Here is a 269572-nt window from a genome sequence, read left to right on the forward strand (position 1 = left end):
GCCATGATGCCCTGTAGTTTTGATGGAAATCTGAAGCTTTTCCACCATGTATTGTCCCTATATCTGGTTTTTCAGGAACATACTTTGCCCAAATTAGAACCTAGTGAATCTTCTCCTAGGGGCAACATCCCACGTGGTAGATAGCTGTGTAGAACCCCATGACCCAAATTGCAACCCGTGGACCATTAACACAGGCATTCGACTTGCAAATGCAGAACCACAGGCCCCACCCCAGACCACCTGAATCTGAATCTGCGTTGTAACAAGTCCTCGGGTGATTTGTGTGCACATTAAAGTCTGATCAACTGTGTTGTAGAATGTTATTTCTACAGGAAAATGTGTCCTGAAGTCCAATAACTCACCAATTAACAGACATTTGCAACATACAACCAGTGTATAATCTGGCTTCTGGCTTCCTGAACAAAACGTGTTGAACTTTGTGGCCTAATGCGCAGAGAGAAAACCATATAAAGGTCCTTTCCACAATCTTTGTCATGTGTGGACACCACGAAGTTGATTGGAGTCCACACACAAGGCAGGAGAGACACCGCATGCAAAGGGATTTGGAGAAGGAAGAACAGAAATGTAGAGAATTTGATGGATGGCTTCCCAGAAAAGGAGAGGTCAGCATTCATCAACGTGTGTCTTAAAATATTATTTCTGGGAGGCAAGACTTCCAGAATAGTGGAAATCCGAAAATCTGCTCCTCCAGAAAAGCCATGAGAACACAGGCAAAAGGATCAACGTCAACGTTTTCAGAACTTTGGACATTAATCAAAAGCTTACAATAATCCAAGGACTATTTATTCCAAACAGTATTACTTCTGAAGATGATAATGGATATTACCCAAAAGATCCCGTGGTCAAACGAGAAACATTGAGTTTGATGAGGTTAAGCGGGTTTCTCTTCTGCGGGATCTTTCAAAGCTTTAACAGGCTACATATGCATTGCACAGGACGCACCTTCTCCCCAAACTTAGCATGCCTCAGATCCCTCTTCTTGTGCGCTCTTTTGTGGATGTAAATCCTGAGACATGCACTTTGGGAAATACTAGGTGAGATTTTGAGGATAGGTCTGAGAGAGGGAGCAAGACTTTCAGACACAGGGGATAGCTGTCACATGGCCCAATCCATTGACCACAGGAAGTCACAGGACACAACCTAGGCTAATCAGATCTTTTCCCCTGGAATCTGAGTTTAAATCAAACACACAAGAACAGGTAAAATAGACGTTGAGCTCTCTGGTGGGTAGTAAAGCCCCAGAGCTGTCGAGGGAACCTCCCCAGAGAAGCTGTGACACATATTTTCCAAAGATGACTGCATTAGTATCCCCCACATCTCACAATGTGGCTTTGATTCTGATCACATTGAGATACAGAGTCTGTGCTCCCTCCATTTGAATCGGAGTGGCTTTATGACTGTGGTGGAAATGAAGCTCTGTGACCTCGGAGGCTAGGCCATGAAAAGCACACAACATCCGTCTGGTTCTCTTGGACACTTGGAACCCAGCTACCACGGGACCCAGCTGCTTGTCTTCCATAACCCTCTATGTTCCGGGATCATCACCACACTGTAAGTGGCCACCACGTGAGGGAGCCATATTGCACCTGGACCCTCCAGCCCCCATCTGGGCCACATGGAACGGAGACTTTTTGCTCCCTCTGATCCTTGCCCAAATTCAAGATTTGTAAGCCAAATACATGATTGTTGTTTCATGCCATCAAGTTTGGGGGTGTTTTATTAGCCAGCAATGATTACTGGAACCGCACTCCTCATGCTGCTTTGTTCCGTGGTTTGGCTCTTTGGCTCTTTTCAATGTTATAAGCTATTCAGTAATCTAGTCTTACCTAAATTAACCAGAATTTGTTCCTTTTACTTGTAACTAAAGGACCTTTATAGCCCTGGCAAAGGATAGGAAGAGACACAGCCACTTGCGAGGTAACAAGGGACCTGAAGCCTCTTGTTCAGGAAGAGCCTGGGATCTTTAAAGGAATTCGCCCCGTCCGTGAGGCTGTAGGGCAGTGATGAAGGGGAAGGTGGCTCAAGCTTGGAGAAGGACAGAAATTAGTACTAATTATGTACGTGTGCAAACCACTTAATACAGGGTCTCATTCCTCTGCGTATCAACAATACCAGGAAAGTGCTATATTTTGCCACTCCCACACACACCCCACTTAAGAGAGAATGAAACTGAGGCTCAGGGACCACTATTTAATGCTGACCTGAAACTTGACCCAGCCCTATCTTTCTCTAAAGCTTGTCCTCCTAACACATGTGTTGTGTGGCCCAGTAAAAGATTTATAACCTAGAGAATAGAGCATAGGGAGCATGGTAAAGGAGAAATGCATGGATGAATAAACAGCCCAGTTAGAAAGACCCAATAATATTATGGTTCCATAAAGCTCATTTTATGAGAGAGAGAGAGAGAGAGAGAGAGAGAGAGACCCAAATATGGAATATGACCATCATTAAAGCATAGGAGGACAAACAGGGCCTTTGGAGCCCCACATATGTGGAGAGTTTGGAACCTACTACTTGAGATGTGTAATCTCAGGCATTTCAAGTAATTCTCCCTCAGAATCCATTTTTTTCATCTTTAAACTGGGGGTGATAATAACCACAGCTCTGTTGTAAGATTTGGCAATGATACTTGTAAACTGGATAGCACTTAGTTGGCATAAAAATAATAATGAGTAATCCTACATATTAATCACCAACAATCCTAGACAATAAAAATAGTTACAGGGGAGGACGGGTGGCTCAGTTGGTTAGAGCGCAAGCTCTGGGCAACGGGGCTGCCAGTTCGATTCCTACATGGGCCAGCGAGCTGCACCCTCCGCAACTAGAATGAAGTCAATGAGCTGCCGCTCAGCTCCCAGGTGGCCAGATGGCTCAGTTGGAGCGTGGGCTCTTAACCACAAGGTTGCCAGTTCAACTCCCGCAAGGGATGGTGGGCTGCGCCCCCTGCAACTAGAAACAGCAACTGGACCTGGAGCTGGGCTGCGCCCTCCACAACTAAGACTGAAAGGACAACAACTTGACTTGGAAAAATCCCGGAAGTACACACTGTTTCCCAATAAAGTCCTGTTCCCCTTCCCCAATAAAATCTTTTAAAAAAAGAAAAAGAACAATTACAGTAATGCTCAAAAGAATAATTACAGTAATGCTCAAGGATAAACAGAGACTCAAAAAAGTAGAATGGAAAAAAGAAGAGGGAAAAATGAAAGGAAACATGGTAGAATGGGAGAAAGGGATGAAAAGAAGAAGAAATTACTGGAGGGAAAGACTGGAAGGCAAGAACAAAGAAAATCAAATCTCACACTGGATGATTTGTGTGGAGACAGAGTCCCAGAGAGCAGTTTCCAGGCTCTTGGCCTCACGTGGAAAGGTGCTGACTCGGTTAGTAGATGGCTGTCAGCTGTGGCTGATTGACCAACAGCTGTAGCCAGCCAATTAGCCACTGATATAATGCCATGACTACGTTGGTTGGTTGGTTGGTTGGTTGGTTGGTTGGTTGGTTGGTTGGCTGGCAGGCAGAGAAGCAGACAGTGGATTGCGGATCATGTGGATCCCACTTCTTTTGTGTGTCTCGCCCAGCCGCCAGAGAGACTAGGGTGCAGGAAGACCCCTTGTTGGGGTACTGGCAGATGTTTGCTTCCTGTGTCTCCAACCCAGCCACCAGCAAGAATATAGCGGTATGGCTCCCCTATCTCTGGCTCCGTGGGTGTTCCTTTCTAACCTCACCATATCCTGTGTTCTTATGTGGGGAGCAGGAGCTGAGACCCCACATGACACCCTGCATAACACTTTTTAAGTCTCCATGCAGAAAGCTTTTCGTAGCCTGAAGCAGCAACTCGTGCCACGGCCCCCATAGGAGAGGTGCCAGCTGCGTGCAGTCAAACCAGGTGACCATCTTGTAAAGGATCAGGTAAAAGGATCATGCTCAAGGATTAGAGCACCCACACCTCCCATGAAACCAGTCCCTAAATGCAGCCTCTCAATTCCTCTCTTAGTCAAGAGCCACCAGCTCGCTGAATTCCTGGTCACCATGGGGCTCAGCCTCCCCAGGTAGCCATGCCCCTTGTGACTTTAATGGCGGGGGGGGGGGGCTACAGAAGGAATTGGAGGAGGGAACGGAAGGACATCCACCAAGGGCAATGGGCAGAGTGGCCCATACTCGGACATTAACATCAAGTTTCCATTTCTGCCTAGCACCTGATGAAAGGAACTTGTTTTCAAACCATATCACCCACAAATGTGGCAAGCAACAGATGAAAGAAATTAGAGCAACTTTCCAAAGTCATGTAAAGTGTGGCCAGCATTGCTCAGGCTCCTGGGTACGAAGCTTCTAGACAAGGCGGAAAGATGGATCAAAGGGCATTTCTTTCTTCAAAGGGAAGGGGGTCCGTGTCGAGATCATTCAGAAGACGGATAACTTTGAGGGAGCGTGGTTGATGGTTGCTCACCATCATCCTATCCTCGGTGGCCTTATTGAAAATTCCTGCCCTCCTGCCCTCTGGGCTCACCGTGCCCACATCAGGGCGGGGCAACTTTCTACTAAGAAAATAGAGGTTGCAATGTTTGGCATATTAATTCAGAGCATATGGTCAAAAATATTGTTTGCTATGGCTCGTGGGCTTATGATATTTAATTTAAAATAGATTTTCCTAAATAAAAAAGAGACTTTATACAGATGGCCATTAAAAGCAAAACCGTTGTGCTGCACGGCATTGTTAAAATATAATGTTTTTAAAGCACTTTATAGCACCTTGGCCCTTTGGCAAGAATGGAGGGTTCGGAAAAGATGGAGGCTTGGCACCACGACGACGAGATGGTCCTGATGCAGTTGTCGCGAGCAAGCGCTATCCTGCACGCCATTTTTATCTCTAAAAGCTCAATTTCCCTTCGTATAGAAAATGTCCTTCCTGAACCCTGAAGGTCTATTCAGATCTCAGCGAGTAGGACGCTGGAGATGAAGTGGCTGCAGTGATGGCAGCAAGTGGCTGATGATGTCATTTCTCATTAAATCTGAACAGATTGTTTCCACAGCAAACATCTCCCAAGCATGAGGCCAGGTGTTTTCCTATGTTCCATGTCTCCTTTAGTGTTTGTGGGGTTTTCCCTTTTTGCCTCCCTTTTTTCCTTTCTGTTTTGGTCACCTAGGTGAGGTGGAAGACTGCGGCAGAAAGGTGGCCTGATGCTTTAAAGGCCGGGAGGATTGAGGTACAAATGCAATATGGCTGCTTGACGCAGACACTGTGGGCAGCAGTTGCTTCTCTTGGTAAAGAAGCTTACTCCGAGTGGTTACAAAATAAAAATAACTTCTGGTTCACCTCACCGAGGACCCTACCATGAATTCTGTCCATTCCAGCTGGTTTTCTTCAGCCGATTCCCTTCACATTTCAGAAGATGGCGGCAGACCCAGTGGGCAGAGCTTACTTGGCCACTTAACCATGAAACACACCACGGAAAATGACAGGGACAAGAACCCCCCAGGCTGACTTACTCCTGCTCAGAGTGAGGACATTCTGAGCAGCCCGGGCCTCCATCTTCTGTCCTCTCCTTGAAACCAGCAACAGACAGTGTTCTTCTCGGGAATATGATCGAGAGAGAATACATACGTCAGAGTCAGATCTGTAGGGTTTGTTTTTATGATGCAATGGCAGTCGCTAAAGACTTTTGTTGGAAAAGCTGATACTTGAGAAATGGTTTCGTGTTAGTTCGGGATAGAAAAGAAAGCTGATAGCAGTTTCTAGATTGTCAGTAATCCTTTCTTATGAGTGGCCCAAGAGAAACAGCCCACTTCCTGATGGAGGCTCAGAGAAATGTCGAGGTACAAAAACAATTGTTCCCAACACACTGCCGGCTGTCATTAGGAAAGCACCAACCACAGCAAGGTTTGTTTTTCTAGTTCAGTAACCTTTAACAACACTTGTAATCAGTTGGGTTTTAAAATGTGGGGGTGGAGACGATGGGAAAGAGTTACATTACACTCAGCACAGGGCTCCTAGAGAAAAAGGCTCAGTGGTGGACACACCTTTCTGCCCCAGTGGCTTTCTGTGCCTTTGTTCCAAGGGATATAAACAGAGCTTAGGTGAACACATGGAGAGATCCTGCAATCCCATGGGGTAACTTTATAGGGGAAGCTGTCTTTTTTGTCCCGGGAGTGAGGGATTGGGTTTGCAGGCAGCCAGAGGACTGCAACCCTGCATTTCGGGAGTTTTGGGGACAGTTATTTACCTGGTCTGCACCTGGATATCAGTTACTTCAGTGAGCACAAACCTGCCAGGGCTTGAAAGAGTCAGAATATGTACCTGGCAGAATTAACAAAACTAGAAGACACCTTTGCTGAAGTAGGCAAGACCCCGACTGGGGCCTTTGCAATTCAACTCTAGAAAATTCCTCAGAGGGGTTATCAATTAGCACACGCTTTGGTGAGCAGGAAGGTAAATATTGATTTGTCAAGTTCCTATCTCAGGGGCTGTCTTTGAATGAACTCATGGGGATCGACCCCTCTTAACCAGGTACTAAAGCCAAAAACTAAAAGGGGCTAAGGTTCACTTCTTGTTAAAATGACTTTTATTTTCCTGTTTATACAAAGCACTACACGTTCCACATAAATACATTAGGAAATATAGGTAATATAAATTGGAAACTCAAAAGTATCCCTAAGCTTAGCATCCAGCACTAGCTGCTGTTAACGGTGTATATAGCATTTCAAACTTCAGAAATAAATACACAATTTCTAACAGAAATCAGGGAAGCGTGCACATACTATTTTGTGATCAACTTTTGTCACTTTTGAGTCTTTATTGTGGCCACAATTTGAAATTGATAAATTTGCATGTACCTCACTTTTAATGATGGCTTAGTATCACATGCCAGGGATGAAGCTTGTTTAATCAATCCTTTGTTTTCAGACATTCAGACTGCTCCCAGCTTTGTGTGTGTGTTGTGAACTACTCCAGTGAACCACCTTCTGGGGAAATAGTTACATTAAAGTGTTACTATTGTTGTTGTTCAAACGGAATAGCTTGGTGAAGCTTTAGAAAATTTCTGAGAACCAAAATCAAGAGCAAGGAAGCCGTGGCCTTCTAAATATGTCTGAACAGAAGATGTGAATCGAATTTCGTAATAGGTGTGACTGAAATAGTAAAATAGGGAATGTTAAAAGAAATTCTGTGAACATACCAGGCATTTAACCAAATTGTACAGGGCCGCCAATAACCTGTTAGTTGTCTGCCATCTCTAATTTCTAAGCCTGCTATTCTAGGAGCCTCTGTTTTTATAACATATAAATGCATGTGGCGTCTTCCTGGGTTATTTGGACCAAATACTGTAATTCTTTAAGCTCAGCAGGCTGTTTTAGGGATTACAAAAAAACTGGTTCAAATGGTGATACAGAACTGGGGTGGGGGAGGGTGTCGAAATGATAGTGCTGACGGGCAAAATGCTAGGAGAGATCAGGTCTAAAGTTATCCTTAGGGAACTCGAAATATATGATTTGATAAAAATAATCTTAAACTCTGTTTACAACGAGAATGTTTATAACTAGCATGGACAGCAGTTCAGAGAGTCAGCACACAGCCGTGGGTATGGAGGGCAAACGTGTGGCATGACTGTCACCACCTCCTGTCCCAGGCCCGTGTATACTAGGCGTAGTTAGCCATCAGACCGGTCCTCCCTGAGTCCACATCCAGGCCTCTGGTCACCATGACCAACCTACTGGAACTGGCACTTGACGGGATACTTGGTTTTTATCGCCGGCCAAAGAAGGGATGTGTTGAAAGAAGGGGAAGGACTTTGTTAGGAAAGTGAAAAATTGGTGCCTGGACTGACAGAGCCAAGAGACAGCAGAAGCACATTCTGTCGGAAAAGCTGAGGCTCTGGGACAATCCCAAGGACGCCTGTTCTTCTTCATGCAATTTGGAATTATAACCCACAGATTTTCCTGAAGTTTTCCATTGCAGCCTCCCCATCAGAATTAGGGGGCTCCCAGGAATGACCCTAGTGGCAAATTGCGAGCCCTCATTTTTATGTATGGATCTTTCAATTATTCAACATTTATTAAATGCCTTGTGTCTTAACTTGGTTTCCCCAAGAAAGAGGAACCCGAGACAAGGATTTGTGGGCAGCTAATGTATTATGGGACCTGAGTTCAGGGAACCTCAGTGAGGGACTGGAAAGAGGGGCACGAAAGGAAGAAAAGCTGATAAGAGGCTGTCTCATCAGGGTGATTTCCTCCGTGGGTTTGATTTCCCTAAGAGCCTCTGAGGAGCTTCTAGAATGTTCTTTAGATTTATCTGCTGAGGAACTGAGGAGGGGAGTGCTTATCCATGCCCTCCAACCCCCGTAGGTCAAAGACTGTCCTGGGGACTGTCTCTGGAACACGCATGGGTGCCCAGTGGGTTCCTGCAGGCAGACCTGAAGCAGAAAGCGAGAGCTACACAGTGTGGCCCATGACCAGGGCTCTCACAGCTCTCGCTCCTAGGACACAGGTGGCTACAGTTATGGCTGGAGTAAAATGAAGTCCAGGAGAACGTAAGGGGCTGGCCACAAGAGGTGTCAGATACACCTCTCTGTACGAGCCCAGGGCAGTCAGTCACCTAGCCTGTCACCCATGATGGCACATCGCCAGTCTTGACTGGCTGCCCTAAGGAAAGAGTAGTGACAGGCTATTTCCTCCTCAGAGAACCTGAGATTGCATGGCTGCGCCACTCCGAGCCCAGCTTTGGCAAATCACCCTCTAAACTTCCCCCATGGGCTGTGATGGAGTTTTAAGTCTCTTCTGTAGACATGGAACAAGAAGAAGGAGCAATGGGATGCTTCAGACACTCACTGCTCTGGACCAGGAGCTAATTCAGAAGGACGAAAGTCAAGGTGCTTCATCCCGGCTGGCCCGGTGGCTCAGGTAGTTGGAGCACCGTGCTCCTAACGCCGTGGTCGCTGGTTCGATTCCCACATGGACCAGTGAGCTGCGCTCTCTACAGCTAAGACTGTGAACAACGGCTCTCCCTGGAGCTGGGCTGCCATGGGCTACCAGGAGTGGCCAAGGGCAGCACTGCGCTGCCATGAGTGGCTGGAGTGGCCAGCAGCCATCGTGAGCTGCTGTATGCTGCCGTGGGCTACTGTATGCTGCCGTGGGCTACCATGTGCTGCCATGAGTGGCCAGTGGCCAGTGTGAGCTGCTGGCAGCCGGCGAGAGCTGCTGTGAGCTGCTGTGAGCGGCTGACCGGTGACCAACTGCCCTAGCCAGGGGAGCGCAAGGCTCATAATACCAGCATGGGCCAGGGAGCTGTGTCCTACACAACTAGACTGAGAAACAGCTTAAACTGGAGGGAGGGCAGAAAAATAACCCATGCCTACAAAAGTTATTCTTTATGGGATTGCAAAAAATATTCTGTGAGGTGATACAGATATCGATAATAGACACAGAAACAGATGTAGATATAGGTGTAGGGACAGAGTCCCAGAGAGCAGTTTCCAGGCTCTCGGCCTCACGTGGAAAGGTGCTGGCTCAGACAGTAGATGGCCATCAGCTGTGACTAGTTGGCCATCAGCTGTAACCAGTTAGCCATTAGCCACTGATATAACTGCCATGGCTGCGTTGGTTGGTTGGCAGAAAAGCGGACGGTGGATTGCAGATCATGTAGATCCTACTTCGTGTGTCTCGCCCGGCCGCCAGAGAGACTGGGTGGCAGAAAGACCCCTTGTTGGGGTACTGATGGATGTTTGCTCCCTGTGTCTCCAACCCAGCCGCCAGCGAGAATGTAAGTGGTGTGACTCCCCTACCTATGGCTCCGTGGGTGTTCCTTTTTGACCTCACCGTGTCCTGCGTTCTTATGTGGGGAGCGGGAGCTGATACCCCACATGACACCCTGCATGACAATATAGAAATATATTTACACCCTTTTTTCCACTGAACATTAAGTCTTTAAGTTTTTCTCTTATTATAATTTTAAATATGATTTTAAAGGCTGTGCCTTATTATAGTGAATACATAGCTATCTTATTTGTGACGATAGTTTCCAAGTATTTCTTATTCAATCATTAACAAATACAAATTGAGTGCCTAGTATGTACCAGGTTATATTCTAGGCGCTGAGGACAAAGAGGCAACAGGACAGAAAACGTCTCTGCCTTCATGGAATTTACATTCTATGAAGGAAAACACGGAAATAACTTAGGAAGAAAAATTATACATCAAAATGTCAGATGGTACTATCTGCTATGAAGGGAAATAAAGCAAGTAAGGGGAGAGGGAGTGGTTAGGAAAGCAATTTCACATAGAAGTATTAGGAACAACCTCCTAAGTGGCACCTGCGTGATGGGAAGGAACCAGCCTTCGGGGCCAATGGAAGATGAAGTTCATAGGCACAGAGGCCAAAATGAACTTGGCTTATCCCAGGACCAGAAAGTCCACAGTGACTGGAGCCACGTGAAGGAGAAAGGAGGTAAACGGTAACAGATGCCAAGCTACAAGGGCATTGTAGACTGTAAGAAATTTGTGTAGATGGAAAGACATTGAACAGTTTGCAAGTGGAGGAACAACGTCATCGTCTGATTTGGCTTTTCGAAACCCACAAGCCCTGGCTACTGAGTGGAGAATTGACAGTTGGAAAGGAATGAACTGACAGTGGGAAGGTCAAGAATAGAAGTGAAGATTGCACTGAGGGGGTGGGGCGACTGTAGCCCGCAAGGGTGGTTTCTTCTAGGGCAGGAGCCTCCAAACGTTTTTCTCTTGTTCACCCCTAAAAGATTTTGAAATATGAGCTCCTTCCCACATTTTTAAGTTGACATCTAAAATTTTTCAACCTAAGTGTAAGCACTTACACAAAATGTGATTTCTGCTTATTGTAAATGTTGACAGTTTAAAACAAAACTGTTATATAGCACACTTTTCTACCTTTTAACTCACATTTTCATTCTGCTTTCCATTACATTTCCCTTGAGATTTTTATCCTAATGTAATAGGACTTAATGTTTGAAAGTATTTTATTGATTATTCTAGCATAATTCTCTGCATCAAAAATATGTGTAAGAATTGAATTTTTTAAATTCCTATGGTCATAAAATCCCTAACTAGTAATTTCTTTCTGATTGAATTATCGGAAATTCTAGCACACAATTGATTATAATAATATGCAATTGATTACAACAACATATACATGTTACTAACAAAACTGATTACAATAACATACGCTATTAATTACTAACACTATTACAACATAAACACATTACAAATGATATTGAATGTGATTAGACATAAGAAACTGAAGTTTATTAGAAATGCATCTCTTCAGGGGGTCAGTGGGCTATTTTTTAAAATTTCGATGTCTTTGACTTATTGCTATGTTACAAGGAACAATACCCATTCTATCCCAATTTTTATTTTTATTGATATGAGTGCTGAGAAAACTTATTCTCAAAAATATGTAAATGAAAATGAAAGGAGTTTCATTGTAGCAGAATGTGTCCTTGGTTTGAACTCCTTCTGAGTTATATGCCAAAACACGACAAGCTAATCTGTCATCAAAATATGTTCTAATGATTTATCAGCTCAGTTATTCTGCCTTCATTTCATTGAGCACCAGGAACAGGAAACAACCCGACTTAACCAAAGAATGTTGCCCAGTCATTAGATACATTCCTTTTCACTCCTTTCACCAAGGAACCCCAGGGGTGTCCTACCTCAGGGCAAGGTACCATCTCAGGAATGGAAGCTGGGTAAGCTTTTCTGTTGTGGAAGGTGGAGAAGGTAACTGTGGAAGGAAGGGCGTGAGAGCAGCAGTAGCAAGGTTGTAAATCACCTCAGCATCCTTCCCAGGCAGATGCTTTTGGGGAAAGAAAGTAGGGAAATTGGTTGCCTTACACTCATTGTTTCTTGTCCCCCTGAGAAAACCTTCGCGTAACTCTACAGATATGAAGAACCCCAGCTTCGAGCCTACTGGTGTGTGGTTTTCTCAGTGCAAGTGGTGAGAATTACTGGACTTAGAGTGAATCTGAAAGGTTGAGGCTCAGGACTTGCTGATGGAGTGGATACGGCTGTGAACAGAGAGAGCGAGTCCAAGATGGCACCTCAGCGTGTCAGGACGAGCGATGGAATAAGGAAGTTTGATACGCAACAAGAAACAAGCTTTGTGATTTCAGTGGCTGGAGAAATAAATATTATCTCTTATTCAGGCAAAACGTGCTGTAGGTTAGGACTGACTCTGGGATTCAGGGTTTCTCCAAGGCGTGATGCTGTCATGTCAACACATGGCTTCCAAGATTAAGAGACAGACCTCTCTCTCTCTCTTACAACCAGGAGAGGTTGTAACTTTCTTGCCCTGGACGTGACTCAGGTCACTTTTGCTTACAGTCCATCGGCCAGAACAAGTCACCTAGTCCTAAACCAATTGCATAAGAAGCTAGAATGGAGGCCCATGTGAGCATTTGGTGAGTGCTGTCTTGGCCACACTAGCTTCGGGCATGTGACTAGATGAGTGATGTTTCTGATTGGGAAGACAATACTTGTGTAGGTTCATTGCAAACCAGAGCTTTGGGGGAAAGACAATGGTTTTCATCTAGAAAAATAAACAGGCAAAACCAGTGGAAAAAAATATAAAGAATAAAACCAGTGAGAAGGACTTGCCCTACCAGATATTGAAATGTATTACAAATCTAAAATTACAATGGTCAGTTTCAAAAGAATAAGAGAAAACTGTGCAATAGACCTTAGTATATGTTAACTCTTAAGGTATGATGGAAACCAGCCTCACGGAGCACCTATGCCCCTCTTTACACCATTACTAAAATAAATTACAGGTGGATTGAAAGGTTAAGTGGAAAACAAAACAATAACTTCAAAAAATTATTTTGAGGTTATTAAATAATCACCTACATTTTTCTTTTCTCGAAAGAAAAATGTAGGTGATTATTCAATATGGACAAGGAATTCTTGAGCATAAAAGCAATAGAAGAAATCATGAAAGAAAAGACTAATACATCTGAGAATTATTTTTAAATTTTTGTCAGTGAGCTATACAAACAAAATTAAAAGGCAAATGACAAACTGAAACTGATATTTAAATAAATCTCAAAGTGTTAACGACCTTAATGTAAAGAACTCTTGCAATATTGTGATGCCATTAACACACCTATTTTTAGCGGCAAAAGGTAATGTCCGCTAGAAAAACAAATAGCTAAGAAAGACAGTGGCATGCAACTTACACTAAGCTTTTTGCCCACCAAACTGTCAAATATTTTAGGTGTTATGAGTCAACGTTGGCAAAACTTGAATGGGAATGATGCTGGAAGAAGTGTGAATTGGTAGAAACTTCCTGGAAAGCAATTTGTGATATGTAATCAATACTGAGGTATTGAAATGCTTCTGCCAATGTCCTGTATCTGGTGATTACGTGTACAATAGCCATTTATCTACAAGAGGTGTGTACTTTGCTGTATGTAAATTATAACCTCAATTTAAATTATGCCTCAATTTAAAACGGGGGGGGGGGGGGGAGAGTTTGTGATATTCACATTCTGCCTAAAATCACAGAAAACTATTCATAGCCTTGAACCCAGTATTTCCATTGCCATGGGTTAGCCTAAAGAAATAATAAAATATATAGCCAAGACTTGTGTGTAAAGATGTTCACTGCAAAATAGGAAAATGGATTTTCAATAATATTTTTGAAAATGGAATTATAAACATCCATTAAACAGCATGCTTTCTAGGAAAATTTTGTTAAAATGAAGTAATTATCACAATGTGATGTTCATTAGTAATCCAGAATAAAAACAACTTTACAGATTATAATTTGGTCCCATTTTAAAATATATTCATATGGAAACGTGTATGTCTAGAAAAGAAAAGGGATAAAAATATGAAAATAATAGTATTTCTGAATGATTTTTATTTTCTTTCTCAGCATTATCCACTTTTAAATAATATTAAATAATTATAATTAATGTTAGTAATATAAATAGAAAAAAAATAAAGGTTATATTTTAAGTGCAGTCACTCTGAAACCATGATACTCAGGCCTTTGGAAGAAATTCAGCCTTTGCCAAATTCACAAAATCATTAAAAGCGTCCGTTCTCTGCCCCAAACTAAACCCATCCTCTAGGCTTTGGTGCAGTGCCCTGGAAAGCGTGGTGGGGTTAAGTCCTAGATTACCTTCCAGGGCAGCCGTTACCATGACTGCTCAACAGTGAGATTTACTGCAAGGGCTTCTTGAAACTTAACACACACTCTGAAACACTATAGGTGAAGAGAGAACAGAAAAGCTGGCTGGATTTTGTTTGTCTTACAGGAGAAAATTTGTCATTTTGATCAGATCGAAATCACCCATCATCATGGGCAGTTAACTTGCGAGAATATCTTTTTCTGCCTCTGCCTGTAGCCACTCTGATGCCTCCCCTCCGTCTTCCTCTGACCCAAGGTCGCAAGAGAAGACAGAGAAGGCAAACATGCCAGACTTTAAACACTGCCCACCCAACAGCCCGTCTTCACTTTCTTCTTGGCAACACCCTGACTCGATGTGGGGTCCAGCTCTAGGGAATGAAACATGATTGTCCCAAATCCTTATGGCCATTCCATTTCTTCTTGGCAAATATCCTTTCTGCATCCTTCCTTGCAGCTGAAAGTGGACTAATATATGAGAAGTATAGTTTTTCAGGGAAAGCTTTCCTTCTAAGATAAAAAGACAGAGACTTTTGAGGAAACAGCCTTTTGCCTCTGCCTCACTTTTCCACGAGAAAGCAACCCGATGCTGGGCGCATTTGTAGCCATCTTGGGACCATCGAGAACGTTTAAGAGAATTCCACAGAAACCTCCCCAATGTTTTCACACCAAACCAGCTCTAAAGAGTTTGTCCATAAATTTCCGAAGATATTAAGCCTTTGATGGGCAGGTTTTTTTGTTTTTTTAACTTGCACCTCGACATAATGAGACTTTAGAGGTGGCCTTGATGTGCTCATGGTCTTGTTCCTAACTTCCCAAATGTGCGATGTGCGGCTATTTGTGACAACTCTAATGGGGTTTTCTAAACATGTTTTGTGTTCTTGCAAACGAACACAGTGAGCGCAGGCCAGTGGTCACCTGTAAGATCAGGCCCACTTCAGTTACAGCTTTCAAATTCAATGATGCTTGAAATCTCCATTATTCCTCCTGTTCCGGTGTTGATGATTTTCAGTCAACTTGCCTGGTGTCCAGGTGTTCTGATTCTGTTCCCTGGATCTACTCTTTGGGAAAACATCTTCCCATGTTGCTTACAAATACTACTGTTTTATTTCCTTAACTCGGTCATAGCTAGCCAGGTTGACAAAGACACCCAGGGAAAATTTGCTCTTATCCAAGACATGTCTATCAGTGTCTTACCATGAGCTTGTTAGTGAGAACCTCCCCTAACCCATAAGAGTCATTCTAATAATCCAATAGAATTTTCGGCCAGGTGTTAAAAAAAAATAAAGAAACCTGATGTTCATGCAAAGGACAGCCCCTTCTGTCAATGTGTAAATCCAGCTTGAATTATACCCATAGGATTACAGGCCACACATGCCCAAAAACTTACACGTAATCTTAAGTACAAGTACAAAGGAACTTTCAAAACAATAACCCATCTAGAGATTTTAGTAAAATGTTCCACGTTAACACTTATCCCAGTTACTAGCCAGAGTGACCTAGACTCAAGGTTTCCACTAAATGACAACATGTATCCCACACTCAGACACCGCTAGGAATGCGTGAGGGCATATTGCTCTGGATATCAGGATTGGGACCTCTTCCTTTCTGCCACCAAGTCATTCTGACTTTGAGCAAATCCCTTCCCCTCTCTGAGCCTTAATTTTTATTTATTTATTTATTTATTTATTTATTTATTTATTTATTTATTTATTTATTTATTTATTTGACAAAAGGGTGACTGGATCAGATGATCTTGAAACATCTCCTCATACTAGACGTCTCCACTTCCTTCAGATTCTCCTGCATAGGAACGGAGGCAAACGGAAGAAATGTGGCCTTCTTCTGTTAAAAGATGCCCAGTCTCTCACCTGTACACCTGGAAAATAATAAATTTGAAATACCAATGCTTACTGAGAACTTGCTATTTGCCAGGCACTAGACTGAACCTCTTCCAGGTATTATCCCATTGAATCCTCAAAGTATGCAAGTATTATCACTCCCATTTTGCAAATGAGGACACAGGTCCCAAGGGGCCCCATGACTGTGCCAGGATCACATAAGTGAGAAGACAGAGCTTCGATTCCAAAACACAACCTCTTAACCATCACACAACCCTGTATCAGCCATGAAGAGTTTAGATGGCTCAGGTCAAACAGTATTTAAAAGCTTCCTTGTAGAGGAGAACAAGACTCAAAAAGACTCAATTTCTGTCTAAAATTAAACATGCATTTCAGTAAAATACTGCGTTTGGTAGTTCTTGGAGGGTGTGTTTTGGGTCCACTGGGAACCTGGCATCTTCTTGATAAAGAGCAGACAAGAGAAAGAATAATCTGTTCAATTTGATCACATGAATCACGTAAGACTTTTTATGGCCTGTTATAATTTGGATGCTCACGAATTGTCACTGAATTCCATAAACATCCCCTGTGCTCAGCACATTGCAGCACAAGGTGATTCGTGTACTACGCGGAGCAAGAACACAGCTGCCCTCTGAGGCTATGGTTTGGCTTTGAAATCTCTGTAATTAACACATTCGCACTCCAGGCACTGGGTATTATTGAGTTCAAAGAAACAAAGATGTATTTCATTTTTTTTCCCTACGGATGATTCATCAATTCCACTCCTCCCGCCTACAGATATCTAAATTTCAGTTTTCTGAGAAGCTACAGAGCATGAACTGGCATCTATGCATTGAGTCAGAGGACAGCAAGTGTTAAACTGTAACACCTCCAGCAGTTTGGTATCAACCCTCTTAACCTGCTTTCCGGTGTAGGCTTCATTAGTGACGCTCTTTGCCCCCAGGCACTAAAAAGAAAGGACCGCGGTAACCTTACACCAGCAGTTCCACTTAAGTGACTACCTGATGCAGAGTTATCTTTCCAGGCTATCCGGTGAAGGGAGTGAAAACATTTGCTTCTGTGTCCCTGGCAAGCTGGTTAACACTTGTCAAACCTACAGCTCACTGCTGCCTGAGGTTTCTTCCTTGACCTGCATTTGAATTTGCACACTCGTGATAACTAGATAATGCTCAGCTTTGAGTCTGCTGGGCCACAAGACAGCACACACACACACACACACACACACACTGAAGAGGAAACATTCCACACTGAAATGGCCAAGCAAACTTTCTAGGTGCATCATGGGAATTTGAAATATCATCCCTAACGATCTCCATATAATGAGTTTAGAAACTTCCTCATCAGTGTTTTCTTTATTTGTTCAAGTATTTTAAGTATCCAAACATTCTCTAATGATTTGGTTAAAAGAGCGAGCAGCGTTTTTTGTTTTTTTTAATGTATTAAGGTTGCTCCTGGCTAGCTTCCTGAATCTTGACTGACAGGTGCAGCTAATTAGGTTGACTATTCCAGATACACTGTAAAAAATGATATCTTCATTATGAGAGAAAGGGGATGGAAATCAGCAGAAAGTGTTCTCCTCGGGTTTTGCAGAGGGAGTATTTTCAACAGGTGTAGCCTCGACATCTTAAAATTTTGAGGGTCAAAGAGTCCAACTCTTCTAAACCAATTTTTCAACCCAAGATCAAAAGTGACTTTTTAAAAGAGGCACATAAAGGAAAAGAAGAAGAAATTGCTGCAGTTGAGCAATTCCAAGGTCTTGTCAACTCGTACATAAATGAGTTCTGTGTATAATGTCGTGCTCATATATAACGCTGACCTGAGCTCCTTGCCAGGAAATATCTGTGGCCACCTCTAAACAGGATATGGCCCATCCTGCCTGTGGCTCCGCTGGCTCTGGGCAGCACACAGTGCATTTTTGTCCCTAGGCGGAGACAGTCAAGTGTACCTTTATTTGCTGACTGCAAGTTGACCTTGGATGCCCGGTCAGGTCACCTTCTGATGTGTGATGCTCCCAGAACTCTTCACAGAACAGGCCGCCCTGAGCTTCTCCACTTCTGTAAGCATTTGGGGGTGGGGGCTGTAAGCATTTTGCCATAGAAGCAGCTCTATCCCTAGAGTTAGATTCTCTAGGAGACATGGTGGAAGACAGTGATCTCCCTAAAGCAGCCAGTTAGATCCCAGGAGACCCCATCCAAATTTCCCAAGTTTCTAGTTATTTTTCAACTTTGCCGAATAAAAGAGCCAATTCCAGGTCCATTCATAGGTGTAGGATAAGCAATGCCTCCACCAGCATCACCATCGTTCCAGTCTCCATTCTAAGGAGGCCTATCTTTATGTCCACCCTCAGTCACTTGCCTTGTTAAGCACAGAGGCAGGAAAGCTGCTTGCCCACTGGTTATCTTCCGCCTCACTAGGGGCACACTCGTAAACTGAGCACACACTGCCCTCAGCCAGTTATAGCCACATCTGACCCTCGCTGCCTACTGCACCAGTTCTGATTCTCTTGCTTAAATTTGAAGAGTCTCTGTCATCTGGTCTCAAACTATCTAATCCACGCTATGTCCCCACTGATCACTTATGTGACACCCACTGGTGCTATCTCGCTGCTTTCCTTAATATCCTAAACTTGTCATACTTGTCCCTCCCTCATGCCTTTGTTTACACTGTTTCAAATGACTTCATGTTTCTATCCACAGATAATAGTTTATCGAGCGCCAGGTATGTGCCAAGTACTGTGCTGGCCACCTTACATGTGGTTTATTGTCTTACCTGTGTAATGAATGCCCAAGGAAGTGAAGTGTATTTATTTCTGCTGCACCAAGCAGGAAGCTGTGGTTCAGAGAATGCAGTGAATGGCGATGCTCCCTGGTTTGAGCGGCCTCCCTTTTCAAGGCCAAAGCCCTGATTCTCCTCGCTGCTCACAGCTCACACTTTCACCCCTCTCCAGGGACTCGGAAGGAGCAGCTTTTCCCTCTGGGGGGCAGCCCGCATCCTATGACTGGTTGGTACAGAGCTATGCAAGTCCGGCGCCCTGGCCCTAATTCGGGACATTTCTGAAGGCCCAGCCGCCGTGCAGAGCTCCCTGTGGGGTCAGCGAAGGCCCCGATGTAAGGCTGCACTCCTCTCTCTGTCCAGTCCTGCCTGCCTCACTCCTCACAGGAGTTGTTCCTGCGAGTGCCACCTTCTGCACTAAGGGATAAGCCTCCTGCACACAGACCCCAGAGTCTATTTCCTGGGGAGACCAACTGGAGAAGGAAGGTGGATTTCTGTGCCCAAAATAAAGACCAAGTTAGGGGTAGATCTGCGATTTGGACACAACTTGGTTTCAAAGTCTGTGTTCTTTTCTCTTTGCTGTTCCTTCTCCCATCCAACGACCTCCCAGGGGTCTTCATGGAGCCGCTGCAGGTATCAGGCCACGTCACCTCTCCCCCAGAGGAAAGTGCGGCTTCTCGGAGAGTGTAAGCGTGTGCATCCGGCACTGGGATGTGTTTATTTGTCCTGTGTTGTCCTAAAAAGAGATGTCAACATTTTAAAAATCGTCATATTTTACTAACATGTACACATTTCCAACTTCTCTTGAAAAATCAGAACAGTCGGTCTGCGAGGCCACACTGTCCCAGGAGCACAATGCCTGCCGTTCAGGAGAGGTGCACCCTTGGATACCCCAGCAATCCCGACACGGAGCCTGGGGACAACTGCCATTCGTCATGCTGCTGGTCCATCTGTTCTCTTTTAATGGAGAAATAGTTCTCTGTGTGTGTCCCTACCAAAGAATTAGAAAAAGAAAAGATGGGCCTGGAAGATATTATATGCGAGGCCTGACAATTAAGTTCGCAAACTTGTGGCAACCATGTTGCTAACCTTTTTGATATCAGAGGGATTATTCATTATGACTTTGTACCAACTGGACAAAGAGTTAGCCAAGTTTACTATTTGGAAGTGCTGAAAAGGCTGCATGAAAAAGTTACACGACCTGAACTTTTCGCCAACAATTCATGGCTCTTGCATCACGACAATGCACCAGCTCACACGGCACTGTCTGTGATGGAGTTTTTAGCCAGTAAACAAATAACTGTATTGGAACACCCTCCCTACTCACCTGAGCTGGCCCCCAATGACTTTTTTCTTTACCCGAAGATAAAGGAAATATTGAAAGGAAGACATTTTAATGACATTCAGGACATCAAGGGTAATACGACAGTTCTGATGGCCATTCCAGAAAAAGAGTTCCAAAATTGCTTTGAAGGGTGGACTAGACACTGGCGTCGGTGCATAGCTTTCCAAGGGGAGTACTTCGAAGGTGACTGTAGTGATATTCAGCAATGAGATATGTAGCACTTTTTCTAGAATGAGTTAGTGAACTTAATTGTCAGAGCTCATCTATCTCAAGAAGAAAAATGGTGGACAGCTCTTGGGGGAAGGGGATGAGAGGGAAACTTAATCCTACCTGCTTACTGGGGAACAAAATGGATGAGTTACAAAAATATATCTCATACTGGCCATTTTATTATGTTCCCAGCACCTATGGAAAGTAAAATTGGGAACCCCCCGGTCTATGTACAAGATCAAGGAATGCTATTATCAGTCAGGGGTTGTCCACGGTCTAGCAGAAATAGCCCCTGATTTGGAGTGTAAGGGAGGAGGGGGGTCTAGACCTGCTTCTGCCGTGATGGGGTCCTATGGACCAACCCCCAAACCCGCCCAAGTGCAGACACCATGTGAAATGAGTGCAGCACTAGATAATCTTGAAGGTTTTATCCAGCTATAAAACCCAAAGACCTATGATTTATTTGCTTATTGCTCTGTATGATTAAATTTGCCAGCATAATAAACACACAAGGGCCCAGATTATGCCAGATATTTTTTTGTGTCTCTCACAGTGTAAAATGGAAGATAAGCGTTGTATCCACGTGGACTGATTAAATGACTCCTCTCCAGAACTCACAGTTTGAACCTTGTTCACAAAAGGAGAACATAATACAGACCACAGACGTCCATCAAACCAGAAAGGAAAAAGCAAACAAACAGAAATACATCTGAAATGGTGGGAGCTGCATTCTGCATGAAAGAAAAGTAACCGCAGTTCACAAATGGAAGATGTTGTAACAATTCTGGGGGAAAGGAGTCAAAAATGAGCTTTCCCCCAGCATTAAGGTTGCTCATGAACAGAAAAAGCCCTTTGCACGTCTGGAGGGAATTGAAACTCACTACTCTGGAAAATCGATTCATCAGGATGAGAGAAAGTCACAGCTTTCTACTTGAGATCTCTGTCCCACTCTCTGGGCCTCACTTTGTTGCAGAAAGGGATGTGGCATGTCTGAGATTGATATGAATCACCAAGTTGGCTGAGCCTCCACTCCCTCTTTAATTCTTTGCAATTTTCCTGGCATAATTGTTTTAAGAGGATTTTTCCTGAATTATTTCTTCAACCCAATTTCCTTCTTGGTCTAGACCTATGTGCCACACTGCAGACTCTCTGCCATTTTCCTAAACAATGCAGTCACTGATGGCTAATGAGTTTGGTAACTTTCCTGGGGCCCAAGCAAGTACGGAGGGGTACCAGCTTGCTGTTCCTCTCTCTCCCCACTCATTTTGGGCTTCAGTGCCTCCCAATAGCCCACGTTCCCACTGATGTCTCTCTCTGGCACACATCTGAGAAGAGTACCTTGGATGCCCTCTTTCAACTGCTTCTCTTTTGGGGAGCAGACCCTCCAAGCTGGCCTGCCCAGAGTTCCCTGCTCCCTGGGGTTCTAGTGAGCAAAAATGTCTCCATCCTGCTACATTTAAATATTTTTTATAAGTCCCAGGGCCCAGCACCCTGGGCATGGCATCTATAGACTTCCTCTGCCTGGCACTTGTATTTGATTCTTATTTTAGAATATTAAAGCTGAATGAAAATGTTAATGACGATTTAGCTTAACCCCCTTTTTTCATAGCTAGGAACAACTGAGGCCCAACAAAATTAAATTCCTCTAGAATTCCTAAATATAAGTCATCTACTTCAAGCTCTGTTCAGAAGAAATAGCGCTTTGTTCTGTGTGAAGAACTACCAGTTTTGTTCAGACCCCAACCATAAACAATATAAGTTATGGATGATACAAAGGATTTCAGTACTTGATAATTTCGTCCTACACTCTGATACCAGAATTACTACCCACATAATGTGGAACCCCACTGTATACCATAAGTGTTACAGGACAACACCTTACTGGGGTGATAGGTAGACCTGGGGACCCACAAGAACAAAGCAAAGAGGTTTGATACATTGTGGGAAATTCCTAAAACTATAGCGATTTGGGCCTGGATGGGTCAAGGGCAGGGGGATCATGTAGTGTGGGACGCGATGGCTTGCTGGCCAGAGAGGGGAGGGTGCAGGCTTGTATGGCCACCAAGGACTTAGCATTTCGTGTTGTGGGTGGTGGAGTGCCCCAGGAGGCCTAAGAAATGAGGAACTTGGTAGTTTGTTGCTCTATAGGAAGGTAGAAGACAATTGCAGAGGGGTAATTCTGGAAGCCAAGAAGACATTTAAGAGGCTCTTCCAAACAAGAAATGATGGCCAGAGGGAGAAGATAAGGGAATGGATGGAGACATATTTAGGACAAAGAATCAACAGGACCTGATAAGCAACTGGATATAGCTAGTGAATAACAAAAAAGTCAGAGGAAATTTTTATGTGCAAAAAGTCCCTTACTTGCTAATTATCACTCAAATCATATTAGCTGGAGTTCAATTTTTTATATTTAGATTGCAAATCCAACTTTTAATCCCATGCTTTCCACTCCAAATGCTACAGAATAGCTTGGCCAAATTTAAACACAAATTAGTAGATGGCGCTCCTATTAATTCTTTAGTTCTCAAGTTAATCACACATAAAATTTTCCAATAGTTTCAAAATCCAAGAGTCGTTAAGGTCTGAGCCTTTCAGAGAATTAATTTTACTGCTGTTTCCTCTTGTTCACAAGGCTAATTTTAAATAAAGCCTTATGGTAGGTCATAAGTTAGTAATAATGCCACGAAAAACATAGATCAATAGCTAGAGGACAAAAGAATCAACCGAGGCACAATATTCTAGTTTACAATTTGGGCAAATATCAGTCAGTGCTATTGACAAATTAGCATAGATTAGAGCTGCAAATTCAAATGCCTACATAATCCAGGCCAACGCAAATGAAGTGGAAAAGCTACGTGTGTGTTTGTGTGTGTGTGTGTGTGTGTTGTGCGTATGTGTGATGAGGGCTGCAGGAAAATGGGAATACGTGTCTACCGGAACGGCTCCTACCCTGCTCTGGCCTCTCGTTATCACGCAAGAACTCAGGTCCAAGGTTACCAGACACTCGGGTTTTGTAAGGCTAGCTGAAAATTTGGCTACTATTTTTAAAACAAACAAACCATGTCTGAGAGACACATCCAGCCCATGGCCCATCAATCTGCAGACTTTTGCCGTTCAAGGTATGGCCCAGGGACCGGCAACGTCAGCATCACCTGGGAGCTTCTGGAAATACAGAATCTCAAGCTCCATTCTAGATTGGCTCAATCAGAATCTACTTTTTTTTTTTTTTAAAGATTTTATTGGGGAACAGTATGTACTTCCAGGATTTTTTTTTTTTTTCCAACTCCAGTTGTCCTTTCAATCTTAGTTGTGGAGGGTGTCGTTCAGCTTCAAGTTGTTGTCCTTTCAGTCTGAGTTGTGGAGGGCGCAGCTCAGCTCCAGGTCCAGTTGCTGTTGCTAGTTGCAGGGGGCGCAGCCCACCATCCCTTGTGGGACTCGAGGAATTGAACTGGCAGCCTTGTGGTTGAGAGCTCATTGGCTCATGTGGGAATCGAACCAGCAGCCTTCGGAGTTAGGAGCATGGAGCTCTAACCGCCTGAGCCACCGGGCCGGCCCAGAATCTACATTTTTAACAGGTCACTGGTGACTGGTGTCCACAGTCAAGCTTGAGAAGTGCTGGCTTCAATGACCTCATGACCAGAGCCTATACTGAAGAGTTTCTCCCTCTCTCCAGAGCAGACATGCAGAGCGCATTTCTGGCACCACAGGTGAGCATGGGTTGGTGTTTGGAGAAGGAGGAGGCAGAACCCCACTGTAACCGAACCCCTTAGGGTTGACTCCGGAAAAGTGACACAGGATGTCCCCTGAAGTCCTCAGGTCCCTGCTGGTGTGGCTGGTGTGTCTTACATAGGGTCAGGACCAGGTTAAGGCCAGTGAGGCATGTAGGTGCAAAACTTAAGGGGGCACCAAAACACTCTGTAATTAAGATGATGATACAATAATTCCTTAATGCATTATTACAGTAATTATTAATTACTAATAAAATAATGCTTGAATGCAACAACTGTAAACATCAAAATCCATGCCAAAAATGCCCCCATGATGAACAGCACATTAAAAATGTCAGCCTGCCTCTGCCTTGTTCTGCTCTGTTTGTGTTTCTGCCATTTTGAAGATCTCCGTAATCCACTGCCTCCTGCTATTCAGACTTGTCCCTCAAAAGCCTCTGAACAAGACACGTGATTTCAAACCTATGAAAATAAATTCAATGAAAAGTATTTTTGAATTTAGAAAAATGCTCCATTCCAAGTCTAGGACAGTTTAAGATGCTTCGGCCAAACAGACTAAAACACAATGAAATGTATTTACTGGTATCGTCTCTGGCTCAGCCAAGGGTCAGCTGGCTTCCATCCGTTATCCCCATTATTTAAAGGCCACACCAGGAGCTGGGATTGCTATTAAGGAGTGAGACATTGTTTTATTCTTCTGCTTTGGAATTCCAGTAACTTTAGAAGAAGAGATAGGCTGGAAAGGGGGCCTTGGCAAACTGGCAGAGACAAAAATAGCTGGGAGGCTGCCTTTGTGTGTGTTTGTCACAGAACGCCTTCCGTTTCAGGGCTAGAACCTGGAAGTGCCTCGGGGTACAGGAAAGATGAAACTAGAGGTGGGAATGACTGAATGACCATTAGGCGTGTTTCACTTCCTGTCTGGGGAGTAGCAGCTGCAGATAGCAAAATACCAGCTTTTGTCACCGATGCAGGCTGGACCCTGGAGGGAAGAGCTGACAAAGTGAGCCCCAAACCACAGCTCTGGGGGGGCAATTCCTCGGTATCCCCACGACATCTGTGTCTGCACCATCCATGCAGAATGTCCAGGTTTTCCCATTGTTAATTGACTTCCTGAGCAAGCAGGGGGTATGAGTTGGCACATGGTATCAGAGCCAACCTGGACTATTACTAGCAAAGTGATCTTAGCAGTGTTTGCATCATTCCCAGCCTCAGTTTCCTCATCTTTGCAGGACTGTTATGAGACCATGTATGAAATTCTTTACTACGTGACTTAGCATGGAATCTGTACCCTAAGAGGAGACAGCAGCCATCCTTCCTAACCAACCATAAGATTCCAAACAACAAAGGGCCTCTATTTTATCCCTGGCACTCAAGCAGGAACTCACATTTGCATAGTAGATTTATCGTTTCAAAGCACTTTCACTAAACCATGATAGTGCATCCCCACCAATGTTCCAGTGAGTTAAGCAAGGCACGAGTTATCATCACTCTTTTTAAATGTGAAAACCAGAGCAACCGGTAGGAGACAGAGCTTCTGGCTTTGAGTCCACTAATATTTCCACTACGTTGCCCTCTCTACTTGGCAAATAGGGTCTCAATAAATATTTGTTGAATATACGTATCTCAGGGACCCAAACGAGAAGTCCAAACTACAGATGCTCTCATCCTGCAACCAGACAAACACCCTGAGCTGAGTTTTCTCTAATGACAGGTTATTAAGATGATCAAGGTGACAGAGCCTTTCTGTATATATCTTTGAATCGCCCATTGCACCAAGTGTGCTAACTCAGTAACTGGGATTTATTTTACTGGCTGATTGATTTATAAATGATCATCGATATACAGATATGAGATGCTTACATACATTACATGCACGCCCATGTTTTCATGAGTAAATGAAACACAGAATGAGCTTATGTTCCTGTCAACTGCAGTAAAGTGACGCTTAACCCAGAGCACACGGCCTTGCACAGCCACCCACCAGGGCCGTCCCTTTGGGAGGGTTTTGTCCCCAGTTAGCCAGAGTCACCTCCCTTCTGCCTGGGCAGTCAGAGCTCTGGGAGTTCATCTTTCACAAACACTTTACAAATACTGAAGCCATTCTATGGGCAGTGCTGAATTTAAGGAGCTACATATCAGCTTGAATCAGACTGATTACAACTCCTCTGAACCTAATTGGCAAAACCTAACTGCATTCATGTTTCATTAAAAGCAACTTTCATTACACAGGCGGTGCTGTCAGAAAAATAAATTACATCTGCAAGTACTTAGGTATAAAATTTTGCAGATAACTTCCAGTCGTCGGTAATTTTACATTAGAAACTGTTTTTCCAATACATGCTAAAACTTCGCTCATCGTATTAAACACACTTTACCTACCACTCTCGAAATATTTATAGGGTTTGTAATATAAGCTTTTTTTTTTTCCTTCTTTGGAGATTTAGTAAACTGTTTTCTGCCAACTTTATTTTTGGCAGCCTCCTTAGGCCCTTTGGAAACTATAAATTGGTTTGCATTTTATATTCCACTGTTTACTATTCTCCCCCCTTAGTATAGATTCCAATCCATTTTTTAAAAATTAGTGGTAGGTGTTGGCGGCAACACAAGTGGTTTCTACTTGAAACTACAACAAATGACTCAGATAAGCCTAGAGATGAGGAAAAGGACAAAGAAGACCTGTGTCACTCAACTCTCCCTCTGAGTACAACCTTTGAATTCCCTCTATGGAGTGTTTTCATTGACTGTACCTACAGGATTCCCACAAGTTCCCTTTCCTTAATTGTACCCCTATCTGCAACAATGTGATTTGGGGGCATTTGTCACCACCATGGGATTCCAAGTTGGATCTTTGTGTTCCTTCAGCTGCTGCTGCGAGCAACAAACATGGACAGATAGTAGCTTAAGAAAACAGACACTTTTGAGATCCCTTTAGACTTCCAGAAGCATTGCAAGGACAGTACAGAAAGTCCCCACATACTGTCCACCCAGCCTCCTCTAGCAGTAGATAACATCTCCCACACCCATCACGCATTTGTCAACTGTGAGAAATCAATGTTGGTACAACACCTTTACTCTATAGACTTCTTTGGGGTTTTCCAAGTTTTCCCACTAAGGCCTTTTTCTGTGCCGGGATTCAGTCCAGGATCCACACTGCATTTAATTGTTGTCTTCTTCATCCCCTCCAATCCGTGACGGCTACTGAGCCTTCCCTTGTCTTTTATGACTTGAAGCCTCTGGAAGAGCACTGGCCGGGTATTTTGTACAGTGGCTCCCATTTGGGTTTGTATGATGCTTGCCCATGATCAGATTCGGCTTACGCTTTCCTGGGAAGAACACACAGGTGAGCTACTGTGCATCAGGGCCCATGACAACGCTCTGCCTTATCACAGGTGATGGCACACTTGACCACAGGGACAAGAGGACAACTGCCAGCTTCCTCCACGGCGAACTTAACCATTTTTGCTTTTGCAATTAATAAATATTTATCTTGGGGTTGGGGGGAGAGATTTCCAGACTATGCAAATATCTTATTTCTCCTTAAATTTTCTCCTTATTTTTCCACTAATTTTAACATCCATCAGTGGAGCCTATCTGCAACCATTCTTCCTGTGGTGTCCTCACGGTAATTTTTCTATTTTCTTTCTTCTTCCTATCTATGAATTGGAATTCTTCTGTAAAGAAGAGTTGTCTTTTCTACCCTGTATCTTTACTTACTCAATAATCTATTTATTAGAATGAACTCAAGGGTATTTATGTAATTTTGTAGGTCATAGCAATCATTCTGTTATTTATTTTGTTGCTTACATTTTTCCCAATGCTTTGCTCACTGGGAAATTTCTCAGATTGGCCCCTGTGGTCTTTTAACACGTACCTCTTCCTTTTTTTCTAAAAGCTCTTCTTCAGTGTCTGGCACCACACTCTGCTCCAGGCTCATCTTGGATTTCCCCTGCCCCAACCCTGCAGTCAACCACTTTTCCAAGGACCATAAGGCACTAGGAGTCCCCATGGACATGGGGATGTCACTATTTTTATGCCTCCTCGGGAGACAGAGCTAGGAAATGTGCCTCTATGAGTGTACACTGACCCACGTGCACACACATATCTACATTCATTTTTGGATCTACCTCTCAGCCACATACATTTGAGAAATTAGGTGTCTACACTGGTAGCTCACTCTACAGCAGCACCGCAAGGCTTCGTCCAGCCTTCTCCACTTCCTCGTTTGGAAGTTCCTCCTCTGACAAGGAGAAACCTGTTTCTCTTTATCCACAATATATTTACTTATTTATCCAAACCTGCTGTGCATCTAACGTGGCTTCAGAATTGCTAACCCTTCCTGGGAAAACTCATTTACTAACTAGAATGCAGTGCCTACCTACCATTCTTTTAGCCTTTTGCCTCACGGTATCCAGTCAGAACACTGTTTTCCAGAGTTACGTAGGTCAGCTCCTTTTTCCCCACTCAGTTCACTGTGGTTGTTCTTCATTTGCATCCATGTTTCATTCATTCGTCACAGGCTGCATTCCAACTTGGGTTCTTCCCACAATCTGGTTGAGTTTTTTCTTAAATTTATATCAAGGAACGTTCTCACTTTGTGGTATACGGTTTTGACAAATGCATGGATTGTGCACCCCCCACTTACAGGACAATCTATCACCCCCCAGATCCCCTCAGGCTGTGCCTTTGTAGCCAGCCCGTGTCCCCACTCCCCGTGCCTGCCAGTCCCTGATCTGCTTTCAGTTTCTGTGATTTTGCTTTCTCTGGAATGTCAGCAAATGGAATCATACAAGATATAGCCTTTGAGGTCTAGCTTCTTCCTTTTAGCAAAATGGGCTTAGACTACATCTATGGTTGTTGTATCGATCCTGAGTTTGTTCCTTTTTCATTCTCCAGTAATATTCCATTGGATGGAGTTACCACACTTTGTTTATCCACTCACTAGCTGAAGCGCACTGGGAGGGTCTCTTATGCAACACGTGTTCAGTGGCTTGGTGGTCAGATAACACCCAGTCCATGGTGGACAGCTCAGCTCATGGCTTGGTGGCACGTGGTTAAACTTTCAGTCTCTACCAAGGCCCCACACGAGGCCAGGAGCTGTTTCTCAGAAGGGATGTCCTTGTCCACATTGATGGCAGGGTGTTGCTCCAAAAATCCTAAGGGCCTGTGCTATGATTCACCCATAGGGTCTTCCAAGGCCCCAGACAACACCCCTCTCTGCCACTGACACCTCAAGCACCACTCGGTCTGCTGGGTCAGGTGGCCCAGGAGGTAGAGGAGCTCACATGGCAGCCTGGACCGTGTTCTGGGCCCCACTCAAAACCAGCAGCTTTCTGGGTCGCTTGGTGAGTGGGCTGGAGCAACACACCCAGAGGACAAATATGTCGCCTCCCAAATCCCAGGGGCCTCCCAGCGTTGTGCCTCTTCTTGGCTTCAGGAGGAGCCAAATGCAGTAACTGATTACCTTCCAGGAGACATCCTGACACGCCCCCGCGCCACTGCACCCCTAGAAATTTCCCTGGGGCCGCAGGCGCCTGAATTTTCTTGAGTGAGCTTCTTTTTCTACCCTCTAACATGCAGTGTCTTACCAGTAAGTCCTGCGTACCTGCTTCTTCTTCCTGCTCTCTAGGTCCAATCAGCATAGTGCCATCGATATAATAGACCAGTGTGACGTCTTGTGGAAGGGAAAGGCGGCCAAGATCTCTGTGAACTAATGATGACACAGGGCTGCAGAGATGATGCACCTTGAGGTAGGACCGTGAAGGTGTACTGCTGGCCTTGATAGCTGGAAGCAAGGAGCTTCTGGCGGGTGTTACAGACAAGGACGGAGAAAAAGGCATTTGCCAGATCAGTAGCTACATATCACATACCCGGGGGCGTGTTCATTTGCTCAAGCAACGAAACCACATCCAGCACAGCAGCTGCAATTAGTCACCACCTGGTTAAACTTAGAATAGTCCACTGTCATTCTCCAAGCCCCATCTGTCTTTGGCGCAGGTCAAAGAGATGAGTCGAGTGGGCATGGAGTAGGAATCACCACCACTGCCAGCACCATCTCTAAAGCCCCTGAGGGTGGCACTAAACTCTCTAGTCCCTCCCCCCCCGCCCCCCCCAGGGATTTGGCATGGCTTTCCAGTGACTATTTTCCTATGTGGGCACAGCTCTAGTGCTTTCTGCTTGGCCTTTCCCGCCATCATAGACCTCACTCCACAGGTCGGGGAACCAGGCCAATTATGGATGCTGGAACTGAAGAAACAACCCCAGGATGGGTTCGGGTCCCACTGGGCACACTGTGAGACGGACTTGAGCTAAAACTCCATTGAGCACCTGACCTCCATAAGCCCTGCCTCTGAGTGATGGACCACAGTGACATTTTGGGCCTCCTGGAATCAGTCAGTTCAAAGCTAGTGTCCAGTAGTCTCCAAAAGGTCTGATTATTTCTTTCTCCCCCGTGCACAGTTAGCCTGGAAAAAGGCCACAGGTCCCTTTGGAGAAGGCTGGGAGAAGGATTGACAGTATAAATTACTGGCAGTGGACTGGGGTTCTTCCTCAAGGAGACTCAGCCTCCCCTCTGTTCAAGGGGTTCGGGGCCTGTAAACTGGCTCAAGTCTGAGGATTGATTGATGGGCTGTGACTCTCTGTTTCTCTGACTAGGTTAGACTTGTGTTCACTTGACCTAGACCTTTTCTGCTTCTACAGATCAACTAAGAATTTCATAGGCTTCCTATTTTACTTCTAGGAAACACCATGATCAAGTAGCCGACACCAAACGTCTACACAGTCAGACCGCCTTGATCGTGGCTTTGACGTTGCCGCCCATACGTAGCCACGCCCACCAGGCCTTGGGTGTCCTGTCCCCACATGGCCCCTGCCATCCTGGACTCTAATTCCTCCCATTGCATTTAACTTTCCCAATTCAGTGACTGCAGTTTCCACTGTAAGCCTGACCTAGAGACGAATGACCACAGAGCTCTTCGAGGATGCTGGGGCTTCCTCACAAATTTATTTCTTGCAGTCGGGGTGACAGGTGTGCTTCCTGCAGCCCCAGCTCTTCATCCATGGTGACATCCTGAAGAACTAACAGAAGACGTTACTGCTCCGTCTTCTGGCCTCTATTTGCATCTGCCTACCAGTCGTGGGGGCTCTTGTCTTGTCTCCCCCACTCCTCGAAGGGAGCGATCCTGACTTTCTTTCTGCATCTGGTGGTCACAAGACACCACCTGCCCAATATGAAGACTAAATTTTGAGAGCAGCTGGTGGAGCAGCCTCAGCTGCCTCCCCCCCCCCACACACACACACCCCAGGACTGGAAACAGGCAGGCCCAGGGAGCCCCTTCCACAGCGCTCTCCCCAGCCGCCTGGACTCCCCTGGTCTCTTTCCATCCTGTGAAACGTGCATTTTCTGGCCTTGCCTTAATAGCGTGGCAGTGACGCTGCGGGATTCCCACATGTGCTGCTGTGAAACGTGAAATCGGAGCCAGGCGGGACCTCCCCTGAGAAAGGCTGCCTATAAATCGTAAAACCCTTAAATGAACAGCTTAGAGACACAGGGTTGCCTTGGGTTAGGGTTAATTGGGTCGGGTACAAAGAGTTTTATGTTCATAACTTACTGTCCATCTAGCCTCTTCCTGATTTTCCGAAAGTTATTTTGCTCTGGGGCAAATCTGTATTTGCTTTTCTGACAATGATCGGTTTGAAGCTGAACTCTTTTTAGCTGTCGGGAACTTGTGCTCAGAATGTACCAGACCTTCTCTCTCTGATGCATCCCTTTCAGATAGGTCAAAACTGACTTTGAGGCTTCTGGGTTTTCTTAAATCCTCCTCTAACCAGAAAATTGCGTCAACCTTCTTAGTTTTGCTCTGCTCTTTCAAAGCCCTGGTAACAGTTGGGGTTTCTTGTTGTTTTTGTCTTCTGACTATTCGTCCTCTAGCGCATCTTCTGCTGAGACTCCAACCTCTGCACGTCAGTGTTAAGCTAGAACCTGAAGCCCAGCAGCTAAGAGCCCAGACGCTGTGTTCAGCTGGACGTGAGTCCAAAGGCCAGCTCTGTCCCGACTCACTCTGTGACTTACGACTAAGCATTTAACCTCACGGAGCCTGTTTCTTCGTCTTCAGGATAACTCTGACCACCAGCCATGGCTTTTGTGGAACTCTGATGAGATAATATGTACAAAGTGACAGACAAGTAGTTAACACACTAATGGTCATCACAGAATACTTAATGTGGACCATGGTCGGCGTCCAGGGTTCAGATCCCAGCTCCACCTTGGGCAGATCAGGAAGGTTCTCTGCACCTCACTTTACTGAATTGGAAAAGGGAAGCCGGGATGGCACTTCCATGTTGGGTTGTCATGAGGGTGAAATGAGCCACAGTACGGCAAACGCTTAGAGCCATGCCTGCCTGGCACATAACAAGCAATCAAAAAAGTGTTAGCTATTAAGATTATAGAAAAGTAGTAAAAAGGAATTCCCAGCTGCAGAGCTGTCACTTTCTAAATAACCTACTCATAATAAAATTAACTTTCCTCTTGAAATGAAACATACTCATACATCGTTCTAAGCGCTCTGGTTTTCCCTCTTTCTGCAGGGGCAGCTAGCCTGAGGCATCTGGGGGAAAAAATGGTAGGAGGCAGTGTGAATGAAACCCCTTGAAATGTCAAGAAAGAAGCTACTGGCTTTAAAGCGAGGGTGACCCAAATATAACCACAGCCTGGACGGGAGGACAAAATGACAAGACCATAGCACCCCTCTTACAGCTAAAATTTCTCTTATTTGCAACTCAGAATACTGAATGGTAGAATCTACAGGAAGAGAAAAAAATAACGAGAGAGAGAGAGAGAGAGAGAGAAATAAAAATGAGACTTCCTGGGTGGTACCCTGGAAGAACAGACTGAAGCCCTTCTGTCCCTGACTTGCCAAGTCCTGATACCCACTCATTTCTCATTCTGGGAGATGCCCTTGTATCCTTTCAATAATATCTCCATCACTCCAGAGCTGGTCTGAGTAGATTTCCATTCCTTTAAGCAAAGAGGCTGATGAAGCCAGTTTTCGACATGAACATGACAGCACTGCACTGTCGTCCCTTAAACCCCTGCACAACGTGATACAATAGCTTCTGAAGGGATATTTGTTCCGTGAGTGGTGGACCCAGCATCAAACGCAGACCGTGTCAGGCAAAACTTACATCTTCAAGGAAGAACATGCGATTTCTCCCACTTGAAGCACTATGGCTGTAAGGTTTTTTTCTGACATGCCTCTAAATGTCCCCATTAGCTCTAGCTCTGGTGTTCGAGGGAGCCTCTTCTTCCTCTCCCCTCCCCCCCCAAAAAAAGCAAAAATCAGAAGAGGGTGAAGCTAGGACACAACGCAAAGTACTCCAGTTTACAAACATTTCATTTCTTGGAACTCTTCCCTCATGCCTCAAAACCAGGAGGCGACATCTGTTGGAGAACCCCTGGGAGGGCAGAGTCCCAGGATTAGGGCCCACCGGGAGTCACACCCCAGAAATGATAAGGAAGGGGGCAGCATGACACAGCAGGGCTCTGCATGTGGGGCCACACGGCTTCCGGGTAGGGGTCCTATTATCTCACTATGGAACCGTGGGCTAATCGCTCCCCCTCCCTGACCTCAGCTTCCCCCTCACTAAAGTGAGGGGCTGGCTCTTCTCACCTGTCTGTGCCTCAGAACCCCTCAAAGCCTGGGGCTCGGCCCGAACTCAGCTGGATCAGACCCTCTGGGGTGTGGAAGGACTGGGAGACTCATCTGATTTCTAAAGGCCATTACAACTTCTCGCCTTGTCCTAAGACAATCAGCTCAGATGACTCTTTGCTCAGCCATCGATGACTTGGGGACTTGCAACATGAGATGCAGTGAGAGAAAACGCAGTTGCATGTAACCTCACAGGTGGGTAGTAAGTAGCCTTACTTTCTGAGAGACTCTGCCATTTTCCCTGCCTGCTTCCTTAGAGCAGCTGATCAAAACGGAATGTTTCAGGATTCAAAAGCACCATTTCTCAACATGTAGTCACTGTTCACTACAGCCTTGAATGTAGACAAGCACAGACTCGAATCCTGAATCCTAGCTCCAGCCCTTCGAGCCACCTGACTTTGGAAAATCAAGCCTCAGTCTTCTTGTGAGTGCAGTGGGGATGCCAGCAGCACGTGCCTCAGAGGGCTGTGCGAGGGGAGGTCATTTCTGTACAGTGCTTACTCCAACCTGCACACCATTCGCACTCAGTGTGTGTGTCAGCCAAGGTCATATCCTTCTTCTAACAGTCCCGTGCTGACCCCACCGTGTCCTCGCAACAAGACAGCCAGAGGCTGCTTGGCATGGGACCCTTGCTTTTGCTAGAAAGTGAACACCTCTTCTTGACTTAGAAATGACCGACACACACTCCTAAGACCCGTGATTTGAGTCATGGGAACAGACACCAAAGCCACTGCATTGTTTATCCCCACGCCCTTATGCAATATTTTCCCCACTATTTTTAAGCCGTCTGTCCTCTTCCCCCCCCCCCAGCCTGGCCCTTCCCCTACTTCAACCTCTGACAGCCCAGCTCCTTATTCAGTTCAGCTATTTCAGTTTGGGGTTGAACGGTCTAGACAGGAACCAAAAATCGCACAGTCTGCACACTGGTCCCCTCTGGGCCTCGCAATTATTCCAGAAAGAGGACAGGGACACGGACTGACTGAGAGAGGAACTTCAGTTCACTGAACCCATCAAAAGCACAGCTCAGAGCCTGGCACGTAGTATTCAGGAAATTGTCAAAATACGACGTTATGATTATATTTACATGGTAATTCCCTCGACCTTTTTCTCTCCTGAAGACAATATTCTGCAACCCTGGCCAATTCCTTGGAGCAAAGTAGGAAAGACAGTTCACTCAGATTTTGGTGGGCGTCTCCAGCCCTTCGCACAGTTGGTCACACCCTGCCCCACGGTTAGTTGTTGCTGCGTATCCCACGACAACAAAATCTCGGTGGGGTAGAGCAAGACGCTCTTACTCAGCTCATGGGCCTGTAGGTTGGCTGATCTCAGCCTCCTGCTGGCACCAGGGAGCTAGTCAGAGCATGACCTCCAAGAGTGACAGTGGGACTGCAAAAGTATGCACTCAAACACACACTCACACACACACACACACCCTCCTGGGGTCAGACAAGTGCTAGGAAAAGGCAGGAGGAACAGGGAAGAAATTCCAGACGGAGGAGCAAGTGGCAAGGTCACGAGGTGGGAGTGAGCAGGACACTTTCAAAGCATGCAAAGGAAGACAGTGAGGCAGGAGCTCTGACAGCAAAGCTGGAGGGAAGGCGGCGTAAGATGCTGACGGAGCCATGGGAAGGGGCTGCAGCTAGCAGAGCCTTGCCCGTGATCACGTTCACGTCTCAAATCCCAGCTCTGCCCCTTGGAACATACGTCACTTAGTTGCGTGACTTTGGGCAAGTCACCAACTTGGGTTCCAGTTTTGTCATCTGTAAAGGAGACTAATACTATCAAGTTCTGGTTGGGGAAATACTTTGAAGCTACTGCTACTTAAAAACTCACTTGAGAAGATTATTTGAAGTTACCTGAACTCTCTATAAGAGTTGGGGTGAAGAAAGCACCTTGAGATTTTTATATTCTTCCTTGCCTCCTATATCCTAGAAACTAGGACCTAATCAGAAAGACTGCCCGTTTCTGTGCTTGGATTGCCTTCTAAATCTAAAACTAACTTTTCTCAGATGGATTAGGAAATGGGGGGGGGGGGGGGAGGGTGAGAGAGAGAGAGAGAGAGAGAGAGAGAGAGAGAGAGAGAGAGAGATCTAAAGAGAATACACTGTATCCATTCCTCCAAATCAGAAGCTACCGACATCACACAACCGGGGGCAGGGTGGGTGCCCCTCCCTGAGTGAAGACAGCCCCAGAGACTGTGGCGGCTGGGACACCTCATGCCTCATGGACAGAAGGCAAGTGCTACCAGGTGCTGGTCCAAGGTTGCCAGATACTTTTTTTTTTTTTTCCACAAAAGTTGAAAATTTAGATTTTTATGTGACATCTCTTGACTTAAAGTATTGGCAACTAACTAAAAAAGACAAAGTTTTCAACACATAGAGCCCAGCAACACACTTCAGCAGCTGGATTTGGTGGGAGAACTGCCATCCTGCAGCTTTTCTATTGTGGGCTCTAAAACCCAGCCCTTTTGGGGCCAGCCCCACTGGGTGCTGCATGCCAGGGCTCTACGTCCTGGACTCCTGCAAATTTGCTCCCAGTGAATTGCACTTCAGTATTTTACCACCAGACAGTGTTCAAGGACAGTATCCAAAGAAGCCCCCTGAAGCCCATGTATTTGCTGTAAGGACGTTACTGAAAATGTTGTTTACTCCATCCCATGGCATCTTCTATGAGAAAACTATTAAAATAATACATTTTCTTCTGCTGTTTACCCCAGGAGTAGTTGTACTTATCATGAGCAACAGGATTTTATTTTCAAATTTGATACCAAAAATCACGCAGATATCATAATGCATATAAACCTCTTTGTATTAACGGCTAGAAACCTAGGAGTAAAAATTATGACTTGCCTTTAGACAGTGGTCCACCTAGTAGTAATTGGATTGGGACCTGAGCCTGGTTCTGGCCAATGAGTTGTAAGGGGGTGCGTGCTACCTCTGAGCTGAAGCATTTAATGGCTGGGTTGAGACCCTCCAGAGCTCTCCTGCCCTCTGTTAAAGTGACACTTGAGAAGGCAGTTACTCTGTCATTCTGAGTCCTGGAGTCTGGATAGCAGAAGCAGAGCTTCTAGTCACCCCACAGTGGACCTAGGCATATGTAGGTGAGAAATAAACTTTTGCTGAGTCAAATCATTGAGAACTTGGGGTTCTTTGTTACTGCAGCAAAACTTAACCTATCTTAACTGATACATAGTTAATAAGTATCAAATCAAGGGGTTGGATCCAGGACTGACTTTTTCCAGAGTCCTTAGACCCTACCTAATATAAAACTACTCATTAATACGATCCACTGCACAGATGAGGTCAAATATAAGAATATAGACAAAGGTGCTTTGTAATCTGTGAACATTTCATAAACATTTCATAAAAGCAAGTGATGCTGGCAAACTTAATGATACTGATCTTGCCTCCTTAACAAGCCTGAGGTCTTTAGGGAAAGAGATTGTCCTTGAATACTTTGAGATCTTAGACATTCCTAGAGTCTGCCTACCTTATTACTCTTTATATTACAGAGTACGTTACAAGTTCTCCACGAATTCCTGTTGAATCATATTTAACAGGTGATGCAGGCGAGGGGGAAAACAGCTTTGTGACACAGGCTCTCTTTTTTTAATGATCCTCATAATAGGACCATTTTGCCTGTTAAAACTTGGGAATAAAAACTGCTTACCTTCATAGAGGACAAAAACCAGGACGTTTCTTGCAGCTAATGTTTACTTCCTGTGGAAGGTGTGAGAGGAAGGATGAGGTCAGGATGGACGGTTCCTGACCCCAGGGAGAAGAGATGGAAGTAAATCATGAATATGATCACCACTGAAGCTGAGAAAGAGCCCATTAATGTCATGTAATCAATTTCAAAAAGATACAGTTGCACTTAGGGTATTTAAACCTTGGGGGTTTAAACTAAATCATACTTGTCACATGCACACAGTGTCACTAATGAGCTTATGTAAATATTTAATCTTCTCTATTTGCATTACTCAGCCCAACCTACCTGCCAGCCTCTTCTCCCAGCCTTCTCGAATACCATAATCCAACCTCACAGAACTATAATACTTTGGTTTCTGGAACTCACCGTGTTCTTCTGTGTCTCCCATCTTCACATACGCATTTGTCTCTGTCTGGACTCCCACCTTGCCTTCCCTTCTACCCAGCAAATACCTACGTATCCTCCAAGGCTAGGCTCCAGTACATTTCCCCCTAATGTCACCTTCCCTCAACCATCTACAACTCCCCATCCTAGAAGAATTTTCCGTTTCCTCTTCTATGCCCCATTACACCTTGCTAGCATTCCACAAACCTGAGTATTACATCTATTTTTTTAACAGACATTTATGAAATCTTATCATATGCCAGTCATTGGACCAGGTACTAACTATACAGAGGTGAATACGAAATTATAATTATGTGTGAGTTCACTGACAGTGTGTCTTATTTTATTTTGAACTCTTAAGCATCATGATTTGTAGGTTTAAACAAACACACAGTGTGTTCTCTTTATATCTGTGTCCACATCGTACTTCTATATCCATCAGGACAGTTTTGGAATTGACACAAGTGCAATTAAAGCTAGGTTTGCCACAAAAGGGAATATACTGGCTCAAGAATTCCAGGGAAGATTGACCATCCAAGTTCAGGGAAGGTCAAGGATGGAGACTAATTTTAGGAACAGCAACCATACTGCTAACAAATAGTGGTTCGAATACTATTCAGAATCTCTTTTCACTAGTATCTGCAGCCGGCTGTCTTTGACGTGGAAGGGAGCCTGGTCACCAAGATCACCCAGGTTTTATGTCTTACAGCTTTCACCACTGAGGACATATTACTTATCTTTCTTGGTTGTAAAATGAAAAGTCTCAGGGAAGGATTCTGATTGGCTCAGCCTTGACCAGCTGCCCAATCCTGCAGCTACCCAGTGTTACCAGGAGGTTAAAGAACCACAATTGGCTAGGTTGTCTCCGATGTCCAACAACAAACAGCCAACAACTGCTGGCGGGGTAAAGCAGTGCAATTAGTTTCTCAGGAGAAAAGGGAGATGGTAAGCAGATAGGCACCGTTTTCTATGGGGATGGTTTGGTCATTGATTCAACATTCTCTGTATACTTATCATGTTTAAAGCATTGTGCTAGGATGAGCTGGGGAAAAGAAACACATGATACACAATTTCTATCTGATCATCTAGTAGGAGAGGCTATAAAGCGCATTTGGGTCGAAACTGTGAGGAAATTCCATGCCAAGCTAAGGGATTTGAACTTTATTCGGTAAATAATGGGAGTCACTGAAGGTTCTGGAGCTGGGGAATGTGTGACAAGATCTATTTGCACATTTGTCACTGAATAAAGACTGAATTAGATCCTCAATTGCTAAATAATAATAATAATAATAATAATTAGAACTCTCTTTTAGTCACTTTTAATGTTCCCATTATGTGAGACATGGGTGCAGAAAAATATTTCTCCATCATTGGAGAACTACCATAAGGGCAAATGGCAACAATACTCAGTTTCAGTATTGGGGATCCATAAGGAATAGTGGGGACTGTGGCAAATTAGAGACTATGTGTCCGTCAAAAGGGGACAAGCACTTCTCAGTTTCATTAAATGTTTAACATGCAGGAGTGCAGTCCAATGTAAGCAGATACTCTGACAGTTCAGGAGAAGCTTAAAATCTAGATTTTTGTGTGAAGTTTCATGTTGGCCCAATAAAATAGATTGGTGAACTAACTCTGTCCTCACAGCCATCAGTTTGAGACCCTTGGATTCAAGTTAGTCCAGGATAAGTATTGATGTGACTATCTGGATACCTTTACTCGATGGTCATTTCACAATTTTGCTAAAGGACTCAGAAATGAAAAGACTGCCATTACAGGAAGTATTCCCAGCAAACCCAAGAAGAGATTTTAAGAGCTGAAGTTTGCAAATGTAAAATGAGTAAATAAGTAAAAATAAAAGCAAACAAAAGAGAGCTCATAACCGTCATGGATAGATATTTTCACATTCGGACCCATAAACTAGGATTCTAATTGTAAATTCTAGCAGATATTTTTCACTAACACTACCGAAAAAAAAAAAAATGAGGTCCCAGTACAATGGAAAGAACTCAGGCTTTGCCATTTGAGAAATCTGAGTTAAAATGACTAATTCTGATACTTAAAATGACTAATTTTAAGTCACCTATAGCAGCTTGTACCAATTACCTATTGCTAAATAATGCATAATGAACAACGACAAAATATTAGCATCAATACAGCAGTAAGCATTTATCGTGTGCTCTCGTGGACTTCCATTGGTGTGGGCTGGCCTTGCTCACGTTTCTGGGAGTTTGCTCTGTTCCATGCGTCTCTCACCATCCTGTTGGCATGAGCAGCCTCACACGCCCATGGCCTCATGGCAATGAGAGAGGTGCAGGAGAGCAGGTAGAAATATGTAAGTCCCCATGAAACTGGGCCTCACACCCGACACACACCATCACCTGTTCAGTAGCCAAAGTAAGTCATTTGGCAGAGGGCATGGAGATACCAGAGAGGCTTAAGAATTTCTGCCGTCTACCCCACACACCCAAACTGCAAAAAGCTCAGATGTCAACTAACTTAGAATTAACAAATAAATCAGGGCACAGTCCCCAAATGGAGTGCATTACAGCAATAAAAAAAAAAAAAAAAAAAAAAAAGAAGGCAACACAGCTTTAGTCAGCAACATGGATGAATCTTACAAACCTAATATTGAAGAAATACAGGAAAACCCCAGATGATTAAATACAATATGCCTCTATTCCCATAAAGTTCAAAAAGAGGCAAACTTAACGGTATTATTTATAAATACTCATATAGGTGGTCAAACCATAAACTCAAGGAAGAAAACGGTAATGAGTAAAGTCAAAATAGTGGCTCTGTCTATTCTGGTCAGAAAGGAGCAAAAGGAGAGAGAAAGATTCCTCTATTTTGACCTGGGTTGTAGTTACTCAGGCAGCTGCTTTGTTAAAAAGTGCATTTATATTCTACACATTTTCCTGAAGTATGAATGTCCTATTGGACTGTAGTTGGCTCTTTAAAGTTCCGTTCTAGATCAAAATGAAAGAAATAAAAGTTATGGATGAAAAATTTCCAATTTTGCTACTTATAAATGGTGTAGTTGGGAGGCGGCTGTGTCCCCTGAGAACCTTTATTTTTTGGTTCAATGACAGCAGGATTGACAGCACCTGAAAGAGAAGGTGAGAAAGTGCCTAGAAGAGGACCTTTTTCTTATGTTAATAAGTAGTTGTGGAGAAGGAAAATATAAGTCTTTGACATCAAGAAGAGGAGAGAGAGACTGATTCTCAATCCTGTTTCCTAACAGTACCTTTTGTATATTCTCATTTCTTTAAAATGAAAAAAAAAAAGCAGTGGAGGAACTTGTACTCAAGTCAATATGATTCCAAAGTAACTAATTAACGGGGAGGAGGGTCCCCCAAACCATAAGACACCCAAAGATGAGCCACGAGACAGTGGGGGAGCCACTGGTTTATTCGGGGGCTCCACCGAAATACAAAGTAGTTTTCAAGCTCACTGCCCCTACTCTTCATGCGTGAGGAAAATGAGCCGCTAAGTGTGTAAATCACACCCATCACGGTGGTCATTTATACTGGGGACTCTCAGGGCGGCTTTGGGGTGCAGAAGCTGATACGGGAGAGGAGCTTGGCGTGGCAACTTGACACAGGGCTCCCCACTGCCTGCCAGATGGGTCCTCACGGGAGGTCTGCCCCCATCACAGGCGGTTATCTGTAAACCCATCCTTCATTTCCCCTCTTATCAGCAGAGGAATGTGGGGAGGTTGCAGGCTTTGCTCCGCAGGCATTTGGGATAATGTGAGGGTGAGCGTGTCAGAATGGGGGCGTACTAGCCTTCAACACATTCTCAAATTAGGTGCGTGTGACCTGCCACAGTGGAATTCCCGGGTCCAGCAGACAGTGTGAGCCTCTAAGACTGCACAGATTACTATTCAAAAGAAGGAGCATGTTTGAGTCCTTGCTGTTGGCAAACACTGCCGCAAGAGCTTTGGCAGGACATTTTCCCCGAGTCCTCCTCGGCCAACAGGCCCAGCTAGCACCCAGGTACGATTTCCCCCACTCCACCCCCAACCCCCATCTATAACCTGAGAGATAAGTGAGGCAAACCGAGATGGTCCCTGAGCCCAGCTGACACAGGCAGAATGGAGTAGGATGGAGGGGACAGGTGTGCCCAAGCTGCCTGATCTGAGCAGTGACTGGAGGGGTACCAGGAAGAGTGGGTACAGGCTGGTCACCGTGGCCACTGTCCAGGCCTCTATTCAGTGTCTTTGCTATTTCACACACACACACACACACACACACACACACACACACACACACACACACAGACACACACACGCATACACTTCCAATTCAAGTAGAAAACCCTTCCCAAAACCACCTATACCCCAGTGAGTCTTTGATCTGCCACTGTTACATACCATTTGCTCCAGAATTTACTGTTCTTGGTGCAGAAAACAGAAATTGACAGGCAGCATTTGCTGTCAACCAAAGTTACCATTTTCCAGCCCACTTTGGACCCATGAGTTCTTTCTCATCTGCTTTCAAAGTTGCCCTTTCTTGCTAGAAAGGATGTTGCTGGAATAATCATTCAGAACAGGTACAACCCCCCTGAGCTCATTCAGGCCTGGAAACCTTTCCCACCCCTCACCCGCTCAGGCCACAGCTGTGGGGGCCTGCTACTCTCCACTTTATAGACAAGGGGAATTCCAAGGAGAACCTCGGGCTGGTTTATTTTTAATTGTTGACCTCCAAGGCCTCCTGTTTGCATCTGTTTATTAAATTGCAAGCTCAGCTGTGAAATGCCCTTTATGATGTTGTTTTATTGGGGGGCCATTCAGGGACCCAGCGCCACACAAACAGGATAAATATTTTTCTTTGCAGCACACACCCCACGTTGGGGGCCACGGAACAAGGGAAGTGAGGATCGTCTGTTTACGAGGTCTGATTCATTCATTACTTGGCGAGGAGCTGTGAAATGTAAATCTCACATTCCCAAGGACAATGGCCAGCCGGCTGGCCAGCTTGAGCTCATTTGGAGGTGTGATGTTCCACTCAAAAGGAGGCTGTTAATTTTATTGACCAAATTTGGAAAGTGGGAGCTCCAAAATTAAATAGAGCCTTCGGAAAAGAAATGAACACTGAGGTTTCTCAAAAACCTGGAGACTGGTCACATGATGTTTTGCTTATTGGTTTTGTTTTCTGTTTTGTTTTGGTGTTTTTTTCCTCCCCAGGAGGAAGCTTCAAATGCCAGTGAAGCGAAATTGCCCTCTGCCTTATCTGCTAGTTTCAAAAGATTTGCTCTCTGCGACAGGTTTGTTAGTATTGATAACAGCAACCGTCACGGAGCGCTTAAGCCGCCTGCTTTATCCCGTCTCCGTAATTCACACAGCGCTCTGGGAAGTTTATATGGTTATTACCCCCGTGTTCTAGACTGGAAACTGAAGCTCAGAGTGGAGAAGGCTTCTGCCTTGGGCTCCAGACCTGATACTCAACCTCAGGTCTACCTGGGCTCCTGAACCACCCCGCTCGCCTGCTCGCTCTCTCTCTGCTATCTTTTCTGTAACTAAAAAGTTGGCTTTCCTGGTGATTTAGAGCGCCCTAAAGTGTCCCAACAGGTCACTAAGAGGCAGCTATGGCTGCAGATTTCCCCCATTTTGTTCATGCTCAGAACCAAAAAGGAATCCGACTTGCTAAAAGATGTCAAAAACCTCGAAATGTCCTTACCTCCGATCTGCCCCCATAGTCAGGGTCGGGGTTCGCACAGAAGACATACCTCCAACTCCAGAAGCCATCCTTGGGATTCCTTGGGACCCTGTGGCACTTTCCTTATGCCTGGCAGGAAAGGGTAAATTCAAACCCAATGAGGCAAAGTCATGCACACAGTCTGAGATGGCAGGGAACATCCTGGGCTCAACTGGGGTGTTTACCCACAGAATGAGTGGGCCCCTGTCAATATTTGCATTTGGAGGCGCCTGGGTTATAATTGTTCAGACTTGTCTCTGAATTGGGCTTTGAAACCTACATTTGCCTACAAGGCCTCATTCTTTCCGTAGGAGGAAGGGCTATTTAGAGAGAGTTTCTTCAGCAAGGTTGCTGGGGGCGATAGAGAGGACAACTGCAGAATATCACAATGTGATATGGAAAAAAAAGGAAGCCATGTTACAAAAGCTGCCATCAAGAAATGTTACTGTTGGTTGAATGGTAGGAACCATCTGGGTCTCTTTTAATGAGGGGGGGGAGTCTGTGTGGAAGGTACAGATGCTTCTTTTGTTATTGGTTCCATCTTGTAAATAGTTAAAATATTTACCAAGGCACCTCTGAGCTGGAGCCATCCCATTTTATTATTTATACCTTTTCAGAGGGACAAAAATGGAGGTGTCCACTAAACGTGATGGATTAGGCTTATAAACAGCCATTATGGCCGTCAAACCTCGCATGTCAGCTTCTCCTTTGTGTCTGGGCATTTCTAAGCTAACCAGTGATCCATGCATAAGACAGGAGGTTAAGAATGCAGAGAGAAGGGGTGTCGGCTCCAAGCAAGATGTACCTTCTGCTGATTAGAAATACAGCTGCAGAAAGTGAGGTGGACACTGCGCAAGAAGCAAGGGAAGGGGACATGCGTGCGTCTGTGTGTGCCTGTGGGGTACGTGCGCGTGCATGTGCCTGTGGGGTGAGTACATGCATGTGTGTGCGTGTGTGTGGACAGAAGAGAGGGAGCTGGGAGGTGCAGAAGTCACTGCAACCTGACACGCTACATTTCAGTTCTCACAATTTGAGACTAAAAACCCGCAAGACCTCTACCTGCCAGCGTCCCTCAGCTGTTTCCTTAACTGACTGCAGCTGGCTTGTGTTTTCCCAAGATAAAAATCAGGAAATGTGAAAATTAAATAGGATTTGAGAAGAAAAAGGATGGGCTCTCCTGGGTAAGCAAGACTTGTGGACAGAGGGAGATCCCATCTCTTTATAATTAAGTTTAAAAAAAAATCTTAAAATGGGGTGGAGGCAATCTGTGTTGCAGGTTCTCCGTGTATGCCTGGAAGCTGACTTACTCCCAAGTTAGACCCAAAATACTAGATAAAGTAAGATTTAAGGGAAGGGGGTCAAATATATTTATAATTTATCATATATAACAGTACATAAATATATAATATTTTTAGGTCAAATTATTTATAATTTATAATAGTATACATTGTCAACCCAATGGAAACAAAGTAACTTTTCATGCAGGTAAAGAGGGCAAATGTAAATTATATTATTGTTGGCCCAGGATTTCTGCCCATCTGTTGGAAACCGTTTTTGTGAAAAAGTGGCTTCCATTATATTTTTATTCTTAGGTCCCAGCTCCTTTAATCTCCCAGTTTGTCACTGATTTCCTGCCATACCAGAAACTATGACTGCAACTTAGTCCCTCGCTCTTAAAGGGAAGCTATAGAATTAATAGGCAAAGGAACTCACGCTTGCTTTTAGAAAGGATCGTGCTCCAAGCAGCTGAATATTATCTGGCAACTCTAAACATAGACCAGAATTTTAATTCTAGTAAAATGTTTTCTCGCCATCACCTCTAGGATCTAATTAAGAAATTATGACTTCATTTATTTATTGACTTACTTCTTGTGGGGACTTGGATGAGAACTTATTGATGTAACAAATAGCAAATTGTATTTCTTCACACTTTGCAAAGAGAGAAAAAAATTTTTGGAAGACGCTAAGAACCCAACAAACTTCTCTTGAGATTAGTAACTGAGGGGTTTCTCTACCTTGAGGATCCTTGCCTGAGTCTCCATTAACTGTCTCCTGGAGAAATATCTCACACACACACCCCCACACCCCCACATCCCTCCATCCCCCCCATTCCCTCCGCCAGGCTGGGAGCGTCCACATTCGTATTCTGATGCATCAACTAATTTGCTTTTATAAATAGTGGGATCTGAATCACATCACTGTTGCGGCTAGAGACTAAATATTCTCTCTTCACTCTCTTGGAGAAAAAAAGAAAAAGAAACACACACACACACGCATGCACGCACGCACATGCACGCACATTTTCCAGACAGTGTTCTCACTCAGGCAACACTACTCCCTGACAATACAAGCCCAGTGGATGTTGATGGGCTCAGTGGGAAGCATCTTCCATAAAACAAACACTCTTAATAAACCTCCTTTAAGACAATAGTTTTACTTGATATTCGTGATTATAAGTAATACTAATCATTCTTATCAGCTGACCCTCACATAACAATCATAAAAGCCTCGCCAGGCTCCCTTGGTAGTTCCCGTGGTAAATTCCAAAATGCCCATGTTCAGTCCTCCTCTGCTTAATGTCATCCATTCATGAATAAATTAGGACTTGCAGTAACTTGGAAAAAGGCAGCAAAGCAAAAAGAACTCAGAAAATTTCAGGCAATTGTACCAGACAGTTTAGCCATTTGGCTAAACATCCTATACGTTTATACAACAATAAAGGCATATATGTTCTATATCACATAGTTCATAGAACTCGTCAGTATAGCCCTGATGTACAGAAGCCACTAATTGTATCCCTCCCATGGTCCTGTTCTTCTAACATGCACACACGCACACACACACGTGGACACACATACAAACGCACACGTACATACACACATACACCATCAATACTACGTTGGAGTGTGGAAAAATCACAAAACCCCCAAGAGGCGGAGCCCTGTCTGCAGCCAGCCATGAACATCTCCTCTGAGACCCTTCGGTCCTGCTTAACGCCCCTTCTCCTTCCACCTACCTAGAGATTTCGAATATTCCTGAGAAGGACCAGGTCCAAGGGCCCAGCTGACCTCTGTCCATGTGAGGGGACAGGGCAGCTGAGCAAAACCCCAGTGGGGACAAAACCCAGGTAGGGCTGTCAGATTCCACATGTCAAGACACAGGATATCTGGTTAAATTTGAATTTCAGAAAATCAATAAATAGTTTTTTTATCGTAAGTCTGTCCCCATACAATATTTGACAATAATATCTGGCAACACTACTCTGAGAAAGCGAGACTAGATATGTTTCTGAGGGAGACAGAAATATTAGACCCACGAAGAGGCCTGGAGCCTAGTGACTCGGGGAGAGTGACTGATCCTAGGCATTTTATTTCTCACTTTGTGATTAATCACCGATGCACAGGCTTCTCAGTGACACAAAACAACTCTTGGAAGGAAGTGTCCCAAGGCAGGACAGGAGGGAAAATGCAGACCATTGGGGCTGTCATCAGCAACTAACCAGAGCCAACATCTAGTCTAACATATTATTCACTACTCCTCACAATAACCCAATGAATTAGAACTTTTGTTATGCCCATTTTACAGATCAGGAAACTGAGGCCCACACAGCTGCAGAACAGAGATTTTGACCCAGACAGTATGGCTTCAGATCCTGTGCTTCCAATAGAATGAAACCAAAACATAACATAAACAATTTAATTTTCAAAATGACCTAACCGGTACACACAGGCTAACATTGAAAGGACTGCTTCCTCGCCCACCCCTGCCTCTGCTCCTGCTTTGTGAATGCCTCACGCCATGCTTGGTCTGCCCAGTGAGGAAGCCAGTGCTGCAAAGAGGGTATGAGCCTCAGAGAAGACCAGGACACTGCATGGTCCCTGCTGTACCCGCCAGGTCCTGCCACCCCCACGCCATTTCTCCCCACCGACACGGGCAGCACCGAGACTGCAGGCCCAAAGGAAGAACTCTGGCAAAAACTTTTTCTAATTTAAAGACCACCCAGGTGTGTGTTGCTCTGTCCCCATTTTAGGATCTTTGCCTCTTACTTTCCAGCAAGAAAAGAAACAGATGTGATACCCATTCATGCCTAATGGAGACAGAAGGGAGGGAGGCATGGGGGTGGGGAGCTCAGGGCCATCGCTGGCCTGCACATGCTGTCTGGAAGAATGGGGACATTAACTTCCACAGAGTTCCAGCCTGTGGCTGGCACCTGACAACTCAAAGTCCAGCACATAGTAGGCGCACAATATATGTATGTTCAATTGAATGAAAATTAAATAATGCAATCGAATGTCCTAGTGGTGCCCAGGGAGTGCGCTTAGGACTGGCCTGGCCTTGGATTTGGAGCCTGACCAGCCAAGTTTCACTTGGTTGGCGTTGCCAGTGGATGGGGTGGGGGTGGGGGTACTGGCTTCCCCTCCTCTCCACCCACCCTCTCCCCGCCATCCCTGGACTGGGTCAGCTCAGATTGTCCTAAACAATTATCCCCAAAGGGAAGAAGAAAAAAAAAGCCCTGTTGAACAAATCCTCCACTTTTGTCTCCTCGGGGGCTGCAGACCGTGGTCCCTGCTTATTCAGAGCCTCCCGCTCCCCCATCCTGTGCCTGGGTCGTTCTGTGGTTATGAGTCAATGATCAGACAGGGAAAGGGCACGCTTACCGTCGGGGAGGAGGCCTCGCCAGGGCTCCGGGCTTTGATGCTGGCTCTCCTACATCCTGAATGCATGAAAGGCTATGGGAGGGAGAGGAAGAAATATAAAAGCAGAAAGGAAGAAAATGTTATTAAAAAAAAAAAAAAAGAAGTTGAAGAAAGGGGGGTATGGAATGCCTGGTTTGAAATGTTGTATCATGAACAAATATCTTTGGAGACAAAAGCTAGTTAAAAACTGAGTTGAGATAAGCCATCTCCCTCAGTGACCTGTCTTTCCAAGGAAGATGGCGAAGAGGCGGCCCGTGTTCTGAGGAGCTGATGTGCAAACAGCAGTGTCGGGAGGCTGGGGTTAGTTACAGGAAGGACTTCCTGGGGAACTGCCGATAAACAACGCTGGGAGCAGGACCAGGCATCTCAGCTCAGAAGTCAGCTCTCTGGGATGTGGATACTGTCCCCACACACCGTCCCAGAGGCAAGGGTTGGATGGCTCCCCAAATGGGTTCTTTGGTCCTGTCCCCAGTACGCCCACCGCCTCGGCCCAGCATGTCTCCCCCTCACATTGGCCCCTGAAAGTCCATTTGTATAAAAATTAGGAACAAAAATGTTTGTCATGCTGTTAGTAAGTTAATGACACTGGCCCAAGGAAAGGCAAGAAGCTCCCCTAAGCCATCAGCTAAGTCCAGTCTGGCTGTGGGGAAGCAGGATGGCCAGCCCTAAATGTTTATCTGAAGGACTAGCTTTCACCACAGGTACCAAAAGCAGCTTTGTCTTTGCACCATGCCCCTTTTAAGAGATGAAGGCATGCATTACAACTATCACGCAAGTACAACTTGGGACAATGGAGCCCAGAAGCCCCGCATATTCTGGGGAGGCTGGCAAGTGGGGTAGAACACGGAGTTGCAAGGAGTTGCGGAAGCACATAGCAACGTCAGTAAAGAAGTACCTCCACATGCCTGCCAGCTGCCTACGGAGTCGCTCGCTGTCTTGTATGAACTGATGCATTTTCACAGGATTCGGAAAAAACACGGCTTCCTCTGCTCCTTCTCGGAAGTGGCCCAAAGCCCTTGGGTGGGGAGCTCTGTCCAGCTCTGGGCAAGTTATCTCTGATCTGTTCTAAGGTAGTTCAGTGGAGACTGACACGAAGCGGATTGTCAGCCCAGTCCAAAGGGACTGTGGCTAGTAATTGCAGGAAGGACACATTGGGTAAAGGGCACAGGACAGGATGCCGAGGCCCAGGCCTCAGTTTCCCCACCTCTGAAATGAGGGGAATCAAGACAGTGTCTCCATGTCCACAAAGGTGACTCCAGCCCTCACCTCTAATTCTCTGAAGCCTGGGTGCTCCTCAAACAAATAATCCAGCCTTGAGGGCAGGGACCCTATTTCACAGTCCCCTTCTCTTTCCTACCACCTTGAATAATGCCCTCACCATAGAAAGAACTCGATAAATCAATATTTTGAATGAATTTATGCATGCATGATTGGGCAACTTTTGTGGCTCTTTGTTTAAAAGTGTGTGGGGGGGGGTGGGGGGACTTCTTCACCTTCCAATCCTATTGAGTTGCTTTGAAAGGCCAAATACAGTAGCACCTCGGTTTTCGAACGTCTCCGTTGACGAACATTTCGGTTTACGAATGCCGTAAACCCGGGAGTAAATGCTTCGGTTTGCGGACACGCCTCGGAAGTCAAACATGTCCCACGGCTTCCGCTGAGGGCAAGATCCTGAGGCCTCGCTGTCGGCTGTTTTCAAATGTTTCAGAACTCGAACGGTCTTCTGGAACGGATTACGTTGGAAAACCGAGGTACCACTGTTAGAACATGTAACAGTAATTTGAGCTAACGTTTATTGTGTTCAAGCACATTTTGTACTCTTCCTAAACATGTCTGAAAACATCCTTCTGTGGAAGCACCTATTGTTATGGTCCTCGCTCCACAGGTGAGCATGTGAAGACTCAGAAAGATCAAGCGATGAGCTATGAGGCCCTTGTGTTTAAGCATTTCCTTACACGTATGGAGTGTCTGCTGTGACCCTGCACCTGGTTTGCTGGGTGCCCTTGGGCAAGTCGGTGACCCTGTCTGGTCATGAGGTACCCCGCTCGAGCTAGGGGACATCCTTGGCTCCCTCCAGGAGCGATGTTTCAGGCTTCCATTAATCCCTCAGTTCTCAGATCAAACAGCCCTCCCTGAGGAAACCCCTCTGTTTCCCCACCATGGCCTCCCACTAAAGCGAACCCCATTAGAGACTGCACTTGTCACTTGAGTTACATATTTATTTTGTGATTATTGCATTCATGGTTCCTTTTTGTACGAGACCATAAGCGTCCCTTGGAGTAAGGATCATGTGGTCTTGTTTATCCCTGTACCCCACCTTCAGAAGTATATCTCCAGGACTGCGCTTGACATAAAGAAAGGGCTCAAAAAATAGGTCAAACTTTTGTAGGGGCCCCCATGGCTGTAAAATGTGCAGATCAAGTAGGGTCAGCCTCCATTCCACAAAGAGATCTGTAACCCTGGCCCCTGAGAACAGCAAGCAAAGATCCCTCCGGAGCCTTAGAAGAGAACTTAGACAGTTAGAAATAAGGCAAAACCGAAACACCTCGGCCCGCTCTTGTTAGGTAAGGGACTTGCAATACCCCTTCATGGGGAATGAGTCATCCTCTAGAGATTCCCCAGTCTGGCCACAGGGACGGCTCCTAACTCTTGCCCTCTTTCCCACACACTCTGGGATGCAGGTGGGACTCGGAAGGACACGGGGATCAGAATGCTGGAGGCTTTCGTAATTGAGCAACCCAAGCCCGTCTGGGAGGAGGGGGTGACATGTGGGATGCACGCAAGCCCCCAGGAACAGATCATAGCAACCAAGCCCGTCTGGGAGGACGGGGGCGCCTTTCTGGTTGTACACAAGAGCCAATAATGAAAGCACAATGAAGAGGCCTCACTCCCCAGCTGGTTGTGCACGCCCCATTCAGTTGGCGGGGATGGCCGCCTCCCTTTCAAGTGGGCTCTGGTCCCCCTCCACCGCCTCCGCCTCGCTCCGTCTTTTAGTCACATACCAGACACGTCTCACAGAGCAGACCCGAAACCCCAGGTGGCAGAATCCCAGTTTCATATAAATTAGGCTGGGTAACGCTGTTCAGACACATTTTTTTTGTCTAAATCATGCAAAAATAGGATTTTCTCAGGGGCATAAATCTGGCCCAAATCTAAACCTGAATGGGCAATTGACTGATATAGTTTATAGTGCAAACATAGAATTATCTGGGAGACTTCTGCTTCCACAGAGCAGAGCCCATTTTTTATCCAATCTGAAAGAAATGATTTATTTGCCATCTTATAAAAAAAAAAAAAAAACACAAACAAAAAAAAAACCCACAGAAGTCAGCTCATGGCAAAGGGACCAGATGCAAGCCCTGATCCCCCAGCAAAATGCATCCTGCCCCAGTCAGACAGGCATTGCCCTGCGCCCCCCAAAGTGATCCAAATGCCAGTCTCCGGCCATGAACCAAAGGCAGAGAAGTTTGGGCACTTAGCTTCCTTCAAGGTGGATGTATGTTCATTTTTCCAAAGTAGGAAGTAAGGGCAAAGAACAGGGGAAAGAAAATTAAGGGCATTTAAAAACAAAAAAGAAAAGAAGAACTTCACAACAAAGAATCGAATGCCCTCTGATTAACCCCTCTAAATATGGCACATTGTGCATTATAATAAAAGCATTGCTTTGCTGAAATCGATTAAAGACAGTTTCTTCAGCACTTCTCTTAATTCATCCCAATCCTCTAATTTTCAAAGCATCGAGTCAATATGATGACCTTGAAGTATGGATGGGGGTCAGGATCGAGGCGAGAACGGCCGTAGCTCCCAAGGATTTTACGCTGAGATTTGGGAATGGGACAGTCACCATCACCCAGTACCTGTCCCCGCCATGCCATGGGATGGTCTTGGGGAAGTTAAGATGACAGGAAAAAATAATAATATCCCCTCTCACAAGTTGTTTAAATTCTCATGGCAGTTTGCCATCAAACATCAAATTTATTCAATTCACAGTGACTTCAAAGAGAGCGGAACAACAAGCTGAGGGCTGCATGTCTCAAAAAAGATGTCAGCAGGAAGGAGGGGAAAAAGTGTTTCCTGAGGTACATATAAAAGAAAATGACACTAGGTACCTAAACCCTAATGTTTGCCAGAAGGTTTGATTTACGGGGAAGCTATTTTTTTTTTTTTTTAATGCAGCATGTTCCTAATTCTTATTCAATGACAGTTGAAAATTGGGCATTTAGGTGTAAAAAGAAATTACAAAGAGAAAAGAATTAGAGAGTCAATTCAAACCAAACAGGAGCCAGAGTGAGAGGTGTCAGAGGCTTGAAAGCAGCCAGAGATCCTCCTTTATGTCCTTAGAGAAGGTGAAGTTGAAAGATAGTCATCTTTAATCGAGGAACATGCCGGAGAAAACTGACATGGCTTACCGTGTTTCCCCGAAAATAAGACCCAGCCGGACAATCAGCTCTAATATGCTTTTTGGAGCAAAAATTAATATAAGACCCGGTCTTATTTTACTATAAGTAAAATAAAATAAGTAAAATAAGACCGGGTCTTAATATAATATAATATAATATAATATAATATAATATAATATAATATAAGTTAATATAATATAATATAATACTAGGTCTTATATTAATTTTTGCTCCAAAGGACGCATTAGAGCTGATGATCTGGCTATGTCTTATTTTTGGGGAAACAGTCATACAGGAGGAGGTGACAAGAGGAAATCCCCGTCTGAATCACTGCCCAGCTCCCTGTGGCCCCTTCTAATCAGTGCCGCTCCCTGTGCCATGTTTTGAACGTGCTCATCCGATCCCCACACCACCACCCCACCCCCGCTGCCTGCGCACGGCCCCACTGCTATCCTGGCCCGCGGTCTACAGCGTAGAGTCCATACTCCAGCCACAGGAAGCTGCTCCCTGACCTTCTCTTAACAAATGCCTACTCATTCTTCTACAAGCCACTGGCTCGTGGCCCTCTTCCCCACCCTCTGAAATGAATCAGGACCCTGCTTACACCTGCGATTGCCAGTGCCAATCCCAAGACCTCATCCAGTCATTTTCATTGAGTCTATATGTTTGAAATGTGTCTATTTCACATGAAAATCTAGATGAGCCGCTCTTTTTAAAGATCAGAAGCTCTACTAATGCTGGACTCACATCCCCTAGAAGTTTGGCCAGCGGGACGGAGGAAGGTGACAGTCTCACCAGCCATTTCAGGGGATAGTCTCCAAAAGTGGCAGCTTTTTGACATTTTTCTAAAAAAGAAAATATAGTAGCATGGCTATGATTTAAATGATGCCGGAAACAAGACTCAAAGACTGAAAGAATCTTTGAGTGTTGGCCCAAATGGTGATGTCTCTTTGTTGTGATCGAGGTGGAAGCAAAGGGACAGCAAGTGGCTGGCTGAGCACAGGCTCCGCCTACGGAGAGAGGCATGGGCTCTTCGTTTGCATAGCCCCCAATTTGTTAAGTTATGCTCCCCACCAAACCGTGCATCCAGAAGGGCCAGCTCAGACCTATCCCAGACACTGCTGACTCCCTATTACAGCTGCCTAAGAAGAGGCGTGTCTAAAGGACTGCTTTCCAAATCACTCCTCAACCGTGTGGTGCTTTGCAGGACAAAGGACCAACCTGGCCACGTACCGGCCTAATGGTCTTGCAAGTCACTGAATCCCTCCCCATTTGATAAATATGTCCAATGACGATCCTGGTGACAATAATGTCAATGACCTTCCTCCCACAGTCTATGCTGAGCATTAAATGAGACTGTCGAAGTGAAAGTACTACGTCAACTTTAAGTGGCAACACCAGTTTTAGACATTCTGATGATTATGGTAACTAGTGAGCATTGCTACATCCCAGGTTCCATGTGAGCCACTTTCTAGGCAATACCTCACTCACCCTATGACACAGGCACTGAAAAGTACCCATTTTATAGATCAGGAAACCGAAACTTCGGTTATGTGATTTGCCCACGCTCATCAGCTGTTATAAGGCAGACCCAGATCTGAACCCAGCTCTGTGTAATTTTCTCAGCAATATCACAGTGCTTTAAAAACAATCACCGAATGACTATTGTAGTAACAGGTGAAACCATTATTTGTACAGACCTGTTTCTTGTGTCATGAACGAAGCCTGGCGTTAAGCACATGAGTATATTAGCTCTTTGAACAGCAGTCACGAGGTAGGAAGCTCTTGGTTCTTTGTTGTTCTTGGCTGGATGGGTATGACAAAATATCGCGAGCTTTACTGCTCAAGAGAAGTGATGACAAGTTGAAAGTAACGAAAGGTGTTAACTTGCTGAAAGTTTACAGCTGGCTTATTGGATGTGATCGCCACTGGATTCCCAATGTTTAGCCCCACACCCAACACCCAACACACACACACACACACACACACACACACACACACACACACAGTAGAGGCTCAGTTAACAACTGTAGACATCAGTATCTAAGGGGTCAGTAAATAAATGGAAGTTGCTGACTCTTAAGAGGTGCCGGAAACAGGACGTAACTGAAAGCACACTTCTGCTCTGGAACATCCCACACTATTCAAGCTGAGCTCTAGCCCGTAATGGAGACTCTTCCGGGCCTTCCAGGTTATTCACTACAATAGGATCCAATGGGTTGATTCCCCAGATCAAGTTCCTGTTAACCCAGGGTCTTTCTGCAACCAACAATGGGCTTGCTATGGACAAGACACATGCATTTGATTCAACTCGCCAAATGTCTTATTACCATCATCTCCATTTTTCCGACAAAGTAAAAGCTGAGAAAGGTTAAGTAACTTGCCCAAGATCCCACAGCTATATAGCAAGGAAGGAGGAAGGATAGGAATCCAGGTTTGCCTGATCTCAGAACCTATGATGTGGACAAAAACGCCACATATCTGTGGGTTGACACTGCTCTCAAATTGGGCTCTAGAAACATGAGAAACTGAAATTGTGCCACATGAATCGGTACCTGCGCATTTGAGACTGGGAAGAGGTCAGCTAATTTCCAGGCTTACCTTTCAGACTTTTACGAAGAGCACAGGGCATTTTTTAAACCCTGTTTTGTATTTATGAATATCCTTAGGATTACATAGGTCGACACCTTGTAGTAACAGTTGTATTGTTACTAGCTTCTGTTCTGTTTGAATTGCTTCAGGGTCTGACATGACTTCTTAATATCAATCAAAATTTTAAAAAGTGTTCATTTGTGACAGTCTATTCCACAGGCTTTTGTGAATAATTTTCTACAGGGTTGGTGTGTGTGTGTGGGGGGGGGGGTAATTTTTCTAATTAATGTAGTAACTTTCTAATTATTCAAAACCACTTAATTCAGAATCCGCGATATTTTTTTTACAGAATCTAAGCTAAACTTATTTTCTTAAAAAATTTTAAAAAGCTAGTGAGCATATTACTGAATAAGTTCATAAGAGGGTTATACAGGACCCTGAACAGAGCAAATTATTTTCAAGCAATTTAGAGACACCCTGTCATTAGGTTGGTGTGCTAATTACAAATCATTCTAATTGATTCAATAGTCTCCCCAAAGACTTCCATAATGTACTAGGCAAACACTTTATTAGCCAAACTGAGTTACTGTAGGTTCTTAAAAGAAAAAGCTTTCTTGAAAACAGTATCAAGTCAGAAATTTTCCTTAGGAGAGAAGGTCCCTTCCTTTGATTTTATCCTCAATTGGTGTTTGTTCCACTGTTTTGACTTCCTGCTTTTATTTAATGAATGCTAATGTGAGACAGAAAACAAGAAAATGGACTTGGTTTCTTTCCCTCCATCCATCTTGTCTCCCTTTGTCAAAAACATCTGTTGTTCATTCTTGACCAGGATCAATTCCCCTTTTTTTCTTTAACAGTCCTGTTGTGTGTGTGTGTGTGTGTGTGTGTGTGTGTGTGTGTGTGTGTGTGTGTTTTCTTTTGGAACTCACCATATCTCCACTGTCTGTCCATGTAGATTAGCTAGATTGACCCCACCTTCCTGGATCCAGGATGCACATATGACCCAATGCTGTCCAATGAGCATGTACTATACCTTGTTCATTATGATGGATCCAGAATGGACACGTGTCTCAAGGGAAGCCAATGAGAGCAAGTGCTGGTTATGCTAAGTTGCTAAGCGGGGAGGATGCAGGCCAGGAGCCTGAGGGCACCACATCAGGATGTGCCTGAGGAGGGAAACCAATGCAGTGGAGACAGACTCCCGATAATGTCACTGGAAGCTGGATTTGGTTATGCCTGAAGTCATCTCTTCCCCTGGATTCTCCACTCACAGGGACGTATACATTCATTTTTCATTTTTTCTTAACTTAACCTTGTTTAGGTTGTGTTTTTATTCACTTGAAAGAATTTAAGTGAATTTTTTTAATTTAAGAAATCTCTTAAAATAAATTTTTTTCCATGTGTATAATTTTATCTCCTTATTACAAGGCTAACATTTTCTGAGATGGTTCAAACTGAAAAGACCAACAGTTCATTTCTAACAAACTGAAGACTGTCCATCTGACTTTTGATTTAAAACTTAGTTAAGAAAATATTTCATGTATCTGTACTTTCAATCATCTTAATTTTGATTCTGAGCCTCCATCTCTTCCTCCCGTCATCTCTGGGAACTGCTTTTTAGTCCAGAAGCAATGCCTTGATCCTTACAACACAGGTTCCTCAAAGAGCTTGAGATTTTGGAAATAAAAGCTAGAGAGCTCTGCTGTAAACCACCTCAAAGCCAATTGAGGGAGAGAATTATTCAACAACAAACACAAAGTAACAGCAGAAACATAATTCAATGCAAAAAAAAAATCCCACTGTCACGGCCTCAGAAAAGAAATTTTAGCCCAGCAATGAACAGTCTGAAAGCAGCAAGTTGCCTGCAGATTCTGCAGAAAAAAGGTAATGGTGATACTTAGGAAAAAGACAAAGCATTTGAATCTTATTCTAGTATTGGGTGTAAGACCTTAATGGTCATTTTCCATTTCTGGGTCTCAGCTTTGCCATCTGTAATGTGGGGATAAGCAGACCTACCTCCCTCAAAACATAGCAAAGATACAAGAGCTCCCTCCCTAACTACCTCCATGTCCACAACAGTTATGTGAGAGTTTGATCCAATATCCAAATCAAATCTGTCTCCTAGACTGGTTCCTAAGGAGCCATATTTTGTAAAGCTTTCCAGGTGAGTCTGAAAAACAAGCAAATTTGAGAGAGGAAGCATTAATGCTTTTATTAAAGCAGTGGTTCTCAAAGTGGTCTAGATTCACCAGTAAAGCTGTCTATAAAAATAAATGTCCCTGGGCCAGACCCTGGAGGTCCAGGGTGAGGTCCAGGAACCTGCCCATTCAAGGAGTAACATTGGTGACTCAGGGCCTGGGGAGGGAACCAAGGTATAGGTGACCCCCCAGAACACCCTCTGTTCCTGTTTGCTGGCTTGGCCTTCATTCTTCTAAGAAGCTGAGACCTCACAGAGCAAACACACTCTGAGCTGCCTCAGGAAGTCAATCACAGAGGCCTGGGCTGGTCACGTTGACCATCCGAGGGGCCAAATTGCCCTCCTTGGTCTTCTTCAAGAACACGGAAGTAGATTCTCTGGTTTCCACAAAGTGAAGTAGCAAAGGGTTGGTTTGGGGGCTGTTTTTAAAGGGAAGGGGCATTTGTTTATTAGCCTAGGCCTCACAAAGTAGGGTGAAGGGGTGGGAGTGATTGAAAGCTAGTGCTGGGCAATATACCAACAGTGTTCCCACTGAGAAATACTGGCCAGGGCAGGGTCAGTGTTCTCCATCTAGCAATGAAAAGCTCACAGGACAGTTATACTAGATTGAAGAGAAACTCCGTTATCTGAGGCTTCTGTGAAGTAGTCAATGAGATGCAGGGTAGGTCCAACAAAAGTATATCAAAAAGTTGAAAGTGCTAATGGATGGCCTACCGGAACATTCGAGAAAGGGCAGGCTGTGTATGCTTCCTGTGTGTCCCAGAGTTCTGTCTGGGCATGAATGGCAGGGACAAGGGGAACAAGGGTGGGAATCACGAAACTACTCCACCAGGTTTTGCTTTAGTCCAGAGGTTGCAAACTATAGGCTGCAACTAACCCACCATTTTTCAACTAGATACATTTAATTTTTTAATGAAACAACACAGCGAATTCTAAAAAAATAAAATAAAATTCTTACATTAGCTGCCAACACTTAGACTCCTTGAGATTTCACATTAAAATCCATATTTTGAGCTGCTTTTGACATTCACAGCCTTGGTGGCAGTGGGCTGTGCTTCTGTGTGCCGTGTTGGTGGTGCTGGATCACTATTGCGACTCGAGAGGACCCCTTCATTCTCTGGGTCAAGCACTTGTGTAACCAGCTTGGCTTTTCAGGCATTCGCACTTCTGAGCTTCATGCAGTCATTTCCTTCTTCTTCAGAATCCCTTTGATGTAATTCTTTTGTGGGATCACCTCGACAGCCCAATGAGCTGGGCAGGACCAGGCAAAGGGGTCCCATTTCACAGACGGAGAGACCAAAACTCAGGGCAGGTCAAGGAACTGCCTGAGATCAAAGAGCACAGTGACCTCAATAAATCCGAGGGCTATCCACTTTCCCCGACACCCCCACCTCTTTCTGGGTGAGGTTATTTCCCCAGCTCAGTTCAGGTGTTCCTGGCTTTGTGCCTCCATAAAAGAATTGGCTTTAGCTCTGTTTGGCTTCCCGGTCCTCTTCCTGACAGCACTATTTAATGGACAAACAGTTTGTTTTATTTATCTGACAGGGTTTCTTCACATTGTTTCGGGTTATCAGCCCTCCCCTGCAGATCATATTACAGCTTGTGCTGGGTTCGACCCTCAGTAGGGTTCACTCTAAATCAGATCCTTATCGTTACTGCAGTGATAAATAGAGAGGCGCTGGGAGCCCACAGCCAGGTTATTTATTTAGTACCTCTGTGGATCATGTTTTATACAGCCGGGCCTCCGTGTCAGGCCTTTACCGATCCAGCTTAGGTTGCATTCAGGAACTAAAACCCAAAGCCCCTTAAATAACGTTAACTTAATAGCTGACATTTTTATGAAATAAGTCTGTGTGGAAGGGGCTGCAAGGGGACCATGCAGACGGAGGACTGGAGCTGGGTTTCAGCGTGTGCGTGTGTGTGTGTGTGCGTGTGTGTGTGTGTGCGTGTGTGTGCATGGCGTGCGTGTGTGTGCGTGTTTGTGCGTGCGTGTGTGTGTGTGTGTGTGTGCGCGCGCGCCTGGTGAAGGGGGCCAAGAGAGGGGCTTTGATTTTCAGGTTTATTCCAAAGCAACCAACAGTACTTCGCTTCTAGGTGAAGTCTCTCTTGGAGGTCTATGGTTTGAAAAGGAGAAGTTGAAAAACGAGGAGTTGGAGTTGATGTCTAATGCTTCTCGGGGAGGTGGGCAAATCAGGGGTGAGGCCTTCCACGGAGGGGGTGTCTGTGCTGTGGGGAAGGGGGGAGGCACTCTCTCTGTGGAACATGGTGGACAGAAACATCTGGAGGTGGGGGGAGGGCACAGGAACCATCTGGCAGGAGCCTCATTTTCATCCTGATCCTCAAATACAAACTTTTGACATTACCCACAAATGAAGTCACACATACAATCATTGTACAGTGTGTGTGTGTGTGTGTGTGTGTGTGTGTTAAATGTGCTATGTTGTCAAGTCAGCATTCAACATAGCCAGATTTTTTTTAATTTTTTTTTTTTTTTTTTTTGCAGTCGTCTTATGGCATCTCTTCTTTTTTCAATACACTTGCAGCCTAAAGAACGGAAATAGCATAAGCAACTTTCAACCTTCAAGGTCCAGTAGGGACCTGGGACACAATATCGCTGCCTTGTCCTTCCAGAATTCCCTGGGTCACCACGGGAGCCTCCTCCAGCTAGACTTTGAGGGGAAAGGTGTGGTCCCGTTTAAACAGCCCCAAACCTGACCTGCACCTTCCATTGAGGCAGGAAGAATAGCCTTCTTATGTGTTCTACCATTGGAATGCAAACGCTCCCCGAGGGCCTAGATACCTGGGCCTGCCCCATTTCTCCTTACTGAAAGCTGCTCAGCTCTTGCACAGAATGACAGAAACACAGCGTTTCTGTTAAAGAAAAAGAAGAGGAAGAAAAGACTGTGTACCATCTTCCTTAGTCTTCCCCGAATGCTGGCTCCGGGGCCTCCCATTCAGGATGCATGCCCTCCATCTTTCTGCGTGTCACTAACCACTGGAATGACGGTCCCATTGCCGGAGTCAGGCCTTCAGCCACAGAGCCGGGGCACACTTGCAGTGCTCCCCAGGCTTGGGACCAGGGCATCCTCATTGCTCTTCCAGAGAAATGCTTCCTGTCCAACTAAGAAGTGCAAAGTGATCTTTGGGCAGGGTCAGCATAAGCCCCCTTCCTGAGCCACAAGGGGGCTCAAAACATCGACACGTTGGCAGACTGGAGTGAGGTCTGGCTTTCCAAGCGGAAGATAGGTGCAGAGTACTCGGCTGGTATATAGCCAGCTCAGAGGGTAGAGGTTTCAGAGGCGCTGGGTGGTGTCGTTCAGTGTTAGGGCTCGAGAACAGGGCAAGCAAAAAGGTCAGGCTCTGATGTGTGTGCAGGGTGAGTGCGTGGCCCCTGGCCCCTAGAAGACGCTTCAGGCCTGTTGGTTGCCAACCAACAGGACACAAAAGCAAAGGTACCTTGGTTGGGGGAGGAATACAGGGGCCTGTGGTCGCCATGGTTACTACTTATAGATCATTAGGACGACAAAAAGACCATGGTGGCATTAGGAGTTCTAAATTTCAAACAATGATGATGGTTACAGATACTGAAAAGAATTGAGTGTCAGAAAGTATGTTCTTCCACTCTGTGTTAATTTTATTTAATAACTCGGATATAAGTACCTACTTTGAGCCAGAAACTATTCTAAGCATTTTCTAAGTATTAACTTACTGATGGCTCATTATGACCCTATGAACTAAGCACTTACAGATCATCACCGTTCTATGGCTATGGAAGCTGTGGCCTTGGGAAGTCAAGTAACTTACCGGAAGTCACTTAGCTTCTACATACGACTCCAACCCAGGCACCCTGGCCCAAGCCCATGACCCCTCTCACACACTCCAGCAGCAGATCACAGATGCATCATGCTGCGGTTTCTGCCTTCAGAGGAGCCATTCAAAGGCACCAAGGCAGATCTTTACTGTCATTCAGCGCTTGTCCCTGTCACCAATGTCTAAAATCTGGATTCGTCATACCTGACCAGCCCTTCTTTGATCTGGGATGTGTGTGGAGCACTATGGCCTGCCTTTCTAGTTCTTGCCTGTCTGTTGGATTCGATGACAGGTCTCTCGTTGTGTCCTGCTCTCTGGTATTTTGGGTCCTCTGTTCCTGTCTGCTTACCTGGTGCTCACACTCAGCTCTAATATGCCCTCATCTCTTACACCTTTCTGCTCCTGATCCATAATGGTCTCCAGCCTCTATCGCCAGCCTGCAGGTAGCCTTGCAACCACTGTGTAGTAGGTAGCAGATCCTCACTGAATGTTTGTTGAATGAATGCATGAGTGAACAAATGACAAATAAACAAACCAGGCCTCTGCCAAGTGCCGAGACCATACACTTGGTCTCTGGCGGCACTCTTCCACTTGAGACAATTATTCGAACACATGAATTCCTGAAAGAGGCCAGAGCTAGGAGGTCACCACCTAGAGTAGAAAATAGAAGAAGTTAAAAGTCCTTCTGTCTTTGAGTCCCCAGATGTGGTTTCAATACAGAGGGTACAAACTCATTCCAGCTGGAAGGATTTCATCCTTGACATCTTTCTGAAAAGCACTGGACAAACCCTTGTGGGGGAAAAGTGCTGGCAAAATAACGTAAAGGAAATGAACAAAATACAGAAATCTTACTATAATATCACATAAAAAGGATATCTGTTTATGGCCAAAGACTAGAAAGGGATATGAAAAATAAAGTGGCTTATTGTTTAGGGTATTGGAATTTGGACTTTTATAACAGACCTACTAAAGGTCGTTGGTGTTGTTATTGTTTGTGTGTGGGCATGTGTGTGTGCACCCTGGACAGCAGGATATGAAAGCAAACATTGTACCCCCCTCCAAGGGAATTTTGCACTGTGCTATCAAATAATCGTATCCTGTTCTTCCACAGCAGGTTGATCTCTGATTGTCTGGGTGATTGCCCAAGTCCTAACCTCACCACAACAATGGTGGTCAACCCCAAGTCAATGCGGTTTCTATAACGGGCTCAGCACTGCTCTTTGGGCCCAAGATAAGTGTCCTTTGATGGCACATGGAAGGTATTTGACATTTAAAGGGCAGATGAGTCAACCCTGCATCTGGCTGTACCAAACATATTAGAATGATTGCAAGAGAAGAAAGATAAACTTATTTAAAAGAAACACCAAAACCTAAGCTTATGCCAGTCAATTTAACGACATGAATCCTATTCCTATTCAAGTAATATTCAATCAGCACTTCCTATATGCAGTTTGATATTACTTATTTTTGCGAAAAATGATGCCCAACATTGCTCAACAATAATGTTCCACAATATTTGAGAGATGAATGATCGTAATGAATATGGATTTGAGAATATCTTTTTAACTTGATATTCAATTATGTTTGCACATAATAATTAATTTGTGTGTTGTTATCTAAACAATAAAAATGTGGACTTTATAAAAGGCTTAATGTCTTAACTTGTCCGGAAGGAGATCTTAAGATAATGATGTGAGTGTACTTGATTCAAGAGGTTATCTCAAGAAGTGCCTGCAGAGAAGGGGGAAATAAAAGAGGGAAAGAAGCCAATCCAGGGGCATGGATGCATAGGATTCCACCACTGGCCATGGGAGTCACTGTCTCAGAGTTGACCTGCCCAAGGGGCAAAGAAGCTGGGGTACCCACTCACTCCCTCTCATCACTGGCTCAGGGCTGCTTCTGGAGGCAGTAACAGACTCTGCCCTGCACTCTGACCCAGCTGCTGCCACTGCTAGAGGAAGCCTTCCGTAAGGAATGTTAGATGCTACCAGCAAGAATTCTTGAACAGGCTTGGTGAGTGTCAGGCTCAATGGGAAGGGCACCAAATGTATCTGCCACAGGCAAGGAATTCAGGACGACATGTTTGGTAGACATATTTGGTACCCACACCAGAAACGCCTCTGTACTGTTGCTTATCTAAAATCTCTGTGTGGAACACCAGCCACTCCCTCTGGCAAGTCTTTACACCATAGCTAGTGTTGCCTACCACATAGTAGATAATCAATCAATACTTTTTAAGTAAACAAGTAATGTGTCAGTCAAGGCCCAGCTCAAATCTCCCTTCCTTTAAGAAACACCCTCTAACCTCCCCTAGTGTCCCAGGACATTCTGTACTTCAATTAAAGCTCTTATGCTCTTCACCTCTTCTTGGAAAGAGAGAATCTGTGTGTTGTAGCCTTGCAGTCAGCTTATCAGTAAAGGCATGGACAGTACTTGAGAGCAAGGTCAGCAGTTTTCCACCATTATCTGTGACTAGGTGAGTGAGTCTCACCTTCGGGGGCAGAGGAAGCCTCTTACATCCATATACCTGAGCTGTGCGTCCCATCTCAACTTTACCCACAACAAATGTTGATTTGTGGGAATCTCTGCTGATGCCAGTTGGTTCTGAACTCAGGCACAGAAGAGGGTCGTTATTTATCATGCCCCCTCGGATTCCTATCCATAGGACACAGAGACCTCAAGTTTGCAAATCCAGACGGGGAGAAACGCTCCCACAGTTCAAGGCACTCAGGGCTCTCATGGATAATAACCCCTGCTGGAGGTGATTTGTAATAAAAACGACAAACAGATGGGGAAACAAACCACAAGGGAGAGTCAGCACACCCACCAATGGGGCAATTCAGTCCCCGATGTCAGAGACAATGGAAAGAGCTCAGTATGGGGTGTGTGCGCCTTCGATCTGAAAACTCAGGTTTTCCTACAATCCCAGTCCACCCCCGACACCAAAGACAGAGGGACAGTATAAAAAAACACAAATCAGGTCCTCCTTCGTCACCCTTGCTTAATTCCCTGCAATGGCTTCCAGTTGCTCTTAGGATAAACACGCATACCTGAGGTTACCGCAGGTGTGACCCCCGCCCACCTCGCCAGGCTTACTCAGAACACTGACCTTCCCATCTCTCCAGTGCAGCCACACCTTTCCAATCCCAGAACACATCATGTCCCTTTCCACCACAAGGCCCTTGGCACACTGTTCCTTCAGCCTGGAATGCTGCAGTTAGCTTCCGTGTTTCCCCGAAAATAAGACCTACCCCGAAAATAAGACCCAGTTAAGATCATCAGCCAGATGCATTTAGTACGTTATGACAATGTCCCAGAAGAAGATGACTTGACTGTATTTGAATAAATGCAGATTGTTTTACATGAAAAAATAAGACATCCCCTGAAAATACGCCCTAAATCGTCTTTTGGAGCAAAAATTAATACAAGACCCGGTCTTATTTTCAGGGAAACACGATATCTCATTATTTCTTTAGTTATCTAGTTCCCTCACCATTATTCTCTAGGACTCACCTCAATCATTAATTCCTCCTGGAAGACTTCTCTGACAGTCCTGCCCAGGTCAAATCTTGGTACAGATTGTAGCCCCGCACTCCTCTTTTTCTAGCGGAGGTTTTCAATAAATGTCTGTGGAATGAATGGCTGTAGAAGCCCATTTCTTAGCTGCTGAGAGTGTGTCTCTCCTCCCTGGACAACTGCCTCTGGCAGAGAGGAGCCACCTCAATTGGGAGATTAACCCCCACCCCACCCCCACACACACAGGGAAGACTTCAGGAAACGACTGAATGATTTCAGGGTGAAAAGGTCAGGTGCCCCACTATGAGATGCCACTTCACCTCCTCTAGGATAACTATAATAGAAAAGGTAGATAAATTGGCAAGGGTGGGAAGAAATTGGAACCCTCATAAACTGGTGGGAGTATAAAATGGTACAGCCGCCGTGGAAAACAACTTGGCACTTTCTCAAAACGTTAGCCATAGCAATACCATATGATCCAGCAATTCCACCTTTGTGTACATAACCCAAGAGAAAAGAAAACGATTCAAACAAAAACTTGTATGTATACATCCATAGAAGCACTATTCACAAGACCTCAAAGGTGGCAAAAACGCAAATGTCCATCAGCTGATAAATGGATAAACAAAATGTGGTCTATCCACACAATGGAATGTCATTCAGCCTTAAAAAGAAATAAAGTACCGACACATTATACAACATGAATGAACCTCAAAAACATAATGTTAAGTGAAAGCAGCCAGACACAAAAGGTCATATATTGTCTGATTCCATTTACATGAAATGTCCAGAATAGGCAAATCCATAGAGACAGAAAGCAGATGAATGGTTGCCTGGGGCTGGGGGAGAGGAATGACAGTGCACTGATGGGTTTGGATTTCTTTTTGAGGTAAAGTAAAAGCTCAGGAATTAGATAGTGGTAAAGGTGATACAACACAGAAAATATTACTGAATATTTATAATAGTACTTAATATTACTGAATTGTGCTTTTTAAAATAGTTAAAACGGTCAATTTTATTTCTGTGTATTTTACAAAAAGGGCTGGTGCCCTGCCTCAAAGCTAGGACACCTCTGTGGCATGACGTACGCCCAAAGTGTCCCATGGATCAGGCCAAATTTAGACCTCACCTGAGACTACATCCATGGTGGGCACTCTCCTCTTCCCTGTTCAGTCCCTCGCTCTCCTAAGTGGTACAGCCTCAGAGCACTCCCTCTGTCAATCAAGGGCATCCTAATCCCTGTCTCAGGCTCTGCTTCTATGCATAACAATAAACAAACCAGTGAATAAAATGAACGTGTAAATAAAATGTTTCAATGCCCAAGCACAAACTTGGAGCTGGGATTCAAACCCATCTGGATTTGACTCCAAATTCTACTCTCTAACCACACTATGCTGTCTTCTCTTATGAATTCACCAAAGAAAAAGCATCTGTCAGGCCCGCACTGTGGGGCCAGGCGTGTTCCCTTAGGGACCATGCCTCTGCTGCTTCTCCTGCTTTCTTTGAAGTTTGCACCTCAGACTAAATGGGAAGCCTATATCAGTGAGTCTTTCCCTGCAACCTCAAGCTCTGTATAATAATATTTTTAAAGGAACATGGAAACAGACCATTCCCCAACCCTTCCATGTAACAGAGAAGTTACTGTATGTGGGAAACCAGTTGTCCAAGCTGACATTGCCAAAGAGTCTAAGGATATAGAAAAATTGTATTAACTCACTGGTCCTTGTGAAGACGTTAATATTGTACCATCATTGAGCAGCTGAAACCCCCAATAAATCCCAATTTAAAGGCAAATTTGTAAATGCCTAAGTGTAGTCATAATAATGGTATTGTAATTTATATTAAACATGTTCAAAGCATCATGTTCAATGTTAAACATTTGAGGACTCAAATTATAAACTGTTAGAGTTTGGGGGAGTTAATAGAAAGATAAAACAATAGAAGTAAAATCGAATACAAGGGAATGATAGTGAGAACTTATAAGTTCCCCTGTATTAGATTTTTGCCTACTTCATGGATGGTGTTCAGATTGACAAATGAGAAGGATGACGAATAATTTTCCAGTAAGTACGACTACTAGGTGGAAACAATCAGGTATGTTCTCCTTCCTCATAGCTAGATTGGAGAGAGAAGGTGTCTTTGTCAGTTGCTGCTATGTAACAAACAGCCACAAAAATCTCAATAGCACATAACAATAAGCTTTACTTCTCATTCATGCATGTGTGGTTCGACTGGAGTTCGGCCCATCTTGTCTAAACCTAGCTAGGCATGGCTTCAGGTGGCAAGTCAGGTTTGTTACCCTCCCGAAACTAGCAGCTACCCAAGGCACGTTCTTCTCACAGCAGTGGCAGGATGGAAGAGAGAGAACCCAAACCCCCTGGCACATTTAAACCTCTGCATGCATCTCATCTGTCAGTGTCCCATTGGCCAAAAGTAAATCCCATGGTCAAGCCCAAGGCCACGGGGCAGAAGTACCCATCATGAGGCCAAAACAAAACTGTTAGATACACTAAAGTTGAAGGAACAGGAAGTAGGACCAATAATTAAATGTGTCACAGAGGGCCTGAATTCCCCAAATAGTGCGATAGATTTTTTTTCTGCAAATACAGAAAATAGGAAAACAAACAAACAAAAACATTGTTAATAAAATTTTTGCCTTTTCAGTTCTAGTAATAATAGCAATTTCTCTTTAGGGAATTATCCCTCCCCTTTCTCTTTATAATTCAGAGAGCATTGTACTCTCCCTGCCCCTAGAAAAAACCATGAGACTTCAGGTTAGCCAATCAGAGTAAGTCATCTTCTTGGCTAGTCAGGGATGGTCATGTGACCTAAGACAAGCCAATAAAAGCCAAGCCCAGGGCTTTTGTTATAGCTCTCAGGAAAAAAAAAAAAAAAAAAATGTTAGGCGCAGGCAAAGCATGTTAAAGTTTGGTAACTATTTTTATCATACCCAATCTCCAAAGGGGCCTTTCTTTTGCCACGTTATGCCCAGTTTTCCAAGGCCTTTCCAACCTCTTCATCTACAGGAACATCAGTTTCTGAGAGAAGCTTCCACTGGCACCGCCAATCTGAATTTTGCTGTAACCACCCAATCGTTGAGTGGCTTCATTCCTAAAACCTCTTGAACTCAAAAATTCAGAAAAATATTTCAGAAACATCACCATCTTCATAGCAACGTTAATTTAAAATGTTCTAATACTTTAAAATGTCACAAGTTTAAATGGAAGCCAGAGATATTTTTTTTAAATCCACAAAGAACAAAACAAAAAGGAGATTCAAAAAGGTATATTAAATGCATAAGTGTTGGCCTTGTTAGTGTTTGAAAAACAAATATTGGATGTAGAATAATAAGAAATATGAGTAGATATAATTTACAAGGTTGATTAAAAAATTGAGTGTTTTTCTATAATCTACTTTCCTATCTCTCCAATTAATAGTGAATTTATTATGGTTTTCTGCATGATACTTTGGAGCGCCAAGTCTTTGGTCTAAAAGCCTCAGGGCAGATAAACATTTTAGGTGATTAAAACACACACACACACATTTACAAAATGATGTTCTTGGAGGCCTGTGGGAAGAAATTCACACCATTCTTTACAATTTTATTACAAAAGATGAATAAATGTCAAATTAACTTTGCTCGATCTCATAAATGGCAGGAAATGCAGCAACAAATGCAAATACCAAAGCACAATTTATTTTCCTTCAGTCACTTGATGGAAAAGATTCTGGTTTCTGCCATACGTAATGTAGGCTCCCATCGAAAGCCTGTTTCTAGATCCAGCTAACATACTCTTCACACTTAAGGCATCTAGATCATATGGAGAAGATGTGGGAGGGGAGAAGGCAGAAGAGCACTGGTGACAACTCTCTACACTTGTCCCTGCCACCTCCTAATTCAAGGCCCTCATGACATGAATTTGAAAGCCCAGTATCCAAAAATCACAATTCTAGGACTCTGTTTGATCTCCAGCAACCTAGCTCGTTACCTAGATTTAGGTGATCCAAGTCAATATAAGCATGATAACCACTGTTATTTATCTTATTTATTATAACAGCAGTATTGCTATGTAGTAAACTACCCCAAACCTCAGTGGCTTAAAAGAACAATCAAAAACTGTTTCCCACGCCTGTGAGTCAGCTGATTTAAGCTGCTGGACCGGGGGTAACCCACTGCTCAAGTCTTTCATTCTCTCCTGTGACCAATGGGCTATTCCAGGCATGTTCCTCTTATTTCATTGGTAGAGATGAAAAAAAAATTAAAAAAAAAAAGTAAATGAAAACAATGAGGCCTCTTAAGGACTGGGCGTGGCTCTAGCACACCATCACTTCTGTCTCATTTCATTGACCAAAATAAGTCACATAACCAAACCATCAGCCACGGGGGGTCAGGGGGGAATATACTCCTTCCCTTTTGTGGGAAGAGCTTCAAAGTCACAGCAAAAGGCATGCAGAGAGGGAAAGGTGAGGAATTGGAGTTATTCATTCAATCTATCACATTTATTATTTCAAAAATGTCTTCTGCATTTATTTGTTTATTCACTCAATAAATATTTACTGAGCACAAATCATGTGTTGAAAACAGAGAATCCAAAAGTGTAAGGAGAGGAGGTCTTTGTCCTCATGGAACTTGCATTTTCATGAAAAGGACAAACAACAAACAGGCGAACAAACGGATAAAACAGTAGGATATTGTTTTAAGTACTGTGAAGGCAATAAAGAACACTCTGATAAAGAATGGTGGGGCGATGGAAGAGGGAGAGGGAGGCTGATCTGGGAAGAGTAGTCAGGGAAGTGTACCCTCCCCCATGTATGTACTTGGTTCTCACAGCATTTCTTGGAAACAGGCTGAGTAGGAATTAGATAGCAAAACACGGGTAATATATGATACTGTGAAGCACTGAAGAAAGGATGGCCTGAAGGGGACTGATAGTTACTCTGCAGGAGAAAAAAATAGTAAGAATGGGGTAAGAGATAAAAAGGTAGGGGGGAGTTTGTGGGTGGGCAAGAGGTCTGAAAACTAATGACCCAAGTACACGGTTGTTGACATCTAGCTGCCCCTGCAACACAAAGCATTCTGAGAGTACAAAGCCGCATGAAGAAGATGGGAGAAGATTTGCTAGTTTCACATGTCAGCCCTTAATATCAAATTTTGTGTTTTCCTTAAAATATGATATAGTAATATAACTCTGTCTTTTTCCAGTAAGGTCAGCAAAGTGCGTGCAAACGAAAGATGACTATCCAGTATAACAGGCTGAATTTCTTGGGTAGAATATAATAAACAAAACAATACAGGTAGAAATATACAGCTTTTCTTTTTCCAGATTAGCAAACAGGCTCGGAGGGGTGAAATGACGGACTGGAGGTCGCCCACATCCTGGCACATGGCCACACTCCTTTCCTTCTGTTGGTCATCTTCCACCCCACCGAGATCTTAATTGGAGAATCAAGGCAGTTTATGTTTAGGGTTGAATATACACTTGTTTTAAAATCAGAAGTGTTATCGTGTTTTTGTTTTTTCTGGGAACTTAGCATGTGGCTTCATTATTGTATGTTTAACATATTCAAATTACAGTTCCCTTTTCTTCTTTGCCCCCTAAGAAGAGTAGGAAGGATTTAACAGATATTGACTTCTACTAAGACAAATTCTAAATTTATTGACCTGAGAAATAAATATTAATAGAGGTTAAATTGGGGTCAATTTTTACTCCAAGAGATGATAAATCTTGATATTTTCCCTGTGGTTGGTTGGTCAATACATTCCCTGTGCCAACCATGTGTCCAACTATCAGGTTCTCCCAAGAAAAAGGCCAGCTCACCGATCTCATTTTAACCCGGCTGGTTATTACCAGGCTTTGACCACTGCCCAAATCAAATCACGTGTCTGAGAAAATAATAACCTTCTTCCATATTTCAGCAATAATTGTTAGAGCCTTCTCTCTCTCTCTCTCTCTCTCTCTCTCTCTCTCTCTCTCTCTCGCGCGCGCGCGCGCGCGCGCGCGCGCGCACACACACACGCACACACACACTTCCTATCCTCTCAACCATTCACCATAGTGAGAGAAAGGTAGAGAACATATGTAGGTAATCCTAGGATTTTATTCAGGGAAGGAGTTTCAGCTTCTCTCCTTACTCTGTTCACCTATTTCTGCTCAACAAATATCTCATTCAACAACTATTCACTGCCTGGTATTTACTCCTCGGTCATACTTATATATGCCAAGCACTATTTTAAAAGCTTTCTATGCATTAATTCATTTATTACTAACAAGCACCGCACAAGGTGGGCACGATTATTGTGCTGTAGCATGTGTGTCAGATGAGGAAACTCCGGCACAAAGAAGTTAAATAACTTGTCTAGCATCACACACCCAAGACCTAAACACTGGCAGTCAGGCTGCAAATCTGTGCTTGCCCCAACCACTTCCTGTAGCTTATCTTACAATGCTGCTCACTGAGGTTCCCACAATGAATGAGACGTCCAAAATGTGTGCACTTACCTTACACATGTACTTCTATGCTTTCAGAAATTATGGGGAGTTTATATAAACCTGCAAGTTACAGCCATTATCCGTGGGTGATAGGAATGTATGTCTTTTTCTTATCTCGTTGTCACAATTGTGTTTCCTATACTTCCTACAATTTTGTTTGTGAGGCAATACAGTGGTCCAGGAAGTCTACAAATAATTGTAAATGAATAAGGAGGGCAGTTGCGTTACAATTTAATTTTGCCATCTGAAGGTTAAGTCTAAGAGTCAGAGATGAGCTACAGATGTCCAAGGAATTGTAAGAAAAGATGCCTCACTTGGAAGGAATCTAAAGCCAGACCAGAAAGTTTCCAGGACACAGTCCCATTATCAATTAGTAACATTTCTAAATAAGGTAGGAATGTATTCATCTGCAGCTAATAGAAAACGTGGCCCAACGGGAGTTTAAACAGAAGGTTGTTTGTCTATCTATCTATTTTTCCATAATAAGAGGTCCGGGGCAAGTGATAGATTTGCGCTGGTTTAAAGGTTCAACAATACTGTGAACACTGATCTCAGGAGACCAGCTTCACGTCCACCTGAAGCTCCACCTTCCGCACATGGCTTTTGGTTCTCACGCTGTCATCTCACACACCACAACATGGCTGCTATGACTCCCTGTACCATGAGCTGTGAGCAATGTCAACGCGAGGTGGTACTGACAAGTTGTTGATATGTCATTATGGTTTTACTTTGCATTTCTCTGTCCAATATGATTACCAGTTATTTTATATACTCAGGTGTGAAAACCTGTTCAGGGCTTTCACCCATTTAATGTTTTATTAAGTTGTCTTTTTCTTATTGATATGTGGGTGTTGTTTATTTATTCAGGATACAAACTGTTGAATATAATTTTGTCCTACCCACCCACATTACACAAACAGAAGGAATAGAGAAATATGTATGTATTTATGTATATGTTATTGTATACTTTTCCAAACTTAGTATCTCATTTCACTTAGGATCTAGCAAAAAAACATTAACTTTTTTCAATTAGCGTACACATAAAGTAATATAGGGACCATTTCTGTCACTTTTGCTTTCAATTGCCAATACTTAGTTTGTGATACATGTAAGAGGAGTCAAACTAACCTAAGAAAGCTTTTTTTTTATTATTATGAAATACATTGTATCTTTTACCCTAAAAAGTAATGTAGGATTTGTCCCAGCCTCATGTGTGGAATGATGCCTGAGTCCAAGGGTAACTCCCTCAGTCGGAGGAAATGATACACTACAAACTGAACCATTATTTTAGTGCTGATGTTCTATAGATTAAAATCAGGGACAATTCAAATAAGATACTGAGATTTCGTCTTGCATCTCTAACAATTGGAGGCTTTGAAGTTAAGTGTATTTGAATAGAAGACCTGTGTGTGGCTGCTGTAGGATTTACCTGTGGGTGGTAAATATCAGTGGAGATATGCCCACACTAACAAGGGTTGGATCTCTTTGTTTACTTCAAGCCCATTTGTCTTGTGAACAGACACACTGGCATGTCGCACGTATGCTCTGTGATGGGCTCTCATCACCAGTCCGTGGATTATAAATGCAATGCATAAAAAATGAGGTGCCATGTAAAATAATGATAACGTAACGTTAGTTCTCTCTCTGTTGGAGTTGCATGCACAATAAACTCCTATTTGGGGTGCAAGTGGGGAGAATCCAAATAACTGCAAATCTTAAATAATCTGAATTTAAATAGGAAGGTGGGAGTGTTTTATCCAACAATACGCAGAAAAATAAAACACCTCTAAGGTCATTTTTAAAAATTGCCTTCTGAATCATTAAAGGAAACTCACAGTATGATTATGATTCAAGGTGGTTTTAGTATGTGTGTTTTATGAATTTCTGTTATTTTGAAAATTGATGATTTATAATGTAGAAGCAAATTCTCAGTTTACCAAAATATTGAGAGCTATTTCCTGGGCATCTACCATATGCCCATAATTGTGCTGGACAAAGTACAGGATATAGAGAAAGCATGTTTAAGAAAAGGGATAGCATTAACACTCTTAGAACAGGTGGAGAATAAAGCAGCAAGCCGTGTCATATGGACTCCAAGGGTGATAGGAGTTCAATGAAGAAAATCCCAGTGTGACAAAGCAGCTGGAAAACGTGGGACTTTACCTGCCTCTTCATTTTGAGACAGATTTGGGGTAAAAGACTGGGAAAAACAACATGAACGAAGACCCCCAAGTTCAGTAGCTTAAAGAAGACAGAAATTTATTGTCTCACAGAAAAGTCTTCAGAACAATTCCATTTACAGTATCATCAAAAAAATAAATAAATAAACTCCTTAGGGATATACTTAACCAAGAAGGTGAAAAACCTGTACACTGAAAACATAACACGGACGAAAGAAATTAAAGGAGACACAAACAAATGAAAAGAACTCACCATATGTTCATGAATTAATGATTAATATCTTTAAAGTTTCCCTTCTACCCAACATAATATATAGATCAGTGTAATTCTTATCAAAATCTCATTGGCATTTTTTGCAGAACTAGAAAGAAAATCCTAAAATTTGTATGGAACTGCGAAAGATCCTGAATAGCCACAGGAATTTTAGCAAGAGGAACAAAGCAAAAGGCATCACTTCCTGTTTTCAAAATATGTTACAAAGCTATAGAAATCGAAACAGTGTGGCACTAGCATGAAAATAGACACATAGACTGATGAAACAGAACAGAGAGCCTGGAAATAAACCCACATATATAGGCTCAACTTATCTTTAACAAGGATCCAAAGATATACAATGGGGAAAGAATAGTCTTATCAATAAACGGTGTTGGGAAAACTGGATATCCATGTGCAAAAGGATACAATTTGACTCTTATCTTACATTATACACAAAATCAACTCAAAATGGATTAAACACTTAAATGTAAGAACTGAGACTGTAACACTTCTAGAAGAAAACATAGGAGAAATGCTTCCTGATGTTGGCCTTGGGCAATGTACTTGGATATGACACCATACGTATAAGGAACAAAAGCAAAAATAGATAAGTGGAATTACGAGTACATCAAACTAAAAAGCTTCTACACAGCAAAGGAAACATCAACAAAATGGAAAGGCAAACTATGGAAAGGGAGAAAATATTTGCAAACCATATATCTTACAGAGTTAGTATCCAAAATACATAAGGAACTCCCATAACTCAATAGCAAAAATAAACTAATTTTAAAATTGGAAAAGGAACTAAATAGGCATCTCTCCAAAAATGATATACAAACACCCAACAGATATATGAAATCAGCAGGGCAAGGCAAATCAAAACCAGAAGTGAGATATCACCTCACACCTGTTAAGACGGCTTTTATCAAAAATAAAAGAAAAAGAAAGAAAGAAAGAAAAAAGAGAAATGACTGATAAGAAATGTTAGTGAGGATGTGGAAGAAAGGGACCCTTGTACATGGCTGAAGGAAGGTAAATTTTGTGTACCTACTACGGAAAAGAGTAAAGAGGTTCCTCAAAAAAAAAAAAAAAAAAAAAAAATCTACAAATAGAACTACCATATGATCCAGCAATCTCAATTCTGGGTATTTATCCAAAGAAATTGAAATCAAATCTCAAAGAGATATCTGCACTCCCATGCACATCGCAGCATTATTTACAATAACCAAGACATGAAACAACCTAAATGTCCATTGACAGACAAATAGAGAAAAAAACACACACACACACAAACACAATGGAGTATTATTCAGCCTTAATAAAGAAGGAAATCCTGCCTTTTGTGACAACATGGATAAACCTGGAGGATATTATGCTAAGTGAAATAAGCCAGACACAGGAGGACAAATACTACATAATACAACTAATATGATGAATCTAAAATAGTCAAATCCATAGAAGCAGAGAGTTGAATGGTAGTTGCCAGAGGCTGGGGTAGGAGGAAACGGGAAGGTACTGGTCCAAGTGTACAAAGTTTCCGTTATGTAAGATGAATAAGTCCTAGCGATATGCTGCACTACATCGTGTCTGTAGTTAACAATACCATATTGTAAAACTTTGATGAGGGTAGGTCTTATGTTAAATGTTCTTGTCACAGAAAGAATAACAACAATAAATAAGAGGGTGACAGGAAATTATTGAAGGTGATGGATAGGTGCATGTCCCCCATTGTTAAGATGTTGTCATGGATGTGTACTTATCTCCAAACTCATCAAATTGCATACACCAATTCTGTACAGCTTTTTGTATGTCAAAAAAAAAATTTTTTTTTTAATAATAAAATAGGGCTAATGCAAAAAAAAAAAGACTTTTAAGTATGTTTTGAGAAACTTGGATATATAAATATTTTAACTGCACATTTTATCAAATATTAAAACAGAAGAAGTATGTTCAATGAAAATTTAGCATCCTAATTGAGAGATGCTGTAAGTGGAAAAATACAATGGATTTTTAAAGTTCAGTATGAGAAAAAAATGTAAACTATCTTATTAATAATTTTAAAATATGTATTACATGTTAAAACCTTAATATTTGGATATGTGTGGTTCAGTAAAGTATATTAAAAGTTTTTTTTAAAAAAAAATCTACAAACCATCTCTATATCATGGGCAGATTTACTCCATGCAGTCACTCAGGGACCCAGGTTCCTTCCACATTGTTGCGATACCCTAAGGCAAAAGTTCTTCAACTGTGATCCCTGGGAACTTGTTAGAAATGAGTCAGATACTCCAGATGGTGATTCTACCAGCTCCACAGCAAAGAGCCTAGAACACATTGTTCTTTAAACTGGAGGGGAAAAGAAGAGAACTGGGATTTCCTAAAGGACTGAGTGATATAGCAGAAAAGGCATGGCTTTGAAAGCTTGGGTTTAAAATTTCAACTCTACCATTATACTATTCGTAAGACCCATTGACATAATTTTCTTGTCAAATTACTACTCGCACCTCATATTTCAATTTATTTTTCATTTTAAGTAAAACAAGTAGTATATATAAAGTTAAACACATAATAGGAGCATAATGAAAGGTAGCTGTTCTCATTGGACACCCATGAAGGACCGGGCACTCGGCTAGGTGTCTCTACCATACTTTTTCACCATCTATCTTAGCAATGACCACTATAACGATGATATTATCATATTTATTTTACAAATGATAAAGAAAGCCAAAGCTCAGGAGTTAAAATATCTTGTCCAATATCACGATGTAAGTATCAGGAATAAAACTCAGATCTGTCATGTTACAAATTGTATGCCTTTTCAATTATGTCTTCACATTAGTCTTGTGTTTTGGAGTTAATGCCTATAACTGGATCATGCAAATGCCCTGGACCCTCTTCTGCCTTTGGCCATTAGATCAACATAGCAACTGAACTCATTCCTCAAGGATACTTTCAAGGGACCTGGAGGTCCGAATCCAACATCCCAGCTATTTCACTTCAAGCAGAATTCCCTAGTGATATCATTTACCTCTGGTTTCCAGGAAGAGGTGACTATTTAAAGCACAGAAATTCTCAGGAGATTTCCCACCTCCAAATCCCATAAGCTTACCAAATTTCATTGGGTTTTGGCCTCTCAAAACAAAGTTCAAATGAAACTCTTGAGTCACCAAATATGAATTAAGTTCAGATCTGCACCTAACGCTAAACCAAAGCAAGCCTATTTATATTCCTGTAGCTTTACACTACATGGCAAATAATCCTGGAAGGGAAGTAATACCTTTTTTAGCAAGCATCATTTTTTTACTCACTGAGACCAGAAAACTCATACAAACTTGTTCCTATTGTTGAAAAATTCATGGACATCTCCATAATAGCATAAGCTATTTTTATTTCAATCCCTATGCTCCTTTGAAAGCTGGATAATATTCAGCAGTCACAGCCTAACGTGGGATGGGGTGTTGTTCCCCTTCTCCTAGAGATCGGCAGTGATCGCAGCATGATGGTTCCCTTGGCAGGATCCCAGCACAGCCCTTTACCCCATTTATAGCAATCGGGACCCTCTTTCTCAAGCTTTCACTGCTGATCAACCTTATAGCGGTGACACGCTCTTTCTTTAAATGTGTTAACATCCCCTTCAAGTTACAGTTTCAGTCTACTCTTCTGGAAGGGTTTTTTTGTTTGTTTGTTGTTTTGTTTTGTCTCTTTCTATTGACTTTGCCTATCACTGCTCTGGTTTCTGAAGGCACTCTTACTTTCTTCATTTTCAGATCCCTGGGGCCACCGAAGTGTACCCTGCAAGTACTATAGCATTTATTTCTAAGGCTGTTCAAACTTACACTGCCATCAGATCACACTGTGCACTCCATGCAAAATATCCTTAGCAAATTACGGAATGCCTCTAGTAAGTAAAGCATATTTTACTGAATGAAGAGGTATTTCATAAACACAAGGAAAGTATAAACTGACTTCCACCATCAACAGTTTAAAATCAATTTGGAGGCGTTTGGAAAGCATTTTAAACAGCAACTAGACATCAATAAAATTTAATTAATTGGTTCTATGGATGCACATGTAAATTGGGTGTTAATTACGCTAGCAATGCTCTTCCATTAAAAATTAAGCTCATGATTAGTAACCGAGAAAAACAAGCCCTCGTTCCATAAACCAGTCTCATTCCCTTGCATTTGAACCCAACCTTCCGCTAATTAAATCATAACTCTGCATTTACTCAGATGAATGTGAGTCCTGATGAATGACTGACGAGTTAGCCAAGTGGTCTTCACTTGGCTGTTCCCTAAAAACAATTGATAACTGTAGAGATAAGTTATGTGCGGTCGAGCTGCCCTTTAATACAGAACTATTGAATTATTGAAAGTTCTTTCCCATCTAATTGACACCAAACAAAGGAATGGTTGACAATTGCAAGAGATATAGTGAAGATTAGTGATCACTTCAGAACTGGTGACATTTGAAGATGGAAGACCTAGAAGAGGTTATAAGCGGGAGAAGCTGAGTCCTTTCTACAACCTTTCTCTCCTCTCCTCATTCCCAAGATTAAATTGAGATAAAAATGCAGTGAGGTTTTTGTTTTGTTTGTTTTGCTTTGTTTTAAGATAAGCTGTAGCTAGGTTAGCACCCTTCTGGGTTACCCCAATTTATTTTTCTGGACTCCTTGGGAGTCAAAATCTGATCTCTACCCAGAGCTAGTATCAACTCCAATGGGCTATCTTAACTGACAAACAGAGCTATATTTCAGAACTGGATATGGAATGAAATACTTGAAACACTTTACCCACACCACTTGGTTTTCTTTTTCCCAACAGCTTTTCCAAGGGAAATTCAGTCCATCTGCTTCTGATCCATCCTCTCGAGAACTATCAAGGTACTGTTTTATAAGAGCTGTTTGATGGGGCATTTTATCTATTTCAATGAGCCTTTTGATGTCCCTTTTCTTAGTCATGGTAAACTGAGTTTACTGAAAAGACAAAGATATGCCTCTCATTGCCCACACCCAACAAAATAAATAAATTAATGAATTTGAAAAAGGAAATTCGTCCAACCCACACAAAACTCGTTAGGGGGTTTCCTAAATTACAGTATCTTGATAAGAAAAGGAGACATCTGAAGAGCATTAGCAATGGGATTATGTTTAAGCTTGCTTTCTAAGAGGTTGTCCTCATTTTCATTGCAGGCTGGCCTTTCCAGCCTATTTCTCCTTTCCAAAATGCTATGGTGGAAGGTGAGACCATGTGGGAGAGATTCACATGCGTAGGAAAACGTTTAAGGAAGGAAGAAGCAGTTACATCCAGATGCTTTTGAACTTCTGCTTCTCACTGTATTTTATTTCTGGAGGCCTTCCATGAGACCCCAGCAAACCTTTTATCTCTTAGATTTTGTGCCATGCAGAGACCCTGGAATCCACACAAATTTGAATCCTGGCCCTCACTCAATTATATAACATGTGTAGAAACCTATTGATGCTTCTGTGTAAAAACACATCTTTGAGTGTGTACATGTGTGTGCGATCCCATGTGAACATGCTTCTCCAGAGTCAAGCCTTCTCGTCAGCAGCCAGTCGTCACACGTGAAGAGGAAAAACACATACTCCTATCAGCCTTGGGACTTCCAGCCTGTCACAGACTTACCCCAGACATACTTTCTTCATCCGCTCATGCAAGTTCTGTTGACCCATTACCTACAGAAATGTGGAGAGAGTCTGAGCAAAAGATGTATGTTAACTGTTGGGCAAGCTGGAGACATAAAGACTATTGTTGCCTCCTTCTTTTAAACCAAGTCTACTGTGTGAGCGCCTCCTATGTGGCCAATTTTGTGCTAACTACTGAGATGTAAGGGGAATGAGACTGGTTTCACCTTCCAGCAGCAAGAGTCGGGGCCGGGAAGGGGAACTAAACAAGTGATTAATCCCGTAATACTCAGAAGATAGTCTGGGAATGTGCTTTGGAAAAATTGTGAAATTGTATACAAATGAGATACAAATACCATATGATCTCACTTATATGTGGAATCTGGAAAAAAAAAAAGACCCAATTTAAAAAAGAAAAGGAAACAAACAAAACAAAAAAACAGAAACAGACTCGTAGATGCAGAAAACAAACTGATAATTACCAGATGGGAGGGGGGTTGGGGAGCTGGGTGAAAAAGGTGAAGAGATTAAGAAGTACAAATTGGTAGTTACAAAATAGTCATGGGGATGTAAAGTACAGCATAGGGAATATAGTCAATAATACTGTAATAACTATGTATGGTGTCAGGTGGGTATTAGACTTATCGGGGGGATCACTTCATAAATTATATAAATGTCTAACCACTACACTGTACACCTGAAACTAATATAAAAACAATATTGAATGTCAACTGTAATTGAAAAAAATTTTAAATATATTATAAAAGGATGACATCACAAATAAATGGAACAGGATTTTTCAATGAAAAAAAGCATAATCATCTAATGTGGAATAATATTTAAGGAGGGGGCGAATAGATAAACCTGAGAATGATACTCAAACAGGAGCACTAGGTGCCTTGGGCGTGAAATTTAAAAAGGCACTCGCTTTCAGGTGTCCACCCTGCACTTGCAGGACCCCGAGAGTGAGCGCCTCCTTAAATTTTGTATCCTGGGTGCCTCACTCAAGCCCCTCCCTAAAAGGACAGGATCAGCCTCCATCACCACCCCCCAACCTCCTTCCCCATGAAAACAGAAATGATATCGTTTGTATGTATTGCAGACACTGGCCAGTTATTCACCAAACTATTTCCTTTATCCTCCTGAGTACCCAGATAGATCAATTTCCCAGCTTCCTTTGCAGTTAGATGCAGCCCAACCCAATGACTGAGTTCTGGCCAGTGGAATGTGAGCAGAAGTGAATATGCCCCTTCCAGTTCAGGTCCTTAAAACCACTTTCTGCAAACTTTTGTTCTTGTCTCCTTCACCAGTAAATGGGGAGGACTCCCAGGACACAGGGCAGGAAGCAGCCATGAACGGGAAGGAGACTGGGTCCCTAAAGGACTGCATGGAGGACAGTCCTGCCCCCAGTCTCACCCTCATGGGACTATGACATAAGCAAGATATATACCTTTTTGTCTGAAGGTATTGGAGGGTATTTTGGTGTCTAGAAGCCAATCTAGCCTGACTAGCACCATATATATTGGCTATAACATAAAATAGCACCGTATATGACTATCGATGAGAGCTTAGACTGGAAGTCAGTTTTTTCCAATGAGAACTAGCCTAACATTGTAGGCAGTATAGAAAATTCTGTCTAATGTGATTTGAGGGGTGTAAGAAACCCTATCTGAGTCCCAAACATCTTTCTAACTTGACTTCCACAGCCACTGAGGCCCCATAATCAGAGTCGTCACTTTGGAGTAAGGAACCCTTGGTATGAAAACACCTCCGAGGACCAAGATGCTCTGTCCTCCCTTTCCTCTTGGGGTGGCTAAATGCTATAATGAGTGGGCAGCACTTTGTGACTACAAAGTGCTCTTGGGAAAGGGGGTGCTGTCAACCTTTCAGTGTAAGTTAACATATCAGCTCATTTCCCTCCCGGTGAGAGGTGCGCTTGGGATGGGGGCTATAATGGAACGAGGAAGGCACGTTAGCTGGGAAAGAGGTTGAAGCGCTTCCGTGAGACTCTCCATGCACATAACCTTATTAACGCTCCTGCAGTCTTAGGCGGTGAGGACAACCACCCTGCACTTTTACAGTGGAGGAAACTGAGGCTTGGGAGAGGTTTGTGTCGCTTTCCCAATGAACGCCCAGTCCAGGATTTAAGTCCTACATTTGAAGCCAGAGCCTGCCTCTTAAGCGCCATGAGATGCTGAGTAATGAGTGAAGGGCAGTGCGAAGGACGGGATAAGGAAGGTTATGGGGAGGAGAAAGGGAAACAACAGGTGTGACGGGTCAGATGTGCCAAGAGAGGAAAACTCCCTGAACTGCGAGATTGGAGCAGGAGAAGAGGCTGTCGCTCGGTCTTACGAGTCTGGTGCTGATCCAAGTCGCTCTCCCTTCCTCGTGTTGGCTGCCCACGCCAAGGAGGGTAACCACGCAGCTCCCTCTCCTCCTGCTGTGTGGGGCTGGCGATTCCTTTGTAGCCTGACCCGCAGCCCCGCTGCTCCGCTGCTCCCGGGGCCCTGAAGCTCGGCCTTCCCCTGGGGCTCCCAGTTCACTTAGGGGAGACTTATAGTAGAGGGATGTCAATTTTGCTTGAACTGTTCAATCACCGCTGACATTTCGTTAACCACCCTGTGAACTTCTCCAGCCTGAAGTAGCAGCAACTTGTGCCCTTGAAAACTGAACAGAAAACAACCCTATTGATTTTCTACTATCAACAAGAAAAAGACAATTGCTCTTCGTGGAGAATGCTCATAATGCATTTCACACCACTTGTTCTCGGGCAGTCACCGCCTCCAGATGTAGTGCAGGGCCTCCGTAGCCCCCTGCGGTTTGGGGCTCTGCGAGAATTAACCCTGAAGTGCCAGCACCATCTCCAGGCTTGCGGCCCCTGGAGCAAGGAATGTGAGTGGTGTGCTGAGCTGACAACCTGCTCACTCTGGGAGTTGTGGTCACTTAGAAATCTCAAAGGAACGCAGATCTGGGGTTGGGGGTTGGAGTGAGAAATGTCTTAGAGTAAAATCATCTTTTAAAAGAGCACACTGCTTTGTTTTATTCAAAGCATAAGTAGCGCTCCTATGGTTTTGGGAGATACATAAGCATGTGTGTACACTGACCAAATTGATTAAAGAATTCGTTATTTTTTAGTACATTGTATCATGGATGCAAGCATTCTGGTTTAGTCAAAGCCCAAGATCTCATTTGTGAGTTACGACTCCAAACTGTCAGACCTTTATTTCTTGTCAACCTGTGTTGTATCTTAGGCATGACCTAATAGTTCTATTTCTGATGTTTCCAACACACCAAAAAGAAAGTGTGAGGAGTCAAAAGAGATACAATAACCTTGAAAAAGCAGGCCTGACCCTCTGGGACAACTGTAGTGTCAAAATCAGTCAATATTTATGCCTAGCAACCTTGACAATATCCTTTTAATTAAAATCAATGGAGAAATAAAACATGCATTAGAATGCACTTGGGATCACGCACCACGTGAGACAGGACAGTCTCCGATAACATGCAGGGTCATTATGAGGAGGCACATGTCCCTCTGCAGGGGCGTTCGCATCTGGATCTCTTCGTTTGATGCTCTTTCTTTCAGGGCTACCCTTTTTTAAATTTTGTTTTTCTCATTTGGTACAACTTTCTTAAGACATGTATTTTAGAAAAGAACTTGAAAAGTCAGATAACACGTGCATCGGGTGCAACTAACCTAGATTTGATGGGGAAACTGAAAACACTGAGGAGGGGGCCATGGGGATGAGGAAATTGGTGTCACTGGGGCAGTTCTGCTTCCCACCAGCCTGATGACCTTGAAAGGGTCGCAGACAATATCTTTGAGTCTCAGCTACACCGTCTATAAAATGAGATGATTAGACTCAATTCTAAAAGGTTCTTTCTGGTTCTCTACAAATATTCTACTAGACCAATGGTGTTAAGAATAATAGCAACTACTATGCATAGAACACTTCCCATGCAATGCACTAACTCCTATTGAATCTTTACCACAAAACTGTGAGATACGTTCCATTATTATTTCTGTTTGACGGATGAGGAAACTTAAGCTTCAGGGAGGGAGTCACTGCCCAACGTCCCCCCTGGTGGTCAGTGGCAGAGGCTGAGCATGTCCAAAGCCATGCGTTCTACCATTGTTCCACACCACTTTCTCGAGTCTATGGAAAGTGGAAAGTGGTCTGAGAGACGCCACCTATCCCACCTCCACAGACTTTGAAGAGTCTTCTCACTGAACTGTCCAGCCAGCAGGTTGCTCTAGAGCTCGCCCAGCTTGAGGTGGCTTCACTTAACCTCAGTCCCCTTCCAGTGGTTCAGAGTTCACCAAACCTGGGCCAGCACAACTTTCCTATACACCCAGATCTGATTTCAAAGGCTCCCATGCAGGCTGGCTTAACAATGACAGGTTAAGGTGGCCTAAGAATAGAAGGCAATTTAACACTGTCCTCTCTGGCCTGGACAGGCAGATTAAACACCAGATATTAGCACTTTATAAAATCCAAGCGTCACAGAGGTATTTTTGTTTGTTTGCTTTTCTCATGCGGCTTGGCTCCTCTCAAATTGCAGACAGCCGCCTCTCTGGGGCTAGCAGGATGACTGTCATGTTGTTAAAAGCTTCCCTTCCTTATCTCACTTCCTAATCTCCAAAGAGGGATTTGAGAGCCCTCAGCACTGGTTTTTCCTCTTCAAGGACTTGCTAGTGCTGGACTAATTAATGGAAAGGGCCTGGAGATAAGTTCCTTCAAAAATTATGGAATGTCCTAATCAGACGGGCAAGCAAAGGCTTGACCTCTGGGTCAAGGGGTCACTCTCAAATAATACGATGAATTCAACTATTACTGTCATTTTTTGTTACTCCAAAAGGGTGAAAGAAGAGGTTAAAGCAGGCCCTGAAGGGGATTGGGACACCCGTGTTTCTGCTACAAGGTGATCAGTTCAAGAAAACATTCTTCATGTATTCCCCAAGTCTTCAAACTCCCACTGCTTGTAAGCTGTTCTTACTGTGTCAGTTTCCATTACTGGAAAACTTTCCACCAGTTGTCTCCTCCATGTGTTCTCCTGTCGCTGGCTCTGTCACTGGGCCTTGTTCTCTACCTTCATCACACTCACCACTTGAACTGTGAGTATACACCTAGTATGCACCCCTCACTCCCTAAAATTCTTGTCCATTTTGTAAGTGCTTATTTTAATTGTAAAATATTTGAAATATATTTTTGTAAAGTTTGGAAATTTTCTCCTTCAGAGAAGATGGAATAGACATACTTTTTCCTATTTCTCCTATGAAGTATAACTACAAAACCTCAGGCATTACATGTAAAACCAACATATGGAGACTATTAAAAGATAAGAGAGAGGAAGGCACTACGTTTAGAGACTTCAGGAACCAAGGAACAACATGGTGGCAAGTTCCCTAGGCTTTCTTGTTGCCTCATATATCCCAGACTTGAAACTGAAGAAGGCGGCACACTGGCATCACCAATGGGTACAGAGATACCAGGTAGGGAGCCAGGACTTGCATCCTTGCTGGGTGGTAATAAGCAGCCCCCCGCCCCCGCCCCACCACAATGTCAGTGGAGACCACAGAGAGAGACTGGACTTGTGCGCTTACTCAGCAATAATAGGGCACTTCCCACTCCCGTCTGGGATGGTACCAAAGGAAGTCTAGTGGAGAGTCAGGACTTTCACCATTGCACAGCAGTAACAAGGCCAACTTGTTCCACTGGATGTCAGGGGAGACCACAGAGGTATCAGTGAAGGTCTGGCAGGGAGCTGGAACTCCCATTCTCACCAGCACTAATGACGAGTCCCCAACACACACACTCAGAGGTCAATGGAGGCCAAATGAAAAACCAGGATTGTTACTCCCAGCTGGCAATAACAAGCCAGCATCTCCCTTCTCCTGCCAGAGCAGTGTCAGAAAAAACAGGATTAAATAATGTTCAGAGTCTTCTAACATTAATATCCAAAATATCTAGGTTTCATCCAAAAATCATTCACATACTAAAGAGCAGACAGTTCTCAAACCCAATGAAAAAAGGTAATCAATAGATGACAACACCAAGGCAAGATAAAAACATTTTAACAAACAATTATAAATATGCTTGAAACAAATTTATAAAAATAGAATCAAATAAATAAGAAATCATGGCAAAGAAAAGATATAAAGAACCAAACGGAAATTTTGAAATAGAAAAATACAGTAATCAGTGTAATCAACTTAATAGATGGGTTCAACAACAAAATAGAAGGAATAAAGGAAAGAATAAGTGAACTTGAAGATAGAACAATAGAAATTGCCCAATCTAAACAGAGCATTTATAGAACAATCCACACATACAAAAAAGCAGAATACAGATTATTTCAAGTGCCTATGAAAATATATGAAGATGGGCCTTACTTTGGGTCATAAAGAAAAATCTCAACAAATTTTTAAAAATTGAAATCATATAGTGTCTTTTTCGACCATAATGGAATCAAACTGAAATCAATCATAGGAAGATGAAATGAATATCTGAAAACATCTGGAAACTAAATGACACACTTCTAAATAGTTCAAGGAGTGAAACAATAGTCTCAAGGGAAATAAAAGAATACATTCAACTGAATGAGAATGAAAATACAACATATTTGTGGAAAAAGGTTAAAGAAGCAGTTGTGAGGGAAATTTCTAGCTCTAATCACATATATTAGAAAAGAGGAAAAGTCACAAATAAATAATCTAAGCTCCCACTTCAAGAATCTGAAAAAGTAAAGAAAAATAAACCCAAAGCAGCATAATAAAAGCAATAAAGAGTAGAAATCAATGAAATTAAAAACAGTATTGAAAATCATTGAAACAAACAGCTACTTCTATGAAAAGATCAATGAAATTGACAACTTTCTAGTAAGACTGACAAAACAAAAAAAAGAAAAATGACACAAATTACCAATATCAGAAATAACTCTTCACAGATTTTGAAGACTTCAAAAGAATAACAAGGAAATATTACAAACATCTCCACCCACATAAATTGACAACTTAGATATAAAATACCACATCTCATCCAATGTAAAACAGATAATTTGACTAGCTCTATAGGTCTTAAGGAAATTGAATTGATAATTTTAAAACTTTCCCAAAACAAATCTCCAGTCCCAGATAGTTACACTGGAAAATTCCAGCAAACATTTGAAGAAGAATTAACACCAACCAATTCTACCCAATCTCCTCCAGAAAAATAGAAGAAGATGGAACACTGTCCAATTCATTTTATAATGCTAGTATTACCTTGATATTCAAACCAGACAAAGACAGCACCAAAAAAAAAGAAAAAGAAAGAAAATTACAGACTAATATCCCTCACAAATTTAATGTAAAAATCCTTAAGACATTATTAGCAAATAGAATTCAGCAACATGTAAAAATAATTATATATCATGACCTAGTTGGAATCATTCCAGGGATGCAAGGCTGGTTAAATATTTGAAAAATCAATGAATGTAATCTACCACATTGAACTAAGAAAGAAAATTCATATGATTATGTCAGTCAATACAGAAACAGTATTTGATAAACTTCAACATCTATTTCTGATTTAAAGAAAAAACTCTCATAAGACTGGAAATACAGGGAAACTTCCTCAACTGATTAAAAAAAGAAAAACGTGCAGAAAGCCTACATCTGACATTATACTTAACTGTAAAAGACTGAAAGATTTCCCCTTGACTGGGAACAAGGCAAGGATCTCACCATCTTCATTCAACACAGTGCTGGCAGTTTTAGCCAATGCAATAAATCAGGAAAAGGAAATTAAAAGAATGGAAAGGAAGAAATAAAACTGTCCCAACTTGCAGATGGCTATTCAGAAAATTCCAAGGAATCTACTGAAAAAAAAAAAAAAAAATCCTACAACTAATATGTGAATTCAGCAAGGTCACAGGACACAACATAAATATACAAAAATTGAAAAAACTTCTATATGCTAACAATGGGCACCAAAATTAAAAATACAATACCATTTAAAATTGCTCAAAAAGAAATGCTGCAGTGTAAATCTAACAAAACATGTACAGGACCTGAATGCTGAAAACTATAAAACTTTAACTTTAAAAAAAGTTTGAATAAATATTGCCCTAAACAATGTTTGAAAAATAACATAACAGACTCCTGTATACATACTCATACCAAATTTTATAATTCTTTATAATTTTTTTTGCTCCCAATCTCTCTTTTTTCAAAGGAAATGAACCAGCTCTACTCAAAGAAGCACTTTCTTAATTTAGCCAATTTCCCTCCAGAACTGAGCAGAGCGCTGACATTCCTTATGCATATGATGATAATTTTATTGTACAAATATTACCACAGCAAGAAATTCTACTGTTTTACATGCTTTTTCAAAGATGATGTACCATGTTTCCCAAAAAATAAGACCTAGCCGACCATCAGCTCTAATGAGTCTTTCGGAGCAAAACTTAACATAAGACCCGGCATTATATTTTATTATATTATATTACATTATATTATATAGTATATATTATATAAGACCTGGTCGTATATTATAGTAAAATAAAACCAGGTCTTATATTAATTTTTGCTCCAAAAGATACATTAGAGCTGATGGTCTGACTATGTCTTATTTTGGGGGGAAACACAGTAGATGCTTTTCCTACTGTACCAGGAAATACATATCACTTTACAAACTGCTTTTTAACCTCAACACGAAGTTTATGAGATTTAACCATGTTGATGCTTGAAGATCTAGGGTTTTTATTCTTACGTTGATTATTCTAGTAATAGTAAATACCATGTTTCCCCGAAAATAAGACCTAGCTGGACCATCAGCTCTAATGCATCTTTTGGAGCAAAAATTAATGTAAGACCCTACCGGGTCTTATATATAGACGCATTAGAGCTGATGGTCCGGCTAGGTCTTATTTTCGGGGAAACACGATACTATGGAACACTATGTGCCAGACACTATTCTAAATCTTTATACACTTAACCTGTTGATCCAATTAAGATATATACACTCCATACATTTATCATTCTTGCTGTACAGATGAGAAAAGGCACAGAACAGTGAAGTAACTGTCCTTGGCTGTACTTTTAGTAAACACTAGAGCCTGCATTTGACCAGAGCCTCCGCCTCCATGGTACAAGCACCACTGCTGTATATCAAGCACACTGCTGATGGACAGTAATGTTGGTTTTTATTTTTCACTTTCATCAACTACAACTATCCTCATTCTTGTCTCCTCGTGCATATGTATGAACCTCTTTAAGACATGTACCAACAAGTGTACCTGCAGGGTTATAGTAAGTACTTATCTTCAACTGGAGTGGCTATTTCCAATTTGCTAAATAATGTGGAGCCATTTCCGTCGGTGGTGTGTAAGAGTTTCTGTTTTCCCATGTGCTCACCAGCACTTGATACCATCAGGCTTTACCTTCTGGGCCATTTTGATGGGTCTGAAATGGTAGCTCGATGCCTTTAAATGTGCACTTCCCTTATCACTAAGGATGATGAGCTTCTTGTCATGTATTTATCAGCCTTTTGAATTTGCTCTTCTGTGAATTGCCAATACACGTCCTTTGTGATTTGCTTTTCTCTACTGAGTTGTATTTTTCGTGTAATTTTATCTATCAGTTGTTGGAGCTAGTCATTAAAAATATATCCTCCTAGTCTATGACTTGTCTTTTAATTTTGTTTTTGATGCCTTAGCTCATACTAAAGATTTTCATTTCAAGTTGACAAATCTCTATGGGCATGAGTGTGCATACACACACATACAATACATGCACAATATATATGGATCATGCTAAGATTTTTATTTTTTAAATATGGAATTTTCATATAGCTTTTTTCTCTATGAATTCTGTATGGATTGTCAAATATCCCAACATCATTTAGTTCTTTGCTCACACACACTAATTAGAATGTCACCCCAGGTATAAACCAACTTTCTGTATTACTATATGTCATTGTCCATTCTCTCTCAGTGTCATGACATTAATCTGTGATAAACTCCAAAGTACTAATTTTTCTCCTGTCTATTGAAAGGCATGTTTTTTAAAATAAGTGGGATTATACTTCTTAAGCTGTATTGTCACATGCTTTTTAAATTAACATGTCACGGACATCTTTTCATGTGGTTGATGACATCATGTTTAATGCCTGCAGAGTATCTTATTATTGTGAAAGACTACATTATATTTAACGATCTCCTATGGATGAGCCTTTAGTTTGTTTCTAAAGTTATAATACATATTACACATTATATATATATACATATGTGTGTGTATAACATATATATATATATATATATATATATACACTTATATATATTTAAGATAAATTACCCATCATTTAAGTTAAAATACAAGAAATTAAACTTTAAGAGTTAAACTATATGGGGTCGGCCCATTAGCTCAATTACTTAGAGTGCGGTGTTCTTAACAACAAGGTTGCCGGTTCGATTCCCCACATGGGCCACTGTGAGCTGCGCCCTCCACAACTAGATTGAAACAACTACTTGACTTGGAGCTGATGGGTCCTGGAAGAACACACTCAAAATAAACAAAAGTTAAAAAAAAAAAAAAAAAAAAAGAGTTAAAGTCTATGTAAAATTTTAATAATGCCAAACCATTCTCTAAAAACTGGACGAATTTCTGCTAGTCCCCTCACCGTACACCAGCCTCCAAAGGTGGGAAATGACAAGATCAGATCTCATTTTAGAAAGTCTGTCCCAGCAATGGGGCAGAGGACTACACATGCCACAAAAGAGCACAGAAATAGTCAGACGGTGTCCTGGGAAACATATGCATCTGATAACAAACACGTACATGTTTGGTGGAGGCAGACAGTGCGAGATAGCACGTGGAGTGCCTTTATTTCACCCTCTAGCAGCAATCCAAACTGGAGGGGCCGCACTCCGAGGCAGCAGCTGCCAAAGGAACACGCAATGGCTGCTGGAAGTCCTGAAGGCAAAGCATGACTGCAGAGCAGCCTGCGATTCCTTTGCAAGTCACCCACAAAAAGAAAATGAATAGCTCCTTTGATTGTGCCATCTCATGAAACAGGCACCTACCTGGCTGGTGGTTACCAAGGAGTCTTGAGATAGGAACCCAGAATGATCTGTGTGCATTTCCAACAAATGTTTTGTTCCATCGCAGTCCAGAGATGTGGTAAACTTAAGCTTGATAAGATGGAGCCACTGCTGGAAGTTTTTCTGAAACCCACTTTTCTCATGTCCGTACAGCTCCTCATCCCAAACAGGAAATTTCTTCAAGGCTAGGAAGAAATCTCGCTTCCCCACATCACTACACCAGGGGGGAAAATGGACAATTCACAAACACACTGTTTTTCAACCTCCACTTCCAGAACTTACAACCCATATTCTCTTTCCGATAATATTAAAAAGAGGGAAAGCATTTTGCGTGAAAACATGTTTTAACTGTATTTGTGACACTCAATAAATAAATTACAGGTTTTATATCATTCAGAGAGAGCTGCCAGTGATTTATTCAGCTATTAACTTCACACGCTTGGGAGAATGAATTAAATGCCGGCCCGTCTTGAAGGCTTGGGGATTATCAGCCAGAGCTACTGAAAAGTTTGGGCAGCTCCACAGGCACTTCAGGATAAGCAAGAACAGTTCAGTAGAAGCCACGGAGGGCAGACGACTCTGTCCTGTCCGTTTATAGCAGCTTATAAATTCCATAAAAAGGAAATGAATTATGCATTATTGGGTTTACATAAGGTCACCCAGTGAACTTTGGCCCCTCTCTTTTCTCATTTGGCTCAATTATTAGATGAAATGACAGATTTGATCTCTTTTCAAATTGTATTAGAAAGGGTCTCTTTATTTCACCCTCTAGCAGCAATCAGCTGACAGGACCAGGCAAGTGCATTAATTATGATTGATTTAGAGTGTCTATAGGGTGATTATTTCTAGAATTCTACTCCTGAGCCAAAACCTTTTGACCTATTTCAGGCCACACAGCAAATTAATCCATAAGAAGATTTAAGGGGAGACTGTTCGGGACAGCAGTTTCCCTCATGTATTTGCAATCAAAACATTTAAGACACTCCGGGCAATCCAGAGGGATTGAATTACAGGAACACTCCATGGTGAAGACATTTAACAACCTGACAACTCAGTTGAAAAACATCTTGTGAATAATAACCAAAAATGGCTCTGTATTAGCCCCCACAAAGAGGGAAAGACTCTTAACTCCTAACTCTCTCTGCTCTGCGCTAATAGGATAGTATAGAAAAAAATCTTTTTTATGAGTTTGTGAATTTGTCACAATTGGAGTTTCAGAATAACATGGCTGTTGTTGGGACATTCAATCTCCCTCTCATCTTTCTAGCGGATTAAAAATGACAGTACTAATTAAAGAAGTAAAGAAAAGAGACCACTGTCGGTTGCGTGCATAGGTTTGAATTATAATAAGGCTCACATGAGGAGGAGAAAGAAAAGTTGGGGAGGTCTCATTGTTAGGAGTTTCTAAGTATGGAGAAGCAACCTGCAGATGAATTCTATTTTAAAAGAGGGTGTTTAACCAAAATTGCCATCTCTGAGTTATTAGATACCAGCAAGGATTATAGGGGAGAGTCACCTAGAATTGATGCCAGCAGATCAATTAACTCAGTCCCTCCTACCTGCCATCCAATGCCCTTACATGGTAAAGAAGAAGCTTGGGTAGGAACTGAGTAATTCCTGCCTGTAGCACTTACAAGCTGTGTGACCTAGGGCAAGTGACTTGACCTCCCTGGTCTCTGCTCTTTTTTCTATAGGTGCATGCTCTTTTTTCTATAGGTGCAAATAACACCTATCTCGTTGCAGAGTTGTAGCGAGGATTAGAGACCATACGTGTTTAGAGAAACAAAAATATTGTATCGTTGTTATTTATCATCCCACATTGCCATTTATGGAGGTGGGTCACGGGAACTAAAGAATCTTTTATCTGCTCAGCACAAAGAAAATTTCTGTTCTCATACTTGAAAATAGCATGAAGTGGTTGAAGGAAATAGAAATTAGGGCTGTGTAGCTCAGCATAAGAAAAGAGGGCAGATAAGCTCAAGGGCAGGGGCTTGGGGTCAGGGGCTGAGATGCTTGTCATCAGTTGAGAGGGCAGGAGAGAGACCTGGTAACCGGTGGGCAGAGGAGTCACACGGAGGAAAAGACGTTCCTGGAGCGGACTTCTTTAGAGGAAGGCTGGGTACCCTGTGACCTAAACCCCTTGTGCTGTCTCAGCTTTAGGATCCTCAGGAAAACAGACAATGCTCACTAATGCTCTGCTATAAGTGCACTTCTCCGGATGAATGAGAAATTCTTCAGGCTTAGCAAGGAACAACGCAGAGGTGCAGATGACATCACACACACATATGGTCCTGTGTTTCAGGAGCTGACATACTTAATCAATGATGCTACCATGATTGTTATAGTTCCATAAGCTTGTATTCTGCTCAAGAAATTTCCAGAAGAAGTATCTCATTTTGAGACTGTAAGCAGCTAAGACTGTACCATCAGGTACTTGTGGGCCAGGAGTGGTTTTGTGTCACTTTTCTTGCACGTCAGAGTCCCCAGATGGAAATGTGGATCTCCAACTAAAAAGTCATTAAATTCCCTTTCTGCTCTAAACTCCACAGTTCTATGTCCTGATTGGTAGTTTTCATATTGAGAGAGGAAGCACTAAGTTTTTTCGTTGTCTTCAGGGACCAAGCAGATTAACATAAATGAACGAAGTAGACCAGATGTAAAACAAAAGGGAACAGTAGAGATTGTGGCAAACTAGACAATGTAAATAGTTGCTTGAACGTACTCAAATTTTAATTTCTTATGAAAGCCTTGTGCAGGCCAAATTATGCCTGTGGGAACCAAGCTTTGACCTTTGGCCAAAGAGGCACAAGGTGGGGCATTTAGAACTTGGTTGGTTCTTTCAACCCTCCAGTGCAGCCCATTTTTGCCTTCATCCCACTGACTTACAAAGACAGAACCAGTAGATGCATTTGCTCCTTGAGAAATCAGTTATGTTAAACGGAGAGGCTGGGGGACAGCCAAGCTGTCATTATGCTGAGGCCTGGTCATCAGTTACAAAGCTAATAATACTACGCAGCATGTCAATGGCAGTTCTGAGGCTCACTCAGATGATTACGTAACCATGAATGCATCTGGCTTAATGAAAGCTCAAAAAAAAAAAAAATAAAATAACAAGCAAATGGCTGAGGACTTCTCCAGAGCCAGCATGACACAGTAAAGCTTGGAAGACTGGCGGAGGACAGAACAGACATTTCAAAATGAGGAAGTGACAGCTCTCACCTCCAGCAGGCTGAGGTAGGCTTAATTCTGGTTGTTCTTTAAATGGAAAAGTGGCTAACTGGACTTGCCAAGGTGGTGGACCACCTCAATTTGTGGCTTACTCATTACTATCATTTGGATGGGAGACCGAATGAAGAATATCCAAATAAATATAAGGAGGCAAGAGCCTGTACTTACAGATTCAAAAGCTTCTACCATCCTAGGAGAGAATAGAGCCACTACTGTTAAGCCAAAAGGAACTACTTCTTGAGCAGTTATCCTCAGCAGTCATCCACCAGGCAGACTGGGGAGGCAGAGGAAAAGGGAAGCTGAGATCTCCGCTCTGAGGTCTACAGGTGAGAGGTGGGAGGGATGGAGAAGCACTGCAAAGTGACTGTGGCTCAGGGCAAACCCAGCCGGAGCGGTGGCTTCTCAGGTTCCCAGGACGCAGTCAGAGGAAAAGTCCGCGGAAAGTCTGAGAACCTGACTCTAGAGAAAAGGCATGAGAGGCAGAGACAAGGCAGCAGAGAACCTGTGGGTTGAGATAACCTCTTTGGGTTGAAGCTCTTTGAGCTGAGACAGACAGCTAACTTTACGGAGCTCTCCCAATAGGCCAGATAACTTGGAACTGTTTTATGTGAATTAACACATTGAGGACAACATAACACCCTTCTGAAGCCAGTTCTGTTACTATCCCCATTTTACAAATTAAAAAAACAACAACAGAGGCACCTGGAGCTGAAGTCACTTGCCCAAGGCCATCCAACTGGTAACTGGAAGGGCCGGGAGAAAACCCTGCACTTTGCTCCAAGCGTCCGCACTGTCGGTCAGTCCTCGATGGACCCTCTTAGGGTGACAGTCCTGGAATTTCTAAGTCGGGGGGTTTTCAAGATGGCTCAGAGGGATGGGACCAAAGGAAAAGGCAGAGCATCAGCCCTGGGCTGAGAACAGGCTTCGCTGTCGGCAGGGTGTGGGGAAGGGAAGAGTAAGGAAAGAAGGCGTCAGAACACCAGAGTGGGGCCAGGGAGGTCAGGGCCAGAAATGGATGAGGAGGCTGAGAGCAGAGGAACCGGCATGCTGACAGCGTTCAGGACAGGAATGACATCTGCCTGCGGAGGGAAACAAAGGCTGGGAGATGTTAGTAGTAAGACACTGGGCATGCGGCCGCTCGGTTCACACCTTCTCTCCCCGCATCTCACGGGTGAGCAGGCTCTGTCTCAGGGGGGTCTTTATCCCACGTTTCGGTAGGAATCTGTGGTTTCTTTCTTACGTACGGTCTTGTCTGAGCCTCTCGGGAACAGCAAAGAAGCCTTTCTGTGAAGCTACGAGAGTCGTGGGGAAAAGATGCCAAGGGTCCAACATGTGAGGGACAAAGCTTCAAAGGGCCGCTGGCCATTTACGTGCGTGGGGAGAAGGCAAGGCGAACATGGGATTTAAAGGAGGGAGGGAAAAAACCAGGAGCTGGTCGGAGGGGTCCTGCACTCCCCGTGGCAGCAGTGTCTCCTCTTTTTTGCCTGGCTGAGTGTGACAGTGGCAAAGCTGACAGGTGACTGTTCCACTGGGTCGACCTGAGTCCCTCCAAGGTATGTCCCATCCAGTGGCTACCGCCATACCATGGACCAGGTGTGCAGACAACGTGCAAGAAACCCAGATCTCAGACCTGCAGCCCCCACTCACTCAGGCCCACGACCAGGTCCTTCAGTGCGGCCCCCACTGGGGAATAAAGGCAAAACAAGCCTAGTCATTGCCCCTTCGGTGGCCTAGGGAAGAACAGCGAGGAGGGGCTACCCCAGGACACTTCCTGTCTGCCAGGTCTGGGCAGATCCTGGGCCTGTCAACGGCCTCCTGGTGCCAGACCACGGGGCGTGCTAGGGGCTGCTATTCCAGGCGACGGCAGCTACACAGGAGGAGCGCAAGTCTAGTGCTGCCAGAGTTTTAGGTGTGCTTCTCCGATATTTAATGTGGGCAACTAGTGTTTTTTCAGAAGACATGACCAAACAAAACATTTCTGAAGGCCTGATCTGGTCCCCAGGCCACCATTCAGCTACGTACTCTAAATAATTGAATCAGTTGGCTACAAATCTACACGTCTCACTGGGCTAACACGGAGAAGCTCATTTCTTCTCCAAGCTATATATCCGACATGGGTCTGTGGGCACGGTGGTGTGCACTCTGCTGGGGGGCTCATGACCCAGGGACCCAGGATGAAGGAGTCGCCATCTCAACACAGTCACTACTGCAGGGGATTCGGTGGTAAACTAGGCATTGGCTCTTAAAGCTGCCACTTGACATGGAGCATGTATGCGTACATGCCACCGACCAAAGCAAATCACGTGGCCACGGACACGTGCAAGGCGGATGATGAGATGCCTGAAAATTGAACTGTGGAAAAACTAGAATACGAAAAAGTTAAATTCTCTGTAACAAAGGTCCTCACCCTTTAAAGCTGGATGCCATTTGTTTCTAAATAAGACGTTACTTTAAAGTGTAGGTACTTTGCAGAGACTTGTGATTACGGCAAAGGCACTTCCTCACCTTTCCTACCACTTCAATCCCACCTCCGCCAGTTGGTACAAGATGGTCAAGACTACGGGCTGCTGAGTTAGAGGCAGGGGAAACCAAAGACCCTTGGCGACCATCTGTCCTGCCCAAGCGGCCTCTCGGCTGGCCTGGCTCTCCCGCTTTCCCTATAGTCCCATCTGCCTATGGGGAGAACCCCACCCTCGGGCCCTATGGGGGAGGTCTGCTTTCCTTCGTACCTTTCATGGAGTTATTTCTACACAAACGTGTGTTGGCCGGATCTGCCTATGAGCCCAAAGAATTGTCCCTTGTGACTCCCTTCCTTGAACGGGCTCCAATTAGACGCCACTTAATGGCACCTCCAATTTGACTGTCTGTCCAAGATTCTACAATGCATGGGAATTCTCCCAGAGATTATTCCTGTTTTTCCCATCCTCAAAAGAAGGAGGGGGGAAAAATGCATGATTGAAAACTAGCCACCAAATGCTAAAAAAAAAAAAAAAAAAATTGCAGTTGTGTTGCTTTGAAAACTTATTGCACAGCTGGGGGCATTTAAAGAACTTAATTAACAAGCTTTGGCTGCAATGTGCCCCCTCTTTGGGAGGGGGAAAAATCACAGTTAAGATTTGTCCAATTAAATTATAGGAGAGTTGATGGATTCAAAGGGAGAGAAAGAGGTTGGGAGAACACGCTTCCAATTTAAAAAGAAGGTTTTGAGTCTGATGGGAGACCAATACTCTGATTATTTCGGTGCTAAGCTTTTTCTTCAGTTTCCACAAACTCATACGTGCTTAAGAATTTTTAACCCAAATGTAATTATAGGTTTTGATAATCAGGCTTTGGTTAAATAAAGTCCCCTCTTTACTGTGCAAACTGGGATGGAATATGCTGCTGTAAGGAAGCTCCCTCAAAGCCCACTTTTTCTCACCTCCACAGAGGTCTCCACCTCGCCCAGAATCAGTGCCACTTTCTGACTTTAGCGGGCTCTGGCGCTTTGGCCTTTGTGGGTTCCTCCCTCCATAAAAACATATTTTAAATTATATTTTACAATTGCATTGGTATGAAGATCATTGTAATGCTGAATTCATTTTTATAGGCTCTTTCTTATTACATTAATTTTCCATTTTTTAATTTAAAAAGAAATTAAAATTAAAACATTCGAGTGGGCCCCTAAAACTATGGTGGGTCCCAGACTCTATGCCTCATGGGTATGTCAGCTCTGCCTGTAATTTCCCATTATGAACCAAAAGAGGGACATCAGGGGGCCAGCTAAGAACAGGTTCAAAATAACAGTGACGATGACACAATTCACGGCAACGCAATTCATGGGAGCCTACGCGCAGCACTTGTCTCTACAGCAGACTCACCTCCCAGTCCCCCAGCCTGTGCCCACACACACCAAAAAAAAAAAAAAAAAAATGTTATTCTGACATCATTGGCCTGAAAGAATACCCAGTACAGTATGCACTCTTGGAATGATGAGTTTTCTGCTTTTTCCTAAGGGGATGATGCTCAGCCAAAGATAAAAATGCGTAAGGGCAGCAGAGAAAATTCATTTGTATAAGCTGGCCCCCCTACTGTGGAATTTTCAATTATATATATCTAATTATGGCTGTCAGTTGATGGATTCAGAAAAGACATTTTGGTCCCCCCCTCCTTTTTTTTGTCTTTTCGTCATCTCTTCTGTTAGAATGATTATAGCACACTTACACAACTAATTGCCTTACTGCTGATTAGTGATACAATTATGCAGACCCGGCTCCTTGTGTGAACAACCATCTGCAGAGAAAAAAAAAAAAAAGTGACACTATTCAAAAACTATCCATAATTTAACCAATGTTATTCCAATGCACTGAGCCCAGACAATCGTCTAGCCTTCATATTTCATACCCACCCTGGCAAGAGGAGGTTGGGTTTTGTGTGCCCAATTCACCTCTTTAGACACACTGTGAATCAGAAAGAAAGACGAGAGAAGAAAGTACTTCAAATGTAACCCATAGTGGGGAATTGAAGCGTGGTTAACGTCCATTCCTCCTTTGGGTAATTTTTCTTCAAATTTTATACCACTTGGCAATTTTTTGTTTCCTTTCAAACTGCTGAGAAAGTGCAGATGTTTCCACTCCCCAAAGTGGGCTTGGGTTTGCTGGGTTTTTGTGGACTGCTCTCCCCAATCCTTTTCTCTCCTTTTTTCCATAATGTTTTTTTTATTTTTTTAGGGGAAAAAAAAGGAAGAAAAAAAAGAAGGAATTTTAATAGAATTGAAGGACGTGGGCTGACATATGACGTTTCAATCAAGTGTGTTTTGTTCCGTAAGGCAAGGAGTATGGGACATCAGACTCTGAGACCTCAGGGGCCACAGGGTGAGCCCAGGTGGATGGGCACGAGGCTCTTTGCTCCAAGGACTAAACAAAGAAGCTGCTCGGTCTTTCCCAACGTGCAAGGCAGGACCAGCCCTGTCCGCATGGGGGAAAGAAGATGCCAGTTAGAGGGGCACGAAAGTCCAAAACAACGAAGCAAGGGCTAGCTTCTCCTCGAGTTTTAAAGGAAGACTCGAGGTTGTCAGGGCGGAAAAAGTCTCAAGTCTCAGAGTAGCTAGGTTCTCCTCAATTTCGATATTATGTAGTAGCTTTCTAGAGCAGACAAGGGTGCTAGGCCTTCAAGAGAGACACTTAAGAGGAAACCCTCAAGACTTGAATGGCCACGGTTCCTTTATCTCCCCAGCAGCTGACAAGATGACAAATGGGAGCCTGGTCCTGAGAGCTTCATGTGGAGAAGGCTCATCTCACGTCTCCGACAGGGGCTCCCACTCAAAGCACCACTCCTGAAATCCTGGCTTCCCAGAGTGTGCGAGGTCCCCCCACCACCAGACCACGGAAATCAGCCTGGCCTCGCCCGGGCACTCAAGCCTGTAAGCCAGCCATCCCTGCCCTTGCTTTTCTTTCTCTCTCTTCTATTCAGGGTTCTATAGAAAGGAAAGCTTGATAGTCACTGTTGTTCTGTTTCGTTTTAAGGCAGAAACGTTAATCTCCTAGTCCCTCCGAACTCCTTACAAACAAGAAGGTTTTAAAACTAAAACTCTGACAACAGAAGTTTGTCAGGATGATCCCAGTGTGTGCTCTGAAATAGAAAAGGTAAAAGGCACACAGCCCATTTTGTTTCGTGGGGTATTTTTACGATGATAAAACTAAACGTCGGAGTGCAGTTGCTGAGAGCTCACAGCACACCGGCCTGTCTCATGTGCCTCATGCGAATTGCCTCGTGTTGCTCAAACCTTCCAAGGTGGGTACTTTGATTACCCCACGGTCTGGAGGCGGAGCCTGCAGATTAATAGAATAACTAAGCCAGGACACACCGCTAACTGCTGGTGGAACAATGACTGGAACAGAAGCCTCGCACTTTCCACAGCCAGAGCTCTTAGCCACCAAGCACAATCGCCATCTCCTCCTTCCTGTATTCGTTTATGCAGAGAGGACTTGGTAACTCTGCTAACCAGAATTTTGCTTACAACTAATGGAAGGAAAGAAGGAAGGAAAGATGAGGGAGGGAGGCAAGGAGGAGAGGCACTGGTGAAAGGTACAGTGGGCTGATCAGAGCTGCACTGGTGTTTTAGTCCCTGCTCTTCTGCAAGGGCTGAACGACCAAATGACCTGAGGCAATTTGTAAGAATTCTCCACGTCTTCACCGCAGAGCAAGAGATTTGGGAAAGGATGATAGTCTCCTTCTCAAGGAGCCTCTCCCTGCCTGGCTAGCCAATTCCGGGACCTCGGTTTTTAGTGCTTGCATAGACCTCTCCTCTGAGCCACCTGACAGCCCAGCCCAACACCAACTGTCTCCAATCCTCTGATCAGTCCATGGGCACTGGTCTTGCCAAGCCGGTCAGACTGCACGATCTTGGAGAACAAGAACCTTCTCTCTTCCTCCTCCTTTCCTTCCTCTTCCTGCTGCTCCTCCTTCGTCCCTCTTTTCCCTGTAAGGGAAACTCAGTGCCTACTCTGAGTCAGCACAAAGTGTGGTCCCACTGCTGCTAATCGTCCCATCAAAATGCTGAGGCTCAAGAAATAAGCCCAGAGGAAGTAAATACATGCTTGGTTAATTGATCAAAGGCAAAGGGATTACTCGAGAAAAAGGTAAGAGCCATTGCTGGTAGGGGACATGGTGTCTTTGGAGAGTGGCGATTCACACGCAGGGCACGTCTGTGAGTGTGGGTGCTCTGCCTTGTTCTTTATTGCCGGCAAAGTGGGGAAGGATCCTTAATGTCACAGGTACACATGAGACTCATCTGAGTGAATTCTGAGGAGCTCACCCCATTGATTCTAAGTGCCAACGACCCAAGACCCAGCAAGAGCTGACACGTGGCCTGGTGGGCAGAGTTTGATGACAAGAAACCATGCAGAGCTCCCAAGAACAGAGATCAAGAGTTAAGACCCCTACAGATCAAGTGACCTCACACCAAAGCAAGCTTTCATCTTTTTTGAAGAACTGTGGATTCTCAGCCTGGAGCCTTCCTACTCAGAAGAATCAGGAAGAGAGTTCAAGCCCAGACCCCACTTTGTCTTTTCCCGTACAGGCCCCGGGACAGCCAGGCTTGTCTGAGATACTCCTGATGCTCGGGTGACCAGTCAGGTTGCTCAGTGTGGGCAAGTGGGTCTCTGAATGACACTTGGTATCATTACGCACTGGAGATGGGGAAATGTGAAGGCAAACGTTTGGAAGTAAAAGGGGTCTTGGAGGCAACGGAAGGCAACTCCTCACCCAGTGTGGATAAAAATGGACCCACTAGCCTTCTTGGGTTTTGGTTTCATTTTCTTTCTTTCTCTTTGTCATCTCTGGTTCAAACTGAAGAGTCTGGAAGGCTGCTTCTTGACCCTTCATGTCTTCCTCCTCCTGATGTGACAATCAGTGTATCTCAGAGAGCGGAAATGACCCAGCCCCCTTAGTCCGTCCTCCTAGCCAGACAGCAACTATCCAACCACCCATTTAACCATCTACCTGTCCACCCGCTCAGCTATCTATCCATCCAACATCAAATTCATTACTATACACCAGGCATTAGAGTGGGCACAAAAAACAAAATATGGAGTAGAAACTATTCCTATCTTAAAGAACTCTGTGGTCCAGTGGGGATAAAGACCCCACTATATAACCCTCACAATCGTAATACTAAGTGTTAAATGATACAACAGATATGTCCACACTGCTAAAATAATATCAGACTAATGAGCACTTACTATGTTTCTAGCCCCACGCTCAGCTTTTTACGTCCTTATTCTCATTTAAGTCTCACAAGGATCCCATGAGATACGTACTATGATTTCTCTCATTTTACACAGAAAGGAACTTGTTCATATTACGTATCTAAGAAGAGGGAAAATCACTCCTTGAAGCTGAATGGTTTGCCTTTAGACCTTATGCCATTAACCAGTAATCACTGATGAAAAATGAGTCAAAGGGAATTTTCCAAGTTTCCCTAGAGGGTGACATTGATGCTAGGCCTCAAAGCATTGGCACGAAATCACCAGAGAGAGAGAAGGGGAAGGGCACCGCGGGCAGCTGGAAGACAGAAACGGCCCAGTGTGTCAGGGAGGAGCGAGGAGTTCAATACAAGTGGAGTACAGAGTCCACGTGGGCAGCTGGAATAGGACCTAGTGGAAATCACCATCATCATCATCACTGCACCTCAGAGGGCGCCTGTGCTGCTGCCTGCTATAACCACACTTTCGTTATCCCATAGTTCTTACAACCCCATAAGATAAGTATCGTCATGCTCAATGGAGAAATTAAAGCTCAGATATTTTAAATGACTTGCTTAAGGTCACACAGCTAAATAAGCCTTGAGAACAGGAATGATCTGATCCCCAAGTTCATGCTCTTGCAGAGGTTAAGACCATGAGCTCTGAAGTTAGACATCGTGGGACAAAAACCCCAGCTGTGCCACTCACTCGTCGGGCAGCCTTGGGCCTGCTGCTAAACCTCCCTGACCTTCAGTTTCCTCGTCTGGGCGGGGCTAACCATCACTGCTTCCCTCTTATCTGAGTGCTATTTTGACAACCCAATGGGATCAGGTATGGGAATCACAAAGCGAGATGACTGGCACTACATTTTAAAAAGGTTTGCTATTATTGTTATTATTAAGTTGGGGTCCAATTTTCAGGGGCTTCTAAGTGCTGTTTAAAGCAAGAGAAATAAGTGAATGTTCATGAGAATAAAGAGTCCTGTGTTTGATGACAGAGAAGTTGACAGTCACCACCACTTGGCTCCAGCTCAGGAGAGGAAAAGGAACAGCTTTAACCAAAGGCTTTGTTGGCTCCAAGAAGCTACAAACTTCTCTTATGATCCTGAAACAGCTCTCAAGCTCTCCCTTAAATGTCCAGTGAGCAGCTCTGGGGCATTTTGACCTTGGCCCAGGGATGATGCGATGGGCCTCTCTGTGCCAGGCTCAGCCTCAGAAGGGGGAACATTGCCTTATGAGGAAGCATGTGCTGCCTGGATCTTAGATTCCTGGTCAATGAAGCCTCAAGGCTTCACGTTCTTCCATGGCGCTGATTCAGCTTCACCTGAATCCCCCAGCCTCCAACTTGAGAGGCCCGGTGCTCTCAAGCAGATGTGGGCTTTCTGTGTCAAGTGCGTGCCAAGTGTATGCAACAGGAAGACATGTCAGTCTATTCGTATTTTCTCCATGGGAGAATGTCTGTTACAATGCAACACAATTTTATCCCAATCAGCACACCCTGCCACCAAGTCATGGGTCCAAAAGATCTATACAAGAACAGCCAGATACACCTTGATTCATTCATCAAGAGGATACTTCCCTTCTGTGTATCTACCCAAAAAATCTGAAAACATTTATTTGTAAAGATATATATACTCCGATGTTCACTGCAGCATTATTCACGGTAGCCAAGACATGGAAACAACCAAAGTGTCCTTCGATAGATGATTGGATAAAGAAGACGTGGTACATAAACACAACGGACTATTACTCAGCCATAAGAAAAGATGAAATACTGCCATTTGTGACAACATGGATGGATCTTGAGATTATTATGCTAAGGGAAATAAGTCAGACAGAAGAAGTTGAGAACCATCTGACTTCACTGATATGTGGGATATAAAACAGAAAGCAACAAAGGAACAAGACAAAGAAACAAAAACTCATAGACACAGACAATGGTTCAGTGGTTACCAGAGGGTAAGGGGGGAGGTAGAAGAGGGAAAGGGGGTCAAATATATGGTGATGAAAGGAGAACTGACTCTGGGTGGTGAGCACACAACGCAATATACAGAGGATGCATTATAGAATTGTACTTGAAACCTATATAATTTTACTAACAAATGTCACCCCAATAAATTGAATAAATACTTTTTTAAAAAGAGGGTACTTGTCCCTCACAACAAGTGAGGTGGAGCATTATCTCTGCTTAGCAACATCTCATTTCTGGGGTTGAAGCTGCCACGACCACCATACTGAGAAGACAGCTGTCTTGGTTTGAGCTTCCCCCAGGAACAACTCAACGTCTAGGGTTCACGTACAGGTAATTTATCTGGGGGTGCAGAAAGTCCCAGTAGAGGAGAGGGAAGTGAGCTAGGGAAGGGAAGGTGGCTGAGAGAGGCTGTGTCATCCACCCGGCTACCACTGTGGGCAACTGAAGGGAAACTCTAGAAATGGTATAAAGCACAGGACTCAGAACGATCCCACCTTAGCTGTGACAGAGCTGGGGTATTTGAACACCAACTGGAGAGCTGTGTGAGAGCTGCTTCTGCAGGCGGTTAGCTCGCTAGCACTTTGGGCCTACCTCCTGGGCAGCATGGCTTCATGAGCTGTTGGAGGAAGCCCCCAGGCCTGCGCAAGCAGACAGTTGGAAGAGAGCCAGAATGTGCTGGAAGAGTAAGATCCTGAGGGTGGGGACAAGCAGGGGCAGTGCCTGCCGCGCTGACCACGGTGCTTTCTTCTCACCTTCTTTACACAAAAACGTCCTACAACAGCTTGCTCATCCAGAACTCTGTTGTTGAGCTGCCTCAGATACACACTAAAGCCCTTATGCCATATCATTAACAGTAATTGTTTATTCATATCAGAGCTTTCCCCAGAGCCTGTTTACTCATGGGCATAATATTAATAACTTCATTGATACAGGAGATTATGAGCCATGAAAGGAACAGGAAGTGGCAATTGCCCTGTGACGTAGTGATTCTACTTCGTGCACGTTGCCCTATATAAATACACCTGCGTGTGCACAGAGATATAGGAATAAGGATATTAAATACTGCTTCATTTGTAACGAGTATTTTTGTAGAAACTGGAGACACCTTGATGTCCATCAACAGGGAAAGGCAGTGAGATCCTGCAGTTGTAAAAAACGACAGAGCTCTACATATACTAACATGGACAAAATTAATGATATAAGTGAAAAACTTTTGCTGCAGATTATTATGTGATTTCCATTTATATAAAAGTCTTGTGTATATGATATATTAATTCATCATTACATAAAATAACATGTATACATGTGTAGATGTATGCTACAAGACTATGGAGGACACGTGTCAAAATGTAATGGGTTATTTCTGGACCGGGAATAGAAAACGGTTTGAGGGGGAACGTTCTCTTTCTTAATCAATGTATTGTTTCAACCACTTACTCTGAACGTGTATTCATGTACTATTTATGTAATTAAAAACATGAGTGACAGCTGACATCTTTTCACTAATCCAGAAGACTTTTAACAAGCAATCAAATCAGCAAGAACATCTAAAATCTCACAGCTGTCAAGGTCATTTAGTGTAGGGAAAATGAACACACACCTTCATGCCCCCTGAGGATGTTGTTACAACCGAGCGCAAAGCAAGGGTGGTATTCATGCTTCACTCTCAAGGAAGTATTGAAATATTGTCAGAATTGGCGTTTGAAAGACAGCAGATGATGGGATGCAACCTAGAAAAATGTCCACCAAAAATAGGCCAGACTACAAAGATAAAGGACCAGATGCAGAACGGACAACAGTCAGCTGCATATAAAATGCGCTTATACAGACCAGATATTTGCCCAGCAATGCCAAGTGCGGGAGGGGTTACTGCAGGAACTTTCCTGAAAGCTGCAGGCTCAACTAGACACACAGTATTGTGTCCAGCGATCTTCTGGTCGTGATATGCTGGCTGTGGGGTAAGGGTGGAAGGGACCCTGACTCGTCACACTTCTCACGTCCCTGGTGAAAATATTCCCCCCAATGGCTGATTTCAAGACCAGGGATGCTGAGGAGCACACTATTCTCTAATGTTCCCTCCATACAGACGCAACAGATGTAAATAACTTGAAGATGTAAGTGTGTATACAACCAGTAAAAAGTAGTAAAATAGTTAAGATGTGATTAGTTTGAGTAGGACTACCGTTGTTTTTAATACGATTCATTTAATTGTGAGTTTGTATCATTTAAATTTTAATAACGGTTGTGTTTAAAAAACAATTTGCAAAATCCCTGCAGTTTTGACAACCAGCTCTCGAGCTGGTAGGGGCCGGCTCCAGCACACCACTGACGGTAGGAGCGCACAGATTTCTATCTGGAACATTTCCACAGAGGATACTTCAAGGAAGGGGCCAAGTAGATGCTAATCAGAATTACAGAAAACACCGTGTTTGGCTCTAGAAATATAAACAGACAGATTGTGTTTTTGCAGCAGCCTACACAAGTTTTGGTCAGAGCAATGCTCCCTTATTCCCCCAAGCAACTTGTCTGAGCAGGAACGCTAGAAAGGAGTAGAATTTCCCTTCTAGTGGAGAGAAGATTTGACTTCTGAGGTCTGATATTGCAAGAAAATTCATACCATGTCCAATGCTAAAATGGCCTGCCTCAGAATGCTCTCAGAGCCAGCGTTTTATCTCCCAGCAAGCAGGATGTGACTGCTGCTGTGAATGCACTGCAATATTTCCCCTTTTATTCAGTCTTTCCAGAATGAGGAGTCCCTGCTAACATTACCTTCCTCGCCAGTACTGTTTGGGTTCTTGTATTAATTTATTTACTTCCTTCCTTCCTTCATGATCACTATCTTTATTTAAGCATTTTAAAAGTGGGGTTATCTTCTAGGCTATATAAAAAAATGGAGAGGTTTATAAAACAACCAAACCCAATGGTATTACGTTTACTCATTTGGAAAACGGAGCGGAAGAAGCGCTACCCCACCCAGTCACTAAAGGACCACTTTAGCTCGAAAAGCAGATGCATTTTGGTTCCACGTTTTTATGCAGTTAAAACATAACTGATTGCAAGTGAGGAGAGAAAGCAGGAAGGGGAAGGAGTGAGACCCCAGCACCTGGGGCTTTCTCAGTGTCTGATAAATGCCAGATTTACTGCTAAAGTGAGATTGATAAAAACTAACTAAATCACAGCCACACTTGGGGCTCACCTCATTTATTTTTCCATCCCCCCCACCCCCAAAGGAACGCAAAACATGGAACTCAAGTCAGGCATGACCAAACTTGAAGCATTTGACTCTTCCGTCCTGCTGCCAGCACAAGTCCCTGTGATTTGGGCAGATTGTGGGGAAGGTGGGGGAGGGGTACAGGGCAGGCGTGGGGGTGGGAAGAGATGCTTAACTGGCCATGCTTTGGGAAGGAAGGAGCAGAGGGGCTGGCCAGCTCAGCGCAGTCTTTCATGAATAAACACTCTAATTGGGGACATCACAGATAATGGGGCTGACTTCTTTCACTGGAGGGCTGGATCATGCTTTGCTAATTGGATATTCCTGGGGTGGTAGAGGCACCCGCACTGGCCCTCACTGATTGCTGCTTAATGGGGTTTTAGTGGTTCTATTCCAGACTGATCCAGGGAGCCCCACTAAGGAAAGGGAGCCCAACACCCTTCCTGAAATGGCATTGGAAGGAAGCCCAAGGTCTGGGAAAACATGGGGTGCCACCAGGCTGCACAAGCACACGGGGCCTTCCTGAGCTGGTGCCACCCCAGCCAGTCCCTAGTACTGACCCCTTCCCTGTGGGTGTATTTGATCTGGGAGATAAAGTACCCTCCTGCACCAGGTCTTTGCACAGAACACATACAGGGAAAGCCAGGCTCAGGAGGCCAGCAAAACATCTTGATGGCTCTTCATATAAAAGGCAGGCAGACAAAGCTGATTCAGAGTTTCTGGATTTGAGCCAGGAGGATGCACCATTGTTGGAAGTTGGTGCTTCCAACCTGCCCACAGGGGGAGGGTGGCACTCACAGCAGAGGCCACAGGAAGTAAGAGCTTCAAAAGCAGAAGGTGGGCTGATGTTTTGGAGATGGATTCACCCCTCCTTTTCTGGGCTTCAAGGCCACACGGGAGTCCTTGGCCTGTCCTAGCAAATAGCCTGGGGGACAGAGGGAAGAGGAACCGGGGAAAAGACGGGACAGGAGAAAAGGAGGAAGACCAGGAGAAGGAGAAAGAGGAGGAGGAAGAGGAGGAGACCGCAAGAGATCTTTCTACACCAAAACTCAAGTAAATTCCTTGCCAAAAATTAAGTTCACAGCACATGAAGCAAAGGGGAGCTGCCCTGGCCAGAGCCGAGAGCATACCCTGTCCCACAGAACACCAGTTTCCCTTCCCACAAGAATGCAAGACTTCTTTCTTGATGAAACTTACAGATAATTCAAGGACTGCCCTCGGCTTATACACACTCATAAGCAGTGGCCTGCTCAGCTAATCCCCGGTCATTGTCTTGTTTGTAGGAGATGGGACTCTCTTCCTGGACCTCAACTTCTCATTTCACTCCTGTGCGGACGACTTGGGTTCCTTGAGTAAAAGGCATCCTGGGTGAAGCCTTACCTGCCACCAGGTCCCAACATGGGCTGCACACGTGGACAGCTGAGAGCTGACATTAATTTTCATCTGACAGTATCGACCATTTATTGGGCCCTTTCAAGATGCTCAACACTGTGCTACATTTTTTACCTACAGACCTCATTTAATCTTGCCAAGAGTCTATGAGGGCAGTACTATAGTTAGCTCCATGTTACAGATGGGACTACAGACTTCACACCCTCAGTAACAGGCCAACCTAGAACCTGACCCCCGCTTCATTTGATCCCAAAGCTCTTGTCCTTATCTAGGGTGCCACAAGCCCTTCCCTGAATGTCACCCTGTTCAACATTTCTTTCCTGAAGACAACTGACCAGATAGGAGATGGCCTGGACTCACCATGCAGAACAGCAAGGAAACTCGTTTAATTTTCGTAGAAATGGTAAGAACGGATTCCTAATAAAGGATACATTTCTTTACTAGGACTGCACCCTCTTTTTCTAGATGGACTGAAAACTGGTCTCTTCCCAGAAACCTGAAATGTCCACGGTCAGCAGCAAAGACGACTTGCTGATGACCCCAGGCAAACTGCTTAAGCCTTCAAGCTCTGATTTTCCCCACGACATAAAATGACCTATAGGAATAGATGTCTTCTAAGCTCTACATTGACGATCAGGAATTCTATATGTGTTCTAAGAAGAGTTTGCTATCTCCTGTGTAGTCCTTCTGCTGTAGCCAAGAGAACTGGTTAGAGTATCAGGGTTCTTTAAGGGTCATGTTTACCAGTACGTGTCATTTTTATTCTTTCTTTCTCTTTGCTCTCCCTCTCTGTTTCCTTGAGCTATCTATCTCCTGGAATCCTTGATACAGCTCCATCTGGCTCATTCGTTATTCATGAATTAACATGTGTTTTGCACACAGTCACCTTTTAACAACTGTTCCAAAGTAACCATAGTGTAGCAACAAAGGTTTCCGTGTTTGATCATATACACCATCAGTCAAAAATATCTGAGCATGCATCCCAAGATAGCTGTTTACTTACACATATTTACATTAAACTATATACACAAATACACATTTCATAACAAACATAAAACTAGAAAGTAAAAAGTCCACACATATTTTCACCATCCCCTACTTGGGGCCAGCTTGTCTCTTTTGAGAAATTCCCAGTATGTAGGATGGTAGAAGGCCGCAGACCCTTCGAGCTTGGAGAGCAGACATTTGAGAGTGAACAGGTGCTCAACAAGAGGGTCTGTGACCACGAGTTCACAGACATGCAGCGAGAGAGAGACAAAGGGAGGCAGGCCTGGATTCTTTGAGGGAGGCCACACATCCAGACTTTTATGGAAATTGTACTAATTTTTATCATCAGTTTGCTTTTTGGCATCATACTGTGGACCGAATTCAAAGACTTCTAAGAACCAAAGATGGCCCATGTCCTGCCGGTTTGTCACCTGTCCTACAATCTAGAGGCAACCTTTTGCAGCTTCTTAAAACCCAAATTCTCCAGGGAGCTGTTGCATTAAACTGGATTAGCTCTTTTCACCAGAGCGTGAATAAATTTGACAAGTATAATAGGTAATGGTGGAGAAGACAGAAAACTGTAATAAGAGCCAGAGACACGGAGAGATCCCAACAGAGCAAACCACAGATACCCAGATGCCCACGGAGGGGATCCTGAGTCACAAGTACCCTGCTACCCCAGGGTTTGATGGTGGGGCAGAAGTATCAGCCCTTCCACAAATGCTTTTCTTCTGTCGCTTTAGGTTGTGGTGAGTTCCCTGAACTTGAGAAGCTAAAAGGGCCCACTTTGATGCCCTAAACCTTGGAAGTCTCTGTTTCCTCCGGAGTGACTTGGAGAAGCCCAAACACCTTCCCACACCCGCTTCAATACCCCAGTGGCCTCCCTAGCACCAGGTGGCCTGCTTTCTAAGATTTGTTAAGGGAGGGGCATGTAAAACATATGCTAATGAATGAATATAAATGAGGCAGATAGAGTTGTAATGAGGATGTCTAGAGACAACTCAAGGAGACAGATACAGGCTCAGGAAGAGGGAGAGGCAGAAAGGAAGTGAGACCTCAAGAGATCCAGGGAGGCCCAGGGGGAAGAAAGGGCTCCTGTGAAGAAAACACATGAGAAAAGAGAAACCGTGTGCAGAGAAAGCATCCTACTACTGAGCAAAACTACAAGATGAAGCTCAATATGGTGTCACTCAATTCAATGGACATATTAACTCGGAGTGTGCCAAGCAACACATAATCCTAAGGCATTCCTATACGCCAAGCTTGGTTGACACATGGAAAATATGTGATGTGTTTAAGACCCACAACATCCCTAGGAGGTAGGTGCTACTATTATCATCTCGATTTTACAAATGAGGAAACTGAGGCACAAACATGCTAAAGTCACCAGCCCAGAGTTGCACGGATGGCAGGTGGCAGGTCTGGGGGCTGGGATCTGAGCTGGGTGTCCTCCAGGGCCTGCTACTCTGCACAAGAAGATTCTCCACCAGCTGCAGAGGACGCACGGTGGAGATTCAGGCGGGGTTTCCATCCTCAGACACAACGCCCCTTTAACATCACCACTTTTTCTTTCCTGCCAACTAGTATTATTGCGCAGAGTGGGGCTGTGAAATGGCCACTCCTCTGGGAGACAATGTGTTGGTTTTTCAGCACCGTGGGCAACCTCTAGGGACTGAGAAGGGTTTCCCGCCCAAGAATTCTCTGGTGTATTGGTTAACCATTGTAGCGTGTTAATGACACGCTTAAAATGGGGTTTAAAAAATCAACGCAGCACAAAGTCATATTTGAGATCTGCTCATTTAGAAGACTAATATCCCCTCCAGAAGCACAGAGATTCATCAGCCATGGTAAATATTTGTTTGGACAAATTTTAAGTTGAGGATTACTTGATTGATAGATAATTGTTTCCAACGTTAGCTAAATACTCTCAGCTGTGGTTGTCGCATCTCGAATCGATGTGTTCTCTTTTTCTGCTTTCCTTCTACCTATCTCTCTCATTTCTTTAAAAAATTGTGAACATTATTTTATTATGACCAGCTCTTGAGTTGATTTCTTCACTAAGGAAAAAACACAACTCCCTTTTTATTGCGAAGGGACTCAAGGTATCAGAAACCCCCGAGGAAAGAGTTTGGGGCTGGACCCCACAAGACCCTGATGACGTCAAGACGTGCATCCTGCCTGCTGAGCCAAGCTCTGGTCCAGTCCCTTGTTCTACGGGAACTCGCGGTGCCATTCCTCCTTCCTCCTCAGTCAACCTGCTCACTTTCCAGGTGAGATGCTCAAGGCCCAGAGGGCTGATTGCCCCGTGAGTCCCAAGGGCCTTTAAGCCCTAGAAATCTATATACACACATATATACAGACACACAAGCACATACACACTTCCCGTTCTAGGAGTTACAAGAGGAAAAGATGAACACGGGTTAAGGTCAGGAAAGCTTCTTAGAGCTGGTCTTGAACAATTAGGTTGGTTTTTAAATGAAGAAACAGAAGGAATAGGAGAAAGTATTGATCAATTCTTCTCCATTTGGGATAGTGACTGGATGAGAAGAGAAATATTGTTTGCTCCATGTGCATAAGTCCGATTCTTATTAGACCTACTTCCTACTTTCAATTCCCTGGCCTGTAGTCCAGTGCTTATTTCCATGGTTCCTTTACAAATAATAAATATGATTTCAAAGGCTAATTAATATAGCAATCTCTATTTCCATTTATTCCTCACTTCTAGAAAAGTTAGTGGCCCGGCAAAAAAAAGCTAGATTTTCTTAAAGGTAATTTGTTCAAACATGTCTCTTGTTACTTTTTTTTTTTAATAATAAGTTTAAAAATCTATTATTATGGAGTAATTGCTCATCAAATTTCTTCTTAAAAGTCAAAGCAATTTTCAAATTATAAAGAACTTCTCAAATGTGTCTAGATAATTATGAGGCTGCATTTTACATAGTTCCCGTACCTCCGTAGGCTGCAGGGCCTGGTATAACCTTTGCCTCTGGAGCCCAAGATTGCACCACCTGTGTTCACATGTAAAGCACCATGCGATACCTGTTAACCATAAAGGCGGACCTCGGAGACACTGAGGGGTCAGTTCCCCACCACCGCAATAAAACGAGTATCACAGTAAAGCTAGTCTTACCTCACCTTTTTGCTGGTGCAGGGTCTTGCCTTCAATGTACAGAAATTGCAACATCTGTGAAGGGCAATAAAGAGAAAAGCAATAAAATGAGGTGTGCTTGTATAGCAATTCTGGGGTTATATACATATGGAAATTACCTATCGGCTTCCTATAACATCAGCTGTTAGGACCCATGATTTTCTCCCAGTCGAAGTTACAAGGATGATAAAATTGCATGATTGATAGACAGAGAGATTGATAGATAGGCTATGACTTCAACCAACCCACCCCTTCTTGGGAGAGTGAGATGGTTAAAGGCCCCTGGAGAGCTGGAATCTCCACAAGATTCTCAGCAGGCATCAGCAGAACAGCTAGTTCCATCCTTTGGGGCAAGACTTTTGTGACTCGTAGCTCTCTCCACAATTCTCTCACCAAAACTGAAAACTGGAAACTAAATATGACTTTGAGGTACTTAGCCCCAAATTTAATCTACCGAATAGCATCCAAGTAATTCTGATTTTTTACAATTGTAGATGTTATGTGTACATAGGAACCTGAATATCTGTGGGCTTTCTATAAACACTGAAATAATGGCCAATTTTGGATTCTCTAGGGTTGTGAACTGATTCTAGGAAATATGAGAACTGATGAAAACTTGTAAGGATTCCTAACATTGACGTGTGTGTGTGTGTGTGTGTGTGTGTGTGTGTGTGTGTTTTCATTCCTACACACGGGAAGTAGTGCTCACACACACATTTACTGCCCATTAGTCTCCCTTTTTCTATTCAATTCTGTCATGTGAATTTTGGTCTCCAGGGTTTGCATCCTGGGATCTCCTGGGCACTGCCAGGGTCCTGGGTCACCTAAAAGCTGTTTCCCTGACACCTAACCAAAGAAGACACCTAGAGCCCCTAGGAAAATGATCTGGTTCGCTTTAAACACTGCTTCTCTCGTCAGTATTCTCAACCAACCAATACAGTTGCTGGCTGTGATCTGCTGCCTTTCAACTTGGAATAAAATACATTACTTATGCAGCGAATGTTTTTAATGTAACAAAGCAAAGGAATAAAAATGCCTTACAACAGTTTTATTAAAAACAAATTCCCACAGTAAATACATATACACTCCGCTTCTGGGAGCAAAATAGCCAAGGACATCACTGCTAAGTGCTCTGGGAAGTGCTTATAAATTACTTGAAATAAAAAACATTGTTGCCTGGACATCAGGGATGAAATGCTGTAGTTTGTAATAAATTAACACAGAACTTTACTTCCCCTCCTCGAACAAAGCAGCCATTTGTCTGAGTAACCCACATTCAGCTGTGAGTTATATTTTCACAACTCCAACTGCATTCATTTGCAAATTATTCTGCAGTTTTAATGCTCAAGTTTTAAATACCTTAAGAACTAATAAATAAAGCAAAGTAGAGCAAACAGTTGGCTTGCAGTTTAAAAACTGCCCCAATTTCTGCTTTTCTTTTGGCTTTTTTTTTCCTTTCAAAGTTATTTATTTATTTTGAAATGCATAAAGTTTCTTTAAACTACATTAAAAACAACAAAAGGCTAAAATGTATTTGGGGAGATAGTCAGACCAGAGAAGTTTCCATAATTCCATCAACTGTGAAGGTAGTTCACTGGTACTCGTTTTACACTTTTAAGACTTTGCTTCTACAGATACTTTAATTTAGTGACAGAATAATTTATAACTATCTTTGAGGTTTTTCCCATTGTGTGTAACTTTTGTTTGCTAGTCTTGGAATTGGTTAGATTTTTTTTTTTCCTTCCTCTCCCTCTCTCTCCTAGACTTTGTCCAGAAAAAAAAAAAAAAATCTCAAAAAGAAAAGTCGTGTCACTTCCCTTGAATTATTTTGATTATGAAACAAAAACTCTGCAAGAAAACTCTTCAAACCTGTTCTGTAAAACAAAATGAACCGCTTTCCAGGTTCTTGAAAGAAAAATTTGATAGAAGCATTTATAGATTCAATTTGAGGTCTTGAAGGTTATTTTTGTGGCCAAAAAGGGGGGAGAGAAAAAAGGCCGGTCCCCTTGTGCAGAGTTACTGGCTTTGTTAGATTTCTTTGCATTGTTTTAAATAAGGTCTTGTGCAGCCAATTGCACTGGATAAAAAGTAATGTCACCATTTTCAGGAAGCGATTTGAGGAGGAAAACTCTTCAGAAGCATGTTATTTTCAGAAAAGTGCCTCATAAAATATTTTTATAAAGTCGGAGTTGAAATCATTTAAAAATCATTCTCTTTTATAAATCTGTTTGGAGAAAGCTCTTTTGATCCCCTCTTTCTTCTGATCCTCTTTTATTTTGCTTAGAGGTAAACAACATTTGCCTCATTTAAACAAAGGCATTTGGCATTGTGGTTCTTATAGTTTTCCAGTCACCCTATGGCAATTCATCACACGGATAAAATAAGGATACTTTGCATCCAAGACATTTATCACCTCCCAGGAAATGTTTGTTGTTTTTTGCCTTGGTTTTTTTTGTTTTGTTTTGCTTTTTTTACTCCTTCTCACCCCTACCCCCACCCCGAGCTGCGGGGGGGATTGTTTTAGGACCTTTCAAAGTCTTTTGTGAAGACTGGACCCAAGTCCTTCTGCGGAGAATAAGAAATGCTTGATTACGTGCACTGCAAAATGGGAGATATTCCCAAATTCCCTTTTAATGAAGATGTCTAAATAGCCATTGCTTTAAAGAGAGATATTTCCAACAGTTTAAAAATAAGATGATTTAAAACTTCAACAGATACCCCACCCGACCTCTCCCCGACCCTGGGAGTGGGGGGCAAAGGGGAGTCACCTGTCACCTGGGGAGGGGAATGGACATTAGTAACTAACTCCCTAAGAGGCAGATGGGGAAGGGTACCCCAAACAGAGACAGGATGCAGAGGTAATCACAGGACCACAGAGGTTAATAAGGCTGTGGGCTTCAGTGAAGAGGAAAGGCTTGTCTAGTTAGCCAGGTCATTTCTGTAAATGCATACACCTTTGTCATTTAAAAAGAACACTCGGTGACTACCGGTTTGATGCAGTTTGATTCTCTAACCATCCAAGCCTGATTAAAAGCATTTGCTTAGGCCCTAAAGATTTCATAGCTGGCCACCCATCTGGTGTTAGGCTTGAGTCCGTGAAAATCCCTCAGCTTAGCACTGAATATTCTTTTTCAAGATGTTTAAGTAAAAGGGCTGACATTAGCATATGTTCCCCCCAAGTGTCCTGTTGAACTTTCTGCCGGGCATTACCCTACCATGGGCTGTTTGGATGCTGTCCAATGAGAGATTGGCTTGGAACTGTAAAATTAGCCATCTGCCTATTAAAAATGTAACCAGCTGCATCCGATGAAACATAGTGACTATTGAAATGAACTCATCCGGGAGAGAACTCGCGTCCCCTGCTTGGACATTTTTCCAATCCACTGCTGGACTGAGATACTCCACAAGCAAAGAGCCTCCGTCCTTGTTTGGTGGGAAAATGGCATGACTCAAGAATGAAGAAAGCTTACGGGTTTGTTTTGTTGCTCAAGTTCTGGCATTTCTCAGGTTAACTTGGACCTCAAGTGCAGAATTCTCTGTTTCTTTGCTGCTTATTTAAAGCACCTCCCTACTGCAGGGGAGAAAAAAGAAATAAAATAAATGAGCAAATTCCAAATATCTCTCCCTTCCTTTAAGATGTTATGTTCAGATATCCTATCCCAAATCCTGGGTATTTCTAATAAACCTTAATAACCAAGCCTAAAATACTCTAAGCAGCACATAATAACTTAAAACAGAGAGCTGGAGCCATAATTACTCCTGCAAGAACCACCATTTCAGCAGATTTGAGGCATTCCATATTTACTCCAAGGTCTGTTTATTAAAAATGAGAACTTTCAATAGTCTGCACTATTTTTTCTAAAGCCTAATGGAGCATTAAAAAATAATTCATTAACTAATTAGCAAAACTGTGTTTATTTACAGTATATAAAATGTTTCTATCAGGAAAATAACACACCATAATACAGCGTTGTGTTGACAGAAAAACATCTGCAGCTTAATTTAATGCATTTACTAAATGACGAGAGGAAATCAAAGGATGTTTAAACAGCTACTTTTCTGCCTGTGATTTTCATTTTTCTCTCTTCAGGTCGCAGACACCAAGATGGCCCCCTGGGCAGCTGGAGCTGCTTTCAAAGGTGCACAGGACAATAATCTTTACACAATTATGGACGTATTGGTGCTGTGAATAGTTTGGACCTGGTGCTAGTTAAAACTGATAGGTCCAACAGTATGGCTGTACACCTGAAACTAATATAAAATAATACTGAATGTCAACTGTAATTGACAAATAAAAAAACAAAAACATGAAAAAAAAATGATGGGTCCATATACGTGTCCTAAATACAACTGCTTCAAAGCCACTGAGGGCTGTTAGGGTGAATCATATGAAACTTTTCTGGTCAAAATTGGTCAAATGCTGACAATGTAATTACTTGCAACCTAATATTTCGCATTTGGACTTAGTATCTTTCTTTCATTCTCTTTTTCTGCTTTCCTCCCTCCCTTATTTCCTTCCTTCCTTATTTTGCTATAGGCAGAATTTTTACAAACATAAATAATTAAGCTCAAAGTGAGTATTAATCGATACATTTGCTTACTAGATTCTCCTTTTTAATAGGCATTTTGCTAGGTTCATTTTCCCACTAAATCTCTCTTCTCCGCTGCTCCTGCCTGAAATCTCTCAGAAGGCAAAGGGTATTCTGTTTGTAGGTTTGATTTCCTTATCGTCACCCCAATATGAAATCCAAAACAAAAGAGATAGCAGTAATCGTATTATGCACAATGCAGATAGATGTGTAAATTATGACCTCTCAGGAAGGAAAATTATAGCATGAAAAAAAAATAACTCCCACAACAAAACATGCAATTGTGATGTTTTGAGAATTTGTTCTCCCTTCACCTAGACCGAAAGCACAGAAGGACCTCAGGAATTACAAAATAGACTAGGAAAAAAAATCCGTTTTCCCCATAACACCCAACTGTAGCCTGTCTACCCTTATTATAAGTGTGCAGTAATAACAACAAAATGTTTAATTTTCAACTCAGCTCTGCAGAGTCCATCTTTGCTGCCTTCTTACGGTAGAAACCTGGATATATAATCGCCATAAGGCAATTTCACCTGTTTTAGATGCAAACAATTCCTAAGACTTTAAAGGTATACAGCACAAGTAGAATATATCACAGGTCTGTTTAAAATTAGATTTAAAAACTTCTAGTTCAGCAAACTGCACTTACTGGCCAGAATTGTTTTACCTATGTCCCTTCACACACAAGGAGTTGTGTCATTTGTAGGTATTAACTCACAGCACTGGTATCTGTTGTGCAGTTATCTGAGTGAAGCCATTCTGTGCTACTGTGGGTTGAGTATGGACTTTGGTTTGGTTCCCTGTGTGGGGCTGGCTTAGGGAACCATCCACGTAACTAACTAACCGCCACAATTTCCTCTCCCCATCAGCTTGAGGTATACTGTTAAAATAGCATTCAAATATCTGTTGCTTTGCACCAGAGTTCCACTTGATCAGAAACTTAGAAATTACTTAGCCAGTCAAATGTTCTACACAACCCCGCATGTGACCTTGGCAGGCAGTGCGTGTGGATGACATTGCTCTCACTGACCTCCGCACAGACTCAGAGGCCCCAGCACACAGACCGTCAATCAGAATTGGCTCAACAGACGAAATCCGTTAGCTGAAACTGACAGATCAAATCAAAGGCTCCACTATCAGTTTGTCCAGTGCGGCCTCAATTAACCGCCTCCTAAGTGATCAACCCCTTCAATTAAGCAGGTTTGTTTCTCTCCTGGCTGTCCTCTAGCTTTAGGGGAAAGGGATATATGGAAACAAACAAACAAACAAACAAACAAACAAAGCAAGTATATATCGTGGAATTACTCCATCTGCGCGTTACCCCTCCAGGCCTGGGCAGTGCAAAGTGCTGTTTAGACTGACAACCTAAACCACATTTGTTTTCGCACTATACCTCACTTCCAGTAGACTCAGACACTTCGGAAAGAGTAAATACACACATTTATATATTTATATATATTACTATATGTATACACACATATATATGATATGTAGATGACATATACATCATATATAACATATTTATATATACATATACATATATATACACTAAAGAATTAAAAACTAAAACCAAAAGAATTATCTGAAAGGACTCACATCATTTGATTTCATTTGCATTTGGGCCACGAACAAAATGCTTTAACCAGTGAGCGTACTGTCCCACACGGTGCCCGGGCACTTTCCTGTGAAAACGGCAGTGTTGTGTCAACCTTGGTGTCACGCAGCCTCGCGCCTCCACACCCTCTGCTACCCGACTACTGGATCTCTGCAGATGATTTGCCTGCATTGTTTCCTCAGCCCCGGTGCGCTTGCATAGACTATACTCCCTTCCTGGACTATGCTGTCTTCTCTGCCTTGTTTACTTCTACTTATTTCTCAGGCCGCAGTTCAGGTACCAGTCTCCTCCGTGCCTGACTGATACAGGCTGGGCACGCTGCTCTCTCCCCTAGGGATAACTGCAGAATCGCGCTGTGAAGCGTGGGTATGAGTGAACTCCACTTGCTAGCTGTGACTCTGTGGGTAAGTCATTTAACTGCTCTGTGCCTTGGTTTTCCCACCTGTAAAATGGGGATAAGAGCAACTAACTGAAGGTTAAGAGCATAAGCACATACAATGAGCTGAGAACAGCAAATAGTGTTGAGAAACGTTAGCTGTTATTTTCTGTCACCATGTTGAACTTCCATACCTGGGAACCCCCACTGAGTACTGGCACCTTACTCTATTCATCCCTGTACTCTCAGTGCTTAGCCTGGAGCTGACATGGTGTGGACACGACAGAAGGTTTGCTGAGTGACTTGCTAAATGAAAAATGAGTGAATGGGGAAGGTGAAGAAAAGGGGAAAGGCTTCGAGTGGTTGAAGCACAGGGAACACGGAATCCTCTGACTACATCTATATTATAAAAAGGCAACTGAACATACAGCTGCTGATCCATGAGCCTTACCTAGAGCCATTCACCAAGGGAAAGCACAGAATTATGGTTTTTGTAGGAAAGAAAACCCTCGCTGGGCTTATTTATTTTGCACCCCACAGTGAGTATAGGAGGCTTTGTGAAACCTGATGCTAAATGTACGGTCTTTTATCAGTCTGTACTTGGGTTGCCAGGGATCCAAACGTCCGCCTGTCAAGCCTTGGAAGAGTATGGGTGTGAGGGAGCCCTGAGCAGGCCCCAGCACGGCCGAAGGAACAGTACTCCTCTTGGTGCCATATGTCCCCTAGGAAGGTGCAAGCTCTAGATTTGTACCCCAGCCACAAAATTGACCAGCTGGGTAACCCTGGGCAGGTCACTACCCGATTTGTCCTCAGTCACCTTGTCTATAAAGCGGGGATAACGTGGCTCTGACCCCATAGGGTAGCTGCAAAGTGAAATGAGATAATCCTCCTGAATTCCTCACCCCAGCACCTGGCATAAAATACGCACTTCACTATTATCAAATGAAGCTTCTCAAAAGGGGACTTACGAGGCTGGGTTGGTGGAGCCGCTGAAAGGAACTTTCCAGATAAGAAGAGACAGGCTGGGACCTGGCAGAGTGAATCTGGCAGTCAGTGGGGGAACGAGAGTGTGCTTTCTTCTCTCCCCTGTGTTTGGATCGGTTTTCACGAATGCACAACCTCCGCTAACCTTAGTCGCAATACTGCGCTGAAACGTTCCTCCCAGGATTTGACATTTCCTTATTCTTCCTACTACTGTTTTCTCCTTTGTTGCTTTGAAAATATGAATTAATGATGAATACTAATGAGCCCTGTGACAAGGCTAGACTCCACTAATGTTGGGAGACTCATGACACTTGCAACAAGGAAAAGTGTAAGAAATCCTTCCCCAGATTTCCAAACTTCCAAGGCCCAAATATTCCTTTTCTCTCCCTTTCCTCCCATCCGACTCCTTTCTTTTTAAATTTTTATAAGAATCTTCATGAAAGTCTCGTGAATGAGACTTTGAACTTGTTCATAAGATTTTATGTGTCTACCTGGAGTAGACATGAAATTGCTTTTTATAAAAGTCCTGTTGCATTTATGAAAATCTTTCTGGATGCCTTTTTATTGTTCTGTGCTTTCTTTCTTTCTTTTTTTTTTTTTCCTTTTATTGTCTCTGATGCTGTTTCATGGAGCTTGGGGATTTGTGAAGTAGCCAACCAGAGGGAACTTAAGTCATTGATACGGAACATGCGGTGACTTCCTAGCTGATGCCAATTTTCCCTCCCTCTCCAATAAAAAAAACAGCAATATTTGTCTGCTCTTGGCATCAAAGACAAGTTTTATAGCATGGTCTGCACCACTATCTCAACACGATGGTAAATATTTCAGCATTAAAAGTTGAGAACCTCAAAAAACTATACTATGCAGGATTTTAGAATAAAGCGTACTGAAAACAGACTAAGTATCCTACTTTCTCAGTCAACGTCAGTATTTGCTCTAAAGATGTTTTGCACATTCAACAGGTACTGCAGTTCGGAACAGCTTTCAGAAACAAATGATACCTTGCCAACAGGAGGTAAGTTGCATTTGCTGCCTGCACTCTGCAGACCAGATACCTGGACATCTAGAACTGACCAGAAATGCCAAGAGGAGAAGGGCAGGCAAGAGCCCGAGGGCCCACCAAAGCCATCACAAATCAGACCCTCACTTCATTGATACTTGGGAGGTCTCCTGTGGAAACAGGGCCATTTCCCCTTAAGACAACGCTGGCTCGAAGATGTGGATTCAAATCCTACCTACCGCATGTGACCTTGAGACTATTGACCTCAAGACTCAGTTTGTCAATTTGTAAAATGGGAATGCTGGTAGAACCTCCTTCCGGTGGTCATCAAAAAGGATTAAATAACACTTATAAAAGCCTGAGCATGCTATCTTGCTAATAGAAAGAGCTCAGTCAGTGTTTGTTATTGTTGATACACACAAGCAGGTCAAGTCATAAAGGAGCCAAACTACCCAGGGGCTTCTGCTCACTGCAGAGGAAAACACCCTCTCCAAGAGTTAGCAGGAGAAATGTGACTTTCTTGCCCGGAACCCCGGCATCAGGACATCTTCAAAAGAGAGTTAGCCATGTTGCCATTTCATGCAAATTGTGCTGAGAGATACTTCCTTGACTTGCTTTCTCATTTCAAGTGTAGCCATGTGCCAGCTCTGCACATTTTCTAATAATTTCTTCATCGAATCACATGTACCCTGTTAGCATGTACATTTATTCAGCAACAAATTCACCCCGAACCTCCCAGTTCTGGGCCGTGGTTACAGTGACGGTGGGAGAGGTGTTGTCTTGCAGGGCTTCCCGACAGTATATGAAACAGTCCTTGAGAAACTTGTAAGCAGCTGGGTACCAACAGGGGCTTAAACAAACAACAGTAATAGTGACGGTTTGGCGTAAAGAATGAGTGTGGTCTCTGAGCCAGACTGGTTCATATCCAGCCTCCATCACTAAACAGTCATGTGACAGTGGGCAGATCTCTTAGTCTGTCTGTGCCTCACTTTCTGCATCTATTAAATGGGTGTGAAATGTGTACCTATTTCATACCATTGAATGACTTGGTTAGTATAAACCATTCAGAATAAAGTCTGGTACATAACAGTATTCTATAAACTTCACCTTTAAAAAATAATAAATGAAAATTAAAGTGTGGTGTGCTTCCTAGGCATCCAGCATTCTGCTCAGGGCTCTATGTTCATGATCTCATTTCACCTTCACAAGGATTTAGACGTATGAACCCTGCGCAAGTTATTTGGCCTTGGTTGTAAAATGGGCTTAACGAAGTGCCTCCTTATAAACTTGTTGGAAGGTTCCAATGAGTGAATATGTGCAGAGCGACTAGGGCCAAGCCGCACAAAGTAAGGCCTCAGCAAAAGCAGCCTTATGAAGTTCAAACGGCTTGCCCAGATTCACACAGCTCACTGATTAGCATTGAATCCTGTGTTAAACCCAGGCATGCTCACAGCGCCTCACCATAGTGACTGACTCAACATGGCACCCGCAGAGGCCCTTCATCAGTCCTGCCTGGACGGACCAGGAAGTTCACGTGGAGCAGATGGCTTTCCCTCCCTTCCTTTCCTTGCTCTCTCTCTCTCTCTCTCTCTCTCTCTCTCCTCTCTCTCTCTCTCTCTCTCTCTCTCTCTCTCTCTCTCTCTCTCTCTGATAACAATGGCAGTAAACATTCACTTCCTTAGGTTGGATGCAACAGTAATGACTCAACATACACTAAAAAAAAAATGTTACAAACTCACACGGATCCAGAGACACGGCCATTTATCACAGGCCAAGATGTAGTCAAATATCACGTGATCAAACAGGACTGTAACTGACTTCATTTACGGCTGGTCTGACTCAGCCTGAAACCAAGAGGAAAGCCAGTGTGGTTCATTAAGACTGCAGGGGATGTTTAGACTGCATGCAACTGATACCCCAGCCTCTGCCTCCATGTTTTCCTGGAGATGGAATCCTGCACACAATTTGAGTACCACTGCATTTCCTAAAATTCTTCCAGATATTGTGAGGGTGAGACTTGAGGGGAAGGATTTAGCGCTTTTAGAATGACCTTGGTGGCAAGCTCAAAGAATGCTGACTGATGAGAAAGGTCAAGTAGTGATTCCTGAGTTATGCTTCTATTTATACTTCAGTTATAACACTGAGATCTAAAGTTTTGCTCTTGCGGGATGGGAACAAGCCTCGTGTCCCTCTGTGGCCTCCATAGGACTTGGCTTAGTGGCGCTCACGTAAATAACGCCCACGAAGGAATGGTGGTTCTGGGGATGAATCAGAGTGGGATTTTGTCATGTCTTTGATAGAACAACAGAGATCTCTCCTGGCTTTTTGGTGAAAGCTCCTAAAATAGAAACATACTTATGAAGTACAGTTTTCTTTACTAATGACTTGGAAGTAGGGCAGAACCTATTGGGTAAACACTCCCTGAGGCTGCTTTGAACTCTAAATAAAAGACAATTCGCCCTCCTGCTAATTGTTCTTTTAGCTTCAGAAATCAACTGTTTGGCACAAGACACTAAAACATACTTTTTTGCAGCTGGAGCTTGTTACTGGGAACCCCCACAAGTACAACTCCTAATGCGAGGGAAGCTTCACAAGCAGATCTGGAGTGAAGCTGGTCTACTAACTCTCCCAGGAAAAAAGGGTTCTCATTCTAGTAGTAAGTGGGGCAGATTCCACAACAGTAATCCTTTCTTAGAGATTCACAAAGCACGTGATTATGTGAAAGGCTACACACAAAAAAGTATTCAACTGTGTTTAATGCAATTATCCAAAGACATGTTTGGCGAGAGAACATTAAAATATATGTATATTAAACTTAATGTATGTACTTCCATGTTTCCCCAAAGATAAGACCTAGCCGGACCAACAGCTCTAATGTGTCTTTTGGAGCAAAAATTAGTATAAGACCCAGTCTTATTTTACTATAACGTAAGACTGGGCAGAATAGAATAGAATAGAATACAATACAATACAATACTGGGTCTTATATTAATTTTTGCTCCAAAAGATGCATTAGAGCTGATTGTCCAGCTAGCTCTTATTTTCAGGAAACACGGTATATGTTTTAAAGTTCTATCTTATCTATAATATATATATTAACATACCTCTCTACCTTATCTATGTCAATATCGACAGAGAGGTGGATATCTAGCCTGAAGAAATGGTTTCTAATGAAACATGTAATGAAACGCTGGTCTTGGTTGGATTGTTCTGGATGTGTTGAAGTCTGGTTCATAGGTGAGTGAGACCCTGCTCTCCAAGTAGCTATGTGCTTGCTTTGTTTTCTGTGGGAGGCTTTGGCTTGGGAGAAGGTCATGTGTTAGAACAGAAAGGAGAAACTCGGAATCAATGAAACAAGAATCAGTGAAAGTGCAACACAATGACAGTAGAGAAAAATGGCAAGTCATGTGATCTGTAACTACCAGTTCCACCGGCAACGATCCTCTGTGATCCAAAGGTTTATTCTGAGCCCTAAGGCAGACGGGGTTAAAACCAAAAGCTATATATATACATGTATATATATGTATATATATATAAACTTGTAGTTGACATTCATTATTGTTCAGCTTCAGCTTCAGGTGTACAGTGCAGTGATAAATGATAAATGTCTAACTATTACATTGTTTGGTGCACCTGAAACTAAAAAAAAAAAAAAAGACAAGACAAAAATAAAATCACTAGTAATCACAAAACAAAGAAGCTGTCTTCCTGCACAACTTTGGGAGGCCCAGTCATTGACAGAGCTGATTCAGAGACCAGGTGACAGAGCACACAGCTGGGGACAGGACGCTCAGGGGAGCAGCATCCTCATAGGGCAGCTGTGGCTGAGGCCTGACTAGGGTACCAGAGTGGAACCCCTCGCATAGACTCATTCCAGAACACACGGTTGACACCATCTGCAATGAGACTTTCCAAAAGAACTGGGGAGATGCTGAGGGAAGCTGACTAGCCAAATGATAACCAGCTGTCACAGTTACCTGGGCAGAATTGGTCAGTTTTGAGGACATGTGAGTTTTGCCTGTAATCTCTAAGACTTACTGGATTTTTATAAGACATTTTTATTTCATAGGTAAAACGCCCCAGTCCATTTTTTCTTTAACCTTAAGTATTATGAAAACCGGACCAAAGAATCTGGAGTTACTCTGTCTGTAAATACATACTTCGCACAACCCATTTAATGTCACTTTATATGCCCTCTTTACAAAATCTTTTTAATTCTATCACAGTTGCCTACCAATAGCCATCTTCTCTCATCTTCAAATGAGTTCTGTGTTGTGGGTACCGAGCTCACTGCTGCTGCTGTGCTGGAGGGATAGACATCAAGAGATGCCTAGGAAACAGAACAAAACAAAAAAACAACACAAAAACCAAAGCCTAAAAAAAGTCCTGGAGTGACGTTGTGAGAGACACCTGTGTTCTTGCCAGAAATATGTCACCTGAATATGACAACGACAAACTGGTCAGACAAATCCAGAATGTGGGTCCTCCAGCAGAATCCTGTCTGGGATTCTTCACAGGACACGGAATGATGAAGAATAAAGGGAACTGATGGGACTTGTCTGGATTGGGGAAAACAAACACACGTACGAGCCAATGAAACGCGAGGAGGCTGATTCAATCCTGGATTTTTTTCTTTCTTTTTTTTTTTTTTTTTTTAACTCAAAAGGACATTTTTTGAAAATTTGAGTATGGGCTACATGTTGGATAATGTTATTGAATGAATGATTTTCTTAGATATGATAATGGTATTCTAGTTGAGGAAGAGCGTATTCTTAGTCTTGGGTGATACCTGATTAAGTCTTTAATGGGGAGAGGACTGTATCCTTATGTCTGCAAACTGTTTTTGGTTGGTGCTGTTTGTGAGAAGAGAGGGAGGGAGGACGGAGGGAGGGAGGGAGAAGCAAAATATATGGTCATTCTTTATATTGAATGACCAAAGTTTTCAACTTTCCTGTGAGCTTGAAAGCTCCTGAATTCAAAAATATGGGCTTTAAAGGAAAATTTCACCAAAAAATGAGGAACTAATCCTCATGCAAACGGTACAGCTTTCTTTGGCCCAGGTTTTCTGGTACACTGACCTCTCCTTCTCTACACTGTAGTTTATCAGGTGTTTTATATCCTTTTTAAGAAATTCAAAAATGGTCTAAAGGAGTATGTTTCTCTCTGCTCTCCCTCTTTAATGAGTGTTTCTCTTCTCTCAAACAGCAGATCGGAGACTCTTCCTCGCCCTTCTGAAGAGCACAACCATGGCCAGACTGAGAGTTTTTCTGGAACCAGACGGTGACACTGCATGTTATAAAGAGCTAAGAGACACTCCTGAGCGTGACGTAGGCGTGGGGTTCAAATCCAGCATTTCCAACCGGAGGAAGTGAGCTGGACTGATCATCGGGACGACGAAACGGATTCAGGTTGAAAGTGTTCACCACTGACTCCCAGGAGAAAAACCCCATCCTCACATTGATAAAATGTTTCCAGAATGTTCTCTTGGAAGCTTGCATAAGAAGGCATGACTTCAGTGCCACCGTTGAGAAGGCCTTGGACTGATTTTCCAGAGGAGTGTGACCAGGGGGGTTAGACTCAAGGTCACCAAAGAAAAGGCCAAAGGAAACAGAGACATTGACCAAAAGAAGATCAGCTTTGTGGAACCCATGAGCACGTTCACCGAGTATCTATAATCCTAAAATAGAGAATGCAAACTAGATGAATTCTCTGTGACCCCAATACTTAGATGTTAAAGACAGGTTGATTTTGACTCGAGAAAAAGATGAGTGTTTTTCAAGGGAAGTGGCCAAAGATGGATGGTGTGATGCCTCTAGGTAGCAAGCACACCATCAAAGGAAGCGTGGAAATGAAGGCTGTACAAACATCGAGTGAGGCACTCACTGTATTAGCAACAACGGAAGCATCAGAAGAGGAAACTGGAAAATCTGGGACCCTCTCCTGCCCAGTCACATTTCCCTCTTCCTGAATCTCCCGGTGACAGAGCAGGCTCCCTGAAACAGGACCAGTGGCAATGATGCCAATCCCCAGAGAACCTGCTCTCTGGTGCGTGGGCTGTGTCCTTGGCTGTTTGGAACAGCTTGGAGCAGACCCATGGAAGCCTGTCACCTGGCACAGCAGGGTGGGAACAGGAGGGTAAGGTGCCTCTTGGGGAGCCTTCTAACCCTCAGCATTGGTCTTTGTGCGTCACCCGCCTGATCACCAGGTACCCTAGACAGCTGGCTGAAAAGGAATTCAGAGGCTCTCAAGCTCCCAGCAGGAAAACCTCGGAGCCCTGTTGTTGGAAATAGCTCCCAACCTGCATCTCAGGCAGGTATTTTTAGGTTCTGTCTTGAAGACACAGAAACTTTCATACATTTCAGCTTCTTTGTCTGGAGTCACTGCAACCCCAGACATGTCATTGAAATGGGGTATAATTGTGGTCTCCTCCACCCACCAATCTGAGTGAGTCTAAAAGAGCTTCCTGCTGTGCAGCAGAGAGCACAGAGAGCCTTTTCTGGCAAGGGAAAGTCAAAATGGATTTTTAAAAATAATAATATGTTGATCAAGAAGAGAAAAAAGTCTATTGAGGAGAGAGGGTTTTGCGATTGGGTTGATGTGGAGAGAGAGGTTACCTATTATTTCGCAAACTGGTCTTCGTTCTTTTTCTCAAGCTGCAGAATTCAAACTTGAAGGAGCTGAACTCTCACTTCTGAGGTCAGGAAATAAAGACGCTTGAATCATCTGAGTTAGATCAATGGCTATTATTCATATGCGGCTCTCTGAGGAATAATTAGAATTCTCAATCCCTGGCATAGCCTCACAGTGAAAGGAGAAATAAGAGAGAAACCAAAATGAGGCAGCGCAACTCTGGGATTGGAGAGAGGCATTCTGACAGGGCACAGGCACGGGGAGAAGGGATGTCTCAGTCCCAACGGGGTCTGGCCACCATCTTACCCTGGGGCAGGCCAACAAAAGTGACGCAGGGACTATGCTTTCTGGGAGCTCAAGGGCAATCATCTTGAGGGCTGAAGTTCTAACTGTAGGGCAAGCGATCCATCCCAAATGTCTGAGACGGCATCAGGTCCCCACAACTCAGGACCATGGGAAGTAACATTAATCAAATCACCCACGACATTACAGGCATCCCTGTCATGAGTGGGTCAGATATCAGACAGCAAACGAAAGTTGATTGCAATAAAGGGTGTATGTGACGTTCGTTTAAATACATGGTGGGCCTTTTTCATAGGAGTAAACGAGGAAAGCGCTTGCCACAAAGTCCAAAGAAGAGATCACCCATCGTCAATTTTCTAAGTTGAACTTGACTGAAAAGCAAACAACCTACTGCAGGGATGAGATTTAAGGAGGCACAGAGAGTAAGCTGACTGAAAGCTTCCCCGCAAGAGTCCCACGGCCATTAGAAGCCACAGTACGGTTTATGTGGACCACAGACAGGACTAGCTATGGAATTTGCAGGGCCTGGTGCAAAATGAAAGGGTAGAACCCCTTGTTCAGAACTGATGAAGAATTTTATGATGGCAACAGCCGGGCATTAAATCAAGTGTGGGGTCCTTCTGAGCGGCCACCTCCCCATGAAGCCTGCTCTGATGAGAGAGCAAATCCCACCTAGTAGTCATGGAGATGAGGGTATTAGGAGATGGGGGCCTGATTCAAACCACAAAGATGTGGTTTCATATGTTCCGGGATAACTGGTAGGGCAAAGTCAAGGTGGCTTTTTAAATAACATATGTTGATCAAGGAAAGAAAAGAATCTGTTGAGGGGAGCAGGTTCTGGATTTGGGCATTTACGCCCAACGGATATGCTTCCAAAAGGTTGTTGCCTTCCAAGGCTCAGTATTGAATACATGGCATTTAAGCCAGAAGTTATCAGATCCTAGTCAAGTTTTTTATTTCGCACACACAGAGACACACACACACATAAATACACAAAATGAACCTATACTTGCCAACACACATTCACATAGTTAGTTGATAGCTATGTCGTAGGTTTGGTACTAAAAGCTTTTATCTGATCCTCCTAATAAGCCTTTAAAGAGGACAGCATTCTCACCTCTGTTTTAAAGATGAGGGAGCTGTGGCTTCCTGGTGGTTACGTATCTATCTGTCTCAAAGAACTACAGCCACCGAGTGGTCAGAGTCTGAATTCTAAGTTTTGACCTGGATTCTTACCCAAGAGGCACACTCCCTTCTTTGGGAAGCATTGTCTCATTTTCTATAGCAACTATATGTCCCACTTGACAATCAAGGGGAGACAGCCACTCAGCAAGTCACCTGGAAAATGAGCGGGCGAGTCAGAACTTATCCCCAACTCACGGCCCTGCAATTGAACAAAAGGGAGATAAAAGGGCATGGCCCCCAAACACCCCTGAGTATTCCTACAGCCAGAGAATCTGAGGCCCCAGAGCTGGCAGGGACCTCAGTATGTCACATGACCCACACCCTCTGGCAGGGTAGGAGTGGAGCCAGGCAGAGAGACCAAGAGAAACAAATTGCAAAGCCTACGGGAAGAGACCACCACACAAATACCTGTAAAATCTTTTAGGTTCAAATAGTGTTTTTGCAATAGCCAGAATTAAAACAAAAAAATTGACCAACAGGTTATAAAATCTGAGAGCTGAGCAGAGAAGCGGTTTAATGCTAACTTTTATAAAAAGCAGAAAAGCATAGAGGGAAAGTTCATTAAGGCATAGCTTAGTAGCTGAGAAAACTGCTTCTTGTTGGAAGGAAGTTACACTGGCTTGGAAGCGTGAATGGCTCAGAGCAGAACATGGTATGGGTCATTTTTACAGCTTTTCTACATTGGCTGGAAAGACTAGGGAGTAGTCTTATATAAGGAAAAAGTCTGAGATGTCCCCACCCCGGGATTCATAAGCAGCTCTCTTTTGTGAAAGGAACTGTTTGGATTTTTTGTTTTGTTTTGTTTTGTTTCAGCTTTATTGAGGTATAATTAACAAATAAAATTGTAAGGTATTTAATGTGTACAATGTGGTGATATAATATGCATATATATTCTGAAACGATTCTCTACATCGAGTTAATTAACACATCCATCACCTCACATGTTTACTTTTTTTTTTTTTTTTGGTGAAAACACTTAAATTCTGCTCTCTTAGCAAATTTCAATCACACAATACAATGTTATCAACTATAGTCACCATGCTGTACATTAGATCCTCAGACCTTACTCGTCTCATAGCTGAAAGCTTGTACCTTTATACCAACCTCTCCCGATTTCCCTAAGTACCACTTTTCTACTCTGTTTCTATGTGTTTGACATTTTCTCTTTTTTTTTTTTAGATTTGAAAGGAACTATTTTATTAATAATGCATAAGAACCAAACAAAAGTCGACACCATGTTAGCACAGAAGCTGGAAGGAGGCTTCCAGTGGCAAGTCTGAAACCAGAAGCAGGCTGGCCTGGGAGCCCAGCGTCTCCCAGGGACGTAAGATATTTTCCACTATTTTGCTGGAACTTTGATTTGCTTTGGGTATTTCTGTCAAAGAGCTTCTCAAAGGCAGGCATTATTGTTTGATTCATCGTTGTATGCTTTCGTGCATTGCCTGGTACACGGAAGGCTCCACAGAGAAGCTGAAGTGGCAGCAGTTGGGTGAGGAGGGAGTTACTCGGGGTCCAACTAACCTTCTGATCCTTTCAATCTTGCCCTCTATATATTTTGATTTTTCACTTATAGGCTAAAAAGAGCTATCTGAGATTTTTAGTGACTGCTACTATTATTTTCATAAGATATGAGACATATAGAGAATAAAAAGAAAGACACCTTCCCTGCATTGTATGCTCTTCCTAAACCTCCCGATCGCCACACCTAGAGAAAAACCATATTCCCGAACTAACCAGCAGTACCATTTCCCTGTTAGGAGCTTCTAAAATATTAATCGTGGTTCTGTAGAGTCAATATCCATTCTTTGGATATCCATTCTTTAAACAATTCCCCAAAAGGAAATACAGTAAATAAGAGCAGATGCCACCACCATCTTTAATTTTAGGTCCCAGGAGACTGAAAAGATGCTGAGTAAAAATCATGCCCTGACATGTAGTGTCAGAGACCCTGCTCTCTAACTGTGTTGATTCACGTTCATCCCAGGCAAGTTCCTGGCTTCCTTTAAGCCACACATTTTTATTAAGCATCTATTGTGTGAGATGTTGGTTCCCACGCTGAGGGGTCTCTACCGTGAAAGGTGAGTTTCTCAGCGCTCAGCTCAGCAGTTCTAAATGAGTTCTAAACACTTTCAGCCCTGAAAACTGCCAGGGAGAACCAGGAGCGGGATCCAAATAGGTGCCCAGTTTCACCCCATCATGCACCACCTCCCCCCACCAGTGACTGTTGGATCCTCCCAACCCGTATTTTTCCATTCAAGTTGGGGAGGATCGGGACAAAAGAGAAAGAAAATGGGGAGCACGAAGAGAGGGCAGCCCAGAGTGCATGACTAAATGTCAGGTTGTACAGGAGAGTTATAATTAAAGTCAAAGATGACAGATAACTATAAAATCAGATTGGATCCTTTCCACATGGGAGGAAAACATAATATTGTCATCCAACCCGAGCTTTTTTATAAATTGAAATTACAGTTTTATTTCAAGCTATTTTTAAAGGTCCATTAATTAAAAATTGGAAGCCAGGCCAATGCAACAAATACCATAGAAGGTGTAAGATTTAACGAGCACCAAAGACCATAACTAAAAGATGATGTTATCTGAATAGCAAATGCTCTAAATCCATGTTTGTTTTTTATTGAAAATAAACAAATCCAGGAGTAAAAAAAAAAAAAAATAGAAAAGATACGTGCAAAATGTAATGATAATGGTTGACTTCTAAACAGCCAAGGAAATTATAGTCATCATGTGTGGGAAAGGAACAAACACCTCTTAATTGCATTTCATTATAACGTACCTTTCTCCACTCAGTTGTATATATTAATTATAAAAATCGTGTTGCAGAGCGGAGCAGTTCTACAATAGTTTTTCCCCCTTCCTCCCTTAATTCTGTCTGAAGCAGGATGGAAGAACAATATCATCTGTCATCTGCAGAAACAGCTTTCAAAGACAAAATCATAAAAAGACTGAAAGGCTATTATATAAAAAGAAAAAAATGCTTTGATTTCACAGATTTTCCACTTATTAATGTTTAAGGTTATCTGTTCTTTTAGAAAAGTAGCTTCTCATATTGTTTTGTATGTGTACGTTCAGGTAACATCACTTTCTGATAACTGTATCACATGGCATATGCATTACGTAGGTAATTATTAATGGAAGGGGGGTGGGGAGGAAGCCAGCAAGTATGGAAAGATGCTGAGGTGAGGCAAAAGAAGAAAGTGATGGGTAGTATTTGAGACCAGTGCTTTGAGAAAGATACCCAGTTGCTCTCTGTCTCTACAAAGGGCAGTGGTGGAGGTAATGAGTACCCTTCATGCTCGGTAATTATCGTTCACTTATTATTCTCTTTATTCTGCTGTGCCTCCACTGGAGATCTTGATAAGAGCTCTTGCATTGCTCTGTATTCCTCACGCCTAGCCCGGGACCTGGCACAGAACAGCGCTTCTAACGCGTGTGTTCAATGAGTACGTTTATGCCAGGCCTGCCTCATGGTTATCGGTGAGACACACTAGGCAATTTAATACACCTGTTCTCCTGGTCCCTCTGTCACTTTTTAAAGACTTGAGACAAAAATAGAATGAAACCTTGAGTTTGGGGTTATTTTGGAATCTCATAAGGACTTCCAGAAATGAGATGAAATTAAAAAAATAAAAAGAGGAAAATATACAGAGGCACTCCCACCCATGAGCAACACAGAACATGGTGAAAGCAGGCTTAGGACTTTTATTTTTTATGAGAGGGAGACAGACTCTGGGGTCAAGCAAATTGGATCCAAATTAACCTCACCATTTACTAAACCATGTGTCTCTAGCGAGTTACCCAAAGCCCTGGTGCTGTCATCTTTGAAATGGGACTAATCATTAGAACAACCTCAGAGGTATTCTGAGAAAGAAAGGAGACTACGCAATCACTCAACAAATATTGACTGTGGGCCTATTATGTGCAGAGCACGGTGCTGACTGCAAACCACTCGGCCCAGTGTCTGGCATAGAGTATGTGGCACTAATCAGTTAATCCACGCACTGGAGACCCTCTCTCAGATGAGCTGGGTTCATGAAGTGCCCAGCAGGGATCCCTGAATTTTGCAGCTCATCATTAAGAGCAATGGTGACTTGAGGATCACGCCATCTTGGTGCCCAATGCTATTTGGCTTAGTAAAAAGAACCAAAAAAAAAAAAGGTATAAAATCGTTTCTCAGCAAATTAAAGTGTCCTTTGCCAACTCTTAAAAATTAGATGGGAAGGACACATCAAGGTCGCTTGGGAAAATAAATTACTGCTTTAGGAAATTGAAGAGAAATGTTGGTGAAAGATGGTGGTCACTGTATCAGCAACAATACCTGAAAAGTAGACCCAACCTAAACATGTCCATCCTAAAGAAATGGAGAATCATTTGGGAAACTGAGAAAAATCATAGCAATGGAATCCTTTTTTAACACTAAAAAAATAAAATTACATACATTTATGAAAGATATTTTTAAAAAAGCTTATGTCTGTAATGCCAATGTGAAAATCTAGCTCTTTGGACCAATTGTCCAAGATAAAATGCAAGTAATAAATAGAATTATATCAGCGTGGTTGAATATTTGCTTTGTTTATTTTTATCCAAAATCTTTAATGCTTCTAAATAGTCTTCCCAGTTAAAAGGTATTATCTATAATAATAATTAAATACTTTAGTGCTAGATTAATGACTAAGAATTTTCCTCTTTTGGAAAAAAAAAAAAGGACTCTACAAAAGGTCCCAGAAGGGGGAGAATGAATGAAAACACATTGGAAAAATTAAATATGGCCAGTGGGTAAACTGTAATTACCTAGCGCCTAACAGTTTGAAACAGAACATTATGCAGATGGTGATTTGCATGCTGAACTGCAGAGAAAAGAAGCAGGTACTTTATCTGGGAGGGAAAAAGAGGAAAAGATAGTCGTTTGAAAGCCAGGATTCACTGGGTAAGTTTTCATCTATTGGCAAGCTCCAGTCCTGTTAGTAGCACCAGGGCCTGGTCTGAAGCTGCTCCCCAACAGAGCAAACCAAAATGTTCTGATGCTCATGTACCGGGGTCAAAATGGCCGGGCTCCACATCTTTGCTTCACCTCTTCTTTGCTCTTTGACTTTGGGCAAGAGGCTTAACGTGTCTGAACTCCCATGTTGTCATCTGTGAAATGGAAATAGTATTCCCTATCCATAGGGCTTTTTTAAGGATTAAATTACATTTAATTCAATTTATTGTATATGGACAATACTTCACACTAATCAGTGCTCCATAAGTGTCTGTTCATGACGGTATTAATGTTACTACCCTAACAGACTGCTCTCACACTGTTTCACGCCTGTCTGAGCCAGGTCACGGGCAGGATGTTTGGGGTGTCTGCACCAAGAGCTCTTCTTGGCTTTATCCCCCTCGCCACCACTCAAATCTCCAACCTCGGAGTCTTCCCACTGCTAATTGCCGCTCCCCACGCAGTGACAGGCGTGTCTTTCCTGTTTGGTAGTTGATGAATCAATCAAAAGATGCTTTTGTAAAGCAGCGATTTGGGGGTTGCTAAAGTGCCTGATGGAATGTGTGACACCGACAGCTTCCCTGGGGACAAGGAGTGGGATGCGATGTATTTACCACCGCAGGTTCCCAGGGCTGCCAGTTTCCCTGACCCCAACCTACCCAGGATGACCATACAGGAAGCTGGTAGATTCCTACCGAGCCCTAGTTCTAGTTGCCATGGTAACGGTGGTTCTGGGGCCAACATCTCAACAACCCTGTTTCAGTAGCCACACTGTTGCTCTCCTGGGTCCTTCGTACTGCTGTCCCTTGTCACTCTCTTTCTGCCAGTCGTTCCTCTTCAGAACATACCCTTATCCCATGCTGCCTACGTCCTGTTTTCCAAAGGGCAGAGCTGGTTCTCTGAGCAGTGTAGTCCTGGTAAGAACTCAATATAAACAACAGTTGATTGAGCAACCTCTTTCTAGGAAACACAGGGATTTTAGGATGGAATTCTCCAAATTAATCTGCAGTCCCAGTCAATACTGAATGCCTACCAGGTGCCAGCACAGTTCTAGAGGCTGGGCAGGGGGAAGAGTGACGAGGAGAGACATTAGCAAGCACCATCCAGACTTCCAGGGCCTCAGAATCAAGTTGGGGGACATGAACTTGTCCACGTCTCAGCAGGATGCTAGAAAAAGTAAAAAGGGCCAATCAAGGTGTAACCAAAGCCTGGAGTTTCCTCTGAGGAGGAGGCATTCTGATTACGGGACCAGTGAGGAAGGAGAGGGGGTCAGGACAAATACCATGAGCGAGCAGTTCCTGAGCTGGCTGTTGCAGAATAAGTTTTAATGGACAAAAAATGAGGAAACGGCACCCATAGCTAAGGAGATAGCACAGCCAAGGGCACAGAGTCCCAAAGGTACATTAAGTGCGAGGAAGGGGAGGGAAATGGCCAAAGGGCATTGGTTCTATGGGGGAAGGCAGCAGGAAAGAAAGCTCCTGTGTTATCATCAGTCGTTATAATGTTTATCGAGTACCTATTGTCTCCTAGACTCTAGAGTGGATACTTGATTAACGAAAACAAATCTCAGTGAGGATGAACGGAGGACTTCAAATGCTAGGCACTGTGCTAAGCCCTGGACCCGAATTTACATCCCTAGGTGAATGGGCTCTGTTATCTGTTAGAGATTTCTGTTTCCCTGTTCTGCTTCGGAGCCGATTTGAAACATACCGAAAGGTTCTTTGGGTAGGCCAGTGGGTGGATGCATGAGCTTTCAACCCCAGATCCACACTTCTGTGACATTGGACAAGTTACTGTGGCCTCCTGTTGCTCAGTTTTCTCATCTCTAAAATGAAACGCAGTTTAATTAATGGCCACACAAGGTGGTTGGAAAGAGTCAATGAGAGACTGCCTGAAAAGTACCGAGCACAGGCCCGGCGGGCGGTACACACAGAGTAAGTGCCATCTGTGATTATTACCCCACACCACCAGTGTACTCATGGCCAATGAACCACCCTGAGGATGGAGCAGAGACTGAGAAAAAACACTCCACTACATTCGCTTGTTTCCTACCACCTGGCATGTTTGTCCTTTTTCCAAATCATCAGCTAAATAAAGGGTTGTGCCTCATAACTTGAATGGACCATTCATAACTTGAATGGACCTTCCGACTCCAGAATGCCGATTTTACAATGCCCCCCTCAATCGGCCCGCCCGCAAGCAGCCTGGCTGACCACTTCAACCGGCTCAGTGCGTCCCCTGTGACTGCCCAGCTGCTGTTCACCTGGGGCTGTTCACTATTATGTGACCTAGTGCAGGAGAAGGCAGCTTGTCTACCTCCGAGCCCTCAGACTGTCCTGGGATGGGGGTGGGGATCAGGAAATCTATGGCAACCACTGGGCCATCCTGTACCCGCAAACGCACACCCAACCAGGGCAAGTCCCTCATTCTTTCCTTCCCTATCTTCCGTAAATTCCACAACAAGCTGAATTCCCGCTCCCCAAACCACTTTCTCCTTGAAAACTTTATTGTTCTGATGAAAACCTGCCACAATCCATCTTTCATTGTGTCTTAATTCGATATCTCTACATTTTAAGATGTTTGGGGTTTAAGGCTTTAAAAAAAATTTTCATCAAGTATTTAAATCATTCTCTCTCCTCTTTACTGATAGACACTCAAGCCTGATGATTAACTTTTCAATCAAAGCTGCCTACGGCACGCACGCTGGTGCAGCAACAGTGATTGCAGCTTTGCGGGTAACTGCAGGAGTCACTCTGCTGGCTTCCTCTGCGTCGGTGCTGCTCCTCCTGAAGCACAAGGAATGTCACGGTGGGCCTTTCCTTCCTTGCTCCAAGTACCCGCTGACAAACTCATTTTGACTGAACCTGTCTCCTGCCTGCATCGAGGTTTGCTGAAATTTCTAGAAAACACTTACTATGTGTAAGGTCTGAGCCAGAAGCTGCACATTTGAAAGAAGGGGGGAAAAGAACATTTTCTTTTTGCTACTCTTGAAACATTTTGGAGATTGATCAGTATTGACATGATTTCTTTTCATCCAGGATCTAGAATACAAAGATAAGCCAATCCAGTTTAGGGGATGACACAGAAACAGAGAGAAGTTTCTTCCCAGCAGTTGGCTGCAGAAAGGAGGGCCAGAGATGGGGGGATCTCCCTGCTAGGGAGTCCATCTCTCATAATTTACTGTCTAACAGAGGAGTGTTTTAAAACTATTTTGTTTGCCATAAACACCAAAATGTCTCTCTGGATTGTAAACTTCTGGAAGAGGAGACTGAGAACTTTTGTGGTTAAGCAAACAATCCAGAGTGATATTAGTTCACTGTTTCCCCCAGCAAGCAGCAGATATTCTACAACCAGAAATCTGTCACCCTTTGGGGATCATGGGTTACTTAGTGACCCTTTCTGGGACGCAGGTTTTCTATCAGTAAAGTGAGAGGGTTTGCACTGGCCACTCCACTAAGTAGCTATGTGACCTCCAAGGTCCCCCATTAGGTTCTATGACAGTGTCCAGGTTAGTTTTGCCCCTCTAACACCTGGTTGGGACATGGATGAGGCCAGAGCAAATGGGAAAAGAGTGGGCAGTGCAGAGGTCTCCACTGGGAATGCTGGAATGCAGGGCCAATCCTTTAGGTCTAAGGAAAGCAGTGACACACACAGCCCTCAGAGGCACCCAGGCAAATCTTGCCAAACCACATCATGTTACCTGCGCATTTCAGTGCCAGGAGCCTTTTGTCAAGAAAGGAATGGACGGACTTCTGATGACAACCCCCAAGTTCTCCTTGACTCAAGTTTCAATCTTCACACTCATGTCTATTCTCATTATTTAATTTCCTTCTCATCCGACAGAATTAAATACCAAATACCATTCTCAGGTCTTCTAAAGTCCAATCTCCCCAATGCTTTGTTTCCAACTTATATAAAAGTTTAAATTTCCTCTTCCCCTACTCAAATTTCTGCCAAAACAGGCATCAGAGATGAAATTTTTGACGATAATTAGCATATCAGATATCTGTAATCAGCTAATCATGTATTTCTTGGATTGTGCTTCTCTGGTTAGATGTTATTAATCACAAATATTATTCATGTCATTTGAAATATTCCTGTTGGCAGATGTTTTTATGCTTGAGGGATTCCTGCTAAAAGTCCTCTGTTATGGATGCGCCCCCCCCCCCCCCCCCCCCCCAGGCAAGACTGGGTCCCGTCTTGTTGAACAGGGTTAACCTTCAGGGGAAGACAGCATTAAGGGGAGTAATTATCCATTCACACTGAGCTGGCTACAAAGAAAGTGAGAAAATCACCTTCTCAGAACTCACATGAAAAACATAATGTAGTTAATATTAAATAAAGAGATTGGGCAACCTAGCCTCTTTTTACAGTGTGTTCTGATGTGACCTTGATCAGGGGCTGTTTTGTTTATGATTAATGAATGACTCACCTTGGGCTGTGTTCCGTTCAATGCATACCTCATTATGAATTTGAAGAGGTCATTTGTTCTGTGGATTTAAAATAAAAACCTCTTTGTACAGTCAGAAGTTAAGAGTTTGATATTGGTACAAAATTAGCACAAAGAGAACTCGAAGCATTTGCTTGGGGCTGTTTGTTGTTTTTGTTGTTGTGTTTCCTTTTTAAGTTTTGGAATGTGGAGAGAAATTCTAAGCCGGGGCTCTGATTTTCAGTAGATCCTAAAATTACGGGGCTTGAGCCCAGTTTATCTGTGGCAGCAGCAGTGCCCTGGGGGTGCCATGAATCGGAGGGGCTTCAGGTGGGTCGGACCAGTGTGGGTGAGGGCTCTCCATGCTGCTCTAGGAAAAGCTGGTGGATGGGGAATGAGAAGGCACAAACACAAACCAAAGCAAACGCAATCTGAGGCACGAGTCCTCAGATAGGATCAGTTCTTTTTCTCCTTTCCACACGAAAGAGTCCACCAGACTCTTCTTTAATCGCTTCTTTTCCTCTTTAAAGTTGTTCATTAGGTTCACTTTTAATTTAATTTCACTCACATTTAAATGTCAGAATAAGCAGGGGTTTGCAATGTGATTTGCCAAACCTACAAAACCCAAATTTGACACAGTATATCGTAACTGGGAGCAAAGAAACCTGTATGCCTACTTGGTTTTGTAAGGTTCCTGATAAATCAAACCGTCTGATGAGGAAATATATGTGTGTCTCTTTATCATCACACACACACACACACACTATCACATGTATCAGCGGCAGATAGATGATAGATAGATGAATACACATCATTCTGCAGGTACAGGTTTTGCTTTTTTAATGCAGATAGGGGACCACTAAGAGAGGGAGCATGTGTATCTGGAACCCATCACCCTCCGTAGGGCAGGGAGCACAGCCCCAATCACCACCATTTCCAGGATGCACACAAACGTGTGCTTTACTACCTCTGGGCCCCACCACAGCTCAGTTAATGATCTTTCCACAGGGTATGTTTGTTCACTTGTGCATTCAAATGAGGACTTGTCACGCAGAAATAAAGTCATGTGCACGAGCAGACCTTAGCGGTTGACTACGGATACCTGCTTCATGGTAGATATAGTTCACTAGTCACCTAACCAACTTTATTTTTAAGTCCAGTTATTTCTTTATGTGTGAGAGAAACTATGTCCTTTGATCACAGCCATTACGATGGGATTAAATGACAGCAAATCTCAGGGACCCGAGCGTTATTCCTGGCTGTGACACTAAACGGCTGTGTCCTGGCTGTGACACCAAACGGCTTGGGCAGGCCATCATGCCATTCTGGGCTTTATGGCCATTGCCCTAAAATGAGGGCTTTGGACTAGATAGCCTTTACATTGTTCCTTACCGTCAATGTTCTATTTTTTCCTACAAATAATGCCCCTCCTGTCAATGTCCTATGATTCTGTGCCAGAAACAAATACATGGGTCGCTAACATGAGGTAGGAAGCACCATCACTTCAAAATGGCCGCTTGGTGAAGTTCAGTGCTGCTGTTTCCCAAACTCAGCTCAGAAGAGCAATGTTTTGTCTTTTCCCATAACCTCCACTCCCCACACAGACGTGACAACACCTACCAGACTCTCAATACATTCCGGTTTTGTTGATCACTGCCATTGAGTACCATTACGACCGCGCAGCAGGCTGCCACTTCAATGACAAGCAAAGAAACAAACATAACATTTTTTACAACTAGAATAGAGGTCTCTTTTATCTTCTGACTTCGGCAGTGAAAACAGAACTGGAATTGTATCATTGCTAAGGAAAACACCAAGGACAATCTCCTTATAGTTATTTTAATACAACTTGGCAATTTTCCAAACCAAAGTGACCATCCAAGAAATTTAACCAAATGCCACAGGAAAGTTTCCTCAAATTATCATAAAACATTTTTTAAAGACTCAGGACCTAAACAGCAGTCATGGTAAGTTTTTAAATGTACTGCACATTCACGAGGCAAAAAAGAATTTTGTTTTTTCCAGATGATCATTCCACTCTCTTTAAAAAAGGCTCCCACCAATTTAAGAAAATAGAGGAGCCAGAGGTGGATTGTGAATCAGTTTTAATTATACCTCACACTGGTAGCCATTATCTGTGTGCTTTAGCCTGAAAGCTAAGTAAGCCAGCTTGGAAATACTAAAGCAAAAAACAAGTAAAAATCCTCTGATTCTAAGATAAGGATTTTGTGTATGCTTTTCCTCTTCGTGATCACAAGATAGCTGCTCACACCTCCAGAAGCCCCACCCAGGAACTTTTTCTTACGTCTCTTCTGCCCCAAGGACCCCCAAGGACCATCACTAGAAGGTCCCTGGGAGAGGAGGTTGAACAGGCTGTGACTCAGCTCCTTCTGTACTTGTCACACTGCCTAGTATCATATTGCTCATGAGTGAGTGTGGGCTCTCAAATGAAGATATTTGAGATATTTCTTAATTTTATTAACACCAGTGACTTGCTTAATATGCTTATTTCCTAGGAACCCCAAGCTGGAGGGCCTGGACACTTTTCTTGTTACAGGGTTTACCTTGTGTTGGAGGGTTCAGATCTCTGAGAAGATTATGATAACTGATCTTACCTGCTTTAATACACAGAGGACGGAACGATCCCACTAGCTGTCTTCTAAATACCACCCCCATAAAGAGGGCTATGCATGATGCTTTGCATGGACTGTCCATCATAGGGAAGACAACTCAGCCCACTCACACATCAGAAAGAGAGTGAGGAGGTGGGAGCCAAGAATTCCTTCATTTGACTTGGGTGATCTCCACAGTGGATGCTTACTGCTTTTTCCAGTCTGCATTTACTGCATTTCAGCTTTTGCTAGTAACACCCACTTTTCTTTTACACTATCAAACGCCTTCTCCTCAGTCCAGGGAGTTCAAGGTGAATTACCTCATCTTCAAGCTCCAAAGCTGTCATGTGACCTAGACCTAGCCAATCGGTGCACAGCCCTCTCTCCAAAGAGAGTGCCCAGTCCTGCTCAGGCTGCTATAACAAAATCCACGAACCAATGGCTCACAAAATAGAGAGTATTTCTCACAATTCTGGAGGCTAGAAGTCCAAGATCAGGGAGCGAGCATGACTGGGTTCTGGTGAGAGTGCTCTTCCGAGTTCCAGACTGCTGACTTCTCCTTGTAGCCTCACATGGTGACAAGCCGAGAGAGGAAATAAGCCCTCTGGCAACTCCCAAAAGGCAGCAATCCCATTCCTGAGGGCCCCACCCTTGTGACCTCAGCTAATCCTAAACACCTCCCAAAATCCCCCCTCCTAACGCCATTACACTGGGAGGTAGGGTTTTCATATATGAATTTTTGGAGACACAAACATTCAGTCTACAACAGAGAAGTGATGTGGCTAAGATGAACTAAAGAGAATTTTCCATGGACCTTTGCTGGAACTACTGAGAAGAAATTGCCTCTCTCCCCAGGGGTGCTAGACTCCTATAATATAATATAATCCACATCTTCTGTTGGTGATGGTTACAGTGGGAGAACCTGGCTTAGGACAGAACACAGGAAAACAAAGAGAAGAAAAGCAGAAAGGGGAGGAAATTCTGATGATGCTATTTCAGCTTCTGAAATCTGAATCCTGCCTTTATATACATTCAAAATAATCCTGTGTGTGTGTGTGTGTGTGTGTGTGAGTGTGAGTGTGTGTGCGAGTGTGAGTGTGTGTGCGTGTGTGTGTATGTAAGCCAATTATTTGCTAAATTTCTGGTCACTTGCAGTTGAAATGATCCTGAAGGATATCTAAAAATTTTACTCATGCCTTAGTGTATGGTCCTTCATGGTTGACAAAGCACTACACGTTCTCTCTCACGTTTAATCTTCTCTGTGAACCTGTGAGAGAGGTAGTGTTACGCTGTGTTCACGGGGGAGGACGTGGACTGGCTGAGACCCTGACATCTTCACTGCTGTCACTCGGAGTGGTTACTGAGTGCTGGCATGTGCACCACTGTGCTAAGCCCTGCGGATACAGCGCATAAGCCAGATGCCACCCCTGTCTTCAGGGGACCCCCCAGTCTAGTCAGAGAGCAGAAAATAACCACTAATTATTCATTGTCAGAGTCCGCCTGGGTACATGCAATAGGGGAGCAGTACAGAAAAATCGAGAAGGACAAGGAGGGTCTCTGAGGAGTTTACTATTAAACTGAACTCAAAAGATGAGTTGGGGAAAAGGAAGAGGAAAGAGAACTCTGGGGAGATGGAGGAGTGGCTGCGAAGATCCTGAGGCAGTAACAAGCGTGGGGGACTGAGGGGGCTCCGAGGGACGCCCAGCATGGCTGGAGCGGAGAGAACAGGAGGACAGGGTGGAGTGAATAGACTGGAGAGGCGGCGGACGAGGGCGTGCTTAGCCTGTGGGCCACATTCAGAATTTTGTTCTTCATCTTCATTCAAAGACATTAAGGATTTTCAAGAAGGGGTGTGACAGGACCTTATTTGTACTATTAACTTAACATTTTACAATGTGGAGGCTGCATCAGAGAAGTAAAAGTGGGTTTGGGAAGAAGTTAGATGTGCCTGGCTGGTCTCACTTATGGGGCTTAAAGATGCTGTTGGTAAACTGAGCTTGGTCGGATGCCCCAGACCATGGAGCCAATACGTGTCAGAGTCAGATGGGGGTACACAGATACACCCAAAATGACGCTCTTAACCACCGTGTCGTGTGGAATATAAACTAAAAGCACATTCTCACCAGCAGAAATGTCAGGTTATTCTTCGATTGTCAGCAACTCGTTAGTTGGCAGTTTCAAACTTTTCCACTGGTTTCCTCCATCCCGTTTTTTGGTTTTTGTTTTTTTAATAACAGTTGCATAATTCTTTAATATGATTCAAGAAAAAATCTACTTGTTATTTGTGTGACAAAGTTCAAAAACTCTGTATTGTGTCATCACTTTTAAAAAATGTATGACCAACAACACTTAGCAAATTCCAGAAACCTTTGAACTTCAGTTTGTTGAATATTGTAGTTTATGTTTTCTCTGATTTGTCCCGCACCATTTGTACCTTGCATTATTAATCTATAACCAAACACGGCTCTGGCTGAGCAAACCTGCCCCCACCCCCACCACCCCCAAGGATGATGCTGGGAACATGACCAAATCTATTATCTTTGTTTTGATATTTATTTATTTATTGCAAATCTTTATTCCGGTTTCTTTCTGCCTTTGTATTTCACAGAAAAACTCCAGATAAAATCAGAACTGCTTTGTCATTCATCAGCAGTGTACAAGTCTGACTGAAGATCAGAGTTCAAAAACATTTTTTTTCACACTCAGATGTAAAAATGCCCAAAACACAAAATTGCCGGCCACAGCTGTGGGCCTTTATATTCGTGTATGTGGATGTATTATGATGTCTGCTGCCCTTTGAGCGGATTCATGTTGTAAATTAAAGACATTCACAGAGACTGTAATACAGGCAAGCTACCCAGCAGGAGGGAAGCTGGAAGATTAGTTCCTAGAAGGCAAAGGCCAGTGTCTACAGAGTGGGTCAGCGCCGTGCGTCAGCGTGCTCATGCCAGGTTCCGAGAAAACAGTTACCTCCTAGCAGCTCTGGCCACCGGCCCCTCCACTTTATCATGGGTCCAACTTAAACAACAGTACAGACAGCATAAGGATGCATTCTGTAATTCAGTGAGCATTTGTTGAGTACCTACTGTGTGACAGGCACTTTCGTAGACACTGGAATATTAAGTCCACACCACCACGGAGCTGACATTCTCATAGGAGACAACAGACATAAGCAAATGAATCGATAAGGCAATTTTGGATGGTGACAACTCTGTGATACAGATGTAACGGACTCATGGGGAGAGAAGTGAAGGACTTCAGATAGATTTCAGATTGGTCTTCAGATAGGTTTGCTATTTGAAAAGGTGACATTTGAACTCAGCTATTGACGAGAAGAACGAACCAGCCATTGGAAGATCTAGGGGAGAGAAGACCACATAGAAGGGCCTGTCAAGTCCCACGTGTGAAATGAAAAAGGCCACCGTCTTGAAGCAGCGTGTATGGGACAGAGGGACATAGTAGAAAGTGCTGGTGGAAAGGCAGGCAGGGTCAAAATCGCGTGGGACCTTAGAGACCATGGAAGGGATCTGGACTGCCGTCTAGAGAAATCACTAGGGAACTTTAACCAGGGGTAAAATGACCTGATTCGTGACAACGGAGAGACTGCCTCCCAATGCTCTTTGTCAGTGGAGATTTCCAACCTGGAGCTCGTATGGCTAAGCACCTAAAAGGAAGAGGGTCATGCCCAATGTGGCTCCCCAATGAGGGTAAGTGTGTGAGTGGAGTGTATCAGTGTGTGTACAGAACCTGAGAGAAACCTGGCCCTGACAGGATGTGCTCGACGCTCCTCAGCTGTGGTCACTGGTGCATGTTTGGTTTCTGCCAGTGAAAGCTCCCCAAATGCAGTGACTCAAGGTACAAGTTTATTTCTCTGGATGCTCCGGAACTAATATGGCACCTCAGTAGCATAAGAGACACAGCCACTCTCTCTCCCTACCGCCCTGCCAACCCAACATGCAGCTTCCTTCTCAGTGACCGTGACAATCACCATCCTAGCTTCGCCACCACATCTACATTTCAGCCAAAGAAGGGGGGGTTGGGCAAGAGCGAGAGAGAACACTCTTCTCTCTTCCCATCACTACCAGGAAGTCACATACGTCATCTCCACTCATTTCCCATCGATCAGAACCTACTCACACAGCCACACCTAGTTTCAGGGGAAGCTGGGAAATGTATTTTTAGCTGGGCAGCCTTGTGCCAAATTCACACTTTTCCTATTGTAAAACGGTACATACGAGGGAGCATTCTGGTTTCTCCCATAGCTGCCACCCAGCACAACAGCAGCTAGAATTGCCTCCAGCCCTTGGAGAACAGGCTTTAGAAGAAGTTCTGTTCCCAGAGGACCAATGAATAAAACAAATAATAATCATAAACAATTAATAAAAATAACTAAGTCATTGAGACATCACCATATATTGATAATTATTCACTGAACAATCCTAGCTCTGTGCCACATGCAAACAGGAGGTTTATTTCTTTAATTGAAAAAAAAAAAAAACACTGAACAAACATGTCATTGTCCACCCTCCTCCAGGGCCCGCTCCTTGAGCTGTTTTCCTAGAAATAGGAATAGATTTGCAATGTTTTATTTCTATTGCTTCATCTGGTCCTCTTCCCTTTTTCATTCGTGGCATGCAATTTCAAGTCAGCTGATTGGGACGCAGAGGACGCTTTTGCATATTAAACATTATAAATCATCATTACTAATTTGTAACTTTAAAATCATTCAACTGTGCTATGAAAGCATTATAACTATGTTAAGGGAAATTGAACCCAAGGCCCCCTTTTTTGTGTGTGACATTACTGTATGTACAACGATCATTTTCCTAATCCATCCAAAATGTTTTGAGCACTTGTGGTTTGTACTTAGTGGATTGACAGACAGAAGATACTCGCTGTCTATATCAAAAGGAGTAAAATAAGGTTGGGACTGTAAGGTCCCAAGAGAAGCAGGGTTGTAGCAACTGATCTGTAGTTTAAATCAGTGCAGGTGGACAACAGAAGAATTCATTTGAATAAGGGCAAGGACGCTGGAGCTGCGCCCGTGACTTCCCGAATGATCTCAAGTCACTCCCACTCTCTAGCACTCGGCAGGTCCCTCAGGAGTGACATGAGGGACAGGCCCTGCACTGCACAGGGAATGCCTAGTATAGAGCTGCTGTTCCACACAGCTGCCCACGCAGACAGCGCTAATCATTCATAGCCTGTCCCTCTTTTCTGCTGAGACAGAACCTCAAATTCCTCCCAGCGCAATCCTTACCCTACCAGGGCTGGACCGAAAGGTGAAACCTTTTTGTCATCACTGAGTTAGATGGGTTCTGAGACCTCTACCAGCTTGGATATGTCAGAATCTGATGCAGTAAACAGCAAAGCAAAACAAAAACATAGGTTGAATTAATCCATTAATCTGGTATATGACAATTTGCAGTATTTGGCCTCAGATTCTAAACAGGAAAGCCTGCTGGCCTTTGCTAATTAAAAAAGATGAATCATGTATTTTGGAATAAATGATGGGTTATTTCCATCACCTTAAAGCCAGAGGAGATGGAGAATACAAATGCAAATTACATGCAGATATTCTTTGGGGACCTTCCTATTTCTTAGAGCTGAATTCAGCTTCGGGTGAAATACAGAAGATAACTCCAAATCTGGATTTCCCAATAGTTAACTTTGAAAGTTTTTAAGAGCCTTACGGAATTGCCACCTTCTGTAATAAAATAAAACTTGAGTTTTTCAAGTGAATGGTGAAGGAAGAACCTCCACATGGGGACGGAGGGTGAAACTTTGCAGCTGCTACTCTCAGACCCCACAGTCCCTGCTCCAGCAGCTACCCCTGAGTGCAACTGTCACCTCCACACTGGCCTGGAGTGATGGGAGAGGGGGTGCTACTGCCCAATATGGCTGCCCCCCACTTTGGGCACAAACCCTTCCCTAAATCCCTCAGAGCATTAAGATGAGGTGGGAGAAATAAACACAGAGAGAAGCGTGGATTAAGGTTGGCTGGCTTGTTCTGTTTGACAAGCTCTCATTTTAGGCAGTACCTCTGACCTGCTTCCAGGTGCCAGCGCCTCATCCCCCAGAAGCACCATCAAGCACCTGGTCAGAACTTTCCAGAACAGTCCACACCTCCAGATCAAGGCCAAAGATGCACTGGATTTCCTGCTCCTGCCTGCCTCTTGGATTCCTCTGGTCTGTACTAGTATGTCTCTGGGTGAGTGATGGTGAGAATGTCCACCATTTCCAAGAGGCCTGAACATACCCACGGGTTTTCATACCGCATGAAAAGCCATGCATTTAAGACAGAGATCCACTCAATAACAGGAATTAGTATGTGTCAGAGCTGCTTTTAAGGAAGCTGTAGTTAGAACAGCACTTCTCAGATTTTAATGCACATGAGACTCCTAACGTTCTAGTTCAAATGCAGATCCAGTGGGTCTGGGGTGGGGCCTGGGAGTCATCATTCTAATGAAATGGATCACGACATGCCACCCCAAAATATACCACTTTGACAAAAGAATTCTTTTGAGCTGAAGGTGTTTGACTTCCTGAAATCCCCTATTTGCCTAAAAGTGGAGCCTCCCAAAAGAACTCAGTTGTTTTAAGTCCCCTCTCATCTTCCTTTCTGTAAGAGGCAAAGTCAGCTCCACACCCAAACAAATCCTGTCACAGATTGTCTATCTCCCATGCATTCTCCTAAGGGCCCATTTATCTTTCAAACAAATCCCTTGCTTTTCCATATGTGCCCTCCTCCCCCCCTCTTTCTTACTAAATTAGGTTTCTAGGCCCCAAATTCTAACCAGCCCTTTGAGTTACTCATCACTGAGTTCAGCATGTACATTTGGCACATCTTAATAAAATTCGTATGCTTTTCTCTTGTTAGTCTGTCTGCTGTCGGTTTAATTTGCAGGCCCCCAATAACTAGACCTAAGAGAGTAGAGGACAAAATTTTGATCCCCTACACTGAAAGCTTCCAGGTAATTCCAATGCTTCTTACCCAACAACCCCCCTTCCTGTAGCCACGTGCTAGGACATGTGCCCTGAGGTGGATCAGAGAACCACAGGGCCGGGTTATCCAAAGAAGAAGGAGGCAGACGTGCTTCACCCACAGCAGAGGCTGTTCAAACTACTCCTCACTCCCCACGTTCGGGGCACAGAACTAGGACCAAGGGAAAGATCAGAGAGGAGGACTCTGAGTCAAACAGTCCAAGACCAGTCTCCACATACAAACAGCTAGGAGGGGAGTCCAGAACCAAGCGACACGTCACCAGAGCCACGCTGGCAAAGGAGTCCGATACCTTAGGACATGGCCGCAGAGCGTGGCAAACTGGTGACGGATTTCAGAAACATATCAGATGCCAAAGTCAGATGTTTGGCCTGGAGAGGAAAAGGTCTGTATGTAGGCTTGCCAGATTTAGCAAAAAAAGCAATAGGGACACTCAGTTAAATTTTAATTTCAGATAAACAACATATTTTTTAGTATAAATATGTCTCATGCAATATTTGGGACACACTTATACTAAGTTGTCATTCATCTTTTAAATCTGAAATTCAAATTTAACTGGGTGCCCTGCGCTTTATCTGGAAATCCTACTTATGTGAGGTGTGGGATATCTTCAATTCCTTGAGGCAGGACTCCACTGCATATGGGAATCAGTTGGGAAGCTTTAAAAACATCTTAAAGATGATTTGTTGTCAGAGGGAACGCAACAATCAAAGGGGTTATAGAGATGATTGCTGGGAGGATGGGGTGGGATTGGTGAGGGCAGTAGATGAAGTGATTGCCAAGGCCCTTCCCGCTCTGAAATCTCACGATTGGTTTACTTATTAGATTATAAAACAAATGAGATAGAAAATGATACACAAAGACATGTAAAAATTAGAGCATGCCAAAAAAAAGGGTGAAATCTGAGTAAGGTGTCATCGCATTGTGCCGATGAATTTTCTGGCTTTGTTAATGTACTGTAGATGTTATCACTAGGGGAACCACACAGGACCTCCATGTATTACTTTTGTAACTTCTTATGGGTTTATAATTATTTCAAAATAAAAAAAGCTTAAAATCGGTTAATTGCACTGAACAACTGTTTTGCCACGAGGCCTGGGCAATGGCAGGAAGCAGGATTGGTCTAACAGGATGGGAAGGCCCCCCACTGGACAGGTGGGGGATCTTCGCGTGCCCCTCTCTCTCACCCTTGAGTGGGGCATCTCCTCTCAAGAATTCTCCTAGCCCAGCATCGAGGCCCACGGGGGAACCCCAGCCCTTTCCCAGTGTATGTTTACTAACAGAAACAGGGCCAACTGGTCACACTGAAAATAAAGCAACCAAACCGAGCTTTCTGAGGCAGTCCAGAGTTCCTAGAAGGAAAAGTACCACATCAATTTCCAGCTTTAATTAGCAATACAATGAACTAATAATAAAAATGAAAGCCAATACTGAGTCAAGATGAGGTAACGGCAGTGGCCTGCAGTGACTCTGTTCGTGGGTGTTGTGTGTGTATTTTTAGATGACGACTTATTCTGCACGTGGTAATTAGGGCCCCAAGGGGGTTGCGATTTTTTTCCCCCCCAGAGTTGGCAAGTGGAAGGAGGAGGCAGCTAAAATTCCCACACATCTGGGGCAAACAGATACTGCACTCCAATTTCCTGTGGGCGCCACTGGTTTCTCGCAGAATTACTTGCTAAGTAAATGATTGTTATAAGACTATGATGATCGGTCAATCAAATTAACCCCTTTTGTCCATCGCCTCCCTCCCCCCCCCCACCACAGCGGTTCTCTTCATTTGCCTAAACTCAGTGGCTTTTGAAAATGTGTTCAAGCTTGAAGGCCCCAGCCTTCCCCACATCGGCCAAGTGTAACCTGAGCGGGAACCCGAGGCCCCCAATTGTTTTGCTAATCAAGATTATTGCCCCATTGAGATGTGGAGGCACAGCCTGGCTGACAAAATTTGTCAGTTTCCCATGAAATAGTTCTGTCAGTTTAGCCCCGGTGCTGGCAACTATTAACATATAAATGAAGTTTCTCCCTCCTCCACCCCCCTCCCTCCTCCCCTTCAGCCACCGGTCCTAATGGATGCAGAGAAAATATAAACACACACACCCCCACCCCCAGCTCCCATCCTCTCTGTGTGCTTAAATCAAACCAGCTTCTTTTCTCTGGTGCCTGGAAATCCTATGGGTAATGGGGGTTCAAAAAGAAAGGGGAGGGGGGCTGAGAAGAGCTGATTTGCACAAAACTACTTTTAAGGCATGAAACTGCCAGGCCTAGTCCCCTGCTGTCGGCAACAGGCCACTGGCTGGGCCTGTGAGGGTACAAATGGCCGTCTGAATGCCAGGGCAGACCTCCAAGACAGACTTGGGACAAAGTGGCAAAGTGGAACACAGGGTTTGAAAGAGTTATCTTTGCTCAGGGGTCAAACACCCAAGATCGCTGGCTAGCTTGGCTGCCTGACAGCAAGAGGGGGCGGGGAGGGGGGAGGAAAGGGAACCTGGAGACCCCCTTGTTGGCTCTCTTCACACTGGATTCTGGGACAAGTGTGGGGCTGGGCTCTGACCTGGATGAGCTTGCTTTTCACTTCTTTCTAAAATCAGGATTGCCTTAACCCGGGGTGGCTTGTGTTCTTAGCTGAGCTAAAGGAAGGAAGGAAATCAAGTCCCCATCTTCCTATTTCTTCTGGGATGGAGTTAGAACGACGGGGAAGAAGACCAAAGAATGTATTATTTATATTACTCTGTTATATATAATAATTTATGTATATGTTTTTATCTGAAACCTCAGAACCAGCTGAAATGGTCCTATTCCGTTTAACGAAATACTGAGTTACTTTTCAGAGACAACAGACCCAAACCCTAAGTCATGCAGCCGAAGCGTGGACAGAGAACTTTGACCTCCAGTGGCACCCAGAACCAAAGTCTCACCCCAACACACACACGGAACCAAAGGACCGGGACTTAACCAGAACTGGGACACCGGAACCCTTTCAGAAGCAGAGTCCCTTTTCCAGGGAGATCTGGTGCTGATGTCCCTTTCCATAAATGGCCAAGCTCCAAGGTCCTCCAATGAAAACTTGCCCCACCAGTGTTTCCGCATACCTGTTCCCCTAAACCTTTAAAAACCCACCCAAACCCTTGATTGGGAGTTTGGGCTTTTGAGCATTAGCTTGCCATTCTCCTGGGGGGCGCCATTCTTAATAAAATAGCCAATCTTTCTCCACTGCAGTTCTCAGTGTTTAGTGTCTGGCTCTGCCAGCGTTGGGTGGATCAACTTTCTGTTTGGTAACATGTCATCTCAAACACTCTGGTAACAATGAATTCACAAAGCCAAAATGAAGGAATTATTTATGAATGAATGTCTATGTATGCATATACATATATGTATATAATGTCTTAAGGACTCTGATAGAGATTGCATACATGTGTGTATGTGTGAAACTGTGTGCGCGTGTGTATGAATCTGCAAGCTAACCATATTAGCCGTCTGGTGCCAATTACTTCTGGGAGCCAAGTTCTGCCAGGAGCCTTGTGTGCTTAGAGGAGCACCCAAGATGAACCCGATAGCGGGTTCACGGGCTTTACAAGGTGGTGAATGATGCACACAGGCCCTTCAATCCTGATTTGTCCCTGCTTTCTGAGAAACAAGCAGCTTATGCTTCTGTGCGGGCTGGGAAATGCTGTGGACAAGCTGGGACAACGAGCCTCCCTCCCCCACCTCCAAACTGCACCAGTTTCCCAACCTCCTGTCCCCACTGCCTGATGGGAAAAGTCATTGGGGAGGTAAAGGGTCCCCCCCCCCCCCCCCGGAGGCCCACCAGGAAGAACCCCGTGCCGCCAGTCAGGAGGGTGAATACTTTCCTCACAAACTCAGCAGCTGAGATGCAGAGTCTGGGGCTTCCCAGTCAGAAAGGCCTGGGCTGAAATGTTTGCTGGAAGCCCGGGCACCTAGCTGTTAGCCAACTCGGAGACTTGTTTCTGGAATCAGAAATCGTTTTTAGTTTATTTGATGTAACGTTGAAATTTTTTATTCTGAGAATGTAGAAAAGTCATCTACAGGAGTTTTCACTATTCAACCCGTAGAGATCAGCCTTTCACTAAGTACAGTTCAATCCTTAAAGGCTCTAGACTCAAACTTCTAGATTCCTAGCTGTGTGACCACTGGCAAATTATGTAACCTCTCTGTGCCTTAGTTTCTTCCTCAAAGGGTGGGCCCTAATTCAGTAAGATTAACTGTCCTTAAAAGAAGAGGTAGCAATATCAGGAGAGCTCGCACACAGAAAAGAGGCCATGTGAAGACACAGCAAAGCCATCTGCCTCAAGCCAAAGAACGAGGCCTCAGGAGAAACCACCGCTACAGGTTCCTCAGTCGGACTTCCAACCTCCAGAGCTGTGAGAAAACAAATGTCTGTTATTTAGGCCACTCATTCTGTGGTCTTTTGTTATCGCAGCCTGAGCTGACAAATAGAGGCTCATATGGGTGAAGGAAAGAGACTTCATCAGAAAATTCTTTCTACATTTAGGGAGTACTTTGAACCAGAGGGGAAAAAAGAAAGAAAGAAACACGAGAGAAATAAGCATGTATGAAAGATAACCGTGCAATTTCCAACCCTGCCGGTAACAGCACCACTGAGAACGACTGAAATGTCCTGAGTGCTGACTGGACGTGCGTTCCGAGTGACGGCGCATGATCCTCACGACAAATCCAGAAAGAAAATTCTAGACATGCGAACACGGCAGCTTGCAGGGATTGACAATCTGCCAAGCTCCCTTGGAGACAGAGTGCAGATAGCGCTTTCTGAGCTCCGGTTTTTCTGCCCCTAAAACCAGTGTTCTCAACCCCCATGGAATTCTGGCAACAATTTCTAAACTCAAGAGGCTTTATGAGGGTTGCTGAGGAGGAGCCCAGGGCAGAGCCGAACCTCCCAGGGAGGACCCTCAGACGTGCTGCAGGGCTGATGGGTTCCCGGAAGGCCCCTTTACCCCCCTGCAGGCCACACTTTCACAACCTGGATCATTCTCTAAAATAGTTTCATTTTGCAAATGAACGAGAGCTCCCCTGGAAGCAGCCAACTTTGGCAGAGATTAAATAATTAGCATTTCAAAGTGTTCCTGTTCATTTTCCCCATTGCCAGGGTGAGAACCACTGCAGGACAAAAATGAGCTCCAGGAGGGGTCTTCCCAGAGAAAACACCAGTCTGTCACTGGAGTGGGCTTCTGGTCTGGTCCTGGCCGGGCCTGCCCCAGTAACCACCGCGTGAGCAATGGCTTATCACCACCATGACTCAGCACTTCCCAACAGGCCCCGTGGGTCAATGCTGGGACATTCCTTATGGGAATTAATGAGAGCCCGGTGCTGGTAATTTTGGCATTGGCAGATTACACGTAAATTCAAAAATCCCTTTTATGGGGTCCCAGAGTAAAGCCGGCACAGCCCTGCAGTGAGGGGAGGAGGAGAAGTTACTGGGTTAGTAGAGAAGGCTAGAGCTGTGCTGTCGGGCGCAGTGGCCACTGGCCGCACGTGTCAGGAGCACACTAAGAAGTGCTCTGAGTGTAAACTACACACACTGGCTTCCAAAGAAAGAAGGTGGAATGTCTCACCAGTTTTTATATTGACTACATGTGAAATGATGCTATTTTGGATATATTAGCTTACATAAAGCAAATTATTAAAATTAATTCCATTTGTTTATTTCTGTGTGCTTGTGTGAGTGTGACTGCTCTGTAGGGCTTCCTTATTTCTCTAAATGCATTTCATCACCTCATTTCATCTCTGGCACTTGTCACCGTCTGAAATTCTCTTGTATGTGTTTGCTCCTAGAGTTGTCTTGTCCATGGAAATGTAAGGACCCTGAGGACAGGGACGCTGCCTAACTAATCTGCTGCTTCACTTCCAGAACCCGGGGCCAGAGAAGTGCTCCATAAATACTTCTAGAGGGCTTGGCGAAGGGGAGTGAGTGAGGGAAGCAGCTGCTGCTCTGAAGCAACCCTGACCACCAGCTGGAACTCACCACGTCCTTGCTTGTAAGGAAGACTCTATCCAAGACTCTTGCAATAGGGATACTGCCACAGAGGAGAGAGAGCGAGCTCAGCTCCCAATACCACAAGGACAAGTAAGGACTGATGGCCAAGGAACAGGGAAAGAGGCCAGTGGGAGAAAAATTACTAAGAGGAGACATCAAAGGTAGGGGGAATTCTCAACAAACAGCCTAATAGGAGTCTTACCAAGGGCAAGCCAACATGACGAATGGGGAACCTGATCAGCGTCAAGTGTGATCACATCTCACACAGGGTTTGGGGGATGACTTAGCAGGAGTCTTGCTAAACCTCTGCTGGGCAGGCCCATGACAGGATGGGGGCCAAGGCTGAAGCCTATTTGAAAAGAGGGCTCAGAGGAGCCTGTCTTAAGTTGGTCAAGGACAGAATTTTAATGGCTCTTCTTGTACTTTTAGATGGTTGTCAGTAGCTCCTTGGTGTTCCAAATTCCTAGAAGTCCAAAGATTCACTCTGATTGGCCCAGCTTAGTCACATGCCATCCTCTGAGCCAGGAGATTGGCATGTGCTGGGATAGTATGAGCCACATGTTCCCCCTGTGGGTAAGGAAAGGAAGGGGTATCATCCGAACCCTGGAGATCCCAAATGAAATTGTGCTCAGGCTCACCTCTAAATGTTCAGGGCCCCAGGGCAAGAGAATAAATGGAGCCCCACAGTCCATAGGTATAAATATTTAAAGTTATAAGTTGAGCTAACAATTTGTTGAATAAAATGTGTTCTCTCCTCCCTAGAATTGCCAGATAACATAAAGAAGTCCTGAATTTTTCTTTGCTAAATTTGTCAACCCCACTTCTACCTTGACAAACACATGTACCTTTTATAATGAGAAAAATGAAGGCTATGTGTGAAGCTACTTGGTGAGTCCCTCTGATGTCACCAATGAAAACACAGAGAAGCAGGAAATGGGTGCACCTCCTTACTGGGAACAGCATTTTGTTATGAAACAATCGACTGCATTCTCCCAATCTGAGAAGAAGATGCTGATATATGCTCATTAGTCTTTTTCCCTTACCTACTAACTTCATGTTGAGTGCTTCTCACCCTCCAAAGCAGACCCATCTCTGGCTTCAGCAGTGGGACAACCCACAACTTTTCAAGGCACTCGAGCCCAGCTGCAATTTGTTTCGAGAAAATACAGTTGCAGAGGTAGAGAAGCATTTCCCTGGGTCCTGAATGGTGTGTCACCAAAGCAGGTGTTTGGGTCACAAATCATGCTGCGCTAGAGCTGAGCATCCAATAATCCACGTGACAGGAACAGTTGTGTATTCTCTAGGGTATTATTATTATTTGGTTTATGTTTGTGATATGCAGGGCTCAGGGCAGGAGCCCTTTGTGCCCGGGGCTAAGGGCATCACTGGTCCTTTTCCTTTTGGACAGACATACAGCTAGATCACGTGTCCCAGCTTCTTTGGACCATGTTATTAAATTATGGCCAGTGAACGTATGTTACTTCCAGGCCTGGCACGTAAACGTCTCCCACACAATCCTGTGCTCTCTCATCCCCCCTTCACTGGTTAAAACCCTGGAGGAGGATGGGGTCAAAGGTGGAAGAAGCTTTGGTCCCTGAATGACCACATGGAGAAGAGCAACCCTCCAACTTCCACCTCTACTCAGATTTCACCTGAACAAGAAATACATTTCTATTATATTAAGCCTTTGAGAGCTTGGTTTTCTGTGTCATCACAAATAGTACCTTGTACCTTAACTTGTACAAGGGCCAAAGGGAAGGAGGACAGAGAGAATGTTTGCTGTTACAGTAGCTAATGCCTACCACAATTACATGCAAATAGTTCCGAGGCAAATAGCTACCGTAGTCATGTGGCACTGCTACCCAAATTACTGGCTGTGTCATCACAGGTTTTTATGCGTTACAAAATACACAACAATTCAACGTAGAGCCTGTGTGGTCTCTGTAATGTGCCTCCCACGGCACTGTAATGTGCCCCTGTGACTTACAGTATTGGCATGCAAAGAACCCAGGCCTCAGGATGGCTTTCCCCATGCCCGGATGTCATATGCTTATCAATATGATTTTAAGCTATGAACTGAAAAACCAATCGATAACAAATGGCTGCAAAAATGTCCGCATCAGCCCACAGTTCAGAGCTGATAGGCAGCACAGCCTGTTGCTCAGGAGGGCTGGGTCAGCAGCCCCTCTTTTTAAGGCAAACACAGAGAAGCCTTCATCCACTTCTGCAGTCTCAACAAACTGGGTTTGAAGTGTTGGGGGGCAAGTGAGGGTTTCCTCAAAAGTTCCTAAGGATGGAATTCAAAAATGCAGAGACGAAACTCCTGGTGGTTGGGGAGCGTGGGGAGTGAGGGTCTTTGGCCAGAGGACAATATCAACAGACGATAGGTGCTGAATGGTACAAATCTTGGGAAACATGTAATAATCTGCAGAGAGATGTATAGGGTTAGGCATTTGAAGAAGTGTCAAAAGTATTGAATGAATGAGAATAAATGTATGTATTAAATGGTCCTATTTGTGGAGATTTTAATGCTCTATCTTTTTTAGATTCAATGAAGTCTTTTTTTCATGTTTATGAGATCACGCTGACCAGGCACAGCCCACTCCAGTTCGCTAACACATTATGGCAGAGGAACACTGTCCAGCGACCTGGAGCCAGGACCTGCCAGGTGAGCCTGAAGGCAGCAGGGAGGCACAATCGCCATTTCTGTTTTAAATAACGTCTGATGTTGGTATGTGTCTAAAAAGTTGCGTCAGCAAAGAGTTAAACAAGAAACTGTAAAAAATGATAGAAACAATATGAGATCCAACATCTCAACAGTTGCCAAAACTAGCAAATAATCAAAATCTGACCACAAAACCTCTCCAGATACACAATGGCACCAATACCAGCTTAAGAACAAATCTGACCACAAAACCTCTCCAGATACACAATGGCACCAATACCAGCTTAAGAACAAAGCTGCCCAATATGTTTTGTAAATCCCTCGCGTCTCCTACTCATCTCCTGACCAAATGTTGGCAACAGACTGGCTCATAGAATGTTGAGTTGTAAAAGGGTTCAGAGATTAACTGGAGGAGAATTTCTCAAGTCCGGGGGAGGGTAAGCTACCACCCCCTGGGAGACTGGTGCATAGCAGAATCTGGGGAAACGGGTGTTTAAAAGAATATTTGCTCTAACTGTATACCAAGGGCAGGCAAGCAGTTGTGCTTTCCTAGAGCAAAACGCACAAAGCAGCACTGAAAATCCCCTTGGCTGGTGGGGAAACGCAGACATAGTCTCTGCCAACCAGGAGAACTCTGGTGGAGGGGCACACCGGGATCTCAAGAGCTGGAAGAGGTGATGTGTGTGACGTGCAATGTCGTCAAAAGAGAACATCTTTGAAAAGCTTACAAAGGCTGATAAAAAGGACCCTCCTCTCTTCCCATATTTAGTAATCCATTCCCCTTGCATTCAATTCAGCCAATAAGGGTTGAAGACTGTATGCCAGGGAGAGTGGGAGGTATGAGGCAGACAAGGCTGCCTGAGGCACCCAACCAGCCTTCCATATTCCAACATGGGAGACTCACACATAAACAGAAAATGACAATTGCCAGTCAGTTCTGTCAAGATACGCAACTTATCCTAGGAGAGACAAGACTGAGCACAGGGTGTAATTAAGGAAGACGTCCCTGGAAAGGTCATTCCTGCCCATGACCATCACCACCATCACCCAAGTCATTACTATACTTCAAACCAGCCGGGCAACAGAAAGAAGATACTAAAATCCCCACAAGTAAGACCAATTTATACACATTGGCTTTAGACATTTATTCTCAGTTAACACTTTTGATCATTCTCCTTGAAACACCTGACCCTAAGTGCAGAAAATTGTGTAGGGATCGGGCTCCCTCTGGACTTTTCTGTTACATTTATTATTTTATTGAGGGAAAGATTTTCTTTTCTGCATTAAAAGATTTAGAATTTTTCCCCCAACCATGTGTTTAAAGCCTTCTCCGACTTCCTCTTCCAGAAGTTATCATCCCTTTTCCTTTAGTTTAGTCTCCCCTAAGGGGGTCCACTCCAGGGGCAAGGAGACGTCAGAGCTCCTTGTGATTCTGGGGGGCTTTCGCCACCCACACCTCCCCACAGCTGTAACTATCTGGAGTAAACCTCACACCGTAAACAGCTTCATTAAGAACAATGTCAGTGACTGGAGCTGGGCTCAACTGAAGGCTAAGTTTAAGTCTGGCTTGGAAAAGGACTTGGACAGACAAATAGTAGAAATGAGTGGATTCTCTATTATCTCCAGCTTAGTAAAATAATATGATACTGGGATTCTATCATGATAAACAGAACTGGCTTTCACACAGGTCACTGGAACAGCAGCCAGCGCCCAGCCTGGCACAAGGCAGGTAACTGAATTAGTTTCGTTGAATAACTGAATAAATAGAACCCACATAGACTGGACCATTTTCAAGAAATTGAAATATGAAAAAAAAAAAATACTTAACACTAAAATGCGACTGAAAAATATAAAAACTCTTGGGTTCAGAAATGGCATGTAAAGTAACAGATACTTTAATGTGCAGAAATGTCATTAAATAAATTCCAGTTGATAAAAATATTTGTTTTTATCAACATGTATTTGTAGTTGACGGTGATTAGTATTTATTTTTAAGGGAAAAAAACTATACAGTAACTTAAGCACATTGATTTGAGTGCTAACCATACATTATTGAAAAGGATGGAAATAACTTTGGTTGAGTCTTACTATAGGTCATTAGCCTATTTATTTCCTCTCCAGTATTGATCATTATTAGAAATTGTTTATTTATTTCTGTCCCCCCATACGCAGGCGCACGTGAACAGACACACGCACGCTTATACTGAGTATAAACCCCTAAAGGACAGCAATGTGGTCAGCTCTATGCACCACTTCTTCCCAGCCCTGAGCACAGGCCTGCCACAAAACATATATAAATATTTGTTAAATGACTGAATTAACACCTTGGTGACTGCCAATCAATCAATGGATGTTTTCACTTAATGCAAAGAATTTAAAGGCCAGGTCCTCCAAGCAACAACTTTAAGAACACCCCCCACCCCACCACATCCCTCAACCCTTTTCCTTTTAGGAACGCAATACTTGATCCTCTGTGGGGTCTTACTCTTAGGGCACTTCCCCTCGCCCTTAGGGAGGATGCCTGGGAAGTAGGGCCCCAGCAGACTCAGCCTAAGGCCAGACGGATGGTGTCACGGGAGGGCCAGAGCGTGGACGGCTGATACCTGTGAGCGAGACCCCCAGCTAGTACTTCCCTAGACCTCCTAGCTGCTGGGCGTGAGACCCTGTGCAGTTAATAAATGGGACCTGACAAGGTTTTAATCTGAAGTGGCACTTCCCTCTAAGGTTCCTCTCAATCTTAAGGGGAGCTACAGATAACAGGAGGAAAATAGAAGGAAATATTGTGAAACCTGGGAGACCTCCCTGGTTAACAGCTCAGAGGGGAAAAAAATAATTTTTTGGCATTCATCTTAAATTACCTAAGTCTTCAGATTTAAGCTCAATTTGCTGCAAGAATTGTATCCAAATCTGGGATAACTCCATTCCTTTTATTCAGGTTCAATTTATCTCCTTCTAGTTTTTATTTTTAGCAGTGTTTCAATTATTTTAAGACGATAATAATCATCAGACTTTTTTGACTCTGAATTTATGTAGAACGAGGCCAACAGTTCTCTTTTTTCAAAGTCTTCAAGAACCCAAACTTTCACAGTCCCACATTTTGCTCCCAAGACATTAACTCTAATTAAGCTAATCAAACCCATGCACAGTCATAAGAATAAAAAGGACTGAAGAACAAGCCTACTCTATGAGAAACAGATATTATACAATGAAAATAAAATGAATTCTCCAGACTTCTTTAACTACTGTTCCATTCAATTCACTTATTTTTGAATGAGCTTTGATCTTTTTTTCATTTCATAGACCAAGATGTTGTCATTAGAGGAATGAATTGCTTCCTTTAAGGCTGACCTCATTCATGTTCCATACCAAGAGTAAATCTACAACTGCAATTGAGCGTAATCCAATTACAATTTTTATTTCAAAATATAACATGATCCCCTGCACTTGAGAACCAAATGTGCTCCGAAGTTGGCAAAAATAAAAATAAATTAAAAATGCAGAGCCACCCATGTGCGTGAACCAGGAAAGACTCCAACAGGCTGGTTTGGAGGAACTGGGCGCTGAGACTTAGAAAAATGGAGCTACCCACCCACAATATCGTCTAACCAGCAACCTCACTCTAGGGGTCAGGTATCCTCCTGGGACAAGCAGGTATGTCCTGGCCTCATAACACCCCCAAATGTCCTTCATGAACACATTTTCCTTCACTTCTCGTGTTTCGCAAACCACATCTCTCTTACCTGCATCTTTTATGTTTTTATTTTCACGGGAGCTTTACGGCTTTTTTACCTCCCTCTTCTTTTTGCTCCCCTGCCGCTCGCCGTGTCTTTTTATCTCCTCCCAAGGCTAGTTTTGGAGTGTACACCCTCCACCCAAATGAGTGCCCTTTTTCCCATTAGAAAGCATGCTGGGAAAAGGCAGACACTCAGCTTGGCCAAGTTTCCACGTCTGGTTCTTCCTGATTCTTTCACTGGTTCATGAGAAAACAGGTCATTTTATTTGTTTACTCTACCATCCAATATTGCTGCAGAGGTGAAATAAAATGTTTGATAAAACGAAAATTGATAAAGGGTTTTATGCTGACTGACAAATTAGCGCCGCAGAACATTCTGGAAGAGCTCCAAGAAGAGGCAGTCAGGAGTCTAAGAGGATGGTGCCTCTTGGATTGTGCAGCACACAACCGTGTGCAGTGACCCTGGGGTTAGAGACATGTGTTGTCCTTACGGACATACTCAGGAGAATAATGCACAAGGATTAAAGGAAGAATAAGGACAGAAGAAAACAGAAATAAAGAAAGACAAGAAAGTGTCTGAGAAGAGGCTGGTGCTGTGGAATGATGCCCATAAACGTGTGTGTAGCTCCACAGAAAAAGATCTAGAAGGACATACAAATATTCTCAATGTGTGCTACACCTGGAGTGTGGAATGGAGTATTATTTTAACTTTAAAAAATTGTTTATTAAACTTATGTTGGTTAGTAAAATTACATAGGTTTCAAGTGTACAGTGCCACAATACGTCAACTGTATATTGCACTGTGTGCTCACCACCCAGAGTCAGCTCTCTTTCCACCACCATATGTTTGACCCCCTTTACCCTCTCCTACTGCACCCTCCCCACTTACCCTCTGGTAACCATTAAACTGTTGTCTGTGTCTATGAGTTTTTGTTTGTTTGTCTTGCTTTTTTTTTTGTTGCTTTCAGTTTTATCCCCACGTATCAGTGAAGTCACATGATTCTTGGCTTTTTCTGTCTGATTTATTCCACTTAGCATGATAATCTCAAGACCCATCCATGTTGTCACAAATGGCAGTATTTCATCTTTTCTTACGGCCGAGTAATAGTCCCTTGTATACATGTACCACATCTTCTTAATCACAACTTTTATAGTTTTCAAAAATCAGTAATATAAGAGGAACCAGAGAAGAGTGCATTCAATTTTGGTTAGAAAGGGGAAATGACAGAGAGAAGACACACAAATGCACACATCAGTGTCACACTTTGACACGCATTATACATTATCATCCACACTCACACACGAGAGACAAGGGATGCTGACAACAGGGGAAACCAAGGGGAATCAATAAACTCACGCCTGGGGAACGCCGCCCACTAATATTATTCAGTTAGGCACGTCTTGCATCCTTTGGCTTTGGGGTTTCACGCTGACGTGATGGCTGAAGGCAGGCAGTGAGCAATGTCACCAAAGGAGTAAATATAGATGGAAGACAAGACCCGTAGATTAGGAGCACAGGCAAAGAGAAGCGTTCATATGAGAGAGAGGAGTCACCTAAGAGGGAGAAGCATTGTTACAGCTGTGCAGTGGATACCAAGAGCTGTAAGAAAGAGTTGGTATTTTTATAGAGGACTATTTGGGTTGCAAATGAGAGAAATTTAACTCAAATCGGCTTAACAACAACAAGAAGAAATGTATTTGCTCCAATTATTGAAAAGTCCAGGGGTGTCCTAACTCCACTTTATCCAGCACACCCTGCCGTGTCTGCATAGCATCTGGGCACCATTCAATTCTCCAGTTGTACCCACATTCCTAAAACTGTTTTAAATGTATAAACATTTTACGCAATGGACTCTTCTACTGCATATTACAGTTTGATACTTACTATGGAAACAGCTGGAAAAGGAAAGCTGGAGACCAACTTGATTGCTTTACCAAATACTGTGATTTCTAACCTTAAGTTTATTGTCATGACTATAGGAAACAACTTACTGAGTGTAGGTCATTCCTGAGCAGTTACTAATGACATTGCCCTGCAAATACAAAGAGCTTGGTATTTTTTTCAAAGGGCTTTCTCATCTAACGTGCTGCTTTGCACTTGGAGTAACCCTGAAAGACAGGATGGGTAAATATCATGCCCATTTGAGAGCTATCGCAACTGAGGACCTCCCTAAGGTTGTAACTAGTGAGAGGCAGCATTGAAACAAGATCCCAGGATTCTGAAACTTTTATATGGGCAGTATAGTTTAACAGTTAGGAGCACAGGCCCTGAGACAAACTGCTTAGGTTTAATTCCCGCTTCATTATGCACTAGTCATAGTCTCATAAGCATGTTATATAGCTGCTTGGTGATCTACTTTCCTCACTTTTTATTATTATTATTATTATTATTTATTTTGTTTCATTTCAGGTGTACAAAACAATGCAATGGTTAGACATTTATAATTTATATCCCTCAAGTGTCCTCACTTTTAAAATGGGATGTTGTAGGTTGAATTGTGTCCTCCTCCAAAAGATATGTTCAAGTCCCAACCTCAGGTACCTATGAACATGGCCTTCTTTGGAAGTAGGGTCTTTGCAGATATGATCAAGTAAAGAGCAGGTCATCCTGTATTAGGGTCGAACCAATGACTGATGTCCTCATAGGATGAGGGAATTTGAACACAGACATACAGAGAGAAGAATGCCATATGAAGACACACACACAGAGAAGAAGACTGTGTAATGACATAGGTAGAGAATGGAGTGATACATCTGCAAGACAAAACATGCCAAGGATTGCCCACAACCACCAGAAGCTAGAACAAGACAAAGGAACTTTTCCAAGGAAGCATGGCCCAACACCTGGATTCCTGACTTCTAGCCTCCAGAACTGTGAGAAAATAAATTTCTGTTGTTTTAATCCAGTTTATATAATTCATTAAGGGTAATCACATTTCCTGCCCTTTGGGAGATCATATTATTGTTCGATATTCTTTTTCTTCCCCATGGGATGAAATACCCCCACCTAATTGATGTCATGTTTGGCTGTATTACTTGACTTGGCAAACAGAATGCTCATGGAAGTGAGATGTACCACTTCCAAGCAGAAGCTTTAACACCTGCGTGTGGTTCTGCCATCTCATCTTTTCCCTCTTCCAGAAGACACATGGTTCTCAGATAGGAACTGCTCCTTCAGCCAAGATGCCCAAATGAAGATAACATGTAATATAGTGAAGGCCAACCTGAAATAAGCATTAATGCGAGCAAAAAATAAACCTGTTATAAGCCACTGACATTCTGGGATGTTTGTTACAGAAGCATAATTTAGCCTAAGGTGACAGATACACTGTCTCATAAAATGGTTGAGGACTCAATATCATGATGTTTGTAAAGTACAATCTAGGCATATTACTACTATGATTTAATCATTATTACTGTCTTAAAGAGTATATCACAATTGTTGAGTGTCTATTGTGTGCCTGGATAAAGAGTTAGGTTCAGGGATGGACATGTGACCCAACTTAGATGAATACAATTTATTCCTTGGACTTTTGCTGTCACATTCCCTTTGGAAGAAGCTGATTTCTTTTACCTGGGTTCCTAGCTACAAGAGTGACCTATGCCTGGAATTGGTGGGGGAAAGATAGTGATATATTCCAAAAATTCCACTTCTGGGTATTTGTGCAAAGAAAACAAAAACACTAACTCAAAAAGATAGATGCTCATTGCATGATTTACAAGAGCCACGATAGCAAAACAATGCAAGGGTCCACTGATGGATGAATGTATGGACAAGTTATTTTATATATATGTACATATGTGTGTGTATACACATATATATGAATATTATTCAGCCACAAAAAAACCATAAAATCTTGCCATTTGTGGCAACATGGGTGGACCTTGAGGCCATTATGCTCAGTGAAATAAGTCAGACAGAGAACAACAAATACCATATGAACTCACTTATATGTGAAATCTAAAAAATATAAATAAATAAAACAAGTTCGTAGACACAGAAAACAGACTGGTGGTTGCCAGAGGCGGGGGTTTTGGGAGTGGGTGAAGTAGGTGAAGAGGTACCAACTTCCAGTTATAAAATAGATGAGTCATGGAGATGTTAGGTACAGAACGGCGACTACAGTTAATAATACTCTATTGCATATTTGAAAGTTGCTAAAGAAGTAGCTCTTAAAAGTTCTCATCACAAGAAAAAAAAATTGTAACTATGTATGGTGATGGATGTTTACTAGACGTATTGTGGTGATAATTTCTCAATATAAACAAATACTAAATCATTATGTTGTATACCTGAAACTAACATAATGTCAATCATACCTCAGGGTTTTAAGAAAATTCAATTTGGGTGACTGATAAACTATGCATAGGACACAGAACCAACTGACAGAGTTCCCAGTGGCCAAAGGTGGAACAATTTGAGCAATAAAATTCATAAAGTAGTAAAAGCTTATAATCCAAAGCATAAAATACGTATCTATGAGTTCACACTAATGTAAATAAATGCTTAAATAAATCAATATATAGAGGAGAAGAGACCATTTAATGTGCCTTTGCATACCAAACAATGTCTGTAGATAGTCCACCCTCAAGGAGGTAGAGCTTAACCCCCACCCCGCAGGACTGCTTACGTGTGAGCTGCGCGTAGTAACCCCCTTGCAAAGAATACAATAAAAAAATTGGATTTTTTTAGAGTAGATTTACAGTGGAGAAATTTGAGAAACACGACCTCAGCAAGTGGTCAAGGTTAGTATCCACAGCGGTAAGACACGTGGATAGTACGTACTCCTGATATGATGTGATGAGACTGACATTTTACTCTATGGTCTTCCTCCCAAGAACCCACAAACCTAGTCAAATCGTGAGAAACTAGCAAATTCTAATAGAGGGGCATCTTGCAATGTATGCAGCTAGTACTCCTCAAAACTGTCAAGGTCATCAAAAACCAGTGAAGTCTGAGAAATTATCAGAGCCAAGAGGAGCCTCAGGGGACATTACAACTAAATGAAATGTGGTGTCTTATCTGGGATCTTGGAACAGAGAAAGAACATTAGATACAAACTCAGGAAATCTGAATAAAGCACGGAATGCAGTTAACAATAATGAATCGATACTGGTTTGTTAATTTTAGCAAATGTACCACACTCATGTAAGAGGTTATTAATAGGGAACTGGGTGTGGGGTCCATGGGAACTCTGTATCATCTCATCATTTTTCTGTAAATCCCTAACTGTTTTAAAATTGGAAGTTGATTTTACCAACAACAAAAAAGACAGTGTGGCTGTCTTTTCCGTTGGAAGGAGACAGCTTAGCTGAAGATGGAGTCAATACAGAGAAAAGAAGAGCCTAGCGTTAAAGAGAAAGAAAGCAGTCCTGTTGACATCATTTAAGCACCTTGGACCCCGCTATCCTCAACCACATACACGCCTAGATTCCCAGTTACACGAGCCAATACATGGCCATTTTTCTTAAGCTGCTAGGAGTCGGGCTTCTGACCATAAGAGTCTTGACAAGTGGGGAACTGTCCGAAGCCCCTGCCACCAGACTGTGGCTCCTCAAGGGTGAAGCTATGCCTCACTCATCGGTATGATTCCTGAAGCTTTCAGCCGAATGGCACATACGGGTGTACACTAAAACATTGTGTTTGGGAATTTAAGCAGACGCGTATAGGTCCTTAAGGAGAATGTTGATTTCCATAAACACACAACCCACAGAGGAAGCTGTAATTTATGCCACGGAATCATCCTGAGAAGACCACAGATATCACATGTTTCAAAAAGTACTATTTGGGAAAATCTGAATACTTGAGAAGAAGGAAGGCTTGAAATTGAGAGCAGTAATGTATCGTGTACAAAGCCTTTCCAAAGAATCTGTCCAACCTCTCTGCATCTCTGTTCCTTCATCTGTAAAACAGGATGATATTAACAACTTCCTTTTCTGCCTGGGACCCAATGAAACAATACATGCAAAAATAGTATGCGGACTTTTACAGCAAACTGTACAGTGCCAAACAAAAAGCAGACGTTGTTATCACACATTCCTAGCTCAAAACACCCTATGTAGACAGAACAAGTCTCGCTAGATTCTATGGACAAAGAATTGGGGTAATGGGGTGATTCCATTTGCGACGTGAAGGCTTTTTCTACTGGTATACACAAAGTGACCAAAATTGTCACAGCAAATAGGCACATTAAGGTAATATTAACCCCAAGAGGACAATGGCTAAGATCAAGATAAAAGATGGATTGTAAGCCAGATTCCCAGATATCATAAAAGGCTACCAGCTAAGGCTGATGACAAGAATTAAACTCAGCAAGACCTCAAAGCCAAACACACAAAAGAGAACACACTGGCTGATGCTGACTGCAGCCATGGAGGACAAAGGAGGCCACCACAGGCAAGAGGACAGGGCCATGGCCTCCCCTCCCAGGTACGGACTCTGGTTAGTGCAATCAGCAAGACTGGCAATTGTCTTCCCATGGCAAATATTCTTTTTTCTAACTGGTCATTCGCCTTCCACTCTTGCTTCCTTGTGGTCAATGTTTTATGCAGCAGCCATGAAGATCTTCAAAATGACAAAAACCAAAATCCTATGTCCGCACTGCTTAAAAATTCTAAGGGTTTCCCATCACATTTAGAATAACACCCCAAGTCCTGACCTTGGTCTTTGCAGCTCCCAACGATGGCGAGTCTTTCTCTGCCTCACCCGGCAGGCACCGTCTGACCTCTGGTTCTTCGAACACAGCAGGCTCGTTTCCGCCTCCACAGCATTGTGCTCGCCTTTCCCTCTGCCTGGGATGCTCTTACCCGTGACTCTGCAGTGCTGTGTCTTTCTGTCATTTATCTCTTAGATCAGGGCCACCTTCCGAGAAGCCTTACCTGCCCATCTCATCTAATGTTGCCCATTCCTCACACCACTCTCTTCCATTTCTAGTCCTACATCTATCATCACTGCCTGAAATCACGGCTTTCATTTGTCCTATGTATATACGTAAGTATGTACATATACACATGCCTATACGTGCAAGTACACACACACATGTGTATATATAGATACACTATTCCAGGACCGGAAAAGACCCCGAAAGCTCATTCTCAGACTGCGCCTGAGCCATTTCTGATCCAGTGCCTCCCTTCAAATACCTGTTCATAGAAATCCTGAGCCAGCAGAGAGGACATTTCATTCCTGGATCTAACATTTCTCTGCTTTGCAAAGTAGAAAGGAGAAGTCTCAGTACATGGCAAGTAGAACAAGTAGGTTTCAAGTCCCGATTACAGGTATCTGCCTGAGGTGCTGTGTTGAAGAATTTTAGATTGCTATGAGCTCTGCTTTTTTTCCCAACACAGTTCTAGGATTGATCGGTGGAGTCTCATGGGTGGCAGGCAGAGGAGTGCTAGTGTGATGGCTCTGCAGCTCCCAAAAGCACAAAGTTTCCCCTTGACCAACATCTAAACTATCCCACCTGCTTTTGGCAATGTCGCCAAAAGAATGTGGATAAAAGAGCTGGGTCACTGCCCCTTCTATAACTTACCACGAAATACTTTATCTCTTGTTTTCCCTAATCATTGACCAAAGCACTAGGTCTCATAACTTCCCAAACTGGAATGTTTCAAGACAAATCTATAATTGAACAATATCTCAGGCCTCGTCTCTAGGTTGGGATGTCTCTTCCTGGACTCAAATTGCTGACCTCCTGCTTTATGCATCAACACGGAAGTTGCTTGGACCATTAAAACTCAACATGTCTAAAACAAAATAATCGTATTATTTGCTCCCACAATACTCAAAAGCTGCTTTGCTTCCCATCATCCCTAGTGCCTTTAGTGTCTGTCCATGTGGCACGTACCATTCTAGGCCCTGGGCCACAGATGTGAACAATGCAGAGATGTGTCTGCTGTCATGGTCACAATCACCAGATTGCACCGCGGCAAGAGGCCCCAGTTAGGCTGGGTTCTCTGTGAATAGTTGAGCTGCGGGACATGGTAGCCCTTGTCGTGGGACTTAGCTTTTAGAAAGGAGAACAGGCAATAAATGTGTGTACGATAAATAGAAAAAACCCTTTCAGATAATAAGTCTTATGCAGAAAATAATGTGACATCCATCAATAAACATATGCAGGAAATAAAGTGATATACCGTGTTTCCCCCAAAAAAAGACCAGGTCTTGTATTAGTTTTTGCTCCAAAAGACGCAGTAGGGCTTATGTTCAGGCGATGTCATCCTGAAAAATCATGCTAGGGCTTATTTTCTGGTTAGGTCTTATTTTCGGGGAAACATGGTAGTAAAGACTGGCTGGGTGGGTAGCACCCCGGCAGGGAAGAGATCCTTGAAGAAATGGCATGAATGGACACCCAAATTACAAGGAGTCAGCCATGTGACGATTAGGGCAGGGCATTCTGCACAGAGGTCAGCAAGTGCAATATCCAGAAGGCGGAAATAAGCCTGAGTATTTGAGAAACAGAATGGAGAGGCCTGTGACTGGAAATAATGAGAAGGAGACAGTGGCAGGAGATGGTATCTGAGAGCAGGGACCACATCACGGTGCCGCCTGCAGGGCACAGGAGTTTGGCTTTTGTTCTAGGCCTGTGGGAAGCCACTGGAAACTGAAAGTAGGGAGGTGCGAGATGACTGTCTTAGCTGGCATCCCCCATTCACGCACATGGAAATCCAGGTCTCTCTTAGGTGGTCACCACGCTTTATGCATTCTCTCCCGTAAAAATCTCTCCAATTATCCCCTTTCATTTCATCTTCAATGCCTTGGTCCTTTCTTACCTAAATGTTCCCAGCAGCCCTCCTAGAGACCCTACCAAACCCCGTTCGTTGGGACTGCCACCTAAAACAAAATCATCTGCCTAGAAATCCTGGCTCAGTCCCCACTGCCCACTGGGTAGGTTCAAATCTGGGCATCACTCCTACTTTCTTGACATGTTCCCATCTTGAGCACACCTCCTACTTTTAGGCCCACTGAACCCACTGCTTTGTATGAAACATTCTTTATGTGCCTATGTTTATACATACTCTTTTACCTCCCTGGAATGCCATTCTCCATTTGGCCCATGTCAATTCATCCTTTCAGATCCATTTCAAATGCCACCTCTTCTGAGAAGCTTTCCCTGATTTCATGATGTAGAGCTCCGTGGGCACCGCATTCTGAGTGCATGTCTCCTGTACCACTTGCCAAATTGGGCTCAGAGTTCTCTGGGCACAGGGCCAATGCCCTCACCCCTGGATGCACCCAAGAGCAGAGAGCATAGCTTGTGTCTCCAAGAATGCCAGAGCCAAGCCAATGCCCAAGAAACACTGAGCTTAAGAAAGGCATTCCATGACTCACAGAGACCCCTACAGCAAGGAAGGAGGACATGTATCATACTCTACGGCATCTGGGGTATCTGACCATCCTTGGGGACAGCAGCCACAACACTTCAAATGCTAGCATCCAAGCTGCTCAGCTGCCTATTCAGAATCCAGGCAAGGAGGAGATGTTGTCCCTTTTCTCTGGCATCTCCGGAACCCATCAAGTTAAATCAGCCTGCAACAACGCAGAAAGGACTAGATAATTTGTAACCAGTCATCAGACCCCTTGTCAAGTCAAGTTAACGACAAGGTTTACTTGAACAGCACACATCCGGGTAGACAGACAAAGCACACAGGCTCACATGGCTAACTACTCCCACGGTCACCCACAAATAAATAAATAAATAAATAAATAAATAAATAAATAAATAAAGTCTGCAGCCACATATATCGTCAGACCCAGGAAGGTCCCCAAATAGATATTCGAGAAGAATCTAAAAAAGTAGGTAATGAAAACTAAGAATATTAACTTACACTCTCAGATTTCCATGGTTTTTCTTTTTTCTAGCCTACATAAAAATACCACCTAGTGAATGCTTATTGGCAAATGATGATGTTTAGATTATGATAATAGTGGATATTTACTCAGTAATAGCCTTGGCAGAGAGCTAAAAACGATAGGTGATGCGTGAACTCAATATGCTTAAATTGGTAACAGTTTTGTTTACAATTGCTCAAACAGGAATCAAACTAACGTCCATACCCAGAAGAATTGATAAATGATGGAATGTTCACAAAATGAAATACTACACAGCAGCAAAAATGAATAAGCTACAGCTATGTGCCTCAACGAGGATGAAATCTAAACCATAAAATTGAATAAAGAAATTGCAGAAGACACAAAATAATGCTGCTTTTTATAAAACACATAGAAAAGGAAAGCTGAAAATGATATTGCTTAGAAATACATTCGTATGTGGTAGACCTATAAAGAAAAACAAGGAAACTTGTATATTTTACAAAATCAGAAGACGTACAATGATGTTAGGACTGGCATTAGGATGGTATGAAAGGGGGAAAGTGGGCAGGGTAGAGTTGCAACAAGACTGGCTACGAGCTGCCAATCACTGAAGCTGGGCGACGGGTCCGTGTGGGCTCGTTAGCTATTCTATTTTTGTACATGCTTAAAAGTTCCCACCAGCTAAAAGTATCTGTTTATTTTATAAGTGAGTGTATGTATGTACCTATTTTAGTTACGTTTGTGGATGAGATTAGAGTGAAACATCCAGAAAACTGCAACCATATTGGCAAGGTTCTTGCTGAGTGGTGAGTGTATGACGTTTATTACTGCTCTTCTTAACAACCTAAATCAGTGTTAATGTAGATCATAAATGCAATGCCTACTTTATAATAAAAATATTAGAAGATAAAAACAGGAAAGAGACAGAGCAAGAGTGTGAGATGATTGGGCCCAGCCCTCTACTCCTAAACCTTAGACAGCTATAATTTCCCCCTCCCATTCTACAGATGAGAAAAGTGAGTCTCAGAATGGCTACATGCCTAATGTGGCATAGTTGCAAAAAGGTTAACCAGACTGGGTAGGATGTGAGGAAATGCATGGAGGGCTGGGTGCCAGGGAACCAGAGCTCTGGCTCAGGGCATGGGGCAGTCTCAGAAGACGGTCATTTGGGACATGGATTACAGGCCACCGGGCACATGGCAACTGCAACCTCCTATGTGGGTGCCATTCCCAAATGGATCAGCTCCATTCTGCTCGTTCTCTGACATAAACCAGAATCCTCCAGCCTGCAGGGGAGTCTCTGAGCATGTCCAGAGGGTCGGAGCAAGCAGGTGGAGAGAGCCAAGCTAACTTGCACGTTACTGAAACAAAGTCCTACTTAGTGGACTATCAGCTTTGCTTACAGAGAAGTCTGCGCACTAGCGTGACTATGCTGTAAACACCCTGCTCCTCTTCCCACTGCCCCAGGGACACCGCTGCGTAACTGTTACACGTTCCTCCGCAGACAGCCTTTGCTTCCTTACCCTTCCTCTGGTTTTTAATTGCGTTCACAAAGGCCCACCCCAATGCCTGGAAGCATCTCATTGGCAGCCACAAAGGCAAAGGAGCTCCAGGTTACAGCCACAATTCAGCCTCCACACCCCCCCACTGTGCCCAGCCGCGGCAGTGGTCTCACAACGGTCGGGGGTCTTATATATCTCATACATGCAGCAAAGTGGGGGAACAATGTGACAAATTATGAACAAGCTCACAGCCCAGCCTGTGGAATTCTTCCCTTTGTGAGCCTCCATCACGTGTCAGCTGGGCCGCTGGGCCGAGGGGGGAGCACAGGGCTGGGGAACATCTCAGCAGCAGGAGGCCAGCCCAGCGCTGGAGCCCTTCACACACTTGGGAACGCTGCCCCTTCTCGGCACGCACAGCGGTGCTTCATCGCTATTTGGAAAAGACTCCCATTTTAATAGGAGAAAAAAAATAGAAGAAAGCGACACATCATTCTTTAAAGTAGCAAGAGACAGCAGTATGGCAACACACGGTCTTCTTCCTAAATATCAGAATACATATTTGTGGATTCGGGCAATTAATACCATTTCTTTCTTGGTGAGACCTTGAACATTTACCTGGGACGCGTGCGATAGGCTTTAAGGTACACAGTAGGGGTATCCCAGGGAACTGTGTACCTCAAAAGACAGAACTGAGCACACAGGGTAGGGACTGAGAGAGGAAACACCCACAGCTGATTTGGTAGCAAACCATGAAATTACGTAAGCTCTACAACTTGGTTCATGCGTGGTTACTGAGCAAAACCAAAGTGTCCTGTGTCAGGCTATTTGATAAGGGGAAAGAGTCCTGCAGATTGTCTCAGCTCACTGGGAAACCACACCATGCACCTGGGAAAGAGGTCAGTATTCATTTGAGGTTCAGACAGTGTGACTTCTCAACACAGTCGCTCCCTTCTCCTCTCCATGCCTACGGCAGACATCACTAATCAATCACACGAATCAGTCATCACTAATCACTCACGCGACTCCTCTCCTCTTTCCCCAACCCCAGTCCATGCTAGGCTTCAGAATCCTTCTCAACACAGCGTTCCAGGTAGACATTACTAACTGTTTTAGTTCATAAAATAAAATGTTTGGGCCTTCTGAGTGAAGGGAAGGGACACGAGCAAACACACAGGCCTAAGAGGAAATAAGGGAATAAGGAAAGGGTACGGAGAGACTCAGGTCATGACTGAAGTTTTCCTCCTGGCCGTGAGTCATAGAGACAGCTCAGCTCTTAGGACGGTGGAGATTAAGCAGGGCCTTAACTGCGGAATTATCTCTAAGTAGTGAGGAGGGGAAAGAAGGGAGGATTAGAAGTTATCGCCTCTATTTCTGACAAATTACTGCACATTTTAAGTGAAACATTGTAAGCTGTCACGGGTGAGCTATTTACATATAATGGTACACACTTCAAGATGCTATTGCGATGGGGACAAATATTTTACTATAAGAACGTTATGTCACAACCCAAATGCATTTGACCAAAAGCCAGGAAAAGGCACGGACAGGCAGGCAGATAGACCTTCCTCTGAAGGACAATTTAATAACTTGGTGGCAGCTCCCCACGGCCCACTTCCTACTCTACTAAAAAAACAACAACCGGGAGATGACTTTTCATTTGGAGCTCGGCGGTCTGGTCCTGTCTATATTCAGCAGCTACTCAGTGCTTTGACTTCTCTGCACTGCCCAGCATACCACGGTCCACGAGCAGAGGCTGGGAGTTCAATGCAGACTCTCACTCTGAGCTCATAAGAGAAGGAACCTGTTCCTCAGGACAGGACCTTTTCATGCTCCCTGAGCTGCACCCAGCCCCAGACGCTAATCAAAGGCAGAGACCTCGATTATGGCAATAGAATTTTGCTCCATCTAAAATGTATCCTCCAGAACTGCAGCTGGCTCTTCCCGCTTCCCCAGCAAACCTCCATTCCTTGAGATGCGATTGCTTTCATTTCCACAGCCTCGCATAAGAAACAAACCCTAACTGAAAGACTCAACTCGCCCAGGAGAATGTGTGTCCCTCCCGCAGACACCAGTTTTGTGGAGTAACTTCCCTTCCACCCTCCACATTCCAAGGGAGATTATTAATTGTCCCCAGAAGAGAAGGCCAACTGAAAAGGAAGATCCCCAGTTGATATGCAAATCCCACAAAAGAACCCAAGGCTTCTCCTGCGCTCCCAGATCAACCAGAGCAAGAAGCCCGCGACCAACCGACTTAGAAATCTTCACTTACAGGAAACACAGTTGCTACCCCAACCTCTGGCGAAGGTTTTTCTTTTATTTTAGGATGACAAAGACGCCGTTTTTTGTTTAGCTTGAAATAACGAGGTGTGTAACCTCTCCTGTCTCCTTCGCTCCCAAATGGAGGCTTTCATAGCAAATTTTGTTCCCCAACAAGAGAAGGAAAACTGCCTGGCCTCCTTAGAGCACCCAGCGCCCCCCCCGCCCCCCCCCCCGCCCCCAGCCCACCACTAAGCTTTTGTGTTTGCTGGAGATCTCGGACAGTCCCCTGGCAAACGGCATTCAGCACGGTCAGCGGCAACTCACAACCTTCAAGGAATGAATATCTAACACCTTGTTCCCTTGGGCGGCTCAAAAGCCACTGCCACTGGGGTACACGGGTGGTTTCATAAAAGGCTGTGATTCATATGCAAACGAGAGGAGGATTTTCATGATTTCATAATAAAATGTTGAGCCGCTTTGATCGGGAGTTGTAAGGAGGTGTGAAACAGTGCCTGCGAAACAGACAGATATTTGTGTAAGCATCCTTTCTGTATTGCCAGTGCCGAATAATAACATATCAAAGCCCCAACTTACCTCATCTGCCTGGTACAGCCAAGGCATAAATAAAGGGGAACAATGGAATGACTATTACTCACTCTCTGAGAGCCAGCGACATCACTGTATCCTTTATAATTGCTGGCAAGAAGATTAATGTTTTGTTAAATATCAGAGCAAGGTCACGAGGGGCTTGCAGGCCTGTCTAAACATCTAGTCTTTTAAGTTCCTTCTCTCTCACTTGCTCTTTTTTGAGGAAATGAACTTGTAGCATTTCTTCTAATTATGGTGATTTTTGCTTTTGCAGCGGGCCTTCGTCATCACCTCGCTGCACACACACACACACACACACACTCACTCACATGCTCACACACACCTTCCCCAAATGATATTTGGGGACAGGCTTGATTTAGCTGCAGCATACGGGCCATGTTGTTAGGAGGTGACCTTGCCCTGGGAACCAACGTGGATAATTCATTGCCTGTCTCTGCGGCGTGAAGCCAGGGGCTTGTGCTTGAGAGCGACTTTACTGGGGTCCTCGGGGGACTCCCTACCAAAGACTGCTATCACTTTGCCGCACTTCTGTTGTGCTTAGCTCATATACTCGAACATACAGATGTTTCCATCAGCAAACAGTTCATGACCCAGAAAGAACAAAATATTTGGGCTTTCCCCAGCTTTCAGCACCTGTTCAAACCAAAGGGTCTGCAGTCTCTGTGCACAGACAGAAGGCCCCGCCAGCACCTGGAGCGAGGCTGCTCATAGCCAAGGCCAGCCCTGCCCCGCACGGCAAACCCAAGCTCCTTGATGCAGTGACCCTGAACTCCCAGAAGTGTGGAAGGGAGACAAAGGGCAAATCCCACAGAAGGATCTATCATCTCCGCCAGAGTCCCACACGCATCCGTCACTATGTTTCCACATCAGAAATCCCCACCTCAAGTCCACATCCATCCCTCCATCGTTCCCCTCTACAGTTTTCAGGGCAAAGTCGTGGCTTTGGTAGAGCCCTGGGCTCCAGCCGTCGGCCATCTGTGCCACGTTTGCAGGCCTGCGGCAGAGCTCAGAAGTTCTCCTTCGGGGCTGCATGGCTTGAGGACAGCACACTGGGCATGGTGGAGATTCTTTACATTTTCCCACAGGGAACCAGTGACAGCACTTAGAGGGCTTGGGATCAACAAAGAGGTCTAACAAATACAGCTAAGTACACAGCGGGAAGCACCTCTGCCTCCAGCAGAATCTGAAAGGAAGAGAAGCTGTGGATGATGCAAAGGGGGTGCCGCCACCGCCTCTCCCCTCTCCAAGGGCCTTTTATCTCCACGCTCAGTGCTTGGGCAAAGGGCTTTTAAGTTGCCAAGCCCAATTTTAGGGAGATCTTCTTATTTGTTTGTTTTTCTTCCTTGCAGCTCAAGGAGGAATTAAGAAGTAAAAGAGACAGCGTGGAATGGAGGTGGGTGTACGAGGCAATTAGATGTGAAAGGGAGGACGTCCTGACTTTGGGGACTTGCCTCAGCTTCACTAATCTCGGTGACAGTCAGAGCAGGAGAGCCACAATTACCATGTACCCTCTCGCCTCAGCATAAAGCGAAAGCAATGATGGTCTGACTAATACAGATGTTTGTGCTTCATGCATCCTACAGACCCTCAATAGGTAAGCAGACTCAGTAAGTGGTTGGCTGGCTGGATGGATGGATGGACAGATGCACGGGTGGATGGACAGATGCATGGATGGGTGATTATAGAAATTCAACACAAGGTAGACCAGACACGCTATCACTCAGCTATACCAGGGGTTCGCAAACCATGACCTAGAGTCCAAGTCCGACCGACCAACTGTTTTTGAAAATAAGGTTTTATTGGGACATGGCTCTGACCATTCATTTATGCACTGTCTGTTTTCACGACACAAGGGAGACTTGAAGAATTGCTACAGAGGCAATATGGCCAGCAAGTGTAAATTATTTACTCTTTGGCCCTTTACAGAATAACTTCACCAACCCCTGAGCTCCACAATTATTAGAGTTTCTTAGTTTTTATATATTTTGCCCTCTTCCTTTTTTTTTTGTTTTACTGATAAAACAAAAAACTACAGACTGTAAAACCACATACACCCTTTAAACTTATGTAAGCTCTAGTAAACATGCTGGGCATAAATAACTAAGTTTTTTTGTTTTTTTGCTTTTTTTTGTTTTGTTTTATTGTTTAATTTTTTTTAAGAACGAAATCAGTAAACCAAGCCAATCACTTCATCTGGGGTTCAGTTGAAAAAACAATGACCTTTTCCAATGCAGGACAAAACAACCCCAATGTGATGCACTTTTTTGAGAGCCTGTTCACAAAACAATCTGTTCTGTACTTTGTGAGAAATTTGACAGGATTTTTCAGGGGCTAATTTTGCCTGGAAGACTAACTTTTTTACTTTATTCCATTCACTTCAGAATATGAGCAGCTCTCCTCATGATGCCTAGGACTTCAAACGCACAACTCATAAACACGCGGGATGAGATTATTTCGGCTCACGCTAGTATGGTGTTGAGTCTTTTCTTCCTGCGGGGTGGGATCGGGGAGGAGCAATGCAACAGCTGCTCAGATGAGATGAACTGAGTCTTAGGCTCCTTAGAAAGGTCAGTAGTGAACAGAGTGCACATCGGTCTTTCCCATCATCCGTTCAGAGCCAGCGACATGAGCAGTCAGCAGAAGGACCACAAGGAGAACACATGAGGGTTGTCCCAGAAAGTACAGTTACTAGAAGCTCCCACAGGGCCAGTCTTGCTTGAGATGTCACTGCCTTAGAGAATAGTGCTATGTGGACTTGGCAAAAATGACCCACAGTCAGGAAGGACAATGGGGGTGGGGGTGGGGGTGGGAGAGGCGGGCAAGGAGGCAGAGGTGTGCATATGTGAGGAAGGCAGATGTTACGGCTTGTTGTGTTGTATTTGTAATGGGCACGTCCTATTTAATCCAATGAGGTCATTGCTTTCTGATATATCAATGCAGAAACCCTGCTGACCATCAGGCAAAGCTACAGACTGACACTCTTAACTACCGGGAAGGTCAATGTGATGGGCAGCTTCTCAGATGGCCCCCAACGACCCCCACCTTCTGCTGGTCACACCCTTGTAGAATCCTCTCCCTGTGGGTGTGGGCTGGACCTAGTGACTTGCTTCTAATGAACAGAATATTGCAACAACGATGAGATGTCACTTCTGAGGCCAGGTTGCAAAACACTGTGGTTTGGGCAACCGGATGGCTCAGTTGGTCAGCGCGCGAGCTCTGAACAACAGGGTTGCTGGTTCGATTCCCACATGGGCCAGTGAGCTACACCCTCCACAACTAGACTGAAGACAAGTTGCCGCTGAGCTGCCAGAGGGGTGGCTGGATGGCTCAGCTGGTTGAAGCCTGAGCTCAGCGACAAAGTTGGGGTTCAGTTCCCTCATGCGATGGTGGGCTGCGCCCCTGCAACTAAGATTGAAAACGGCAACTGGACTTGGAGCTGAGCTGCGCCCTCCACAACTAGATTGAAGGACAACGACTTGGAGCTGATGGGCCCTGGAGAAACACACTGTTCCCCAATATTCCCCAATAAAAAAAAAATAGACGGTGACTTGTCTCTCCGTCTCTTGGCCTATCCTGTTGAAGACAGCTGTCATGTTGTGAGCTGCCCTACAGAGAGCCCCACAGGGCTAGAAAATAAAGCCAGTTTATCTCTTCAAAGAGAGTACAGGGGGATGAAGGGGTGAGAAGGCAGGCCCGGGATCCAAGAGGCCTCAAGTTCCCAGTAGTCACAGTATTCTGATGCATAAGGTCAAGCTTTACAGCCTGTTACTGCCACACCTGATAAGCCCTGTCAAAGATATGCTACCTATTCTATCTCTGCATTAAATGAAAAAAGAAAAGAGGCTTCTGTGTTTCTTATAATGATGGCTACAAAAGAACATATTGCTCTTTTTTCTGTGACATAAGAATTAAAAAGGAAACATGTATTTCTAAACAGACGTCACATATGCAAAGTTGTCTAATGAAATGAAGTTAGCAAAATGTAAGGTACTCAGATTGCCAGGAAAAGAGGACGGGGAAAGGAAGCATAACAAGGGATTTGAGGTCACTTCACAAACAGAGGCATCTGGGGGCTAAGACTAGCACGAAGCCAAAGAAGAGGCCAGGGTGCACATTTAAGGAGACACTGCTCTTGGGCATGTAAGTGTGGGGTCAGCACCTGAGAGAGGGCTCCTTCTTACATTGAAGCTCTTGGGCCCTTGTCTATCTAATTCCTGCACTGAGGCATTTTGTGTGTGAATGGAGACTTTTACACCTGAAACTTAAGTATAGTGTTATATAGCAATTTCTCCTAAAAAACAACATGCAGGCAGGCTTTGAAATCAGGATAAATTCTCTGATAAACTGACCAATGAATACAGAGGTACAGTCTTCACATTATCTGCACACACCAGAGTTGGCTGGCAGTTTGCAAAGGCTGAGAATTGCTAGGGTTTTTCCCCACGAGAAGCCCCCCTCCCACATGTGCAGAAAGCGTGCCCATCTGGATGCTCCTCTTGCTTTCAGCTCAGCTGGGAGGCTTGCCGAGACTGTGTGCCAGGGCAAGCTGGCATCTGATGGGCACGGGGAAGGAGCAGCAGCTCAGAGTGAGTCGCAGAGCCTCCCAGACCCCAGCAGACTCTGGAAGAAGGTGAGCCGGCAAGCCCACACGGCAGCACATACCCTCTCCCTCTGCGCAGGGGATCTGTCTTTGTTTCCATAGGTATTTATTTGTGCTTTTCTCTGACTGTTTTGCATGTCACTGAGAGTTAAAGAAGACATATTGTACGTCCTAAAGAGAAGCAGTAAAAATAATTTAGCTTATTTCTTTCCTGTCTGAGTGTATTAATTCTTGCTTACATAAGGAAATACAAAAAAACAAACTGTAAACAAGGAATCATTTGGAATCAGATTATGCATGAGTAATGACACACATTCTCATCTAAGATGTGGGGAGAAATCTAGTTTTACCGCCAGGGGCTTTAAAAAATGTTTTTCTTTTTCAAAGGAAATTACTCAGAATGTAATAAAAACATGTTTTCTGCCCTAAAAGGATTAATTTACCTTTTGTGTCACGAGAAAGTAAATGCAATCAATACCTCAATTCTCCTCTTCTTGGAGGAAGACAATTCCCAAGTCTAAATCCTAGGGAACAGTCATTCAGCTGTGATTTCCTAATACTCAGATGCTGGTTCTCCTATGAGTTCTCTGATACACGTCCCAGAGCCTCAGACGACTTGGGGGTGGGGGTCTCAGATGATCTCTGCTTCCTTCTGAACCCTCTTCCTTTCCAAGCATCCCCCTTCTTTCCTGTGACCCCATCCTCCCTCATTAGCACCCAGAGACCAAGAAGCCCAAAGGGCTCCAACATGGGGAAAGAGGCAAACTAGTCATTGCAGCCTTCAGAGGTGGGGGTCTGCCCATCTCTAACTCCCATGTGAGACCTGGAACTTGTTACCTAATTTCACCATCCCGCACCTTCCTCATTCACAAAAGAGAGACAAAAAACAGTTCTTTCCCGATAAGGCAATTCTAAGGAATGAATGCTTGAGAAGCGCAGTGTCCTGGGGACCTCACGTGACTGACGCCACTGCTCCTGGCCTCATCTCCTCCACGCTTGGGGACAGGCACTGGTTAGAAGCAATTCTCTGTCTTAATTCTTGTCCTTCCCACAGGCACCAGTCGCCTTGAGGATACGTAACAGGGCTGTTCTCATCACTACTCTTTTCTTCTGTTTTACCTTTACTGAATCCCAGACCCGAGAGTTGGAAGGACCCTTTAAGCTCCATCCATCCATCCATCCATCCATCCATCCATCCATCCATCCATCCAACAAATACATACTAAGCATCAAGCAGAAGGCCAGCGCCGCTCTAGGCCGTGGGACAGAGACGTGAACAAAACGCACAGGCCCTGGATCTTGTAGACCCCACCCTTGTGAGCGGGCATTGAACAATACGTTACAAGGAGGGCAACCACTTGTCTCAGCTTTACCAAGAATTACACAGTTTTAGCAGTGAAGTTCTGATTCCTGGGACTGCATCCTCGGTCCTGGCAAACTGGCGTGGTTGGTCACCCTAATTACCAATGTGATGAAAGGAAAAGCTACCATCAATGCTTCCGCCTGGGACCTGACCCTAGATCAGGTGTCAGAGGTGGCTCAGCAGGGGATGCGCTATTCAGTGAGACCAGACAAAGGACACCGTGGGAGGGGAAGGCAGGTCAAGTGTACAAGCAGGGACACAGCTGATACAAAGGCCTGGGGGCAGGAGGAACTGGAGGAAGCAGAGAAAACAAAGTGAGGTGAGACTGCAGAGGTGAGTAAGGAAGGCCTCGCGGACTCCAAGGAGGATTCTGCTTGATCAGAGCGGCATTGGGAAGATTTGGAAGGGCTGCAAAGGGGCTTTACTTAGGAAAGGAAGGCTGGGCTCTGAGCAGAATCGATGGGTGTGTGTGTGTGTGTGTGTGTGCAAAGACCAGGAAAGAAAGTGTTCAGAAGGCAAGCTGAAGGCACCTTGGGTGTGCATCGAGAGCTCACCTGAGGAGAAGCGGACAGGACTGGTCCACATTGGTTGGAAAGGTCAGCTCCCGATTCCTGGTAGATGCACTCAGTTGCATGACGGGGCTGGTTACTGAGAAGGAAATGCCTGCCTCAGCAAGTCAGTTCTCCACTGTGAGGGGCTCAGTGCCGCAGGAAGGGCATGCTCAGCCGACCAAGACATGGCACCTGCTCTCCAGACATTCACATGTCATGGAGGAACACGAACTTACCAACACACAACGCAATACAGTGTGAGTCATGCGAGACTAGAAATGAGCACCGACTGCCAGGGTAGGAGAGAGGAGGAGACCAGGTCTGCTCAAAAGATGAGGGAGACTTCACAGAAAAGGAAATCCATCTCTCTGGACTTAACAGACCAATGGAAACCCACCTGGTGCAGAAGGACACTCCAGGCGGGGGAGGGCATATGCAAAGGTAAGGAGCTCGCTTTGGCGGGAGCAGGGGTGGAAGGAAGGGCCAGCTGGGGACTCATGAAATGTCCATCTGCCTGCCATGCGAGGAAGCTCCCCTTCTATCTTGGCGTTCATAAGAAAGTACCAAAGATTGGGTTTTCGTTTGCTTTTGTTTTTTACATAAAAGTTGCAGAAATAATACAGAGAATTTCTTGATTTCCTTAGCAGCAAAGTGAGAGCATCAGCTTTTCTTGCTTTAACGAAGTATATTTTTAAGACTAGATTGAATAATTATGATAACAATAATTATTATTGTAACAATAACGCACGTATATAGTACTTGCCACATTCCAGGCACTGTTCTAAGGATCTGACAAACATCAACTCATTTAATCCTCACATCAGCCCTTCAGAGTCTATAATTTTGATATGCCCATTTTACAGATGAGAAAACAGAGAGGCATCCCTAAGTCACATGGTTAGTTGAGGGTTACAACTAAGACTTGAACCCACACAGTCCACCCACTTCCAGTATAGACACAGTTTAAAATACACAACATATATATATATTGGGCAACCACAACAGAATATAGCAGGTGCCATTACCCCATCGCATACGTGAGAATAATCAAACCTCAGAAAGATTAAGTGACCACCCAAATCTAAACCTAGAACTCCATCTTCCTGAAGCTAGTCTCGAGCTCATTCTTTCTTGTTTTCTTTTTCCAAAACCTCTGGCTGAAGTATAGTTATAATCTATGTGAGGGGGGAAAACGAAAAATGTGAGAAGATTAACAGAAACAGCACATTTACAAAACATTTTAAAATGGGAGTGCAATGTTGAAAAATGGCACGTGATTCACGGGCAGGTGAGGAAGCAGCTCCGATCATAATTGCTCTAGCTTTTCCAAAGAAACTGAGGAAACTTTACAAGGCCCCAGAAGCTCTTGGAAAACTGCAAAGCACTTTGTAAATGTGAGGTATTGTTAGCTGGGGGGGGGTGGGGGGTGGGGTTGTTATTTACTTAGGTATTGAAAGATGGGTTGAGTGGGGAATCACCAAAGGAAGAGGAGGGCCCCCAGGTGGGGGAAATGGCCTGAGCAGAATCCTGGCAGCTCACCCACACAGGATAGACACACGCCCTTCACTGCATCTTCCTCGCTCCTGACAGGAGCTCCCTTCTCTCTGATCCACTCAGGACTCATGCGTTGTGCTGTGTCTTCTCTCTCTCAAAGCAGACCAAGCGCAGAGGTAAGTTGCTCACATCTTCAAATACAGCCCAAACCCTAGCACCGAACTATGCACATAGTAGGTCCTCAAGAAATACCTTTGGGCTAATTGATCCTAGTGTGGTTTTGCAGGCAAACGCTAGCTTTCCTGCCCTTTGGCACCGATGTGCTTTGTGTTACAGAAAGCTACCCCGTTATCCACCCATCATTTGATCTAAAATGATTAATAATAACCTATTTCTTTGAGTACTTCATGTGTAGTAGCCTCTGTGCTGGGCACTGCTGTATTTGCTCCTTCACACCTCACAACAAAACAAGAGACTGTTATTATCCCCGCTTTCAGCTGAGTTCATACTACTAGTAGGGGTAGAGCCTTACTTCCAATCCTGGGCAATATGACTGGAAGCCATGTTCTAAAGCACTGCCCTACTGTGTTCCGATAAACGGAACCAATGGGCTATACAGAGAGACATGTACAAGAGGAGACGAGTTACAGGCATTGGCTCACAAGGTTATGGAGGCCGAGAAGTCCCACAGCTTCCCATTTGCAAGGTGGAGAACCAGGAAAGTCAGTGGTATAATTCAATCCAAGCCCAGAGGCCTGAGAATTGGGTGGTTAACGTTGTCGTAAGTCCTGATCTGAGTCTGAAAACTAGAGAATCAGGAGCGCTGATGTCTGAGGGCAGAGATGGATGTCTCAGCTGGAGCAGAGTGACTTCGCCCTGCCTTTGCCTTTCTGTTCTAGTCAGAGCCTCAACAGATTGCATGATGCTGACCCACATGGGGGAGGGCCACCAAATGGAATGCTAAGCTCTTCCAGAAACATCCTCTCAGAGGCACCCAGAAATAATATTTTATCAGCTATATGGACATCCCCTTAGGCCAGTCAAGTTGACACATAAAATTAACCATCACCCCTTCCCTGCCTCCCGTTCATTTCACTGAACATGGATTTATTGTGCCACTCTTAAGTGCCAGGCACAGGGGCATGTCAACAAAGACAGACAGACAAGACGAACCGTTGTCACTTCTTTCATTAGAGCATGTTATCCAAGTGGAAAGTTTTAACAGGGGATTCCTAGTAGCCACAGCGTTCAGTAGTATCTCGAAACACTTCAACACTTGAGAAAGCTAAGGGGTGGCCAGATGGCTCAGTTGGTTAGAGCATGAGCCCTGAACAGGGTTGCCAGTTTGATTCCCACTTAGGCCACTGAGCTGCACCCTCCACAACTAGATTGAAGACAACAAGTTGCCACTGAGCTTCCACAGGGATGTACGGATGGCTCGGTTGTTTAGAGCGCGAGCTCTCAATAACAAGGTTGCTGGTTCAGTTCCCATATGGGATGGTGGGCTGTTGCCCCTGCCACCAAAGATTGAAAACGGCGACTGGACTTGGAGCTGCGCTGCGCCCTCCACAACTAGATTGAAGGACAACGACTTGGAGCTGATGGGCCCTGGAGAAACACACTGTTCCCCAATATTTCCCAATAAAATTAAAAAAAAAAATTAAAAAAGAAAGCTGAGAAATACAGTGGAATCTCAGCAGCGGACTTCAAACGCCATCCGTCCCACTTCATCGCAATGTGATTTGGGGCGACTTCTCACCTTCCTGTCCTCCATGTCCTCATGGGAATCATGAGGACACCGACCTCTAAGCCTGGGGCAGGGCCTCAGGAAGTGCACAGGAAGCATTTAGAACCGTGCTTGGGACGTAGGAAACACGACCTGCGTGTTTGTGTGATTTTAAAAGCAACTTCATCGAGGTGTCATTTCTGTGCAGAAACTGTACCCACGGGAGTTGCACGGCTGGATGAGTTTCACGGGCTGTGTGCCACACCAAGAGGCAGCTGTCCCTTTCGTGTGATCGTCTTTTCTTCACGGCAGTGCTGTGAGGATGTGTGGTCTTCAGGACTGTGTGGGCATGGAATATATACTCACTAAGTGTGAGCTGGTTTTCCCATTACCATTAGCTCTGAGAAGTCACTCACTGGGGTGAGTTCCCTAGAAGCTCAGAGCCAAAATAGGAAGCTCCAATTAGAGGGAGAGAAACAGCTGAAGATTCTTCTGAGAAAGTATGAGTGTGGTCCAGCCAGGCAGTGATCTACCTCCTGTTTGAGCCCCAAAGGCCTCTGAACTTGACACCTTAACTTCAGACACACACACGGAGGGCGACCACTAGAATTTGCAGCAGCAAATCCTGCTCGTTGGTCAGTCAAGGGTCTCAGAGAGGAAAAGCAGCCCCTGACACAGCCCAGACAGGTCCCCACCGAGGGAGAAGCGTCTTTTCTTCTGCAACTTTGATGGAGCTGCCAGATCCCTGCCTCCCATCTGCAAACCCAAGTTTCATGTTTTTAAAAAAAGTCTTGCTAAAAGAGCCAACAGTGTAGACTCCCAGGAAAACAAACAGTAGAAATACTTTTATCAAGGCAGGAGCTCTGCAGTGGCTGGCTGCTCTTACAGATACCGTATCTGTTCACCTTTCATAAATGTCAGACTTGAAATAAAAAAGACAGGCTAATGAGATCTCATTTCCACAGAAGCAAGCATGCACCTATTAATTAACCCACAGACCGCTAACAAACATGCTGTTTATAGATGTTTTTGCTGCAATTGTCAGATGTGCAAATAGCCTGGGCTCAAAAGATCTGATTTCCTCACCCTCCTCTGCTATTTTTAAAATATTTAAATGACCCTGATGATTCAATATCTGTTCATTCATTTAGCACACATTTGCATAATCCCCACTGTGTGCAAGGCCCTCGATCAGGGATATGGGGTATCTGATGAGACTGTATTTTGTGACGAGTCAAGGCTCTGACTCCCAACAAGCTGAAATTTGAATTTTGGCCTCATCCCTCGGCGCGTAGATTTAAATGCTGCAAACCTCAACTGACACATGCACTTAGGTAAAATGGGGAGAACGCCACTGTGTGTTGTAAGTTGTTGTTAGGATTAAATGACATAAGGAAAGTGTCCAGAAGGTGGAAAGTGTTACTTATTGTAAAGAAGGAGCAGGTCAAGGAGACAGAAAAGGAGAAGGGGGAGGGGAGGGAAAGGAAAAGGAAGTGGATTTGGCGGAGGTGACCTTTAGGAGGGGAACCAAAAGAAGATGGAGACAGGAGAAGGAAAAGCTGAGATCTCGGTCTCACTGACCGGATATGGGGAGCAAGACTGACATTCAACAAATAACTAGGCTATAGTTGGTGACTAGCAAGAGATTTTTAAAGAAGTATGAGCTGCTTTAAAGAAGGCAATTAAATCTTACAACGGAGTTGGGAGGCAGGTTGGGGGACGAGGAGAAGAGATTCTTGTTGGCGTCCCTGATGGGGGGACAGACTGAATAGGTAGCGACGGGCAGGGGAAGGCTCACCAGAGGGAGGGAATGGCCTGAGCACGAGTCTGGAAACGGGGGTACAGGCTGTGTTTGTGGAATGGGCAGGAGTCACAGCTGGCTTTGCAGGTGGGGTGCGGTGGAAGCTGTGACGCTATGGTCCACCGGGACCATGGAGACCTCGAATATTTTGTTCTGAAGGTGGTTAGAAGTTCTGAACGAGAAGGGGATTCCAGAGGTGGAAATCCAAGTCAGAGGAATCACGCTGAACCATTTCACAGGGGAAACTTCAAGGAAGGAAAAACAGTCTACAAAAGGGGTTCAATTTCTTTACTGTGGCGACAATAATGCTCACTTAGCCTCTATGTTGCATTTTACTTCTTTCAAAAGCAAGGCTTCGTGAGCTCTTAGAGTTCATTCTAACAACTCTGTAGTGGGTTAAATGGTGGCTTCCCCCAAATAATATGTCACATCCTAATTCCAGGAATCTGTGAATGAGACCTTATGTGGAAGAAAAGCGTCTTTGCAGATGTAATAAAATTAAGGATCTTGAGATGAGGTCATCCTAGATTATACAGATGGGCCTTACATCTAATGAGGTGTCCTTTTAAGAGACACACCGATGAGAAACAAAGAGGCCGTGTGAAGACAGAGTGATGTAGCCTCAGGCCAAGCAATGCCTGGAGACGCCGGAAGCTGGAAGCTACGAGGAAGGACCCTCCCCCAGAGCCATCAGAGGGAGCATGGCGCTGCCCACACCTTGAGTTCAGACTTCCAGCCTCCAGGTCAGTAAGGTGATACATTTCTAGTGTTTTAAGCCACCATGTTTGTGACCATTTGTCATGGCAGCTCTAGCAAACTTTAAATTATAATACAGACCTTCTGAGAAGGGAAGAGGAGGGTCTGGTTCTCTTTGACCAACGAGAAGAGCAAAGGCCTACTCGCACTTAAGTCCATGGTCAAGCGTGGAGCACTTGGACCAGTGACCTCAGTGCACTGGTGCCCGAAGTGCCGTCCATGAAATCATGAAAGATTCGGGAGGCCGGTGAGGAATGACGCGAGCCACCCCTGTGAGTGGCTGACGGAAGAAAACACCTTGGAAAAGTGGGACTTAACCCAAGAGGTGAAGGATGGGCTGGCTATTCCAGGGGTAAAAGGACATTGGGGGCTGGGGGGGGGGTGGTGGACAGAGCAAGCCAGGGTAGGTAAGGACCTTAAGAAGCCAGGACCCAGCAAGTGGCAGGAGGTGTGACCAGAAAAGACTTTGTATTCCAGGCTAAGAAACTTGTTCCCTGGCCTGTAAAACACCTGTTTACCCGAGTTGGTTCTGTGGTTTAGCAGTTAACAGGAGTCATTCATTCTACATTAAATGAATTGTCAGTCACTGGCCTTGCAAAGGACCCCAGAAAACCTGTCAAATGGACAAAGCTAAGTTCATCAGACCTATTGCAGTAACAGATGACACCACCTTGGTGGAATCTCAATGGAAGGACAAGTGGGGAAGGTATTTCTAAGGCTGTAGGGCTGCGGCTAAGTGTTTTCAAGGTAGGAAAACGGTGGGAACTGAGCAGAGTTTATCACAAAATAGTCTTGGATTGGTGGGTGAGGCAAGAGTCTTGAAATAAACTTTGATGAGCATGCTGTTAGTCTTGGAAAAATAAGTACCTTAGTTGATCCATGGGAGCAGGTTTTTTCTGGACCTAGAAGCTAACTTATTTTTGCTTATCCCAGTATTATTTACAACAGGCAGAGCAAAGCATGTTGGTTTAATTTTTACAACAAATGTTTACTGAGTCATGTCACAGGCACTGTTCTAGGTCCCTTTGTAGAAATGCATGTGTGTGAATCTATCTATCGATCCACCTGTATGTATATGTGTGTATACCTCTATACATAGGTATGCATATATGTATATGTGAGCATGTATGTGTATCCTTGCTTTAATAAAAAATTCGAGTGGGAATTTGGCGGAGAACAGAAAACAGAACACTCAATTGATACACATGCCCAGAAAAGTGGATTACAGAAAGTGCCAAGTTCTAAGGAGAAAAATAACGCAGGAAAAGGTACAGATTGTGAGGGGGCAAGAGGAAAGAACAATGATGTCCATCAGTGTTGTGGGAAAATTGCCCTGTGGCCATTGGCTCGGGGAGTCCCAGATTCAATAGTTAAAAAGACCCCGTCCCTCCCTAGAATATCTAGAAGTCCTATGTGTGCCAGTGTTTGTTAAGCGACTCCAAGAAGAGAATGAAACATGCAGTATTTCCTGAACGCATTTGTCTTGCAGCCTCTGTCACCATTTTCCTTGGGAATATGTTTAAAGAAGACCTCTGTAGGCAAGGACGCCCATCTGGGCTGCAGAACGATTGGCTGGAAGAACTGAAAACCAGGGTCAGGGAGGTGATGGTGTGACAATCCCAGGCTTGGGCTGGTGTGGAACAGTCGTGGAGAGGTGACAGAGCCACCAGAGGTGGAGGAGGAGGATGGGAGAGTGTGACAACCCGTGAACTTCTTCTCAGCAGTTCTGCCAGGATATGGGGACCATTCTGCCCAGGAGATGAGGACACTCATCTCGATTTTTCTGTTTTTTTCTGTTCCCCTCATAGAACTGGGTTGACTATTAATCGAATGAATGAAGAGATGTAATGGATGTGAGGAGGAAACTGGGTGGAAGGCCTTCACACTTAAGCAGCCTGTGGAAACCAACGGGGTCACACGTTTTTAAACCCCCAGTTACAAGTCTGCAGGCCTCTCTTCTCCCCTTCACTGCCCCACTGTCAGTGGGAATTTCAGTGTGTTTTACTACTCTTTCTAAGTCACTTACGGGTGTTTCCATGTGCTCATGAATCCATCCCTGTGCTGCCTACAAGGGCGTGACAACCACTGCACCCCTGTTCTCTACCCCCAGAAGCCTGCCTGCTGGACTCCAACAATGGGCTGGGCTGCACAAGGAGCCAGAAACTGGGTGACTGCTCCCCACACACCACTGCCCCGGCCAGTTCCAGCAACCATGAACCCTCGTGGCTTCTGGAAAGACCTCCCTTCCCTTTGTGAGACCCACTGACCCCCTGACATTACAAGCCTTGACGAAGGAGTCTGGCTCCCTAGGATTTCAGTATCAGCCTCTTCTCGCCAACCTTCAGGTTTGGGGTCAAGGCCACGTTTCTGGTCTCTTGTCTGCTCTCTCTGGGGCTTCCCTATCCTGGTTTGCAATCTGTCCTCACACATGACCACCCCAGGCCTTCAGATGGGCTTCAACGCCCCCAAACCTCAGTGAGGGGAGGGGACAGTTCAGGGTACCTTTACTCCAAAAAAGGCTGCTCTGACCTTATGTAAAATCTGGGGTCCACATAGAAGAGAACAATCCTATTCTGCTACATCCAAGTCCCAAATGAAAATGTATGTATTGGGCCGTTCAGGGCATAACTCCATCCATCAAGCACACCCGGCCTCCAGGCCTGTCAGAGGCCCAGGAACAGTCATTTCCAACACACCCCACACTTGCGTTCTCCTCAGATTAGATAACGAGGTCACTCTTCCTTGGCCCCTGGGATGGTGCTCTCACTTCGGGGCACGCCGGTTGGGTGACCACGTCCCACCGTTGACAGACCCCAATTTCCCTCCAGGTCTGAGTCTCCTGCCTCCTACCCGGCAGCGCTCAGTTCCACAGGCTCTCAAATCACCCTCCTCAGCAACATTTTGTTCCGAGCATTTTCTTACGCTTGCCATAAAAACATGGAATTTTTATTTTTTTTTAATTTGAAATTCATTTTCAGTCTTCTTTTATAGATCTGTCATTTATACAATGGCTGGAAAACTTTCTAAAATCAGATATAATTTATGAACCCCTTCTTTTCGGCATAATGTCATTTGTACATTAAAATGATAATGACGAGAGGGATCAGATGTGTCTCTCTCACGGGGGGGGGGGGGGGGGAGATGGTGGGTGGGGGCTGTTCTGGTTCTGCTGCAATAAGTCCCTGTGTGCCTGTGCGCAGCCCCAGCAGGGGCTTTCGTGAAAGGAAGAAAACAGAGGGGGGGAAAAAGTATTTTTTATCTCTTTGAAGCGATAACACCGAAAAGCAACTTATGCCCCTCACAAGAGAATATGACCTGAACTGACAGTTAGGGAAACCACTGACACATAAAGATTTCAAACTGTACGTGTTGAAAACGTCCTCTGATGTAACAGGGCCGCAGTGTAAAGCAGTGATTCTGAGCCCGGGCTGCTTTGTGGAGCTTTTTAAACATACAGCGTCCCCGACCTCGTCCCCTCATTCCAGTCTAATCGATGTAGCATGGGGGCCCAAAACAGGTATTTTTTAGTGTTCCAGATGAACCTAATGTGTACCCTGGGCTAAGAATGTGGGTATGACAACCCTCAGGGAATGAGACTGTAATCCCAGTCAATATCGTTGGTTCATTGCGTGATCTTGGGTTAATAATAAAAACGAATGCGTACTTTCTCCTGACCATGGGCCAGCTGCTGTTCCAAACTCTTTCCACACATTGGTTCTTCTTAAAAGCCTATGAGGTGGGTATTGCTGCTATTACCCTGTTTCTCAGATGAAGAAACTGAGGCTGAGGGATTAAGTAACTTGCCTAAAGTCACACAGCCAGCAACTGAGTGAGGCGGGATGTGAACCCAGGCAGTCGGACCTGGCGGCCCCTGGCTACCTGCTACTACTGACTTCCTAAAGGATCTAAATATCTGTTTCTAAGTCGTCTAAAGATTAATTGGTTTGCTCATCTACAACATAAGGTAAATTGAGCTAGGTGATTTTTGAAGTCCTGTGGTCACAGGGTCTCCATTTTAACGATGATGAAAATGAGTTCCCTAGAAATGACGCATCTTGCTGCCATCACCCAGCCAGAGCGTCAGGCAGACCCAGTTCTCCAATCCGGGTCCCTTTGTCCCCCTGTAGAATTCCTCCCCAATCTTTCTGTAACACATGCCGGAGGAGGAGTTAGCCTCTAAAACATCCCACAGGAAATTAAACTACTTCATGAAAAGAACTCAAGTCTCAGGTTTAAAATTGTGGCCCAAATCTTAAACCTGTGTTCTTCCTGGAGACAGCGTAAAGTGATACCCAGTATAACCAAATTTTAATTGCGCACCTCTTGTTTACATGCTGATCTACATGCTGTGAGGAACGGAAGCAAAAAGTGTGGTCTCGTCTTTGCTAGCAGAAGACCCTAGAACGCTAAGCACAAAAGAGAAGAAAGCTTTCCCTACACCTCTGCGCCAGGACCACAGGCGTCCTTCAGCTCAGTTCTCTGCCTCTCTCTTCCTAGCTCCTCTCCAATGGCAGGAGGCGAAGTTGTTGTTTAAGGCAACTGAAGGGTGACAGATTGAAGGGTTTGGTCACTGTGTTAAAAGGGCGGTAGACTTTGCCAAGCCTTTCCTTCCTGTCCACTCCCTGTAGTGGATGTGGGACAGTCTTCCCACTCTGTCCCTCCACATGCATGCTGGAGTGTCCTGCTCATTTTGTAGGCTCCTATACCAATCCCTGGTCCAGGAGACAGTCAAGTGTGCTGATTTGGCTGGGTCCAGGGCTATGACGTCAGTGGGAGAACGCTTAGGACCTCAAGAGTCTGAAGACACGCACGCTCACCCCCAATTCCCAGAAACTCCGTGTTAGAGAGCATCCTTCCAGCCACCTGCTCTACCCTCACCCCGGTGTGAGTCATCAAGACAACTCCTGTTCAGCAGCAGCATTACCCTAAATGAGCCCGTGGTGGCATCAAGAGGCTAAACACGGAAACAGAAATATTGCTTCAGTTTTGCCCTGGAAGGAGTCACTTAGCACTAACTCAGCACAATGAACACTAACTTCTAAGCAACTTCAGACCTTTGGTCTTAGAGATTTAGACACATAAAAAGGAGAAAAAACTAATTTCTTTTCCTAAGAAAGAAGACTTATGAGGAGGAGGAGGGAAAAGAAGACGAAAGAAAAAAGTGGTTTTGGCCATCTACCATCCCCTTGAAAACAACGTTTTTACAAGCTAAATGCAAATGAATAAAAATGAATACAAACATGTGGATTAGATTCCCCTGAAAACACTCATGGGCTTCAAGTTTTAAGGGGAAAATCGGCCCAGGGCCAAATGCGTTGTGGTTTTGGCAGAGCCCCGGGGAAGGTTCTCTGGCTCGTGTGCGTCATACACCTGCTGCTCGGCCACCACCCTGCCCACCTCCTTGCCCCCCTCTGCAGTCCTGGGAAATCTGCACCCAACTTTGGGAGCTGGGGGCCCTACGCTGGCTCTAGCACCTGTCTGCCAACCAGCTGGAATTCAGGAGGTTTCCAACCCTGGCCAAAGTGCAGGTTGGGGCAGATTTGGCCAGGATGGACTCCTGGCTTTTCGTTGTTGCTAAAACTCTGAAACCAATGGCTTCATCTCTTCCCTGAGCTTACAAAAGATGGACTCTTGAGCGAGGAAGCCATCAAACCCAGGCTCAGCAATACATTTACTACCTGGAGATAGTATGAGGCCGGGTGTCTGGGCCCGTGGTCTGCAGACCTGACAGACTCTGAAGAACCCACTCCCATAGACATGGGCATATGGGCACATGGATGACCCGACGTTTTATGACCATCCTTTACTGAGCCTGGCCTGTGCGAGGCACTGCATGGAGGACTGGGCCCTGACCCGCACCAGCTCCTTATCAAAGGGGCTATCAAACAAGAATTCTTAGGCTCGAGAGTTCAGAGACTCATCCCAGGCCCCATGTCTTATTTCTGATGGGAAAGGAATAAAGGGGCAGGAGCCAATTTGCCAGGTCCCAATGCCAGTCCTACTATCTTTAACCACTTCACTGGAGTGTTATTTAAAATGTAAATTGGAAATGTGTGCAACAGCTGTTAGGAACTCCAAATAGTTCATTTTCACAAAATGATCACAGGGGAATGGCACCACGTCATCTATGAGAAAGCACTTCTAGAGAAACTCTTATCTGCTTTGTGTGTTTGGGCAACGTGCTATCATTTTACAACTAATCTGAGAAAACCACGATTAGACATGTAAATGTGTTGGAGGAAATAAGTAAAAATAATGTAATTATTTCTCTGTCCATCCCTCAAAGCAGTGCGGGGAATCAAAGTGTGCCTTGTCACAAGAAACATTGCTCTTTCTCCTATATTAGCTCTTTTCATACACGTATCAACAGCATTGGCCCTTGTCACTTTGTTGTAACTGATGTCTTAATTATCCATGTCTTTCACATGACTGAAGGCAGTGGTTCTACCTGATGCACCTTGAGCCCCTAGTTTGGGCTGAGCACCTTTAAGGTCCCAGCACAAGGATGACAAATGTGTGGCACGCATGCCACCGCTCCCTCTTTCTATGCTGGGAAAGACATTACGAATCCATCACTGCACAGAGCCTCTTGCTGGCCGCAGAATTCTTCAAGGTAGACCCATGGGTGGTCACTGTCAACTCACCGCAGAGGCTATGACAAATGGAAGCTTCCCCACACCCTTGTTCTAAAGCCTCACTAGGAAGCTTTCCTCAGATAGGAAGGGCTCTGGAAATGCAGGAACCCTGAGGCAATGTGGGAAAACGACTGACGCTCCCTAGTGAACGTCTTCCCTCTGCTGAGGGCTGGTCCAGAGAAGAGACACAGGTAAGTGTTCCATGTGGGGTGACCCTACCTGGGCTTTTTCAGTCTGGTACTAAGGGAGCAAACCCAAGTTTGCTTCAGTGCTGAAGCCTTGAGACATAAGATGAGGAGGGGTCAGAGATGATTAGAAAACTACTCTGATAAAATAAAACTGTCATGCAGAGGTGCTTGAAAGCATCCACGTGGTTTCCGGTGTCCACTCATCTCTGAGGCTCCAATGGACCTCCACCCTTTATCTTGGCTGATTGCATATGCCAACAAAGTTCCCTTTCCAGTGAAACTAATCTTAACTAATTCACATTGCAATTAAGGCCATAGAAATTTGCAAACATGATTTTACTCAATATTTCCGGCATTCACATTGCTTTAAAACTTTCTCTGTACAGCTAACAAGACATGTGGCAAAGCTCTGAGCTGCCTCCACAGCACCACGTCTGACTGGAGGGCTGGAAGAAAACATGATGACAGCTTAGGATTTCCTGTGACATTTGCTCCCATCCCCCTTTGCTCAGTGATGACTCGGCCATGAGGGATTGGTTCTTTCTCTGGGTTCTTAAATCACAGAATTGTCCCTCTCAAATCTAAAGCAAAATCTCATTTTAAGAAGGAGGCAGCTTGTAAGGTTCTAGCCCTGGTTCTACCGTGAAATGTGCACGTGGTTTTAGAGAGGTGCCCTTCCTTCTCTGTGTTTCTGTCAAAAATGGGAGCAGAGACAGTGATCTAAGAACCCTTACAGCACAGAATTTCTTTGACTTACTCTGCTCAGAACTCGACAAAGTTAAGGTGCCGTGTTGACCTCTTGCCTCTGGCTCTCCAGGCTGGGGAGCTGGCCTCTCTCTAATTGGCAGGAGGCATTAGCATCACAGAATACTTCCTGGCTCAGCCTCCCATGAGCCTTAGCCTCCCCATCGAGGCCCAGTGCTGTTTTGTTTCATAAAAGGAAAGCCCATTTCTCTGTTCTGAGTTCTGTGATCCCTACACTCTTTCCTCACTCCTGTCATCGGGGTTCATCTGCCCCCAGGGTAACCTACTCCCAGTATCATGTCTCTCGGGGATGCTAAGTGGATTTTCCTTGCATACAAGCCCCAGTAAGTCACAGGATGAATAAAACCAGGGCTCAGACCTGGGCCTAGTTAACAAAGTTCTTCTAGGGTCAGGAAGCAAAACCCCAGGCTTCCACCGAAACCCCAGGGCTGAGAGATCAAGGTGGGACTTCTCTAAACCTCTCGTAATTTAGGTTGGACACTTGTATCAATAAAAAAGAAAAGACCAAAGCTCAGACCAATGAATTAGCTGTACTTGTGAAGTGTGAGTATCTGTGTGTATGTGTGTCTGTGTGTGTGTGTGGTGAGTGTGTGTGTGTGTGTGTGTGTGTGTGTGTGTCTTTTACATGAATTCCTCCCAAAGAAAAGGCTTGCTTGTGTGGGTGGACACTCTTAAGAGCCACGAATCAGCCTCTGTCTGCTCTGATGGATGCCTCATCTGAGACTTCTCAAGTGATTGGCACTTGGTCCCCGATGGGTAATCAGGTGGAAAATTGTTTTAATTTGCTAGAGTTAGGGATATCAGAGCGGCTCTCACGATGTGATGGACCAATGTGTTCATCACTACACAAGTGCATGGGGGAAATGGAAAGATGAGAGAAAGTAGGGAGACCACCCTTCATTCCTTACAAGAATCTTTCCAGTAACATTTGCATGGCTTATGAAGCCCAGAGGAGTTGATTTGAGAACCCAGGTCTCCTGACTCTCTATCCAGGGCTTTTTATTCTTGGACACTTACTTCCTTTATTCAAAGACAAGCCCTCAGCCCCACACCCTGCTCCTCCAGCTTCTGCAGTCCAATTTCTCAGACACTCAGGCACTCACGTTGCTGTCTTCTGGAACCCCAAGCAGAGTACATGTGTGTCCTACTTGGAGCCACATAAAAATGATTAACTCCACAAACAGATAATGTTTGGTTTCGCTGAGGGCTTCTTTGAAGAACAAGTTCTTCTCTGCCTAAACAGAACTTTATTTCCAGCAAGTGAGATTGAAGATCAACTGCTACAAGCAGAGGCTGTGCCCTGGAGATCCACGGGCAAGGCGAAGTGCTGAGAAAGTGGAGACTCTGGGCAAACAGAAAGCAGGAAGCGGGGCAAGGGCGCGAGCATGGAATAGGGTGGAGGCAAGCCAGGGGTAGCGGAGAGGCCACGGGAAACAGAGACACAGTGCGTAGCACATCTGAGTACGTGAGGAAAGACGCCAAAAATCCTTCTGCTGAGATCAGAGAGCCACCTCGTACCCAGTTCCTGCTTCCTGAGGCCTCAGCTGATTGCCATCTCCCCAAGCGACAATGGCCCCCCTTCCCCGAGTCAGCCAACAGAGACACTGCTCCTTCATCCCCAACTGCCTTGTTGGATTGTTTGTTTGTTTCAGGAATGAAGCCATTTTGTAAAATTCAGCCCATCTGAACCTCCAGCGGCTTATGGCAAGGGAGAAGCCCCCCAGTTTGGCGAACGATCAGAGAAAGCCACAGTGAATCAGCAGGGACACTCTCTATGGGGATGACCCAGTGTGACTTTTCCCTGCAGCAGAAAGCAGGGTGAAGAATGAGAAGAATGGAGGGAGACACAGCCCACTAAGGCATCAGGAAAAACAGCCAACTGACAGGAAACAATGGGCTCGCGGCACTGAGATCAGCTTCTCTGACACGTAAGTCTTTCCTAGTCATTCGCGCTGTTGAGGTTTGACTCTTTGCTCTGCCCTAGTCCCAGGTAACCATTTTCGTACAGTCCTAAGGCTGGGTTCATACTAAGTCTTCTACGTACCAGGGAAAATACATTTCATGCAGACACTTTCAGAGCAGTTCAAAAAGTGGTCCAAGATGGCGGCGGCACAGGAGGACACTGAACTCGCCCCCTCCCACGAGCAAAATAAAAAATACATGTATACAGGTAGCAATTACTCCTGCAAGACAACAGCGCACTGAAGGAACAGCTTCTGATAACAAAGATGAGAAAGAGACTGAGTAAAGTAGGCTAGGAAGCTGAGGGAGCCCCCAGAAGCGTCAGGAACTCTCCAGCTGGAGAAGCCAGTGGTGCCATTGTTTGTCCCCTCCATAGGGTGGGCAGGGGCGCTATTTGGGGTTTTGGCCTACCTGCAAGACACTTCACCGGGAGCCTTTCGCCTCTGAACAAACGGAACAGGAACAGGGCCTCGCCACACACACCCAGCCTCCTGGGGAGAGCTGCTCTTGGCAGCAGGCTGGTGCCCCAGGCGCCCGAAGTGCCTGCTCACGTTCCCAGGTGCCGGAAGTACCTGCTCTGGCACCAGGCACCGGAAGTGGTGCTGGGGGCCCAGGCACTGTAAGTGCATATCTGGCTCAGAGTGGCTTCCCAAACTACCCGGCAGAGAGGGCCTGCACACAGGTTGCTTCTGGGTTCTGCATGGGACCACTTGCAGCGCAACAAACAAGAGAGAGACCTTATACAGAAGGGGGTGGAGCCATGGGAGCTCTCCGGGGACTGTGGGAAATCTCCGGGGTCAGAGGGCTGATGAGCACCACTGTTTACGTCCCGTCCATCTCCGTAGGGCAGGTGGAGGCTCTACCCCGGTGCTCTGACCTGCTGCAAGGTCCCTAGTGTGTTCCCGGACACAACATCACTCGAGCTCTTTTCAGCCTGAACAAAGGGAGCAGCACGAGCATTACCACACACACCTGGCCTCTGCATCTGGCCTCCCCACCTCCAGCTGCTCCAGCTCGATGGGCCAGTGCCCCGGATGCCTTAAGAAATGCCCCCCTCCCCGGGGGGTGGGGGGGAGGGGAGGAGAAAACATACACAAATGGAAATAAAGGGTCATAAGGATACTCACCACACTTGAGAGTGTAAGAGGACCTTGGGAGAAGTGGAGAACTTCAACAAAGAGAAAGTATAACAAAGAACCAAGCAGACCTGAAGAATACAATAACTGAAATGAAAAACATATTAGAAGGAATCCACAGCAGATTAGGAAACACAGAGAAATGGACCAGGGACCTGGAAGGCAAACTAGTGGGAATCAACCAATCAGAACAGCAGATAGAAAAAAGAATTTTAAAAACCAAGGATGGTTGAAGGGGCCTCTGCGATAACCTCAAGTGCTGAAACATTTGCATCCCAGAAGGAGAAGAAACAGAAAGGAACAGAAACTTTACTTAAAGAAATAATGGCTGAAAACGTTCCTAACCTGGGTAAGGAAACAGACATCCAGGTCCTGGAAGCACAGAAAGTTCCAAACAAGATGAACTGAAAGAGACCCACACCAAGACATATTGTAGTTAAACTAGAGTAGTTCAACAGCTTTGTAATGGATCAAACAAGCTGAAACCACTTTCCATTCCCCCTCCTAAAATTGAGTCAACAGGAGTACCAAGCATGCTACCTAGAAAAAAAAGCCAAAAAAAAAAAAAAACATCTATTTTTCTCCCCTTCCACTCAAACAGAACTCTAAGAGACCTCTGAGATATCAGGATAATTAATCTCCTTTCAATAACTAGTAGGAGTTAGTAGAAGCAGCTCTGAGAATGTGGAAAACTGCATTCAATAGCAGGCACCGCTCAACGCTAGTTATGTGGTTTGGAGGCAAGTCCTCGACCTCTCAGGGCTTTGGTTTCCCCACCCATGAAGTGAAAATTGGGACTTGGCCAGTCATTTTCCAACTGTTCTTCCGGTGGTCCTAGGGCATCTGAAGGCAGTGAAGCAGGTGGCGGTCCCAGGTTCTCCCCCTGGATCCAACAAGACAGCTCTGTGCTTATCTGTGGTACCTACTGAGCTTCTGCCTATGCTTTTCATTAAAGGGCTTCATTGCTTAAAATATTTTAGAAAATAAAATAAAATTGGAAACCACTGAACTTGGTAGCTCCCAGAGTAAATTCTCTGGAAAAAAAAAAAATTACCACTGGAAAGTGAAAAATAATAGTTCTTAGATTTGTGTACAGACAACCACACACACCAAAACACTCCATCGGCACAGAATTCTAGTCAGATCATCAGACCATTCAGTCATTTAACAGACTGCGAACAGGGCCAGTCAGGGGCTATTTATATCCCACTTCATTAGTCTTCACCCTCAAATACCTGACATATATGTAGTAGCTTAAAATATCAATCCTATAATAAACAAAACTGTAGTTCATTCATTAATCAGTATTTTATGTTTAAGAAAAAATCAGCTCATGTGGGATCTTCCTATAAGAGCAGACTCTCTGGCCCATCCCCAAGATTCTGTTTTACAATCAGTAGGGTGAGGACTTGGAAATTGCTATTTAAGAAGCCTCCCCAACCACAGATCGCATTCTGAGAAACACTGATTGTGTCAGGTTGGGGCCCTCAGAGCAGACCCTGGCATCAAGTTTGTGTATAAGTGATTGATTAAGGAATTGCTCCCAGTAGAAACTTTGTCAAGAAAGCAGGGGGAGCAGGACAGAGAAGGGGAGAATATACATTAGCATATGACTTTAGGTAAAGTCCCAGCTTCCATCTGGTCTTGCAGAGAGATGCCCTGAGAGTGTGCTCCTAAAGGAGTGATGGGAATTGGACTGCCACACCCTTACCGCAGTCAGTCATTGGTTAAGGGCTGACCCACAGGGGATGCAAATACCCAGGTACCACTAGATTGCTGCATGTTGGGGCAAAACAACTCTATAGCCTGACGGTGGTTGTCATGAGAGATAATTTGGGTGGAGCAGGGAGATGAAATGCATCAGCCACTGCAGGCGACCAAGTGGGTCAGGCTGAGGAAGCCACAGTTCAACAATGTACTCAGTCCAAGACGCACCATGACTGAAAAACCACTGCCAACAAACACGAAGCAAACATGAAAGCCCAAGGCAATTGATGACAGCTTGGATGAATGAATAAGAAAGGAACATATCTATCCAAGATGAAAACGTTTCTGTATTCATGCTTCATTATTTCATGTGAAGTCACAGGTCCGTCAAATATGACACTGTGATCCCAAAGAGTATTTTCTATTCCACTGGCATTAAATGTCTTTCTGACACTCTTGGAGGGCTGCTTTATGGAATAACCTCCCCTCTCACTGCCACTTTCTACTTGAAGCATTCCGCTGTCAATGAAGCCCACTCCATCCATCGCAAAACTTCCCTTCCAGGCACTTTTCTATTTCTACATTTCTGATGATTACACGTATCCTTCTTTTCTGTGGTACTGAGCCATAAATTCCTTGAGGGTAAGACCATGTCTAAATACCAATACATTCCAGTACCCACAGGAAAGCTCTTCACAAACTCTGAGCAGGCAATAAAGGCTGACAGGCTATCTAAACTAGCCACACTCCAAAGCTTCACTTTAATACTTCCATGCAAGCAAAACTTTTCCTAGCCTTCCATTCTATTGGATTCCTTCGGTTAATCAACTAAGAAATCCCTTAAGTGATTAATCCTGATTCCTTAGGTAATTAATCAACCATGTATTTATTGAGCATTTAGTCTGTACCCATCTTGACATTGGGAAGGTTACAAAGTCGTATAAAACACAGTTCAAGCACCCTGGGTCCTTCAACTGTTTGGGTGAAACCATTTTTAACTCATATGAATCAAGCAAAAGGATACTATAACGATATAATCAAGTGTTACATTATCAAAACTACTAAAACTCAAACAACAGGGAATACATCAAAAGTTAATTGTGAGGTACAGACCAAAAAGCAAAAGGAGTTAGAGGAGGTTCCATGCCATGTCAGCTCTGATCAGATGGTAGCAGTTACCTAGAGAATCATCTCAAAACGTCCTGGCCCAAATCCGAGCTGAGTCAGTGTCCAATAGATAAGCAGTGTCTGCCAGGGCAAGAAACGATGAGTGGCCGTGTAAGTGCAGCAAATTTCACACCCCCATCAGCAATGTCCACTTCTTGGTCGAGAGTAACAGTAGAGGAGAGCTTTTGGAACCCAGCCACCTTCGGTACATCTAACGCCATTTTTTTAATGTTAATTACATTTCCTAGGCATGAGCTGGCTCTTTCCACAATGTAACATTCACTTCACTCATGGAGCCCAGTCCCAGGGCCTGCTTTTTCTCCTTCCCCAATACATTTGCCAAATCAGATCTCCTCCTGGAGGGCACATGTATCTAAATATACCCTGAATGAACAGCTTGCAGAAAAACAGAAAAAAGAGAGGGGAAGTTGGTCTGAGTTCAATGTCAGGGGAGAAATGCAGGCAGAGGAATCCATCACTCACCAGGGAGACCGCAGCGCTATTTGCCCATCACTTGCTGAAGGGTGTTTTAGGAAATTCATCATGTTGTCAAGCCCAGGCTTGGCTGTCTCCAGGTTGGGTGGGCCCTTGGCTGGTAAGGTAAGAATAGTAAAGTGTAGGTAAAAGAACACTGACCTCGCCAACTCAGAAGAGTTGGGTGCTAGTGCCAGATCTAGCAATTTCTATGTGCATCACTTAAGCCTCAGCTTCTCATCTAAAAGCAGGACCCATGTGTACTGTTTGGGGCTAACATCCTTCTTCCCTCTTTGCTGGTGAGAGTGCCCTGAATATATTTTGGGTCCCTATCCTCCCTCAATTTCAGACATATAATTCGAGGGCAATTGACCCCCCACTTCCAGTACCTAGGAAAGGCCAATGAATGGGTTAAACCCATTCTTTTGGTTATTGATTAAAAGCTGGGTACAAATAGAGGTGTGTTGGTAAATGTTTAACAAGTGGCTCTGTGAATAATAAAAGTGTTGATTTACAGCCGTTGACAATTTCTGTGATGTAAACACTCCCACTGTGGCTGATTTTGAGCTACCAACACGATATCCCTGAACTTGGAGCTGGGAAAAGATCCACACCACGACAGCTGGGCCCAGCACACTACTGCCACCATCCAATAAAAAGAAAACTCAGGCTGGGTAAGCAACGGCATGAGGACAGCTGAGCGTGGCTTGGCTTCCTGAGCACGTAAAGCTGGCGATTAGTAGAACTATTCGCTACAAAGAGCCTCCAGACCTGGAGAGCTGCAGCCTCCTCAGAGAAAAGTATGAGGGCTCTGGGTCATGTCACCTGAGTCTCAAATCATTTCATGACTAAAGCTCTTTCCACCTACAAATTCACGTTTTTGCCTGAGCCATTTTGAATCAGGCTTTATGTCATGTACAAACAAATGAAAAGCAACCATATACTACGTTTGCCATCTGGGTGACATGTGACCACCCTCCTTCACTGACTCCTCGAGGAGTCTGTACATATGCACGAGTACTTGCACGGGCACACACCTGTGCAGGGGAACACGCCAGGTGCATACCATTCGTCCAAGGCCACTTTAACGCTGAAGCTGGTGTATCTTGTGAACAACAGGCTCTTTACATAAAGGCTGACACTGATGAGTTTCCACGTCCTGCTTTTTTCAAACCCAAAGATTATCTAATCAGTTTGGGGGTTATATCGATTACCTACTGCCCCAACAAAGCCATGTAGTTAAAAACCATAAAATCTCATGTCATACAACAATAAACATTTATTGAGCTAACAAGTCTGCAGGACTGAATTGATCTGAGTTGGGCTCGGCTGATCTTGGCTGGGTTCACTCACACGTCTGGAGGTGACTGGCTGCCGAAACGTGTAAGAAAGGTCTCAGCTGAGACGAGTGGAGTGAATCCACTCTACTGCATGTGCCTCTCATCCTCCGTCACCAGCACATATGTTCAAGTGGCCACAGCAGAGGGTCAAGGGTAAGAAGTCCAGTTGCACAAGTGGTATTCAAGGCCTTGTGTGCGTCATGGTTACTAACACCCCATTGGCCAAAACAAGTCAGATGGCAGATTCCAGACACAGTGAGACAGCACGACAAAGTTACATGACACACCGTGGGGATTGGGAACTGGGCCCCTTAATGCAATCAATCTACCATGAGGGTTATAACAACTTTTAATTAAAACGCAGGGGAAGGACCAGTAGGTACAGTCATGGGAGCCTCTCGCCAGCCTTCCCTAAAGCTCTCTTCAAGCCTTGCACACGAATAGGAGGAGGAGCTATGTTATTTTTTTTAACGTGAGCTAGCTGAGCAGCCAGCATTTTCCCAAGGCTGCCCTGCTCTATTCAGAATAAAGACTCGGCCAATAGGCCATGCTTGGATGCCTCGGACCATCTGCCAACAAAAACAGAAAAAAAAATTAATTATGAATGGTGTCTTCCCATGCTAATCATTTATTGTAAAGGATTTCTCCAGCTTGTTTATAATAGCTGTTGCCTAAGGGTGCATGCTGTATAAATTGTCTGATTACAGGATACAGAGCGCTTCTTAATAGGCCTCAGTTGATTAGGAGAAGGGAAAGAAATTAAAGAGGCCATTTCCCTTTAGGTATGCAAATACCTCCCAGAACAAAAGACAAAGATATGATAGACCATGATGAAACACACCCTCTTTTCTTTTTACCTTAAATTATGTACCAGGCAAGGAGCAAGCTTCATTGCATGTGTCAGCTGAGATGTGAATGGTCCAGTAATTGAAACAATCCCGGTGCCAGAAATGCATGTTTGAAGTTGCGCTAATCTAGATCTTGGGCAGCTCTGCAGTAAATGGTAGTGCGCTGCTGGGGCTGTTAGGTAAGGGGTCACTGCTGACTTTGGGGTAATTCGACTCTGCCTCGTTGAGCTAAATTTATTTGTATCACATCAGTCTTCTCATTTCTGAAGCCAGAATTTACATGTCAACATCTGGCAGGGAGGGCAGTTGGAAAGGCAGACCAAATGTGTTTGAAAAACAGTAAAAAACACAGAAATACACATGCTCATTTCTTTTTCTTGGGCACACAGATTCACACACATACTGCACATACACACACGCACGTACACACGCACACACATCCCTCAAGGATACACACATATGCAGAATCTTCTGTTCCTATAAATATTTTCCTCATAAAATGTTTCTCAGTGCTTTGAAGGGATGTATTCGACATGGTATTTCATTGGGATTTCACTTTTGGGGAGAGCAGGGATCTCACAGGTCTCTCTTCTCAACCAGCATGCAGGAACTGAAAACATTAAGGAGACTCCTAGAGAGTGGACTGAGAGACAATTTGAACAGAGAATCACTTCGGGGTCCCAATCCCTCAGTTCTGGTTTTCACTTTATCTTGGATGGTGAGACCAAGGCTCACTCCTCCTGAACCTAAACGAAGGGGCTGGACCCGCTGATCTAACTGCACCAACTACTACCTGTTGCAAAGAGCAATCAAGCCACTGGATCCAAATAGGAATTTTTTTTAGGTCTCTTATGAATCTTAAAGGAAATTTGGGGAATTCTTTTGAATGCAGCCTGTTGGAATTGCTGCTATAGTCCAGTGACCTATGGCATTCACCGTATAGAATATCTGGAACTGGGATTACTCAGAAAATTGAAGATGGATAATCATATATCTGAAAGGCAGCTTCCCAGCTCTGAATTATGTAAACCCTCAATTAATGCATAGATAGATAGATAGATAGATAGATAGATAGATAGATAGATAGATAGACATGCAATCAAGCAAGTATTGTAAAATGTTACTGATAGAATCTAGGTGGTGGGTATATGGTATTTATCATAAAAGTCTTTCAACTTTGCTACATGCTTAAAAATATTCATAATACTGGAAAAAATTAAAACCTCAACATCAATAGCTTAAGGGCTCAAAGCCTCACCAAACCCAGTTAGCAAGCGGAGGTCTCTTTCTCAGGTTGCTCCATGTCATCCCATTTGCTAGACTGTCACTTTGAATGGTGGTTTATCCAAAAAGCAATTTTCAGAGGTTATCTGGAAACTTCTAAGGTCGACAAGTGGGTGAGAGACCCAGAGCATGTCAAAATGCAAAGAGAAAAAAAAAAAATGCTGGTGACCACATACTTGCCATTTGTGACCTCATTGGGCCCCATGAGAGAGGCAGAGTGGGCAAAAATGTGACCATTCTATAGGCAAGAAGAGGGAAGCCCCAGGAAATGAAGTGCCTTCCCCAAGGTCGCACAAGAACATGGTGAGTCAGGATTTGAATTTGTGTCACCTGGCTCCAATTCTTGCATTTTCAGTCTAATAATAATAATAGCTCACACTTTATTAAGCATTTACTATGTGCGGAGCTCTGTTGTAAGTGCCTTCCATGAACTAACTCATATTCTTCCTCGTAACACCTACACGAAGTAGGAACTGCTTTCATTATCATCATTTTATAGGAGGAAACGGAGGCTCAGAGAGGTTATTTAGCTTGCCCAAAGTCACACAGCTAGAGAGATAAAGCTAGGATGTAGACCTCATCATGATCCCAAGGCACCTCAGCACTAAGAAAAGTTACGCTTTGATTACTGTCAGCAACCATTTAATGGCCTCTGAGATTTGGCCATACTTCCAGTCAAATCAAGTTCCCTATGCACGTGTACAGGACTCATTTCTCCATAGCTGTGAACGTGACCAATTCAGTGAGCATTCTTTACCCATCACTACCATTATACAAATGTTCTATGAGCTTAAATAGATTCATTAAAGTCACTACAAAACTGAACCGTTTAGAAACATGGTTGATAGTATCTATTCACAACTGAAGGAAAGGCATGTGAATTTGGGAAAAAAAACTAGTTCTGAAATCACGTCAAAAGCAAATTATATTTGTATATCAATGTTCATGTAGCAACATTATTCGTAACAGTCAAAAAAGTAAAAATCTAAATGACCATCAACTGATGATGGGATAAATGTGGCATATCCATAGAATAGAATATTATTTGGCAATAAAGAGAAATGAAATACTGATACAGGCTACGAGATGCATAAACCTTGAAAATTCTGTGCTAAGTGAAAAAACGCAGTCACGAAAAACCATATACTGTATGATTCCATTTACATGAAATGTCCGGAATAAGCAAGTCTCCGGTCAGAAAGTAGATCAGGTTTGCTGAGGGCTGGATGGGATGAGGGTTTGGGGTATGGGGGCAGGGTGACAGCAAAGGCTTTTTCGGGGTGGGGGTGGTGATAAAAATGTCCTAAGATTGATTGTGTTGATGGTGGCACAACTCTGTGAATATACATCGAAGCCGTGGAATTACACATTTTCAATGAGTGATTTGCATGGTATGTGAATAACCTCTCAATAAAGCTGTTCAAGAACAAAAACAAAAATAAAAATGACTCTGAACTGACTCACAAAGTTTGCTGAGCTAGGAATGAAGTAGAGATAGTCATTTTTAAAAAATGGTAAATTTTTAATGTTGCATTTAAAAAAACTAATTAGTAATATGTTTTTCTTATGAGAAAAGTAAGTTTTAAATTTCTTATGTTTTTTTATCTTGAGTTATTTCACAGTTAATGAAATTAGAGTTGAAATGTATTTCATTGTTTTTAAAAGGTGAATAAAACTGCTTTCTTCTTGGCTGGGCCATTCTTGCCCATTGGGAAAGGACTAATGCTTGTGGGTGCCCAATACATGAGTGTAAAGCCTGCTTCTAGCTAATGCCAACTGCCTAGCACCTGTTCTTTCTCTGTATAAAATTAATATCTACAGCAGAGAAAAATCTCTCTAAGGACCTATTTATGGATCTCCTGCTGCTAAAATCGACCTTTTCTAACTTTGAGGTTCTGAGAAGCACAAGTGGGAGACAAAAAGGGGAGACCTGGCTGTATCAATTAGAGCCATCTTTCAATATGAAGGGACCCAGTGGCAGATGCTATCATCATCCTACCCAATGTTCTGGTCCCATACCATTTCCTTGCACACCTGCCCAACTTTCAGCCACTGCACCTGCCTTCTTTCCCTTTGGGCTTTCTCTAGGGCAACAGGTCCCAAGTGCAAGGTCGACACAGGATGGTCAGTACACCAATGCCTTCCCAGCTCCCCAGTCACCCTCAGAGGAAACCTGCTTTATTGGCTTCTTTCCTGTCCCTGTCTTACTTCCCTTGATGATTAATTTTGTCAACTTGGCTGAGCCACAGATACTTGGCCTAGTATTATGCCGGGTGATTCTGTGAGGGACGAGTTAGGGACGAGGGATGGGTCTGGATGAGATTTACATTTAAGTCAGTGGATTCTGAGTAAAGCAGATTGGCTTCCATAATGTGGGTAGATCTCTCCAAGCAACTGAAGGTCTGAGTAGAAGAAAAGGCTGACTTCCTCTGAGCCAGGGGAAATTCTCCAGCAGACTGTCCAGACTTCAGCTGCATCATGGGCTCTTCGGACTGCATCGGAACATCAGCTCTGCAGGAAGACTGCCTTTGGACTCGAAGGGCAAGACTTTCATGAGTCTCCAGGCTGCGTGCCTCCCCCACCCAATTTTGGACTTGTCAAGCCTCCACCATGGTGACAGCCAATTCCTTAAACTCTCCTCCTGTATATATCCTATTGGTTCTGCTTCTCCGGAGAAGCCTAATACACTCCCGCCTCTTAAACAGGCATTTCTTAGGATAAACTCTCAAATTACGTGTACTTGAATCCTGGTTTCAGGCTGCCTCTGAGGTAAGCTGAGTAAGACAGAGCCTGAGGATTTCACTGAGATGCGTGATTCTGGGTGGGAGGGTCCTCACGTGCAAAATGGAAAAGATAATAATGGAGCACTTACTATGTACTCATCACACATTGCTCTGCCTGGTGCAGAGCACATCAATTAATCCTCGTAGAAGTCTGTGTGTGTGGGAAGCACTGTTGCCACCCCCCCATTTGAGCTCCCCCAAAGTTGCCTCCCCCACTTTTCTCATTTAGATGAGAAAAGTGATCCAAGGAACTGAATGTGGGATTAAACCCCAAAATGGATGACTCCAGAGTTGTACCCTAAGCTGCTCTTCTCCAGCACCCAACATTTATCTAGTCAAGAAAATAGAACATGATCCCCCCCACACTGTAGCACCACGCGTTTGTCCTGGATGCAAGTGTCCAACAGGATGTCAGGGTGTAACTGATGAAAATCTTGACTCTACGTCTGTGTCAGCTTCCCCTACAATAGGCTAACCTCTCTGCTGTTGGGGACAAAATGCCGTTTCTAAGAAAAGTGTGCCTTTGAAGAAAAAAAAAGAGTGGAAGGGAGAGAAAAGGGGGGGGGGGGGCGGGAAGGCCGAAGATCCAAAAAAAGGACTTCAGGAGTCTTCTTGGAAAGTAAACAGCTTTTGCAAAGCAACATTTTGATGAGTTAAGTGCAAATGAATCAGGAATAATGAGAAACACATGGGCTAAATTTTCCTTAAAATATACGAGTTTAAAAATTAAGAGGAAAAAGTGCTTGGGGAAAATGTGTTTTAAGTTTTAGCCAAACTAAAAACATTCACAGAATGGATCGAGATATTTGTTGAGCCCACAAAATGACTAGGTTGGTCCATCCTGGACAGATAGAGTGATAAAGAGACAGAGAAACAGTGGAGGAGACGTGACGGACTGGCCCAGGACAGAGCTTTACAACAGAGCAGATCCAGGCTCCCGGAAAGCCGTGAACTGGGGATTGAGAGCACTATTGCTTTCCTCTCATTTATTTTCCCAAGTTACATGAGGCACTGCACTCTGAATGTAATACTAATGAGTAAATAATACAGTCATTTGAAAGCTCTTTGTCGAGAACACAAAATAGAGTTGGTGTTGTTTTAAAAGCCCTTCAAACTCTGTATGAGCAAGAGCGTCAAGAAACAAGAACGATGTATCGGGATTCCGGAAGCTGGCAGAACACACAGCCAAAGGGAGTCAAGCTGTTGCCAGCTTCTGGGTGGCAAAAATGACATGTGTCAACAAGGAAGGACCACAGAGGACGAAACTCCCTGTTGGCAGTGGAGCAGCAATCCAGCCACAGGGTTCCCTGGGCGGCAGAGCAGGACTTCCTGTGGAGAACCCCGGAAGTGCTAATTCCTTCAGAAGCGTCACAGTCCATAGGGCCTCTCCCTCCGTGTCAATGGGAAGCAGTGACGCTCTGCATTGGTTTCCATTTGCACTCTCAGAAACAATGACCAACGTTCCCTTTTTGCTTTGAACCAATATAATTTTTAGATAAGAGAGCAAAAAGTGGAGTTTTGGGAAATATTTACTTACTCATACTTTTAAAGAAGCAACATTGTTATCTACTACCTTTCAAAGAGCTTTACAAGGTCTATCACCCGTAATACCAGGTCTGGATGAGCAAGCAGAACAGACACGATAGCCCAGAAAAAGCAGTAACACTCGACCTTGAATTTGGCTTTGCTCTTCCTGAGCGTGAACCTCAGATACCCACTACTCTTTGTCAAAGGAATGAAAGCTCCTTTAACAACTTCCTGGAGCCTCATCGGCTCCCATCTCTGCTCTTCCTAAGGGTGGCCTATAGGAGACCAGGTGCCTTCATGGCCCCTGTTGACTCTACCCTATTCCCACAAAGGCCAACTGGAAACCAAGCATCACTTTGGCGGAATATATGGAATACTGGGATTTCCAATTGTGACGATGGGCCAGGGCTGGGTACAGAGAACAAAGGAAGGGCAAGTTCCTAAAAACAGACCCTGCGCCCCCACCCTGAGCATCACGGAGACATCTTTTTAACTCACTGGCTACTGTCCTTTACCAAGACTGACAAACTTACTGTTACAGAATTTACAGAATATGGTCTTCAGGCTTTGGAGCCCAAGTTGTCTCAGTCCTCTTTAATATCTAGAACTCCTTTAGAAAGTAAAACACTTGATTGTAGATGAAATAAAAATGCAGAGGGGGGGAAATGGCTTTGCCTTCACATTCTCTCTGTGTTCCGAAAATCAAAGAAAAGCAATGCAAAACTAAGGATTTGGGGGAGAAAATGGGAAGAAACTCTTCTGTGGAAGGGAAAAGAAAAACTGTCTTGTCGAGGCTCCTTTGAAAGAAAAGAAGAATTTTTTTTTTTCTTTTTGAAGAAAAATTTTAGCGGCAACCAGCTCATTCTGTCACTTACGAGGTGAGCAAGCTAACTTTTCCGAGTCTCCGTTTTCTCTTCTATAAGATGGGGGTGGGTCTGCAGGGCACTGTGAAAACTAGAATGATTTAGGCGACGTGCCTGGCATAGAGCAGAAAATCGGTACTTGCAAGCCCTTTGCTATCACCCTTACTAACTACTAGACAGAGAACAGGAACAGAAGCAACGTGTTTCTGTTCCCATCTGTCTGCCAATGCGGATACGTGGAAGGAAACTTCGGAATGTTCTCGGAGCCTCAGTGGAGCAGCGTGGGCCTCCTGCACAATGACAATTCTGTGGAGGGGGAGTGACATTTCTGAAATGCCTTGATTGGCACCTTCAGCCATACAAATAAAATAAAGGACATGCTGTCTCATGAGGGAATACACAGAACCCTGCTCTGGATCACCCCTTGAAACACAAAAAGGGTTGGGTTTTGTCAGAAACGAAAATTATTCTCAAGATGCATTTTGGCCGTCACTCAAGAGAGCACCCAGGTCCTTCCTTGCAGGACTGGCACTGCCACCGCTGACCATGAGGGCATGAGGCATGTGGTGCCTCCCCCTGAAAAGCAACGTGGAAAGTCAAGGCCACTCACATCTGGAAAATTCTGTCCGCACTCAAGGATGGACAATTTCAAGGGAATTACTCAGTGTACCTTCTATAGCTGCATCTCTTAAAATATGTTCCTTAGATCTTTAGATATGTTAATATTTAGTTAACAAGAAGCAGTTCTGTGACAAAGTTCATTTGAGAAACACACTGTTAAACCTTGCGAAACGTGTTTCTTTTGTGGAGATCATCCTAGTACATTTTATAGACTCTTTAAAGAACCTGGGAATCTTGCAAAGGGGATGCAGCATGGAGCTTTTTCCATATTTACTTGATCACAGGTCCCTTTTGTGGGAGAACGTGTCAAGGGCCTCATGCCCCAAGGAATATACCTTGGAGAGGGCTGCTATAAGCAATACTGATCCATCAGCCAATTGTTTCTCTTTCTTGGTACTTGCGAGGAGATTTTTTATTTAATTATCTTTTGTTGTTGCTTCTTGTTTTTACACCTCTGGTTCCCAAACTGGTTGCATATTTAAGTCATCAAAGAATCTTTCAAAAGCAACAACAACAATTTGAATTCTGGATCCCCATTCCAGATCTCCATGTATAGCAGCGGCTCATGAGTCTATACTTTCAAAATCCTCCACTGGGGAGTTTGGGGCAGCCAACCTGGCACAGCCAACCAAGGCCTGACAGCGGGAGTCATTCCTCTACTCTGTATCAATGAGACTATCTTCCATCTTCTTGTCATCACAGACATTACAGCTATTGACAGGAGTCTTATCTAAAAGTGAATCTAGCATTTCATGGTGCCAACCAAAGGGAATTTTGAAATCTGCAGAGAAAGAGATATTTTCTTTCCACTCTCCAAACTCAAGTAAGGGCAATCATTGGCTTTCCCTAAACCCCATTAATTCTATATTTAGGAAACTAAAAGGAAAGGAAAAAAAAAATACCCAACCACAACCTCACACACGACGGAAAAGATTGTAGATTCCCAGTAGCTATGTTGGCAAAATGCAGAATGAGTGGCCTTCTGTGGGGTGTTACCTTTCTCATATTGGATTTTTCTTTTCTAAAGTAGGTGAGTTAATTTATCTTGGACCCACGTTCCTACAGACGGAGTAGAGATCTGGTATCTTCATCACCACTAGAGGCTGGACGCTCTGGACATGCCAAGTCTCATGTATGCCTGCGAGCAGTTTTAAAAGGTTTTGGTTAGCTCCAATTTTATTAGAATGAAAGCTTTTCACAAGTAAGAGGTTTTATGGGAGTTATTTTTAAAGTAATGTGTTTTTATTGGTTTCTGGTAAGATCAGTGAAATCACATGGCATTTTTAAAGAATTTTAAACCAAAAAAAGATGTTCAAACAATCTTGCCTGAATCTCAAGAGCCAAAAAGTCAGAGTAAGATATTTGAACACAGGGGGGGTTAATGCCAAGATAGAAACAGTTCTGAGGAAGCAGAAAAGCGTGAAGGCTTGCTGTTCGAGCCAGGACAAAAATCAACTGAGCTGAGTGTCTCAACTGCCGCTCACATATTCAGATGCAAGTACTTGCCTTTCCCTTTGACTCATTGTCCCCACATATATGGTATCAGTATTCGTTGGACATGAAAATTAAGCTCACTTGGACCTCAAAAAAATAAAGCAAATGACACACAAAAGTCCAACTACATGGTGGGAACAGCAGCAGAATATCAGACACACAAATCACAGAAGATCCAAACTGGGCTTCTACCTTCTCCTGCTCCACTTCTTTCTTCTTTGTCTTTGTCTCTTTCATCTCTGTTGTCTATTTTTCTGATTATTAAAGTAAAAGATGCTTAGTACAAACAACTTAGACATGTCTAATGCAACCTGTAAAATATAACGTCTTCCTTCAGGTGAGAAAACTGAGAGAGAGAAGAGAGAAGACAGAGAGAAGGATGACTGTCCGTGACCCACAGCAAATCAGCTGGTTATCTAGGACCAGAAATCAGATATTTCAATAGTTCTTCACCACAGTAGAATCCTAATATGCACGTACTACATACATATACATACATGTTTGCCATTCCTTCGTGACACATATTGTGTGTGTGTGTGGGGGGCATGTGCACCAGAGTGTGCATTTTAGGGAACTAGAAGACATGGATGGCCAGTGTACAGGGTTTGCGGGCCTGATGGCACACATCCTGCCTCCTGCCACTGACACAGACAAGTCAATGGGGTAGTGCATTGACAAGAGGACAAGAAATGCTCCCTCAGACACATCAGCCCTGAAGACTACAGGGAGGCTGAGAGGCTGCCACTCTCAGATGGATGTGTGTGAACTTCCCCCGGGGCAATTGGATAGATCCAGCTCCACAAGGTTCCAGAACTTGAAAGGGCAGCGGTCCTTGGGCTGGTTGTGAAGGTTGTAGGGAAATTGTAGTGTGGGCCTTGACGTGGCTCTCTGCAGGTCTGTTCCCATTCCTTGCCAGTTCTTTCTGCCCTAGGCTGACATCCTGTTTGCTGGTAGCCATGCGATGACTCTTGAGGAAAGGACATGAATCCGCCTCTCCAGGAAGCCATTCTGAGCTAGCCAAGGGGGCTGTCCCTGCCCCTGATTCGTGCCTGAATGCTCATTCGCGCCTGTTAGCCCACCCTAGTTTTTAAATCATCTTTTGTATAAAATTATAACAGGGTGCTTGAGTGAGACTGGGTTTCTAAACTCTTGATAGCTACGAACGAGGGATATAATGCCATGTTCAAGCGGCCAACAGATTTTTTTTTTTTAGTTCAAAATGGTAGTGGCATCACACACTTTTATCCTTCTTTTCTTCCTAAATACGAATAAAATAACACTAGAAATTCAAAAAGTGCTGACAATAGGAGGGAATCCTTCAGTAGAACAGTCTCTAAATAGTTCCTGGAATATGGAAAGTGTGCGGGATCCTAACGAGCCTAAAATCATAGAAGTGGAAGCTCGAGTCCAGGACACCCTGGAAAGGCAGCTACAAAGGTGGGGTGCATCCCTCTGGGCAGAGCCCTGCAGAGACTATAAGCTATAATATATGCCTGTGGGTAATCAACACAAACGTGGGAAAAGGGGCAGAAGTCAGGGTGATGACCTGAAGTTCTGTTAAGGCTCCTGTCCCATTCCCCACTCTTGTCATACTGAGTCAATGACGGCTGACACCCGACGTCTGGACTCGGGCTCCTGTCGGCGCCACTTTCAACACGGAAAAGGGGGGAATCTGCTAGTTGACCTGCCCTTCCTAACCTCACACCCCGTATGTCAAGGTTAAAGTCACTTTGCCATATTATTCAGGAACGTTTCTGTTGAGAAATCAGAACTGTACAATGGACATGGAAAGCCATGCCACCTATGGTATAAACCCACCAAATCCATAACTGACCACCTGAGTGGACAAAAATCAACAGAACCGGGGAGAATCCACTGAGGATAATTTACAGCCCAAAACAAACATACAATCAAAAAGGACCCTGGAGAAAACAGAACATTTAGGAAATAGAAGAGAATTCCCAAAATATCTAATCAATGCCCTCAGAGATATTTAACACAATATTATATCCATAAAAAGAACAAGCCACTCAGAAAAGAAAGCAATCAGAGGATAATTAAAAATGCTTTTAAACATGAACATATAATAATGTTGTGGATATTTGTGTTGATCTAGTCACCATTCATTCGTCCCTGTCTGTTCCCAAAAGATTTCCCATTTTGTTGAGGTGTCCATTTATCCTACGGAGCCCAGGTGACTCAACAGGCATTTTTATTTTTTATTTTTCGTTATTACAAGGCAGGGGTGGGAGGCAAAGGGATGGAGATATAGTAGGCTCAAGACTGGCCCCCAAAGATGCCCACGTCCTAATCCTTGGAGCCTGTGAATATGTTCCTTTCGCAGATGTGCTTAAGAATCTTCAGATGGGGAACTGTCCTGGATTATCTGGATGAACCCAATGTAATCACAAGTCCTTACAAGTCCTTACAGGAGGGAGGCAGGGGATTCAGGGCAGCAGTAGGAGACGTGACAACGGAAGCAAGAAGTGGAAGTGATAGGAAGAAAGGGCCCCAAACCAAAGAATACAGGTGGCTTCTAGGAGCTGAAAATCGCAAGAAAACAGATTCTCCCCTGAAGTCTGAGAAGGAACACAGCTCGGCCAACATCTTGGTTTCAGATTTCTGACCTCCAGAACCAGAAGAAAATAAGTCTGTGCTGTTTTAAGCCACTACGTTTGTGGTAACCGTAGCAATAAAAAACTAATATAGGCCATTTTATTGACACTGAGGGGGCAGATACCCCAGACACTAAGTGTCCTGAAATGTATATGAGCTGTTGTTTACGATGAAGAATTACCTTGACCAAAATGGCAATAACACCCTAGGTGACAAACAGGGGAAACTACTGGAAAGTATCTTTTCCCATTTACCAGTGGTTGGGATGGGAATAATCACGTGACAAAATTCCGTCCAAAGAGATGGAAAGAGAATTTGTCTAGGTTTGAGGGATCCCCTTCTCGGGAAAGACATTAGCAAAGAAGCAGACATACCTGGTTTCTCCTGAAAATTACCCTACAGCCATGATAGGAACCAGCTTTAGGATACAGTTTGCACGGCAGGTAACAGAACAAAGATGGAAAGAACTTAGATCCTTCATGACATGTGGGAACAGGTAACTCAACCAATCCTTAATTCTGTCCCACCTTGGAACTTAACAGTTCTACCAAAAAAACCCTTACTGCTTAAGCCACTTGAATTAGACTTTCTGTTGCATAAAATATATTTTAACTAATATAATTGCAAGAAAATCAATAGAAGTGCTGAAAAATAAGCCTCCCTTATTTGATAACTCCCCAAAAGAAAAAGACACAAAATGAGTGGAAAATTCATAAGTTTCTGAAAATTAATTTTGTAAGAATACAAAATTAATATTCAGAAATTTATGAATTTTATGGCAAATTTATTAAATTAATTTATTAGTTATAATAATGTTGTTGTTTTCTTTGGTAGAATCTTTAGAGTTTTCAATATAAAGTGTCATTTTTTTTGGTTTTTGTGATGATAAATCTTCCAAAATTGATTGTTGTTTTGGTTGCACAACTCTGTGAATAAAATTTAAAAAATAAATTTTGACTTGTATGATATGTGAATTATATCTCAGAAAAACTGTTAAATAATTTTTAAATTGTGGAAGAAAATGGCTCACCCATAAAAGTTCATACTGAACAAAACACCAAATATTGAGCAGGACTGAAAAATAAAATTCACATTTTTACAGTTCAATATATTTTTATAAATACTTACAGCGAGTAGGAACAGCTGATCTGCAAAGTATAAGATTCAAAACTACATCTAACTTGTTACAAATAATAGGATACTGGAAGAAAATAAACAAACAATCTAAAAATAATCATAAGAAATGATTTTGAGCCTAGAATTGCTTATTCAACTAAACCATAAAAACGATGAGTGTGTATGTGGGTGGGGGGGCAGTAAAGATATTTTATAGACATGCAAGAATTCAAAGACTTTTCCGACATACCTTTACCCAAAATTTACTTGATAATACAGCAAACAGAAAAGGAGTAAGAGATGACATAGTATTCAATCAACAGGGGAGCTAACTGAAGGCTAACATGAAAGGAAACCCCAGGATGAATTCTGGGAAGCAGGTCTAAAGAAAAACAATTTATCCAAGTTTGAACCAGAAGTCAGAGAACTACAAGACAAGCTTCTGTCTTTGCAGCATCTAGAACAGGGCTTGGCCCTGGTGGGTACTCAATAAACACGTATTGAATAATAAGCAAACATATAATACTCGCTGAATTTGGTATGTTTAGGAATATCACCCCAAATTTGGAGAAAAGGGCTTTATTTTTAAAGAAATTATTAGATAGAGTCACAAGTTCAAAACAGCCTTAAGTGTTGACAACTTAATTACAAGGTACTAACTTATGTTGAGATGCAGAATGCTCTAGCAACCGGGACATCGAAAGTTATGGTCCTTCTCCCTAGGAAAGAAACAGTGCTTTTATGTAATAATATACTAAGCATTAACATATAAAATAAATAACATATAAACAAATGATAAGATATAAAACAATGAAGTGTATATACACTTTGTATATGCACAAAGGATGGCGCGTACAATTTCAAGATTTCCTTCCCTCAGATTGAGAAGCCCTACTTGCAAGACCATGTGGAAACCACTGATAAAGGGCACACAGGTAGCAGGTGAGTGAGTGTTGCTGGCGTAACTGAAAGCCATTTTCTCCCCTTGATGATGGGCTACACCATTTCAATGGGGCTGGGGAAGTGGGTGCTTCCTCATGACGTGACGCAGGGAGAGCAGCGCTGGGCTGGCAGGCGGATTGAAGGGGTCACCTAGTCTAGCCCCTGGCCAGGCATGACTGCTCTTCCGAACAATGTCAGCAGGCTCCAGGATCTTATCAACCGCCCTCCGAGCCTCGTTAACCTCTCCAAAGAGACATTGGCCCCATCTCAAGTCATTCATCTTTAAACACGTCCATCTCCCATATTTGACCATAAATTCATTAAGACAGGTTTACCTCAGAATCTCAAGTGTGGCGTTTGGACAACACATCAACATTTATAAAGCAAAAACTAAGTAGCAGACACTGAGCTCACAACTTTATGCTAATAAACTACTGCAATTTTCTAACATTTAATACTCACCATAATCCTGAGATGTATCCTAGCATTTATTAATATTTGTCAATGCACTTATTGTTTTATTTCCTTGACTAAAATGTAAGTTTCATGGGACCGTCAGTTACAAGTGAAAGCAGTAAACACAGGTGTAAGAGGATGAATGAATGAATGCCTACTCCACGCACATTTCTAGGCACTGGCAATACAGAAAAGAACAAGATAAAAAGGTCCTTGCTCTCTTAAGGTAGACAAACAGTGAATAAAAAAAACAACAACCCATAAATAAGTAGGCAAATATTTCATTTCAGGTTGTGATAAGTGCTCTACAGAAAAGACAGTAAAGCTGGTTCAGGAACTTGCGCCTTGTGGCAGGAGGATGCAGTATTAGATAGGTAGTCAGGGGAGCCCTCGCTGTGAAAGCAACATTTAGCAGAGATTGAACGGTAAGAAGGATGTAGCAATAGTAAGATTCCAGCGAAGAGGATTCCAGATGGAGGGAACAGCAAGTGCAAAGGTCCTGAGGTGGGAGTGCGGCCTGCTCATGGAACAGAAAGGCCATTGTGTCTGGAGCTCAAGGGTAGCAGCGAAAGATGAGGTGAGAAGTTTGGGGACACTAGCAGAGGGCAGGTCATGTAGTGTGAGAACTCTGGAAGCTACTCCAGTTGTTACAGGAAGCCACAGAATGGCTCTAAATAGGGGACTGGACTAATGTCTTCAAAAGATGACCTGACTTCTATCTGGAGGAGGGACCACAGGGGACAGAGAAGAAGCACCAGGGAGTGGAAAAACGGACAAAGGACTGGGTCTGAGCCTTGCGGAGAAGGATGGCTGCCTGTGAGCCAGGAGACCTGAGGCGTAATCCCAGCACCACCCTTCCTGACCACGTTGCAGGGTGCGTGAGTTGATCTCTGCGTAGGTCTCCTTTTTCCCACTCATAAAATAAGAGGATGCATGGAGCCATCTTTCAGCAGGCTTCCATCGTGACATCCTGTAAACGTCCGCATCTTTGTCTTGTCTTTGTCATTTAGGTTCAGAGACAGCAGGTCTATCCCCTGCCTGCCTGAGCAGCCTGGAGACAGCCCACCTAACGTGCAGGTGACAAAGCTCAGTCGGCTTCATGATGCCCTCACAGCTGGCATGGGCTGGCAGAACCCAGCCGTGCCCTTCCCACTGGCTTTCCTTGTCTCTGCGAGAGGGGACAACACCCCCTGGATTCTGCTTCTTAGTGAAAAGACAGACAGCACCCAGCTTTCAGGACAGCAGCTTCTCAGGGTGCCCTTGCTTGGGTTCTATTTCTTGTTTTGCTCTCTGCTCCCCCAAAAGAACACAGGGACGCCCTCGGGGCTCATCCCAGCGTTTTCCTCTGGGAAGAGAGATGTGCTCCTTCGAGGCCAGACTCCAAATGCTCTAACTTATTGATTTGACCACAGAGAATGGCGTTTGACCTGGATGGACGCGGAATCTGTCTCCCTCCCTCCGCTTTTCCTTTCATCTCCCAAAGTGGTCCTCTCTGGCTTTATGGGAGAAGGCTAGTGCTGCGCTGGGGGTCACCTTGCCTCCCCCTCCCGACTTCCGTCACTCCCTAGCTCGCAGACACTTGCTTGTGCAGCTGCTCAATATAAATTCCTCACATACGTCTCCGGCCGGCCAGTTTATTTTTATAAACAATAAATAGGACGACATTCCTACGGTGTCCCACTCCGGCCAGCCTAGTTTACAGAGCTGGGGGACAGTGATGGAAGATCAGTGGGGTTTATACAGATGGCAGCCCCCATGTCATAAATCTCATAAACACAGAGGGAGGTTTCTTTGTTTGGTTTTTTGTTTAAGAAACACAAACAACAACAACTCACTCCCCCACCCCATTTCCTTTCTTTCCCGGGGATCAAAAGGCATTATGGAGGCCTACAAATCACGATCAGATGATATTAAATTGCTTCGATAACACACGGGATCCCTTCCGGTGTGTGATTTTTCTTCATTAGAAACGATAGCCCAAGTGCACCCAACCCTCTTTCCCTCTCCTCAAAATTTATAGATCACAGTCTCTAAACTAATTGTTGGTTGCACACTAGGCCGCAAGCTGTTTGTCCACAGAGCAATTACCTCCAAGGCCCTGATTAAAGGCACAGGGGACGCAGCGGGCTAAGACGCCACATCGGACAGTGTGGGCCGGGCATGCTCCATGTGGAAGTGAGTGAGGGGCTCGTTTGTCCACCAAGGACCCTTGTCCAAAGCCCGAGATATGACAGGCAATGGGGGTGGGCGGGGGGACACTGCCAACTTATGACATTAAGGAGAAAGCAGCTTCCAGGCCACCAAAAGCCCCTTCCTGGAGAGGAGGACCCTGTCCTCAGACCCCACCTCTCACCCTCCCAGGTTATGGTACTTCCCACTGCTCACAGATTCACTGACTTCCTGCGGAGAAGCGAAGTGAGAGGAGGCTTTGCTCCAGGACGACCTGTGCCCCGTGTTCCTACCTCCTTCAGGAGGGTCCCGGGACCTAGGCGGGGAGACGGGCTGTGCTCTCACCCAATGGCCTCTGCGCTGTCCTTGGAATGGCATCATTCCCCCCACACACACCTCTCCTCCCCCCAGAGAAGAGCCAAATCCAAAGCCCTGGAGTTCAAATTAGAGATGCTGTCTCACTGCTGCTTCTTACAGGCAGAGGAACTGAGGCTCAGAGACAGACAGGGACTTGCCCAATGTCACACAGCAAACTGGTGCCAAAGCAAAGCCTCCGACTCCATACGCAGATCCCCTACTCTCTAGAGACATCAACGCCGGTAAAATCATGCCATTTGGAGGTGGAACTTCAACTCAAAACATCACAAGAGGAATGGCTCCAACTGATGCACCCACCACAACCACAGCCCATCAGCAGCTATGAACACGACCGACAGGAAGTGCTTATTTAAAGGGAACCTTGAGATCCTGCCTTGGGAGGAGAAACACATTATCTTGGCATATGATCGGTCTTGGTCAATCAAGCTTCCGCTGTCAGTCTGTGATGTGAGGACGTTGCTAGTGTTCCATCCATTGCCACTCAGCACCCACTGTTTCTGTCCACCCAGACAGCTGTCCCCTGCCAGCACCCAGGACGGGGCCCGAGGGCACTTTCAGACTGGAGGATGCACAGACATGCCAGCAAGTGGACACTCTGGGAACAGCTCTGACCCATGGAGGGGCAGGAGCAGGTACACAAATGCCCCACCTTCCTCACCTCTGAAACGGAAGGACTCTGAGACATGGACTGCTCGCACTGAAACCCTCGTCTCAGGGTCTGCTCATGGGGAAAACCAAACCCGATACTTCACAACCGTCTTCTTCCTTATAAACGGTGTCGATGACAGTTTAGTGGCCCATGTCTTTGCTTTATTTTTTTAACTGGAATTTAAAATTCAGGATAATTAAAGACGTAGGATATCTCATTTCTTTTAAAAATCAGGAATTCTGGCATCCACACATGGCAGCCCTGAGCAGGAGCTGGGAGCAGCTGCCCTTGTGGATGGATGGGCTCCCCCCAGGCCCTTCTGACACCCATCATGCCTCGCTTCACTCTTCATGTCAGCCTCCTGGTCTCTGTCGGCAGTTGAGGTTTTGAACCCTAGGTGTTTTGATACAATCCTGGACATTTTCTAAAGGACTGCAAAACACAAATTAAAAGAAGGCATTATTCTTGCATTCTGTTAATTTTCTTCCTAGTATCTCATAGAGGGGCGCTCCAAGATTTGGGAAAGTACTGCTATTTTTACACTTTTTAATTTCAGGTTTTTATGATGACGGTTCTGTTTTTACAGCAAAAGAGGTTCTCCTCCATCTCCAGTCAGACTTTAGCCCATGAATTTGATTCAGATTCAATAGGAACCCAAACCAATGAGTTTCCCTTTGACTTCAGATTGTGGTGAGTCCCATCTAGCCAATTTTAGTGGCCTTGACTTTTCCTTTGAGTTGATGAACTTTCAGAAGTTACCTTCATCGACCCCCTACTTCCTACCCCAGCACTACTAATATTCGTGGATTTTTCTCTCCTTGTTTGGCTTCTCAATTTTCAATTAATGCCCTTCTCTCTCATATCAAATTACTGCATGGTGGCATTGTTAGCCTAACAATATAACCAAGTATCATAAGAACACAAATCTAAATATGTATTTAAAAAATTGTGTGTGACCTAATCTAATCTGTCTAATGTCCAAGTTATGTCAAGTTAGAAAATTAGATGTTTCTCTGAAAAATGGCATCATTTCTTTTCCAGGGAATTGAAGGCTTGTCAACGTCCTTTTGCTACAGCTGCAAAACAGCCAACCTCTAGAATAAGAAGAAATGCATTCATTGCCCAGGTAATGTGTGTACATATCTCTAAAGGGCCAGACATTAGGAAACCACAGTGTTCATTTTTTCTCTGCTAATTTTTCCAAAGTTGGATGTGAGTGAATCTGAGAAGTTCTGGTTGAGATGAACTTTTTCAAGGAGTGAGTCTCAACACCCCCCCAACCCCCCCCCCCATAGCATCCTTGTTCCTCTTCTGGGTTTGGTCTCATGAGTGAACAGGTGGCCACGAGGTATTAAAACCACCAATGAACATACCTTTCAAAATCACACCTTCCTCAAGTCAGTTTTGCAGCAGTCTCTTTGAGTTGAGGACAGAGCCCCACAAAATCTCAGACAAGTGGCGTCCTAGCTGGAAATCAAGACTAGCCAGAGAAACACAAGTCAGAGGGCCAGGCACTGTCTGGATACTTTCCAGGCAGAGTCAACAATGGGGGAGTCAAGGTATCACAGCAGGGGGTCCGGGCCCAGCTATAAACCACAGGTGCGTGGTTTGCATGGTCTGCGCTTGCGTGAGAGGGCGCATGGTCAGCAGCACCACTTGAGGACGGCGGAGGGACTGGAAAAGCCTAACCTCAAAACTCACATCAGAACCTGAATGGAGAATGGGACTCAGCCATGGGACTTCCACTCGGGAGCAAAGCAGGCGCCCATGCCAGGGAGTCAGCATGCCAGCGAGTGCCCCTCCGTGAACAAGACCCTACCTCTCCCCTGCTTAAAACCCCTGGACAGCTCCCCACTGCTCACACGATAAAGTCCAAAGCCCTACACAGAGCTCTTCGAGGCCTCTGGAACGTGGTTCTTCAGTGTCTGCCCGCGTACTGCCTGCTGTCCGACCCTGAGCCTGACCCTGTGCAAACTACTGGGGGGTCAGAGATGAGCCATTTACGGCGCCTGTCCTCTAAGATCTAGCTCACAGTCCGGTGGGGGAGACAGACGTGTCAAACAGGGCCACCTAATAATGGCTGTGAAAGCTCTCAGTGACAAGAAAACGGACGATCAGCTTGTGGGGCCGGGGGAAGGGAAGACTTCACACCACAGACCCTCTGTGGGGCCTGGAAGATTGAGGAGTGATTTGCTGAATGGAGGAAGAGGGGAAGAAAGGCTGTCCTGGCAGAGGGACCAGCTTGAACAGAGGCACAGAGATTCAGAACTGCCTGGGGCGTGAGTACAGTGAGACAGGTGGTCAGAAAGCACATTGGGAGACCGAGGCCAAGAATTCCGGGGCCAAAGCTTCATTCTCGGGGGTGAGGTATGGGACAGCACCTGGGCTTGAGGCCCCCGGAGGTCCCCAGCACATAAAGGGCTTCCCGTGTCGGCCTTCACTGTTTAGGTAGCATGTGGCACTGCCTCCCCCAGAGGCATCGATCGGTTCACGTTCCCTGGAAACCCAGAGAGAACCACTGCGTCAACACTGCCCTCAGGACCTTCCTCCACCTCTTGGCTCTCCTTCCCTCCTTATTGGCTTTGTGAGGACAAAAATGGCCAGTGAGCTCGTCAGAGGTGCATCTACAACTTTGGGAACTTTCCAGAAAGTGTCTTTTTCCCATTAGTGTCCATGATATTCCAAGAGAAAGGGCTTCATTGGACCCAACTATGCCCATTCTAGACCAAATGCTGTGGCCTGGAAGAAGCAGTATTCTCATGAGTCTGTCATAGGTCATGGGGTAATTCTTAGAGCCCAAGGTGGTGTCATTTCCCCCCAGCAATGACCATTGTGAGTAGACGGTTGGCACCCCCTAAAAACCGGGGTGCTATTTTAGAAAATGGGCAATGGATGCAGGCCAGCAAAAGCAAGCACTACCTCCTGTACAAAGCCAAACCAAGCGCTGAGCCCCCCAGCTGCGTGCTTTGTGCAGAGGACAGTGGCCCTGTTGCCAGGATGATGACACCTTGACTTCGCTGTTCCTGTTTCCATACTGACCTTAGCTCTTCTGCCAGAGCAGCATGCTTGTTTGTTTTGTCTGCACAGATTTTTGTGATGCTTCTGCTGAGGACAATAGCTACATCAGTGAGGTCTCCTGAGTGTTCGCTTTGCCACGTAGCTCGACTTCTGCCTGGGGGAGCTGTCTGTGCGCCTCCAGCTACCCCAAAGCAGCTCTGTTTCAACATATTCTCTTTTCTGTGCTAACTTCTTCACCCAACGCCACTTTCACACAAAAATCGGTGGGCTCGGTGACAACATTCTTAAGCCTGTTAGAGTTTGCTCAGGCCAGCCATGGTGGCTGACATCTGCTTCTCTAATTAGATTTTGCTTATTAAGCAATTGTGTTCAGCGGTAAAGTCACTGGCCTGAGCTTGTTCAAAGAGGCCTTCAAAGCTCACAAAACGACCTGTGTTGTGTTACTTCTGCTACTGCTGTGGCTACCCTGCCTGCATACTACGGACCAAGGAGATGTCAGAAATGGACTACAGAGAGGAGATTTCTGTATTGTCTTTCCCTGTCTCCCTGTTCCCTCCCACTCTCCCTCCTTTGCTCCCTCCCTCCCTCCTTTCTTCCCTCCTTCCTTCCTTCTTACAGCAAACCATCAAATGACTCTTCTCATATCACACAAGTCATCATTGGAGGAGACATGACTTTAACCCAGGCTCCAGAAGCATTACACTGAACTGTCACACCATCCATTTGGTGAGTTATCATACGAAAATCAATTACAAACTGATTTTATATCACATATATTAATATGTGGTTCATATTCTGCGTAAATTTAAGGATGTTAGAAGGATGTTCGAAGGAGCCCCGCCTGGCCAGCCAGGTGTAGGGAGGGGCACGTATCCTGAGAGAGGCGTGTGAGCCGAAACAGGACGAGTGGGAATCATGCTGGTGATGGGAGGTGAGAGGGGAGCCAAAGGCAGAGGCACAACAGATGTGAACCTGCGCCAGGTACCCAAAGGAAGCCTCGTGGGAGCAAGTGCTGTAGAGACTGTACAACTAGGTCAGGGACAGGTGGGCTCATGCTTGAGGGGGGGAGGGGAGGTTGGTGGTAGGTAGAATAACAGCCCCTAAAATGCCCATGTCCTAATCCCCAGACCTTGTGAATATGCCCCTTCCACAGCAAAAGGGACTTTGCAGATCGGATTAATGGGGAGATTAGTCGGGTGATCCAGGTGAGCCCAAGCCAATCACATGAGTCCTTAAAAGCAGAAAGCTTTTCCCAGGTTGTGGTCCCAGAAAAACATGACAACGGAAGAAGGAATGCAACCTGGCCAGCTTTGATGAAGAAGGAAAGGGGCCGTGAGCCAAGGAATGCCGTGGCTTCTAGAAGCTAGAAAAGGCAAGAGTCCTCTGGAAACTCCAGAAAGAAGTGAGACCATGTTGGACTCCAGAACTGTAAAACAATAAATGTGTTGCCTTCATTTAAGTTTATGGTAATTTGTTACAGCAGCAATAAGAAACTAACACATGCCATGGAAAGCCAGTGAAGGTTTTGAGCAGAGGAATGGCACTATCGGATTTTTTAAAATTAGCTGCGTATTTTTATCTAAGTGTCACCCTATTTCACCATGATCTGGGGGTCAAACATTAGCTAAATCACACTGAGTTGTTGACAAAGTTTTCAACCAAGGTTGGAGAAACTTCTCTATTTCCCTGTGTCACAGGACAAAGTGCTGTCCGCGTCGCTGTCACAGAGCATTGGTAGCAATTCCATGTGTTATCGTCAGCCACTGGCACGGAAGTCCAGCAGCAGAGATTCCCAGGGGCCTTGATGCTGGCGGGATCTGTGTTCAACCCTGGCTTCACCTGAGTGACCTTGAGCAAGTTGCAGAACCTCTCTGAACCCCGATTTGTCACCCACGGGATGGGGAGTCAGCCAATGACCACCCCACTGGGTCACTGTGAGGATTCAGAGAGAACCTTAACACAGTCCCTGATAGAGAGCAGGCCTCCAAAAACGCCACCTTCTCCCTCTGTGTAGGTGCGTCTGCTGTGCCAGTTTCTTCCAGATCAGACAATACAGTGAATGTCTGAACAAATACAGCTGTCGACACCAAGAGACTTTGTGTCAAAACTGTGAGTGCCAGCAGAGTGTCCATCGCCAGCACTGTGACGATGCCCGCGGCTCCCTCCATAGTGATTTTGTCTGGTGCTAGTTCTAAAACATCGTGATGCTTGGGGTCCTCCAGTTACTAGTGGGCGCAATAGGGATGAGCTATTGCTGACAACGGGCTTGCTCATGATTCTATGACGGTCAGCTGGACAGCTCTGTGCAAAGGGAGACAGTGGCCCAGTGCCAGCCTGAAAGTGCCCACAGCCCGGTAACTTAGGGAAACAGTGGAGGGAGGCAAGAAGGCTGTCCCAGCCCGGACGCACACACGCAGGCTTTCCACAAATAATTCCGCCATTCCCTATGTACCTGCCCCCTTTCATTTTTCCCCTTTGTTTCTGAGAAAAAAACCGTCAACGTAGAGAGGAAGTATCCAGGGTGGATCTTATCCACGTTCCCTATACAGATGGATTGGTTGTCAGATAAGATGCAACACAGGTATTACCAGGAGGCCCCTCTGCCTCTTGCAGTCTCAGTAGGATTGAGTCAGGCTGTGGAGAGTCTAGATTCTTTTCAAAGACCCCTCTGATTTTCAGGGTCACCCCCTTGGCTCCAGAGCCCTACTTCTGCTAAACTGGAAAATTTTAGGAATCATCTGATGTCCTGCCAGCTTCTAATTGGCCAAATCGACCTGGAAGCTAGAAATGGGGGTGCCTGTTGATGCAGTTCACAGTCCCACATCCAGAATGCAGAGTGGGTCTGAAGACATCGCTACAACCTACGTGTGCACGTGTGCAGGATGCTGTGTGGGCGGCAGAGGCGGAGTCCTTGGTGTGTCTACATGAGACTGGGCGTGGCGAGCAGTGGTGCATCCATGGCCTTCTAGGAGGACCAGCCTGCAGAGAGGAGAAGCATGGGGTGCTCCTTTCCGTGTTGCTCATTTCTTTCTTCACATGGAATCTTGGACTGGGATAAACCAGACAGTAGAGGAAAGCAGCTAGCTGTCGATGCTTTTTCTGGCTTCTCTACTGAATTTGAGTTTCCTGGGCTTCATCTAGGCCTATCACCTTCATGGAGCAGGCATGGAGGGAAGCAGCGAGCAAAATGCAGAGGTAATGATAAGCTTTGATGGGAATGGGAGCAAAGAGAGCCAATGTCAGGATGAGGGCCTTCCTGGAAAATCAAACCAGAGGGGGCCTTCTGGGGGCCAGCTTTCACCTGAGAAGAGGAGACATCACCTGGTGGATGAAGAGTGAGGATATGGAATACCTTACGGGGTTTCAGGACCTCCTCATCTACTTCCCAGTAAGTCCCAGGCTACCTCTACACCTGCTTGAAGGGCTCTCTCAGGCTGGTCTGCCCCCTTTCCCATAATTCCTTGGTTTCCCATCACATTTTAGGCCCTTTTGGTTTTTGACCTGATTTTTAACTGTTTACCCAAATTCCAACCTCACATTCCCTCACAACACTTCTCATCGCCTCCATGAGGTGCCTCATCCCTGGAGACATTACTCGGGCCATATTACCTCCTGAGAATCAGATCAAGAACAGGATACCATATTTTAGAGATGCGTCAACTTCCTACGATACCCAACTTACTTTTCTAGTGAATCAGCACTGCTCACAGCCTTAGGAAAGACACCCCTTCTTATCTATATGGTGTCACAGTCAGCCAGTGGCATCTGGGATACTTAGTTACCCTGGAGGAGACAAGCTATTGATAGCCAAGGCCCACTCAGATTTTTGATCACCCAACTACTTGAACCATCAAGGAAGTTGTGAACTGAGTCAAGTTAGCCGGGAACACTAGAGAGCTGTTCTAAGATCTCCTGCCAGTAAGATCCCCACAGCTTTCCTATTTCCATATTAAGTTCCCTTTGTTTAAGTCTATAGACAAACGAGAATGCAAATCCAGAATTCAGATTGCCTGGCCAGGCACAATTTTCTTTGCCTGGTGTTCAGATTGAGGGTTTGATGGAGTTTATGACTATTTGACTAATTCCAGTGAGGAGTTTAAAGACCAAGGGCAAGGGAGCCAGGGTCATGGGGTTAGCCCTGGGTCACACAAAGCTTTCTTTAAAAAACCCAGCCATAGGGGTTTTCTTGTATGTTAAAATAACAGACATTTTCAGCCGATGGCTGAAATGGCAGTCAGTGGGGACAAAGACACCAGGCAGAAGGGAAGTGTGTGCCCACCTTGGGGCAGTAGCCTGTTGTGGCCAAAGAACTTTGGCTTTGAACTTGAACCTGAGTGCAAAGCTTCAACACTTCCCAGCTATGAAATTAGGCAAAATGCTTACATGCTCTTATTTATTGTTTACATTTATTTATTACTTATATATTCATCAAATGTTTACTGAGCCCCTACTATTCATCTGACTCAGCACTAAGCCCTGGGGCCACAGCAGATACACGCTCAGCTTCAACATAGGGGTGAACTGAGCACGGTTACCTGATCTGTGATGTTACGACAATAACCATCATAAGAACTATTATTAGATCAGAGCAACGACGCTATTCAGTGACATGGCATGTTCCCTTTGGTCTGAGTAAACCAGCGCCTGAGCAGTTTGAGCTTTTCTCGACTTTGAACCCCTAGCTATGTCTGCATATTTTCTTTAATATCCTAGAAATACTTATTAAGCATCAGCTATCTGCCTGGCACTGTTCCAGGTACTTGGGACACATCAGTGAACAAGACAAAGGTCCCTGGGTTCATGGAGTGACCAGATGGAGCCAAACAGCGAACCGCTGGCATAAGGAAAAAGGAAGGTAGACAGTGTCTTAGTTTGGGGGCCCCACAAGCGGATTCTAAGATCAGGACGTGGTGGAGGAGGTTGACCTGGGAGGTGGTCCCATGAAGCACAGGTGAGAAGGAGGGGAGCAGGAGGCAAAACAAGGAAGAGAAGAAAGATGATTGATTACAGGTGCATTTATAACCAGGTAGCACTATGCGCAGCTGGGGTACATTCCACCGGGGACCTGAGAGACCTTGTGAAGCCCACCTCAGAACGGTCCCCCAGAGACTAGGAGGCTGGACGTTTATTCACTAACAACCATCCCCCACTGGTTGACAGTTGTCCTCCATACTTCTGGGTTGCCCCTGCTGGCAGGGCAGAGAAAGCTCCCCTGGTGCCAAACAAAGCTCAGTGAACCTAATGGTGTGAGACTCTCCTGTGTCCCTGAGCGTCGCTGGCATTTGTTCTCTCTCATTGCTGTATACTGTATAGTCCACTGTGGGACTAGAGCATAATTTCACTTATCCGTCCTGGGCCTTTGCATCATCTCCAGTTTGGGGCTGTAAGCACTGCTTTGAAAGCTCATCTTTGATGAACATATGTGCTCATTTTTATTCGGTGTTTACCCAGGAGTGGAACTGTCCAGTCATGGAATATGCATATGTTCAGCTTTAGAAAATATTAACCAGATGTTTCACAGGCCAATTCTGAAAAAATAAAAACAACTAGAGGTTCCACTCTTTCATACTCAACATGAAAACAGTTTGTAGAGAGTCCCATAGGGGGTTAAAAATAAATATTCTTACAGCTGAAATTACTGGTTCTATTGAGGAGGAGAATGTCAATGAAAAAATGGGCTCTCTTGTCAACCATTATTCAAGTATTTTGGGAAGCTGCAAGGAAGCAACTTTCTAGTTCGTCACTTTAAAATTAAAACATGCCTCGTCGGTACACCTGGGGGGCTGCAAGTATCTCAAATGCCATCTCTGATCCCCACCCCCAACGGTGTCTCCCAGCTCATGCTTCCCGAAATCCACATCCCATCCCCTTCATCTTCAGACTATGATTCTGATTACATTTTAGAAGACACCTATTGTCAGTAGCGATCTGGAAGCATCAAGATCTGGGGAGGCCATCTAGGGTGACTGTTAAGGACGTAAGTCCTTGAGTCAGACACAGGTTTTCAAGCTAGAGTCCTGATGGGTGACCTTGGGCACATCATCTCACCTCTTGGGTCCTGGTTTCTCCATCTGCAAAACGGGCATAATAATGATATTCTACAGGGTCCTAGAGTGAGGAAGAGGGTAGTGTGAAACGCATGACTATATCGTTTATATATAAATTAATATAAACGACAGCACTGTGTTAACTAATCCTCAGTAAAAATTAACCGCAGTTAGCACGATCACCATGGTTATTCTCGCCTGCTGTCAGAGTGGGGTGTTCTAAACTGGCAGCACTCTAGCTGTGCACTGGAGGTAGTCTCCCCTCTGCCCCCATCCCGGCCAGTCCTGTATCCTCAGAGCCTTCACTCTCCCCACCCCCCACTCGCAACAGTAGCAAGTGTCCAGGCTGCAAGTGCCAGGATCACCTCTCACTGGCCTGCTAATCCTCCTCGCTCTCAGATGTGGTTAGCTGGGGATGCGGACTGGAGGGGGAGTGGGTGACTAAGTTGCAAACACAGGGCAGCAACGCTGAGCTGCCTGAAGTTTGCAGCCAGGAGCAAAGGGGAAACAAATTAGTTCAATCCCAGAATGTAAACCGGCATTGACAGAGATGCATGGAAGAGCCATGCCAAGAAAACGTGCTGCAATTTCTCATCCAGTTAGCTGAGGACTCAGTGCCACGGGGTACAGGCCCCGCGGGAGGAAGACACTGTGTGCAGCAGCACTGCAGGCCCTGGGGCCTGGGCCCTTCTGGGGCCTCCCGGATGCTTCAGATGCCACCATGGCGCTGGGGGAGGGGGCCTTCCCTCAGATGTGTCAGGTCCATGTGTTTCGGTGTTTGAGGGTCTTGCATTAGCGCTCACCTCCGGGACTTCGAATTTTAGGACTTGGAGATCATTTCATCCAGAGATTTTCACACGAGGACTCTGTGAAGGTGCCTGGGGGCACGGGTGCTGTAGGGATGGGGAAACACTTAAAATGGGGCGGGGAGGGGAGTCTAAGCTTCAAACAGAGCTCTCATCTGTTTTCTATGAGGTCGAACCCTATGAAATTGCCATTTTTGTTGGTCAGAAGTAGTTCATTGACAATTTCATATGGTTCAATGTATTATATTGGTGTTTTATGCATATTATCGTTTGAACCAAACATTCTGGCGTTAAATGTATTTGATGTATTTCTTCCTCCTGACTTTCAAATGGTGGGCAGGCTGGTCAAGATCCTGCTCCAGCCACCAGTTCCAGGAGGCATGCTGAGCAGTGGGGAGCTGCCCACGTGTCCATCCTCAGCCCTAGCACGGGGCCTGGCGGACACAGAAGGCTGGACTAGCACATGAATGAAACAGGTGTAAATTCCACCAGCAACTCTTTCCTTTTTCATTCATTTATTCATGAACAAGCAGTCATTGTCCCAAGTATGTATCAGGTAGTAAGTACTGGGTTATAGCGATTAAGGAGACACAGCCCCTCCCTCAAGCTATTTATAGTCCAGTCAGGGAAACAGACATTAAATAATACTCAATAAATACTCAGACAGTATCTGAGTATTTATTACGATTATGATAAACGGCAGGAAGGGAACAGAGCAAGCAATCCTTAGGCACTTCCTAGGTGCAAAGCCCCAGGCCTGCCAGTGTGCAGAGCGTGCCAGGCAAGCAGCGCCCACAATGAATTGCTGTCCAGGTTGTTCACTTCAGTTGTTTCAGCGTAAGCTGGCCTGACTAATACAGCGATATGCACACGTGCTCTAACCTCATATGAAACCAGGTTCCAGTTTTCTGTAACCCTCCCCACTGTCCTTTTCTCTTCTGCCAAATTCAGGCATGGTCATGTGGCTTGTTTCAGCCAATGAAACGTGAGCATGAGTGACAGGTCACTTTCAGGTAGAAGACCCAAGACAGTGTGCCGTGCTCTTTTCCTCCTACCAGAACAATTCCCTCTCCATTAGCCGAGTCCTGGAATGAAGGTCATGAAGGCCAGAGTCCTAGGCCCCTGGCCATGGATGCCACATCTGAGCAAGAAATAAACATGCATGGTTTGACCCCCTAAAACAGGGGTGTCCAAACTTTGTTCAACGTTTTTCACCAAGGGCCATATGCGGTAAAATACACAAACAGTCGGGCCACTCACTCAAGGTGAAGTACGTATTGCCTCACCTGGTTTATTTAAGTAAACTAAATATATTTTTGGAATTTGCTGTGGGCCAATTAACAATGGATTGTGGGCCACAGTTGGCCTGCGGGCCGCAGTTTGGACCCCCCTGCCCTAAAACATCCACGTCGTTTGCTTCTGGTTGTTTTAGCGTAAGCTGGCCTGACTAATACAGCGATAGGCACGCATATGCTCTAACCTCATATGAAACCAGGTTCCAGTTTTCTGTAACCCTCCCCAGGGCCAAGCACAGGGTCTTCCAGCCCAGCAGGGACTCGGCATGTGACTGTGTACCAATGATTCATCACAGGGGTGGAAAATGCCATCAAAGACAGGCAAGTGTGGTGCCGGGACCTCAGTGAAGGGATAGCCCACCTTCGCGTTGAGAATGAGGGCACCCTGAGCACAGGCTAACCCACCTTACACACTCAAAAGCTGGTAACTATTGTGGGCATGTTACGATTCTGGTTCAGCTCATGCTTGGGGAATGGCTTACAGGCGAGTTGGACTGGAGCACGTCACACGGCCCGGGATTGTCTTCGTACGCCAGGCGTCATGCACTCTAGCAGCTAGGGCCTCACATTCTTAGAGCCTCATGACCACAGAAGAAATACTTCCTTCCTCGCTCTAATTTTCAAACTCCCAGAGGAGACTTCTATTGGTCAGTTGGTGTTACATATCTGCCCTTGAACCAATCACTGTGGCCTCTGGGTAAGATCCAGCTGAACGGACCAGCCTAAATTTGGTCCTCTCCTTTTGCCCAAATCTGTTACAGGAAGAACAGAGGTCAGAGTCATCGTGACAGGCGAGCTCCCCATTTTTACATGTTTACACAATCGTGTACTGAGTACTTACGGTAAAGAAGACTTCATACTTGGCACCCTGGAGGGATACAGGAAACAGAAGCAGAGCAGTTCCAGGGTTTGAGGAAGCAAAAGAAAGAAAAAGGTATAGCCTTGATCTTGTCTGCACAGACACTCCCCTGTGATACCCTACCCCGGGATATGGTCCTCTTCCCAGAACACGCTGGTCCCTTCCCAGCAGTTGGCTGTCCCTTCCTCTCACCCCCAAGGAGTTAAAAGGCAATACAGCTCTCTCTTGGGCCTGAGAGCCAAGTTGGATGAGAATGAATGCGGCTCTGTGCGGCATCTTGTAGCTCTCTCGACGCTGCTGTGCTCTCAGGCACTGAGGGCTTGTGGTTGCTGGCGCCTCTTCTGGTTACAGTGCTGGGCAGCTGCTGTGCCACCCCTTCCCCGGACAACGTCAGGGCAGCAGACATGAAGCTGCTCAGCTCTAGGACGTGTGGCCTGTCTCTGTCAGCAGCCTGAGGCTTCACACTGTAGGCAGCACAGCGAGAGTGAAGCAGGTTTAGCCAGAGCGCTGAAACCTGGGCGGTTGGAGCAGTGGGGCCTGAAAGGGGCAGGAAGTAGCATAAAGTACAACTGCAGGGACTTGAACAATCAGGGTTCGTTTTTCCTTCAAAACAAGAAGTCCAGCTCGAGTGGCTCAACCACAAATGGCCCAGGCGTTCTGAGGCTCTTTGGGCCTCTCCCTCATTTTGCAGTGCCAGGCAGCACACCTCACAGCAGGTGAAGTGATGAAGGGATGGGTGGGACGAGTTTTATCAGGAGAGCAAAACTTTCCCAGAAACGCCCAATGGACTTGGGTCTCATTGGCAAGGTCAACGTCAGTGGCCACTCGTAACTCGAGAGAGGCTGGCAAAATAGGTATTTTGCTTCTTTGCCTTCAGAGTGGAAGGCAACAAATGACGAATGTGCTGGAAACAACTGCAGGTCAGACAATTAGCCATGTCTGCTCCAGAAAATTAGCTCTCTAAGTCCCGCGTGTTAGTTTGCTAGAGCTGCCTTAACAAAAAAACCCAAAGTGAGTGGCTTAAACAACAGGAATTTCTTGTCTCAGAATTCTAGAGGTGAAGGTGTCAGCAGGGTTGGTTCCTTCTGAGGGCTGGGGAGGACCTGTCCCACGCCTCTCCCCAGCTTCTGGTGGTTTGCTTGACCTGCAAAAGCATCACCCGGCTCTCTCCCTTCACCTTCCCATGACGCGTGTTCTCCCTGAGTGCATGTCTGTGTCCAGATTCCCCATTTTTATAAGGACACCAGTCATATTGGATTGGGGCCCATCGTAAAGACTTCATTTTAACCTAAATATAATATCTCTAAATGAAGTCACATACTGAGGTCCTGGTGGCTAGGACTTCAACACATGAATGTGAGGGGGACACAAGTCAACCCATAACACCCGTTTCCTTATCTATAAAAGGAGCATAACAAGAGTTTCTGCTCACACTGTGGTGTGAGACTTAACCAGGGCAATCCACAGAAGGACATACCATAGCGTCTGGCCCAGAGGGAACACTCAATACCCAGCTGCTTTACTGCAGTGGTGGAGGCCAGGGCCTATAACAGGGAGGTGGGGACTAAAAGGAGGGGGACCCATTGATATCCAGCCGCCTCGCACTTTCTGTCATCCCCAAGATGACAGCCAAGATTTCCAGAGTCTGTAGGGGAGACATGACTCAAGTACTCACTAGCAGGCACTCAATTTCTAGTATTGCCCACTACCACCACCAGTTCAGGACAGCTGGTCACCTGAGTCAGTGGGCCTTTTGTCTACAATTCAGGGCAGCCCCTACCCACTTGGCAGCCCCACTGAGAAGCAACCTTTAGCTGTTCCAAGAGAAAGGCAAAAAAGGGGGGTCCCCAGCTCCTGCCTGGCAGCCCCTTCTCTTCTGTGCAATAGTGGAGTCCACCTCCTTTACTGGGGGGATCACTTCGAAACCCTGCAAGAGCAGGATGTCCACAATCTCGCAGGTTCTAAGGAGCCGTCTATCTCTGTACCATCGTGTTTTGAGTAAATTACAAGGCTCTTAGCAGTATGGGGGCTTTATTGTTCTGCTGGGATAGCTCCCTTTGTCAAAAAAACAATAACTTGTTGTAAGTAGTACTTTTTTAGGTTTACCATGCAGACAGACTAATTGTACCTTTTAATCTGGGTCAAACTGCTCTTGCTTATTACAAATTGGCTCTGAATCCTAAAAGGGGTGGTGGGGGGGGAATGTAAGGAACATTTACAAATAAGTTAGAGACAGAAGTACCTTCAGACAAACATTATGTCAAGTGGGGTTTAAATGCTAATCTGGTCCCCAGGCCTGTTAAGACTCTGGTTGACCCAGAAGGAGGCTGGGGGACAGGAAGGACTCCTCATTATGGATTCTGGCTGTTCACATGGCTTGTGAACCAGGGCCAGCCCCACTCATGCAATAGGGCACAGAACCAGATGTCACAGGCTGGAAAATGGCCCCCAAAGGCATCAGGTTCTAATTCTCTGAAACTGTAAATGTTACCTTAACTGGAAAAAGAGTCTTTGTAGACACAACTAAGTTAAGGATCGTATCCCGGATTATTCAGGTGGGCCCTAAGTGAAATCACAAGTATCCTTACGAGAGAGGCCGAGGGAGATTTGATACAGACAAAAGAGGGGAAGGCAGAGATTGGGGTGACGAGGCCATAAGCCAGGGAACGCAGGCAGCCACCAGAAGCTGGAAGAGCCAGGAACGGATTCTCCCCTACAGCCTCTAGAAGGATCATGGCCCTGCTGACACCTTGATTTTGTTCCCATAAAACTGATTTGGGCTCTGTCTCCAGAACTGTGCAAGAAGAAATTGCTGTTGTTTGAAGCGATCTGGTCTGCAGAAATGTGTTACAGAAGCCACAGGGAACTAATCCAGCTTAGCTGGGCTGAAGTGCACTCTGAACCCTCTGAAAGGGGAGTTTTCTAAGCAAATGAACCCAGATCATGACATCTCAAGGAAGTAGGTCAATTATCTAGGAAACTGAGGTGCCCTGTAGCAACAGAGAGGAAGCTATTTGCATACAAATAATGAATATATTAATTATCACCGTGTTTCTCTGGAAATAAGACCTAGCTGTACAATCAGCTCTAATGTGTCTTTTGGAGAAAAAATTAATATAAGACCCGGTCTTATATTACATTATAAGACAAGTCCAGATCATATATAAGACCGGGTCTTATATTATAGTAAAAAAAGAACGGGTCTTATATTAATTTTTGCTCCAAAACACGCATTAAAGCTGATTGTCTGGCTAGGTCTTATTTTCGGGGAAACATGGTAGGTTGGTGCAAAAGTAATTGCGGATTTTGCATTTATTTTTAACCTTTTAAACTGCAATTACTTTTGCACCAACCTAATACAAAGCATCATTCACTGTTTACTGAAGTGGGGGACTCCTAAGGACATCCATGCCAGGTCACGCTGCTAGCCTTATTAGCATTTCCATGTGTGTTTAAAAGTAACACAACTACCTTTCCCTTAGATTAGCAGCAAAGAGAAGGAGGGAGGGAGAAACAGTTGAAAGGAGCGGAGAGAGGGATTTGCAGCTGCCATTTGCCCAGGGAGCAGCATACTAATTGGGCCAGTCACTGGGCTAATTGCTCTACACACCACATCTCTTCATTCTGCAGCCACTGAGGTAGTATGATTGTTTCCATTTTACAAATGCACAACACTGAGGTTCAGCCAAGTAAAGCCACCTCGTCAAAGTTGCAAGACCTATTATATATGCAGGGGAGTCAAGTCCAGATCATGTCTAACTGGAAAGCACACCCTTTCCCCATCACAATCAGACCACACATTTCCAAATCCTATGTTCTATGACTCTGAACTTCATTCATGCTGAAGGGCCTCCCACTGATTCATGCCCGGGCAGAAGACTTAAGTGCATGCGTGTGTGTGTGTGTGTGTGTGTGTGTGTGTGTGTGTGTGTGTGTGAGATGCCCTGTAAACCGCAATGGGGTCCCCCATTTCCAGTGAGATCAGTGGGAACTTTACCTCTTTGGTGCAAGTATAAACTGGTCAGATCTCTCAGGAGTACAATTTGCTGACACGTGCGAAAGCTAGAGATGCATATACCCCATCACCCGGCATTTCCTCAGCCACGTGTATGCGTATATGCTACAGAAACGTTTGCCCATTTGCTAAGGAGACATGTACAATAATATTCATTGCTATAGTGCTTAAAATGAAAGGGAAAAAAAGGAAACAACTAACTGTCCATTAACAAGACAATGAATAAATGAAGGGTGGTCATCACTGTATGAAAAGCTGGGTGGCAGTTAAACTGAACTGGAACTGCAGAACTCCAGGCCATGACATGGAGAACTAACAAAACAATGTTAGGGGAGAAAGGAGCTGCCAGAGGCTGCCAACAATGTTATGACATTTATTTTTTTAACATTTAAAAGCATTTGGACACATACAAATGTAGTAAAATCATAAAAACGTGTGGGAAAATTCAGAACAGTGGTTAGGACTGGGGGAAAGGAGGGAAATCATTCGGGGTAAAGGCTTTGCCTGTATTTGCAATGTTTTCTTTCTTAAGCCGAGTGTTGGGTACCCCAATGTTTATGGAAATATTCTCTGTGGCTTTTTTTTTTGCATACGTGAAATATTTCAACATAATATAATTTTTAAAAGGGGCGGGGGGGGGGTGTGAGTGTTTCACGTTCTCTAAGAAATGCCACTGGGATACCGTGGGGATGGGAGGTGGCCAGACTGTAATGAAACTAGGAAAAGCTTCCAATTTCCCATTACTCAGCCAGAGGCACCCTGCCATTGGCGGGTGGTCCAGCCAGCCACACTGCCGCACAAGGCGCTGCCTGCAAGCAGCAGTGTGGCCGCCGCCCAGGGTGCCACCCGCGGGCTACAGCGCGCAGTGCACGTCGTCTGGGAAGTCGTGTCTCCTCCAGGTGAAGGATGGGGTTGCTCCATCTCTGTCACCTGCACCGAGAAGGGAGTGCTGTCGAGAGACAGATGAGGTCATCTATTATCAAGTAGGCAAGCGATAGACTGAGGAGGCACCTGCAGCTCGCCAGATGTTCTATCAATCATCAGAGTCGTGGGGAAGGTGGCCCTTCCCCTGTCCCCCAGCCCAGCCTCTCCACGGAAGAATTAGACAAGAGACCAGATCATGAACCAGTTCCCTCAAAATTGGCCCGAGGATGGGGTGGGGGTGGGGGCACTGCAGGCAGCCACAGGGAACATTGCTCCTGGGCTATGAAAATACCAAAGAAGAGAGGATAACCTGGAAGGTTTGGGTACTCAGGCCAGTGATGAAGCATGATGCGTATGTCCCCTATGATTCTTAAAAGGAGGCCCAGCCAAAAAATACTAGTCATCATCCTCGTCATCGTCATCATCACCAAATGTGACTCTAAGCCTGGAACTCTGCTAAGAGTTTCACCCACGTTTTTTCATTTGCCCCTGGCAACACCTTTACAAGAAAAGTACTACCGTGTTTCCCCGAAAACAAGACCTAGCTGGACCATCAGCTCTAATGCATCTTTTGGAGCAAAAATTAATATAAGACCCAGTATTATATTATATCATATCATATCATATCATATCATATCATATCATATCATATCATATTACATATTATGTTATATAAGACCCAGTCTTATATTATATTAAAATAAGACCAGGTCTTATATTAATTTTTCCTCCAAAAGATGCATTAGAGCTGATGGTCCGGTTAGGTCTTATTTTCGGGAAACTACGGTATTAAGGTCCCTATGTTACAGCAGGGGAAACTGAGGCAGGGAGTGGTAAGTACCCAACCTGAGGTCCCCCAAAGTGGACTCCCACAAATGGGCCATCTCCTCTGCAGTGCCATTGACCTGTCACTAACAGCCCCACCCAGGCTTCACGCTGCACATGGGGAGGAGGGCACAGTCCCACTGCTTCCTCATATTCTGAAGCACCCCGGCCAGGGCAGCCCACCCAGGACAGCTGTCTCTGACCACACAAGGCCCAGAGGCTTAGGACTTCAGAGTCCAACCTCTAAAACGGGAATGCAGGGGAGTCACACTCCTTTCCCCAGAACCCAAAAGACTCTTCACAACCTCAGGAATCTGTGGACATGAAGAACAGATGGCATGGCTGTTAGGAGAGACTGGCAGGCTAGCAAGACCTAACCCACTCCCACAGAGAGAGCCCCAGCCCTTGCAGTGTCTGGGACCCCCGGATGCCCGAGCCACTCCTACTTGCTGGCCCGTGGGGAAGGAGCAGCAGAGAGTGACAAGCCCCCTCCACCACCACCAAGCCCGGTACGTTCCACATCCGCGGTGCTTCGCCATCTCATCTGGAAACCTCGTTTTACACCTCCAGATGTTCTGTTTCAACGACTCTGAGGGGACACTCCAAGACAGACTTTTTATAGAGCATTCTGAGGTGATATGACGCACTTACAGATTTGGCACACTTGGCCTTAGCCCATGGAAGTTTCCAGAGGTCGAATTAGAGGCATCCGATGGGGAGAAGATGAAGGAGCAGATGGGGAAAGGAGATGGCAGTTTTCCTGGCAGAGAACAGACCTGCGCTATAAAACCCCTCCCCCTGCCCCAGAGACATTGGTGAGCCATAGGTCACACAGGGAGGAATTACACTTCAGAATCTCACAAGCCGAGGGTCCACCTCAGGTCCACTCTCTGCTGGCCCAGACCTCGTCCCTCCCTCTTCTGAAACCATCCCATCCAAAGCCACGTTCACTTTCAGTCCCATCCAGTTGCCCAAGCAAATCGCACGTTCCCAGTCCAAGAGAGATGTATTCGTCTGCTCAGGCTGCCACAGCAAATATCACAGACTGGATGGCTGATGCAAATTTATTTCTCCCAGTTCTGGAGGTCCAAGATCAAGTGTCTGCAGGTTTCGTTTCTTCTGAGGCCTCTCTACTTGGTTTGTAGACGGCCGTCTTCTCCCTGTCCTTACATGGTCCTCCTTCTAGCTGTGTTCTAATTTCCTCTCTTATAAGGACATCGGTCATACTGGATTAGAAGCCACCCTAATTGCCTGATTTTAACTTAGTTGCCACTTTAAAAGCCCTATCTCCAAGTACAGTCACATTCTGAGATACTGGGGGTTAGAACTTCGACATATGAATTTTGCGGACACATAACTCCCTTAGAACAAGGAATTATGCCATGTGTACAAAGGTTATATATGGAATGATTCCATTGATATAGCATTCTTGAAATGACAAAACTATAGAGACGGTTTCATGTACTTTTACACACGAAATTGTCACAATTCTGACAATTACCTGCCCCACCCATGCTCAGGAGTCTCTAACTCATCTGTCTGTACCACGGCCTAATCCAGTGTCCTACCCCAACGGAGGTCTAAACATCAGCTTGTGGAATGAATGAATAAATGAATGAATGGGCATGTCATGACCCCAGACAAGGAAAATAGGCAGAAGTCAGGAATTGTAGGCACCTACACAAGAGATTTACAGAGAAGCCCCAACAATCCCCAAGGTGAATCCAAACCAGAGGCCAGCCAACCTCCACACATGGTCTTCCTGCCAGGAATGGTGTGGTTTCAGAGGGCCAGTACCCCCGGGGCACCATGTAAAACAGGTGTGTGGCTGTACCTGGCTAGAAGGCAGATACAGGCTAGAGGTAGACCTTGAAATTGGGATCCAGAAATGAGCACATTTGCCCAACGCACTCTGTTCTTTGGGAAATGGCTACTCCAGGTAGGGGAGCGTATAGGCCGCCTGGGCTGCTCCCAGGGACTAACCTGAAGCCAGCTCTGGCCCCAGACTCCCCCTATTCTCCCTCTGCCCACTCAGTACCCCCAGGTCCTCCCACCCCGCTGGGCCCAGATATGTTCCCCTTCCACCCACTATCAGTGCTCTTGCCAAGGAGTGTGTCTAAAATGTTAAGACTGTGGATCAAACAACACACACTGCAGCTTCTGGAAGCTGGGGATGTGCAAGTTTGTTGGAAGCAATTTGGAAACGGCTGAGCTGAGCCGAGCCGGGCCTGCCCAGCTCTCCCGGGAACAAGCAGGAGGTCTCATTAGGCTGACTTTCCTCCTCCCTCCCAGGGCCTGCTGTTCAGAGACCAGAAGTCATTATGTGGGGTGGGGGAATGAAATGTATGTTTTTAAGAAAATGGAACTGAAAGCATTTAACCTCAAATCATAAACAGAAGCAATAAATTAGAGAGAGGCCAGGGGACAGGAAATCAGAAGCGGAGAGGTCCGTTCCCGGGAATGAGGGGGACTTTCTTAGGCGATGACAACCAGCAGCCAGTCAGGGAGATGCTGGGAACTGGGGCTGCAGAACGTGGTGGGAGGAGTCAGGCCCAGAGGGGATATTCCTGAGGCTGCCTTTCACGGCGTTCTCTGTTCAGTGGTCACCACAGCCATGCACGTTTTAGGTCAGAGAAAGGGACAAAGAGCTCAGTGGGAAAAGAACATCCTTTTGCAACCCAACAAGGAGTGCACAGTGTAGGCTCTTGGGATTTTCAAAGAGAGGGTATATTTCTAGCACTTCTCCAGCTGCTAATTTGATTTGCAACTTTGGGCAATTTGCATAAATTCCCTGGCGACGTAACTCTTCAGCTGTTCGGAGGGCTTACTCTGGCTGGGACTGGAAAGGCAGAGACGAATGAAATATGGGGCTAGATTTCTAGAGCTGCCCACTGTAGGGACAGAAAGAGTCACTGGCCATAGATAACAGCAAGCAAGGCAGTTGAGGATGAGGTGGCCCACATCAAGATGAGGTAAAAATAGGTCAGACCCAGGTTGCAAACCCAGCTTGACCACATCCTACCTGATGGACCTTGGGCAAGGTATGTCACCTCCTGGAGCCCCAGCTTCCCAGGTGTAAAAAGCAAGGATCTCACCTCTGAGAAGATCCATTAAACAAGGGAAGTAGAAGCGTGTGAATCACGTGGACAAAAAGGCCCACGACGTTGTTCTGAAGCTGCCTGTGCGTGAAGTGAGGTTTTGAGATGACATCTAGAAGTCCTAGGGAGGTCCGTCTCGTTCAAGAAGTAAAAGAAATCTGACAAAGTCAGCTGGAGATGAAACTGTCCCTGAGTTTGGCCCAGGGCCAGCACTTAACAAATGTTTGCTGAACAAATGGGAGAGAAAGCAAGAGAATGAGAAATTGGAGAATTAATTCAGGAGAATTAATTTAGAATGATCTCTAAGCAAGCCTCTCAGCTGAACCTCTGAAACTAAAGATTTGATTTGTTTGTTTGCTTACCAAATATATGGCACTTAATATGTGTCAGGCGTTGTTCTCAGCACCTTACCTAAAGAACCTAATTGCATATTCACTACAAACTAGGAAGGTGGTGTTATTATTATCCCCATTTTACAGATGAAGAAACCAAAGCACAGAGAAGTTAAGTCTGCTGCCCAACATCACACAGCTAAAAAAGTAGTAAAGCCAGGCTGTGACCCCAGACATTTTGGCTCTGGGAAGCCATGCTGCTACTGCAGTCAAGAGGCTAAAATGCTGCCTGAGGTCTTGAAGGGGTCTGGTTACTGGTCACATCCATCTACAACAGTCAGCTCAGGTGGTCAGCCCGAGAGGGTAACCAGAGCTCCAGTCCTGTCCTGGGCCTCTGTTTTACATCAAGGGGTCCAGTTAAGAGGCCGAACCATCAAGCCCCCTCAAGACCAGCAAGCCTTCTTTGAGCCCGGGCCCCAATTCTGTGAAGTGTCCTTGAGTCTATGGCAGCTTTCCACTCCAGAGCTTTCCAGATAAAGCCCCTACCTGACTCTTCTCCAGGGCCTCAAGCAAGAACGACAAATATCCTTGTGACAAGTATGGCAATCAGTAGTGGCTCCCTACAACACAGGGTGGAAAAAGACTTGAGGTCACCTCTGGGCAATCACTGCCATCCCCAAAAGACACCCTGGGCAATCACTGCCATCCCCGTAGGATACAGGTTACTGTCACTGGCCTAGCAGCTCAATCAGCCCCACAGCTGAAGCAAACAGTCCTCTGCCCTCTTGACCAGCGGAGCTGGATGCCATTCACTGGTCACCTCTAGGGTCTGTGCCATTACGTCAGTCGGGACTCTTCTGGTTGCACGTAACAAAAACCCAGCTATTGTGAACAAATAAAACGGAATAAAGAATGGGCTCACATAACTGAACCACTCCAGGGCAGATTTATTACCCTCTTCATCTCTCAGTTTTCTTCTATAGAAAGTCATTTTCACGTAGGTTCTCCCCTCGGGATGGAAAAATGGCTGCCAGTAGGGTCAAACATGGCCTTTATCCAGTTTCCGCAGAAGTCCCAGCACTGAGTCTCACTGGCTTGAGTTGGGTCCCACGACTGGCCCTAAATCACTCTGGCCAGCGGATGTTCCACTAGGCCATGCCTGGGTCACAAGACTGCGCCGGAAATGGGATGGGGAGTTCCACTAACATCAATTCCACTAACATCCTATGAACCCGGAATGGAAGAGGTCTGGTTCCCCACAGGAAACTTGGGGCGCTTTTCCCAATGGGGAAAAGAAGTGGAAATGGATTCTGGGCTAGCAAAGACATCAGATGTCCACCATGGCTCCCAAATACATGTCCTCATGGGTAATTCAGATCTTTTCCCTATTCCCTGGTGTGGTCTGCTTCTGGCAGAGCTGTTTTAAAGGTCAACGTAGTCCCTTAAGAGAAGGAAAAACTTGCCTGTGCTTTTGAAGGCTCCTGGTCATTTTGTGGATCCTGGTCATTTGTGTGCCTTTCCCCCTTTCCTCTGTGGTGACAGCAAGTAGCTATGCTAGAGCTGCCTTCTTCCCAGCACTTCCTAAGGGAAGAGAGGCCAGGAGTCACAAGCCATGTCACTGGAACCCATACCCCCGCACAGGGGAAAGAACACCCAGGGAAGGAAAGTCCCTGAACTGGCCTTGGTGCCACCATCCTATGCCCACTTGTCCTCCACCACTTCCACTTGACCCTCCTGCCGGGCTCTGGGGGGAAGCAGGTGGAGAAAGGAGACACTGGGCCTGAGGAGGAGGGCGAGGCCCTGTTATGGCAGATCTCCAAATGCCACAAGAAGGAATTCAGGCTGCAGCGGTTGAGCCAGGAAGCGCTCGTGGGCTCCTGAGCAGGTGCTTATGAAACAGTGTTTTAAGCGGGTTTTTCTGGAAGAAGTGCTTATGGGATGGATTAGAACAGAGCATCCCACAAACTCTGCCAACTCGTTCACCTCGGCTTCTGTTCTCTGGGCTTTTCCCCCACAGAGATGGGTTCTTCGTTGCCTTGTAGGTCACTCGCATCAGGTAGGAGTTCCGTTCCTTGAGTTTTTTTTAATTATGGAAAATTTTCAGATATGATCAAAAGTATAGAGAACAGTCTAATAAACCCCCTGTGCCCATTCCTGGGCTTCAACAATTATTATTAGTTCAGGGTTACTTGTTTCATCTGTAGCCCCACCTATCCCCACTTTACCCTGGATTACTTTGAAGCCAATCCAGACACCATATATCTTTAAGATGCTCAGATTGCAACTGGCCCAGAAGATCTGAAGATTTCATTCTCCTCGAGAAGAAAGGAATCTGGTCTGTTATTACTACGTCATTTAGCAAAGGAGAATATTGTCCTTCCTCCTCCACAAATACGGCCCAACTCTCCTTACTTAATATTATATTTTGCATCTTTATGGAGGGAAAATGGCACTCTGGTTATTCTGGTCTGGAATTCTCAGCTGGAGTGACTGCAGTGTTACCTCCCTGGGCAGTCCTACTGCCCTCATCCTGCCATCCTGCCCACACCGAGCGCTGCCCCCCTTCTGGATCTATGGCCTTGTTTTCTGGCCTCCTCCTCACTCCCACTTCCCTGATTTCTAGGGTCCCTCTCGCTCCTTCCCCAGGATTCCAAGACACACAGATGGCCCAGGAAACCAGGCCAGCCTGAAAAACCCTATTTCCCATTTCACAGTCTCCACTCAGAAGCATCTCCCTCCCATGCACCACACCAGCCTGAGAGTTACTGCAGACACAGGAATCAAAGAGCGATTGGGCTTCTCATTTAAACACAGGCTGACCTTGTGCTTTCAAACTGTATGTAATCTCCGCCCCGGCAATACTCCTTGAATAACTAATAAATGCGAGGGGGGAAAAAAGATCAGGAGGAAAAAAAAAAGAAACACAACAAAAATGATTATTATTACTGAAAGGGCCTGAGAAAGATAGCGAGGTCCTTCTAAAGTTACAACAGCATCTTTAGCAGCTGCAGGGTACATTAAAGCGAGGGGCCGGGGGAGGGGAGATAGGGCATATTTCAAAGCTGACTGCTGCAGTAACAAAACGCGAGGGGGGTGTTGTGTGGAATACGCCAAGTGTTTGAAGTGGACAAGATTTCTAGCATGTTGCCTGATGCCTGTACATACTTAATAACAGATGTTTGGTCTCTCTAGGCAGATAATTGTCCTCCTGTAAGGTTGACTTGACCTGCCTGAGCGGTCCGGCTTCGAACGCTGGAGCGGTAACAAATGATCCCCGCTCCTCTTTTTCACTAGGGGGAATGCTCAGCCACGCTTCCTTTTAAGCACATAATTACTCGGCGGCAACCGAAGCCCATACATGCCCCTCTCCTAATGGCCACGGAACCATTCGGCCATAATTTATGGGGACAGGGTTCAAAGTTTTAATAATATTTGGATAATATCATTGCCCACACGTCGGTGGCGTCATGATGAATAGAAGGAGAGTGGGCTTATTTCGATTCTGTGCATGGCAGCGCGAGCGTTAACGACTGGGTGCCCGGCGTGGCCTTTATGGAAACTGCCACCAGGCCATCAGCTCATGAATTATAGATCTGGGCATGAAGGATTATAAACAGCGGTGGGGATCACACAGGGGCGCTTGCTCATGAGGAACTGTCCTGTTAGCACCTCTTCCTTAAGCAGATAAATGAATTGCAGGGAGTACCCAAATGCGTAAATAAACCCCTAGCGGATAACATATTAGCGCATCCACATAAAAACCTGGGGCTGGGACCTGCTCGGCAATATTTATGTTTATACTCTCTGTTCAAGTGGCTGCCTGGTTTTTGGCTTCTTCTTGCTCACCTCATAATTCCCACGTCCTAACAGCACCTCTGGGCACGGTTCTTGGAGGCTCTGCAGAGCCCGTTGGCATCGCACACCAGTGCACTCAGAGAATCCCTTTTGGGCAGGCAGATGGGTCAAGGGTGCTCATCAAATTCAAGACAGACTCAGGACTGCCTTGGTGAAGTCGTGGGGTGCCCTCCAAATGGGGGGCTGCACACAGGCAAATGCTAGTGCAAGAAGAGGAGGCATCTATGCCCCGAAGAGCAGAGAGAAGGGACACGGTCTCAGCCACAAGCCTAGCAGGAAAGAGCCTGAGCAATGATCAAGTGCACCCCTCACCGCTGCCAATGAGCAGGTGGCAAAAGTGAGTCCCAGAGAGGAGCAGGAACTCCCCCTAAATTACACAAGTGTGTTGCCACGCCAAGATTCCTGACTCCCGAGTGTTGCCCCCGGCTGTCCTATCTGGCCTGCGTTCTCTTCCCAAAGCGTAAACATTCAACACCAGCCCCAAAATGACAGTGTTAAGACTCAAACAACCTCTGCCAACTTCCTCCTGTTAATCTCGACTGACTCACCCTGAACTCTGACAAGACTCGCGTGCCGTGAGCCATCGCTGAACTTACACACTCGATATCCATTTAATCTGAAGGATTTATTTGGCAAGAACAGCAATTATAGCTGCACCTCAGAAGAACCAGGAAACGGTGCATTTAAATCTCTTTAAATAGCTCGCCGGAGTCCTAAACAGCTCCGCTACACCCAGGTTCTGACGCTGACAGTCGCTGCCCGGGCCTTCTCACAGGGACCCTGGCTTGTTTCTCTCCCGTGGAGCACATTTCACACATCCTGGCTTGTTTCTCTCCCGTGGAGCGCTGTGCACAATGCTTTCTGCTTTCCAAAGCATCTAAAGACATCTTCCCCCGCCCCACCCCATCTTGCCAGGAGAAAGGAGGTAGCAGAAAGTCAGTAACAGTTATCAAGCCACATTTTTTAAAATTATCATACAAAAATATTACCTTTTTCCAGTTCAGTTTTATTAATTTTAACACATGCATAGAGAGAGTCCTGTAGCCAGGATACAGAACAGCTTCATTAACCCCCAAATCTCCTTCCTCCCAGTCTTTTAAACAGTCAAATCTTCACCGAACCCATAACCCGAGCCCCGTCAACCCTTGGTCTCTCCATCGCTGCAGCTCTATAGTTGGGAATGTCACATAAATGGAATGACGCGGTATGTGATCTGTGGAGACTGGCTTGTTTCGTGCACCAAAGTGCCTTTGAGGTTCTCAAGTGCTTCATGTGTCTGCAGTTCCACAGGACACTTTTTCTTTCCTGAGCGGTGTTCGACGACAGAACCTCCACTTAGAGTCAAGATGTACCAGGCACTTTATGGGACGATAATAATAGCTAATAGCTATGAAACCCTGCCCTAGTGTTTTACTGTATTAACTCATTTAACTTCTCAACCACCCAATGAGGCAGCTACTAGCATTGTGTCCATTTTGCAGACAAGGAAATCATGCAAGAGAGAGGCTACACAGCTTGCCCAAGGTCACAAAGCCGGTACCGTGTTTCCCTAAAAATAAGACCGGTCTTATATTAATTTTTGTTCCAAAAGACGCATTAGGGTTTATGTTCTGGGGATGTCATCCTGAAACATCATGCTAGGGCTTATTTTCCAGTTAGGTCTTATTTTTGGTGGAAACACCATAAGTACCAGAATCATCTGTAACATGGCGCCATCTGTTAGCATGGCGTCCAGTGTGGTTCATAATGGGACAGCATAATAGTAAATGTCCCTGGCAGGGAAATGAGAAATTGAAATCCCCAGGGATGTATACATGGATGACAGCATTCTCTTCCCAAAGCAGGCTACCCGGGGATTGGAGTCAACTGACATGGTCAGCAGAAAAACAAGGAAAAGGGGCCAGAAGCTCCCTCCACCCCATGTCACTAAGGGTCACTTGCAGAGTTCACACCCACCCACACACACCCCAGGAGAAAATGGTATTGTAATGAACACAGTGGCGGATAACAAGGAAACATCCTGGCCTCCACCCTTCTTGCCTAGTCTCAGGAATTGGGGAATTCACAAGACCCGAGGATTTGGAATTAATTACCACGAATCCTGGGGCTGCCGACCTCAGGCCTCAAGGAGGGCAGCCATCAACCTTCCTACCCAGCACCTCCAAAGCCTCACATGCTGCTGCGGTCTTTGGAACCAAAACTGCCTATAAACATAGACATAGATTCCAGGTGTCATCTCACCCAGTTTATACACATGGGGAAACTGAGACCCAGAAAGACAATGGACCTGCCCAAAGGCATACAATGAATCAGTAGCAGATCCAGGACCGTAACTAGATCCCTTCCTCCGCTCATCCATCCATCCATCCATCCATCCATCCATCCATCCATCCATCATTCAACAACTACTGAACTTATCATGTGCCAAACATTGTTCTAGATGCTGGAGACAAATGATGAATAAGACACAGTACTTGACTTCATGGGGTTATAGTTTTGGCAGGAAGAAAGACGTTAAACAAATGATCACAAGCAAATAGATCATTTCAAACCATAATGAAGACTTTAAAATTGTCTTAATACTCTCAGGCAGTGTGTTTCTCCATAAACCCGGCTGCTTCTGTTACCTAAAGGAACAGGGTGAAGGTCCCTGTAATGGTAGAAGCCTCCATGTGCCCTCTGAATGAGGTCATGCAAAAACGTAGTTCCACAGTTTTCTGTTACAGAAGTCAAATGCTGGCTCCCCAACTATCACTAACAAGCATTGATCAGGCAAAGCTGAGTCCAGGGGTCACGGCAGCGAAGAGCACCACCTCGACAGAGCCTGGGTAGCATTTAGAAGAGGGAAAGCCAAGGTCATTTCTACAGAAATACTGAACTCTGGTTTAAGGAGAATTTTCAAAGTGGCAGGAGAGGGAGTCGGTTAGAATTGGGTAAGGACCATGTTATAATAGTTCAGGATTGATGGAAACATTTCAAAGAGTCTTTGGGTATAAAATGTTGTTGGATGCTTCTTATTGAAGAGTCCATGGATGGATTATTCCCTTAATGAACAATAAAGTTAATTGACTGGTAAGAGTATTCATAGGATGTCAAGTTATGCTAATGAAGACAATGGAATAGTAAAGTCATGTCACCCTAGATACTCAGCCATGTGGGGTAAATAAGTTTGGTTCTCATAGAAGTAGTAACTGTTAATTCCAAGCCAGGTAATAGAGGCAACAACAACTATAACATCTACCATTCTATGCCAATTAGGGAGTGTTAGGAAGGTGTGAGACCTGTTTTACAAATGTTCGACTCTGAAGCTGAGAGGTGCAATGGTGTTCTCAGCCTGAGTCCTCTAGCTTGAAGCAGGGAACCAGAATTCAAACACAGGTCTGTCTGTCTCTGTCTGTGTTCTATTGCCACCCAGCCAACAGAAAAGAAAATAAAAATTACTCGTGATCCCGTCACGGATAACCAATCGCAACCCTTTGGGGATTATCCTTTTAGGCTGTTTTCTGTGCACATATGAACATGTCTAATTTTACTAACAGTTCTATTATTGTTACTCAATTGTCTCTAGTTCTTTGCTCAAGTCACATTTTTCTTCCTTGCTGGCCCACATTCATTGCTACTTTTTCTGGAAAAATATTGCAAAGTTCCTTTGGAGATCACCCCTGCCTCTTCCACTCCCACCCAGCCATTCAAATGGGGTTCACCACACCACCCTAGCCTCTTCCTGTTTCAAAGCGTCCACATTACTCAGATCTGGCCAATTGGCTAGGACTTGAGCCAAAGGGATTGATTCTGGGAGAGTCATGCAATGCAAGCCAGGCCCATGAAAGTCTTCCAGAGGGAACACTGAGTTTTTCTCAGACAACTGGGGACAAATGCCCACTCTTTTCCAAAGTTTCTAGGCATAAATACTCGATAAGCTTCAAGTTGCCAGGGGCTACCTTTGCTATCAACTTGGGAGAGTCTGTCTGAAAATGAAGCCCACAAAAAATAAAGCAGGGCCAACATACAGTATTCAGATAAGTTGCCTGAGCTTCTGGATCCAGCTATGCCTGAAGCCTTTTTGAACTCTTTTGAACTACGTAGGCATAGGAGCCAATAAATTCCTTGTATGGTTTAAGCTAGTATGAGTCACATTCTAGCCCATAAGGCTAAAATCCACAGGCATTTTCCTAGTTGTTCTAAATCCTTGGATTTCATACTTAAGGCTGAAGAGATGAGATATAGCTCTGGAATTTTCCTAACTCACACTTCCATTATGACCATCCCTCAACAAACTGCTCCTGAAGGAGTTTACACCGACTGTTTACACCTTTGTGTTGTGGGTAAGCGTTCATTCTGCCCTGAATGTTCTTTACCCCAAGTCTAACTGGAGAACTTTGCCTCAGACTGAAAGGTTTAAATTAAGGGTCTTTTCTGTGAAGGCTGCTGCCCAACTGTCACTACCACTATCACCACGAGCAGCAGCACCATTACCAACCACCATCACAATCACCACCACCACCATCACCATCACCTCCACCAGCATCACCTCCACCATCACCATCACCTCCACCACTATCACCTCCACCATCACCATCACCTCCACCAACATCACCGCCATCACGAGCATCTCCACCACCATCACCTCCACCACTATCACCTCCACCATCACCATCACCTCCACCATCACCATCACCTCCATCACCATCACCGCCATCACCAGCATCTCCACCACCATCACCTCCACCATCACCGTCACCACCTTCAGGACCCCTACCTGCACTGAGCTGATCTTGCTACCTTCTACCATTTCAGAAGGGCTATCACAGCACTTGCTAGGGGCTTTGAAGTTGTTTGTGCAAGTAATTTGTGTACTCACTAGACAGGGATCTCCCTCCGAGCAGGGATCCTCTGACTTAATTCTAAGTCCCCAGTGGCTTACACATGGCCTTGCCCAGAGCAAGAGCTCAGGCAGGATATTGTTCACTGAGTGATGGAACATTAGATTCTGGTGGAACCCAGATTCCTATGCAGGAGGCTGAGGCAAAGTTCTCAGCTCACTCCCAATCCTGAGGATGAGGGGGAGGAGGAGGAAGAGGGTGATGGTGATGATGGTGGTGGTGATTTTTACCACTTCATGCCAGTCACTGTGCAGAGTCCTGAGAAATGAAGAGGAGGTCTGGGCTGGGCTCTAACCCAGGGGGAGCCAGAATGCGAGCTGCTTGGAGGCTTGCACCAGCTCTGATTCAGTCAATGCTCTGACTCCTGAGTCTTGCTGAACAGGACCCAGAAGTCAACCAATATTTGTTACATGAAATGATCTTTACTTCCATGTACTTACTTTTAACCTTAGAATTATATCCCCTAGGACAGCAGTTCCCAGATTTCAGGGGTACATCAGACATCCCCTGGAAGGCTTGTTAAAACACAGACTGCTGAACCCTCCCCCAACATTTCAGACTCAACAGGTCCAGTGTGGGTCTAATAATTTGCATTTCCAACAAGTTCCCAGGCGATGCCCACGCTGCTGGCCCAGGGACCCCATCTGAAGAACCACTGCATCAGTGGAAGGTGAGTGGGGGGCACTGGGCTCTGGACTGGGAAGCCCGGGGAGGACAGAGGTCCCCACCCCACCTTCTCCCATCCTGCCCCTCTCCTGCAAGGCCTCCCTGGGTCATCGGGGCAAAGGTCAGAGGCCTCATCAGAGTCCAGCAGAGAAGCTGAGCGCACCCTACCTGGGGAGGGGCGGGCCCCAGGGCGAGGGGTCTCCTGTGGAGCCAGCAAACAGAAGGGGCTCACTCCCCAACCTGACCTGCTTTCTGAGTAAGCCCATCATCCCAGGGCCCCCTGTGTCATTGTCTACCAAGGGATTAAGAGAAGAGGCTGGCCTTTTTTTTTTCTTTCCTTTTTTTTCCTTTCTCTTTTTTTAAGCACTGAGAAAAACCATTAAGGGATTAACACCCAGATTTATGAAAATGGAGGATGATAAAGGAACAATGGGGTGACAGCATTGTGTAACCGACACTGATTCATTTCTGGGACAGGACTGTTACTGGGAGAAATGGAGAAATAAATGGAACAATGAGGAGATGCTTTTACCAGCTTGTCATTAATTAGCCGAGAGTACAATTGTTTTATTGTCCTTTTTGAAAAATACAAAATTGGTAGGAAAATACAAGCACTGAGCAAAGTGATTATTCTGTGTCACCGGCTGACATCTGCTTTTCCTTTTCTCCTGAAGCTCGCCTCCGGAAGTGATTTCCTAAGTGTGGAAAAGAAATTTTCCCCTGGCAGAAGGTTCTTGTGGGGTTTGGGGATAAAAATCACACACACCTCCCCCATCCCGAGGTACATCTCAAACTTCTGCACAGGAGGAGGATGGCCGCTAAGCTGGCGCGGTCCCTTGGCCCTTTCTGGTCTCCACCAGAGAGGGAGTGAGGGGCTGGGAAGTGGGAGGTGGGCGGGTTGCCCTGGGAGGTCTCTGGCAGCAGGAGGGAAGGGACCAGGAGCTGAGGAAAGGGAGATGAGCTGCTGAGGGCTAGCGCAGTGTCCCTCACAGTCCCCATCCAGGCCTGATGGCCGGGCCAGTGCGCGCGATCCAGGCTCTGATGAGGTTCCCATTTCATCTACAGGTGGGAGCTAAGTGTTTGACATTTGCACACATTAGGATGCATGTCATGAAAAGCCTTCTGCAGATGAGGACAGTGGGCTCAAATCCTCACAGCAAAGGCTCTTCCCCAGAGAAGCAGACAGCGCCGGCCCTGCTGTGGGGAAGGGCACATTTCTAGCTCCATGGGGGCCAGGCTTCCTTCTCTGGGTCCGGGGGGCGCCTGTGAGCGTGGGCTATGGGGCAATGCATGCAGCGCTCGGGCCCTGGAGACACAGGGAGGACACACAGCATGTCTGTGAGGACCCCTGATGGAGTAAGCTGGGCGTGTGCTGTCAGACTGCCCACCCAGCCGGTCCTGGCAAAGGTGCAGTTAGGGAGAGGAACGAGGCTGCCTGGATAGGGTACTGCTCTCCGCAAAGGGCCGTCTATAAATTTGAGCACCCCATGTTAGATTCCAACGTGGGAGCTATAGAGAAGCTGGCCAACTGGGCCTATTTCTAGAAAGAGTCAAACGATCACACAAGGGTTAACAGCACATATAAAGAAAAGGAGCTCACAGACACTGTGCCTGGCAAGGAAACTGTAAACAGCGTCCCCATTGTTCTGGCCTATGTGACTATTGGTCATTGTTTGGCCTTTAATCTGGACACACTATGGACGTAAATCCAGCTATCTTTATAGCACTGCATCTTTACAGGCCACGATAAAACAATGCATCACTGTATCTCTAGGCTGCATATTTATATAAAGATGTCTTTATTCAGAAAGATTCTGTATGTATGCGCCACATATACAAGCTGAACGGCCGTAGACTTTTATCCATTCATCCCACACAGTCAGTCGCCTACGTGCCAGGCACTGCTCTAGTGCTGGGCATACAGCAGTGAACAAACAAGAACCCCCACCCCCTTCCCTATGGAATTTACATTGCTGGGTGTGAAAAGAGAAAATATGTAGTCATCAAAACGGGTTGCATAATAATTAGTGCCATAGGGAAAAATGAAGCAGGTCGAGGTCTTCGGAGAGGAGGAGAGGTATTGTTTTATAGGAGGCGGTTAGGGAAGGCCCCACTGATAAGGTGACAGTTAAGTAGCCACCTGAGCTGGCAGCCGTGCTGGGGGAAGGGTGTTCCAGGCGGAGGGCAAAGCGAGAGTGGAGGCTTGGAAGAAGGAGCACTGTTGGTGGGTTTGAGGCACAGAAAGAGCCAGGCAGGCTGGAGGACTGAGCAAAATGGAACAAACCCCAAGACAAGGCCCTTTGAAGGGCAGTGGCATTTCCTCAGAAGACGATGGGAGCCCATGAAGGGCTGTGAGCAGAGACGCGACATGATCTGATGTATGAGTTAACAGGCCCTGCTTTGATGTGCCTTTTCACGCATCTGGGCCTTGGCCTACGCTGTTCCCACTTCCTAGAATGTCCTTAACCTTCTCAGGCTTCCAGGCGTACACTCGACCAGAGACTATGTGCATATATATTTAATGTCCTCAGTTAGACCACACATTTCAGACACCTACAAGAGCCAAGCATGAAGGGAATAAATAATAGAGAACAGTGGGAAGTGTGGCAAACGGGAGCCTGCATGCTGGTCTAAAGAGGCAACTTGCGCTACCCTCCTGCATTCTGAAGACGGGAGAAAGGAGTAGAGTGGCCATATCTTGACGTGAGGCTGGATTTGTCAAGTGAACTCCACTGATTTTAAACCTTTTACAGTTAAGCAAACTTAAGGCCAGACTCACCCACAAGCTATCAGTTATACTCTCCCCGGAATCTCTCATCGGTCCAGGAGAATTCATGCAATGTATCTTCTTACCCTTTGTTATCGGGTTGCCAGGAAACTCAAGGGTAAGTTTAATGTTAAAGTATTGTAACTGGACTGCATGAGATTCCTGGCAAAAGTCATCTTCTTCCTTCTTCCCGTTCTCATAGTTTAACATGATTTTTAAATGTCCAATTAAGATCTTACATTTTTTATTAAAAGCAACTTCAAACTATATTCAATGAGGAATAAATTACAGGCAAACTAGGCTGCAAGAGAATAGCTACTATGATCACACTCTTTTATAACCGTGTATTATAGGTGTTCAGGGGCAAAAGGTAATGTGGAAACATACCTTATTAATGTTAGCCTTTTACTGGTGAAGTTTATGTTGTCACGTCCATAGGTTTCCCCAGGAACAGAGCAGGCTGTCGCTTCCCTGCATCCTACCCCCTTTAGATTCTGTTGCTGTCATGCCTCCCCTTCCCGAGCGCACCTGTTCTGCCCACTGATTTGACTTGAAATGGGCCCTGTCTCCAACATTCATTCCCATGCCAGCTCAGCCCGCCTGCTTTGATTCCCTAGAAAGGCACTTCTCACTCATGCCAGTTGGAACCCATGCCAACCCTCTAGATCAGGGAGGGGAAATCATTTGCATCTCATGTGCCCTTTCTGGTTACTTGGAAGTAGCTACTGAAAATACCTATACTAAGAAAGCACCCGAGGCCATGCTTAGGTTAAACAGGAAATGCAGGCTGGTACATTAGGGATGTCTGCTATCATTAGCAAGTAGGCTTCTTTCCACGGCATGAGGAGGGGCAGGGCAGAAGTTATTCCATTCCCTTCTAATAGACTTGCATACAGGGGCTCAGATGAAATCAGAGGCCACCCCATGTAGGCTGCACCCATTCTGTTTGGCCAACAGTCGGTCTTTAATGGCAAGAGCCCTGGATTCAAGCTCTGTCTTCTACAAGTTGTGTCACCTTTGTGAAGTTCCTTAACGTCTCTGAGCCTCAGTTTCCTCATCTGTAAAGTGGGGATAATAGTTATGTCCTATTTCCCAGGACAAAGGGGATGATGAAATGTAAAGACCGTAACTCAGCTGCTGTATGTTGTAAGCACTCAATTGGTGTCATCTATTATTGCCAATATTATCATTATTTTTCAGAGGGTCGCCCTTGGATCTGTCTATAATTCTGTTAACTTTCCTGGCTCCATGCCTCACCACCTCCTTCCACCACGTCCCTACCCTTCCGTCACACCAGTCACTCGCTTTGGAGTCTGTCATTATCTTTCGTGTTCTCAGTCTTCTGTCAAGGCTCCGCCCGCGCTCAGCGCCCTGCTCTCTACTCACTACTCTGTCACCAACTCCCCACCAGCTAACTCTGTATGCCAAGACTGGAAATCCGACTGCCCCCTGGAGCCCTGCATTGTCTCACCCCAGTTATGGCCTTTCTCCCAAACGTAGAGCCCGGGGCAGGACGACTCGAGCAGAGCCAAGTCCAGTATGGTCAGTGCTGAGGCTGCAGAGGCCGAGGCTTCTGGGCTCCTCCACGGCACATCCCCGAGAGTCCTGCTGGCCAGTTCCCAAGAGGCTGACCGACAGGTGATCAACGTAGCAACCTTGGCCTTGATGGCAGCCTGCACTAGACCTGCCTGGATCTGGGGAAGTGGGCATATCATGGGCACTGTGTGTCCCCAGCCCTGGCGGCAGGCACAGGGGTACTCAGAGAAGGTTTGGCAGGTGGAAGAAAGCCATTCTGTATTCCAGTCCTGATTCTGCCAGAAAAGAGCTGAGATTGCAGGGCTGGGCCACTCGGACTCCGCAGGCCTAAACTTTTAAGTCAGTGAAAAGGGACAAAATTGCTGTTACTTTAGAGTTCTTGCGAAAGCATAGGAGTATTATTTACTTATGAAAAAAAAAAAGGAAAATAGAACACTTATGATTAGTCCTCTTTAAAGATGTTTCCTAAACTTTGTATTAGGCAACCTTCTTCTTCAAGTGACAGAAGCCCAACTTACAGTGCCTTTGGCCCAGATCAATAAACATAATAATAACAGCAAAGAACGTACTGGCTCGTGGGAGCCGGAGGTGCGGGGTCAGCAGTCCCGGCTCGACTGGCCTCTCAGCCTTTCGCTTTGAGAGGCAGCTCAGCCTGGACCGAGGGGCCTGGTTCAAAGCCGGGCTACAGGCTCTGGGCTGTCGCTCATCTCCCTGGGCCTGATTCCTCAGCTGCTGATATGGGGGTGGCAACAATAGTATCTGCCTCATAGACCTGTTGTGAGGACTAAATAAGGTGACATATGTGAGTATAAACAGCACCTGGCATTATAGAAAGAGCTATAGTATTATTAGCTTTTATGATTATAAGTTTTAGTGGATATTTTTGGATAGCTATTCTTTTGGTTTCCCAGCTTGTTAACTTCCTTCTTATTTGGGGAAATGCACCACTTTTTGAGTCTTAGAAGGAGCAGAGCCCACTTCTTTCGGCAAAAGATAAAAATGGCAGATATCCACTCTCCCAGGATCCCTTGCAGCTGGAGCGGAGGCATGTGACCTATGTTCCACCAATCAGAAACACCCACGCAGGTGATTAATTGGGTCCCTGTGATCCAAAACGTTTGTGATTGGGAAGCATTCCTGGGGCAGTGGCGGCCATCGCAGCAAGGTGAAGGCCCCAGGATGGCAGTGGAGGGCGTCAGCAGAGCAGCTGGCAGGGCCACCCTCACCACCCACAGCAGGGTCAGTGGCGCCTCAAGTGCATGAGATGGTGGCATTAGTGCCCTCACCAGGCCTTTCTATGGGATAACTGGGGCATCTGCCTGGGTAACTGGTCTGCGAGGCGGGCTCTCTAGCGCTCCCAGCAATGCAGTGAGCTATCCGTATCCTCGAATTAATTTATTTCCTGCTTAAGTGAGCCCCAGTTTGCTTCTGCACCTAGGAAACCTTCCTAATATGACATGGTGGGGCAGAAATAGTTCTCAAAGCTCTGGAAGAATTTCAGCGTTGATAAGTTATTAACCTCATAAAGATGCCTCTTCCCAAGACCAAGCCAGAGGGCCATGTCTAGGGGCTAGGACTCTGTCGCTGGCATTGACTGGCACCCCCAACCTTACCAAGATGCCAACAGATTGTATGCGGCCGAGACAGTCACCAGGAGCCCTAGAATGTCAGCTTCACACACCACTCACCACACCACGGTGGGGTGCTGCCTGGGCTCCTCAGGGACGAGTGGGGAGTGAGGAAGTGGAGGAGGCCAGAAAGCTGAGAAGCTCACGGCAGCTATATACTTACTGTGCAAACACAGAGATTCGTGAGGGCACAGAAAATCCTAGCAAGTATAGCCTGACCCCTGGCTGGAGAAAGCCCACCATAGAGGAAACCATAGCCAGTTTCAAGAGGCTTTTAAGGTATTACGGCAAACGGAAATCAAGCATTCTGCCACGGCTGTCTAAAACCTCCTTTCTGCAGTAGCCATGGAGCCGTGCACAGCCTGGAGCCGCAGCACCCTACCGTCACCAGTCACCCTTCCCTCCGAGATGACAAACCCCTGAGGTGAACTAGCCCTGGCTGGGAGAATGGGGTTCATTTATTAGAATCACCTGGAGTGTCTGTCAACACGCAGATTGCAGGGTCCCAACCCCCGAGATGCTGACTCACAAGGTCTGGGGGGAGAGGCCTGGGAATCTGCATTTGTAGCAAATCCCCACTTGGAGAACCACGGGCTTAGGATGACTCAGTTTCAGTTTCTTCATCTGTAAAATGGGAGCAGTGACCCACCTCATAAGATGGTCCTTTGGGTGCATTACGTTCGTGGACATGAAGGTGCTGCATACCAAACTCCTAAATCTGAGATGCTCGTAACAGAGCCTAAGGTCGCTCCCGGAGCTAAGCTGGTATGCGGCTCCGTAACCATACGTAGCGTGTTTACTGAACCCTGTGATGTGCTCAGCACTGCTGAGAGAACAAGAGTCCAAATGATCCCCACCACCCGCCCAGCAGCAGCCTGTCCCATTCGTTTTCTCATTTTACACTAAAAAAAAAAACCGTTTAGTTTTCTATTTCCATTATACAGGAGGAAACAGTAGCTCCGCTAGGAAGAGCCTTGCCAGAGGCCACCTATGGTGGACACTGGCTGGGGTAGCTGAGCATCTCCCAACCACCCCCACCTCTTCCTCTCAGAACTGCCTTCCCACCCTCAGGGGCTGACTGGATGTCATCTTTATGCTTTGTGACCCTGACATTCTGGCCAGCGTTGTTGGATCAAAGGTTGACCCCTGACCTAAGCTGGTCCAATTAGCATCTCCCTCCTGGGAATGCAGAGCTGCTACGAAGAGGCAGCACTGACCGCCTGAGTGTGTTGACCGGAGGCTGCCAGTGGGGAGCATGTGTGAGAAGGCAGAGGAACGAAGCTGCACACAGAGCATCAGGGACAAGAACCGGGCTGGTCCCGCTTCCAGTAACTTGCTGGGACTCCACGACACTGCTGTCCTTGGATTCCGTGATACAGCGCTGTAGAGAGTCAAGTTTGTATGTTTTTGCTCTCCCTGAAAGACAACTTATACCAAGTGACCTTATACAATAAAGACATTACTGAATGTCGTCACTCTTTCAGCTGAAAAGTCCAGAGGAAGTTCCGGCTTTAGATAGGGTTGATCTGACAGCTGAAATAATATGACCGAGGACCCACTTTCTCTATCTCCCTTCTGCCTTTTGTGATGTAGAATTCATTGGCAGGAACCCTGGGATCCTTTGCAGCTCTAGGCTTTTCTTTGGTGGCAGCAAAATGGCTGCAGTAGTTCCAGACCTCACACCATGACGCTTGCTATCCAAAGGAAGAGAGAATCCCTTCTAGGTGGCCCTGTACGTGTCCTAGGATTCCCTCTCATTGGCCCAAACGAGGCCCTTTGCCCATCTTGACCTACTGGACAAGGAGATGAGATACGCTGTTTAGATTAAACGAATCAGGACTCTCACTTGGAGCAAAGAATGGGGCCTATCCCTCCCAAACCATATGACTGAAAAGGGGAGAAAGAATTCCCCACAGGACAAGCAGACATTTTTCGTGGATATGGGAGGAAAGTAATAGACGTTACGAAAACAACCAGCACGTGCCCACTACATCCAGTAGCCTTAATAAATGCTTATTTTTGGTTCATCTTTCTTCAGTTAATTTTAAACTTTTAATCAAAGAGTCCTAAATATCGTGTTTCCCCGAAAATAAGACCCACCCCGAAAATAAGCCCCAGTTAAGATCGTCAGCCAGACGGATGCATTTAGTACGCTATAACGATGTTCCAGAAGAAGATGACCTGACTGTAATTGAATAAATGTAGATTGTTGTACATGAAAAAATAAAACATCCCCTGAAAATAAGCCCTAATGGAGCAAAAATTAATATAAGACCCAGTCTTATTTTCAGGGAAACATGTATCTTCACCTTTTCCTTTCACTGATGTATTCTAAATAATTTCTGGTAAGCCCCTGTGATACTTTTGTGCAGTTTAAGTAGGCAAGAAGAGACAGAAGCCAAATCTCACTCATCAGGGAGACAGTTTAGTCAGACTTGGTCAAGCTCCTTGTCTCCACAAAAATTAACAGAAATACAGTTATTGTGACTAATAATAAGAACAGGATCTAAAAAAATGATACTGTATACAATTATGAGGATTAATAAAAAATATTTAAAATGCAAAGCCTACATGTTTCATAATGTTTCATTAACTTACAATGATCCATTTCAATCATGATTTTTTTGCCTGACTTATATTCAAGGGAATCTTAGCTTGAGTCATTGTTATTTAAAAAAAAGAAAGACTACTTAGTTTTATTAGATTCTTTATATTCCTATAATATTTGTATAAATATTTGCAGAGAGAAAAATTTACAAAAGGTTGCTCAGTGAGAATAGCAAATAAAATTTCAGAACCATCACAAATGTTTACGCCACAAATAAATAACACTGTATAATTGGCAGGATGGGTGTAATTGCCCGGGAAGAAAATGCCAGACAATAGCCAGTCACCCTTTTTTGGGAAATACTGAATCACCAACGCACACGAGGGTAGAGGACAACATTGTCTGAACACAGGTGCCGAGATCTCAGAGTCAAAGAGCAGATGGAAAGTGTTGGACTCTTCAGGTGAAGATGTCCTAGGAGTGCCTAGTCAATGTATTTCTCCTTTGCGTTTACCCCAGAGGAATATGTGAGTAAAATTGTGTCTATACTTGTACAAAAGCTCTTTCAACCCTTTTAATTTCAAAGTTCTAATGATAAGAAAACATTGCATGATATTTATTTGATGGCATGGCATTTTTTTTCCTTCTGAGTGGCGTGTGAAATGATCATTGTACTTGGACAGCACCCTAAATTTCATAGAAATACGGTAGTTCAAGTTTCACATCCTAAAAGTTTCACATGATGCAACCCCACTGTATTATTACTAGTAGTAGTAGTAGCATCATTGCAATTGTAGTTAATTTTTGCTGCTATTGGCCACTCCCCATACTCCATCACTCTTCTCTTTTTTCCCCTCAGATACATGCATCACAGGCAAAGGATAGTGAAGATTCATGTTTAGCACATTCCATGGTAAAGACATTATTTGTGGTTCTATCCGAAAAGGGTAAGTGCATTTTATTAGGTTGGTGCAAAAGTGACTGCGGTTTAAAAGGTTAAAAATAATTGCAAAAACCACAATTACTTTTGCACCAACCTAATACAAACAATCTTAAAACAGTGCAAATGCCATTATATCAAAACTTTTTAGGCGGCTGAACACCTGATTTCCTCCAAGAATCTAAGATCTCTGTAAAATAAAATGTAGTATAACCATACTTGAGCACGTTACTATTTACTGACAGGCACTGATGACTGCAATGCAAATGGGAGAACAGTTCAAATAAACAAATGTTCCGTGCTGTCCAATGAAGTGTAAACAAGATCGGAATAAGTGAGTGGTCACATTGACTTCATGCTCAGGCATCGGTTCTGTATTGCGTGGTTTTTAACTATGCCTTCAATGCCTCCATCCGAATGGAATGCATCAGCCAACTTCCTTACATCTCTGGCTGTTCCCAGAAAATTCATGCTAGAATTAATGCTAAAAACATGTGAAAGCATGACCGTGTCTCTTGCAAATCTTCTTGCTCATGGCTGATCATTCCATTACGTCATAATTATCATACAGCTACAGCGTAAATACATAGTCATCTCCATCTCTCCATCCAGATGGTTGCTTACACCGTAATTACAGTATGTTTGTACTTACTGGGTTTAATTACCAGATAATCAGGAAGAACATGCAAATTGCTAGGTTACTGTAACACAGTACATTGAACCAAGTAAAACCTGTGTAGTGCATAGAAGTAAACAAGCTCTTAGATGGGATGGTGCACTGTAACCTGTGACAAGAAGGCTGAGGTCTGTTATAGGTCTATTGTGTGGGTTAGCATTACGCTTGCTGAGCTTGGATTGAGTCCAGCTTATAAGGAAATGTAACGATGTAACGGGAGAGACACTCATGCTGCCACACCTGCCCGGGGGACAAAGGAGAACCGGCTGTAGGAGTAGCTGAATAAAGCACCAGCTCTTGGCTCTGGAGCTCCTCTGTTCCAACCTAGGACATTCCAGAGTCATGTGCGGGTCTCTAGCCGCAGTTCAACCACGTACCTGCCCCAGTGCTGGCAGAGAGATTGCAAACCATCAAGTAAATAAACCTCTCCCAGAAACACAACGTCACTTCAGACAGAAGCCAACGGAGACTTCCCTGATGTGCCCATTTGGCCAGCAGTGCTATTGCTAAGCATTTTTCTCCCTTCATCACACCAAGGGAGCGGCCCACGTCAACACCTTCTGATTTCTGTGACTGAATCACTGTTGGACGTTTTGTGGTTGCCTCACATATTTTCCTATTTCCCCTCCCTGAGTTCCTCTTGGAAATCCATGTAATTCTGAAGAAGCCAGCTTCATCCCTGCTTCCTGGAGTGAAACCTATGACCTCTGCAGTTAGCATCTTCCCTCCACCTGCCTGTAGTGACTGGTTTAGGGTTGGACATATGCTTCAAGCCACTTCAGTCAATCCTAGGGCAGATCCTTTTCTGGAAATGGGAGACACAAGGCACTCTCTCTTCCCTCCGGGATGTGAAGGGTCAAGTCTGAAGCCTCAAGACCCATTAAAAGCCATTTTGCAACCATCAGGGAGAAACTGGGTTTTAACTACACCGCTGAGCCACAAGGTGAAGCTTTACCTGAAACTTCCGTTATTTTCTAAAAATAGGAACCTGTACCTATTTTCCCATTACATAAGTGAGTGAGTTCCCTCTATTGTTTATGCCACCTAGAGTTGGGGTTTCGATTGTGTACAACTAGAAGCACAATATCTTAGAAAGTGACCACAATTTATCTGCCTGGCTTGCTGTGGAAAACCCCCATAGGTTTATCATGGTATCTTCTGCCCCTCTAACCGGACATCAGCAGCCTTCGTGTTCCAATACATCATTTCTTATTTTCCCCCTGTTTTATTGAGATATAATCGACATGCAACATTTTATTAGTTTCAGGTGTACATGACGACTTGATCTATGTCTATCTTGCAAAATAATTACACAGTAGTTAACACCTGTTCCCTCACACAATTACAATTTTTTCTTGGGATGAGAACGTCTAACATCTACTGTCTTAGCAACTTACAAATATACAGCACAGTATCATTAACTGTCATCCCCACACTGTACATTGCACCCCCCCCCAGGACTTGTAAGTTGGGAAGTTTTAGACTACCTTCACCCATTTCACCCACTCCCTCTCTTCCCCACCCCTGGTAACCACCAATCTGTTCTCTGTACCTATAAATTTGGGGGTTTTCTTGTTGCTTTGTTTTTGTTTGGGGTTTGTTTTTTAGATTCTACATGTATGTGAGATCATACAGTATTTGTCTTTATCTGGCTGATGTATTTCACTCAGCATAATGACCTCAGGGTCCATCCATGTTTTTGCATATGGCAGAATATCCTTCTTTTTTATGGCTGAATAATATTTGTGTGTGTGTGTGTGTGTGTGTGTGTGTGTGTATCACATTTTTTAATCCATTTATCTATTGATGGACATTTAGGTCATTTCCATGTCTTGGCTATTGTAAATAATGTTGCAATAAACATGGGGTTCAGATAGCTCTTCAAAATAGTGATTTCATTTCCTTTAGACAAATACCCAGAGGTAGAACTGCTGGATCATAAGGTAGTTCTACTTTTAATTTTCTGAGAAGCCTCCATCCTGTTTTCCATAGTGGCTGCACCAATTTGCACTCCCACCAACAGTGCGCGAGGGTTCCCTTTGCTCCACATCGTCACCAACACTTGTCACATCTTGTCTTTTTGATAGTGACCATGCTAGCAGGTGTGAGGTGACATCTCATTGTGGTTTTGCTTTGCATCTCCCTGATGACTGAGTGAGTCTGAGGCTGACCATATATACCTGTAGGCCATCTGTATGTCTTCTTTAGAAAATGTCTATTCAGTTCCTTTGCCCATCTTCTAATTGGATTGCTTGTTTTCTTGTGATTGAATTGTATGAGTTTATGTATATATACTATTGACCCCTTATCAGATCAATGATTTGCAAATATTTTCTCCCATTCCATAGGCTGCCTGACATATTATTTGTAAAGGTTACGTATTCATTGCTTTTCCTGCTGATGTGAGATAGCACCCTACCATCTATCTATGAGAAAGGCAGCCCATCCCTGGGAAGGAGACACACTCACCAAGGTTCTGCCCTGCTCACTGTGGGGAAGCCTGGTAGGAGAACCTGGGGACAAGCCAGCTAGAATGTTACTTAAGGCTACTCAAGGTTACAGGCCAGGATGGAGAAGATCCAAGGACACTGCTAGGAAGACAACTGACTTGTAAAACCAAAGGGCAAAGGAAAGACATAATTGCAGAAGGAATGGGAAGAGGCCTTGGGACAGAGAGGCAGAAGGAGGTATGTGGGGTGGTCCCACACTCATGTGAAGAACCTGCCCTGGGTCACCCCTGAATAAGGGGTCTCTCATTTGCCTCAGAGCCAAGGCCTGAAGCAGCTACATCAGGCTGGACGTTCATTCATTCCACAAATGCTTCTTGAATGTCAAGGTACAGAGGGCCAGCGATGTCCCAGACATGGAGTACAGATGCATACACTCCAGGTGGCCCTCGCCCCCTTCCTTCGTGCGTCTATCAAGGGAGGCAGACGATTCAATAAGCAATTACACTAAAACATGGAAGGTGCCAGTCTAGAAGTATGAGGACTGTGGGAGGACACAAGAGGAGAAACCAGCCAAATTCAGGTTCAGGGACAACTTCCTGCAAGAGACGACCTTCACAGTGAAGCCTGGGGGTGAGAAGCCTCATCCAGGGACGAGCAGGAAGGAAAACGCTTCCAGCAGAGCACAGAGCATTTCTCAGGGACAGAAGGGGGTCTCTGGGTTTCTAGGAACAGGAAGCAGCCTGGTGAAGTTGGAGAGGGGGCAGGAGGGCAGGCCTGATGGGAAGTGCAGCTGCTCAGGCAAACGGGGGCCAGACTTCCTGGGATCTTGTCAGCTGGGTAGGGAGTTTGTTTTCTCTCAAGGGCAGTTTTTAACAGGCAGAGTGACATGATCAGATTTGCCTTCTGATCCATTGCCCACGTTCTGTTAAGACCACATCTCTCACCTACTTTTCGAAGGACTTTTCTGGGGGCATAAAGGGAAAGGGGACGGTGTCAATAAAACCCACATGCAGCAAAAAGGAGGAACAACCTGGGGGTTTCAGACACACTTGCACTTCAACCATCAGCCCTCTTTTCACAGCTGTTTGATGTTCAAGATGCCCTTGGAAGACTTTCAATAAATCTTTTTAACTCTGTTTTTCCTCGAAGTAGGAAGCCTCGGCCTCAGCATGTGATTAGGTTGCAAAACCAGCGTTTTCCAGACGCAGCTCCTCAGGCATAATGGGGTTCCCAACCCCACCGGATGCCTTGCTCCACCCACCTGACCAGGATGCTTCCATAACCTCTTTTCTGGTCCTATAAAGCTTAAGACGGACACAAACCCAGAATTCTACCAGATTCAAAAACGAAAGATGTACCTTGAGTCCAATGACCAAAATTACGCAGTCAGCCGGGGTCTCATGAATCAAGACGCATGACCAAAAAAAGGGGGAAATGGGTTTCCATTTCCACGATTTGGCCTCCCTGACATTTCTCCTGTTTTATTTTTTTCTGTGATTAATCATCATCATCATCATCATCATCATCATCATCAACATCACCAGAGAAAGAGGTTACTAATAAGAGTGGTCAGTAGCTACACTGACGATAATAGCTACCACGCAATGGGTTTACCATCTGCCAGTTCCAGAGTTAGGCACCTTAAATAAACATTCTCATGTAATCCTCACAATAACCTATGAGACACATATTATTATTACTCCTGTTTTATGGATGAGAAAACTGAGGCCCAGAGGGGTGAACAAAAGCTAGTACTGTTGGGAAGGTTTGCTCTCAGGCCATCTGACGCTACTCTCCATCAGACACTGGGCCCAGGGGAACTCCATTCCTCATGAATTATTAGGAAGTTGGTCCCAGCTCCCTCTGGTCCATTAGGTTCTGTGCTGCCCAGCATAGGAGAGTTTCCCCAAGCGTTTCTCCCTGTGGGACTGCCCTCCCCCACCCCCTGGGCAGAGCCACAGTACTGAGAGAGGAGAGGCCCAATCACCTGGGCTAATTTCATTAAAATGTGTGCACGTTTGGGGCGCTTAATGATTATTTTCAGTCCCGGTTCCTGCTTATTTGGTTTAGGTTTTGCACGATTAATTAGCAGCCTAAATTAATGAGAAGGGAAACACGTGTCCAGCTGGTCCTCCCAGATGTTCCTGGAAACAAACTCTCCAATTTGCACAGCATGACAGTGTACACAGGACTTGGGGGAGTAGTGCCGAGCTGGTTCAGTACCCAACACTCCTGGCCGTGAGAAACGGGTGCTTGCCTGGAGTCTGTACTTTCCCAGGTCTGAGATAATGTCTCGGATATGTTTGTTGATCCGGTTCTCTTTGGTTCTACAATAGGGCAGCCACAGTTATACATCCTCACCTGAATCCCAGGGAAGAAGCAAGTCTAAAGTCAGAGCAAGAGCTAGAACCAGCAGGAGATGAGAAAAGAAGAGAACCACTCCTAATAAAGAGGACGAGAAAAACAAAAACCCCCAGAGGATGCACACTCAGGCACTCACCAGAGCCCAGCGGTCCGGTCTTCTCTCTCATCCTAGCCCTGTGTTCCTTTTGCCTTTATGATGAGACCAGACTGATCCAGCAAAACCATCCAGTACATCTATCCCTGAAGGAGACAAAAGCCTTCGGGGAACCCTCCCCTCTGTGGCATTCACTTACAGGAAATGGGAAAATACACCACTATTAAAGAGGACAATTTCTAGAAAGTCCACGAAAGGTCAGGGAGCTTTACCTTGTCTCTCTCTATGTACTGGGCACACTCTATGCCAATGCTGGGCACTGGGGCCGTACAGTGAACCAGGTAACCAGGATCTCCATTCCTAAGGAATTTATGAAGCGGCTCTTGCTTCACAAGTCACAAACCTGACCAAGGATACTGACACAGTCAAGCTACTCCCTTGGGGAAGCACATAGAATGATCCTTATTCAGCCTTAAAGAGTTTTTGGCAAATGCAAATTAAAGTCACAATAGGATGCCGCGACACCCCTACGTGTATTAGCATAATTTGCTTAAAAAGTAAATTCCTTGTACCTATAAGGAATGAAATTCTGACACATGCTACAACTTGAAGACATTATGACATTATGCTAAGTGAAATAAGCCAGTCGTAAAAGGACAAACACTGGATAATTCCACTTATGTGAGGTACCCAGTGTAATCTGATTCATAGAGACAGGAAGTAGAGTGGTGGTTGCGGGGGAATGCTGAGTTCATGTTTAGCAGGTACAGTTTCAGTACGGGACGATTAAAAAGTTCTGGAGATGACAGAACCATATTGTGCAATCAAGATAATGAATATATGCTTTATATCCAAAAGTTTCCTCCCGCCCCTTGGAAATCCCTCCTCCCTTTTCCTACCTCCCACCATCTCCGGACAAACACTGATTTCCTTTTTCTCACAACAGATTCACTTGCATTTTCTAGACCATCATATAATGGAATCATACAGTATATATTCTGTCTTCTTTCACTCTGAATAATTCTTTTGAGATTTATCTATGTTGTAGCATGTATCAATAATCATTCCTTTTTCTTGCTGAGTGCTATTCCATTGTATGAAGATGCTATAATTTGTTATCGACCCATCTGTTGATGGACATTTGGGTTGTATCTAGCTCTGAACCATAACAAATAAAGCTGGAATAAAAACTTGTTTGTGTACAAGTTTTTGTGTGGACACAAGCTTTTATTTCTCTTAGGTAAATGGGTAGGAGTGGACTGGCTGGGCCATATAGTGGGTATATGTTTAACTTTTTAAGGAACTGCCAAATTGTTTTCCAAAGTACCCTATTGTATTCCCACCAACAGTGAATGAGAGTTCTAATTCTTCTACATTCTTATAACATCTCATCTGTTCAGTCTTTTGAATTACGGCCATTCTAATAGGTGTGTAGTGGCATATCATTGTGATCTCAATTTGCATTTCCTAAACAACTGATATTGAGCATGTTTCTACGTGTTCCTTTGACTTCCACACAATCTTCGTGTGTCTGTTCAAGTCTTTAGCCTATATTTTTATTGAATTGTTTTTGTTTTCTTATTATTGAGTCTTAAGGGTGAGTATATGTGTGTACATTCTGGATACGAGTTCTATATGAGCTATGTAATTGCCAAATATTTTCTCCCACTGTGTGGCTTACCTTTTCATTCTCTGAATAAAGTCTTTTGAAGAGCAGTTTTAAATTTTTATGAAATCCAATTTGTTATGTAATGGTTCATGTTTTGGGTGTCATGTTTATGAAATCTCTGACTAACCTAAGATCAAAAGATGTTCTTCTATTTTTTTCAAGACATTTTATAGTTTTATACTTTACATGTCGGCCTACATTTCTTTTTGAGTTAACTTTTTTGTATGTTCCGTAATATGGATCTGAGTTCATTTTTTCACATACAGCTGTCCTATTGTTGTACCATCATTTGTTAAAACGACTATTTTTTCTGCACTGAATCGTCTTGGCACCTTTGCAAAAATCAATTGTCTATGTATGTGTGGGTCCATCTACTTCTGGACTTGCTATTCTGTACCGTTCATCTTGGTCTATCTTTACACCAAAACCACACTCCCTTGACAACTGTAGCTTAAGAAGTCTTGAAATCAAGTAATGTTAGCCCTCCACTTTGTTCTGCAAAGTTATTTTTGCTCTTCTAGGTCCTTTGCATTTCCATATGAATTTTAAAATCAGTGTGTCAACTTCTACAAAACAAACACCTTGTGGAGTTTTGATTAAGATTGCATGAAATTTATACCTATAGCTCTGTAAATCTACAGAACAACTTGAAAAGAATATATAGACTTCTGGCCCATGCATGGTATATCTTTCCATAATGGCTTTCAGCAACACTTCGTAGTTTTCAGTATACAGGTCTTTAGCCAAATTTAACCTTGAAGTATTTTAAGTATGGAATTAACATGGTCTGCTTCAATTTCTAAAATATGGATACACACGTGGAAGAAGAGTGAGGACATGAAGACCCACTGGGGACTATGATATAGTTCAGACAAGTGATGATGGGGCTTGACCCAGGATGGTGACGGTGATGACAAAAAAGGAGCTGATTTGAAACTTAAATTGGTTGAACCACATGGAATTGCCATTTTTTGAAGGCTAAAGAAACTGTAGTATCGGCAACTTCATGTGGTTCAACCTAATGTTTGGATAAGTCAGGACTCAGGACTCGGTGGTTGAGCAGACGCAGAGACGTAATGAAAGGAGAGAATCCAGGATGGCTCTTGGGTGCTAAGCTCCAGCCAGCGAATGGACGACGCCCTTTCCTCAAACTAGGGGAGCCCCATTCTCCCTGACTTCTCTTTATTCCCAATTCTTTTCCTTTCTCTCCATCATTTTCAGCTATTCAGGGAACACAATTATCACAAGGCTACATGTTTACTTTTAAGCATGCATTTTTCCCACCCAGCTCCCTGTCTGACATTTTAATGGCTTTTGCTGGCTTCGCCTTCCGTGGGCAGGGCATTCAGAGAGCACATGTTTTCTGTGCACAGTTTGAGGTTCGTGCACACTCCCTTGATTTTAATGCCATAGCAACATGCCCTTAGCTTTTTATTTCTCGGAGCCCAATCCTCATCTGGAAGGGTTCTGGGCCACATTTTCAAGCAATTTGGTGCCGATCGTCGTGAGGCTCCTGAGTTTATGGAGGGAAGGCTAGGAAGGCATGCTTGAGTTTATACTCAAATTACTATCCTAAATGACTCCATGGAGGGTTTCTTTTAGGGGTCACTGAGAGCCAGAGTGGAATGTTTTTCCTTCTTCACTTTATCCCAGGCCTTGGGGCACGAGGACCATAAATGCAGGTAATGTGTTTTATAGCCAGATTCTCTAGGTTCATTTTTCCACCTCCTCTCCCCACCCCCAATGATAACCATGAAACCCTACAGAGCTGGCTGGAGACTCACTTTGTACGACCCTGTTGCTACAAAGGCTAAGGGATTTGGGTGGCTGAGCAATATAGCAGGGAGCACTTGAGGAGCATGACACTTCCTGTCTGTGGCTCAGCTAGACACGTACAACTGCCCTCAAGCCCAGTGGAGAGGTCCCAACTAAAAAGAGCTGTTTGTGTGGTAGTGAGCTCCCCATCACAGGGGGTATTCAAGAAGTGCCCACACAACTGATCTACAAAGGTATTACAATTGGAGATTTATGTATCTGACAAGGAGTAGAACCATAAATACTGAAGTGTCCTTATAACGCAGGTTTTTGTTTTTAGTAACTAAGATATCCTTTCAATAGCTTTTTATTGAACACACACTATGGGGCTGGGAATTGTACACTGAACACCGCAGAGAACGAGATGGACATGGGCTCTGCCCGTAAGGAGCCTTCAGTCTAGTGAGAGTAATAAATAATAAGTATTTTACAATGAGGTGATGAAAATCACTGGCTCTCAGGTATCAAGCCAGGGTCATTGTCATTTCACATGGGTGACTTCAGAGATGCTTCCTGACCCTGGGATTTGTAAAGTGGATTTGTAAACTCCACTTTACAAATTATGAAATGCAGGCCCCAAAAGGTTGCACCAATTGTCCAAGCTTACACAGCTGTTACCTGCTGCGGCTGGAACAGCGGC

At 44.6% G+C, this 269572-nt stretch overlaps 1 long non-coding RNA gene across 2 annotated transcripts; it reads right to left on the reverse strand.

The window, feature by feature from the left end:
• Positions 1-15621: 15621 nt before the first annotated feature.
• LOC141567516 (uncharacterized) lies at positions 15622-196749 on the reverse strand. Of its 2 annotated transcripts, XR_016022107.1 has the most exons (5): positions 196664-196749; positions 112091-112139; positions 48239-48310; positions 18800-19538; positions 15622-16047 (listed from the first exon to the last, which is right to left on the reverse strand). It is a non-coding gene; the product is annotated as an uncharacterized LOC141567516 (long non-coding RNA). The 2 variants fall into 2 exon arrangements; XR_012490193.2 differs by lacking the exon at positions 15622-16047 and having other exon boundaries at positions 18533-19538.
• Positions 196750-269572: the final 72823 nt, after the last annotated feature.

The sequence above is a fragment of the Rhinolophus sinicus genome, chromosome 8, assembly GCF_057876585.1.
Source record: "Rhinolophus sinicus isolate RSI-liver-muscle chromosome 8, RSI-T2T, whole genome shotgun sequence".
Lineage (NCBI taxonomy): Eukaryota > Metazoa > Chordata > Mammalia > Chiroptera > Rhinolophidae > Rhinolophus > Rhinolophus sinicus.